Raw genomic sequence first — 254,925 nt, 5'->3', positions numbered from 1 at the left:
ATTAGTAGGTCTGCACCGAGAAGCCCGGAGATCTCTGGATGTACAGCACACTGGAATTTTACGTGTTGCCTAGCAACAGTGTGAGCAGGGGCAGGCCTGAGCGGGGTTCCTGCCTCACGGAGAGAGGGGAGGGATGGCTCTCCGAGAGGGCGCCTCACCTTTTATTTGTAGCATTAGACAGAAGCCACTGCGGAGGTGACGGCTGGACATTTCAGGGAGCAGCGGACTGCTCATGATCGCTACGTGGTTTTAAAGACCCCACGCTGGCAGCAGCCACGAGTGGGTTGTTGGAAACAGCATGCCATCTAAAATTTGTCTCTGTAGCTCTGCTTCAGTCACTATTTCTTCACTTCTCGGTCCTGTCTGGTGCATTGTGCTCCCCTAAACAAGCTCCATTTGGTTCAATACAAAGCCGTCATTTAAAAAGTCTCTCTCTTGCTCGTTTTTGACAGACAGACTTTGTTTTGTTGTACATATCCTCCTTCACAAAACTGTTTATTAGAAACCCCCAGAAAGAATGTTACTGAAGCAAAACAAAATGTTTGTGTCAAGCTGCCTGTTACGGCTTAAATTATTGACTGAATTCTGTATTTGTTATTGTCGTACTTTCTTTAAAACTTTATTTAAATAAATATTTCTGAAGTTCATTTCAAGTCAGTGTTCATTTCTGTGTTAAACCTGTTAAAATTAGGCCTCGGACATTTGATGGATGTATCCCTGGTACTTGTAGGCAGGTATTGGTATATGAGTCACAGTTAGAGGGAATTATCATTTTTACGTCACAATTTTCATTTTCCCTGGACAAAAAATGCAACTGAATACTAAAAATACTATTAAAATCGTGATGATGTCACATTTGTTGGGGTGTGTACCAAACAAACGGGATTTGTAGGACAGGACATCTCTGCAACACTGTAGTTCTTTCAGCTTCAACGATTTAAATATTGCTCTTGGCTATATTGTGATTTCAATAATATTTTCACTTAATTGTGCAGCCCTAGTCACTTGTTATGAAGAAATACATATTATGGGGATAAATTACAACAACTATAAGATAAACTGTATAAAACCGCATATGTTAGCACGTTGCACACTTTCATGTGATATATCAAAAATCTGAGAGGACAGATGGATCAATATTCTTAATGTCAGTTTTTTTCATTTCTGAATTGCTCCTTTCACTTCCAACGAACAGCACTTTGCAGCTGTATCAAATTATAACAAAAGATTATTTGGGTAATTTTATCAAATCCAAGGTTCCCTGAGAGAAAGACAGACTGATAGCCTGGCAGCACATTGTCTGTTTTGTCTGAAGAAAGAACGATAGCAGTCTTATTTCTCAGGTCGAGGACACAGTACTTCACATCGCACTCTTATTAATGTGTCCATGATACAGATTATACATTATTCTGTCCTAATGAAAGTCCAACTGATTTAACCTACAGGATAATTCCTGGTGCCTTTTAACTGTGGCTTTGCAAAATAAAATGTCCCCAATTTTAGCTCCGCTGGGTTTGTGTTCAAACAGATTTTAGGACATCAAACTGAACTTTTTTGTTCGTCCCTGAGGACCGTGTGGCCTACAATTAGATGATGACGGCAGCGACACAGTATGGTGTCAGAACGAGCCTGTGGATGTTACACCACTGAAGCATGAACACAGCCTTAAGGAATCAACCCTTCCCCCCAACATGCACACACACACACACAGACACACACACACACACGTCCGATGCTACACGTAAACATCATGTTAGATACGTGATTAGTTTTGAAAACTTGCCACTTTCTGTTGTTCTGTTTAAAACGGGAGATTTGTTGTTGGATACCATGTTGTCCTACTGGAGCAGCCCAGAACTGGCTTGCACCAAATAAATCCTTCACTACGTTTTTGTCTAAGGTCCTTCCTAAGGTCTGCTAGTGATACAGTAACTAATGTGTAAGAAATGTCTTTAGAAATGTGTTTGGTAATAACTAAGTAACATAGAGTCACTGTAGCCTAACAAGTTATAACCTCCATGAATTTTTAGGAGGGCAAATTATACAGACTAACCATGCAACCATGTCACATAGGCTTAACTGCCAATCTGTAGGTACTATATACATAAACTGACAGTGGTATAATATAACTAAGCAATATAATTAAATACAAATTTGACATACTTGTACTTTACTTGAGTCTTTTCTTGTCTGTCTGCTTGTACTGGACTATATTTCGGATGTGCATATACTTTTTATTCCACTGCAACTATTTGACAACTTTAGTACTGCTTGCACATAAAATGTACAAAAAGCCTATCATAAGCATATAGGCCAAATTGGAACATCAGTGGGAGTTCCCAAGGCACAAAATAATTTGTCAATTAATGTCTACAAATAACTCTTACTGAATAATGTTCATAGATATTTTCCTCCAACCCCTTCAAAAAAACTGGAAGAAAACTAACCATGACTTTATCCGTGCTTGTCATGTTGTATTCATTAATCACAGTGATGCATTCATTGCTCAATAAACACAGCAATTAATTATTTGTCCTGGATGGCAAAGTAAATGAATACTTGTCAGTGCAGACTGGCCCTGGCAATGTTCACAATAAACTTAACGTCTGTTTAGCTCCAATAGACATCTTGTTGTTAGCTTAGCTCAGTGGCCCACCAGGCCAGACTGCAGCATGAGGCTTAACTGAGCTGGTGTAATCCTTCTGTAAACCTTTTGCTTTAAAAAGACGTAACCAGTACCATATTGGTTCAGATCATACGGGATATGGTCCAGTATCTCAGAGATATTAGTTTTAGTTTAATTTAGTTTTATTTATCATATCACACGGGCAGACTCATGCACAACAAATTCATAAGTTTCTAGTTGTGTGTAGTGTGGGAAGCTAAGCAGTATACTGCTGTCGACACAGTCAGCAGCAAAATGTATTTTTGCCACCCAAATATCGATATCAGTTTAAGTGTACGCTATGTTTAGAATATTTTCACAGCTTTACTTTGCTGCCTGACAGCATTTTCTGCAGAAACCAGAATCATATATAGGTTGAACATTGCTCTCTCTCATTTAGCCAGACTCCTTTGGCATCGACGGTAATTTTAACTCGCAGAACACGGGAGTTGCCTGCCTGCAACCGCCTCGATTGGTTAGTTAGTGTTTTTTATTTTATGACTTTGGTGAATCCAAACTAGCCTTTTAAAACACCAAAGTCACACAATAACACAAACAAACTAACCAGTTGAAGCAGTGGTAGACTAACAACTCCTGTGTTCTGTGAGGTAAAAGGAGACTGGTGGCTTTGAAAAGTGAAATATTTTCCTTATAAGGCAATCTGTTGGCAAGGTAAAGCAGTGAAAATATTATAAATATAATGTACACATACTCCTGATATCATTTTTTAACATGGCCAGAATACATTTTGCCGCTGAACCTGTCATCAGCAGTACATTTCCTCACTTCGTACGCCGGTTCTCTTGCTGCTTTTCCATACTGGAGGCACGCTGACTGCTGTATACTGACTATAGATAATTACCTCATACAACTTCATTTAAAAAAAATCTGAACTATTCCTTTAATGCATGATGGTTAAATCAAGTTATAGACTTCATGTTATGCTCTAAGCCCACTTGTGATTAAGGCCATGACAGATTTAGCTGAGTAATTTGAGAGTCTGAACAAAGTAGACCAGCACGAATATTAAAACTCAAGCATTTCTTTTCTCTGCCACTACTGTTTTTGGTATTTCCTTTTTTCTTGCTTTTTCTTATGTAACCAGCCATCCTGCCTGACCTCCATTACTATATTTGCTTTGTCTTTCACTTGACTGATATGGGCTGTTATCAGGATCTCAGCGGCTACGTCCTGCTGTCACACTTTGCCCACTGATGATACGGTGTGGATGAAGGAGCTGAATGTTTGTCATTCCTCAACTATCACACACAGGATACAGCACAGACTCATGACCTCCTTATCCATTACCTTTGTACAGTATAGGTGACAAGGAAATTGTGAGAATATACTCTGCCTCACCAGTCTCAGGTAAATTTAATCTGTCTTGTCTGCTCCAACATTGATTTTCTACAGCTGGAAATGGAAATGGACGGTTTGATCGTCTTAGGGATAAAGAGGAGCTGCCAGCCTGTCTGTCCATCCACGATGCTCCTTTTTCTTATCTTTTCCTACTCTGTCTCCCCGTCTCTCTCACACAGATACGTGCATACATGCACACATTTATCAAAAAATTGGCCCATGTACATTATATGTCTCTGTAAATCAGATAAACTTCTGACAAAGGCGTACTGAGCCTGTCATCCATGGCAGGTTGCTCCGAGGCATGATTATACTGCACGGCCATGTGGATGTGAAACTCATGCACTGCTGTGGTCCTTTACGACAGAGACTGCGCCTTTTTCAGTGAAGCTGTTTAACAATTTGTGCCGGTTTTGCTGCAGCCTGTGTTTAAAGGGATAGTTCAACATTTTCACAGTACAGTGGAAACAGCTTGTAGTGGTCACATCTGTCTGGATCTAATTTATCATTATAAGCGGATGATGATTACATTTCTTTTTCTTTATATTCCTCCTTGTCTCCTGCTCCAGTAGATGTTGTAAAACTTCATGTAATGTTACAGCTTGACCTGATGTGAAAAGCTCCTGCTCTGAACAATGAAGCACACCTATGAACCCCCTCAAAAATATTTGCATGCCAACTGTGTGATTTACGTAGCCCTTTAACTGACTATGTAACTGACTGTGCAAAACACAGGGAAGCAGATAAATTACCACGAGGCAAAGCTAAGCTCAGCCAACACTGCCATGACTAACCAGTTAAAGGAATAGTTTAGGACATTGGTTCCTAAACTAGGTCATCAAAATTAGATATGTACATGTTTCCAACAATCATAATTTATACAAAAGTTTTTATTTTTTTACAAAACTCTTTAAAAAGATATATTTCTTTGTCCTGAATTGAAAACAGTAGACCACACCTCTGTGACCTCTCAAGCTCTGGGATAATGAGTCAGTATGAGTGTGTACTGTATTTACCCACTCTGCTGGTTGTTAAAAGATAAAATGTTAAGCTTATACTAGAAAATTGGCATTTGAAAAGGCAAAGCCTCCAAGAATTTAAAGGTATAATCCTCCACATTTTCCTTAAAAAACACTGTATATGCTCATATTCCATAATCCCTTTCAAACATCAGTTAGGACACATTAGAAGTGTGGTGGTGTCTGTATCTGCAGAGACCCTGCCTACTGCCTGCATTATTTTTCCTCATTATTTTGCTGTGCTTGGAATATTTCCCCAACCCAAAACACTGGTGTTTGACATCCTGATTCACTTATGAACAGCTCGGCCAAATCCTATGGACTCTAACTTTAAACAATTTAATTGATGTTAATTGACAGTAAAGGAATGAATCACTTATTCTTTTGGTGTGTGTGCATGTGTGTGTGGGCTCAGGGGGCTCAGCCTTTCATAGATACAAGTGGGGGAGGGGGGCTCCAAGGCACAAAAGGTCAGGTACCACTGGTTCAGGAACAATTTGGGAGATGGAGCCTGTCAAGAGTGATGTTAGAAGGTCGATACCACTCTCATGTCTGTATGGTGGATATGAAACTACGGGCAGCCAGTAGCTGTTAGTTTAGCTCAGGGAGAAACCACTAGCGTGGCTCTGTATAAAAGTAAAAAATCTGCCTGTGAGAACCTCTGAATCTCACTAATCAACAAGCTGTTAATTCTGTACAAACAGTGTAAAAGTGTAAAATCAACAGTTGTGGTTTTATGTGTCAGATTTCTTGGCTAAGCACATACTAACCTGACAGATATCAGACCTTCTCATTTGCATTTTTCAAAATGTTGAACTATTCCTTTAAATGAAGTCCACTGCACTGTCCCACACTAAGGCGGGTACTAATAATTCTCCATGTCTGTCAGTGTGCGAGGGTCCCTATAACATAAATCGTCATCAGAGGGTGTAAATGTCAGCTCTGTGCAGACATCAGCGGACCCCGAGTCTGTTGAAATCATGCAGACTTGTTCATGTACATGTGCACGTGGCTAGTACAGACGCTGATCGATGGCATGTGTGGAACACATCCTTAAAATGGACACCAGAGAGTAGCATAAACACAACTAATAGGCGTCCATGGTGTCAGTATCTTTTCCTGTTTGTTTGAAAGTATAATCCAGACCTTGGAGGCTGCTTGCTCTCTTTCCAATGATGAGAGATGTTTTATGTTACTATAATTTTTAAAAGTTGATGTGAAAAGATTGTGTCAAAATTTTTAAATACAGCAGAATTTTCTTTTTTTTTTTTTATTTGAGTAAGAAAATAAAACCTTGAATCAGAGAAATGGGATGCTGCACTATTGATTTATTGATAAAATTACCTTTCTGTCCAGGACTATATTTGAAAATCAGTCCATACTTGAAAATAGATTTGTACAAGCCATCAGTGACACATGTAGGGCTAAACTAATGAACAGGTCAGCAGCAAGTGATCTGTACAGTCTAAGACATTTGTCCCCTCCTCCCTGGATGGATGGACGGTCGCCTGCAGCAGAGACGGTGAGACTGTTGAAGATCAGGAACCAGAGGGAGGATGATTTAGGGAAGAGTGCTGCCATCTGAAACCCTCTCGGGGAGTCAGAGAAAATGGTTGCGGTGCAGCGTGGCTCATTACCACATAAGCACGTCATCTATCAGACATGGCAGTGCAGACACACATAAAAACACACACATGATAAGGTTTCACACACACATTCGCACAATCAACCTATCAGACCTCTCCAGCACAGCAGCAGCAGAGAAGGAAGCTGAGGGGCTGATGAGAGGATGGGGGGTTTGCAAAGCTACGCTGCCTGGTTACTGATGAGCTATCTGCAGACTGACATATAGGTTACATTCCCTTATATGCCTGCGTGCACACACACACACACATGCACACACACATGCACACACACACTGTAACAGTGCCACAGCTGCTCTGACAGTGTCATAACTCCTGTCTCTGGATTGAAATTGGGGTTGTATGTCAAAGGCTCAGCTGGCTGAGGAGTGACATTCTCCGGTGTCCCATATGGGATCTGCCTCTCTGTGGTTTCAGTCCAGCAGACATGGCCATTATGATGTCTTTTCATATATTGTTTTATATTTTTTCCAATTACTGTATGTCTGTATAATCCAGATACTTTAAAGCAGTTGTTCTGGGAAATAGAGTTGAAGCCACTCCAATGTTTGTCTGGTTAATATAAAGCTACAGCCAGCGGGCGGTTAGTTTAACTCTGCGTAAATACTGGAAACAGGTAGCCCTGTCCAGTCCACCTTTTAGCACCTCAACGAATTAATGTATTGACTGTTGAAAAACTAGAAGACTGCACACCAGATGGTGAAGCACCTACTGCAATGCCACCACAACTGCCAGATGTAACCAGTGGAGATTTACAAAGTTCACAACATGGACTCCAGTTATTGATCGCTTGTGGCCCCTAAAGGCCGGTTAAGAAGTCAGCTGTCCATGGTCGTGTAAAACAGAGCAGTCAAAATACAGAATAACGACAAACAAACACTAAAGCATCATCAGTCAAGTTACAGTTTACATCCATGTCTGTCCAGACTCATATTATGTATGGAGTGAAGACTTTGAAGGAATTTGATATGGAATTCATTACCATATTGACCACCAAAATTGAATCAGTTAATCTCAGAGTGGAAGTGGTCATTTATGGAAGAAATCCCTCAAGTGACTCTTGAGAAATTGTTTAAGAGAACCCTGGGTTTCTTGGGGATGCCAGGCTAAATATTTACGCTAAGCTAAGCTAACCCACCGCTGGCTGTAGCTGTACATTTGGCATACAAATACAAATGTGACTGTACATTTATTTAAACACAAGAGAGGCATTGATCTTATCGATCTAACTTTAGGCAAGAAAACAAATAAGCATATTCTCCAAAATGTCAAACCATTTCTTTAAATAGCCTATTCAGCTTCTCAAATACAAGCTGTCAGTGTATATTCATATTAAAATTATGATTATTTCTCTCTCTATGATTTCTCTTGCATGTGTCTGATTTGTTCTGCTATCTCTCCTCTGAACAAAAGACCAGACTTCAGCAGCTAGAACCGGCACAAAAACAACAACAACAAAAAGAAAAAAAAAATCAAAGCTGAATCTTTCTGATTGTTCTGGACTCACTGAAGTGAAGTTTCTTTCAATCAATCCGTCCCTCTCTGTCTGATTGTTCAGCCCAAAGCTGTTCTGATGTGACGCTCGGCCGGCGTACGTCTGTGTGCTTTGGGCGACTCAATGAGGCACACAGACATCACTAGACGGCAGCTTTTCTATAGCTCCGACCCCTGAGGACCAACACACATTAATATTTACCATTTTAAGCTGTATTAGCATTTGCATACAGTGCATAATGACCTGAGAATCAAATCAAATAGACTTCATCTGTGACTTTTTTTATATTAAGTCTGTGTGTTATTGCTGTGCTTTGTCATTCAGCCAAGTTTCTTTGTCTCATCTGTATGTTTCTCTGACAATTGTTTCAGTACACTCCCATTATCTGTGCATGTGTGTGTCTGGGAGAACTGTATTTGCAGCTAAGGGCATCCATGCATGGTGATGTACATGTGAATTGGTGTATGAATGTGTGTCAGTGTGTGCTGTGTATACTAAGCAGTTTATCTTCTCTGCTCTGCATATTTTCTCCTTCTCCTGAGTGCAGCGAGGTGAGCCAGGTCCACACACAAGCTCAGGTCTGCTGGAATGATAAGACCCCTTGTGTCCCCTGCCAGAGGTAAATAGAGTCCCCTGATGCAACTATCCCCTCCCTTTCCCCTCATCTGCCATATTATGACACCCCCCAAAAAAACCCCTCATTTACCCACACTGTTCACCTTCACCATATCTACTCCCCACCGCCTCCTTCATGCCCACGTGCCCTGTTTGGCAAACCCTGAGGGCATGTCAAGAGTCGCTGCTCTTCTAGCGCTTTAATTAGACAACCACGCCTGGCATCGGGGAATATGGGGGGAAGGGAGCCAAGTCTGGGGCACACGAGATGCTCAGGATGGGGGTCGACTGTAGTTGGGAGTTGGGGGAGCAGGGTTACTATTGGAGATGTGTATGTGTACATCTGGATATCAGATAAACACAGTCGTATCTGTGTCATCCAATCACAAGACCCCAGCAGACGTCTGTTTCCAGGGCTCCAAAAGTGGTAACTATTTGCTGATCCATGCAGTCACTTCCTTGTTGTGCTATCTTCAAACTGAAAATGTTTCAAGTGCATCAGTTGACCCTTGACGACATGATCCAGTAACATTGATCTCTTTGTTTGCTCACACAAAGCCTAACTTTAACTGTTATCAATAATCAGCTGTTAGTGATCAGAATTAGGTAATCGTCATGATTCATTATACAATATGGGTGAAAGCAGGTCAGCTTCCTGACCTTAAGAATCATTAACTGGCCATGACACACACGCAAAAAACAAAGAAACTGAGACAGATTTTAAATAAACAAAGAATTAGTATGTTGCATGAGGGCTGCATAATAGCTTTAAAGTCACAATAAGATGTTTCACTTTATTCAATGTTGACTTTTAATAAATATTAGGAGAAAAAGGTTTAATTTAATCACTTAAATTTGAATGTAAGTGGCTTACTTTAAATCTAACTACTTTATTTAAGACACAGATAATAAACTTATCTCAGGCGATACAGAATGTAAATTGGAAAAAAAAAAAATATTGGTCATATTTTGAAAAAAAAAGTCATGAAACTCTATTATTTTAGCCCAGATACAAAATAATCATTAATTAATTTTCCAAAAATATTCACATGCACTTGTAAACAGAAAACTGCACTTTGTTTTATCTCATTTCTTTTGCTTACCCTGTTTATTTATGCTGTTTCATTGTATTGTACTATGTTACATGTGTTCAAAAATTATTATTACATTATTATTATTTATGTGAAACACAGACTGCACTGTGCCCCTCAGGGACAACTAAGTTTACTCACTCAACTCTGAAAAAATGTGAATATTTTATGCTCTCCTTTACTTCGCACATTTTTAAATACTAAATGTTCACCTGAGGCACATTAAACACACCTGATTAATTAAAAGATGAATAAGAAAGTAGTTGAGTGGACTTTTGTGCTAAAAAAAATTGTTTGGTAGTGGTGGCTGTGTGTGTTTATCTCATGCCTCTCCTCCCTCCTGTCACTGGAAACACCAAAAATAAGGCAGCAGCGTGTGAAGCGTAAGGAAAATGATGACAGAGTAATGATAATAAGCTTATTTTTTAAAATCCACTGGTGTACTTAATCCTCACTCTGTGCATAACTTGGTAGGGGCAGCTGTATTGTATAAGACGAGCTCCTAATGGCAAAATGCAGGGTTGTCATGGCAACGGTGAAGCACAAAAGTATCAAGACGGCGCGTTTGTGTGTGAGTGAAGAATGTCAGCGCTTGGCAGGGACACAAACTGTCACGGGCGTCAAATTAAAATAACGCCACCTCAATATTTCGAGTGCATGAGGTGTTATTTTACTTAAAAGGGCTGAAAAAAATATATTTATCACACACGTTCATGACTCATTCTCACTGTGAAGCATAATGCAGTTATGATGGATAAGAAATTGTAAAAAGTGTGATTCACTGTATATGCACTATAGACCTTTTTACAGCAGTCAGTTTGACATGAAATGGGTTAAACACAGGTATTATCAATGGCACAAATTAAGGTTCCTTTCCATTTATGTCAAACAGGGTCAGGGTGCTGCTATTGTTCATGCTGGCTCACTGGAAAAGCTCTGCTGCACTAAATATAACAAGACCTTAGTTAATTGGGTTTATCCTAAGATTTAATATCAATATGGCTGCCTTCACTATTAATGAACACAGTATATTATATGCTCTATATGACGGAGATAGCACCATATGACATACATGCACACAGAGCAGTAATTAACCTTCACAGAACATAGTGTTGTATATAACGTTGCAGAAAATTTGTACCATAAATAACACAAACAACATAAAAAGTACATTTTATAATTTTATATTTATGTTTCATGTAGAGTTTTGTATATTATTACATACATTACATTATTTAATCTACAAAACGTCATTGTTTTTGTTCATGTTATGTTCTCCTTCAAATGAATATAAGCATTTAAAATGACATGGTGATATTTGTCAACTTAAAGACAGTGCACACCCCCACAGGTGTTTTATTCCGGCTCATTAGATCTCTACTTGGGCAGGAAATTGACAGTCTTGTGAGGTCACCAAAGTCAACGCACTAAAAGCAATGAAACATGTGTAAGTTGTCCCACTGTGTTTTGTTGCAACTAAGCTCTAATCAGGCAAAAAAAGTGAAAACACTGTGGGTACAGGTACAGTGGGTGTGTAGCATGGATGTATTATGTGAACTGGATACCAGATCCAAAGATGGCACCCATTCAGTCCATGAAGAATGGCTCGCCAGGCACATACACCAAAAACATTTCCAGCTTCTGGGTTTTCTTCTGGAAGTATGCAGCCTACTGAATATAAACAGCTTTGTTTTGGCCTCACCCACAACTTCCTACTTGGCCCATATGCTTTACAGAGATGACATCACAGATTTTTCTCCCATTTCTTGGCTCGAGGAAAGTTTTACAAATTTGAAAACCACTATGGCTCAGAAATTCAAACTAGAAAGAGTTAGAATTGACCTTGTTGGCATTTAGTTGTGTTTTAGTTTTACAGACTAATGGTCGCTTCATAATGGTGGCTTATGGGGAAAAATTAATTTTGGACCACAGGGGAATATTTGCTAAAACACTGCGACTGGGAAAAATTGGAAGTAAGGGTGAGTGGTGGCGGCGTATCCATGTTTTTTTATACATCCGTGGGGTGCGGGGCCTTTATCAAGCCAGATATTCACAGAAGGAGCTCACACATTATGAAAAATAAAAACTAAATGCATAATTAGTCAGCAAAAAAGTGTCATTGCTTGGCCATCCTCTCATCTACTGCTGATTGTTTTTCTTTTCAATTTTTAGCAACTTCTCCTGTCATTCCAGACCTGTCATTCTGTACCTGCCCATCAGTCCTTTTATCTCCTTATCAACTGACAAATTACCTGCCTACACACTCGCTCCTTATTACCAAATTAGTGTTACTCTACTGTACTCACTTTGTGAGCCACGGTCTGTAGAGCCTTAAAGTGCTCCAGTCTGTTATAGACGCCTTTTCTCATTGGGTTTTTCTACAGCAGAGATTTTAACATTTCTCCGTAGGAAATCACAGGTGTAAATAACACAGTTAATAATGGTTGGATTACATTTAGCTGCTGTGCTTTCTGGGTCGTGGTAATGTGCATGGAAGCTCACGGCCGCACTGTCAGGGTTTACTGGGACACTCATTAATGTTATTAGTCACACCTGCGTTTTTCCTGCTATGACAAGTCAAAATGTCTGCTGTGTGATACGCTGGTGAAAATTAGCCACATGGTCACTAATTGTTCACATGAGGTGTTTTAAATGTGTGATAAGCTGGAGTGATTTAACCACCTGGTCACTATTTGTCTAAATGAGGCGTTTTCACTGTGTGACAGGTTGCTGTGATTCAACCACCTGGCTACTAATATTCTGTATAAGGAATCACAACAATCCACTCTGGTTGACTCCTCTTTCACCTTGAAGAAGACCCAGCGTGCGCCAAAACCAGTCAGTGTCCTTTTGTGCTTTTTAACCTTGACTTGGCCTAACTAATGAAGTGAATGTGAATGAAATGTCTCTTGTGAGATGGCCAGGTAGCTCAGGTGGACTAAGGCTGTTGAGTCTTCTGCAGCAGCAGTTCAACTCCTGCCTGCGACCCTTTGCTGCACGTCACCCCCTTACTCTCTCTCCTCCTTTCCTGTCCTTAATTCAGCTGTCTCTATCAATTAAAGGCATAAAAAGCCCCTCCTCCCATTAAAAAATCAACAAAAAAAGTTGTCATGTTGTCAACTGTTAGCCTGCTTATCACCATCTTAAGTCAAGATTCTTTCACTCCAACAATGAATTATCATCTGAAACATGAGTTAAACACAAAACCACATACAAATAGTTATTTATAACACCTTACTTTGATGCTGAAAGGACTTTAACTCTAAGCAAATCTAGACTTGACTTAAATGATTTCCCTGCTGGTTATATAGGTGTATTGCAGTTTGTGATGGATATGCACCCAAACCTGTTGAACTTTGCATTTGCTTTATGAACATTGTAATAAGAATTAGCGGTCAAAGGTGTGAGGAATCAACACCGACGCACTTCCAAGCTGCATGTTTGGCTTTGTTTGTCAGCCCACTGCTGGCTTCAGTCTCCTCTAACATCACTGTGATCTTGTCCTCCTAAAAGTTTGCTTTTCTTTTTCATCTGCACTTCACTGTGAAAGGAGAAAAACACTGATTGTAAGGCAACTACCATCAAGTTTAAATTAATTTGAGTTAAATAGAGCTTCTGTATCTCCACCCTGGCCTGGAGACGCCACGGGATCCCACAGTCAGAGCTCAATTTGATAGGGGAAAGGGAAGGCTGGGGTCCCCTGCTGCTGGATGGTTTTTATGCTCAGTATCTTTGATGAATCAAACGTATGCACACCAATGATCTTAAGCTCAGGTAAAATCTAAGAATATTTGAATAAAAGAGCCTATGTTATATTGTGGCAAGATGGGCACAGTCAATCAAATCATAGCAAGTAGTTAGTCCAGTTCAGTGTTGCCCACACCCTGGCAAGAGACAGCAGCACATTTTTATCTTGTTGTTATAGTAGGTGGTCTCTAGCCAAATGTGCAGAGGCCCTGAAAAATAATATAATTAAATACATCAGTCCTTGAGAGAAAAGGGCAGTTTAACCAGAGAAATGAAGAAAAAGATTAACCAAGGCCAGAACAGATCCTTTTCATGGCAGCTGTTTTGACATGTCACAGCAAGAAAAGCACAGGTGTAATTAATAACATTACTCATGGCAGCATGACACAGATTCCCGCCATTAAAGACATAATAGCTCTTTGCACATTAGAGGTGAGTGTGTGAGAAAGAGGGAATTTATAATTCATTTCATGTGCAGCTTTCATCCTCAGCCTCTTAATCAAAGTTAATGTATTAAATGTTAATCAGGTAAAACAAAGAAATGCTAATGAGCACAGTTCAGTATAAAACATACAAATCTAACTTATACTGTCTAACCAGTCTATTGTTTTCTTCCCTTTGTGTTTTTTTTTTATATTTATTTTTTATGCCATCAACTTTGATGTGTTCCTACTGAAACTGTTTCACCTTCAGAAGGGCTCCCATAAATCTCTCTTGATCTCCCCGTGGATGAAAAGGCAGGTCCAGAATATGAATCAGCATTGAGCCAATCCAGACTGTAGTCAAGCATAGCAGCATCTAAAATGTCTTTTATCTGTCTGCAGGAGCATGCACACACACACATACACATACACACCAGAGGATGGTTTAGATTACAGGAAAACATAGTCTGGTCTCTGCACTAACAGCACTTCTTGAATGTTAATCTGCTTCAGAAGATAGTGTTTTTAACTGGTGCTGAGCAGATAGACCTATTTCATCATGGCTGCACTATCTTAAGTCAACAATAGACTGACAATCTGGCTCCTATTGTAGAGCTTTTCTTAAGAATACATTTTGTTTTAAAATTTTGTTATCTTTCTGTAAAGCTTCCAGATAAGTAATATTAATTAATCTTACTGTTGTTGCATGACAGATATAGACATAGACATAGATTTCTCTCTAGAGTCTGACCGATATATCAGTCAAATGATATTACCAGCCCGATATTGGCATATTACAGCTATACTGGAATAAGCATATATGTTATTCAATATATGTCTATATAAAAACTTTCTTTTTTTATTAGGATACAATGGAGATTGTTTTATTTGTTAGCTTTGTAGGCAGCATTTTATGTGTATTTGATCATTTTTCTTAATCAATTTATACATTTTAGTTTTCATACATTTTGTCCCATTTGTGCTTTTTATGCATATTTTTTAATAATAACTAAAAATAGTGAAAGTTAAATAAATAATAAAGCTTGTTGTTGTTGCTGTAATATATTTGTCACAAGCATTAACCACCTTTGAGCAATCATTGCAAAAATGTGCGTTTATTCTATATTCTGTCTCATATTCTGTATTAAGTATTTCAGCCAATATATATCAATATTGTGATTTTATCATGCCTTAATATTGGTACTGACATCAGCCACAAAAATCCAGTATTGGTTGGGCCCAATTCCTTCAATATCGACCCATTAACTTTAGTGAAGCGAAGTGAGAATTTTAATTTACTGAGCTCAAGTAATGCAGTCACACAGAGGCCTGTTATTTCAGCCTGAACACATAGTAAAAACTTACAAAAACACATCCTAAGGCCTAAAGCACAACGTTATTTTATGCCCAGTCTGAACGGTTAACTTAAAAAAATGCTGCAAAGGACGGGTCTAGAAGGGAACCCCAGACCCGCGAAAGATCTCGCGAGAGTGCGAGACCCACTTAGGTTCCCTAACTACAACGAAGTGTTTCTTGTCTCTAAATCTAAACAGATTTTACCCACGGCGTTACCACATTATGAAGCATAATGAATTTGTATAATGTGTACAAAGAAGACACAGAGCCCACAGAGACACATTTCGCGAGAGTTTCGCAAATCGGGGGTTCCGATCTACTTGAAACAAAGCACTGATTTAAGTCTGACAAATGTTTACTATTAACTGTTAACTGTCTAAATACGCATAATAAACTGGTTCCTAACTGTAAATTGACGGTTATTCAGTTTCGTTTGTAAAATCTGGAGCAATCATGTGGTATCAAGTTCTGCTAGAATTAACAGAAAAAAATAGTATCGTGCTAACTTGTAACACGACTGCCACCCTGTGCCTATAACGGTCAGTCATATTGACAAAGTTATTTTCGATTAGGCACTTAGGCGTCCATGTGCCAAACACTGGGGTCCCTGAGAAAACTCGTCCTCGTCGCTGGGAAATGTAGTGTAGAATACCGGTGTCTCCACTCAGTATGACATTGTAAGGACTACGACACCCACAAAACCTTGGTGTGCTCAGCTTGCGTCCGGCGGTATGGCGTCTTCTTGAAGCGTAGAAGAATCGCAAGTGTTTTGTTGACAAATCAATAAGGTAAATTTTAATTCTTGTGCAGCACATATTCTCCTACTGTGTTTTATAAAATGCAAATGTTTGACTTGAATAAGGTTTCTGAGTTGCATGTTTGGGTATTTTCTCGAAGATTATTAGCCTTTTTGCTAAGCTGTTAGCTAACGTAAGGACCTAGCTTGCCCACACTATTCACTGCATTCATTATCCAGAGCTAAGTTGTTTAATTTTGTCTCGTTATTCACGTCTCATATGACAAGTCGACATTTATTACCATTGATGGTGAACTTATGATATGGAACTTAAATGAGTCTTGAACTTTCACCGTAAGATCAGTAAAGTACGTTGCCCTCAGGTACTCGCAGGAGAAACAGTTTCTCAATAATGTGAAATGCGGATAAACCAAAAAACCCATATGGATAAGAGAAGACATGTGTTCATGTGTTCGATACCGTGGAAACATTCACTATAGACATACAGTTAGTATATTGCAGTGTTTGTTGTCTAAAACCGCACCGGACAATATTCAACTTCCAAGTTTTCATCTTGAACTTAAGTTATATAGTCTTCAGGGGAAAATATGGCTTGCAGTGAAATGAAACGGACCACACCGACTTGAACTTTAATTAAAAATAAGAAAATATATAGTGTATTCTAAAAATATGTAAAGTATATGGTGAAACCCACCACACAATCAGTTTATGTCAAAGATAAATGTATTTGGCGCATGGTTAGTGACCATCCTTTATAATACTTTTTATGTTGCACGCTTTGTTTTTTATACTTGGGTTTCATTTATCCACCTGGTAGTCTACTTCTTGAGTGGGCAATAACCACCTAATAGTAACAATCTGCTGCTTTGGTCAAGAATATTTTTTTGCTTTCTTCTAATCCATGTCCAAATGTATTTCAGTTTATGGTAGGAAAATATGCCTCTGTCTGTGCAAGTAACTTGAACTATTAATACATCATTACATTTATGTTCTGTTAACAACATGTTTTTATCTGTTTTACTGCTTATATTGTGTTTCTTAATGAATGAATTAGGGAATGAGGTTAAAGCTTACTAATACAGAGAAGAGACTGTGTCTTGTTCCCGTTAAATAAACAAACAAATATAATAAACTTCAGAGTTCAGTAAATTTGAAAAAAAAAGACAAAAAAAAAAAAACTACATTACTACTTTTTCGCTAAACAGGGAAAAACTACCATCCTAAATTAAGTATGATCTGAATTGCGTTTAGTGTCTCATCTCTAAAAGAAAGTTTACTTTAGAGGAAATTTAAATGTGATGTTACCCTTATAGTGCTGCATAACAATAACCTGTTTAAACGTATACTGCACAAAGTACAAAAACCTACCCAAGTGAATGTCATTCACATAACTGACTTAAAAAAAAAATGCCCTGAAAGTTTAACTTCATGACAGTGCCACCCACCTCATGCTCTTTGTGTTTGCAGATGGCGGCAGACTCCACAGACAAGAAGGATGCTGAATCCTCAGGGACCAAAGACCGAGAGAGGAAACGCAGTCGCTCACGAGATCGGGATCGTAAATCATCACCTTCACGCAAACGCCATCGTTCTCGTGAACGAAATCGTTCAAAATCTGCTGAAAGGTAAATTCTAATTATGATTTAATTATTATTTATTTAACTAATGATCAGCTGGTCTGATGCTGAAATAAAAAAATATGTTTATTATGATTTGTACTTTAATGACAGAGAACGACGCATGAAAGACAAAGATAGAGACAAGGAACGTGACAGAGATAAAGACCGAGAGAGGAGTCGTAAGGACAGAGATGGTCATCGACGTGATAAAGATCGCAGCAAGAGGTCCAGGTATGTGATTGTAGAGATACACAGCTTTGTGAGATTGAGAGGTGTCACATAACATGTTAATTCACTTTCAAAACAAAAACGGAGACATTTTCTTTAATATTTTTGCCCACAGAACCCCAAAGACTCACAAACAACTGTATAATTATTCACATGTATGTTGTATTATAGCAATTAACATTTTTCACCTTCTAAACAACATTCATGCCAACTAACTGAAAACAACATTTCTGTCTGAATAATGCAGAAGTGCCTGACAACACAGATGCCGCATGTTAGCCAAAGTCTGTCATTCAAGATCATTAACTGCAAATTTAATCCACATGTTATTACAATGTCAGTACATAGTATTTTTCACCCTCACACAAACAACTCTGCAATCATGTAGCAACCTTGACATGAACACTCACAGGTCACAAACATGGAACTCTTTGCTGTTTGTGCTCTCTATCCTCTTTCACGTGAATGCTGCATAGTGTCACAAAATGGCAACAAGACCAACTGTCAGCGGCAAGTTTTTGGAAGTGCATTGAGACTTCATGCAATATCTATGTAGTTACCATGGTCAACTTTCACACACATTTCATATCGCATTTCCTCCTAAAATAAGTTATTACAGCTCAGAAGTAATACAAACTTTCTTCTGCTCTCAGAGAGTCAGTTGGATTTGAATTACACACTGAAATTAGTAAATTATACAACACATGAATGATTGTCATTTTGAAAGAGATTAATTACACCTGTTAAATTCAGTCCATCATTTTCCTTTATAGAAGTCTCTCACCCAAGTCGAAGGATGCGAAAGTAAAGAGAGAGAAGGACATAAAAACAGAAGAGGAGGAAGATGAGAAAAAGAAAAAAGAGAAGGTAGAATTTATTTTTATCTCAATCTTTCATGGTGTGACATTGCTCAGGTTTTTATTTTGGTGTTTGACCTCTGTTGCTTCTGTTCAGGTCCAACCTTTGTCTTTGGAAGAGCTGCTCGCCAAGAAGAAAGCAGAAGAAGAAGCAGAGGCGAAGGTGAGAACTTTCTTGAAGTTCATGGTTTCTTTTTCTTTTTAAACAGAAAACTATATTTTTCCTCACATCTTGTTTACTTTGTCCTGTTCAGCCAAAGTTCCTCTCCAAGGCCGAACGAGAAGCTGAAGCTCTGAAACGGAGGGAGCAACAGATAGAGGAAAGGAAGAAGATGTTGGAAGACGAGAGGAAGAAGCGGAGGATGTTCCAGGACATGGGAAGAAAAATGCTGGGTGTGTATGAGCCTCTGGTTCATTGAGTTTCAAACAGTCTTGAAGCTGTTATAGAAGTACATTGATCCTGACAAACTGTGTGTTACAGAGGACCCACAGGAGAGGGAGAGACGAGAGCGAAGAGAGCGAATGGAGCGAGAGAACAACGGGAATGAAGATGACGATGGACGACAAAAGCTCAGAGAGGAGAAAGATAAAAGCAAAGAACTCCACGCCATCAAGGTTAGTCTTGAGAAATTATACTATTATTTTTAAATGATTCAGGCTGGATTTGTTTCTTCAGGGGAAGTGAACTGATGAAGAGAACTGATGTAATGTATTAAATCTAACATTTTGTCTGTGCAGGAGCGTTACCTGGGTGGACTCAAAAAGCGCCGGAGAACTCGTCACCTTAACGACAGGAAGTTTGTGTTTGAGTGGGACGCTTCTGAGGACACTTCAGTCGACTACAACCCAATGTGAGTCGATGTGAACGCATTTTATCAGTGGGACATGAATCTCAAAGCGGGTCTCTGTTTTGTCAGAATGCGCACCGGTGTAAACAGTCTTGTGTTCTCAATCTGTGTTCCAGTTACAAAGAGAAGCATCAGGTCCAGCTGTACGGACGAGGCTTCATCGCTGGCATCGACTTGAAGCAGCAGAAAAGAGAGCAGTCACGTTTCTATGGTGACCTGATGGAGAAGAGGCGAACACTGGAGGAGAAGGAGCAGGAAGAGTGAGTAAAACATTGTCAGCTTTTGTTTGTCTTTAAGGAGCAAAGTCTAAAAGTCTAAAAACTGACTCAACAACTTTTTCCTGCTCTCAGGACGAGACTGAAAAAGATGCGCAAGAAGGAAGCGAAGCAGCGTTGGGACGACAGACACTGGTCTCAGAAGAAGCTGGACGAGATGACGGACAGGGACTGGCGTATCTTCAGAGAGGACTACAGCATCACCACCAAGGGAGGGAAGATCCCGAACCCCATCAGGAACTGGAAGGAGTATTCGCTGCCAGCACACATCCTGGAGGTCATCGACAAATGTGGCTACAAGGTCAGTTCACTGAGTCTCCATATGCAAGTTTTCATAAGAGGAAGACAGAGTTTTGTAACTTTGACGATGAACTAGAGCCATATCTTTTGTTTATGCTTTAACTTGAGTTGTGCTTGATTGAAGTAGTTGCAACAGTTGTTTATTTATTCTTGACCTACAAGTTGATATCTCCTTACTGTCTTTGGAAAATTTAATCACTAATAATTTTTTTCTCTTAAAACCCAGGATCCAACACCTATTCAGAGGCAGGCCATTCCTATTGGTTTACAGAACCGTGACATCATTGGTGTGGCTGAGACTGGTAGCGGTAAAACAGCTGCTTTCCTGATTCCATTGCTAGTCTGGATTACCACCCTGCCAAAAATCGACAGGTAACACAGCTCAGGCTCAAACAGCCTCAAGTGAGACCACTAAGAATGTCCCAAAGCTTTATGTTCACACTCTGATTGGCTGTCTGTGCAGGATTGAAGACTCAGACCAGGGTCCGTATGCTGTGATCTTGGCCCCGACTCGTGAGTTGGCGCAGCAGATTGAAGAGGAGACCATAAAGTTTGGTAAACCGCTCGGCATCCGCACAGTGGCTGTGATCGGAGGAATCTCCAGAGAGGACCAGGGCTTCCGTCTCAGGATGGGCTGTGAGGTGAAACATGCCACATTCACATTTGTGTTTCCTGGAAGATTAAACAAAAAGCCACTGAAACAATAACTAGTCAGTCTTTAAGTGTTTAAGGCTAACATTTAACACGCAGCACATGCCACTAAAATCAGTTTTCAGCATGTAAGTCAGAATAGCAAAGCTAGTTATTTGTGATGACTGCACAGCGTCTGTCATGCAAGGAAGAGCCAAATCGCATTCATTCAACACTACAAATTTAACTGTCAGTTTTAAAGGATCCAGTGAAAAAAATGTCAGCAGTAGTTTTCTTAGTTTGCCCACTGAATGTGTACGTTTTGGAAAAACATTGTTTTAAGCTATATATTATGTCTGCATCTGCCAGTGGGCCATTACAATAACAGTTGGCATAATAATATGTAAATTCCCCACCAGGAGAGACTTGATGTTCTCTGCAATTAGGAGGAAAAAATATGTGCATATATCTGTATTGGCACTTGCTCAAAATGAGTTGGAAAAATATCGACATATCTGCAAAAATCCAATATGGTGCATCCCACAGGCTCTCTTCCCAATGCTGTGTCTCTTGGCTGGAAGCCCGCCATGCAGGCACATGCAGGGGGTAAAGATGCTACATGAAGGCACACATCCACCAACTGCATGTTTTCCCTGTGTGACAGATTGTGATTGCCACCCCCGGTCGTCTGATCGACGTGCTGGAGAATCGTTATCTGGTCCTGGGCCGCTGCACATATGTGGTCCTTGATGAGGCCGATCGCATGATTGACATGGGCTTCGAGCCCGACGTCCAAAAGATTCTGGAGTACATCCCAGTGACCAATCAGAAACCAGACACAGAGGAGGCGGAGGACCCTGAGAAGATGATGATGAACTTTGAGTCTGGAAAACATAAATACAGACAAGTATGTTTATCAGTCAGACGTTTGCAAACATCTCTCTATAAACATGACAGTTGTGCGGGAGCCAGGTGCTTTCACTGTTTGTTTTGTGTTTTCAATCTGTGTGTTTGTGTTTTTTTGCACCTTCCAGACGGTCATGTTCACAGCTACGATGCCTCCAGCTGTGGAGAGACTGGCCAGGAGCTACCTGAGACGTCCCGCTGTGGTTTACATCGGCTCTGCAGGCAAACCTCACGAGAGAGTCGAACAGAAGGTCCTGCTCATGTCAGAGGGAGAGAAGAGGTGAGACAGACACAAACACTGGAAGCATTAAAAACATCCTGTTTGTTTCTGTCCAACTGTCTCACTGAATGTGTTTGGATGTTTTTTTGCGGTGCAGGAAGAAGCTGCTGGAAGTTTTGTCGCACGGCTTTGACCCTCCAATCATCATCTTCGTCAACCAGAAGAAGGGTTGCGACGTGTTGGCCAAGTCTCTGGAGAAGATGGGGGTAAGTCGCAGTAGTGGTTCAAATACTTTGTAAAATCCTAAAGACTTTGTGTCAAACATTGTTTTTTTTTCTTCATAATATTAAATATTCATGACTAAATATGAAACAACGAAAATTTAAGTATGGAGAAAAACATTTTTTTTGTCATCGGAGCTGCTTACGTGACCACATTTGATTGAGCTGCCAGCATAAACAAACCACAATATGATCACACAATGGTTAAAAGATTACAAAATTCTGATTGGTGCGTGGAAGTGTAGGGAAATAAATCTGTCATAACGTATAACCAAAGCTGTTCCAACATGTGAAAGATTATTTTGTGTTCATTCATAATGATAAAGATGTGTAACCCCTCTCCCTCGCCCGTATGATGAAATCTATATTGTAAAATCAATATCAAGATTAATAGCCATCATGTTGATGTCACCCAAGTTGCGAAATTGTCAGTGAAACACAAATAAATAAAATTTAACCTCAGTCGTTTCTTCTTCACACAGTACAATGCTTGCACACTGCACGGTGGCAAAGGCCAGGAGCAGAGAGAGTTTGCTCTCTCCAACCTCAAAGCAGGAGCCAAAGATATCCTGGTGGCCACTGATGTCGCTGGTCGAGGTATCGACATCCAGGACGTCTCCATGGTCATTAACTACGACATGGCCAAGAATATTGAAGGTGAAAAGCCTCATTCTGTCTTTTGTCTGTATTGTTTTTTCTTCACTTTCTACATATTAATTTTATTTAAGTATAAATCTTTTCATGACACACAATCCATGTAGATAAATCAAAGATTACACTAAGCCAAAGTGCTCCTTCTGTTTCTTTCTTCTGCAGATTACATCCATCGTATCGGTCGTACGGGTCGTGCTGGTAAGAGCGGTGTTGCCATGACGTTCCTCACTAAAGAGGACTCTGCCGTGTTCTACGACCTGAAGCAGGCCATCCTGGAGAGCCCCGTCTCCACCTGCCCTCCAGAGCTCGCCAACCACCCGGACGCTCAGCACAAACCTGGAACCATCCTGACCAAGAAGAGACGCGAGGAGACCATCTTTGCCTGATTTACCTTGACTGTTTCTACACACACACACACACACACACACACACACACACACACACACACACACACACACACACAGTTTTATCAGGTTGTATCTGTTCACAATATTAATTTGTCCATCTTACATTCAGGACTTGCTCTCAAGGTTAGTTAGGCACATTTTTTTGTTCTTTTTCCACTTTGTCTCCCATTGCGTTAGTCTGTTTTTGTCTTTTAAACCAGTCTGTTGGTAGAAAAGAACACATTGGACTGGTTTTGGGACTGTAAGGCTCAGTTCAAAGACGTGTAAATGTGAACTCAGTGGTGGATGTTTGTTTTGCTTTTTTAAACAACTGTGAGCAGGACCCTGATGATGTAACTGATGTGCACTGTATAAACGCTTCTCTTCAATTACCAAACGTGATAAATACCAGCCCGGATGTGAGCGTAGATGAGTAGTAAGTGCTATTTTGTGCATTTTTTAAATTAATTTTCTGTCACCATAATTTGAGTTTCCTGACTGTGAAAGAGACCAATGCCATTTCTTTTGCTTCAGATGCATCCTCTAACTAAATTTATCATTTTAAATATGAACATTTGTATGAAGTGAATACAGAACATTTGAGTGACATCTGGCTCGTAACTGTCTAAATAATGTCTGTGTGTGTCCGTGTCTGTCTGTGTGTGTGTGGGTAAACCTTTGGATGCAGAAAAAGGGATTAAATGTTGAAAAAAAATCTCAGAGGAGAAGGAAGATTAATGAGAAGTGCTGATTTTAAAATCCTTTATCGGTTCCATGGCTTGATCATGAAACAGTTTAAAAAAAGGTCAGAACAGGAGATGAAGCCTGAGTCTCACCTTTTTTATGTGCTCATTCAGGTGTGTCCTGATAAGAGATGATGTCATTTGGAAATATTAACACAAGAAAGAGAACAGAAAGACTCCAAAAGATGCAAATGAGAAACATACTTTTTGAGTTACCCACCAAGGATGATTAATTCTAATTAGTTATGAATAAGCCATGTAACCAATAAAGGCTTAATCAAAACTCCACATTCCTCCTGCTGATCTATGTGAGCACCTGAAGTTTCTGCTTGTTTTCCCTCTGTGGTACCAAATATATTAATAACCAGTCAGGTGATTTCATTTTAATAAAAAAACAACCTATCTTTGTGATAAAAAGCCCTAAAAACATCACTGTCAGCTTCTTACTATGAGCACTGAGGCCCCACACAAACACCGTATTTTCTGCTAAAGTTGGTTATTTCCAGTGTAGATACCTATATAGAAATACAGTACTTAAGATCTGAAACCAAGTTTTTAGGGGCCTTAAAGTGTTGAAGTTGAAGTTATGATGGCACTAGATGAAAACATAGGGATCGCAAATGTTATTACAATTCTAAAAGGGAATATGAATGGATCAGCTTTTGTGGAAATTCATCCAACAGTTGCTGACATTTGACTTAAAACCAAAAACTTTAACCTCGTAGATGAAAAGTCAAGGAATAACCAAAGTAACAGACAGACAGTCACAGCAGCCATTTTGGCCTGAAATAGTAGGGTTAACAGAGATGTTATCAATTATACTAATGAAGGTCAAACAGAGTCTGGGTGCTGCTATTGTGCATGTTGGTTCATTGAAAAGGCTCCACTACAATAAATGGAACTGGACCTTAATTATTATCATTGATAACACCTATGTTTACCGAACTATTTCATATCAATATGGCTGTCGTGATAAAAGTCTAGGTTACCCTGTGTGTTACAGTGAAACACAAAAATGACTCCAACAATTAAAAGTACATAAAATGTCATGTTTATTTTGTTTAAGTCATATTTTACTTAGCATTGTAAATCTATTTTCAAATAGAAAGCATTCTATACAGCATCAGGCAGGAAATGTCTCACTTTTTACACATTTGCTGTCTCTTTTGATAAATAGAGGGAAGAGGCGTGTTGGGTCACGCTAGCACGCTGTGGTAGTCTGGTGGATACACGGTTATATTTAGTGCAGTTATTGCATTACAAAGCAACCATCCCAAAAAAAAGTAGTGCAATTTCTTTTTTTTCTTTTTTTTCTCTACTCACACAAAAAAGAGGAAGTCCAGATGGTCTAAGGCGTTTAAAGTTTTTCAATGTTAGGCTTAGTATTGCATACAGAATAAAGACAGAGGAAAACTAAATTATAACCCTTGTAAAAATTGTGCTTCATAAATTGAAAAACCTCAACTGCTTTTTATCAGTTGCTAAATTGGTCCGCTTTGAAAAACATACTCTGCCAAAATATAATGAAAAGAGCTAATTGGTGAACTAAGTAAGACATGCAGGGCTTTAATAATTCACTCATTCCTTTTTTTTTTATTACAAATTAAAAAAAAATTCAAAGCCTGATTTGGGACAATTTTTTAGTGAGTGACTTTTTAAAAGTGCATCAACCAGTGTCCAGCCAATATTGTGGAAAAAAATGTCCCCAATCTTCATGTTTGTGGATAAATAATAAACTGATGCATTCTGATTTTTTTAGTAATCGTGTTGTTAGTGGTGCGAGGAGTGAGTAGCCCCAAAGACAAGACTATCACTACAAGACGAGAACGAGGAGAATCAGAATCAATGCATTACTAAAATACTTAACTGTAAAAAGAAACAATCAGATTTTCATGCAACACTTGCATAGATTTTTTTTCTTTTTTTCAATCATGCTGATTTTTTTTTCTCTTCAAAATATACAGAACACTAGATAGAGAGAGAGATACCTGTGAAACATGGAAGCAGTAAACCAGTAAACTCCTAAAGCCGGCTGTTAACAGTATCAACACTGTGTGTGTGAACAGAAGCTCGTCAGCATCACGTCCAGACTCATCCTCATCGGCTCATGGACTGATAACGGTGCAGGAACAGAATGACATCGTGTCACGGGTGCTACGAGTCCTTCAGGAGCACGACACATTCATGGAGTTGAGCGCGATGAGCGTGTAGGACTTTACACCTGAGGATCTGCCTTGGTTAAAAACCTAATCGACTGTAAAACTGCAGTACACACAAAAACAATGTTTGGCGAAAGACGCACGAGGAGGGTGAGAGGAGTGTAGAAACTGTGGATGCTACAATCAATAACGTGCTACAATCGAATTACAGGGCGATCGGTTGGGTCGGAGACACCGGTTGGTGCTTTGGAGGTGCAAAAGGCATGCAAGCTTACATTCTCTGAAGCCTGGATCTGAAGAGGAGCTGCAGCTGTGCAGCGTGTGCTTGATAATATGTGAATGATTTGATGTAAACAAGCAGTTTGGCAAATAATTTGTCCTTTTTAAAATATAACATTCCCTTTCTCAGTTGTGTTTACATTCTCTGTGCCCGTTTTTAGAGTTTTAGAGGTGTTAAGAGAGTGATTGTGCAACAGCAAAGACAAGCGATGCCCAGAACGTACTGTACTGGACTGTACTGTAGGTGACACTGACGCTGTACTGCAGCTTCATACTGCTTACTTACACTATGACCGCTCAGAGACGCAGTCAGATTAACTGTATGAGGCTGTTTACACCTGGTATTAACATGCACACATCACACACCTGGGTGATCCAATGACAAATGGACAGCTTTAAGTACAGGTGTGAATGCACCCAGGACACACTGAGGACATCTGAGATCCAATCACTCAGACCACCGTAGGTGTTTCAGCAGTGTGTACACAATGTGTCCTGGGCCTCACTGAAGGACCGTCTACTCAACAGATGTCATGAAACTGCATCACTTGGTTTACTGCAGGGCTGCAACTAAACATTACTTTTTTATTATAAATGAATCTGTTGATCATTTTCTCAATTAATTGATTAGTTGTTTGGTCCTTAAAAAGTCAGAATATGGGGGAAAAAATGTTGATCACTGTTTCCCAGAGCTCAAAATGACGTCCTCGTGTCTTGTTTTGTCCATAAGCCAAAGATATTCAGTTTACTATCAGAGAGGATGAAATGAACAAGAAAATATTCACATTAAAGAAGCTGAAATTTACAATTTTAGACTGTCTTTTCTTAAAAATGACTCAAAAATGATTAATCATTTTTCAAAATAGCTGCTAATGTATTTAATAGCTGAGAACTTATCAATTAACTGATTAATATTGCAGCTCTAGTTCACTGTTGGGCTCTCTTACCTGCAGCAAATGTTTGTAAACACACTAGAAACTGCAATATTTCCAGACTCCCTTAAAAAAATTGTGACATTTTGAAAGGTGCTGACTGAGGAGAAACTTTATAAACTTTGTGAAACGCTGTCTACGACAAATTCTTAAGTTTTCCGTCCTTCTTCTAAATGTGGCAAATGTTAGACGATAAGTTGATTCATTCTTTATGTAAAAACATTGTGAACGTTTGTCCCAGCATGCTGGCTACTACTGCTGAGACGCCAATTAAAAACAACACATATCACAAATGTTTTCATTTGCAATACAGCGGGAAAAGCAGGGAGTGAAACTCATTGCAGATTTTTAACCATTCATGCGTTCTCAGCATTAAAGCACAGGACAGGAGAAATGATCCATGGTGCGCTGGGATGCACACTTACTCACTCAGTTTCTTTGACTGTCATTACTGCCTGTCTTTGTCATGATGTGTTGTGAAAACATCAGATTTCCAGACAGGCAGAAAAAAGTGTGTATCATCCTACTCAGAGTTCAAAATATAAACCCCAGCACACCACAGATTGTTTCTCCTGCTGGGCTGCTGACAGTGCAGGTAAATCATAAGGCTCATGAAGGCTGATATCAGAGGAAATAGGAAATGGACAGTAATGGACATTCAGCTGACAAAACAACCCAAGTGTATATTTGCATATAGAGCGGGGACGTGAGATTCGATCACAAGCGGTCACTCGAGACACATCTGGAGACTCATTGTCATGCCAGGGGTGAACTCATCTACTAAAAGCTGTCCGCTAGTGATCAGATCGCCCAGGACGCATGTTAATACCAGGTGTAAACAGCCCCTGTGTGTCTCCCACCTGCCATTCACCGTCTTCAGAGTACAAACTGACTGAACACATGGATGGCAACATTTTTCTCTTAAACAACAAACAAGTCCATATCAACAAAATTAAACAAATATAGTAGCAATGAAACAAAACCAGATGCCCATTCAGTATATACATTGTAATCAAATGCATTACTATTTCCCATAAATGGATTCAACAGTAGACATTCCTACATTAGTTTATCCGTAAAGATCATTCAGTTCCTGTTCTGACGTTAATGTGCAAATAGTCTTAAAATAATTATACTCATACATGCAATAGTAAAGAGAGTTGAAAAGTCTTAGGAATTTTAAGGCCAGTATATGAGACATCCTACAATAGAGAAACCTTAGGCAAAGCAGCTAAAGTTTGAGTTTGCGTACAGCTGGTAGCCTGAAACCTTTCCATTGCAGAGGTGAGTAGCCCTGTTGACTTTTATCTGAATCTGGAGAGGTTGTTACACCCCCTCGCTTTAGATAAACTGGAAGAGTGCGACTGGAAACACATTAAAAATAGACCTACAGTTGTCTGCTAATAAACTGGGCATTTGTTTCTGATTAAAGTTTGGAGCTGATTATGGGGCAACTTTTTTCATCTCTAAATTGTGTGTTTGGGAACGTACGACGGTCGGAGGGCTCGGGGTGATCTGGATGCTGATTGGAGGCCTCAGTAGGTGTCTCGGGGCCAGGGGCGGCTGCGCTGGCGGTTGTTCCTCTGGTTGTGACCTTGTTGAGCGTCGCGTTGGAGCAGCCTGTCCTGTGACTCGTGCCCGTTGGCACTGTGGGCACTGCCTGTGTGCCCACGGTGAGGGGGGTACATGTCCCTGTATGTGCGAGCGTGGCAGGGGGAGGCGTACTCATCCTCCTCCTCTTCCTCCTCCTCCTCTTCTTCTTCCTCCTCCTCCTCCTCGTCCTCCTCACCCCCCCTGTGGCATGGGCTCCCCCTCCGGCCGCGAGACAGGGAGTCGCTGGCCTCGTCAGACGGCATGAGACTGTCCTGCTCCAAGGGGGAGTGGGCCTCCTCGCCTGCCTCCTCCTCTTCGTCACCCTCCAAGCCCACCGCCTCACGAGGCTGCGGCTGGTTCTTGTTCTGGTTCTGAATGATTCCAGTGGTCATGGAGGAAAAAACAAAAGAAAGAGTCAAAACAGAGCGCTGAGCAGAACAACATCTCAAAGTAGCTTCACACTTTCTGGTAACTTTTTTTCTAACAGCACAGACAGATTTTCACACACAGGGTTGACAAAATAATGCAAACACTACATCAAGAAGGACTCTGAAGGAAAAGGTTCAAATCTATCTTGAAGCAATGCTCACATGCCCGTTAGAGCATTGAAAAAGTTATTGGTTGACACAATTGCTCCTCTAGTCCACACTGGCCACAAAGAGATCATTTCCTAAAGGATTTGCAATGATCTCTTCACACCAAGTACAACCAGGAGAACAATTAAAGTGACCAGAAACTGTTTCAACCTTGATGAGGGCATGCCAGTACTGTTTTAAGAAAGCCTTAAAAAGTGTAAACATATCCTTTAACTCTTAAAGGACCAGTGCACAGAATTTAGTGGCATCTTGCTTGCATATTGCAAACAGGTCATCTCACTATCCCCTTCCAAACAAGTAGGAGAACCTCGATCGCTGTGAAACTTGCTGTATCTAGGCTGCGAAAGGCCGTATCTAGAGCCAGTGTTTGGTTTGTCCTTTCTGGGCTACTGTAAAAACACAGCAGCCTCCGTGGAGACCTCAAACTCCATTGTGGAGCTACGCCTCAGTGTTAGGCCCAAGACAAAAGTTTCAGGGAGGGTATTGTTGCAAAACTGACCTTTTCTCTTCCAACACTGTAATCGTGTAATGTACTGGTGATAAATGTGCTGCAGCTGCCATTGGCTAGTTAGTAGCTCAGTTAGACTGGAATACAGCCTCTGAGACTGATGGAGGCCCATTTGACATCAGGGAATACAGTAACATTAGTGAGGTACAGCACTCTGACTCCAGGGACAATGAAGACACGGCGAGTTCAGGTGAGTGTAGGAGGCATTTAACAGTGGCGGAGTTTAGTTTACATCCTCCATCATGTTGATAAGTCTGTGAGTATTTGTTTTTGTGAAATTGAAAGTTATTTATCCCTGTTTTACAGTTTCGAAATAAATTAACTGAATCTTGTTCTGACATATCCAGAATCATTGCTGCCTTTACTGGTAGCATTGAATGGACAGATCTCTTTGTGCTCCAAAAATATATGTTTAAATAATTTAATTAATCATAATCATCATCATGATCGTGCGACAATTTGTCAGCTAATGGCTTTCACTAACAACTACTAGTCAACTAGGAGCAACGCTATTACACACTGATGAAAACATACTCATTAATATTTTATTCCACTTCTGCCAGGTGGTTCCCACAGATCTTACACACTGGACCTTTAAGGAGCTGCAAATAATTACAAACACTGCAACAAAATAGCACATATGATACCAATTAGCAGTATTTGTCAGCTATAAATCCGATCTGACAATCAGCAGTTCACTTCACAATCAGAAAAGGAATCCCAGCTTTCTTTAATTTCATTACAATGTTTCAAAAGCTTGCTACTGAAATGAGCTGTGACTGAAGCATGCAGGTACTCCTCACATTGGAATTTTATTCTATACATATCTGTATATTTGCATAGAGCATATACTATCCTGAGGTTTTGTGGATGTGCACATGAACACTGCAACTTACAGTATAAGAAACAAAACATGCACAACTCCAATATAATTGAAAAAACTGATTAGGCACTTATTTTAGTTAATGCAATTGTGATATTTGACCCATTTTACATATATACTGATCTAACTGAGTAACCAAACATTGTTGAAACATTTTGCTAAAAAATAAAAATGTGTGTGCTCGAGTAAAAGACAAGGAATCACCATTCAGTCAGGGTTTAAATGTTTATAGAAATGTTAAACCAATCTGTCATGTAGTTGTTGAGCTATTTCAGTCTGGACCAAACAGACCAACAATGCCATCACTAGAGCCATGCTGCGAGCAGAGCTAAAGACTTTAACAATTAATCAAATAACAAAATTGTTGCTGATTATTTTTCTGATGATCAATTAACTGGCTAATCATTTCAGCCACAGATGCTGTACAATTGAAACATTTTTGGTTCATATAAGCAGAGACAGTTAATATTCAACTATTTATGAGTTTCTCATCTCTTTTTTTAACAAGAGAAAACTAACAGATCGACGAAGAGGCCATATGATGAACTGCAGGTGCACTGCTCAGACAAATAAATAATTCTTTTTTGAAATTTAAAATATTATTGTAAACACAACCTGCAGTCAGAGTAAGGAACAACAGTTATAACCCACAAGAAACAAAAATAAAACAGCACTCTACGATATACAATACACAGTATACGGGACTGAGGGTGTTCATACTTGGCATGCAGCAGTGTTTGCAGTGTTGGTAAAGTCTCTTCAAAGTCCTTTGTCATTAAGTGTTTACAGTGTTTTGTCTGTGTGTGTACAGATTAATACTACAAACACCGAACAAAAGAAATGCCAATGAAACAGTTGAATGGATGGTCAGGAGGAGGTTACTATTGGACATAAAATGTTATTGTACTGATGTTATGATCTCTGTTTGTTGCTGTGTAAATTATGCATTTAGATCAGGTGAATACATTATTAAAGCATTGATCATATGCCTTTAATTAGCATTGTCATTCAGGATAGCATTGTGTGCCACTGTGAGCGGGGGCGCCATTCACAAAGCATGCTTGTAAAAAGGATCAATGTCAATTGAAAATTGAGAACAATGGTCAGATTTTGACATTTCTTTTAAACATTTCAGAATTCTCAGACAGTGTTTTTAATTACGGTTTTAAACTGAAGCTGCTTTGTGAATTTTCTCCCAGAAAGCGTGTGGAGCAGTGATTCACCTGAGACCATCGAGTAAAGGAAAGGAGGCAGGATGCAATGAAGAAAAACACGTCATCTTTTCTGTGGTGAGATCTGAATGAATAAAATGCTGTTCATTCACTGTCTCAGCCGCTGTGTCGTGTTCAGGTGTTGGGAGGAGTGTAAGAGGGGGTTGTTGGGGTTGAGAGTGCAAATATATAAACCCTACTACTCACCCCATTTTGTAAGCGATCATTCAATTAATTCCTGTGTTTCAGAAAACTGCAAAAATGTTAAGCATGGATGAGTGAGAGGACAGACAAGACAACTGGAGACAATCAAACAAAAACAAACGAGTGAGAATCTGAGATGAAGAGCTGGTAGAGACAGTGACAACATACAACAATGTTCAAAACAGGATTCCTACTTTAGAGCCTTAAAACAGTATTAAAACAGTATTATCATGCTCTCCTCCTGCTTTTAAAACGATGAAGACAGACTCACCTGTAGGCTAGAGATGGCAGAAGGCGGGGTCATCAGACTCTGCTCCAATAAGGGGTTAAGTGGGGTGTTCCCCGGCAGGTGAGTGGCACGCCAGTAGACCTCCAGGTATTCAGCCAAATGCTCACATGCATCTTCCAGCTGGTTCTCATCCAAAATGACATCAAACATATCCTACAAGAAAACAAAAGAAAGATCATCAAGAATTACATAATTTTACCTCCAGCTGCTAATGAAATTTAGTATCACGGTAATGGTGTACAACTGACAGACAGTATAGCATGCTTTTTATATTATGCCTGTAATTTGCAGGACAGCTGAAAATATAACAGGAAAGGGGAAGAGAGGGGGAATGACATGCAGCAAAGGGCCGTAGTTGGGAGGATAATAATATGTGTAAAGGATCCAATTATCTTACACTATCTGACCAAGAAAAAAATAGAGAAAAAAAACCCCCAGCAAAGTCAAATTTATTCCAAGGTGATTTAATTGGTACACCGGTGCTTTCAACTAACTGCTAATACTATCATGCTAACATGCTCTTAAAATTTGGTGGCTAAAGTACATTTTTGGTGGATCAAATGTAAATTTATGTAAAGACAATGCAGACTAAACTTAACACAGCCTTCCTTAACTGTGAAACTTGTGTTGTGCATTTTCCCTTGTGGTGTTTCCCGAAGGCATTATTTCCAATGAAAAACAAACTTCTCAGCTTGTTGAGTTAACTGGCAGTTCACACAGTAGTACACTACATGCTTAGCTGTGTAACATTCTTGCCACTTTAACTCCTGCTTCCATTAACTCCTAAATGTTCTTTGCAGTTTTGTTTTTTTCATAGTTTGCCTTTTGTGTTTTTGGTTCCTCTGGAAGTACTGCATTAGCAGTTTGAGCTTAGTTAAAGTTTGCTGTTTTCATAGAGTGTTGAACTACATGGCAAAAAGGAATCAGGATGTATGTGGAACTGTAATGTATAGGGGAAATGGTTAATGTCAAACCATGATGGCTGCATACAATTTCAAGGCATTTAGTAGTTACTGAGATACTTTGGTCTGCATTGTCAGAGCAAGTGACCAACATTGCATTCCTAGAGGTTTGCTGCATGACAGATTGTGTTCATATAAGATATTCATATTGTGCAGGTTAGTTAGGAACAACAAAACATTATAGCAGTAGAAAGACATTGACCACTCACAGGGGGGCACTGAGAGAGTTTGTCTGCAGCCATCATCTGCACATTCAGGTGCTTGCTCTGAGACTTCCCCCTGGATTTGACCAGCCTCTGGAGCACCTGACAGACAGGTAAAGACAAAGTTTAAGGTCAGGGAAGACAAGAAACCCTGAATCCAGCAATCATGCCTGAGGTAATCTATCATACCTTTGGTGAGGACACTTTAACATAAACAATGATGGGCGCGAGGGAGGTTTTGGCTAGCTGTGCGGGATGGTTGATGGTGTCCGCGTCCAGAATCACCAGCTGCAGGGTTTTGGCGAGCTCAAATATCCTTTCAATCTCACTCTGAACCTCCGCTGCACAGACAAGACACATTATATTCTATAAGTTTGAACTGATTGCTTCCTTATACCAAAAGATTGTTTTCATGTTGACGTTAGTGCGGTCACCTAGGCTGGAACGAGTGTTCGATCTCTCCATTATGGGTCTTTTGTTAAGGACAGATCTCTTGGCTAAAGACAGGTCGGCAGTTACACGGGTAATTGAGATTCTGCAGACAGTTGGCAAATACAGAGAGTAAAAAATATGCAGAGAAACATTTTGACCAGATTGTTAATGTCCTGACTTCTCTCAACTAGAGATTATTCTGTAAACACTCCATTTTACTGACCTTCCCTCAAATCTGTGTTTCAGGAAGTCAAAAAGAGCTTTCTGCATCATATCCGTCACCTGGGGGGAGGAAAAGAGGAATGAAACTGACTTTTTTAAAGAGACAGAATAGTGAAGGTCAATCTAAGCAAGCTTTTTAGTCTTCTCTTCATTGTTATCATAAACTTTCCATACAAATTAGACTATGGCAGTATAAAAAAACAAATACATGAATGTAAGTGAGAAATGTATGCATTAATTGATTTATAGAAAACAGTAAGCTGTATTCAAACTACTCAAACAAGTACAATTTACTCAAAAAAGTACAAAATAATTGTATGAAAAATGCTCATCACAATCTCCCAGAGCCTGAAGTGATGTCTTCCAATTGCTTTTGTCCAAGCAAGATAAAGAAAAGTAGCAAATTCTCACCTTTAACAATCTGGAAACCTGACAAATGTTTGACATTTTTGTGTGAAAAATGACTGAATTTGATTCCGATTCAAACAACAAAAGCAGCAGTGCAGGAAGAGTTTAAACAAACAAAGGAGCGGTGTGAGGCAGTCACTCTGTCTGCTGGAGGTGAAAATGGGGAGAGTCTGACCTCATAGCCCTTCAGCGATGGTCCCACGAGGACCACCGGCCTCATAGAGGGCACCACGTCGTAGGGAGGGACGTGTTCCTGCCAGAAATAGGGGACGATGAGGGGAGAGGGATGAAGAGCAGAGAGAATGGGTGTAAGAAATGATGGGGGCTGGGTTTGTTCACTGTGAGCAGCACAGCACCAACAGGGACAATAATGACTACTATTATTTAATAAGTACATTAATTCAATTAGATTTTTATCACAATTTTTGTCAATAATTTCCACCTGTGTATGAAAATGGTTTTTAGTTAGATAATTGAATAATTAACTTGAACTGGACCCAGATAAGTGGAAAAAAACTCAACTGGACTTTGCCCAAGTAGAAAACAATTAAATATAAATGTAATTTAAGTTTTTGCTAACATTGACACTTGCCTGATATTATTATTATTATTATTATTATTATTATTATTATTATTATTATTATTATTATATCAAACAGCCTCCCACATGCACAACCCACTGTCACATCTGTCTCATTTCCTAGATTATAGACAAAATAATAAAGTAATAACGGCTCAAAAACATCTGTTTTTTCAAGGAATTTAATTGAATGCTTTAAGACTCAAGACTTGTCATTTAAAAAAATTTTAAAGCATGAAGACCTGTAGATATCCTTGTAATGTCCCTTAAACTCAACGGTCCAAAACTGTATTATAAGAACATGCTGCGTCATCATAAATTTCAAAACCTACCTGTTTTTGCTTCTGTTTGGCTTGTGAAAACAAGAAAATAACAATCAATTAAAGAAAAAAAGAAGACAACAGAGGGCAAAGTTGTTTTGTTCCACCATAAATTAGAGAAAGATTTGTACTACTTACATTCACCTGCAGATGGCGGTGTAGTCCTCCAACTCCCAGTCACCATGTCTCCTAAACTAGAGGAGTTACCCCCTGTTTTCCTGCAGCAACAACAACATTAAAATTAAATGATCAAACCTATATTGTGGAAATGGAATGAGTCCTCAGAGAGGCTTGATACTTTAACTGACCTTTGTTTCTGCTCCTGTTTAAGCCTCATCGCCTCCAGTCGCAGAGGGCTGGGGATGAAGGTGATGTCAGCTCCTTCTTTTACTAGCCGACCGATCCACCAGTCATTATTATATTTCTGTTAAGTTCAGCACAGAACCGTTTCAAATATATCTGTCTTGTTTTAATGTCATGAAAGGGTTCATTGTCATTAACAACAGATAATCACTCACTTCTTTGATGTGCAGGAAGTCTTTGGCATCGAAATTGACTGCAGCTCCTTGGACGGGACAGTCCTCATCCAGAGCTCCACAGTAACTCACATTCGTCTTTACTGCAAACGCTACAGGTTTGGACTGGAGCAACAACAAATGAGAACAAGAAAAACACGTGTAAGTGATGGAAACTACAGCACAAATTAAGAGTGTGTGCATCACATGTTTGGACATGAGTAACAAGTCTGTTGACTTTAGATTCAACTTGATATCCTCAACAAGCCCAAAGTTGAAATCTTACATTACAAAATGCAGATCATCAAATCAACTCCTTACTTTCCTTACTCACATACACTTTGATTCAATCTAACAGCAACAAATCATGAAGCAGAAGAAGGAAGGAAAGGTTGGTTTGGCAGCATAGACCAGCAGACAGACAAGAAGGACATTTCTGTGGACACCAACATGCCAGGAGCCTGAAATGTTCAATTTCTTAATTCTTTACAGATACTGGGTTAGAATAGTTAGGTTAGGTTAGATTGGAGGTTGGTTCACAGCAACACAATTTGGTGACGGATCACCTACACATCCAGTTTTCAAAAGTCAAGACCTACATGCAGCAAAGAGCCACAGGCTGGAATTGAACCCATAGCCGCAGCTGAGGACACATGTTCTACTAGCTGTGCTACCTGGGAGCCTCCAGAAAAGGTAATTTATTGCAACTTAGCACAGCCTTCATTAACTGTTTTCACTTGTGTTGTCCACTTTTCACATGAATTGTGTATGTGTCGTGTTTCCTGTAGGCATTGTATGAAAAATGAGCTATACATCTTGGCTAGTTGACGAAACCGGTGACAAACACTGCAGTATATTACGTCCTTAGATGTGTCATAATCCAGTCACTTAAAATCCTGTTTCCATTCACTCCTACATTTTCGTTGCGGTTTCGTTTTTTCATAGTTTGTGTTCCTGGTCCTTCTGTAAGCATCACATTAACAGTTTGAGTAGGCTTAATAAATCCAGACTTTGGTAGCCTTGACGTATTGGTAACTAGAAGGTGATGAGTAGTGTTTGTTTAACTCAATAGTGTGAAGGAATCAGGATGTTTGTGGAACATTGGCTCACAGTATGGGGATGCTTGTTGGCCACAGCAGGCCACCAACAAGGAGTATTTAATGGCCTCAAAGTAACTGTTTGGTCTTATTGTTGAACACTGGTGTTCATCAAAAGCAGTAACTGGATTAAAAATAACATGTTTAGCAGTGATGCTGCAATTTAAACAGTTTTTTACTTATGTAAACATGCAAGTGATGAGCATGTCACGATCAGGTTTGTGCTTCGCATACAGACGATGCAGAACTGACCAAAAACTTTGGCACACAAAATGTACACCTCATCATGTGTATATTTTACACTTAATACTGAGGGAAGAAAATTTGTTTTCTTTCAGATGTTAGAGGACTTCACCTATACATAATCTAACTTATAATACAGTATTTAGTGTAAATCACTATGTTGTACCTTAGCTCTGTCGAGCTGCAGTTGTGCCTGGCGCTCGGCTTCACGCCGATACGCCTCGCGGTCCTCCTCCGCTGACAGGTCTGAATCCGACGGTCTACTGGTGTACGAATCAGCCGACCCCTGTCAGGAGAGAGTCAGAGGTGGACATGGTAGGGATGTTATTTGTGGATATTATTTCATAACTTACATTCAGATCATCCAGTCATGCCAAGACTACTGAGGCACATTACTACAAGGTTAGAGAGGTAGATCTACTGATTCTGTTTATACTCCTGCTTTCATCTGTTTTTCTGTTGCGCAGTCTTTGTGTGCAGGTGTGCATGCAAATACGGGTCTGTATTCATGAACACATTCATGTGTGAGCCTGTGTGTATCTCCAACACAATGCTTTGCTCTCCCACACCAGCCATCTTCTGGTAGACCAAATATAGCACAAAGGAGGCAACTGCTTCCTCTTCTCTCCTGCTTGGCCCCAATCCATTCCATCATCCCCCACAGTGCAGCACATATACATCCTTTATTCCCCTGTTTATTCTCCAAGGACATCTCCTCATTAGCAAAATATATGCTGGCTATCATTTTTCATTATAGGCGCTTTAAGGACGTACATATCCCAGGGATGGCTAGCACATTGTAATTCAAAACAACAGATAAAGACCATAAAGAGACATTTTACAGAAAATAAAATGCTGAAAATCACCTGATAGGTACTGCTGGTTTTTATTTAAAACCTGTGAGGCAGTGATTATTTTCTTTTGTGTCTTAAATGTCCATATGCTGTAGAGTTGAATTGATTAGTAGTTTAATTGATGAGTGATCAACAGAAAATTTGTCAGCAAGTATTTTGATAATCATTTAAACCTTTTCTGAAGCAAAAATGGCCAAATTTAACCCATTCCAGCTTCTCAAATGTGTAGTTTTCTGCTTTTTCCTCTTATATAATAAGTAACCTGAATATTTTGGAGTGTTGGAGGGAAAGAACAAGACATGTGAAAACACACTGTGTACTCTGTAAAATTATGGGCATTATTTCACTATTTTCTGACATTTTATTGCCAAAATGAATGATCAATTATTTGAGAAAATAATCTGTAGGCTAATTGACAATGAAAACAACTGTTAGGTACAACCTTACATACAATATACATGCAATATACATACATATCTTAAATGCAATTATTGCCAATTCAGATATTAACCATGAAGCAAATTTCCAAAAGAAAAACATGAAAACGAGAAGAATATGAAGTAGTGCTTTGGATGCAGTTTGGATATTGTGCGAGTGTGTGTGTTTCTCTCCTATATTTGGCATCTATTTGGCTTCTCTGAAGGAACTCAGTTCTGAATCTGTCAGTAAGGAGAACCGCTGCAGCAAAAACAAATCCAAGTCAGGCAACAGAGAGAGGTGAGACAGGACACAAACAATAAATAAAAACAATAAAAGAAGTGACAAATGACACAAACAAGAAAACCTCTTACAGGTAACTCCAGTATTCATAATTACATTCACATAAACAGAGACAATCAAGCATGATCTTGCAGATAAAGCAGGTGTAAAGAAACTAAAAGAAAATAGCACATAATACAGTTTTCACTTTGGTTTTCCTCTCCTCCAGAGTGCAGTGACTTAGTCCTGGTCATCCATCTTGCCAACATATACAAACGAATCCTCTGGAGGACCAATTAGCAACAGCACAACAAAAGGAAATTCAGGCTCAAAATACAAAAAAAAAAGTGCCCGGACATGAAAAACAACTAGCACCTTTGCTTTCTCTGCACTTCAGAATGCACACATACAATCCAGAATAAATTTGTATCTACAATACCACTTCAAGTCCCAGAGAAACGGCGAGCGAACACCTCTTCTCGCTTATTTTTGTGTGTGTGTGTGTGTGTGTGTGTGTGTGTGTGTGTGTGTGTGTATGTTAGATAACTAGATCTGATTTCTAGCACTCACAAGCTCTGCAAGGCAACACTGCACCAGCGCCAGAGCAGCACCGAGAGAGAGAAAAGGAGGGTGAGGAAGAAGAACGGGATAGATAGATAGGAAGAGAAGGAGGGGGTGAAATATCTTTGACAAGATATACTGAAAAGAGAAGGATGTTTACGAGGACGGAGAGTGACTGAAGGATGGTTGGAGAAGACGAGAGAGGTATAAACGATTTATACGACAAGATAAAGCGAGGCTATCTCGAGGGGAAGATGAGATTAGAACATAATAAAATGCCATGAAGGAGTGGAGTGAGACCTAGATATCTATCCTCATCGTAGATAGAAGAAAAAAAGAGGGAAAAGAAACACAGCAGGAGGGGGAGAAAGGAAGGAAAAAGGACCGTGACCATGAGAGACAGAGACACACAGATAGATAGTCAGAGAGAGTTGCATACCTGGCTGATTAGGAGGACGGCGCTAGAGCCTGATAAAGACATGAATCTGAATTTTCTCACTGTATCGGCTTCCCTGTCTTCACTGGGAACGCACTCAAACACACACAGACATAAAAGTGGAATAAATATGGTGGTGGGCGCAGGGGAAAGGCGTTATGTCAGAGAGCTGTTTAATGATGTTAGAACACAGAGAGCTGCCTGGGCTGTGATTACTATTCATTATTAATGTTTGGACATGAGGCTGTGGACCTCTGCTGCTACTGGCTTCCTGTCAAATCCTCAAAAAAAAAACAAAACAGTGTTACACTAATGAAATTCAGCAGAAATCAATATATTTTGCAGGTGAAGCTAAGCTGCAATGCAGAGTGTAACAATGTGAGGACATCTTTATCGTCTGGTCCGAGGATGTCTTGTTTTTTTTTTTTTACTGCTAATGTCCCCGTCTGGGGGCTAAATTTAACTCTGTTCCTTCCTATTCTGCTTCTGTGATTATTCTTCACACACTGCAACACTGATGGCCTCAACTCCACAGGGAGGGGCCAACAAGGAAGTGTGTCATCCAGCTAGTCGCGTCCTCAAGAGGGCCAAGTCATCCCACAGTCTAGGGACAGAACAGCAGGGAATTTCTGCATTAATTTTATCACGATTTTACATTCAAATGTGTTCTCGTTTTCTTTTGGCAAGACATGCAAAGATGCTTTCACCATTGGCTCTATTCTTAAATAGGAGGTTAATTAACTGGTTAGCCATGGTAGAGTATGCAAAAGAGTAACTTTTAGGCAACAATCATTGATCAAAATGTATCAATGTATGTCCGATGAATGAAAATTTGAATATATCTCTCTTAAACTGATTGACAGGTCTTTTAACACAAATAACAACAGAAATATAAATCTGTTATTGATGTTATCTAATGCCGTTACCTCCATCAAAGAGGTTATGTTTTCAGTGCCATTTGTTCTTCTGTTTATCAGCAGGATTGCACAAAAACTGACTTTCTTGAAACTTGGCGTAAGGGTGTAACATGAGCCAAGAAAGAACCCATTAAAATTTGGTGCAGAACAAAACACAGAGCTGATAGACAAATTGTTTTTCACTTTTGTTAACACTGCAAGATAGGGCATTTGGCCTTAGTGGAATAAATGCCAAACTGTACATCTTAAAATTAAGCAGACAGTAGTAAAGTTTGATAATGACAAAAAAGCCAATTGTAGTAATGTGATGACTCCATATCACAATCCACATGGGTACCAGTATTCTCTGGGGTCGCCCAGTACACATGTAGTTGCTTAAACTTCATACAGAAAGAAGTCATTATGGAACACTTGAGGACAGTGGGTTCATGGGAGAACATGGCCACAGTTGTAACAATGCTTTTTTCTCAAACTAAGGTGTGATTATCGAAGCGTAAACACAAACATATCATGCAACTAATTATACTCTTACTCACATCCAAATCTGAATTTTTCTGCAATAAATTCCTCCTGAGATATTAAGGAAATATGTTCCAACTTTACACTTTACAAGAACAAGCAATAATATTGATTGTGAAGTTTGCAATTGCAGATTTGCGTATCACATAGAAGTGGACACGTGGCGTTGGTGGAGGTCTGTGCCCTTCTAGTTAAACCTGCTTTAACTGACTTTTGGGCCATTTGTTGGCAGCACAACACAGTGTAAACAAAACACTGGCATATTATCACCTTACAAAGTTGATATGTTACATATGTGAGCAATCAGTTGCTTATTTACATATCCAGCAGACACAGGGCAACATTAGCATTCTTTTATGTTAAGTCATGTGTTCACTTGGTGAAGCAAGTCAATAAAAACAATATTCACTCTACTTTTAGCTCTTTTTTTTGGTCTCCACCAACACCTGAGAAAATTATCTGGCTCTATAGTTTCTAAATGCTCCATGATGTACAGTGGCTTGTCATTAACTGTCTGTAAAACGTTCAGTGAGTTTATGAGAGTTGTGGTTACAGCTGAAAACAGCTGCTTGTTTTGGCTGACAAAACATCCATGATGAGAGCTGTGGGAGTGAACCAGAACAGTAAAGCCAAAGCAGTGAGCTATAGAGACATTATCCAACTGAACCAAAAGAGGCTAATGTTTACTGTTTTTCTTCAGAAACCTCAGACAGTCATGCAGCATTACATGGAAATGAATGTTTTTAAATCCTCTACTTTGTAGTGCCAGCAGCACGTCTTTCTAGACAACTTCTAGATAATTCAAGAATACATTTTGACTTTATAAACAAAATGTAAACGTGCAGACAATATTTTTTTAATTACACTAAATGAACAAGAGTGCTCAATGGAGTCAAAGGCAATGACAACTTCAACTTTTACATTGTGACATGTTAAACAACGGAAGACTCTACACTTAAACTGTGATTTGTTTCATGTAATTTAAACATAATTAACTGAAGCATGAAGTATCAGCTAAGATGTCGCAAATACATCTGTTCATTGTTATTATCAGCAGATAATACAGATAAACCAATAACCCGTCTACTGTCCCTACAGTACCAATACTACAGAAACACACATAGTAACACACTAACAAGCAACCATATGGAGACAGTGTCACGGACATTTTTGCTGCAGTTACAAGATGTTTTACATTTCAAGAATCACTGGCATGTTTCAGTTTGAACACCAAAAGGAAAGACCAACAAGCACAGTGAGTGGTGTGTTTGTCCAGTTGGGTCTAGAAATGATTCATGTTGATGTTTGAATACAGGAGAGGGATGTTTGTTATTTACAATGCAACCTACTTACTAAATGGCGTTCTATTTATCTTGGGACCACAGTGAGCAACATGAAAACTGAGAGTGATAATCCAAGGAATGGGCTGATCTGATTCTCAGTGTCAGTATCAGTCTCAGTCTCATACTTGCCAAAATCACTGGATCAAATTTTGTGGAGAAAAAAATGTATAAGATATGAACCAATAGCCTAAACTATCACATTAATGCTACAGGATAGAGTAAGTGCTGAGTTGTACCAGCATTTTATACTGGAATCATAATCCTTGTTATTCAAAATGCCCAGATTTGCACAAAGTTGCACTTAAAATTTCAGTTTGGATGTTTGAATGATGCTGACCAATCAAAAATGCTGCTAAAAGTTCTGGGTGTGAAAATAAAAGCAGCAGTATTGCATAACTGAGTCATGCTGTGGGTATGTTGTGTATTTCTTCTTTAATCGGAGCAGAATATTTGTCTTTCAGTTTGAGCAAGATGTTTATTAGATGGCTTTTAGATTGTTGAAGTACATCCGAAGTACATCATGTTTAAGAGATGTAAAAAGATGATAATGGATTGGTGTCAGTATCAGCAGACACTCAAGGTTGCTGTATCTGTATCAGTTTTGTACTGGACATTATAAAGTGGTATCAAGTCATCCCTCATTAGCACATCTCAACAGCAGGTGTTTACTGTGATTAAAATACTTTTGAATTAATAAACAAGACTGAGATTCAACAGCCACACTAGCAGGTCAATTAGACTGTAATTAGGGTCAGGTTATGATAAAAAAATAACCAGTTTGGATGACATCTTGTCCATCCACGTTGTAAGGCAAAAGTGTTTATATCTGTTCTGAACAACCATGGGGAGAAAAGCTGGCCATCAGAGAGATGGGTGAAATGCAATATTGTTTAAAAATTAGGATAACTGTGCACTTTCAATCTCCCCATTCATAGTGTTGCACTTGGTTGCACCATTATCAATTCTTCTGTGATGTGGATATTGCACTTAGCCTTGTTGTGAATTTGATAACATGTTGATAATTATGTAGCCTTGAATGGACTATTAAAGGATCACCAAAGTTATTAAAATTCATCCTCTGTGGATCATGAATGTTTGTACAAATTTTCATGGGGATCCATCAAAAAGTTGTTGAGACATTTCAGTCTGGCCCAAAGTAGTGGACCAACACACTGCCATTGCCATCCCTAGAGTTATGACACCAGCATGGGGTACCTGAACAGCAGAAACACAATCTCAAAAATCTACAGCACACCTAAAAAATAGTTGATAGCAATGTTCATTATACATAATTTTTAATAAATTAATTAAAAATGCAAAGCACACTATGCTTCTCTGAAAGAATGTAGGCCTAACCAAAAATGCAAGCAGTGCATGCTACTGGCTAAAATCAAAATTCTCAGGTTTTATTTGCAGCAAGAAGATTCTGCACAACAGCAGAATATATTATTCAGGAGGCTGAAACACCTTTTCCCTCCCAGCAAAAAAAAAAAAAAAAAAAAAATGCAAGCTCCAGCGATTTGGAAATCCAGTCGCCAAATATCCAATTTCAAAAAGTGTTCGATTAACTGTGTGCTCGTAATTCAATGTCAGCAAGTTACACATGCACAGAGCTCGCTGATACACAGAGCAATAAATCACTCCGTGGTTTACATCAATATCAAAGTCAAGATCAGGCGTACTGTATGTTAAATTGATCAATCACACCTAAGACTCTGCGAGGAGCTGTGAAGAGTGCACACGGAATGATGGTAATCAAAAAGTAAAGCAGGTTAAAGGATGAGAGAAGAGGGGAGGCGAGGTGAAAGAGGAAGACAAAGGAAAACAGAGAGAGGAGCGCCAATGAACACGATGGAAGGGATGTGGTGGAGACAGGAGGAGTTTCAGATGAGAAGAAGAAGAAGGAGCTGACTGAAGTCATTTGTACTTACTCAGTTAATGTGGTGATGCTGCTGCTGCCAGTCCCTCCCTCTCTATACACTACATGCTGTAAAATGCAGAGAGACTGTACTGTGTTGTCCCATCCCCTAACCAGGGACGACCTGCACTGGAGCAGACACCGGCAACACCTTCTTTTCTATTCTTACCCCACCTCATCACATCCCAGCACACGCACAACAACAACCAACGCAGCTTTTACATCACCTGATCAATCCACCTCTCTAAATTTACATCACATTCTTAGTTATTTAAGTCCAATTCAAGATGCACAGGTATAGAAGAAACAGAGAAGAAGCTGCTGTTATAACCACACACAGCTCCAGATTTCTCCTCCTGTCTAAAAGCCTCATGTCCTACATATAACACATATATCCACACTTATGGCAGCATACTGCTTATTGTATCCTGCTGCAGAAATGAGTCATACTCCACTGCTCCTCCATAGACACCCCACCCCTATCACAGACAAGAAACTATCTGCTCTGTTGGTGAAATTTACTCCTCCAGCACTAAACACTTTGTCATATCACCTATGAGGGGGTGCCTGTTGTGCGTGCAGAGAGGAGGTAATGATTGAAAAGAAACCAAAGGTGCTGCTCGTGTGAACAATGAACCCACACATCACAACGCCCGAGGCCTTCAAAATGAGCATCATGAATATTTTAAGCCATGCAATATTCTCAGGGAATCTGGAGATTGTCATTAAGCCCCCCGATCAGGATAACTAATGTCCCCCTGCTGAAGAAGATGTCTGCTCAGCCTTTTTTCTTTTCTCCTTCTCACTAACATCTCTCAGTTACGCTGCTCCACATTCCCTCACGCCAATGGTGCTGTACATAAAACAGAGGTATTCTGAATCTCATGTTTGCAGGTATCCAACATATGACTCATTCTGGAGAGAAGGGACCATCATGCCTCTTGTCCTGAAATCCTTATGAGTGGATTTTCACATAGCACTTATTTTAATGAAGTGCTTTAACATCTTTCTTTTCAGCTACTGTACATTTTGATCAGAGCTGCAACAATTAGTCGATCAAGCGCAAATTAACTGGCAACTGTTTGAGTCATTTTTCAGACAAGAATGCACAATATTTGTTGGTTCCAGCTTCTCATATACGAGGATTTGCTGCTTTTTTGTACAATATATGAGAAATGAACAGTCTCTTGGTTTTGGACTGCTGCTCAGATAAAATATGCATTTAATAGTGTCACTTTAAGGAGAAAATAATCAGTAGATTAGAGGACCAGTGTGTAGGATGTAGAGGCATTTAGCAATGAGCTTGCAAATTGCATACATACTATATACTATCCAAACCAACCAAAGATATCATGTCCAAGTCAAATCACCCAGCCCTAGTTGCCAAGACATTTCCTGTTGATTGACCAATCAACTAATAAATCCATCTCTAATTTGATTTTTGTATTGTACAAGTATTTGTTAGACAGGTAACAATATTGATACTGATACTGCTCATCGATGTCATACTCATCAATATTTTTATTGATGCTACTCAACATAATTTGGTGCAAAAAATAGACATGATATGAAAAGATTAAACACTTATTTCATTGACTTTTTTTGCTGAAGTAACAAGTTAAATTGTTTATTATTGCATTTAGGTTTTCATTAATTTTACTGAAGTTAGCCCACACTTTTAAATGTTTTGTCCGGTCAGCTGTTTATGTATCATCACATCAATACTGATAGCAGTATCGTTTGTCCAGGAGCTTACTGATATTGTTTTTATACCAGTTCCTGATACCATCCCTAGAATGCACTGTATTACGACTCACAACATGTTGACTTTTCAAGGTTGGCCTTATTAAATATTTTGTGGAATCACAGTAGTAACAGTGGTAAATTCTAAAACATAATGCTATAGTCTTATCTATGTTAGTTACACTGTAATACTGTAGCTATCTAATGTTTGCCCACATTAGCTAACATTAGCCATAATAAGTCACTGGTCATACCAGACCATGTAAGCTGCAGCAGCAGGAAAGAAGGAAGGAAGGAGGAAGGTTCATTATTTCTTCTTTTAAAAATTACACAAGCTCAGTTTGAATAACTCATCAATTATCCATTTGATTCTGACAATCAACTTGTCAATTAATTGACTAACAGTTTCAACACTACTTTAGTCTGAAGAGGCATTTCAACTTCTTTAATATTAACTACATTTTTAGGATGTCATTGATTAAGTCCAGACAAAAGTTGTTTTAAATACTTCGGGGCTTCAACTACCATCATTTATTAATCTGGTGATTACTTTTTTCAATCAATCAATTAATTGTTTGGTTTGTAAAAGTCATTAAAAAAAGAAAGATCCCTCATGTCCTAGTTGACACTGTTGACATTGTTAATTTTTACTTTAAAAAAACTTTTCTTTGTGCCATCAGATTTATTAAATTATGTTTGAAATGTTTTAATGATCTGTCAAATCATTTGAGGTCTAGAGGAATTCATCAGGACTAAATGGATATTTGAGACACATTTTACAGACGGTGTTTGCGCCTGGAGGAATACAGAGAGAGCCTTGTAGTTTCTGTCACATTAGTACACCGGGCTCTTTGAGAAGGGATACTTGAATCCTTCCCAACCCCTGACTTTCACTCTTTGATGTATCAAGGCTCATGAACCTCTGGGATCTAGTGGTTTGGGATGAGCTCTGCATGCACAGTCTGTCTGTAGCCTGGTGAAACCTCTTGACTCTTCACACAACCTGATTGTACAGTGGGGATCAAATTCTCCCCTCTGGTGGACTCTCTGTGAAACTACAACCAGCTCTGCTTTACAGCCTAATCAAATCAAACACAGCTTCAGACACAGCACATGGAGGTCAATTAAAACCGTTTTGATTATACACTATCAACATCAGCTGATCTAGACAGGAGGGTATGATTCACATGCAGCCCTGCTGTAACAGAATGAGGGGAGTCTGAAGCTTAGAGATCTCTCTTTTGCTTTTCTTCAATTAGAGATCGTCTTAAATAACACCAAATCTTCATCTGAGTCTTCAGCACGTGCTTGACCTGAAAACATTAATTAAAAAACTGGGCTGTGTTGGGATTTTGATTTCACACGCTGCCACTTTCAAGCATTTTGCTGCACTCTGCTGGTCAAAACAGCAACTGAATTGAGGAGGCAGCTCTGGGAGATGAAGATGCAGAGTGGAAATATTCATATGACACAGAAAACAACAAGTCTTTTTGTAACTATTGTGACTCCAAAAGAGGAACCTTGATTCCCAACCAATAGCTTATACCTGTGCCAACAAAACAATGCAGAGACACCTGTTCTGTTGAAAAAATGTCAAACCTTTATAGCTTTCTTCAAACCTTATAGCACATCGTGGCCTACATTTACCACAGAAACTACAGTTGTTCCCTCAGTGTGATAATCAGGCTGTGACTGTGATGTAGCAGGGCATGATGTAGCCTACAATCCATGCATAAATAAGGAATGAGAAACGAACAAATTGGCTCCAAGGGCTTTTACCTGCCGTTTGATGAAGCTGGATGTTGTGTCAGAAGACGTGCTGCCATCTGAGCGTTTGAAGCGGCTCTTGCGTTTAGGCAACTTCCTGGGCAGCTGTGATGAAAGAGACACATGCAGGTGAAGGAAAAATGATAGACAGAATAAAACCAGTTAACACTATGCAAATTCTTCAGACTTTTCATTGTAATTTTATGGGGGCACTTCACCCCAAAATCAAAAGCACATATTTTTTCCTCTTACCTGTAGTGTTGTTGATTGTTTTGGTGTGAGTTGTCAAGTTTAGGAAATATTAGCCATAAAGATGTCTGCCCTCTATGTAATATAATGGAACTAGATGGCACTGGGCTTGTGGTGTCAAAAAATACATTTGAAAAACTTAACAGCAACATCTCTTTCCAGAAATCATGACCCAGTTACTAAAGATAATCTACAGACCTTTTGTGAGTAGTTTCATTAAGAAACTATTTTCTTTCTACCGAAATGACACCTGCCATTGAGCAGAAAGAAGAGTGCAGCTACTCATGGACAAGAGGTTACAGCTCAGCTGAGAAAGGTGCCATTAATGTCCCACACTGTCACTAACATGAACCTCTTGTCCATGAGTAGATGCACGCTTCCCTCTGTACAATGATTGGTTTGTCTGTTGGATGGTAGAAAGACATGAAATTGCTCACAAGAAAGTCTGTGGATTATCTTGAGTAAGCATGTCATGATTTCTGGAAAAAGACAATGCTGTTGAGGTTTTCAAATGTACTTTTTGGTGCTTTGAGCACCACAATGTCGTGCCATCTAGTTCCATTATATTCAAGACATCTCTATGGCCATCATCTCCAAAACTCACCAATTCACACCAAAACTATCTAGATCAGATTGTGGGCTTCCCCTCAGACAAAGCTTGGAAATTGCATTTAGTTTACTTGCTTAGTTTTGCATAATTCCTGGATGCCTATGGGATCATGATTACATTATTTGATCCCAAAGAGATTCAACAATTGAGCTAATATAGCCTAATTTTCCTACTTTACATAACTTCAGACTACAGCAGATAGAGGCTGTCCTAAGACATTTATTAGGTTCTGACTCAGGGAAAACAGTAAACAGTAAAATTTGCCAATACTGCACCTCTGAACTATCTCTTTAATTAAATAACACACATTGAGACTATTCTATGTGATCTCCTTTTGATAACTAATGTAATAATTTTTCACTTCAGTACACTTAGCCTCCCCAGAAACTGTTTGGAGCCCCTCTGAGGAATCCTCCTACTGTGAAATCATCTGATCTAGATGGATAAATAGCAATACAGGCCAGAGGAAAAATATGTAGTTTTGATTTTGGGATGAACTGTCCCTTGTACCCTACATTTATGGAGAACTAGAGTAAAAAAGAAGCTGCTGTGCACCAGTGCAGCAACTACAATCAGCTGTAGCTTTGCCAATATCACAAAAATGTCAGGACTGAATTAATCTAGCAGCACACACTGCTCTGTGTAATGCAGGAGACAGATCTCCTCAGGCCTCCTGTAACACAGTGCATTAATAAGAAAACGTGGATGTTGCAGTGTGTGTGCTGACAGGCCCTGTAGATTCAGGCTACAGGTGAGTCAGAGTCATGGTCTGCACCTTTACGCCAATAAAATTCAGCACACAGATCCAACCATGTTGCATGAGTGTAGATTAAGAGCAGAGCAGCAGATGCTAAAGACATAAATAATAAAACAATACAGGATCCATAAAAGGCCGGATCTCATATGTATCAACATCTACGGAGATTTTGTGTGTATGTGTGTGTGTGTGTGAGAGAGAGAGAGAGGCATAATGAGCATATGTGAGCCCACTTTATGATGGCACCCACTGGCTTTTCACCGATCAGGCATCAATCTGCAGTTTCAGTGAAGGCGGAGGTGAAAAAAAGTATCTCGCTGCCAAAACGCGACGATGCCTCAATTTCAACAACAAGTAGCAAGACTGTAAGCTAACCGTCTCTCTCCGCTGCACTTTACTCGGTGATGTTAACAGTTAGACGTGTGAATAAAGGAGTCAAGTGTTTAAATTTACCTGAAAATAGTGCGATTGGGAGCCTGTTTCCACAGCAGACAGTGGGTCTACGGGCGATTTGGACATTTTGACTTGCACCATCTATTGAGAGCGCAGTGAGGCGGGATGCACACAGACATGGGTTACTGGAGGAAACAAGAAGGGACACAAAATACATCTATATGCGGTCAAGACAGCGGGGAAGCGGCGTGCAGGAGCGGTGATAATGGAGGAAGAGCGATTGATATCCGAGCTCAGCTGACTTTATACTCCCGGGTGAAAACAAAATATGTGTTACATCGGGGGGAAATGTAGCTAAAGCGAGCAGGAAAAATACCGGAGGAGCTAAAATAAACCGTTAAGACTGAAGCGTCATCGCTCGAGCTGAGCAACCGTTCAGGTCCGTACTAAGTGTGAGTCTGTGCCGGGGGTGTCAAGGTTGGCTAAACTGGCACAAAAATAAATTCATACTGGAATACGAGAATATAATTTTAATTTTCAGATTTTTACAGGTGTGTTAAATTATATAAGCCCTGCATCATCTCGTCTGTGGTTAATATTTGATTGTTAAATGAGAATAAAAACAGCAAACCACAGTCAAATATATGTGGAATCTTCAAAGAGTGGATGTTTGAATTCGTATTACAGGGGAAATATATAGGGGTGAAATATTTTTTTCTGCATTCTTACAGAAAATTTCAGTAGAAAGCACTCACTTTGCCGGCATAAGAATGAATTAGAGCAATAAATATAATATATGTAAAAAAAAAAAACAACTGTCCCTAATAAAATAACCGTAAAAGTAATATAAATTTAAGTAAAATAAGTAAACTAAAATAGAAAAGCAGTATTGCAAAAAATATTTAAAGCAATATCAGCAGTGATACTGAAAACTAATGATAAGATGATAATGAAATTAATGTTGGAAATGATAAGGAAAAGTAATTAAAAAACATTTGATCACTTTACTTAAAGTATCAATACCACGCTGAAAATACACTACTGTAAGTAAAAGTCCTGCATTCAAAACCTTACTTAAGTAAAAGTATTTCAGTATTATCAATAAAATGTACTGTAAAGTATGAAAACTAAAAAGTACTTATTATGCAAAAGAATAAAATGGCATCTGTCAGTATTTTACCATTATATGATGTTTTTGTGTTAATATTAATGCTGCATTATTATATATGTTGCTTTTTAGTGTTGTATGTTTGAGTGTGAGCCAATTTTAACTACCTCAGATACTGTTGGGTAGTTTAATCTACAGCAATGCATCATGTTCCATGAGATCATCATATGTTTGTAGTGTGACACTTTTTGCTTACTTTAGTCATTCATCACAACAAATTGTAGTATAACAGCTAATTATTGTAAAGAATTCACACTAATTTAAGTACCTTAACTTACCTTAATTAAGCATGTTTTATAATAAGAAATTCAGCTCAGGAAATACAGTGGAAGATCTTTTCATTTACTTAAATACACTGGTGTGATACCTTAGTACAAGTTTGCTTGATTCATTGAAAAAAGCATCAGCTGCTATTGACTGGATACAGCAATACAGTTTGAATCATTATGTTTTTAGATGTGTGTTGCTTCATAAAAACACAGTTTTTTCTTGTATGTGTATAATATTTGTTTGTTAAATGAGAATTCAAACAGCAAGCCTCATTCAAATATATGTGAAATCTTCACAGAGTGGATCTCTCTTCATATTACATGGAAGATGGGTATTTAACTAATGCACTGCATTTAAGTACGATTTTGAGGTTGTACTTGGTGGAAGATGTATTCAGATCTTTAAGTAGATATATCAATACCACACAGTGAAAATAATCCACTACAAGTTTAAGTCCTGCATTCAAAACTGTTTAATAATCTTTTTTTTTTTTTTTTTTATTAGAGGCTAAATTATATATTGGCTAATTTGAATGTATCACATTTCCTATGAGAGTAATCTCACCTAAATGTTATAAAGAAAAATATAAGGAAATTGGATATTTAAATTGCAAATACATATTGTTTGTCATTTCAATATCTGAGTATCCTGAGTACATTTTCCCTTTTAATTTAAATTTTGGGTAAAATTATTCTCCATACATGTCAGCCACAGAGTAAATTGGAAGCTGAAATTGAAAAAAAATGTTTACAAAGCAACGGAAACAAGCCTGTCTTTCAACCGTAAAATGTCTTGCTCAGTATCACTGATCCAAATTATTATAGTTTTGGTTTTACAGTCCACAAGTACTTCAGAGTTTGGTCTCACTCATCAACGCTGTTTTCAGCAGCAACAGGCATCCGTTGCAAAGGGGTCATGTTAAGAAGGGAACCCTAGACCCGCAAAATATCTCGCGAGAAGGAACACTTAAACCATAAGCGTGGCCTCATCAAGTGTCATCAAGTGTTTTTGTCCTTAAACCTAATTTAAAATTTTAACTACCGCCTTATGGCATTATAAAAAAATGTGTAATTAGTAATGTAAACACTGGAGAAACAATGCTTACAAATCTCGCGAGAGTTCGCAAATCTACCGTTCTCTTGTGGGCACGACGTTGGAAAAAGTAAGGTGTACTACCTGCCTGCCACCAAACTGCAGTTAGCGACAAGCAAGCAGATGAAGATGATCAAAGATCTAGCTCAAGACCAAGACTAGGATACTTTCTCACAATTTCTCCCAAAGGAGAGTGAATTGGACTTAAATTCATCAGGTAACCAGAAACACAAGTTGACCAGAAGATGGTAGTGTTGCTCCGTGTCTGTTGGATGTAAACTAAGCTAAGTGTTGTTGGAAGAGATTTGCTAATGTTAGCATGTCAGCTCGTTTTGGAGTTCTGTTGTTCCTAGTGTACAAGAATGTACCAATTCAGATTTTGTCTATTTTATGTCAGGGTGTGTATTAAGTGAAAAAAATACAACTTCCCTCAAGTCCAAAATAGTATTATTTATTAGTTTATTTAGACTAGCTGGCAAACCACCAACTGACCCCAACTGAAGTGCTACTGCAGTTATTGAGCCCAGCAGCTAACTATAGCCTTAGCTGGTCAGGAGGAAATAGCTTCAATGGGTAAGCTAACTAACTACTAGCTAACTAACTTTGTAACTGCAAGAGCCAAATCACCTCTGGTTTTCAGTTTCTACACATATGACAGCTACAATACTTGTAATGTTTAGTATTGAAGTCTTGATTATGCTAGGTATTTCTTTATGTTACCCAACTGTTAAACTGCAACCTGACCAGACCTACTGTATTAATTTCAGAAATTAAATTAAAATCTCTTGAAATAGACGTCTTTCACAGCAACCATTCTGACATTAAATGGGAAGCGAAGCATGGGTGTTGCCAATGATACAAATTAAAGATTTGGTTCCAAGTTTAATTTGCTGATTATGTGACATTTGTTGGGGTCTGTACTAAACAAACATGTTTTCCTTTTATCTGGACAAGATTTTTAGGTCAGGGCATCTCTGCAGCACCACAGAACTTCATTATAATGCTGTTTTCTCACATTTTTCCTTTTTCAAAAAATAGTGATTTGGTTTGGGTTCTGCTGTTTGGATACTGCATTTGGTCATATTGCAATTTTGATAACATTGTGTTTAATTTGCTTGATCTTGCCTGTCTACCTGTGTCAATGTGAATGGTGTAAAGTTGAAAACTACTACACATGCATTGTGCTCTAAGTCTGATTTTGGATCAAAGCTCAGCCATTGCTGCCACTTGGTTTGACTATATTCAATCAACCTCACATCATGTTCATATCAGCTGATTCCTGTTTTCTGAATTACTGAACAAATTTGAGATGTGGGTGGAGATTCAGACGTCCCGAACCAGGCTACCTTTGTGCCATCTTTCTGAGTAATCCCACCTGTTCCTCCAGCATCTGGCTCAAAACAGTCTTGTCTCCTTTACCCAAACTGCTTTCCTGAGCAGTCCAGTTTGTCTCACCAGTCTACTGGCTGTCCTCCCAAGCAGACACGTTGTTCAGCCTCAACCTGCTTCCCCATTTTGACCTCCCAGTTTATGATATTCCTCATTGCTCATGTAGACAACCCTGCTATTATGTCCTTGCTGTACTCTGATTTGTCATTTTTCCTGTGTTGAACCTTGTGTCTTGATCTTGTCAAGTCTTCTAATTCCAGGCTTCAAATTTCCACCACTATCACTGCCTCTGCCTCTTTGTCCTCTCCTATTCTTTGTGCATATTGTGTAAAGCACTTTCTGCAAAGGTTTTACAACAGTTTTGTTTTGTTTTTTTGCTTCATTTAAATAGAAAAATAGCTACAGGTTGGAATTTAACCCAGGTCGCTTGGGGTGCATGCTCTACCAAATGCAAATGTGGGATAAACAAGTCTAAAATAAACAGCCTCACAAACATATCCAATTGACCCCCATGCATGCTCGCTAGGACTGAACAATCAATCGAAATATTACTGAAACCGTAATACATCCAAGTGCAATATCCTGATCACAAGAACTGTGATTTTTTTGGCAAAGGTAGAATGTGTCACAACGTACCATTATAAAGGAAGCACTGGGGTGCTACAGAGATGCACCAGCTTACAAATCTTATTCTCCAGGTGTAAGGAAACACTCTTGTTTGATACAGACCACAGTAAATGAATGAAATGCAAAAATTGCCATTCTTCCCAAAATTGTGACTCAAATTTCAATTGCAATACCTGTCAAAATAATTGCAATATGATTTTTTCTTTTGCATATGACTCAGGCCCAACACTTGCCAATGGATAAACTGAAGAAGCAAAATTCCATCTTAATTTTTCAGATGCACATTGGATCCTACCTGTCCACTACATGCCCTTAAGTGAGTTTTCCTTCTTTGTTGTTTGCCTGACTGCTCTTGTTTTCTGCCGCCTGACTGCTCTTGTTTTCTGCCACCTGCCTGCACACCTGTTGTTCCATTAGGTCCACTGTAAATATAATAGGCAGTTTTCCAATTCCATTTACTAGATTGTCTATTTTGCCTTATTGGCATAGAAATGATAATGCTGGATAGTGCATTCTAACAGGTGTTTGTGGAGGCATGTAACAGGACTCCATTTTAGGTCAACTTCTTATATCAGATCATACAGTACAGTAATTATTGAAACTACATTTATTTCTGTGGTTTCCAAAACATCCTGATTTATTTCTCTGACGCCTGGCACATTGCTAGTCAGGCACAGAGGACCGAATATTCTTGTGAAAACATAAATCTTAAGGTGGAGTAGACAGTTTATTTCTGGTGTCATTGGACAAAAGTTCCAGAGGTTTGGGGGAAAAAAATGACTTCTGCTCCTCCTCTTGGCTCTGGTTTCAGGCTTTAGAAAATCTAGCCTTTGATGAGAGACTTTGGCCAATTACAGGTTGGTAAGATAGTTGATGGTTGAGTCTCATTCCCAAAACATCTGTATTTAACGAGCTGTGAATGAGACTCAACAGTCAACTATCTTTCTCCAGAATCGCTTACTTCACCTTTAACTATAACACTAAGTTCCTTAAAAAATCAAATCTTTATTTAGATAAGATATATTGTATGTACAGTGCATGCTTAGGGGCCAGAATGACGTATTAGTGGACCCCGTGGCAACAAGTCGCTATTGGGGCACACACACAGCACAGTGCATGTATCAGCTTCATACTGAGAGACCCAGAAGTAAACCACTCCTCCCCCTGGAATAATACCTGTGTGTCATTTTGTGCAAATATAATTCAGAACTACTTTATTTAGAAATATGTACCATGTAAGCACAATTAGCCTGAAACAACAGCCTGAAATAATATGTACTTGTTTTGGAAAAAATACCCCCTGTGATATATTATTATAAACAGTGGTGGACAAAGTACTCAACCCCAGTACTTGAGTCAAAGTATAGATACTCCTGGTCAAATATTACTCAACTACAAGTGAAAGTTGCTCAGTCAAAATTTTACTTGAGTTAAAGTACTAGAGTACTTGGTTTTAAAAATACTTAAGTATTCAGAAGTACACGTTTATAAAAATACTTAAGTATTTAAAAGTACAAATTACAAAGTACATTTTCTAATATCAATACATGCTGTATTGTTTTCATGATGCATTTACAGAAGCTTGTAACTCTCTGAAACCATCTAATGATGCACTGACCTGCTTGTAGAACCACTCTGCTACACAAAGCCTATAGAAACACCTATAAACACTTCAGCATAGAAATACAATCAAAACCAAAAAGGACAGCTGTTGTCATGTTCTGATGTAACTGTATTAAAATCACCACATAAAATTAGATTGAAGCTAACTGTAAGGAGTTCTCCAAGTCTGTTAAATAACTGAGATTTCTTTCTGTCTTCAGAGGCAGTATGTATACATGAATTATGTGGTATTTTTCACCCCGATAAAAACAATCCAACTTTAAAAGCTACCTGGAACAATTAATAATTATAATAACATCTTGAGATTTCATTTTGTCTTTCTCCTGCTGTCACCATTACTGCTTTTTGTTTGAATGACAGAGGGAGAACTTGCTTGTTCTTGTTACAGAGCGCCTGGATGATGTATTTCCACTTTTACATCAATCCAGAGGAGCTACTGTGATTGGTTTTCTTTTGTGAGGAGAGCACAGCATGTGACCAACTGCATTTTAGAAAAGAAAAACACCAACAGCTGACTTCAAAGCTCAGTCGAAAAGTAACAACAACCTTCCTAGAAATGTAGTGGAGTCAAAAGTACAATATTTGTTTTTGAAATGTAGTGGAGTGAAAGTAATACATTTCCAGAAAAACAAATACTCAAGTAAAGTACAGATACTCAAAAATGTACTTAAGTACAGTACTCAAGTAAATGTACTTTGTTACTGTCCACCACTGATTATAAATGACCTTAATAGCTTGTCAATACTGATGCATCAATGTTTTAGGAGCACATTAGGCTACTGTTGTAGCTAATCAAGGGAGGTAAATCTAACTACTTTATATACAGTGAAGTTGTTTAGTCGAGTGGTTCCCAGTGTAAGAGTTGTGCCTCCCCAAAAGGTCATAGAATAGGTTAAAGAATAAAAGGATTAATGGAAGAGGAAAGAATAGCCAACAAACATGTATGTTAATTTCTTTGGCTGTTATTTGATATGGGATATATGTATAATTTTACCTCTCTGTGCCTCAGTTATTTAAATTATACAATCTGAGAAGTTTGTGGGAAATGGAAAATGTGTCTTATAGACACCTTAAAGTTGTCAAATGAAGCTGAATGGAGGTTCTTTTTGTTGTTTTTGACGTTTTTGCGTCACAAGCTAGGATAGTAACACTATTTGTTGTACTTTATAAGCTTAACGTGTTGTTTCAGGTTTTCATCTGTAAAGTAACAAGGTCCTCCAGCTGTTAATGTAATAGAGTAAAAAAGGACAATATTTCTCTCCGAAATGTAGTGATAAGTATTAAACAGGAGAAAATCGAAATACCCAATCATAGAACAAGAACTACGAAATTGTACTTAAGTAAATGTACTTAGATACTTTACACCACTGTCAACCACTTTCCACACATCATATTTGCTGTATGCCAGTCTTCTTATAAGGTTTATGAACTGTGATGAGAACATAAAAATGAAGCTGACTTTAACCTCGTCCACATCATTTTTTCCCCGTGGGAGCGTGCTGGAGCTCACAGCTGGTGGTGTTTGACCGGCCGGGCTCACCGCAGACACAGCTTCACCTCTAGAGGGAGTGCCGAGTTACTAAAAGTGGGAATGAGAGAGTGGTGTGAGCAACGGCGCGCCTGGGCTGAGGAGAGCTGCGTCAAACACCACACAGTTACACAGCACAACACCGGAACTCAGTGGTATATTATTTCAAAATAAAAGCACACAAACTAAGGACCAGTGTAACAAACCATGGTCGGTGGTGTCATTATTGGTTAAGTCCTGTTGTAACACAAAAATATAAAGATTTTTACATTATATGGCTGTGGAGAGTAAACTTGTGCTCCTAGTTTTGTCTATTTTTTGTCTATGAATTAGTGATAATAAATGACGAATGATGTCATACAGTTTAATTCACTTTTATAAGTAAAATATATACATAAATCATCACTTTTCTGAAAACACATAAAACAGTTTCTGGTGGCAAAATATTTATTTCCAACTGGTATGGAGTAATACCTGTCTGTAAACCCCATATTCAAAATTAAGTAAACAGACATTATGTAATAAATGATACACATGAATACACATGAACAGAGACAGTATATACAACGTATGATATAACAATGAAATTGTTATAGCCCAATCCAATAAGAAAAATTTAATTTTTGGTCTTATTTGATATTTTTGTATTCCAGCATTTTTCCAAAATATGATTTCTCCAAAGTGTGTTTATTTCAACCACCAGTGTATAAAAAATTACAGTTAATTGTTTTATATGGGGTGATGTGCTTGACTATTTCTTAGCTTAGGGCAGTTGTCAGACAACCTACAAAGCCTTCAGGAAGTTACTGGTCCTGGCAAAAAATAGTCCAACACAAAACCACCTGTAAAATGTCAAATTGTAGTTTTTACTCTTGGTTTGTGGCTAGCTGTGTGCCCCCATTTCAAGTCTTTGTGCTAAGCTAAGCTAATCAGCTGCTGGTTGTAGCCTTATATTTAACGGACAGACATAAAAGTATTAAAGTAGGCCAATCCAAACCTCTTCATGAATTTAGCATGTATAGTTTTTCTTTGGTTTTTGGCCAGCTGTTTCCACCCTGCTTCCAGTTTTTGCACTAAGCTTATTTCCTGCTGGCTGTAGCCTTATGATAATAGACATATATGACATTATTGATTGTGTTATTTAACTATTTAAGTAACTGTTTCAGTGTATGGATACTGTGTGAGCAGATTGTAACATAACTTAAAAAATTTGACCTTCCCCAGCTTTCTAGGTTGCTATATATTCACCAGTGGAATTATTTCTATGTTCATTTTTTTTTCTGAGAAAAGGATGTGACTGTTATGCATCCTGCCAAATAACTTGACTCTGTTAATCTCTCCTGCAGGGCCAACAGTATGCATAGCTCTCTAAAGTTTGCTTAGAAATTGAGTCCACTACCATCAACACAAGCCCTCAACATAAGCCTAACTTAACTAACCTCATCAATTAACATGATGCCAGTCAATCATCTTTAGTCTCATGTACGTCACATCAGTGTTTTGGTCAGTGTCCAGGATGCTTGCTGACACCTATGGAGTTCTAGTCTAGCTACCAGACAATCAAAAGAGCTATGTGGAGTACAACCATTAACAAAACTACACCCCTTACATGATGAAATGATGCTTTCACCCCATTCTCCTCAGTTAGTAAGCAGACAACTTCTGCATGTCACTGCCCAAATGTGAATGGCTGCCCTAAAGACTTAGGATAGATTCCTCAATGGCGATTATGTTTTAAACTCTGTAATTGTTTACACCAAGTTTTAGCAACGAAAGGCGGGAGATTGTCCTCAGTCACTGAATGAAGCATTTAGGTACCGACTTTTGAGTCTAAGGGAGTTCAAGTGCAAGCAACATGATGCTGACTGCAGTTTACTTAGCGACCAGAGGTGTCATTAATAATGAGGATTTTCTGAAAATTCCACATAGTTCTTTTAAAGGATGTGAATGCTGCCTTCTGTGCTGCTGGTTTCAGGGCTTTTAATTTGATACTAATAACCGGAAGTGCGATATTTGTATTTCCTCCGCCTTGACAGTGGTGCTTGGAGCCGAGAGGGTCAGGGGGAGGAGAGGAAAGGGAGTGGAGCGAGAAGACGACAGGAGGAGATCCACCACAGGGTGACCAATTTAACCGGACCATCCTTGGACAGCTGGGCTACAAATGGTCCTCCACCCTGGCCGCTCCGCCCGACAACCACACCGAATCGGATTGTCTGCTGCTGCGGTCCTGTCGGGGAACAGAAACAGAAGATGATCACGGTGAGTCCGTCTTTTTCTGACTGTAACTGCTGCTGCTGCTGCTGCACACTGCAGGCCGACATATATAATATATGTTCTCCTGTCACACAAACGTCTCAAACGCTGTTGCATTGAGCCGTGGACGCCTCTGCCACCTCTCTGTCAATACACCATTTCAGCCCGGGTGAATGACAGAGCTGGCGACAGTTGCTGTAAGGCCTTCACACTGGTGCTGCTGGTGGTGGCGGCGGCGGCAAAGGATACACGGTCAGTGCATGTTTTCCACAGGCGGACAATAAATAACAACATTAATGTGTGCGTGCGTGTGTGTGTGTGTGTGTGTGGGGGGGGGGGGGGGGGGGCTGCAACACAGTGCGTTTATGTGTCTTATTATTACAGCTGACAGTACTGAGAGGGGTGTTAATAGGCTGCATTCAGAGGCTGCATATGATGCTCATAATCATCCATATATGATCATTTCTAATAACAACTTTAAACTTAAACACCTCTATTTAATATCACTATTTATTATCACTGTAGGCACACATGGAGTGTATATATGACGGGTTTTGGAGCATAATCCACTGCCAGTCCTCCATCCTCTGACTGATGCTGAGGAATGTGTGCAGCAGCAATAACGTGTTTATATCTGTTTATTTACCCAAGACTCATGTTTGTCAATACACTAATCCTGCCGGCTATTGCTTTGCTGCAGACCGAAGTACATTTGCATAAAAATAAATCACCCTACAGAGGCGTGTTTGTGTCTTTACTTGGACTGCCGGACGCAGCGGAATGGTTTTATGGTCCCCGCTATGGTTGTCACATAGGCCACGGTGTTATGTAACAAGAAGCCTACGCTGTTTGAATGCGGGCCCTCACACACGGCCTGCCTGCCTGCCTGAGCATGGCATTTATACACCAGATCGCGAACATATCATCCGCACATGATCAAAAGAGAGGGCCGCGGAAGAATGCAAAAAAATGACCACTGATTTCCTCTAATTGTTTGATCTTTTTTTTTTTTTTGCATCTGTATCATCTGGATGAGCCACAGAGAGGGATGCATGCAGCTTCGGACTGGTCAAACTGGAACAAGCCCACAATGAATGACTTTATGCTCACTGTTTGTGCGGCTGTAACGCCAGTGAGTGTAGCGGCTGTCCGGTTGAAAATGTCCCCTAGGAATAGTCAGTCACCCCCGCCTTCCCTTCTCCGCTTCCCCGCTTCTTCCCCTCCCCTCTCCTCACGCTAGTGGGGGAAACCGGAGAGTACAGCCAAGCAGCACCATGCAAACACACACGCACTCGCACCAAGCGACTGGCAACACACACCGCGACGTTTGCAAATGGGTACAAGCTGGTCGACCTTGTGCAGGGGAGTGAGGGACGCAGCCGGGGAGGAGGTGGAGGGGAGGAGGTGTGTACGTGAGGAGAGGGGAGGGGGGGCTGGTTCTCCTTGAATCTTGTCGATCCGCTACGGCTTGGACGTGCCAGAGAAGGCGCATGCAGGCAAGATATAGCGAGGAAATGCTATTTTTGCTTCAGCAACACAGCATGCGTCCTCTCCCGTGAAAATGCTGGTGGAGGAGGAGACGGCGGCAGCAGCGGCAGAAGCGGCGGCTGCGTTGCGTTTGCGCGTCTCTCCGCACTGTGTGGAGCTCAGGGCGTCTGGAGGCCTGGTAAGATCAGCTGGTAGCACTTGCTGAGGCATATGTGGACGTTTTATAATACAATCAGGACAAATGAATACACTACTATACAATTATTATATGACCTATTGTTATGTTGTCAGGTTATTATAGTAATATTAGGGATATAAATACTATAAAATGTGACCAGGTCAGCAAAAAAACAACAATTGTATATCAAAGAAATGGCCACTTACAATCCCTAGAGACCATTAGATCAATAATTTGTCTGGAATATAACCACAATATACCCAATTCAGTATCACACATTTAAAATCTGGGGTTCTCACAGGTGCTGGTAATCCTTGAAACCAAAAGTTCTTGGATTTTGATATAAGTGCTTGAAATTGCTTGAAATGATAATTGCATTACTTTCATAATAAGTCACTCTCTGACTGAATTGTTTACGTTTCAGATAAAGAAGTAAAACAAGTCAGAGAGAGCCTGATTGCTTTTGCCTTTTGCACAAAGTGAAGACGACGAGTTTTATTGAAATTTAAGTTATTTATCAAGTGATTGTGCAATTGTTTGATATTGGTTCAGCAAGGTTATATAGGATGCCAAGTCTATTTACAGACAGGTGACAGATTTTAAACATTTTAAACATTTGTTTTCCTTTGCCACCCTTCTGTAGGATCATGACCTATAATTTTAGTTGTTTATAGCACAAAAAATGAAATGGAGCCTAATCATTTTGAGCGTATATAAATGTGTAATTTACCACAGCTGTAAGGTGGTGGAAAAGCTTGAAATGCCCCTTGAAAATGCTTTAAAAATGCATGAATTTGACTTTGGAAAAAAGAGAAGGAACCCTGTAATCTGTATTCTTCGTTGTGTGGAACTTGAATCATTTGAATTATTCTCTGCTGAATTAACATGAACGCAGGCATTGTTGTGACAGTAAAACCAGCAACCCAGCTTGACAGAATAAAAATAACTGATAACAGAAGCAAGACAAAACTATATTTAAAGGTCCAGTGTATGAGATTTATGGGGATTTCTTGGTAGATTATGACAGAAATGGAATCTAATATTCACAAGCATGTTTTTATTAATGTATATACTCCTGAAAATAAAAATCATTGTGTTTTCACACTAAGCTGTTTATATGTACAGAGGGTGCAGGTCCTCTTCCACGGAGGCCACACCGTGTTGCATCGCCATGTTTCTACAGTAACTCAGAATGGACAAACCAGGCACTGGCTTTAGATTGGGCTTTTCACATTTATGCGAGTCTTGTGGCTTCTGTTTTTCTCCTTTTCACTTGGAAGGGCACAGTGAGAAGGTGTTTACAATCTGCAGGCTCACTACTGGATGCCACTAAATGCTACACACTGGTCCTTAAATGTGGATCGGTCACATTTGATTGATATCCAGTCCAATTAATAAGGGCAGTATCGACTTATATATGAATAAATGAATGTCGCACACCCAAATGTGCCCAGAACACATAGGCTCACAAGACACTACTTACTATATGTTACACATGCAGTGGCAAGAGATAACAAAGAATATCCATGCGTCTCAAAACATTGTGTATCATGGCATATAAACTTAACAAATTAAACATACAGCACTATCATTGATGGGACACTGAAGTCAAATACTTTTTATTTGATTAGTCGACATTATCTGTTATGTCAAACGGACAGGGATGTTAAAAAAATATAGGTCCTTCTATGGCGCTCACAGGACATCTTTACATATAAATTTCCCTCAGACACATATAATAACACGTATGTCTGTGGTATATATTAAAGATGACCTGGAAAAACAGGAAACAGGAGGTATGCCCAGGCTATTTGTAACCTTCGAGTTTCCAAAAGCTGAATTCCAAAGATAACAGGAAGATGCAAAGGTCTGGAAAGGAATAAAAGCCCTCAGTGGATGAATGTCGTGATTTATCTGAATGTAAAAATACAGTCATTGTTGAGAAAAGAAAGAAGTACATGCCAAAGTACTAATAATCATCTGTAGATGTTTAAATTTATGTTATTATTGCAAGAAGATAAACCCAAGGGTAGTAGGTAAACTAGGAGTAATGTCCTGCCTCTTAAATGACCTACTTTGTGATATGGATTTTGGTCATTTACCATTGCATTGCTGCTCTGTTTTATGTTTGTATTCCGTACAATGGTGTGTGGTCTATGATAAATAAAATCTGAATCTGAAATCTGAATTAGGGCTGCACAATATGGCTACAGGACGTCTTTATGATGCTGTTTTGTCCCACATTTTCCTTTATCAAAAAATTGCAGTGTTCTGCGATTTGGATATTGCACTTGGCCATTTTGTGATTTTGATAATGTTTTGATGAATTATGCTGCCCTAATCTGAATCTAAGCCAGTTTTCAGGTTGACTGACCATGACTGGTGACCAACATCAGCATCAGATATATCAGATTCTGTGTCAGTCAGATTTACATGTAACTGCACAACTGTTCATGTCATGCACATGGAGACACAGAGGGTAACAGAGTGATTTTCAACAGCGCTTTTCACAGCCACACAGCTGTACATGCTAGCATGTCGTTGCCATTAAGAGATTTCAAGAGCAGGATAAAGAGAAGCATTAGGGAAAGAAGAGAGGGACAAATAGAGGAGAGGACATGAGTAGAGAGGGCAAGAGCAAGGTGGAGAGTCAGAGAGAAAAGAGCAAAAGAGGACAAGGCCTGGCAGTAATCTGGAGCACTTTTTAGAGGATGTAAAACTTATTTAAGAGAAACATGCAATTAAATTTTCCATTAAAGGAAAGTTTTGTGTATGCTGTCAATTATAGTTCTTAGAAACAAAGAAAATTGGAATTGGAAGGTCAGACTTTTAAAAAATTGGAATTGTCCCAAAAAATGCAATCATTGCATCTTTAATACATATATTGTATTATGCTAAAAGTGAAGTCTTTGTAGCTTGATTTTCTAGTAATTTCTAAATAATATTTGTTTCAGTGCTGCAGGGCCCACAGATCCTGTCATGCTGTGTCTCCCATTACTGTCCTGATATTTGTCTTGACAGTGTCCTGTTGTCCAGTGGCATTTATCTGTATTTATTACTCGTCTTTTATCATTGATTGTGATAATAAACAGAGCTCAAAGGAGTCGTTCGTTTATCTTCAGCCCAGCTGACTCCAAAATGCTGTTGTGTGTTTATACCAGAGGGTGTGTTTTTGCACCAGGGTCAAATTGAGCCAGTTCTGGTTCACCTTAAAAAACCGAGCCATCGAGCTATTTTGGGTCCTATCCTCCCCCCTTCTCCTCCCTCCTCCTCCTCTCCCATAATGTTGGAAGTAGCTTGTTCTTCTCCTCTGAATCTGTCTCAGTTTTCAGACATGAGGCGAAACCTCGAGTGTGTCTGGTAATCCAGGAAATGAGATTCATGTGCATTTAACAGATGATGATGTATTTTATTCCCTGTCAGTTTTTTTTTTGATGAAGGGGATCTTTGCTAACAAGGTATTCAAAGAGCTAAATATGAGTCAGACCTATTCATTAATATGAATATTAGCATCAACGACAGACTATCCACTATCATGATCTGATGTGTCTCACTTGATATACTCACTGCTTAAATTTCAGCCATGACACCACCCTCACAGATCTATTTGTGCACTGGCTTTTCCTGTTTGTCACTCTACAGTCTGCATGTGTTTGATTTTTCCTGTAGACCCAGCAAAAGCCGTGGAGATAGGCCTGGCAGCGGAGACTGGTCTTCTCATTAACCTTGGTCTCTGATCACTGGCTCTGGCACAAACATCTGGAGCTTTTGCGAAGCGACTGGTGCACCTTTTGACCCCGTCCAGTCCTGTGGCCCTGCGGTGTGGCCTCTACAGACCCCTCCTCACTTCTTCAAAATTTTGTCCACGGGGATAAATGAGTGATCCGGCTGCAAGGGACAGGGCTGGGACATGTACCAGAACCCCAACAGGTAAATGAGCAACTCCTACAGATGTACAGAGGAGGAAATGGTCCTCCCACATCGGATTAGTGCTGCAACTCTTATCAATCTTTCACCTGTTCCTGTACGACAGTATCAGTTTTGATGACAAATTTTGATTATGTTTCAGTCAGTTTAGACTTTTGACTAAAATGGCAATTGGTTTTAGACGTATTCTAATCCTCAATATTGTTTAAGTTTTAGTCCAGTTTTAGTTGATTAAATGTCCCAAGATTTTAGTCGACTAAATCTACAGTATATTAAGTCGACTAAAATCTAGACTAACAGGTTTAATTAAAGTTTAATATATTATTTAAACATTTCTTTAGAATTTCTAAACTCATATTCCTAGAGGAAACATCTATTAACCTATTATTAACGTTAATATTAAGTATTAGGGGTGTCATGATTCTAAATTCATCATTGGATTTGACTTTTGATTTGAAGGTCACAATTAGATTTGTGATTTAAATATATTTAAACTTTTTATTTAGCACTGATGCCTATAGAGTCAATAGATGATTGGTTCAATTCTCTGACTGTCAACTGTCATTAACATTTTCAAATTCTTCTTTAAAACAATAGAAAAATGCATCTGCAAACTACTGTTAAGCATTGCTGTGTGTCTTTGTGTAGTTTTTTTTCTTTGCACACACACTGGACACCTGCAGGTAGGCCGGTATGGAAAGAAATTTAGTTTTTGAGCTAATTTTGATAAATTTTTGATTTACATTTAAAATCTTGACAGTCCTTTTAAGTGTATTACATTTCTGCCCCTTTCTACCATGATATGTTTAATGTTATGTATACAGCATTTCTTCAGATATGCATTCTTCTTTTTTTCATAGTATTTTTCAATTTGAAACTTTAGATGTAATATGTTTAGCGTGTCAGTCGATCTTTTAATTGACCATCAAAGATTATCAGCTGGGTCATTCACTTCTCTAATGAGTGCAGGACAGTGGTGGTTTCTTATAGCTTGTACTGTATTACAAGTTTAGTGAAACACACCAGCTTGTTAGCTGATAGAATAACATTTCCTTGGGAAACAAAAACATTTAAGTGTGTTTACCTTTGCATTTTTCAGACATTATTGATAGGTCAGCTTTAGAGTGACAGGAAATTGAGTCGAGAGGGGTGAAGACACACGGCAAAGGGCCAGGCGCAGGAGTTGAACCCATGGCCGCTGCTGAGGACTAATAGCTTGGGTCCCACGCTCTGGGGCACCTGATTATGAAAACTTGAACAAAAATTATTAGTATATGAAGTTAACCCTGCTGTGCTGAATGTTCCTCTCTCTGCTCACACAGAATGTCCTGGTTCAGTGGTTTCCTAGTCGCCAGAGTGGACGACCGCAAGACTGCGTGGGGGGAGCGCAATGGCAAGAAGTCCAAACGGAAGGGAGGCTCATCTCTCTGCAACCCGCGTTACATGAGCTGTCTGCGGGACCCAGATGCTATGGAGCCCCCCTCTGGAGCCCCCCTCCATCAGCACCACCGCGGAGGGGTGGCGGGAGCCGTGGGAGGCGGGGGCAACTTCGGCGTCCGTTGCGGATGGCAGGAGGACCACTATGGCAAAAGGGGAGGGGCTCCCGGGGAAGGGGTGGGGCTGAAATCGGTCGACCTGGGCTTTGAGGATGGGGAGTTGAAAGGGAGAAAAGGGGGATGTAATGGAGGAAGCGGGGACATGGGCGATGAGGGTCCCAACGGCGCAGCAGGAGTGATGACGGCTGCGGACTGCTGGCTCAGGGTGGTACGGGTGTTCCAGTCGAAAAAATTCCAGTCCCGCAAACTGGAGCGCCTATACCAGCGTTACTTCTTTAGGCTGAATCAGAGCTCCTTGACCATGCTCATGGGGGTACTTGTGATCGTGTGCGGCATCATGCTGACCTTCCACTGTGTGCACGCCGCCCCTCATGTGGCCTACTCCTCAGCCCTGTCGGTGGCAATGGCGCTCTTCATGGCTCTTATGGTAGTGTGCAACCGCAATGGCTTCCACCAGGACTACATGTGGATGGTCAGTTATCTGGTGATCGGAGTGTTGGTGTCGGTACAGGTTTTCGGGGTGCTCATGGTGGCACCCAGGAGCGCTTCAGAGGGCATCTGGTGGTCCGTGTTCTTCATCTACATCATCTACACTCTGCTGCCTGTGAGGATGAGAGCGGCGGTGCTGAGTGGAGCCGTGCTGTCCATCATACACGTGGTCACCACCTGGCAGATAAACCAGGAAGACAAGTTCCTCTGGAAACAGGTAAGAGAGGCTCCATGTCTGACTGTTTGACTCTTTGCTTCTCATCGCTGACCTGAACCGACACTGATGCTGAACAGGGTGGAAACTACATTCATTTTCCCTGTCTGTCATTTCTCAGATATATGGACATTTTATCCTGCAGTTTTTCTGATTGATTCACAGACTGTTTTTATTTTTTATCCATCCACACAAATTCATGTAGTATAGCAAAGCATTGTTCAAATCCAGATAAGTTGATTTTATAAATCTGGAATGATGAGGTCTAGGATAAACTGTTCTTGTTGGAGGTATTTAACAAGGTGTAACAACTAACATTTAAACACAAAGCATGTTTTGATGAGAGTAAGAAGAGGGAGAGGCAGTGAAGATGTTTAAATTGCTCATATCCAGTTGATTGCTGTAGGATAGGGTGAAAATGTTCTGGGTTTTGGGTATGTCTAACTGATGCCATATTGTGATAGAAAACACACACAGCAGACACACAGCAGCATTAGCACCGATTTGGATGTTCGTCCAATGTTAACTTTCCTTTTAGCTATGTTTTTGGTCTCCACCAACTCTTGAGGGAACTATCTGGCTCTTTAGCTGCTAAATCCTTCACTGTGTTCACCAGCTGGGTACTTGCTTTGTCTGTGTGCCATTTGGTGCTGGGCAGTACAGTACAACAAACAGTGGGTTTATCATAGCTTTTCTGTTGAAAACATCTGCCTGCCGTGGCTGAAAACAGGATTGATGAGAGCTGTGAAAAAGAACCAAGACAGTAAAGTTTTGGGCCATAAAACCAAAACCATGAGCTGAAAGACACTAAATGCACTGCTGAGCAGAGAGGAACTGGTGATAATTCTCTGTCAGTCTGTCACTTCGAATGACACCTTTCGCCTACTTGATATGAAATATGTTGTGCAAGAAATTGTATGCAGAATCCTTTTTTCACTTCATGTAATTGGACAGCCATTGAAAAATGTCATCCTGAATATGAATTTTGTAGTGTTGTTCCAATACCAGTATCTGAAAAGCCTCCAATACTCCCTAAAATACTAAAAAGTATCGGCGAGTATGCCAGTCAGTGAACTGATTCAGTAACATGTAATTTAGCCTCAAAATGGGACCCCGCTACTTAACAGCAGCACCCCGCACACATTCTTTTTTGAATCAAAACCTGGCCATACAACAATGATAGCAATCATATAATATCTGTGCAGGGTTAGTAGTGTACATGGTATTAAATAAAAAATAACACACACACACACTGTACACTGTTTTATCTAAAACTTAATCTTTCAAGTCATCCTTCAAGCAAAAATACCAAACATTTCTCAGACAGAGGACATTACATTGGGCTTTAGTTAATTCTAACTGGCATTTATCATTATTTTTGAAATTCTATAGATTAAACAATTAATTGATTAATTGCAAAAATAATCTGCAGATGGATAGAATCAGTGATTTTAACTGTTAATTGTTACTTTTTGCAAGCCATAAAAAATTTAAAGCTCCCTGAAGTGAAAAATTGGAAACAGTGAAGTTAAAGTATTTGATAAGTAATTAATACATCAGGAAATTAAGTGTTGTGATATAATATGTATTGATATGTATTGATAAGTTATCACTGTAATTAGACTGAACCTGACATGTTGTTACATCGCTGCATGTTTGGTGGCTTTTAAAATGTCCCCTCTATGTTGTTTATGATAGGCAGGTGTTACACCGTGTGAACTGGCGAGAAAGCCGATTCCTCTCTACTGTGTTTTGTCAGCATGTTGTATCTGCATATCCACATGTACTTTGGGGCTTATGGCTCTTTCTGTACAGTGTGTTGTTTGTGCGTCATGCCAAGGACCAAGGGGCTCGCTGAAGGTCAGTGGGCTGAATGAACCGCCCCGGCTGGACGGCTGGCTCTGTGTGTGAGTGTGTGCTGTTGTGTGACAGTGGGAGAATACCATGATATAAAGCAGTATCACTCAGGTCTCTGTGCTCTCACACAAGGGACGCTTTGTACTTTTCTCCAAGGGTGGGGTGACAGGGGTGAGGCCGAGTGGGGGGGGGGCAGTATGGTGGCTGCTTGCCGTCTGTACTGTCATAGCTGTTTTACAACTGTTGTGTCCTTGGGGAAAAGTTATGGAAAACATAATGGGAACACCATAACGTGAAAACAATAGCGGGATACAGGACTTAATTATGAATCACTGATTGTTTATGTAATGTCTCTAGCATTAGTGCATTCAGTAACACATCCTCTCAAATTTTGGCCAGACTTTATAAAGACATTGTGGTTTATAGCAGGAGCTAATAAGTCACTCAAACACAAATCACTTTGTCACAATATTATGATCAGTTATTAATTAATTACTAAAGGGCAGGACTGTGTTTGAGATTTGTGGGAACTCAGTAACCGCTGTATGCTCTGTAACATCATGCATGATATACCACGGTGCAATCCATCACAGGCTCCAACATTGTTTGCCATCGTTAAGTGAATGAATGTCATGAGATAGCTGCAGCCCGGCAATGCTGTTTATTCCTAAGGTCGTCTGTGTACTATGTGACATAGTAAAACAGTGCCATCAATCACTGCTTCACGCTTGTGCGCAAGTATTTCCTCTTTCTCCAGTAACTCATTAACCTCACCAGGTTTCTGTTGGTGTTGATGGATGCAGATAATGATAAAGTTGTGTGTGAGGAGGAATGATGTAAATGCAGATCCTCTTTCGCTGTTTGCTGGCACTGCAGATTCAAACGTTGAAGAAGGAATCTGTGCAGTGGAGTTGGGTCGAGCAGTTACTGTTGACTGGGACAGTAACTAGATTCTGAGTCTTGAATGCAAATGTTTTGATTTCTGAAAAAGTACAAGAAGCTGATTAATCTTTTCCATCCATGGAGTAAATGATATTTGTGTTCAGGGTGCTCTGATCAAATAGCTAGTGAATGTTCAAATTTCACCACAGTCAATAAATTACCAGTGTTTTTTTCTGGTGAGTGAAGCCAGTCTACCATCTTGAATATTTTGCCGTCATTTTGTAGGTGCTACTTTTGTGCCCTGTTTGTTTTATTTGAATATTTTACCATAGATTCTGTAGTGTATTGCATAGTTATATTGTTGCCCAGCTATGGGTGTTTTTTAACGCCCTTTCACCAAAATCTTTTATTTTTTTTATTTATTTCAAACTCATATTTCATATACAATACGAATACAAATGTCTGTGATGTGAGAATCACAAACATAACACTCAAAAATTCAACAAATATGTTGAATGAGCAGTACCTCAAGCTTCACCTAACGTACCTGACTCAGAAACATGTGGTCAGTGTCAGTGTTGCTCTTGATCACCACATCTGGGTCTGTGAAAACCTGAAATCCTGCGAGAGCTGTTTTAAAGATTTGTTAAAGGCCAGTCAATTTAGAAATATGATAAGATTTGCTAACCTGAGGAAAGGCTGCTGTCATCATCATCAGTGGTCTCTTCATCATAGATATAAATGTCAATTCATGATGACACTTTGGCTCTAGTGTTTTATATCTGTACGCCCACACTGCTAGCTGATGGGCTTGGCATGGGGTCACACAAGCAGTTGAGCATGGTGCATCCCTCTGCTTTCAAGTCTATCAATGCATCGCCAAATGCTTCCTGCCATTAATGCAATTGTTTTTAAACATTTGTTGGACATCCCACCCGGTGTCAGAATCCTTTCAAGTGAATATAGACTTATTTTAGACCCATTAGCTTGGCATTTTAACTGTTTATGGTAGCTACTAGCTAATTTTAGGCTACCTGCTGCCTGGGGTATGTAGAGAGAGAGCTTACATAATGTTAAGTAGGCATGTTTGGTGAAATGTTAGCGATGCCTGCATTGGAGGTCAACTATTTCAATTGACAGCTCAGGTGTATGGTAATGATTCGGTCTGGTAGATACCAGTCATAGCGGTGCCATATTGACAACATGTTTTGGTTACCCGACCCTAGTTATGTGTTAGCTTACTCATGTTTCCACATCACTGTCAATCAAATCTGATCAAACCACACTCACACGGTAGTGATACACTGACTAATTGGTCAGACATTTATCTGGTGTTTTGAGATAATTGGTATGCCCGCCCTCATGAGACCAAGAAACAAAATATGTCTGCAGACACATCTGTGGGCAGCCATGTCGGTTTGGCTGCTGTGGAACAATGTTAGCGCTCTCCCTTGGGAGTTTTAGGAAGATGGTGAAAAAGTTTCAAGTCAGAGTAACTCAGCTTTTATACATCAGTATGTTTCATTAAAAACTTTTTTTCAATTTTGATTTTTTTCTAATGAATATTTTGTCTTGCAGTGATAAAGATGGAAGATCTTTACATGATTTAGCATTGTGTTTATTGTGTAACATAGTGTTCAGTTTGTACAGTGTGCAGTAATATAATAAATGCTGCTCATTTCTGTCCAAAATATGACTACATATTATAAAAATATGACAGCCACACACACTCAATACTCTGAAATTGTTACCTTATCTTTAAAAACTGACATTGTGGCAGAAAAGCTGTCCTGTTAAAGGCAAAATACTAAATTACATTGTGTTTGACTTACAGTGTCCAAAACATAAAACATGCCCCAAGACATGAAAGATTATAATAAAAGTCTCAACAGAATGACTTGACAGGACATTTACGCAAAACACAAAAGAAAGGACATCCACAAAACATAGAGCTGAGAACAAAACAGTTGTAAGAATTGTTTGTTTGATCTAATTTACCATTTTAGAAAATATAGTTATTATAATTTCTTGGCCAAAATGTTTAATCACAAAGATCTTTGTACAAAATTCTTAATGTTATTGTTGTATGAGTAATGAGTAATAACATTATTTTCAGAGTTTTATCCTGTTTTTATCCTCTTTGTTGGTAACACAATCTGTCATGTAAGACAAGTGGAAACTGAGACTCTTGGAGACATCTTGATGGTGTCTGTTTGCTTTATGAGAAATATTTCATGATCATGTCTTGAAATTTATGGCCCTTAATCCCTCCAAACCTTTCAAAACACATGCAGTCCATCTGGTTGTTTCCTAAGCTGTATTGCTCTTGGCATTGGTTCGTATGTGTGTTTTTACAGCTGCATACAGTAGAACCGAGTGTCTGTTATTAGCTTCACTTTGAGTTTCTTATTGCAATGGTCACACCATTAACTAGAGTATATAGCAGTTTGAACCATCTTGTCACACACAGGGACAGCTTTCAAAACAAACATCAATCTATTAAAGCTTTAACATGTAAATGTGGTTTGTAACAGAGACGTCTTGTTACATGTGAGCTTCACTTTGCTGTTTCTTCTCACGTTTTTTGTGGCGCCATGTCTCTGATCCTCAGACTCCTCAGCTGAAATCAATTAGCCATGGCGGTGCGGTACATACACATGTGCGTGTCCCACCCATCAATACACACACACACACTCACACGCATACATATACACACACACACCATCCCAATCTTTGTCACGGTTGTCACCTTCCCTTCTAGTCTCTATTGAATGTTTGTCAGAATTGCTGCTGTTTGTTTCTCTTTGGGAAGTAACATCCCAAAACTATTGTCTTGCCTCTATGTGTGGGTGTCTATTTAAGTGTGAATACTGACATGTACAGCATGTGCTTCTGTCCAGGATTAAATCAGAAAAATGCACCAGTAAAGTCCCAAGCACATTTTATACACTTTACTCTGTTGGCTGTATTGCCAATGTATTTGTCAATTACATTTTTGGATATTGCAGATTAATTCCATTGACGATATTCTGTGATCCACTAAAGTTAGGTACGATACAAGATAAATAAATCCCTGATAGCTTTTCTGCCATCTCCACTATATATCTGTGCTGTCATATTGGTGTGTCTGCTAGTAAAGAAATTAGAGATACAGACTTCACTACAAAATCAACTTCAAGCCACTTAACTCGGAACCAATTTTCATTAAATTGATAGGGATTACTTTTTGAATGAAGGTTATTATAATTAACTAAAACTAAACTAAAAGCTAAAATAGGCATGGTCAGATTCTCTGTGAAATCAGATAGAACAAACCTGTGTTACATTTTTCCACACAAAGTTACAGCGAACAGTATGTTAGCCGGAAAAAAGAATCTTTATTTTGATAATGAGGGCTGCGTGATATGGTACAAAAAAACATACAGACATGTAATACAGTTAGTGGGAATGATAATTTTTAATAGTTTTTTCTTCTATCAAAAAAGTATGATTTTGTTCTGGTTCTACGATTTGGATATTGCACTTGGCCATATTGCACTTTCAATGATAGTGCAACTAATTGTGCAGCCCTATTGCTAATTTTATTTTTGACGTTACCTTATTTGCTTATTGCGGAGGAAATGCTACTGCTTTTCTCCACTGAGTCCTCCAAAATCAAAACGATGTGAAAGTTTCTTTTAGCAGTTTTACTTCTTGTAGAAATATACAGGGAATGTCTTTATTGTTAGTCTTTGTATGACGAGGGATCGATGTATATGTTTATCAAGACAGGGATTTCTACATGACTGTGAGCCCATTGCCTTGACAAAGTTTTGTGTTTGTGTTGTAATTCTCAACTTCTTAAATCTCGCCCCTGACAAATACTTCTCGTATTACAACCAAAAACTAAAGCTTATACTGAAATTAATAAAACCAAACTAAAACTAAACATTTTTAAACAATGAAAAGTCTGAAAAAGCTGAAATAAACATCCACTACAGAAACCAACTGAAAATGAACTGAGCTAAAACAAAAATAAAATCTAATGAAAAATACAAAACTATAATAACTCTTGTTGATATTACAGCAGCGCAGTACATGTTCATGTCCACACATACATTGTTTCATGCTTGCTACGTTTGTCACCTTCACCTCTAGTCTTTGTTGAGTTTTTGTCAGAATTGCTGCTGAGTGTTTTAGCATGTGCTTCTGTCCAGGATTAAACCAGAAAAATGCACCAGTAATACTTAAGCACGTTTCATACATGTCACTCTAGGCCGTACTGCTAATGTGTTTGTCAATTAAATTTGTGGATTTTGTCACTTAAACTTCTCATTATTGTATATTCTTCACCCCTCCATTATTTGCTTTATGTCCCCCGACAATGGCTAGCATTGTTGTGTGCATGTTGTTGACACAAGTGCTGTGAGAGGTCAAAGACTGGTTCCTAAAAATACCCAGCCTTTGGCGTTTCTGCTAACCGTTGCGTCACATGGAACAGTCTTATCAGAGCCTGCGTCAGAGCAACAGGCAGGTCAGTCTAGCCCCCTTTTCTCTGCATACACACGGGGCTGCATTTTCACATACCCTGAAACACTACACTGGCTGATACGGTGTATTCACATATACTACAACAGTTTATTTATCTCTGTCTGTTGTACGCTAATGAAGCGTAATGTAATGCATCTTTGACCACAGCAGAGACGGAGGGTTAAGCCCTAAAAGCCCATTAAACGGCAGCACAGAGGGCAAATCAGGCGTCTGTGTGGACTCTGGGTCGGGGACAGTCAATACGTTTCACTGGTCTCCTTTTCAAGCGTCCACTAAGTGTTTAAAGAGTTTTTTTTTTTTTTTTTTTTTTGGTAGATAAGATAAGGGAGTTTAAATAACAGTGTGGTGCTCATGTAATAATGCGCTTAGTTTATACGCAAGTACACGTCAAACTTTCCAAATGGCTGTTTGTACAATTTTCAAAATTTCCAGGATGTTAGACCGAGAATAAATGCATGTTAATCAGAGCAAATCTCATGCTGTATCAACTGTATCAGCTGTTCACAGTTTCACAGCAGCTCCTGGTGCCGGAATAACCTTGTGTGCATCATGCATCAAGATGGGAGACTCGTATCCCAGTGGAGGAAGTGTCAGCCTGTGATGATCACCTGTGCAGAGCTGCAGCTATAGAATAAGACACCCTCCTGTACAAGGGAAGGAGGAATGAGGAGGCAGGCAGCGAGGCGGTGTGATCGGAGGAGAATCCGATATTCTCCCCACGCAGTCCTTCCACAGCCTCCTTGATAAATAATTTGTGTGTTTAACGCGGCAGCAGCATTTTAACGAGGATACCTGTCACATGTACACTTTGCTCACGACCAGGATGGGTGCTGACTGATGGGATCCCACACACACACACATGCGTGCACACACCAAAGTGTTACTCAAAGGATCCTCACACTGTAGGCTGTATCAAAATTTAAGGATGGATTCACCTGAATAATCCCACATTGCATAATTGTTTCTCTCTGTCTAAATAAATTTTACTCGTTTGTAACTGCCTGCATCTACTTGTATGATGATTACATGGATACACACACTAATAAATACACACACACTCACACACTCAGACACACACATACCACCACTGCCAATCTGTGCACCAATAAGAGCGCTGCAAAATCAGTTTAGCATCACTTCTGAGAATGATGGGGAATAAACAGCATTGCTAAGTGTCTCCCTCAGTGCTTGTGTTCAGCTGGTCCAGTGGTTGCCATGGAAACAACTACGACTCAGGCTGCCGAGACCCAGTTCAGCTTCAGCTGGTGTACAGTTTGGTAACCGTTGCTTCAAGTAAAGACAAAAAAAGAGAAGAGAAAATCAGGTCAAAATTGATTTCTGCTGTTTACTTCTCCTTCTGAGAATCTAAAGGCTTGAGAAGCGTGTGTGTGTGTGTGTGTGTGTGTGTGTGTGTGTGTGTGTGTGGGGACGGGGTGTTGTTGGAGGGGTCCAAGCTTTCTAGACACACTGCTGTTTTTTAGCTGCTGGGATGGATTCGTGCTTTGTTTTCCTCCCCCCTGCTGTCGAAATGAGACAGTCCATAATTAAAATGGCGATGACAGAGAAGAGGTCATATGAGTGGAGGTGGTGGGGAGTCGAGAAGCAGGCAGAGATGCGCACACACACAGGATGTTGTTTGGCAGTTGTCTGGTGGTTCAGGGAAGCTTATCTCTGGTCAGCTCGCGCTATGACTGTGCATGTTTGGAGCCCCAGTAATGTGGTGACAGTGCAGGACGTGTTTTTTAGGCCTCAAAGACACGCTTTTTAAAGAAGGCTCACTGGCTTGAGTAATTGACCTTGTGAGGTTCTTCTATTTTTATGAGTTGCCTTTTCTGGCACAGATAATTGGTTTTTATTGCTAATACAACTCTTTTACATTCCTCTAATGTTGACATAACTCCTTTGAGAGGCTTTTTGTTTAAAGGGATAGTTTGGAATATTTAATGTGGGGTTGTGTGAGGTACTTATCCATAGACAGTGTATTACCTACAGTAGATGGTGGTCAGGGACACCAACTCAGAAGTTAAGCAGCGTATTGCTGTGGATAAGGTCTGCAGCAAAATGTATTTTAGCCACTTAAAATAGGTTCGACCTAAAAAAAAAAAAAAGTCAGTATCAAATATAAGCCAAATATTACTCTCTCCAAATCAACAAACATAGTTCAGATTCACCAAAGTCACATAATAGCACAAACAAACAAACCAACTGAGACAGCGGTAGACCAGCAGCTCTGTGATCTGTGAGGTAAAATTACTGATTTTACCAGTGGAGTTTGGTTGGCATACACACTACATTGATACTGATTTTTTTAGGTGGCTTTAAGTGTTAAAAATTAATTTTGATGCTGATCATGTTCACAGTCGCCACAGTTGTACTCTTTTAGTCAGACTTTTTTTTTAACTACACGTTTAATATCTTCAGACAAACAACCTGTCTGCTATCATAAGCAACTTAACGCTTTTCATAAAGAAAACAAGTTGTGAGGAATTAAACCAAAAGTGGACGCTCCCCGATGTTACAGTTGAAGCATGTTTGGTCTCAATTTTAGCAGCTTGAAGGTTGTAGCATGGCTAAAGAACAGCATTAAACAAATAGTTTTCATGACAAATCAGCAATATTTCAATGAAGCAAGGATGTGATCAGATAGTGTATAAAACATGACATAAAGATTTACCATATGTACCAGTTGAGCTATTTGTGGCCTTCCGTGTTGGTAACTACATAGATTACACCTAAAAAGTAAGTGAATCTGATTGATGGTAATTGGAAAAAAATATACAACCGTATTCTGATGTATAGTGTGACTGAATGACAACTGCCTGAACACAGTGATCTGTTGGCCAATGCAGCTCATGCTTTATAGGGAGGCCCTGTGTGATAATGGAATAATGATGTGTTACAAATGAATCGCTGGTCATGCACATGCTTTCCTCACAGATCAGAACCAACATGACATGACATGTGAAAACTATGCTAATTGAGGAAGAAGAGATACATTCAGCCAGCTGTGTGGACTTTAGCATCAACATGCAAACACAATTTAATATTTAAAAAATACTCCTGGATCTCTATTTTCACTTTATTTGTACTAAAGCAGTTTTCCAGCTGCCTTTCCCTGCAGAGTGGACGAATCCTGTTGATAGTTCTCAGGGATGTTTAGCACTACTCTGGCAACATGATGATGTGATGCTGTCAGGATGAATTTTTTTTTAGCAAGAGCATGTTACATCTATAACACGTTACATTTAAGGCAGCTGTCCCCTACAATGCTTAGCTTTCAACACCGGTACTTCTGTCTGCTTCTCCAAACAGGGGGCGAGTTGATCGCCATCTACTGTACATAAAATACTGACTATGGATAAGTACCTCATATAACCCCACTTCAAATAACCTGAACTATCCCTTTAATCACAGCTGTCATCCTTGAACCTGTTGTCTGTCCACACAGCATGTAGAGCCTTGTGTCCTTGCAGGGGTCCCATGCATTCCAGAAAAAACGTTGGTTTTGATTCTTTCAAACTCTGTTAATTTTATGCAGATTTTGTTGTTCTTTAAATAAAAAAAACACTTTTGCCACTCCAATGCCAGAATGCTTCAATAGTCACACTCTCTCCACAGTAGTCACACCCGTGTGGTTGCCAGCAGAAATGTGTGTGGTGTGTTGTAGTTTGTCAGTGTTAGGACCCCCAGCATGTCCATGTTTACAGAAACGTGAGGAAAAAGGAGCTTGGACGTGGTCAGCATGAATCAGGATAAGTGGCTTTACATTACAAGTAATTGTTCATGACCTGGCTGTACATTATTTATATAACATGTATGGTCTTCTTGTGTTTCAGTGCACTGCCTCTGAAATACTCAGAGATGTCTAAACAGCTGAGGGAAATGGAGAAAAGCCAACAAATAGAATTATTAATAGAAATCTGTGTGTCATCAGTCATACTTTTATGTAGACAGATAAGACAAATAGTTTGTTCACTTATCCAAAAGCGGTGACAAGGGAATAGAGTTTTTTAGCTTAAAAGAGAATGTTTGTTGTAATAAAATATATTGTGACGGGCTTTCTGAATAAATTACACCTTGGGGAGCAGAAACAATGGCCACACATTTGCACCATTTCCTGTTTTAAAAGAACATAGATATAATATCAGTTACTCACGTTCTGCCCTTTTGTGATTTATCTAGTGCATCGCACGCTTGTTTAGAGTCATATATTTTACTAAAATACACAAAAGATTCACTACGTCCCCCAGAGATTGCGAGATTATAGCTGCTAATGTAGTCTGCAGTAAACTGTACCTATTTTATGACTTAATTAGTTGACTAGAAAAAAATCCTGATGTTTTATTATGTAGTTTTGGAACAAATATCTATGTAAATTATTTTTGGATTTACTATGACTGAAATGTCAGACTCAATGTACAAAATCACTCTGTATTTACTGTAACTGGCTTGTACACTACTTTCTGTGTAAACTACTGAATGTTTATCATAGGAGACAGTGAATGCACGGGTAATTTTGGCAAAGCATAAGACAATCAGATCTGAGGAATTTTATGAAAAGTTTCCATGTTAATATTCAGCCCGATGTGTCTTTTTTTGTGTGTGTTTCTTTACTATAAATAGATAGAAACAAGGGTGTGTGGGCTGGACTTTGACACAGTCTGTCCATGTGAAAGAGGGTGTTTTTTCTGATCCATATATCCATGATATTTACACAAGTCAACATTTCCTGCAATATTTTTCCTTTCCTCATATATGTACTTGTAAAGATCTACGATGGGAATCTGCAGACTGCCCGCATTCACGCATTTAACAGTAAATAAAATATAAATCATATGGTTTTCATGTCTGTGGGGAGGAGTAACAACATCAAAAGAGACTTGTTAATCACTACAATGGAAACAGCTTTTAAAATGACAAAAAATTAACTGAATTTAGAGTAAATGGAACTAAAGAGATAAAGAATGACTCCAACAAATGTTACATCTTCATAATTTTAATTGTAGTTTTTTTTCTCAGTGGGAATTTAAATTAAAGCTGAACTAAAGGTGAATTATATTGCAATCACTGTCAAAATAAATGCAATATGATTTTTTTTACCATATTGTGCAGCCCTATGAACAACATGGAATTTGGAAAAGATCTGATCTTGTGGAGCTGATTTAGAAAAACTTCCTGTTTCATGGCAAAACATCAAAATTCAACGCCACACTTTAGACATGCCATTCAGTGAAAAGTCACAAGTTTCACAACATAGCATCATCAAGGTTTTAAGACTGACCAGATTTGAGGTAGGTCATGCCAACCTGCTAGGAGGACTACATTGAAGTGTAAAGCTTGTAATTTACTGTTGCCATTATATGGTGTTATGACTGTAGCTGAGGTCAGGCCAAACATTTGAGGTTTGGGTCAGATTTGACCATGTTCCTTTCATGTTACAGCAAATTCCTGTTTCATGGTGAAACACTGAAGTTTTACACCACACCACAGATGCGCTGGTCAACAAAACAATTTAGCATTGCAAAGGTCTTGAGGTTAGACTGACCAAATATGACGTCACTTTGGTTAAATCTCTGGCAGGAGTTTGTTGAAGTACAACATGTTAAAATGGCAAAAAAAACTGAGCAGAAATTGCACAGTTGAGTATTTGCACAGAGAATCTGTCATTTCCTGTTGCCAGTTGGTGGCACTATGATTATAACTGAATATTCAAATGTAGATGTCCTCAGGCTGGGTCTCTTATCAAATGTGAAGTTTTAGGCAGATTTTACCATGTACAGTCAAGTTACAACAACTTCCTGTTTTATGGCCAAATGTCAAAATTCAATGCCAAACCACAGATGTGTCATTCCACAAAAAAACAAGCTTCAGAATTTAGCATCATAAAGGTGTCTAGGTTGCACTGACTTAATTTGAATTTTATCTAATACTCTAGGAGTAATTTATTAAAGTATATCCCTGGAAATGACCTGAAATGGCACAGTATATTCAAAATAGTTGACTTCCAGTTGGGTTTAGGGCAGGCCTTTTCAATTACTTCTTTAAAAAGGCCAGATTTTGGAAATAAAAAGTAAAGTGCCAAGGGTCCAGACGTTCACATTTCCTATGTCTGACCTATAAAGATAGTAATTTAAATGTGTAAAACAATGCACCTTTTTTGTCTCAACCTTATTAGTTTTCACAATTGGAAAAGAAATTTACAAAAGTACAAGAAAAAACATTGCACCTTTATTATGATAAGTAACACGTTGTTTAAAGAAACAAAATGTTGCATTTATCATCTTTTTCATTCAGTCGGACTCTTAAATTCTCTCTTATAAAACCTTTTAATGAAATAAATATCTTTAATATTATTATATTATGATATATCTAAAATATCTTTTGCTTCATTGAAAGAGCTGAAGTAAATTCAGTAAATTCAAATGTTAGAGCAAAATTATTACATTTTTTGCCTTCACATCATAATGATACAGTTTAAATGACACCGGTCCACGTCAGTCACAATGATGACAGATTTTAGAAACTAAGAATACCTTTAAATAGTTTGAGTGATGTCGTCCTGGAAATGTTCTGGAAAATGATTTCCTGAGAAAGGACAAAACTTGGCCCTGCTCTTCATCACAAACTACAGAAAAGACAAGCCTGGATGGGTGATTGTGCTCCAAAATGATTATTTCTTCTCTGCAGCTTTAAAGATTGATTTTATGTGAAGTTTTTCCACTGTAAGACACCAATGTGTGATTGTAGAGGTGCGTCTCAGTTCACCTCCAGACAGTGTATAGACCACCCAGCTGAGTGAGGGAGCAGAGTGAGCAGGCGGGGCTTGACTCTTTATCTGTTGATGTGGTTCTGGTCATTTCAGATAAGGGCAGTGCGAGCTGTGTGTAGACATGAGGCTCAGGCTGAGTACACAAACCCAGCAGCTGCCTGGCACCACACACATACACAGACTCTTTCACAAAGGCTCAAAGTGACAGTGAGCGCGAGTCAGAGCGGGAGGAGGCAGGAAAAAAATAAATGAAATGAAAGAATATGGAAATAAATAACCAACGCTCTCAAGGAAAGATAAGGGGCAACCTACGGAGGAGACTCTTCTGGTTTGTCATGAGTAAAGCACTGTCATTGTGTTTGGGGTGCGAGAGTGTGTTTTACAGAGCCTGATCTAACACAGATGCTCTAAGGAGTTCCAGATGCTCCTCAAAGGCCGATGAGCTCTGACTTGCACTCTCGCTGGCCCCAGTTCAACAACAATATCCCATCAGTCAGTGCTCCCTCTGGGAAAAGGTCTTATATATTCAGCGTCTTGTTCTCCACACAGTTTTCTGGACAGTGCTGTCCGGCTAAATGGTTTTTTTCCATGTCAGCATGAAATATTACTCTCTGTGTATTTAAGTGACCCCAGAAGTCAGAGACAGCTTCAAACCATTTGAAGTTGAGCAGTACTGAAAGGATTAGTCGATTATTTGACAGTTTGTTTAACCCCTCCCCTAGAACACTGATTATCCAATCATAGCTTAGCAACCATAACTAGGTACGGCCGGCTGACAAGTTTTTTCTCCACTTGTTGAAGTGGTTTACATGGGGCTTTAGAATGAGGAGAATTTGGCATTCAGAGTGTTTTAAAGTTTTTTTTTTTAACCTTTTTACAACCAAAAACACAAGAGCAAAATTGTGAGAAACTCATTACACAGTAGAGATGAGTATCGAGAACCAGTTCTAAACAGCACCAAAATATCGATAAGCTCCTGGACATCTAATACTGCCCTCAGTATTTATGTAATGTTACGTAAACAGCTGACATTACATAAATGTTCAAAAGTGTGGGCTCACTTTACTAAATTTAAAATGCAACTAAATGCAATAATAACAACTTAGAAAATAATTACATTTTTTATTATGGCAAATGGTATCAATAAGAATATTCATAAGTATTATAGTGATTAGCAGTATCAGTATGCATATAGATATCAATCCTCACTTGCGCTCACAATTTCGTTATAATACCAAAAAACATTGCAATGTAAATCACAATGTTTTAGAAATGCTACTGCAATATCGACCATTTTAGGCCGCAACAAGCTCCAAAAAAGGTTGTGAAATCCTGGAGGGACTAATAAATCATCAACCAAAAGCATCGTAAATTATATTTGCCTGTATTTAATTAAATGATTAAGTAGCTGGTTACGTTTTCTCCTCTGTTTCGTTTATATTTGTAAGGAGGGTGGAGCACTGAGAGTTCAGTTGTGTGTACACCTGCCACAGAAATTTGTCAGGGTTACTTCGGCATCGTACACCAGAGAAGCTTTGAGGACACAAGCTGAAATCTCGATCTCGATCTTTTACAACATCATCCATGTAGCCACTAAGTACATTGTTAACACCCCTTTAACAAGGTTGCTGTCTTTTAAATTTTCGGGGGGGCTTTTTATGCCTTTATTTGGACAGGACACCTCAGGGTAACTGTTGTAACACGAGTTTACTGGAATCATTAAAAAGTCAGTTGGAGATGGTGTTTTCAACAAACTCTCGGAGGTTAATGTTAGCTTGATTAGCCAACTAGTTACAGCTGATCAAATCTGGCAGTGACACTTGATATTTCAACCAGCCAAGAATCCAGTCAATGGCTAGAAATGACAAGCTCAATTTTGTCTACGACCGTTTCAAATAAAAACATTGTTTCAACAATTGCTAAGAACTTTAATGATAAATCTGACACCGTTATCTTTGTACTCTGCATTAGTATGTGCTGTGCAATGTGACATTTGACATTCTATAGATCTAACAATTAATTGATCAAATAAAAACAGATTCAGTGATAGTGAAAACAATTTTCTTGTGAGGGAGAAACCAGAGAACATAATGAGAATACAGTATGTTCTGACAGTGGTATGTCGGTGTAATGAGCCTGTAAGACAAATTCATCTACACCCCACCACCACCACCACCACCTCCTCAGCTGGTCCCCACACTGCACCTTCCCTGAACCTGGGTGGGGGACTGCAGCAGGTCTTTGGAGGGAGGCTGAGGAATGTGGGTGATAGTTGCTAAGTGAAAGCTGCGCTGCCATCTCTGATAATTCACAGTCTCCGTGGGTGTGAGTCTCAGGCCAACACTAAGCAGAACCTTTCACAAGACTGAGAAAGAAGCACACGCAGAGAGAAAGAGAGAGACTCTTCAACAACACTGAGTTATATATAAAATCACCACCATCATCACGTCTCCATCTTCCACGCATAAGAGGTGGATAATGACTGCTGGCTTCAAAATGAGCTCTGACAGCAATATTAAGTCAGGAAAGTGAACATAATACCTACATACACATTATAACATAGCTTGTTTTTGCATGTCAACAACATCTAATGTGACTGATTGGCCATAAGACATGAAGTATATGTCTAAGGAAAATGTATATGATTCTCTTTTTTTCCCGCTTACAGCTGAACTAAAGGGATTTAAAGTGTAAATAACATGCCCTGAAAGAGCTTTTTGTTCCACATATTCAGTATTCATTTCAGTCACCTCATTTTTAAAGACTGAACTTTTCATTGTATCAGCTGACTTGTGAGGGGCCTGAGTAAATTAAGTGATACAGTAGTAATTTAACCAGCTGTCTGGGGAAAACGTTACAATCCTCCCTGACCTGCTAATTTCGTGCATTTGTATGTGCGCACATACATGTTCCTGTGATCAGTATCGGGTGTTGGCTGAGAAATGTTAAAGGCGATGCTGAGCAGAATGGGGGGGATCAATGAAGGAGGCAGGTCACCCTCTGCTGTGTCATGTGTACATGCTGAGAAAAAAAATTTGAGAAACTGGACTGGCATCCAGCATGATGGAAATCTCAGACAGTTTGATGAAGATTGTTTGGTTGGAAATGGAATTGGCTTGTGAGTGCTGACTATTAGTCACATCCTACTGTCTGTTTTTGGATGGTTTAGTTACTTCATTGCACAGACAGACTAAATTTGTTCTTCTGTTGACCAGATATCCTTTATGTTGGCCCTTAAACGTTTATTTTTTTTTTTTTATCACTTGTTGTGAACACAGCACTGACATATTATCACCCTTTCAGCTGATTTGATGTTAGCAAACAGTTGCTTATTTACACATCAGTTACAGAGTAACATCATCATTTATTTGGAGTCATGTTTCTGGCCTTTTGGCAAATAAAAAGGGATAGTTTTGATTATTTTTAAAGTGGGGTTTGTATGAGGTACTTGATGGCAGTCGGCACACCTCCAGTTCGGAGAAACAGAAATGAGCGCCAGGGTGGAAGCTAAGCAATGACCTACTATGAACAGGATCAGCTGAAAAACATATTTGAGTTAATTAAAAAAATGCCTACCTAAAAAAAAAACAGTGTTGTTTAAGGTGTATGCTATATTAAGAATATTTTCTCTTCTTTACCTTTCTGTTTGACAGCCTTAAACAACAGGAAACTACCATTATATAAACTAAATATTCCTCTCTCCAAAGCAACCAGACTCCTTTGGTAAAAACAGTCATTTTTTATCACAGAACATGGGAGTTGCTATTCTGCTGCTGCCTCAGTTGGTTAGTTTGTTTATGTTATTGTGGGACCTCAGTATTTTAAAAGGTTAATTTGGGGTCATCTAAGTCACGCAGTAACACAGACAAAATGGCAGATTGAAGTAGCAGTAGGCTAGCAACTCCTGTGTTCTGCAAGGTAAAATTACTGATTTTGCCAATGCAGTCTGGTTGCTTTGCAAAGAGAGATATTTGGCCTATATGACACTGCCTTCTGGTCAGAAAAGGCTGTCTGACAGCAGGGTAAACCAGCAAAAATATTATTAATAGCATCCATTTAAACTGATATTGATTTCTTTAGCTGAAGTTTTGCCTCTGACCCTGTCCACAGCAGTACACGGCTTCGCTTCCTACATCAGTATCGGTCATGCCGATCACATCTACTGTAGGTAATACATTGACTATGGATAAGAATCTCATACAACCCCACTCCAAATAATCCGAACAATCCTTTTAAGGTTAAATATTCACTCTATTTTAGCTCTGTTTTGGTCTCCACTAATGTCAGAGAAAACTCTGGCTCTTTAGCTGCTAATCCTACTCTATGTTCACCAGCTAGACGTTAACTGTGTCTGTCTGCTGTTTGCTGCTGGGCAGGTACAGTTTTTAGATGTTTTATACTTGAACTTGAACCATGAAACAGCTGTCTGCTTTGGCTAAAAAACTGACAGTATATAAGTGGTGAGGATGAACAAAAATAGTATAGTTGAGCTGTGTTGTAGAGCTGAGGGGAGTCTGGTAATAATTCTCTGTTGGTTCTTTGTGACCCCTTTTGACCCCTTTCACATACAAGTAACCATGTGATCCATTAATATGAAAATATTGATTAAAGCTGCTTTAAATAATCTTATCCTGTTACATTACACTTGTGTCTGTCTTGTAGGATGCTGTTAAATGCCCCATTTGTCCACATAGCTCTCTCTCCCATAACACTCTTTCCCAGTCTGAAACGGAGCCTGATGGCCTTAAAAGTCAATGTTTATAGACTGACTGTCAGGACCACAGACTTCCTGCTAAAGTAAATGGCCGCTGTGCTAAATCCATCATAAAGGAGGAGAAAAATTATAAATAAAGTTTCTGAATGTTCCATTAGCCCCCCTCTCATCCTCGCCTGCTCGTCCAACTTCGAGACAGTAGCTTCAAAGGGGTGTCATTAGGTGTAGGCCGGTGATGAGTTTTTGGACGTGGAGGGAAGGTGTACTGTTGCTGCTGAGACATCAACAATGATGAGCAGGTGGAACTCATTGTTGCATTTGCCACTTCTCGTTTTAGACATCTGTATTCCCTACTTACACCATATTAACAGTGCGGCTGTAGGGATGCAATCATTCAGTCAGTCGGTTCACCACTTTGGTCCAGACTGAAATATCTCAACTATTTGGTGAATTGCCATTAAATGCTGTACACACATTCATGATCCCCTTCAGGATGAACTGCAACAACTCTGGTGATTCTCTTGTTCTCTACTTTCCCTCTAGCGCCATCCTACTTTACTTTATGACCAAATATCTGCCTGTAACTATCATGCCATTCCACTCGGCCTCTTTGGTGGTAAATAGCAAATGTTGGCATGCTAACAAACTAAACTAAGATGGTGAACAAGGTAAACATTTTTAGACATTTGTGTGAAAATGTTACATATTATATGTTTAAGTAGCTTTAAGGCTAAAATCATCCTATTTTACACTGACAGTTTATGTTCCTCTATCAATTTGTTCTTGTGAAATATTCAAACCAAAGAAACCATGATTTTTACAGCAGCACTATTCCATCAAATGGTAATATTTGTTGAACATATATATTAGAAAGGTATTAGGAAAACTTAAACAATCAATAAAATGTGTGTTGTTAGAGGGTTTTATCTACACTGTGGTATTTCAGGTGTGCAACAGACGTATTTGTTAAGCACAGAAGTGGTTATTTATTCATCCATGCATCCAGAGAGTCATGTTGATCATTTATTGATTAAGCCTGCATATCCTCCCTAAGCCGTTGAGAGTTTTTTTTTTGTGGCAAAATACATTTTAATCTATGTTGTGCTGAATAGCCAGTATTAGTGCTGTTTTGCCTGTCCTGTCTAGATCAGAGCAGCTCTTACATAATGCCATTTTGATATCCAGGGATTAGGCTGAGGTCCTCTCCACAGACTGGCTGGCTGCTTCCATCATGTCACCCCCGGGGAAATGACGACTGCCTTTATGGCAAAAAAACAAAAACAAAAAAAAAAACAACTATGTGATTTTCCAGTGACGTGATGTTCAATTCCTGGTTTATTTTAGTCTTCACAAACCAAACGTAACCCTTTTAGTAGGCCGTAATCATATTGGTTACTCAGTCATGAACCCTACCTGACAGGGAGTGAGCAATGAAGATTATAATGTGTAGTGGTGGGATTATAATGGTGCAGGACCAAACCGGCACAGGAAAGGCCGTCACGATAAGGTAATGAGTGATGAGTTTAGATAAATGAGTGTGTTGTTGAGCAGAGGACATGAGCAGGTGCAGTAGCCTTGCTCATGTGTACAGGTAGCAGGTAAACTCTGCCAAGCAGAGCTCCTAAAGAGGTGGAGTGCTGTTGCGTAAACATAGGACCTTACTGTGTACTCTGTAAACCCACTAGCCCTTGCCCTCTTGAGAAAAGCAAGCAATTAGTTTGAGCCTGTGAGCTGAGACACATGGAGTGTGATACGCACGTCGAGTGAATCTCAACAGATAAACACTTACAGTAGCCGAGGAAGCTCAATGCATGTGGAGAGAAAACACATATTCACAGACTGCACACGTACAGACTGACAGCAGGCGTTCACCTGCAAACGTGCTGCAGGGTTCACTTTTGTCTCGTGGCTGTTTTTGCTTGATCAGTGAGAGTAATGTAAACAGAGCTGAGCGCTCTGAGCCATCTGCCTAATGTCACTGTGGCCCATATCTGTCCTGCTCTCTCTGACTCTCTTTTTTCTCTGCAGATCTCACTCACTTGTACTCTTCTTGCTCCTCTTGTCATCCTCACATTGTCTTTTTCCTTCCTCGTCCTGCTCCTCACCACTCATTTCCTTCCTTCTCTCAACATCTGTCAGTCTTCCATTTTATCTGCGTTCTCCATTATGCCGCTGTTCTATTTTTCACCCCACCCCTTGTTTGCTTTCTTTTTAAACTCATCAGTCCATTACCCATCTGCTTCTATTCTCGTGCCTGTGATACTCTGTAAACTATGTCACCTTGAGGCACCTTTACCCTTGATTGCTTTTCTAATTATTCTTTTGAAGTCACCTTATATATTTTCATTCATTCATTCTCCTCTGTTTACATGTAAGTCCCTCTTAAATGTGTTTCTTTTAATTAAGATATTAAGATTTCATTAAGATATATCATTTGGCCAATATTAGCCTTACAGAGCAATATCATTATGATTGATTTATAAGACTCTTTACACATGTTCATAATAATGCATGACAACTTAGCCTAACAAGTAAATAAAGTATTATAAAGTATTCTAAGTGGTGGACATAATGTATAATAAGGTCAGTCTTCATAAAAGAGAGAGACAACAGCATTTGAAACAAGAATCTGAGTCATAGATTACGCAGCTCATATAAACAGTATGCAATTGTTAATAACGTCACTTTACAGAAAGCTCACTAAGTCATGTTATAGCATATTGTTGATGTTAATAATTTATGATCTTTTGATATGTTACAGCAGTTCTCTATGTGTGTTTATAAAACTAAAAGATGAAAACTAAAACTAAACTAAATTTATGGTAGTTGTAATGTGCTGTGCGACCTGAGCTAATTCCTTTGTTATATGTTCTTCTTTGTATAAAGCATTATGAATGCTGAACATATAATTATGCCCACCACTTATGATATTTAATAAACCTTGTTATGAGATGTCATGCATAGTTAGACATTAGAAAGAGTTTTATGAAGCCTTATAAGTGAATTATAATGCCTTATTAATGTGATTATAATGCATAGACATGACCTTTGTAGAAAGGGTTACTCATATATTCTATATTTATCATCTCTGCTCACGTTTGTTCTACAGTGTGCACTACATTAACAGAGGAGCAGAAACGTACAGTATATAAAGATACATAGATTTTCCTCAAACTTGAAGTCTGGATTTTCTGAAATATAACATTCTGACTGCGTTTAAATACCTCTAGATGACATTTCCAGTGAAATTTCAAAAAAGTAAAGGAAGTCTGGTTATCAAAACACTTGAGGATGAGCTGTGATGAATTTCTGAGGAAGAACAATTGATCTTAACAATGAAAAGTACTTTAGAAACTCAAAGCAACTTGGATCATGCTTAGAAAACAGCAGCTTTGACATTTGACATTTCATATGTAAATGAAAATAAATCATGTAGATCAGAATTATTACATATAATATAGCAGGACACAATACATTTACTTAGCCATCAACAAAGGAAGTCAAACTCTGCCTCAGTGACGTCTCTTTAGAGGATGTTAACTTTTGCATTAAAAAAGAGACTTACATGAAGAGCTGTCCTTTGTATTCGTGTGTTGTTGTTTTTTTCTTTTTGTGGTGTGTGCCCTATGTTTAAAATTGAAGGCATAGTATTATAGTAACATGGACAGAACTTCTCAGCCTTTGTGTATTTCCATTTTTACCCAGGAGATGTCAGTGTGTAAAAGATTCTGGCTACAAACTCATATACTGTTAACGTATTGATAAAAAAGAAGTAGAAAGTCTAAAGGCTTCATATTAGGTCTGAGATTCTGATTCTGAGATTAGGTCTTGCTCCTCTTGGCATTTGATACAGGAGGTATCATCTACAAAACTACAAAGATGCAGACAGAGTTTCACAAAGCAAAATTAAAAAAGGGGGCAAAATAATAAGGGGACCAGTGTGTAGGATTTAGTGGCATCTAGTGGTGAGCTTGCAGAGTGCAAACACCTGGTCTCAGTCTCCCCTTCTAAGTGTGTAGGGGAACCTGTGGTGGCTGTGAAAAATATGAAAAGCTGTATCTAGAGCTAGTGTTTGGTTTGACCCTTCTGGGCTACTGTTGAAACATGGTGGTAAATGTTGCACAAACATCTAGCTGCTCAATGTTATCTGGTAGAATCACTTCAGAAACTGTGCTAGATGGGTCTAATAAACTATGTGGCGAATCGTAGTGTGAATATAAAAAATACATGAGAGCAGAGGCACATCATTAGCTCATGTTATCCATCTGCACTGTTTTGAAAATGCACTAACACAATAAACAAGTTTGGCCAGAACACCACAAACTTTTTTTGTTGTCGTGCCTCCACCATTTTGGTTTGTGTGTGAGCATTGTGTCATAAAATTCTTTGGTTGCCAAAGCTCCAAATTGGCTTTTGGTGGAGTGTGATCAAGGACCAGACTTGGATTAATGACCAAGGATTTTATCACGTTTCTCTGATGATTCAACTTTTGTCTCAAACAGCCAAAAATTACACAGTGTAAAGGGGTTGTAATGTACATACAGTATGTCTTGAGTCTCTTGAGGGAGATGATAGGAAACAAATATGTTTAAGAAAAGAGGTAAACAGGAGAATAAAATTCATACCACTAGAATTGCCAGCACAAGCTTATGTTTTCATCTTTTCATGTAAGGATTTTCCGGTAAAGTGAAGCACTTGAGACGTACTGTAGGCCCATCTCTGTATGTCTCTGTCAGCATCACTGTTACTCTCACTGTCAATGAAACCAGTCAAACAGGCAGTTTTACTATGATTTAACTTAAACCCACTGAAAAACTCAAAGGCCTTCAGGCTTTTTCACAGGTGAAATAATTTATTTACACTACTTAAAGATGTACGTCTTATCCTGTGTTCTTTTCTTTTTTGATTTCTGACACCACTTTGTCCCAATTGCCGGAAGCAATAACAACAACAGCGCTGGTACATGAGAATGAATAATTTGTCTAGTTCGATGAAAGCACAATCTATGCTTACATGATTCATTCACTCTGTTATCTCACAGGGTTAACAATTTTACTCCTTCATTCCTCATATCTTAAGTTTGACGATGTCTTTCTCCCACCTCTCCCCTGTCTCCAGGTGAGTGCTAATGTCCTGATCTTCCTGTGCACTAACATCATTGGAATCTGTACCCACTACCCCGCTGAGGTCTCCCAGAGACAAGCCTTCCAGGAGACCAGAGGATACATCCAGGCCAGATTACATCTACAGAGGGAGAATCAACAACAGGTAAACACAAACATATAGACACGTGTTTGCCTACATGTATATTTGACCATGTTGGCCAGAGTATAAGACAGCTGCCCCTTACTGGAAAAAGTTTTGTTTTTTTTGTTTTTTTTAAAGAAGCCAGTACAGTCCTCATCCTTGAAGCCATTTCTGTTAAAATGAAACATGAACTACTTCCATTAAAAAAAAACATACATTGTACTTCAAAGTTTATTGGAAAAGGCTTGAACACAAAACTTATTGTGCTCTTTAAATAATTTTGAGTTGGTTGAATAATAAGTATACATTCCAGTTTGAGTTGTGTTAAGTGACCTGAGACAGCCTGTTAAGTAAACTTAAGATATTAAGTTTAAACAACAACTGTTGGTTTTAACTCTGACACAGTGCATGCTGGGAAGTGTGCTAATATGTGCTTTGGCTCATTTTTACTAAATTATGTGTACAAGAAAATAATAAGTTGGTAGAAATAGGAAATTGCAAAGCAGAACATTTGCATTCAGCATAACACGACAGTTCCTCTTGTAATAATGTGTTTCATTTATATTAAGTGAATACAAATAATTTACAAATAATTTTTCCAACCATTTTTAGTTGATGAACTGTCAAAATACATACTAACTGCACAATTTATGTGTTGGTGATCAGTCATGAGTGAATTAGGTTATATGAGCTTTATAGATTTTAGGAAAATTAACTCAATAGTCAAAACATTGTAATTTAAAATAAAACAAAAAAAAATGTCAGTCCCACAATGGATGAGTGTTTTGTCAAGTAAACAACTTTTTCATATAATTTTGATAGTCCTGAACAGTTGTGTGAACACTAAAAATTTTAAGTCATAGATGAATTGAGGTTTACAAGTATATTTTGAAGTGCAGCTTATTTTTACTATGAGTATTGGAAGCAGGTACAGTGATTGTACAATGTCTGACAAAGATTTCTGTTGGATCAAAACTTTGCTAGTGTCATCTAGCAAAAGCATCTTTCAAACTAGTGCAGTGCTGGACAGTATTTTCACCCAGGTATTAATACAGATTTAGTGTGCTGATGACTATTTGCAGCAGGGTGATTTATATCGGATCAAGTCAAAATTGACTCATGTTTATGACGTGACAGTGCGGCTCATTGATGTGTGTTTAATAGTTTTTGGACAACAATGGATCTCAGTGGCACAGAGGACAGATAATACTTGTTAGAGGATCAGTTCATTGTTGTTTTTTTGTGTTTTCATGGGATTTATTGACAGTGAGAAAAACAAAAAATACCACTTAAACTTTTGCCTAAAACTAAACTTGTTCTTAGTTCTGACCTTAGCTTAAATCATTATCTCTGGACTAGCCCCTTGATCGGAATTGTTATCAAATGATTGACACTCACACACACACACACACACACACACACACACACACACACACACACACACACACACACACACACACATACATTGACCGTAGCATTGTGAATGACACAATCTGCATTTTGTTTCTTTTTTCCAGGAGCGTCTGTTGCTTTCAGTGTTGCCAAGGCACGTTGCCATGGAGATGAAGGCTGACATCAATGCCAAGAAGGAAGACATGATGTTCCATAAGATCTATATCCAGAAACATGACAATGTCAGGTCAGCCGGGACTCTTGGCCTCACTGCTTTATTTCATTAGTTAAAATTTCACTTTCACTTCACCAGCCTCGTTTTCTGTGTATTGGATTTAATTTTATAAAATATTATCTGTAGTACGTGATGTGATCAGCCATAGTGTGTCATGTCATGTCATCCTCAAGACATACAAAGACATGTTATGATGTGTGGATTTGTCCCAGAAAATTAAGCACTAAACAAACATTTTCCCCTAATTCTTCCTGAGAGTGATTCACACACATTCGTGCAAACACACACACGCTCTCACATGCACTCACACACATACGAGCACGCTCACAGAGTCAGAAGAGGGTAGAGTGGTTTGGCAGAGTGGAGGCTAATTAACACTAGTGAGGGAATACTTAATCACCAGCAGCCAAGATAAGATAATCCCCAAAGATGGAGAGCTTCAGCACACATTCAATTACAGCACTGAGCAAACACACTGCACACAGTCCCTCTCTCCCACCTCACACACACACACACACACACACGTTACACACATTACACTGGCACAGACCTCCTTCAGAAGACTTTAAGGTCAAACTTCCTGCCTCTCTCAAGGTCGGCAGCCCTGATAGTAACATGCAGCAACACAGTGCTGCTGCTAATAGCTGCTAATGCTAAAACTTCAACTCTAAACCTGCATGAATGCTTGATCATAGTCGAGGAAAAGAAAACTAAAAAAGGAGGAGGACTCATTATGTTACTTGTGTAGCACATGAATGGGCAGACCACTCCATCTGTCCCCTCTCAGTTATCAGTCTGGGTAATGGTGGCACTGGTATTTTAATGTGTTGTTTAAAGTAAGTTATGCTAGATTTATAACAGACTGTAGTTTAATATGTAATTGAGGTTAGTAACAGAATAATAGGGCTGCAACTAACGATTATTTTTATGTCAATTATTGGCAGTTATTTTCTCGATTAATCAATTAGTTGCTTGGTCTATAACATTTCAGAAAATGGTGAAAAATGGCAATCAGTGTTTTCCAAAGCCAGAATTGACATCCTAAAATGTCTTGTTTCATCCAAAATCCAAAGATATTCAATTTACTGTCATAGAGGACTAATGAAACCAGAAAAAAAATACTCAAACTGATTGTCAAAATAGTTGGCGACTAATTTAATAATTGAATCATAATCGATTAATTGATTAATCATTGCAGCTTTACAGACTAATATTGGTAAGGTAGATAAACTATGATAATACTCTGACTCAGGGGGCTGAGACTGTGGGCCCACCTCCCACACTGAAAACGTGCCCGAACTAAATCAGTGTTTAGCCAGATAGCTAACAGACCTCCCTAAAAACTTGACATTTCACTCCGATGGTTATGATTTTGTTGGATACAGCGGTGCATGCTTTGGTGAGCTCTGTAATCATCTCAGCCCGTGCTCTGAGTACATACATGCAGTATGAGATCACTTTATTCAATGCATGTTAAGTATGAAGGCATACCAAATATGCTATTCATGTTTTCTTATAATTTGTATATTTGGTCTCATACCTACGCACATGGAACTTGATAGCCTACCTTTTGTTGTTGAACATATTGTAGTCCATCTAAATGTCAATATATTTTAGCACTATGTAGTTTACAGTATAGCATTATGATGTTCAATGTTTAATGCTCGGTTTGAGGCAAAGATTAGGTTAATAAACTTTTTAGGTTATTGTTTTGTTTATCCAAAAAGTGACGCAACAACTCAATGCGAACCAATGAGAGCACACGTCAGGCACACGAAATCTTTGTGATGTAGGACGTAAGGCGCTGCCCCGGGATGTTTAGGGAGTCCTGTTAGTGACCGTTTTTGTTTTCTGAAGACAAAAGTTTTCTAAGTTTCTGATAGCCATGAAATGTTTTATAACTAAACATTAGTTTACAACAATGCACAATTAATACTCAGAAGAGATTTGTAAATGTTTCATTTGAATGTGATATTTCCATAACAATATTATTATCCCTGTCTATCATGCTAAAGCAGCCTCCAGATAGAAATAAAAGGAAAACAGAAGAACAGATTTATTTTAGTTTACATTGTTTATTTATGTATTCTAAACTCAATAATTTTAAGGGACACTTCATTTGCAACTTTTTTTAAAAAAAATCTGCAGTGGTGAGCATTTTCATTTAACTTGCCATGAGCCCTGTAAAGTTTGCCTATTATTGGATACCATTAGGAGACCAGCAGCAAATAAACAAATGCACGCATTTGGAAAAGAATCAGTGAGTCATGCTATTCTTTCATCTGGTACAGGCATTTCTTCATCAAAGATCATACGACATAGATATTTTGGGTTTTAGTGTGCTTCATCATGCGTCTCCCATAAGCTTCAAAAGAACTGGCACCAAGCAGAGCATCAGAATGTTGGTTTATGATGTAATCTTCTTTTTTTGTTTCCTTGATTGAGGTTTAATTGTGTTTTTCTTTGTTTCTCCCCGTTTCACGCTGTCTTTCCACCTCTTGATCTCGTCCTCAGTATTCTGTTTGCAGACATCGAGGGTTTCACCAGCCTGGCCTCTCAGTGCACAGCTCAGGAGCTGGTCATGACACTCAATGAACTCTTTGCCCGTTTCGACAAGCTGGCATCGGTAAGGACATACACACATATGCATACACACAGTGTCCTTTCTCCTGTGTCTGTGTCATCACATGTCATGTTGTGATTTCTTAAAGGAATAGTTTGACATTTTGGGAAATACCAGATTCAGATTGTTTCCAGATTCAGAGGAGCTGTTTTGCCCCACTTTCAGTCTTTACAGTCAGTCATCTCCTGGCTGCAGTGAAGGGTGTTCAGATGAGAGTGGCTGAAATTTTGAACAGGGCACTTAGGGATGGGTGTGAAAATGTATAAAATTATTTAGAGTAACAGCAGACTATAACTCTGATAATTTGCTATTAATATTATAATGATCAGATACAGATTCTGAGGATGATATGAGGCACAGTGTCCTGGCTCTGTTTACATGATGCATAAACTGTTACACACAGGTAATACGGTGTAACGATCAGTATATATTTTTATCACAAATTCCTCCTGCATAGGCAGCTCTACTCTGTGTCATCTGGTTTATAACAGGTCAAATGACATAAAAAACCAGTCAGTATCACTTCATAATGACATAATCATACTTGCCAACACCTCTTGAGACACTGGTTTTCATTGCCCTCTCCCAGTTTCCTCCTGGGGTTACAATTTTCCTTTTTGTTTCCTGATTTATGACAAATTTCCCCAATTTTTTCCCCCTTTCTGTCATCACAGACTGTTTCTGACACTGTACATCATGTAAAAGCCCTAAGACTCTAAAAGTCTACTGTTTCCACTCAGACAACAATACAGCCACACCAAATGTCATTTCCTGGCATGCATGTGATGCAGCAGAAAGCTGCTTGTGCTTCGTACTCCTCTGTGAGTGAGAGATGGACAGAGGAATGGAAAATACTGACAGAAAGAAATACTTAATCAAATTCTATACATCCTGGAAAGAAGAATTCACTTTTAAAGGGAATGTAAAATCTGCACCAACATGCAGAGGCAAAAAATGAATGAATGAATGAAAACTAATGAATATTAGCTCATGCCAGAGATTCAGTTCACATCAGAGGAACGAATTATTGTATTATATTGTTATAAAAATGCTGTTGCATTGTACATTATTTTGTTATTTTCATTCCTTAAAAGTCACCAGTATACTTGAAACAAGGTCTCTGACAGTCAAAGACCCTCAGCTTTAAGTTTTAAATCCTCCTTATTTCTGAGGTTTGAGTTTGGAAAGTATGAGCCTAATCAGTTCAATAAACAAGTGAAAACACTTCAATAATTCTGTTAAAATATTTTACCAAAACAAGCATTTTTGTAATAACCAAAAGTAGGGATCATAACCTACATACGTGATTTGATCAAAATATTTTCACTGTTTCAGAGTTAAAAAAAAAAAAACTATTGCTCTATTAATTCATTTAGACTAATTGATCATTTACTGAAAGGATTCTCTCATTTGATTTTAGAGTCTTATTTGTTCTGGTAACAAGAGCTTGTTGCATGTATCTCAGTTATGAATTGTTCATGACAAATTATCAGGGCTCCAAAATACACCATATATTCAATGCAGCATTTTTCAATGTAATATTCTAACACTGTATATTGTAATATTTTTCAATTTTGCTATGTCATCAAGTCAGGTCTCCAGCATTTTTGCCTCCTGGTTTTCCAAACAGCCCCTGTTTTAGCTTGCTCTTATTATGTATTACTGTAACAGCTAATTTTCAGGACAAATAGGACAGGATTCAAGATTTGGGACAACTGCTGGTGATTTGTGACTGTCCGGATTTTTTCAGGATGTCTTGTCACCCCACTGCTGTGTCATTCTTCACAGAAAGATATGACAGTGGTTTCAGTCTTCTCATCGAACTCTCAGCAAGAAAATTAATAAGCATATTTCCGAGTCCGTTATTGTTTTTTTTCTCTAAGACACGTTTTGGAGACTTCGGAAAACTCATTTTTAAATTTTCATCTCATGTCTTTTCATCCCTTTTCCCAGGAGAACCACTGTCTACGTATTAAAATTTTGGGTGATTGTTATTACTGTGTGTCTGGGCTTCCTGAGCCCCGGGCTGACCACGCCCACTGCTGTGTGGAGATGGGAGTGGACATGATCGAGGCCATCTCGTGAGTAGAAACAGTGTTTGCATATGTGTGGTGTTTGTTTTGGACTTAGTTTGTTTGATGTAAAGTTTTGTCCTCCTCCTGCTGTGGAGGAGATGCTGATCTCCTGGTCTGTGTGCCTACAGGCTGGTGCGGGAGGTGACGGGGGTCAACGTTAACATGCGTGTTGGCATTCACAGTGGGCGTGTGCACTGTGGTGTGCTGGGACTGAGGAAGTGGCAGTTTGACGTGTGGTCAAACGACGTCACACTAGCCAATCACATGGAGGCGGGAGGCAAAGCAGGGTGAGGCACACACACAGTTTGCAAATAAGTAAACAATACCAACCCAAGGTTAATTACTAGTGGTCAACAGAATTTGCATCTTTTCTAAGACGATTTAAAGGGATGGAAGGACAGTAGGGGAGTGTAGAGAAAGAAGGGACAGCAGATACCAGTCGACACTGTCCCTTTAAGATTCTTTAGAACAATAAAGTGAAGGATATTCACTTAAAATACTGCATAGCTTTTATTTGTATAACTAATCCATCAGTAAATATAAAGTAATGTAAAGATGCTTCAATTGCACCAATTTTGATGTTCTATCAATTCTATTATATTTTGTTATGATACATGTATTTAATTTCTTAAAATGGTTCTGACCTGTTATGTTATGCAATAGTTCTGGAGCTGCTGCATATGTATGTCCGACATTCCCAAGTTCTGCATGTATCCAAAAAGTTAAGAAACTCCTTGTGTTTTTGTCTGTTTGTAGGCGTATCCACATCACTAAGGCCACCTTGCAGTATCTTAACGGAGACTATGAGGTGGAGCCAGGTTTTGGAGGTGAGAGGAATGCATATCTGAAGGAGAACAGCATTGAGACCTTCCTGGTCCTCGGCTGCAGCCAGAAACGGGTCAGTGCGCCAAAACACAGATGGCTCAGTAACTATATAATTGGTTTGTTATACCATTTAGAAAAATGTATTCTTCAAGAAAATTTAAATATTTAACATTTTGTTCTACACTGAAAATATGCGCTTCAGTTTTTTTCATTAATACTTATCTGATGTACATTTATAACATGAATTTTTGAATGGAGAACAGTCAATTGGTTGCAATTTACAACCCCATCTTTAAACACCAGAGAAGTGTGAAAGCAAAGATCGCTCACTCTGGAGCTACTTCTGCACACTGACAAAAAAAAGAAATGAAATGCTTGACTTGAACAATCCCATTGGACTGATGCATTGAATTTTCGTATTTCAGGAGACAGCCCTAATATTCACAGAATTTGGTTTGATATTCTCATGTTTTCCATTTAGATGTTGCAAAACAGTTTCCTGAATAACATTAGAAATTTGCTACATTTAATTGATTTAAAATATCATTCAAAGTTGTCCAATGGAGGCTAAAAGGACCTTATAAGTGGCCCAAACTAACTGACAGATAACTGAGTAACTAAATGGGGTCGTGAGGCTTTAAGTAGGTAGTTGTGAAGTGCAGTTTAACGGTAACTAGTGCAATTGTAACTGTGAAGGAAGCAGAACTGTAGCGGCATTATATTAACAGATGAGAGTGGACAGATTTGTGAATGAAGTAATCTTCTAGATCCTGAACTGACTGTATGCTTCCTCGTGGGCGTAATAAAGGACCTCTTCCAGTGTATTTAGTCACTGTCATTCACTGTGTTGTGTTGTATGAGAACAGTTGGTCAAGCTTTCATGTTCTTCCCTCTGAGCAGAAGGAGGAGAAGGCGATGATGGCGAAGATGCAGCGGACGAGAGCCAACTCTAATGAGGGGTTGATGCCACGCTGGGTCCCCGACAGAACCTTCTCCAGGACCAAAGACTCCAAAGTCTTCAGACAAATGGTGAGACTCGACATCAACACACTCTTCATTGCAGTCTGCAGCTTCTTTGTGAGACTCATATTTCTCTTTCTTCTTCAGGGGATCGATGAGACCTCCAGTAAAGACAAGTGAGTACTGACTGTTGATGTGTCGACACGTGACAACTGCTGCATTACTTGACTGGATTTCATGAACCCCTTTATCTTTTTGCAGCCGGGGTGTTCAGGAGGCCATGAACCCGGAGGACGAGGTGGATGAATTTCTGGGGCGAGCCATTGATGCTCGCAGCATCGACCAGCTCAGAAAGGACCACGTTAAGAAGTTCCTGCTCACCTTTCAGACCTCCAGCCTCGAGAAAAAGGTTCAAACTGAGACCTCTACTTATTGTCTGTGCTACTTAAATGTAATTCATGTTTGCGGAAGAAGGATTCTGCTCATAGTTGACACTCTTCTTCTGCACTCCTGTTACAGTATTCCAAGAAGGTGGACGATCGTTTTGGAGGCTACGTTGCCTGCACTCTACTAGTATTCTGCTTCATATCATTCATACAGATTGTTGTCTTTCCACAGTGAGTACTTCACACATACTGTACATCCTCTGATATGTGCTGTTTGAGGTTGCCTTAACCTGTTGCCTGGTTCATTTGGTCTGAACTGAGTCGAGTATGGTTGGCCCGTTTAGTCGCGATATACCAGTATTAATGATAACTGCAAAATTTTTAAAATGAAACAGTGATATCATGTTAATAATTCTGATATGACATTATAGTGTAAATAATTCAATACCTCTTAAATGTTCTGTATGCTCTTAAATCATTTCTATTCCTAAACGGTCACGCTTTGTCTACGTAGTCTATTTGCCAAAAAGGAGACGAAACACACAGTGAACAAAGTTAAAGACAAGTTTGACTAATAGCATTGTTTGTTTGTTGTTGTTGTTTTTTTGGTTTTTTTTTTTAATTTCCATAGATATCACAATAATATCATTATCATGAATTCTTCTGGTCATGATAATCGTGTTGAGCCCTAGTTCACACTGACAATGTTGGTGATTGTCGTCCCATTTAGGTAATTCAGATTCTCAGGACTGACTGCGAGCCACACTGCATTTTTTGCACCTTGTGTGTTTAATTATTGTCTAAGTCCTACCAGCTGTTTTAACTCTCTTTCACTTTTTGATGGATTAACAGAAGTTTAGCTTTTGTATTCATGTTAAAAGCATATATCTGCTCTAACGAAGCCCTGTAGTTTGTCTGCTTTGCATTCACTTCAGATGCCCTGATCACATTTTTGTCTGCTTTGTAGTGTACTTTTTAAACAGATACTTTGCTCTAGTTATTTATTATAGTTATTTGTTATATGATTTTTTAAAACAGGAGTGTCATCAACATTAACAAATCTAGATAGAGTGTTTTAGATTCATTTTGTGTTCACATGAAGGGATGAATCCAGTTGAAACAAACCAAAAAGCTCCTTTTCAGGTGGTGTTGGTCCAGCTGTTTGATAGCCTCCACACCAGCCCAAATGAACCAAACCAAACAGGTTAGATGTTAAAGCACCACCATCTAAATGTAAATTTGTATTATTCCTTGCAGCACCCCGGTAATGCTGGGAATCTACATCAGTATCTTCATCATCCTCGCCAACATCCTTTTCATCTGTGCCATATATTCGTGCATCAAGGTACAGTAGCACACAAACACAAATTTTGCTGATATGTCCTTAAAATCACTGCCTCTTAGTTGTGTAAATCATTTATTTTTTCTCTTGTAGCTCTTTCCAGCTGCGATGCAGACTGTTTCAAAAAAGATTGTCCAGTCTCGCACCAACAGCACGCTGGTTGGAGTATTCACCATTATCCTCGTCTTCATCTCTGCCTTTGTTAATATGGTAAGTGCTAGCATATTCATACAGGATGCCAATCAAACATGTTGAAAATCGTGCTGAATACATGATCATGTGTGTGTTTGGCTTCACTGCAGTTTGCCTGTGACACCAAGAGCTTGGCGCAATGTGTTGCCGAGAAGCTAAACACCTCTGCATCCCTGGTGACGCCCTGTCTGATCCACAGCTTGAATGTGTCTGTTGAAGGGGGTCTAGAGATCTGTCCTAGCCAAGGCCCCTCCTGCCCCTTTCCTGAGGTGAGTTCATTGTATGTCACCACTTCACTGTTTGTGTTGGTCGAGCCATTTCAAACAGAAAATGTCACATTTGCATTTGTGTTTCTGTGAGAGATCTATTGTTGATAACACCTCTCCTGCTTGTGTTCCAGTATTTCAGCTACAGTGTGCTGCTGACGCTGCTGGCCTGCTCGGTGTTCCTGCAGATCAGCAGCATAGGGAAGCTGGCCCTCATGCTGCTCATCCAGCTCACCTTCCTGCTGCTGGTGGAGTGGCCACAAGTAGCACTATTTGACAACGCAGACCTCTTTGTCACCTCCAATGCCATGTAAGTGCCACAGGCAGCTAATGCAGAGAGGAGGTACAGGATAATGTAGTATGTGTGAAACTGGGCAGCTTTCATTCATGTTGTAAATGTATTGAACCTTGATTTTGATTTAATTTGATTGTCAGAATATTTTTCTTTTCATAAACTTGTGCTGCTTTTTCCTCAACTGATGCAGTGACACGTCACTAAACTTCTGAATTTCACTGTTGTTGTTTTTTTTGTCTGCCACTTATGTGATCTATAATCTGTAATCTATAAATACTGAGTCATCGGTACCTGACAGTAGAAATATCGAATGTATTGTGTCATCATGTAACAGTAATCCCTGACCAGGGAGGGAAACTGACCAGCCAAATGCTGGTAAAATGTGAAATTGGCTGCTAGATTTCAGGCATAAAATAATGATTTATGTTGGTGGCTGGTAGATGTTCACATTTTAAAATGTTAATTTCCCACCCTGGACCTGACGAATCAAAACAGCATTTAACCAAACAACAAAACAAATACTACAATCATATATTAAGATCAGCACTTTTTGAAGAGAGAGCAAAAATATTCCTGTAGCACCAGCTATCAGTAGGTATCAAGAGTGTCAAAAGTTGGCATCCAATGCTTGGTCAGTGTTTTTACTTATTCATCAGACAACATTTACTGAACTAAATCAGGAAACTTTTCCAACTTGAGAATTTATTTTATCAAGGCACAGTCATTATATTAGCCCAAATACATTGAGCAGTAAAAAGTGTTTCTATTCTCAACATTTCACCTTTATTCTCCAAGTGAAAAATTAAAAAAAATCTTCCATACTATACTAAGGTATAAAAAAAGTATTTGTCTGGTTTTGAAACTGTGGCATCTTATTGGAACCAGTATCAAACATTTTGAAATACTGAGCTCTACTTTAATTTTGTCCCTATGTGTGCTAATAATATAAGCATATATGTCTTTGAATATACAATTTCATGTTATATGTCAAAGTTTTTCATTATTTTTTTTTCCTTTTTAGTGATTTAAATGAAACTAGTGCTCAATGGTAAGAAATTGTATTTTAACTTCAATAGAAACACTTTTAATACATGAGTATTAATTATTTGCTGTATTTGTGCTGATGAGAATTATTTTTATATGTTTGTACTTTTAGGTCCAGTTTCAATGAAACTACAAACCAGTGGTAAGATTCCATTTAGTGTTACTCCGGATGTCTTTTTTGTCTTTTTTATTTTATAATTTCAAAGCTTTTATCCCCTGGTTCATCTGCCTATTAATGTGTCCATGCATCCATCACTTTTCAGCCCATTTGTTGTGACCAAAGTGTCCCTGAGGGTCATGACTCCAGTGATCCTCACAGTCTTTGTCCTGGCACTGTACCTGCACGCACAGCAGGTTGAATCTACTGCACGCCTCGACTTCCTGTGGAAACTACAGGTACATACAGCCCTTGTCCACCAGAGGGCGCCATTTGACCATCTTGACTACAAACAGAATCTCTTCACATTTTTACAAAAGCCTCAGAGTTTTCCATCAATAAACACAATAATATCTGCAGTGTACATCTCAACTCTTCCAAACATTATGTTACAGCATTCATAAGATCTAATAAATATCTAATAAAGAGCCTTCACTCGCAGGCCACAGAGGAGAAGGAGGAGATGGAGGAACTGCAAGCCTACAATCGTCGCCTCCTCCATAATATTCTGCCTAAGGACGTAGCTGCTCACTTCTTGGCGCGTGAGCGGCGTAACGACGAGCTATACTACCAGTCCTGTGAGTGTGTGGCTGTCATGTTCGCCTCCATCAGCAATTTCTCTGAGTTCTACGTGGAGCTGGAGGCCAACAACGAGGGAGTGGAGTGTCTCCGGCTGCTCAACGAGATCATCGCTGACTTTGATGAGGTAAAGTTTGTAAACCGCCATAGTCCAAGTTTTACATTCACTCACAGCTCATTTTAAAAAGAAAAATTAAATGTGATCACTGTCTGTTCACTATCTCAGATCATCAGTGAAGAGAAGTACAGGCAGCTAGAGAAGATCAAGACCATTGGCTCCACCTACATGGCGGCTTCTGGTCTCAATGACTCCACCTATGACAAGGAGGGCCGTTCACACATTACTGCACTGGCCGACTACGCCATGAGACTGAGGGAGCAGATGAAATACATCAACGAGCATTCCTTCAACAACTTCCAGATGAAGATAGGTAAAAAGAAAAAAAAATGCCATTTTTCCAGCACGAGATTCAAATATTTGAAAAACACAGAAATGTGTATTGTTTGTTAGATGAGTAGCAGCAGTTCTGTTGATGCAGTGCATGTTTTTGTCTTTAATTCTCAGGTCTGAACATTGGACCAGTGGTAGCTGGGGTTATTGGTGCACGGAAGCCTCAATACGACATCTGGGGGAACACAGTTAATGTGGCCAGTCGCATGGACAGCACAGGTGTACCTGACCGCATACAGGTAGGCTTCATGTCATCGAAATTCAATCCAAACAGGTTTTCAAAGAGAAACACCATATAACAGCCCTGCCAAAAGTTTTACCTTTACAGTTTTTACAATATTTTTATTATTATTATCATCATCAGAAATCTCAGAGTTCAGTTATATATTTCTAGCCACTATTTGCCCAGGACTAGTATTACCAGGGGACTTCTAGTAATTTGTAATAATTGTGGAGGTCGTCTTTGATCATAATCCTGTGCAAATCTGCTACGCCTATAATTTGTAAATACCACTGCAAATCACCTACAATATTTCATCAGACACAGAGGTCCTGTGATCATTTTGGTCCCATGCTAATCAATATCTCAGTGATTTGGGGTCATACTTTTTTAACATCTCTACCTGTTGTCAGACAGCTGAACAAGAATAATATTTCATCAGGGCTCTTAATATGTTGATCAGCATTCAACAGCTGTACTGTGAGATCGGCTGTACTGAAGTTTAAAGTGAGTGATGGTGACGGAGAAGGTTACCTGAAAATATTCAGTAATGTTTGTTAAGCTTGCAGAAAGACAAGTAAAACAACTGTAAACTATATTATGAATGTAGCTGCTGAAGTACAGACGCTCCACTTCTGAAATATTGATGTTAGGCAGAGCCTTGACATCATATCTGTAAAATACAAACTTTTCTTATTCTGTACAAATTTCTTAATCACAAGATGTTCCTTGGTAGTACTAGTAGTACTAGTCCTGGGCTTATGATCTCAGTGCTCAACATATAATTTAATTAACACCTATGACAGTGTCAAAAAAACAGAACATTGCAGGCATTATAAGTGTAGAATTTATGGCAAGTATTGGATCGCAGTAGACTTTTTGTACCTAAGTGGCCACCGTAGGCCAGTGTATAAGGACTCCACTGTAGATCGTGCTCCTATTCTAAAGCAGTAACCTTTCTTGGCCCCTTGGGGGCAGCACAACAAGTGGTAAATACAACATTGACATTGTCACCTTGTAAGGCTGATATGACAAGCATGTTAACATACAGTTCTTTATTTACACAGCCAGAAGATATGGAGGCAGCTTTGTATTCATTTAGAGTCCTGTTTGTGGCCATTTTCACTCCCCTAGCTGTGTGTCAGTCTCTACAAACTCCTGAGGGAACTGTCTGGCTGTTTAGTTGCTAAATGCTCCACAATGTTCACCAGCTGTCTGCTAACTGCATCTGTCTGCTGTTTGTTACTGAGCACGAAGTTTACTGTTAGTTAATCAGGGAGTTTTTGCTTAAAACAGCTACCTGCTGAGCAGTGAGAACGAACCAAAACAGAAAGGCTGAGGGTCCGAAAACCAAAACATAATAAGTGAAATAAATATCGATTAGAGCTGCTTTAAATGCACATTTTTTGGGTTATTATTTTGCATTGTGACCTTTTATTGTATCTGCTAAATATTTATCTAGCTTCATATAAATCTGCCCTGTTCCATTCTGCTCTCAGGTGACTACAGACCTCTACCAGGTGCTTGCAAGCAAAGGGTACGTGCTGGAGTGTCGCGGGGTGGTTAAGGTCAAAGGTAAAGGGGAAATGACAACCTACTTCCTGAACGATGGACCGCCCAACAGTTAGCAGCCATGGCAGCAGCAGCAGATGAAGGGACGATCCCCACTGCAAGGACACAGCACCACTGAGCGAGGACTCACAGTGCGAGCAAATGGCTAAAAACTAAGAGACGCCATCACTTGAATCCCAAGCAAAGAGGAAACAAACTTTAAAGACTTCAAAAAGGAAAGTGTTCTTGATGAGAGGAAAATGTTCTCGTTTGACAGCCATTTTGGCCCACGTACATGTTGAAGGACAAGTGTTTTTCTCATGTCTAGCCTCTCTCTCAGGCTTCTTGAAAGATGCAAAGTCTGTTTATTTAAAAACAACGCCTTTTAGCCTGTGTCAAAAGAAGATTAACGCTGTACATAAGGCTACTTTTTATTTTACTTTGTATTTTGTTTTGTTTTTTGTTTTATTTTCCGGTAATTTTTATTTCACATGAATTATGAACAGGTACTCATATTTTGTTTTCTGGATTAATTATTTATTTTGATCTCAATGTTTTTGTGCAAAAGGTCCTTTATGAAAAAGTGTGAATACATACGTGCACAAATATCCAGTTTATTACACGTTTATAAGTGTGTATGTACATGCATATTTGTGTGTGTATGAATATATGTATAAACTGAGGAGGAATATATTGACCAAAGACTAAAGTATTTACTAAAAGCAAGGCAAGACATGTTTGATATGTTCTCGCTAAAGTCAGCAATGATCACCACCTCTGTGTTTTTTAGGCAGGAGGCCTGAACCCTCTGTCGTTTTTTTTTTTTTTTTGCCCAACTGCTGGCAGCAAAGGCTGCTTCATTGTTTTCATAAAATATGTAAAATTAATTTATTTTATCTGTCATTCAGGCAGCAACGAGCCGATCACTTTAACTCTAAATTATGATGTTGCCCTCAACCTCGAAACGAAATCACTAAAGACGACTAAAGGATGTTATTAGAAGGTGATATCTATATTTTTATCTTCGCTCTCTGAGGAGTAGAAGTAGCTCCAGCTGGGATCATCCTCATTTTCATGTCAGATTGGTTCCTCAGAGCTTGAGCAGCCAGTGTGCAGCTGGTTTAACAGTATGTTTTCATCAACTGCTCCTTCCCTTTCAGAGAAGTATTTTTTGGTGCAAATGGAAAATGAAGGAACGTAGATGAGCTTAGTTGTTCCAGAGCCATCAGGGGGAAAAAAAAACCTTGGATTTCAACGCAGTGGTACCACACAGCCTGATTCTTCTATGAAGAAGAAATAGATGAAGGATAAAGAAATATATATTGATTTTGACTGAATACTGTGCTTTGTAATCCTGAAGGGGCATAACTATTTTCACTGTGAGGTTTTTATGATACAACAAAACTGCTTTCTTGCCAAACATAACCGCTTTGAAGCATGTCTGATTGTGGTATCTTGTTTTTCATTTTTGTTTGTTTTAACGTAGGGTATTTTGTATCACTTCTGTATCCATCATTTGTATATTCTTAATGTTGTTATTATTATTATGATGATTCTGATTAATTATTATGCTTATTATGATGATTCCATTCCAATGAAAAGGATCAAAGACCAGCACGCTTTTCTTGTAAAATGCCAGTTGTTAAAGCTCAAGCTCCTGGTACCAACTGATCAACTGCAGCCAGTGAATTCTGCTGTTCAATCCTAATGTACAAAACAGTATTTCAGCTGGCGATAGTAGGTATGATCACGTATAGTCAGTAATAACCATTAGCTGCCTTTGCAGCAGAGCCCGAGTGGTGTATGCTCACATTAGCATATAGCAGTAAACACACATACAGGTGATTCACTGTGCTTTTTTTTATTTATGCCACTATTGCAGTATTGTAAGTCTCGGCCAGGCTTTAAGGTGACCTCTCCCTACCACACATTAAAGGAATTGTTTGGATGTTTTAAACTGGGGTTGTATGGGGTACTAAGTGATAGTCAGTGTATTAACTGCAGTAGACGGCAGTCAACATGCCCTAAGTTTGGAGAAACCAGTGGAGGAAGCCACGCAATGTACTGCTGGAAACAGGTTCAGTGGCAAAACCTATTATAGTCACCCAAAAAAGGCCCACCTTAAGTAAAATCAATCAGTTTAAAACAGCCTTTCTGACTGGAAACTCATTATATAAGCTAAATATTGATCTCTCCAAGGCTACCCAGCTCCAGTGGCAAAAACAGTCATTTTATCGTGAATAACACATGAGTTGCTGGTCTACATCTTCCTTTATAAGTTAGTTATTTTGTCTTATTGTGTAACTTTGGTATATTACAATGTTTGTTCGGATTCACCAAAGTCACACAATAAGACAAATAAACTAACAGATCGAGGCAGCGGTAGATGTGTTCTGCGAGGTAAAATTACTGTTTTTGACAGTGGAGTCTGGTTGCTTTGGAGAAAGTGATATTTGACTTGTATAATTTAAGAACAATTTTGAAAAAATATCTAATTACGATTATTTTGACTGATACTGCAATTGCGATATGATTTGCGGTATTAGAGGTAATTTTTACATCATTATTCCCTTTTTCATTGAAAAAAAAACATATTTTTTGTACCAAATAAAGTGTCTTATGTCAGTTGCAGGATGTCTCTGCAGCTAAACAATATTTAATTGAAAACAAATATTGCACCTCCTGTGATTTGAAAATTACAGTACGCCATTTTGTGATTTTGCTAAAATTTTGATTAATTGTTCAGCCCTACTTAAAGTGATACTGTTTTTGTTTTTTGTTTTTTTTAAGGTGACTCAAATACATTTTGCTGCTGGACCTGTCCACAGTTGTTCATTGCTTAGCGTCCTACACCAGCACACCTGCTGCTTCTCCAAACTTGGGATGTACTGACCTCCATCTATTGTAGGTAATACACTGACTGTTGATAAGTACCTTATACAATCCCACCTCAAATCATCCAAACTATCACTTTTACTTCTCCGTACTAACAAATAACACCCCTTGCAGTTACATTATGTGAAGAGGACAAGGCAGAATTAGTAGACCGACACATATATTTATTGTATTATTTCCCCCACTACTCAGCCTGTCAGCAAACAGCTGAAGTACTAATAGCTGAGTTTGATTGCCTTAAGTTAAAACAAATCCTAGCGTAACACTGAACAGGAACTGTGCCTGCTTGCCCTGTCTGGACTGCTGATGTTTGGACGGAGACTAGGGAGATGGATAAGGGCTCGTTGAGAATAATTTTTCAGTAAACATCCTTATCATCGCAGTGATCTTTGGTTTCTCCAGCTTCAATTTTTTGTAAATTGGGAGAATCAGCCCTGATTTAGCTCTTCCGCCACACTCAACTCTGGCAACCAACAGTTGATCATGTTCGTACCAAAGCCAGCTCACGCAGCCTTGTGCTATTGGTCCCTCCTGTGCAATGATATTTTGGCCTCGGGCGAAGGTGGTGGTGGGAGCACCAGAGGACAGTAATGTAACAGAGATCACCAACTAACAAGTGAACTGTGACCAATGAAGAGTGATTCATATAAGCAAAGAGTTTATAGAATGGACATAAGTTTATAAAAATGTGCATTGTATGTATTCTATTTCTATTGGCTGTCCATAGACTTGTGTTGATTGTTAACTCTTGGGATGTTTTGGGGGGAACCGGACAGGGGAGGAAGGTTGTCCCCATACTACTGAAACAGTGTTTTGCTCAGGCCTGATGAATCCTTCCGTATTTGTTTTTGTTTTATTTGTATTTTCCCTGAGTTGGAGGAGTTGAAAGGGGAGTGTTTTTGCAAAGTTCGAAGGACAAGAAGAGTTGAGGACTATGACAAAGAGAAAAATAACATTTCCCCTTGAAGAAAAAAATAAAAAAAAAATCAATGGCTGTTTTGTGTGTTCATATATTTTTACTAATATTGTTAAATGTAGATATGTATTCACTGACTGGAAACAACATCCCTGCTTTAATGTGTTTAGAGTTGCCCACACAGGCCAATATATATTCTATATTCTATATATACATATTTTCTACATGTGTAGAAAAAAAAAATCACTCTTCTCACAGAAGCAAACCTTAATAGCAACATTATAACAAATGTTAGACCAGTGTTTCCCAACCCTTTTCCTTAAAGGACTCCTTTTCTATCATCGAGTAAACTGTCGATCACTGATTAAGTGACACATTTTGTAGATATTGTATGTTATGTTTAGTGCAGAACAACCGATAAACTGCGCGGTTAACCTGCATCATGAAAAGTAATACACCAATTTAGTGGAATCAACTAATCTTTTCTCATTAACTTAGTGTAAATATGCAAGTTTTATTTACTCAAGATAATTAAAATTAAAATGTCTATTATTTATTTTCAGAACACTTCAGAACAAGAATTCTTCTTTATGTCTTTTGACTTGAAATGATGAGTTGAGTCAATTTACTGAGCAGAGTTCAATCAACTCATTAAAATAAGTTTTTAAAGAAACATGATCAGCATCTAATCAGTTAGCTGTTAATATCTTAAGCTTATTGATCATGTTTTCTCAAGTACGACTGAATTAATATCTAATTTTCTGGTCATTGTTCTGGTCACCCTATAGATGTTTTAACTGTGTACTTTTCTAATGCAGGACGAGGTTTTTTAGCAGAGAGTGAAGGCTTGTGAATATACCCTTTTGTTCAGGTCCTCACTGTGCCTTTATCCTGAGTTTTTTTTTTTTTTTTTTTTTAATATCTTAAATCATCTGAACTTTAAAAATAACACTTTCATTTAGTTTTCTTCATAGAAATGAATGAAGTGCTCATGTATTGGCCTGCTGTGTTATGTATATACATTTTTTTTTTTTTTTCAAGTTTTCTTGCCTTAAAATCAAGGAGGCCTAATGACACCCTGTCAAGCTTTGGCGACCCCAAGTGAGGATTGAGAGCCCCAGGTTGGGAAACAGTGACAACACAAGCCCACAAACTGATACTCTCAGAGACTGATGTCAGTAATTATAATAAGAAAAAACAAATGCATTGCTGGTCACCATTTTTCGACAGTAAATTAACACACTGGTTAGGAATACATCAGGCTTTTTGCAGAGCTTGGACAAATTCATGCTCATATGGCAGTACTCACTAAAGAACCATCCATGGATTCCAGTACGACGAGTCCCTGTCCAACTGATGTCCTTCAGATACAGTTTTTATTAATTTGACAAATTTGTAGAACTAAACTGGATCTTTCCAGCCCAAGAAGATCTGATTTTCTTTGACTCTTCATGTCTCCTGACAATCAAAGTTTCTTTATTTCTGCTGCTTGTTCAACTCAGTAACCATCTGCAAACACTGTAAGGTTTCCTGATTTTAAACCCTCAGGCAGCTGCTGTCCATCAGGTAAGAAACTTCCCATAATCCAAATGAACACAACCCTGGCAGCACAATAAACTTTCTATTCACATGAAGACCATTATCTTTCAAAATTCTGTAGTATTTTCCACTAGAGGGCAGTACAGCCTCACTATCTCTTCAGACCACTGCAGGTCTGGACCCCTGCAGAGGTGACAATCATATTTAGTTAACTGAAACAATGTTGTGTACTTACAAAACTACCAAAAATAAAATAGAAATATACAGAAAATGTTTTTAGTTTTAGTCTTTGTCAAATTCATCAACACAACAAACATGAGGAGGCAATGTAACATGTTTATTGAAACCAGGTTGTCTACATGACTGTCAGTCAACTGCCTTCACAAACTACCTATATAAATACTCCCCCCACATCATATTAAAGAACAATAAAACCAATACTAAATAAAAACTAATAATAAAAAGTAACAAAAGTGCCTGTGTTAACCATAAAAGTTGAAATTTTTTCCATGAAAGAATCATTTGTGAAAGAATCCACAAAAATGAAGCATAAAAATGTTCAAAAAGTGGATCATTTATCGGTTTAATCTCAGGTATCCACATCAATTCTGGTGTGTGTATTGTGTGATAACTGAAGGAGAAGAAAACACGGGAAGGCAGAGGGCTGTCAGAACAGGCTGAACTCCCGGTCGGTCAGTGACATTTCCTTAACAAACCTGTGAAAGCAACAAGAGGATTACACTCACACAGATCTAGATTGATTTTTTAAATCCAACATTAGATTTAGAAATGTTACCTACTTTGTCATCTCACTGTTCTTTCGGGGACACCGTTTGACTTGGGTCCACGGCTCAGGACTCTCGGATGTCATCCATCCATACTGCTGGCTGTCTGTTACAGGCATTTTGTACACCTGGTTGGGTGCTGGTGAAAAGACAAAAGATTTTTACCAACCCCACTTTCATATCACATCTCAGTTAAATGCATTTGGTTTGTCACACCAGTTGTGATTAGGGTCAAATGTAGTCCATTCATTTTTCAGTGTCTACTCACATCTGGGCGTTTGAATCCGTCTGACCATCTCTCTGTATCGCTCATGGCTGCCGTGGTGTATGTCAGTGCTGTAGGGAGGAGGCTGCTGGTCTGTACATCTGACTGGTCCTGGTTTTTCTTGAAGAGATGGAGGCAGCCCTGCTCTGATGTTAATCCCACCATCTGTAAAGAGATATGTTTCTATTGTACCAATGGATCATTTTTCAGATTATATTAATAAACCTGTAGCTATTTAAAAAAGACTCAAAGTTAAAGTTAAATTTGTGTACTTGTATTTTACCATGAATGTATTGCTTGGCGTTTCTTAAAAATGCCAAAATGTTTTATACATTATCAAGGGCCTTAAAAGAAATGCATTTGAACACAAAGCCCTGGCATGTGATGGGATTAATGCACAACACCAAATGTGAAAATGTTGTAATTACACTGAACTAGCTGCATGAAAATAGTACAGTAACATTACAGAAATATTACAACAAGAAGATAACAGAAAGTTTAAAGATTTAGAGTAAAGATCGAGAGTTTAAAGATTTACTATCTGATGTCTTTTACAGCAGTTTTTCTGAACTGCTCTTATGACTTAATTGTTGATTGTCTGACTTTAAATGCCTCGTTTTGTTTTTGTTATCTGGTTGTGTGACTATGAATGGTTCTTGTTCATCTCAGGTTTCTCTTGAAAAAGAGAAAATGAGACTACCCGATTAAATAAATCTGAATATTATAAGCAGGTCTTAACTATATGCAAAATAAATAAATAAATAAATTAAATTAAATCATAACACGATTATTTTTGACAGATATTGAGATATGAGTCACAATTTTAGTCGTTGTGATGGCTGCAACTAACTATCTTCATTGTAGATTAATCTGTCAAATATAACCCTGCTTTGGCCTAACTTATTTACTTTAACGTTAGAGTTGCAGCTTGATATATTTTTTTTAATCCTGGAGACGTTTGAATAATTAAAAAAAAAGTATCTTGTTAGCCGTCAGCATGCTAACGGTTCTGTTTTCCCAGTGGCTGTAACGTGAGCTTCAGACAAACTTTAGAGCAAAATACAGTCGAGAGCTGCTCGCTGACCCAAAGTCAAAGCTGCTCTTACCGTGAGGATGAGTCACTCCTCTGGGATTTTCTATCATTTTATCCCCTATTGGGTTTTGATAACCCAGGTGTGTTAAACCGAAAAACGCCATAAAAGTGTAAGAAAGTTTGCCTCGACCCGATTAGCTAACAGCAACTGGCGGCACAGACAGCCTGTAAATAAATCACTACTTTGGGTTTAAACGTAACCATGACAACGAGCCCGGCCAACTACTACCAACTACTTTTGAGATCACTTTTATAACAACAAAACAAAGTGTAGTATCAATAGTATTTAGGAAAGACCTGACTCGCTCGCTCGGGCTGGGCTTTCTTGCATTAAAAGGTGGGGTCAGCGCCTTATATTATATACATGTATATTATATTTGACGGCGCTGGTTGCTGACTAGAGGACCGGAAGTGCGCCAGGAGCGCTAACGCACGTGTTTGACCACTGGGTGGCGCCAAAAAAAGTGTCTTAATGTTTTGAATGACAGCGTCTTCAAATAGCAAACAGGCAGTATAATTCTAAACACATCGAACATTAACATTAAATCCAAGCAGAATAACAACACACACACCTAACCCTAACCCTAACCCTAACCCCTAACAAATAAATACGAAGAAGAAGAAGAAGAAGAAGAAGAAGAAAGTAAACTAACCCCAAGGGGGATGTAAATAAAGTATAATTCAAGTAAATTAGATCTATTCTTCAGTTTAGTGAAAGAGAAAAAATAAGTCATTTATAAATACTACAAAATAATGAGCTCCTTATGTACTTGTATAAAATATTACCTATAATCAAAAAATTATTACATGAAAATTCATATTATTTGTTTTGCAAAGATCACCAAACTTTAAAATATCGTGTTCAGAAACAGAAAAATATATATATATATTTTATTTATTTTATTTTTTTTTTACCCCCCAAACAATATTATAGTTGTTATACTATTCCTATTGTCTGGGAATTAAGTTGTTTTTTTTTCATACCTCATCACACAGTATATAGTATTATATATTATATAGTAGTGAATATTGTCCAATACACCATTTCTATTATTTATTTATTTATTTATTTATTTTTGTCTTTATTTCAATTCAGTTTCAGTTAGTTTCCAGTGTAGATTTGCTCATTTTAGTTTTTCTCGTTTAAAATCTTTTTAGTTTTAGTTAAATTGTTTTTACTGTTTCTTCTTCATATGATGTGATAGCAAACCTGAGCTGTGAAAATATGATTTTAGATTTTATATATAAATGTGATTTTTCACTTCTGACAACAGGATTTTACATTGCTGCTGATAATCTGTTGTCCTGCTCTTATATTTAGTTTATATTTTCACTCTGTATATTTGCACCGCTGAGAAAAAACTTTCCCTCAGGATAAATAGTCTACTAGGGTTGTAATTAACAGTTGCTTTTATTATCAATTAATCTGCTGATTACTATCATGCTTAATCGATTAACTGCTTAGTCTAAGTCAGTTTTCACAGCGTTGATCGTTTAGTCTCAGACATGTTAAAAAATTGTGAAAAATGCTCATCCCAGTTTCCCAGTCTTTAAATTGTTTCTTTTGTCCAACGGTCCAAAACCCAAAGACTTCTCATTTACTAATACAAAAGAAAAGCAACAGTAAGAAGCTGGAGGGTGTTTCCAGACTTTTCTGACTCGGGTGGCCCAAGTGGGGCACTGGCTTATGCAGGGGTGGCATGAAGTACATTTTTATTTAAAAGATAAATTTGGGGTAGCCAATCAGATGTGAAAGGTGGCCAGTGCCCCCTTTTTGTGCCACCTACTTTTCTTTCTATTGCCTTATCATGGTTGCAGCTCTGATAATTGTAGAGGTCATGAAAAATAAATAAATAAATAAATAAAGCACTCTTAAGTTTAAATTTTATACATTTGAAATTGAGAGTAAAAACTAAAAGTAATTTTTAATAAGTAATCACAACTAATAAAATAAAGCCAAGGGATTTAAATTACATGTTGTTATTCTTCATTTATCTGACCTAGTTGTACTTGGTGAATGTTTCTCACGCCTTTGTCACTGAGACAGTGAGTCTTGTATGTTGTCTTAAAGGTTTGGAGAGCCACAGAGGGTTTTCAGATTTAAAGTTGGGCCGTGGCATTCCTACCTTTGGGTTTGGCTGCAGCACAGTGTCATTTCTGACATGATGTGTTATGCGATGTAGACTGTCTGTGAACTGACCTCACCTGTAAAAAAAAAGCATGAGACTGGTTTGAGCAGTTAATGCTTTAGAGTTTACAGTAAATGATGTGGAAGTTCACTGATAAGGACCGGAACTGATTTTCCGTCATAACTGAAAGTAAACTGTGACAAATGAGGTAGGATAACACAGACGGAGACATTTGTTCATGACTTTCTGCAAAAATAAAGTAAGTACTGATCCAAAAAATTTTAACAAATTATTTTAAGTGAGTCCTTTGCAGTCTACAGTAACTCAGAACTAGTTCTTGGTCTTTTATGACAATGTGATTTTTTTCTTGCTTATTAGTGATTTAGTCCAAATAATGTTGTATCATTATAAAGTTTACTTGATGTACAGTTTCTAAATCTCTACATGTTTTCTACTTAAAACTACGCCAGAACCAACTTCTTTACTGATCACCACTTTCACACAGATTTCATGTAAAATTTTACCACATATTTAATTACTGTATATGCTACATATCACTGACAAAACGCTATAAAGGTCTATGAAATCTTAATCCTCTACGACAAAAATACACAGAGAGGTATGTTTAGAAATCATATATAAAAAGGTATTATTTATTTATCTTACAACCAATATTTTTAATACACTGTACATTTGGCCATAAAGATATAAGGATATATGCACAGTTTTAGCAAGTAAATTCATATAATAAATTTCTTGTAACTTTTACAAGACGAGGAAAATCCAATCTTGGATATTATATTCATATATATGAGCTGAGTAATTTTCTGCAAAGATGCTTTCTTTTCTAAAACTTACTTTGAACTATCAACCAGTAGTATACTGGTGGTCCAGGTGTCTTATTTGAAGAACTGTTTACATAAGACAGCAATGAAAACTGATGGTATCTCACTTGTCATGGCTATTTGACAAAAATCAAGTGAAGAAAATAGCATTAATTACTAAAGTGCTGGCTCAGTTTAAGTACAGATGGGTATCTGTAATAGTAATAGAGAACGGCATGATGGTCAGTTACCACTAGGTTGAGGGACTGCTTTCAACCTAAGGTCCTGTGTACATTTCGAGGATAAGGCAGTTTGGAGCGATATGGCAGAAGAGCTTCTGTAGTTCCAGTTTGGAGTATTTTATGAACACCATTGCAGCAGCAGAGGAGGACCAGCTAGCTACTGACACCGTGAGCCAGAGAGGAGACACCCAGTCTCCGACCACAGCAGCAGCAGCAGCAGTGAGGCCAGAGCAGGATGATGGGACCAAAAGACAACTCTAGGATAGTCATGGTGTCGTGGCAGGGAAGAGTCCAGTTGTGCAATACTCAATACCTTTAAAGTATTGATTGAAATAACCCAGTACCAAGTAGTATCAAAACTTCACTAATCAAATAATACCTGCATTCAATCCACTTGGAACACAGATCTAGAAAGGAATGATTATTTATATGGTTTTGCTCGCAGCCAATCACTGAAGTGTTCCTCATAATGAAGAATCTTTGAAAAAAGGTATTGAATGAAGTACTCGATTGGTATCGGTATTACTTTAAGGATACTGGTATTGTAATTTTTTAAACGATACCGAGCCAGTCTAACAGTCTAACAAAATCAGATTCATTGCATTTACAAAGACTCCTTTATGCTTTCTTTAATGATATGTTTCAACAACCTGTTTTCTAGGTCAGTCCTTCCCTCTACATACAATGCATACATTGTGCCGTCGACCTCTCCACCCAGTAAAGGTTGCAGTTGCCATTCTGGTTATACTTCTGATTATCTATAGCTACATCCCAATCCCTGAACCATCACATTTACCGGTGCTAGGTGTGGTGAGACCCAGAGGATCCACCCTCCAGCTAAGTCCCAACTGTGACCCCAGCTTCTACACTGAAGAGGAGCTCAAGCCTCACCTGCAGAGACCTCCACAAGATCCCAGTGCACCGGGAGCAAATGGTAAACCTTTTGTGTTACGCCCACTGACTCCCCAAGAGCAGAGAGAGAGACTGTATGGGTTTAAGAAAAACCAGTTCAACCAGTTTGCCAGTGATCGCATCTCTCTGCATCGTCATCTGGGCAATGACACACGTCACCCTGAGTGAGTGTACCTATTGTTCATTACCTCAGTAGACAGTCAGCCACTAACACTGACATGTGATCAAGCACATCTTTTTAAAATACCTGCAGTTAATTTCAGTTTCTCTTTGACAGCTGCTTGAAACAGAAGTTTCAGCGTTGTCCTGGCCTCCCCACCACCAGTGTGATCATAGTGTTTCATAATGAGGCCTGGTCGACTCTGCTGAGGACCGTCTACAGTGTGTTACACACAGCTCCTGCAACCCTTCTCACAGAGATCCTACTGGTGGATGATGCCAGCACAGATAGTGAGCATATTCATAGTGTTGCATGTCAAGATGGAGCCAAATGAATTGACAGATATATCTCTGTTTATATTGTGCAACAGATACTGTCTATCAGTGGTGGAGAAAGTGTTCACATCCTTCACTTAAAGGTCCAGTATGTAAGATTTAGGGGAATGTATTGTCAAAATATGACAGAAATGTAACATACTAAGGAATATGACATTCATAACTATGTTTTCATTAGTGTGTAATCACTGGACAACCACACACTGGCCCTAGAGAGGGCCTGTCATGTTTTTTGTGAGTTTCATCACCACCATATTTTCTCCTATGCGGTTGAAAGGGAAGGGTGAGGTGAGCGGAAGACAGCCTCACATCTAGATGTCACTAAATCTTACACACTGGTCCTTTAAGTAAAAGTGTCAATACCATACCACTGGAAGTGAAGTAAAGCATCTAGCTGTTAGACATTAAAGTCTGAAATTTGGAAGGATAAAATGTCATAAAATGGACATATTTAAGTAAAGTAAGGGTACTTCAAATTTGAGCTTAAAGCAGCTTTAATCTTTTAAAATTTCCAACGCAAAACATGAGCACTAGTAAGTAAAATGGGTCACAACAACAAATAAAGAACTGGTATGGTACTAAGAGAATGTAGACCTTGAGGCCAATAGTCTAGTCTTCTTCCATGCTACACCCTTCCACCAAGTTTCATGAAAATTGTAATAGTTTTTCCATAATCGTTTGGACAAACAGACACACATACAGCACCAAAATGTAATAATTATGCTCTGACACTGCATTTTCTCTCAGCTTTATGAAGTTTTAAAGCATTGGCAACACTATTTGACAGTGTGTGCATAAGACTGACATGACACCATCATAACCATGACCAGACACAGCAGGCAGCTGCTGTTAGTTTTAAAACTCTGTAAGACCTTCTGTAGACTTCCTGCTGGTGAACATACTGAAGCATGTATCTGGAAAAGAACCAGTTATTTCACTCTGGAGTTGATGGAGATCAAAAACAGAGCTAAAAGAGAGTAAATGTCAGACTCAGGTTTATCAGGTGGCTAGAAACGAATGCCAGATGTGTCTGCTGGGTGTGTAAATAGGCAACAAAACGTAATAGATAAAGTTTCTTTTCTTCGTCCCTAAGTGGCCAGAACATCTGTTATTGCAGATTTAATAAATGTAAATGATCTTTTCTATATTATGAATATCTGAGATAACTGTGATTGCTCTATAACTGTAATGCTGCTGCTGACAAAGCATTGCAACTTTGCAAAAGCTTTGAATTTCTCCTTCCTTTAATTTATGACTCCTCTTTCTTTAGATCACCTGAAGACTCACCTAGACAACTATGTGCGGCAGCTTAATATAGTGCGTGTTTTACGCCAGAGGAAGAGGAAAGGATTGATCACAGCGAGACTGTTGGGAGCGCAGGCTGCACGAGGAGAGGTCCTCACCTTCCTGGATTCCCACTGTATGTATCCCATAATGCAACACTTAGCATCGTTTTCATAAAGGATTCAGGATTGGTTGTTTTGACTTGGTGTCTGTTGAACAAAACAATGAAGGCATAATAACTTCCTACACAGCTGATTGTGAAAGATATTTTTATTGACTGACATGTTGCTCCTATCCTCTTCATTCCTGTTCAGGCGAGTGCTTCCCTGGATGGCTGGAGCCTCTTCTAGCTCGGATAGTAGAGCAGCCTACTGCTGTGGTCAGCCCACAAATTACCAATATTGATCTAAATAACCTAGAGTTTGAGAAGCCATTCCGATATTATGACAGTCGAGGGAATTTTGACTGGAAACTCAAGTTTGGATGGGAGAAAATTCCCAAAGAGGAGAAGGAGCAAAGAACGAATGAAACTCATCCTATCAGGTACGTCTGATGCAGGAGTGGTGTCGATTTTCTCACCTAAATCTTGGCAAGAAATCAAATAAGAGAATTTAACTTCTGATTTAAATGAAAACAGCTATGATCACTGATAGTGTGTTATATGTTTGATTTTGTAGAACTCCTACTTTTGCTGGCGGCCTGTTCTCTGTATCTAAATCATACTTTGAGCATATCGGGACTTATGATGACCAGATGGAATTCTGGGGAGGGGAGAATTTGGAAATGTCCTTTAGGGTAAGTGGTTTTCATTGTTTTTCAATATATAGTGCAGGCTTGAGGAGTAATGAATTGCATGTAACAAGATTATGTATTTAGGATACCGAAAAAGGTAACTGTATTCTATTAGTTACAAAAATAAGACATAATTAGTTTACAGTGTTTGGTAAAAATACACAATAAATTTCACAAAGCACATTATAATGTGGTTAATTACCACTATTAAACTAAATGAGCATTCACACATAACGAATGAAGGAATAGCTGGACAAACAACTAATAAACCCACAACAAGTGTAAATATTACATCAAGCTAAAAAATTGTCCAAATTTGGTATTTGGAAAATCCAGAAGTAACAGAAAGTAATTAAGTTACATTACTTTAATATTGTAATATTTTAATAAGGTTATTGACTACTGACATTTTTTGACAGGTAATTAGTAATTGTTGCAGAATACATTTATTAACATTAATCTTACCTTGTGCTGTGTGCCCTTTTTATTGCAGGTCTGGCAATGTGGAGGGCAGCTGGAGATTATTCCTTGTTCTGTTGTAGGGCATATTTTCCGCAATCAAAGCCCCCACACCTACCCCAAAGGCATGGTAATAACCCGCAACCTGGTCCGCCTGGCTGAGGTCTGGATGGACGACTACAAATGGGTCTACTATCGTACAAATAGAGAGGCTGCTTCCATTTTTAGACAGGTAAATACAAATGTCCAGTATCCTCACAAGGTCACATATTTATGATGCTTGACGCTACATTTCCTTCTTCACCATATGTTGCTTTTCTTTTGTCATTTTCACTTCAGAATTTATTTGGAAATGTTACTGAACGCCATAAACTCAGGGAGAGATTAAAGTGCAGGAGCTTCTCTTGGTATCTGGAAAACATTTACCCAGAGGCCTACGTGCCTGACATTAAGCCAGTCAGGTATGGACAGGTAAATGATTTTTTTGTTTATCAATATTTTATCATGTTCATCAGGATTTTACAGTTTGTATTTCAGCAAGCAGCTGTTTTTAGCAAAAAACCATGAACAAAAACACTGTACACTACCTGCTCGGCACAGTTAGCGACTAGCTGGTGAATATAGTGGAGCATTTAGCAGCTAAAGACCCAGATATTTCCCTCTGGAGGTGGTGGAGACCAAACACAGAGCTATAAGACACTACATATTGGTTGACAGAAGCATAATTTAAAATGGATTTCTCCTTCATCTAATGGGATTTTACAGTTTGTAATTCTAAAACATACAAGTGACCATTTTTGGCTTGTTGACATAATTTACATTATTTCATTTTATTTTATTTTATTTCACTTCAAATTCACAAAAAATGTTTCCCACAGAACATATCCTCTAAATTAATTTAACTCTTTAGACAAAGATTACATGTTATTATCACATGTTATTTTTTTCTGCAGTTGGTAAACATTGAATTGATGTGCTCGCTGGATATGGAATATGCTGGACTCTTGATATGCAGTAATAAAGGTGGAGCAATGGTAGGTTACTCTCACTTCTGTTAAATCAGTGGCCCTTAACCTGGGGGTCAGAATAATCTAAGAGATCATGAGTAAATAAAGGAATAAGGCCCTTAATAAATCCTGCCCCTTTTTTCTCTCTGATCCGGTTGAGTTGAGCAAGCTTGGTACCCAGCAGAACCTGTCAACTTTTCATTTCCTGTTTCCTGTACTTAGATATGCTGGATATTGTGGGGGGACCAGTTGAAGCAAGATATAGTCACATCTTAGCCACAATCAATTTTTGATCCATGGAGGTTTCAAAACTGCCAAGCTGGGTAAAGCGGTTTAAAAATCCTTGTTATCATCACAGTACAAAGTCTTCGGGCCATCACTTGAGGGCAGGCTTAGAGAGAGAAGCATTACTTGGCATATACAGTGAGCTGCATGACATGGAAATAAACCTGGAGGCTAGAAAACCTTTGGTGTATGCTCCAGGTGAACAATTTCTCCAATAGGAAATCCTATTGGTTGTTCTCATAGTGCTGCTGTGCGTGCACGTTCCTTTGGTAGAAATCTTGAGTCTGTGGTGGAAACTCCTGCAGGAAAAATCACTATTAAACAGAATTTTAAACAGAGTCCAGCTAAAGAGCAACATCCAGGAGTTTGTCAGCTCGCTCGGTTATTCTTGTCTTTACCTTCAGTTGCGTTCATTCGGGTCTATGTTGTGGCTTTTTGTCTCATTAAAGTGCCTTCCCCCTGCTTCAGATTTTCTTTTTTTTTTAGACTACTGCTGTTAACGTAAATAGCTACAAACACTGGAGTGCCACTGCTGGAAATTGCCATATGATACTGAGACACTGTCTTGCATATAGTGACATATAGTGGCTACATGCTTTTAGTGTGCGGATAACAAACTTGGGATGCATTCTGGGACATTTATGGACACCATATTTCTACAACACAGCATCCCATTCTACTGGTGTACATTGGTGACCTCTTGTGGGACACCAGGCTTTGAGATGGACACTTGTGACACAGCATATCAAAAGTACAGGAAGGAGAAAGTTGACTGAGGTTCTACAGGGTACCAGGCTTGTGGGGAAGGGACTAAAGAAGGGTCAACTGAGTTCTGTTAGACAAATTCATGCTTTAGCAGTTTTTGCACTTTTCTTGTTTAATACTGAATACTTTCAACTCTCCTGGACAAGGGGCTCACAAGCCAAAAAGGTTGTGAATCACTGTGTTAGATGAACCTACTGAACTAGAATACAGTATAAATTGTGATGTGATTAGGAATTATTTTTGCTCTTCTTAAAAACACTATTTGTCTCTGTGACTTTAAGTATTTTGAGTACACATCCCAGCGAGAGGTACGTCTCACCACCAACATGAAGTTGTGTCTACATGCGGGAAGTGCTCTGGTGTATCTTGAACTCTGTGGGCTGAAGGGAAAAGGAACCGAAGTAGCATCTGAACAAGTGTGGCTCATCACACAGGTACAACATGCATTTCTACATCAACTCCAACCCTGCAGGAACGGTTAACATTAACATTGTTGTATCTTTCAGAATAACCATCTGTGGAACCCTTCATCAGGCAAGTGCTTAACAGCATCAGGAGGACACGTCCGTTTGATGAACTGCGTGCCCTCCAGTGTCACTCAACACTGGACCTTCATCTGACTCATCATGGATTTGGAGATGGACTCTTGCATATATCTTTTGTTTAAGGATAGGTTCAGAATTCTTTTTAAGTTTATCTCTTAAGGGATCGATCATCATGCCATAATTCAAAACAGAAGAGAAAAAAAAGCTTTGAAAGGTTGAAACTAAGTGTTTGAAAGCTTGAAATGTATGAAAAAAACAAGGTTAGATTAGAGTTAACCCTAACTCTTCACAGTCTGAATTCTGTGCAACAATAACTTAAAGTTCAGCTGAAGCTAATATGAGAGAGCAGCAGTCTGATTTAAAAGAAAGAGGGAATTTTGTGACTGTGACTGTATGAAAAATATCCTCTTGATTTGCTTTGCTCTGCTGCTAACTGCTGAGGCCTCAAAACAGCTTTGGGTGAACTTTAACAGCCATTTTCAGATTCAGACCTCTGACTGGCCAAATCCCTAATAATGGAATCGTCAGAAATATTCTATGAAGGGCACTTCTACTGTTGGTCACTGTTTCTGAATTGCCATGTGATGAATTGTGGCAATGTCCAAAACTTGATGTTTTACAGTATACAATGTATGCTACATACAGGTTGCTACAATGGTAGCAGCAAAGTAGAAGAACAACATAAACAACATGGATGAACAGCATCCAGTTAATAAAGCTACAGTTTAGAATAAAAGATACAGTCCATTATCATAACCAATGAACACCCCTTTCAAAATAAAGGTCTGATAACTGTTTAATGGTAAGCAAAAGGCTGCTGACCGTCTTTGCTTGATATTTCTATAATGGCTTTGTGGGACACATGTAACCTTTCAGTGGGCCGTATTTTGCCAGGTCTGCGCCAGGAGGACATCACTTTATGGCCAGTATCAACAGGAGGAATTATTACAGTGACCAAAAACTCTTGCTTTCAATGATCATAGCATGTGATTGTTCTTGTGGTCAACAAATCTCTTGAAAATACCTAAAACAGCAATGAATTGATCCTACTACTTCTACCTGAATAGCCAAAGCCTGATATATATACTATTAAAAACGCATAAATATTTTTCACTATTGGCTGAAATGTTCCTTTGTATTTTATTATGAGTTAATCCCATATACATTCAGTAGAGCACCAAATGTGTATTAATCCACAACTGAAAATAGTTGAGTGAGACATTATGTTTTAGGGTTGTCCATCCATCTGTCCATCCCATTCCTGTGAACGTGATAACTCAGGAACACCTGGAGAGAATTTCATTACATCTGGAACAAACTTCTATTTGGACTCAAAGGTGAACTGATTAGAATTTGGTGTTCAAATGTCACATTTTTGGCCATAACTAAAGAATTATTTATGACAAAAAAACAGTTAACTCAATATGAAAAACTTTTACACAATATCAGATAGAATAAAACATGAGGTGGTGTTGTCTTGTTATAGCCAACAGGTCAAAGGGCTGCTTCACTGCAGCATCATAATGTTCTACCAAAAACACTTGAAGCCTCAGTCCTTTACACTCCTCTGTAAAAACTTAACTTCTTAAACTGATGACAGCATTTTCTCATGGGATTCAAGATTCAAGATGTTTATTATTTATCACACCAGTTAATCACGTACAGTCATTTGAAAAATAATAATAAGATAAATCAGTCCCTCCAGGAAGCTGTGATTGCAACAGTTAATGCAAAATCCAACTAATTCTGGTGACTTATGTGCAATCTTGCAATTTTGTTCAAACTGTGCAACCTTTCTGCAAATTTGAGCAATCATAGCAGTCCCCCATGCAAACATCATGCATGTATGTCTCATTGAACTCACTCAATGTTTTGTTTAATTTTCATTAAAGCTATGTATTTTTTTTAATTTTGCCATGGGCACTAAAAAGAACAGAAGGTTTGTCATTGTCACTGAAATTTATTAATGCACTGTGCACTGTTATGTTGTCATTTTGAGCTGTTTTCACTGAGTTTGAGCTCAGTTTTTTTTTTTTTTTTTTTTTTTTGCTGTTTTGTGGAATACCCCCAGGTTCACAGCTTCATCTACAAATAAAGAATATTACCATTTAATTTTTGTAATCCTGTGCCTTTTTGGTAAGTTTATTTAAAACACTCAGAATGGTGTGTGGTTTTTGTCTCTGTGGAATAAGTTGCCTTTGATTTTATTCAATTATACAAAAATTGTGACTTTCTTTTGCAATTTTCACTTTCACTTTTTACAAATGAAAAACTATTGTGACTCAGTTTGCAATAAGGCTTATAAATAAAATCTAGGAAGATTTCATTCAAGCATAAATTAAAATTCCTGATCATTTTTACTGCCATTTCTGTATCACTTTATATTGTGTTGATGCTTTATTGAAAACACATGCATTTGTTAAACATCAGAAATGAGAAATAACAGGCCATCTCATTAAAAAAAAAATAAATAAATAGCCTACTTTAAAAATGAGACAAAATAAGTACATTGATATCAAATTATTAGACTCTTGTTTTTCCCCTCTCATCAGTAAAACAATACATACATTTTAAATGCTTTATAAAAGGTGTACAGCAGATATAAATTCTAAATTTGCAGAAATCCATGGCCTTATATTGATTTGGGGACCCAAATAAATTCTCTTGTGTCCCACCTGTGGGTCATGACCCAGTCTTTGGGAATGACTGCTGTAAAGTATTGTACGGACATTGTATTGGACACATTTTTTGGGATAAATAATCTAAACTTTAAAAATAACACTTTCATTTAGTTTTCTTCATAGAAATGAATGAAGTGCTCATGTATTGGCCTGCTGTGTTATGTATATACATTTTTTAAAGTTTTCTTACACCCCTTAAAATCAAGGAGGCCTCATGACACCCTGTCAAGCTTTGGCGACCCCAGGTGAGGATTGAGAGCCCCAGGTTGGGAAACAGTGACAACACAAGCCCACAAACTGATACTCTCAGAGACTGATGTCAGTAATTATAATAAGCATAAAAAACAAATGCATTGCTGGTCACCATTTTTCAACAGTAAAATGAACACACTGGTTAGGAATACATCAGGCTTTTTGCAGAGCTTGAATAAATTCATGCTCATATGGCAATACTCACTAAAGAACCATCCATGGATTCCAGTACGACGAGTCCCTGTCCGACTGATGTCCTTCACATACAGTTTTTATTAATTTGACAAATTTGTAGAACTAAACTGGATCTTTCCAGCCCAAGAAGATCTGATTTTCTTTGACTCTTCATGTCTCCTGACAATCAAAGTTTCTTGATTTATGCTGCTTGTGCAACTCAGTAACCATCTGCAAACACTGTAAGGTTTCCTGATTTTAAACCCTCAGGCAGCTGCTGTCCATCAGGTAAGAAACTTCCCATAATCCAAATGAACACAACCCTGGCAGCACAATAAACTTTCTATTCACATGAAGACCATTATCTTTCAAAATTCTGTGGTACTTATTTTTATTTCCACTAGAGGGCAGTACAGCCTCACTATCTCTTCAGACCACTGCAGGTCTGGACCCCTACAGAGGTGACAATCATATTTAGTTAACTAAAAAAAAAACAACAACAGTTAGCTGAAACAATATTGTGTACTTACAAAACTATCAAAAATAAAATACTTCCCAGTCTTTAAATTGTTTCTTTTGTCCAACGGTCCAAAACCCAAAGACTCCTCATTTACTAATACAAAAGAAAAGCAGCAGTAAGAAGCTGGAGGGTGTTTCCAGACTTTTCTGACTCGGGTGGCCCAAGTGGGGCACTGGCTTATGCAGGGGTGGCATGAAGTACATTTTTATTTAAAAGATAAATTTGGGGTAGCCAATCAGATGTGAAGGGTGGCCAGTGCCCCCTTTTTGTGCCACCTACTTTTCTTTCTATTGCCTTATCATGGTTGCAGCTCTGGTAATTGTAGAGGCCATGAAAAATAAATAAATAAAGCGCTCTTAAGTTTAAATTTTTATATGTTTGAAATTGAGAGTAAAAATTAAAAGTAATTTTTAATAAGTAATCACAACTAATAAAATAAAGCCAAGGGATTTAAATTACATGTTGTTATTCTTCATTTATCTGACCTAGTTGTACTTGGTGAATGTTTCTCACGCCTTTGTCACTGAGACAGTGAGTCTTGTATGTTGTCTTAAAGGTTTGGAGAGCCACAGAGGGTTTTCAGATTTAAAGTTGGGCTGTGGCATTCCTACCTTTGGGTTTGGCTGCACCACAGTGCCATTTCTGGCATGATGTGTTATGCTGAGCTCAATTCACAGGCAGTCTACATCGCTGTAAAAAAAAAAAAAAAAGCATGAGACTGGTTTGAGCAGTTAATGCTTTAGAGTTTACAGTAAGTGATGTGGAAGTTCGCTGATAAGGACCAGAACTGATTTTCCGTCATAACTGAAAGCAAACTGTGACAAATGAGGTAGGATAACACAGACGGAGGCATTTGTTCATGACTTTCTGCAAAAATAAAGTAAGTACTGATCCAAAAAACTTTTTATTTGGATTTTTTCTTGTTTATTAGTGATTTAGTGCAAATAATGTTGTAACATTATTAAGTTTACTTGATGTACAATTTCTAAATCTCTACATGTTTTCTACTTAAAACTACACCAGAACCAACTTCTTTACTGATCACCACTTTCACACAGATTTCATGTAAAATTTTACCACATATTTAATTACTGTATATGCTACATATCACCTACAAAACGGTAACGCTACAAAAGATCTATGAAAAAAATATGACAAAATGATTATTATTTTAAAAAAAGATAGAGGGATACATGCACAATTTTAGCAAGTAAATTCATATACTAAAGTTTTTGTACCATTTACAAGACAAGGAAAATCCACCCTTGGCTATTATATTCATATTTATGAGTTGAGTAATTTTCTGCAGAGATGCTTTCTTTTCTAAAACTTACTTTGAACTATCAACCAGTAGTATACTGGTGGTCCAGGTGTCTTATTTGAAGAACTGTTTACATAAGACAGCAATGAAAACTGATGGTATCTCACTTGTCATGGCTATTTGACAAAAATCAAGTGAAGAAAATAGCATTAATTACTTAAGTGCTGGCTCAGTTTAAGTACAGATGGGTATCTGCAATACTAGTACTACTACTACTACTACTACTACTACTACTACTACTACTACTACTAATAATAATAATAATAATTTGGATTTATACAGTGCCTTTCAAGGTACCCAAGGCCACTTTACAGTACAAAACTAAAATAAACAGACTAATGTCCAAGGACCGTAGATTCAGGGATGTGGTATAGGGGTGGACGAGGTAAGACAGGTACAGGGGGGCAAGACCATGGGGGGACTTAAGGTGCAAGGAGGAGAAGTTTTTACTGGATGCAGGACTTGACCAGAAGCCAGTGAAGTCAGATGAGGGTGGGAGTGATGTACTGCTAGGGCTTGGTACAAGTGAAAACCCTGGCTGGAAAGAGAGGCTAGAGTCCAGAATGACACCCAGGTTCCAGACTTCTAGGGACAAACGGATGGAACAGCCATCCACGGTGAGAAGATCTCCATCCTTCCGGAGCAGAGCACATGGTTTAAGGGGCCACAACCATGAGCTCTGTTTTGTTACTGTTGAGTTTGAGTAGTTTTGTTGACATTCACGTTTTTATTTAATGCAGGTAGTTGAAAAATACTTCTGGGGGAAGTGGGTGGATGGTTTGGTGCTGGATACAGCTGAGTGTCATCAACATAACAGTGGAAGCTTAGATCATGGTGATGGATGATCTGACCAAGGGGGAGTGTGTAGAAGGTGAAAAGGATGGGTCCAAACACAGAGCCTTGAGGCATGCCTTTCTTTGACTGGGACTGGAGTGGAGTTGGACCCTCTGATGGCAACAAACAGTTTTCTATTGGAGAAATATGAGTGAAACCAGGAGAGAGCAGCACCAGTGATGCTTGATAGTTGGAGCAGAAGTTAGGGGCACCAAGGGGGTGGAATGGCTGGTTGGTGGTGGAGAACAGCCTTCTGGGATGGAGTTGCTGGTTGCCAGTCAGGGTGGAATAGTACTGCATTTTGGTCCTGGACAGAGCTTCCTTGTAGGGCCTGAAATGGTCTTTGAAGGCCTTGATGAGGATGCTGAGGCCAGTTCTTTTACACAGCCTCTCAAGTTTGTGCGCTGCCTGGGCAAGGGGACAGGAATGGTGAAGACGATAGATGTGGACGATAGATAATGACAACCTGGAGCTGTGAGCACCCAGCAAGCATGAGGGTAACACACTCAAATGAGGTGAAACGGAGAACTGGACGTTTCTTCACCAGTATCTATGCCCAATCTCTGTGCAGGCTGTGATGGAGTGCCTGTCAGACAGTGCAGAGGTAATAGCACATGACAAGTAAATAAACTTTCATCCTAAGGCCCTGTGTACATTTCGAGGGCAACGCAGGTGTTTTAGTGCTTTAATGTCAGCAAGGCAGTTTGGAGCAATATGGCAGAAGAGTTTCTGTAGTTCCAGTATTTTATGAACACCATTGCAGCAGCAGAGGAGGGCCAGCTAGCTACTGACACTGTGAGCCAGAGAGGAGACACCCAGTCTCCGACCACAGCAGCAGCAGCAGCAGCAGTGAGGCCAGAGCAGGATGATGGGACCAAAAGACAACACTAGGATAGTCATGGTGTCATGGCAGGAAAGAGTCCAGTTGTGCAATGCTCAATACCTTTAAGGTATTGATTGAAATAACCCAGTACCAAGTAGTATCAAAACTTCTCTAATCAAATAATACCTGCATTCAATCCACTTGGAACACAGATCTAGAAAAAAAAAAGATTATTTATATGGTTTTGCTCACAGCCAATCACTGAAGTGTTCCTCATAATGAAGAATCTTTGAAAAAAGGTATTGAATGAAGTACTCGATTGGTATCGGTATTACTTTAAGGATACTGGTATTGTAATTTTTTAAACGATACTGAGCCAGTCTAACAGTCTAACAAAATCAGATTCATTGCATTTACAAAGACTCCTTTATGCTTTCTTTAATGATATATTTATACAACCTGTTTTCTAGGCCAGTCCTTCCCTCTACATACGATGCATACATTGTGCCATGGACTCCTCCACCGAGTAAAGGTTGCAGTTGCCATTCTGGTTATACTTCTGATTATCTATAGCTACATAGAACTCCCTGAACCATCACATTTACCGGTGGTAGGTGTGGTGAGACCCAGAGGATCCACCCTCCAGCTAAGTCCCAACTGTGAGCCCGGCTTCTACACTGAAGAGGAGCTCAAGCCTCACCTGCAGAGACCTCCACAAGATCCCAGTGCACCGGGAGCAAATGGTAAACCTTTTGTGTCACGCCCACTGACTCCCCAAGAGCAGAGAGAGAGATTGCATGGGTTTAAGAAAAACCAGTTCAACCAGTTTGCCAGTGATCGCATCTCTCTGCATCGTCATCTGGGCAATGACACACGTCACCCTTAGTAAGTGTACCTATTGTTCATTACCTCAGTAGACAGTCAGCCACTGACACTGACATGTGATCAAGAACATCTTTTTAAAATACCTGCAATTAATTTCAGTTTCTCTTTGACAGCTGCTTGAAACAGAAGTTTCAGCGTTGTCCTGGCCTCCCCACCACCAGTGTGATCATAGTGTTTCATAATGAGGCCTGGTCAACTCTGCTGAGGACCGTCTACAGTGTGTTACACACAGCTCCTGCAACCCTTCTCACAGAGATCCTACTGGTGGATGATGCCAGCACAGATAGTGAGCATATTCATAGTGTTGCATGTCAAGATGGAGCCAAATGAATTGACAGATATATCCCTGTTTATATTGTGCAACAGATACTGGAGAAAGTGTTCACGTCACAGTGTTGTGGTTACAGCTTCTTTCTGTGGCCAGAACATCTGTTATTGCAGATTTAATAAATGTAAATGATCTTTTCTATATTATGAATATCTAAGATAACTGTGATTGCTCTATAACTGTAATGCTGCTACTGAAAAAGCATTGCAACTTTGCAAAAGCTTTGAATTTCTCCTTCCTTTAATTTATGACTCCTCTTTCTTTAGATCACCTGAAGACTCGCCTAGATAACTATGTGCGGCAGCTTAATATAGTGCGTGTTTTACGCCAGAGGGAGAGGAAAGGATTGATCACAGCGAGACTGTTGGGAGCGCAGGCTGCACGAGGAGAGGTCCTCACTTTCCTGGATTCCCACTGTATGTATCCCATAATGCAACACTTAGCATCATTTTCATGAAGGATTCAGGATTGATTGTTTTGATCTGGTGTCTGTTGAACAAAACAATGAAGGCATAATAACTTCCTACACAGCTGATTGTGAAAGATATTTTTATTGACTGACATGTTGCTCCTATCCTCTACATTCCTGTTCAGGCGAGTGCTTCCCTGGATGGCTGGAGCCTCTTCTAGCTCGGATAGTAGAGCAGCCTACTGCTGTGGTCAGCCCACAAATTACCACTATTGACCTAAGAAACCTAGAGTTTAAGAAGCCATTCCAATATTATGAATATCGTGGGAATTTTGACTGGAAACTCAAGTTTGGATGGGAGAAAATTCCCGAAGAGGAGAGAGAGCAAAGGACAAATGAGACCCATCCTATCAGGTACATGTTTACCACATACTGATGCAGGAGTGGTGTCGATTTTCTCACCTAAATCTTGGCAAGACATCAAACAAGAGTATTTAACAAACTTCTGATTTAAGTGAAAACAGCTATGATCACTGATAGTGTGACTGTTATGTTTGATTTTGTAGAACTCCTACTTTTGCTGGCGGCCTGTTCTCTGTATCTAAATCATACTTTGAGCATATCGGGACTTATGATGACCAGATGGAATTCTGGGGAGGGGAGAATTTGGAAATGTCCTTTAGGGTAAGTGATTTTCATTGTTTTTCAATATATAGTGCAGGCTTGAGGAGTAATGAATTGCATGTAACAAGATTACGTATTTAGGATACCAAAAAAGGTAACTGTATTGTATTTGTTACAAAAATAACATAATTAGTTTGCAGTTACATTTGGTAAAAATGGGGATTATTAGTAGGCATACAATTTTAAAACTTCTTTTAAAATGAAGAATAATATAGTAGCACATGCAGTGTGCACACATTACAATGCTTCACAAATCTCACAATACCACTCTGGTCTCAAGTGAAACCAGCTAATCTAACAGTGGCCAAGGTGGAAATTTCACCAGTATCTTGTCTCAACATCTAACTTAAAGAAACATTTACAGGTAAGATCAGCTGCTAACATTAGTTACACAAACCAACCATGAACGAGAGCGACACAGAAATCCAGTTAGCTAGCTAACCTGTCATAAGTACTCATCAGTACTGTATGTATAAAAGTTGCTGTCAGTTTACTTCAGGTTGGAGTGTGAAGCCATTTCACAAAGTACATTATAATGTGGTTAATTACCACTATTAAACTAAATGAGCATTCACACATAACGAATGAAGGGATAGCTGGACAAACAACTAATAAACCCACACCCATAATTGTTGCAGAATACATTTATTAGCATTAATCTTACCTTGTGCTGTGTTGCCCTATTTATTGCAGGTCTGGCAATGTGGAGGGCAGCTGGAGATTATTCCTTGTTCTGTTGTAGGGCATATTTTCCGCAAACAAAGCCCCCACACCTACCCCAAAGGCTTGCCTGTAATAACCCGCAACCTGGTCCGCCTGGCTGAGGTCTGGATGGACGACTACAAATGGGTCTACTATCGTACAAACAGAGTGGCTGCTTCCATTTTTAGACAGGTAAATACAGATGTCCAGTATCTTCACAAGGTCACATTATATTTATGATGCTTGACGCTACATTTCCTTCTTCACCATATGTTGCTTTTCTTTTGTCATTTTCACTTCAGAATTTATTTGGAAATGTTACTGAACGCCATAAACTCAGGGAGAGATTAAAGTGCAGGAGCTTCTCTTGGTATCTGGAAAACATTTACCCAGAGGCCTACGTGCCTGACATTAAGCCAGTCAGGTATGGAAAGGTAAATTATTTTTTTGTTTATCAATATTTTATTTTACAGTTTGTATTTCAGCAAGCAGCTGTTTTTAGCTAAAAACCATGAACAAAAACACTGTACACTACCTGCTCAGCACAGTTAGCGACTAGCTGGTGAATATAGTGGAGCATTTAGCAGCTCAGTGCTTTATCAATAGGTTTTTCTCTGTGTGAAGAAAATATAAATTATTCAGTTCCAAATTTTGTGGTTTGTTGACATAATTTACATTATTTCATTAACTTCGAATCCACTTTGAATCAATCAACAAAAATTGTTTCCCACAGAACATATCCTCTAAGTTAATGTCCTCTAAGTTATATGTTATTATTATATGTTATTTTTTTTCTGCAGTTGGTAAACATTGAATTGATGTGCTCCCTGGATATGGAGACAACAAAAAAGAAACTGAAGCCTCCTGAAGCCTTAATATGTAACAAAGGTGGAGCAAAGGTAGGCTACTCTCATTTCTGTTAAATCAATGGCTCCTAACCTCGGGGTCAGAAAAAAAAATATAGGAATAAGACCCTTCCTAAGTCCCACCCCTTTTTTCTCTCTGATCTGGTTGAGTTGAGCAAGCTTGGTACCCAGCAGAACCTGTCAACTTTTCTTTTCCTGTTTCCTGTACTTAGATATGCTGGATATTACAGGGCGACCAGTTGAAGTGAGATATAGTTAGCTAATTTTAGCAATGCTAACTAGATCAATAATATGTAGATTAGCTAGCTTACCATTGATTTAGATTAGTTGACTAGATATCTTGCATCTTGCTAACTTACCTATTAGATATTATTATAGATATAAACATAAGCCACCATTATACAAGAGGCATCTGTAAAACTGTTGACAGGACACCTCAGAGGCAACCAACGTCAAGAGTGAGTCTTTCTATAATCAATTTTTGATCCATGGAGGTTTCAAAACAGCCAAGCAGGTGAAGTATCTGTTGTTCCATTTGTTGTCCACATATAGATGTTTATCTTAGAAGAGGTTAAGATTAAATATATGTGTGACCATGTTGGAATGTAAAAAGGTTAAAGGTTAAAAGGGTGGAAGTGAATTAGATATAGGAGAGGGTTCAATGGTAGGTTTATAGGGGTCCTGTTTACAGGGGGCAATATATCTGTAATTCCTTTCTTTGGAGAAAGAGATGCCCTGGAACTGACGGAAACCACTATTAAACAGAATTATCAGAAAGACAATTTTAAACAGAGTCCAGCTAAAGAGCAACATCCAGGAGTTTGTCAGCTCGCTCAGTTATTCTTGACTTTACCTTCAGTTGCGTTCATTCGGGTCTATGTTGTGGCTTTTGTCTCATTAAAGTGCCTTCCTTCTGCTTCAGATTTTCTTTTTTTTAGACTACTGCTGTTAACGTAAATAGCTACAAACACTGGAGTGCCACTGCTGGAAATTGCCATATGATACTGAGACACTGTCTTGCATATAGTGACATATAGTGGCTACATGCTTTTAGTGTGCGGATAACAAACTTGGGATGCATTCTGGGACATTTATGGACACCATATTTCTACAACACAGCATCCCATTGTACTGGTGTACATTGGTGACCTCTTGTGGGACACCAGGCTTTGAGATGGACACTTGTGACACAGCATATCAAAAGTACAGGAAGGAGAAAGTTGACTGAGGTTCTACAGGGTACCAGGCTTGCGGGGAAGGGACTAAAGAAGGGTCATCTGAGTTCTGTTAGACAAATTCATGCTTTAGCAGTTTTTGCACTTTTCTTGTTTAATACTGAATACTTTCAACTCTCCTGGACAAGGGGCTCACAAGCCAAAAAGGTTGTGAATCACTGTGTCAGATGAACCTACTGAACTAGAATACAGTATAAATTGTGATGTGATTAGGAATTGACAGATTGACAGGGATTGCTCTTCTTAAAAACACTATTTGTCTCTGTGACTTTAAGTATTTTGAGTACACATCCCAGCGAGAGGTACGGCTCACCACCAACATGAAGTATTGTCTACATGCGGGAAGTGTTCTGGTGTATCTTGAACTCTGTGGGCTGAAGGGAAAAGGAACCGAAGTAGCATCTGAGCAAGTGTGGCTCATCACACAGGTACAACATGCATTTCTACATCAACTCCAACCCTGCAGGAACGGATGTTACAACACTGACCCAGGCTTCACAAGGAAATACTGAAGAAAAAAAATCCTTTTCCTCATTCTTGTCATTCTACCTCTAAGTTTGTTTCACAGTTGTAAATCTAAATGAAGACAACAGGAGGTATTATACAGTTAACGTTGTTGTATCTTTCAGAATAACCATCTGTGGAACCCTTTATCAGGCAAGTGCTTGACAGCATCAAGAAGATATATGCGTTTGATGAACTGCGTGCCCTCCAGTGTCACTCAACACTGGACCTTCATCTGACTCATCATGGATTTGAGGATGGACTCTTGCATATATCTTTTGTTTAAGGATAGGTTCAGAATTTTTTAAGTTTGTCTCTTAAGGGATCCAACATCATGCCATAATTCAAAACAGAAGAGAAAAAAAAAAAGATTTGAAAGATGGAAACTAAGTGCAAACTGCGCAACTTTTCTGCAAATTTGAGCAATCATAGCAGTCCCCCATGCAAACATCATGCATGTATGTCTCATTGAACTCACTCAATGTTTTGTTTTATTTTCTCTTATTTTCTTCTTTTTCTTTATTTCATTTTGAGCTGTTTTCGCTGAGTTTGAGCTCAAAAAATGTTTTGCTGTTTTGTGGACTAGGTTCACAGCTTCATCTACAAATAAAGAATATTATCATTTAATTTTGTAATCCTGTGCCTTTTTGGTGCCACTTTTTACAAATGAAAAACTATTGTGACTCAGTTTGCAATAAGGCTTATAAATAAAATCTAAGAAGATTTCATTCAAGCATAAATGAAAGTTGCTGATCATTTTTACTGCCATTTCCATATCACTTTATATTATGTTGAGGCTTTATTGAAAACATATGCATTTGTTAAACACCAGAAATAAGAAATAAATTCATTTAGGCTGAGTTAACAGGCCATCTCGTGTTTTTTAAAAAATCTGTCATTCAGGAAAACAATATAGGACATTTTAGCCTACTTTAAAAATGAGACAAAATAAATAATTGGTATCAAATTATCAGACCCTTGTGTGGTAAAACAATTTACACATTTTAAATGCCTTATTAAAGGTGTACTGCAGATGTAAATCTTAAATTTGTAGAAATTCTTCCATAAATTAAATAAATAAATAAATTCTCTTGTGTCCCACCTGTGGATCGCGACCCAGCCTTTGAGAATGACAGTATTGCACAGACAATGTATTGGACTTACAGGTATGTTTGTTTGTTTGTCTGAATGTGTGTGTGTGTGTGTGTGTGTGTGTGTGTGTTGGGGGTGTTGAGGAGGTGTTGTACAGTTAGACTCCGCCTACCTGCAGAGTCAGCGACGTCACTGGAGTCGATAGTGATGGGAAGTCGAGCGAGCGCTGGTGAGTTTCTCTCAAACCAATAAAAATCGCGCTTTTCGTCTTTGTCACTTGAACAGGGAAGTAGGCAGGACTTGGAAAAAGCTCAACAACAGCAGCAGCAGCAGCAGCAGGAGCCCTGACTCTTACAGTTGTGAGAGAGTATAAAGTGTGTGTCCTGTGGTCGGGTTTGGTCAGGGTTTAACTGCCGGGGCTGGTTATCATCTCGTTAACGGACCTGTGAGTAGCAGCAGTTTACGCTTCACTTCTCTAACTTAGCTAACTGTTTCTCTTTGCATGTTAGCTAGTCGTAAGCTAGGCGTCTGCTACGTTAGCTATAAGCTGCAGTTTGTTTTCCTGTCAAGGCATGTTGTTATAATAACAGCGTGTGAAGCTAAGGGCTGATGACAAGGCGATTTTAGTATTAGCTCAGGGTGCAGTCAGCCAGAGTAAAGCGTTTAATAGCAGCACAATGTGAGCCTCTTCCAGCGTGGATGTTAGCAGCTAACTGTTAATTAAAGACTCACTCATGAGCATCAAATTTGTCACCGTGTTATGTTCATGTTAGCAAAGCTCTGGCGGCGTGCTGCGGTCAGGTTTAGCCCTCTGTATACGGGATTTGGTGGAGGATTTGACTAATATCATTACAGTTTGTTGTGAGTGAGTCCGGCTATTTCTGGGAGCTAGTCAACCATCTGACAGAAACACACGTGTAGCAGTCCCTGTGAGTGTTGTTTTACTGCTTGTCAGGCATGAGATGTAATGCATGTCACTTTACATGACCGCTGATGTTTGACAAAGAGCTTTTCAGAGGTGCAAATATGTCATTTTCAACACAGGCTGCAGGCTTAGTTAAGAGTGAAAATACAGAAGTCAGTGTTGAAATTACTGAAAAAAAGAAGTTCTTCCTGATTTGGTTCATTACCACTTGAAAAGCTTTCCTTGTGAGTCATAAGGAAATCTAAATTTGTTCTCTCTCTCAAACTCCTTATCTTTGATTGTTGGATAATGCAGGAAGTAAAGCACTGACACTGCTGGTATTGCTTGTTATAGCCCCTTCAGTCGTGTCAAGGCAAGTGAGTTTATTTGTATAAAGCCAAATCATAAAAGAGGTTATCTCTCTTTTCATACAGAGCAGATCTAGACCATACTCTTTATAATATTATTTAAGGTGACAGTGGTGACGAAAAAACGTATAAAAAAATGTAATAAACATGTTATTTTCATTGTTGACCATTTTCCAGTCATTATACCATGTTTTAAATATTTAATCTCTTATTTCCTGCTTTTCAGGCATTAATTGGTTTGCTGTCAGGGCTGCAACTACTGGGGGTGCATTGATACATTAGTCTGGATCGATATATCAATTCAGTATTCAACGATCCAGTATTATCGATGCAAAGTAAAAACATAGATCTGTATTGTCATCTTTAAGATAAGCCTTTAATTTGAAATTCCCATTGAACTCGGTGTGTCACAAATGTTTGGAAGAGTTCAATCATAAAATTGTTGAACCATAATTTAGTTGCTTTTCGTGAATTGACATGGCTAAATGTGTGAAAGGGACATAAATTAAACTGATTCAAAGTTGTATTTTGGCAGACTTTATGATACCAGCAAATATTGTGTTGTTGTCAAAAGAATCGGTATAATATTGTATCGTGATGATTCTTGTGATTTACAGCCCTATCAGCTACCAGTGATTTTCCTTGTTGATTAATCTGTCAAATAGAGGGATTAGTTGATTGAATCGCAGTTAAAAAAACATATTTTTCCTCTCGCCTGTAGTGTTATTTATCCATCTAGATTGTTTTGGTGTGAGTGGCAGAGTTTTGGAGATATCGGCTGTAGAGTTTTCTGCCTTCTCTCAGATATAATGGAGGTAGATGTCACTCAGCTTGTGGTGCTCAAAGTGACAAAAAAGTCAAAAAACAAAAAAGCAGTGATATCAAGATATTCCACAGATATTGTTATATAGGAACCTCTTTGTTTCTATGGTGGAAAGAAGGTAGAATATCTAAATATTTCTGATTTCAGCTTCTCAATTGTGAATTTTTTTCTGACTTCTTGGTCCTCTATGACAGTAAACTGAATATCTTTGGGTTGAGACAAACAAGACACTCAAGGACGTCACCTTGAGGTTTGACATTTGATATTTTATAGACCAAACAACTAATTGATTAATCAAGAAAACAATTGACAGATTATCAATAATACTTATTAGTTGTGGCCCTACTGGCAATTATTTTATGGATAGATCAGTTAGGCCTAATCGCTTAAACAGTCGCTGTCAGAAAATGGTGAAAACTGTCCATCACAGGGTTTTAGCTCCCAATATTCCATATTAATTTAATCGATCAGCTAATCAATTACTCAACTGATTGTTACACTTCTAATCAGTCAGTTTTTTTTTTTTATTAATTGAAAAAGTAGTTACCAATCTAAAATTAATCACCCTTAGCAATCATTTCAGCACTAGTCAGATCATGTTATGAAAATTTCATACACCTGAGAGTTGTTTAATCTTACACAGTGGCTAATGTTAGTAAAGACCATTCAAATCATTCTGTACTGCATCATCTAACCCGTGATAATTATACAACCCATGCCAGGTTCAATAGGCTGTTTATGAAAAACAAAGGGAGAACTTGGCTCTGCATGCTGCCTTTATACAGTATTCACTCTCTTTAAAACCCTTTAAGGTCCTGTCTGCCAGGAACAAAAGTCCATTGAATTCACATATCAAGTGAGCTCTCACAAATTTAAAGGTCAGTGGAAGTGCTAAGTTAAATATTGTGTGCTTACATTGTTTTATGTACTAATTATGTTAGAGATGCAGTCTTCGTTTGTCTTTGTGATAGCTGGTTGGTGTAAAGACCCTTGGTAAATATTTTTTTAACTGAATTTTCCTTTTGTCTGTTTTTTTTCCATAGAGAAAATGACCACTATACCGCTCTCTCGCTCGGAGGTGTTTGGGGAGCTGAGGAAGGAGCTGCATGAAGATGTAGAGTTCCATCAGTCCGACGCTCACATCTTCATCATCATGGGAGCATCGGTGAGAGCAGAACAGGGGAGGGGAGTCATTTAAAGGTGTAAAAATGGGAACTGATAATGCTGCGTGTATACATGTGAAATGAGATGGAAAAATAACGATACTCGAAGAACGAAGAAGTCACTGAACCCTGTCTGGTTTTGCTGAAAGCCAAATCACAGGCAGGACAATAAAGACTGAACTGAACTGAGGTCTTGAATGAGCACTTAGATCTTTTTTTTTTTTGTAGCTTCAGTACATTGAATACTATCAAATGTAAAATTAACAGAGATCATATTGTTTTAAGCATGTGGTATTAAGATATCTAAGCATCAATACTTTTGAAAACCTTACTAAAGAAAACATGTAGAAATCTTTAAAACTACTGCAATAATAGCCTGTGTTGTGATTAAGGAAATGTTGAAACTGATTTCACCAGGCTTATGCAAACTCCACTCAATCATCCGACCTTTCAAAAGTCTGAAATTGAGACAGTGAAAACCTCAAGGTTCCTCTTTGCTTATCATTTTAAGGATGTGTGACCTCTGACTGGGTATCAAAAAGGTTCCTTTTAATACCTTACTTTGCTTAGAACAAACATATTTCTTGCATTAATTTAGTGAATACCACACCCATCAAATGCAGTGCTGTTTATAATTGCATCATCACAAACATCTGTATGATAATTTTGGTTAAATTAGATGCAGTAGTAAATTTAACATCATTGTGCAGTTCTGCAAAGAATAAACCACGCCAACAATCTGACTTTTCATACTAAAACAAATAGCATAAGGTGATTTATCTAAATAACTTAAAAAGAAATGTCTCTTTGTCCCTTTTACTATTTCCTCATTCCGTTACGGTGTTGAGTTCAGGAAGTTTCAGGAAGTTTCTGAAACTTTTTAGAGCAGCTTCCTCATTTGTTTGTTACATAGATTTTTTCCTCTCTTTGTCTTCTCCTTCTCTGTAAGGGATTCAGTCTGTCCAAATGTATGTCCTTCCTTTTTATTTGTTTCTGTAATATAAATAATATGTGCCTAACACTATTATAAATGAAACACAATCATACAGTAACATGCTTGTATCTATGAACGTGTAAACTAAAACCCAGACTCACATTCTTGTTGTTAGCAACAGCTTTCACTGCTCAAACCATATTAAAAGGAATAATTTCTTTTATTTCTGTAATCCCTTAGGACACTAAAAAGAAAAAAAATATGTTGCTTTAGTTTCTTGCACATCTGGCTAGAGTAATTCATTGCATGTGTCCTTTCTCTTGCTCTGTTTGCTCTTGGGAGAGGAGAGTGGCGCTGTCGCTTATTTTTGCAGTGTCACTGACTGTCAGCGTTTTTCTTTCAGTGTGATACACAGGCAGGTCAGGGCACAGGTTGGGCTGTGTGTAACCTCACTCTGGCTGTACTTGTTTTACGGATATGTGTGTGGGTTGCTCCAGCTGATTAAATGCGTGCACTACATTTACTTAGTGCTATTAATTCTGTAGTTACTGCAGCTTCATGATGGTATGAAAAGTTTGACTTTGAGTTGTAGGATATTGTGTATACCAGATCAACTCAGATAAATTATCTACTTCTTATTCTCAGTTACACATCTGTTTTTAGCTGTTCTAATCTGCAGTCATTATTTTAAACACACCATCTTAAACAAAGTAGCAGGGTTACAAGTGGAGGAACTCCCATCTGAGGAATAGTGTGTCTGAAAGGGAGCTGTCAGATTGTGATGTAGGCCAACGCTATACTATACTGTTATGGGAATTGTGTTTAATTAAGATGACTTCTAATTAGAGTTCAACAATTAATTTCAATATTATTGAAATATGACCAAGTGCAATATCCAAATCACAAGATAAAGGCAAAGGCAAAATGTGTCACAGCACACCATTATAACTGAAGCACTGTACAGCATAATATTATCCAGACATAAGTAACATGCTTGTTTGGTATAGACCCTGGCAAAAACAAATTCACTTCTTGACAGTTTCTGACATCGGCATACAAGTCTTTTATATCTAGTATACAGTGAAGTCCTTGTCTTGTGAAACTTATAAAATACTATCAAAAGTTGATCATTACATTATATTTGTTACTCTTCTAGTTAAGCCACTAAGCAACAGGTTCTTCAGCATGTTTCCAGTAAGCACCAGGACAGTTTTTTGTCTCTAGACTGTCTGTTAGTGGTTGGCACTTGCTCTCAGTGGATTACCAAGCTTGCGCAATTCTTAATAAGCCAAAGCAGCCTACTTACCTGTTGCCAAAGAGTGTGAGCTGTAGTACTACAGCATCGCGAGACTTATGTGTCATGGAAAATAATTAGTACCCTACCAAAGTGTGCTGGTTAACCAGAACGGTAACTCCAAAGACAGCATCAGCACTAAATAATCATAATTTGTGTAAGTGACCTTTTATTTTTCTGATTGTGTGTTTGCACCTGTAGGGAGATCTAGCCAAGAAGAAAATCTACCCAACTCTCTGGTGAGTGAACTTCTGACCCCTGTGGAAGGGTGTTACATGAGTAGAAAAGCAGAGTCTGAGGAAAGATACTCTCCTAATCTGGACTGGAGCTTCTGAAGTTAATGTAATGAACCATATGTTCCTCTGTTCTTTCCCAGGTGGTTATTCAGAGACGGCCTCCTCCCTGAGCAGACATACTTTGTGGGCTTTGCTCGCTCTGACTTGACGGTTGATGCCATTCGGACTGCTTGCATGCCATACCTGAAGGTAAAACTGGACCTTAGGACCTTTTTTTTTTTTACAGCAGGATATAGCAAACTAATATACAGACACTATGTGCATAAAAAACCTTTCAAAGCAAGAAAATGAATATGAAAGTAAATGAAACAAAACAAAAAGAAAAAACAAGTGAGCTCAATCTCAAGGTGAGCATTATTAAATGAATAAGTACTATATAAATGCATAACATTAAAAAAAATCCAATTCTATTTGCCCATGTGTGCCATCTCTGTTGCATATTAAAACTAATGACCAAGTTGTCTTCCTCCCATTAATTCTAAATATGTTTTAGCACTTATTTTATCAATTTACTGTTGGACGAGTGGATCTGCAGTGTCAGTTATTGATGATGTCATTTGACGTTTTGATCTCCTCACCCCCTCACACACCTTTTCCCCTCTCTGACCTGTTTTCATTCCTCTCCTTGTTCTCTGTCATGTGTGCAGCTGCTCCACCCTCTTTTATTCCCTCCTATTTCCTTCACTCCTCTTCCTCTTTCCACTGGCTTAATCCTTAAAGCAATGATGAGAATTATCACCTGAATCTGCAGCTCCCCTCAGCTTTACACAACTTTATAGCAAGTTTCAGCTCATTGTTCAGCTATCTGGCCGCAATTTGACTGTTTTGGTTCCCTCTTGTTGCTCTTTTGTGGCCACAGCAGGCAGCTGTACAATATCAGCTCACCACCAAATGGCAGATAGACACAGTTAGTGACAATCTGGTGAACATAATGGAACATTTAGCAGCTAAAGAGCTAGATATTTCCCTTTGGAGAGCTAAAAGAAGAGTGAATGTTGGATTTTCAATTACCAGATGGCCAGAGACACGACTCCAATTGAATGATAATGTTGCTCTGTAATTGCTAAATATCTCAATAAGCAACTTTTTGCCAGCAAGCTTGCAATATAAACTTAAAAGATCATGATATGTCAGTTTTGTGTTTACAGCTTGTTTCAGTTAATACCAAGTGGTTAAAAAAATTAGACCACAAGTCTTTTTAGAAAATTTTTCCATCACATGTATTTTATGTATCGTCCAGTTCCCAGTTCATGGTACTTCCAGATGAAACCACTTTTTCACAAATGCACTGTATTTTTAAAAATCCTTATTAAATCCATGTAAATCCATGCATAAATGTTCCCGCCCTCTGACCCAGGTGGCGGACACAGAAACAGAGCGGTTGTCGGCCTTCTTCAGCAGGAACACGTACATCAGTGGGAAATATGCAGATGAGGATTCCTTCAACAAACTCAACACACACATCCTGTCCCTGCCCGGAGGACCCGAGGCCAACCGTCTCTTCTACCTGGCACTGCCACCCACCGTTTACCATGATGTCACCAAGAACATCAAGCACTGCTGCATGAGCACAAAGTCAGTAGACACATTGCTCTGACTAACTGTTCCTGTTTCACAATGTGTAATTGCTGTTTGCCTGTTGTCCAGCAATGTTGGAATGTCTGTAAACACACAGAACAGAATCTTGGCAGGCAGTGTCTTAAAGCATGTGTTAAAGCTGCAGTGATATACCTTGACATATTGTGCAGCTTTTTTTTTGGATGTACAGTGAGCCAAAAGCCCACACTTTTTATATTGTTAAAGTGTTACTTTTTACATTTTAGGACTTTGGAATTTTTTTTAGCATTTTGCATTTTAGGACATGCAAACAAATCACTTCAGTAAGATGTCATCATAGATTCTGTATTGTGTAAGATAGGGCTATCAGCAGCAGCATGGTTCAGAGGTGTGCATTTGGGTGTCTGTTTGCAAGGCTATTGGCATTATTTGAAGGTCTGGGTGCTTGCATAACTGCAGTGTACTTTCCAACCTTGAGACCTCAAAAATAGGGTGGAGTTTGAATCCAGAGTGTGAGGTCTTGGTAGTGTCATATACTTTGTTTCCTGCATTCCAGTTACTTTTAAAATAATAATGATGCTGCAACTGCATTTTTATGGTCAATAGTATTAATTTTACTTTCAGTTCTCAGGAAAAAATACAGAATATTTTGCCTCACTGGCCTGAACTTGCATGAATCTCTTGCATAAACTAATATTCATCAGTTTTGTGCCCGTTTCCTTTAAAATTTTCCTTAAGAAAGGAATTCGTCTTTGTCAGATGTCTGAAATTTGCTTGAGTATTCCTTTGTCTTAGTCACACTATGCCTCTCTCCCCATCTGTCACTCAGCAACAGCTCTCTTCCATGTCACATGCATGCCAGAACATGTCATTTGGTGCTGTTTTATTGTTGTGCTGGTGAAAATGTTAGACTTTTAGAGTTGTGGACTTATAGATGTTGTACAGCGTTAGTAAGAAACAGGTTGTGATAACGAAAAGGGGAAAAGGTGGAAAATTTTGTCATAAATCAAGAGAAACACAGGATAATTGTGACCCTGGCAGGAAACCAGGAGTGGGAAATGAAAAGGAAAATTGAGAGGGTTGGCAAGTCGTATGTTGGGGTGTTTCTATTATTTTGCTCATCCCGTTTTTATGTCAAAACTCTTAATGTCAATGTCAATGAGTGGAAACCCAGATTAAACCCAGTTGTGTCCCACTTAGAACTTAATTTGCTCATTTTCTCCTGTGTGTGCATGTAGAGGCTGGAACAGGGTGATCGTAGAGAAGCCATTTGGACATGACCTTCAGAGCTCTGAAGAGCTGTCCACTCACCTCTCCTCCCTCTTCACTGAGGAACAGATCTACCGTATCGATCACTACCTGGGCAAGGAGATGGTGCAGAACCTCATGGTGCTTAGGTGAGAGAACCACCTTCAGATAGGGTTGCTATTAAAATTGCATTTATTTATTATACAATGCCTTGTAAAGACCATAATTGTCAATTATTAAATGCTGAAAACTGGGATAAAGGTTTCTGGTGAGCATGAGCAGAGGAACAACGTCTCAGCCGACCTGCAAACAGTAAAGGAAGCCCACTCACTAATATCTTCTATAATAAGAACGTCCAAAGAGTGATTACAAAAATATACTTGGTCAGATTGGAAAGGGACTCAAGGAGTCAGGCAGTCAAAAATTACCAGTTGGGAGGAGGAGCTAAATTTAATTCCCAAAAATATGGAAGAATATAAATGTCACATCTCAAATGTTAAGATGTGGAGAAAGTGCTGCCTATCAGTCTTTTCTTTTCCTGACCAGTTTTGCTGTAGTATTGGACCATATAAGAAAAATCCAGGATATCATAAATTCTGCAAACACTCTTTTTAGGGCCAAAGCAATTGCTGCTGGGTGTATTCCAGCAACACACAGACATCCATAAAATGAGTGCAACCAGAGTGAGATTACAGCCAGCCCAGCCCTTCCCTGGACCTGCCGGTGTGTCACAGTGGGGGAAAAAAAATGCTGACAGCCGGTGACACTGCAGAAATCAGCAACAGCACTCCTCTCCTAAAAGTAGCAGCACTTAAGTAGACCACAAAAAAAGTGGTTGAATCTAGCTTGTAGGCGATAGAAAAATGAAAGGACACAGTCATGAAATCTACAGATTGGAGATGTTAAATTATAAGATTAGGAATTTAGTTAACTTCTTTAAAATAAGATGGAAGGAGATAAGAAAGACAATTATATAACAAAAATTATACAGTACACATGTATGATATATATGAGATATTGTGGATACTCTGATGATAAATCCTCTTTTTATTATATTTTATTTATTTTATTTTTTTCTAAGGGTGTAGGGGTGGGGGCAGATATAGTCATTGTGATTTTTTTTTTGGGAAGTAGTCATTGTCATATTTTAGTGATTTATTTATTTATACTAGTCATATTGATACTGGCGTTTATTGTCCCAAAATTCAGCACTTTATCCTTGTATTAATTTAATGATTTTAAGGTCAAACTGGCTCCTGGGGGCCCACAACATTCAGGGCCTACCACCCCCCTTGATCAATTCTGTGTAGACTTCATGCATTACTATGTAGGCTTTTTGTATTTTTTATGGTCTTTATCTGTCTTGCTCTGAAAACCAGGTGCCCTTGTGGGACAAATGAAGGTGAAAGTTAACTACAAAATAAAACTGAATAATACTCAAGACAAACACTATTAACTGCATGCTTCTTCTTAAAATTGTTGGTGTGTCTGCCTGTGCATTGTAGTTCTTTTTGTGGACAAATTCTTTTTCTAATTTTACCCGAAAACAAAGCAAGTTATTTAAGGTTATTTGGATTATGTAACACTTCAGTTTCAGCTGCTTTGTGGTTTGGAAAAGCCTCTGTGAAAATCATACAAAGAAAACACAAATTGGCCTCTAACCAAGAACGAAACAGGAGAGCGTGATTATACATGTTGTCATGAACAGCTGTGTGTTTCAGGTGTGCCGCTGAACACAGAACAGTTACTGTACGTGATGTTTATTGCAGGTTTGGGAACCGCATCTTCGGGCCGATCTGGAACAGAGACAGTGTGGCCTGTGTTGTTCTCACCTTTAAAGAACCGTTTGGCACTCAGGGACGAGGAGGCTACTTTGATGATTTTGGCATCATCCGGTGAGGGGGGAAAAATAAATCCCTAAAGTTTCTCTTTTCACTGTTTTAATGCATTAGTACCCATGTTTAAAGTGAAGTTATGTAACAGTAAAAGGAGCTTCAGTACTTAAACACTGCATTTTTAGTTGCTGTATATTGTAATCTGTATTTTTAATCTTTAAAACTTTACTTGAACCCTTCCTATTTAGCATTCATAAGCAGTGCATATACATTTAATTGATGGCTTGTGTTTATTAGGAGATTTATGTATAAACCGATAATGACTGATAATATATAAAACAGTTGCAATAATATAAAACACATTTTCATAGGAGAAAATATGTTATAAAGCAGTTATTGTTTATATACTGATTATAAATACTAACTTAGGGGGATTAAAGTAAAGTGTTAGGCTACCTTTTCAGACTGTAAATAATTATCAGCAGTTCACTGCAAGTTATTCTTCTATAGATGAAAGTAGGTCTGCACAGTTAATGCAATATTAATATTGATCATGATTTTGACACCTCAGTTACGTGAACATGATTGACAACGATATTGACATTTAAAATGCATGCTGCTCTGCTCATAGAAGACTGCTGCATATCAAATCAAGTGCTTCCTAAATGAACAGCCAGCCACCCTGCAGTGGCAGCTTGTGCAGAATTTCAGAGAGCAAACGGGCAAACAAAAATCAAATATCTGGAGCAGAAGGAGACGAGCTAATCCCCTGAAACTGATCATTGTCCATTGTTTGAAAGGATTTTTGCATTTAGAGCAAGTGATATAAAGCAAAAAAAAGAAAAGAAAGGCAAAGAGTGCACACAACTAATGGACACAACTGATTTGTTCAACCACCTGAAAAAACACAATAACCTGCAGTATGATAAATACATGATGGCCAAGAAGGATAACGTTGCTGTTCTTACTTCACTGACTCCCCGTCCTTATCCAGCGTCAACTCCGACATCCACAATAATGATGCTGCACAGGCCATCATCTTATGAAATGTAGCACAACTTGAAAGTGAAAGCAGTGTTCTGTGTGTTTGATTTTGGGTAAAACATCTTGGCACATTTTTATTTAGAATTTATCAATTTACTTGGATTGTCTTATTTTAATGCACACATTTGTACATTAGCAGGCACAAAATGGAAATGAATGCAGTGGTCTGTTTATTTAAACATGAAAGTTCAATAAATAAATGTTTTTTCTTTAAACTCGATGGATAATCAGAATAAAAATTGTGATGTATGGATTGATTTGACCAGTTTGTACAGTAGCTCAGTATCAACATGTGATCAGTTATAATTATAATGATTATGTTCACAGCCATTGCATTCTCCTCTCTGTCTTTTGTGTGACCACCTGCTTCCTTTGTCTTGATCAGTGATGTCATGCAGAACCACTTGCTCCAGATGCTCTCTCTGGTTGCCATGGAGAAACCAGCATCCACCAGCTCTGATGATGTCAGGGATGAAAAGGTAAGAAAATCATCTCCCAGTGACCCAACACTCTCAACACCTCCTCCAGTGCTACAACATATGGGGAGATATGTTATGGTCTACGTTTCGAAGTGTGAAAATGGATGTTACCTCTTGTAGGTGAAGGTGCTGAAGTGCATCGCTCCCGTGTCCATGTCAGATGTGGTGCTGGGTCAGTATGTGGGGGATCCAGAGGGCGAAGGAGACGCCAAACTGGGTTATCTCGATGATCCCACAGTTCCTAAAGGATCAACTCAGGCCACCTTCACCACTGCTGTTCTCTATGTGCACAACGAACGCTGGGATGGTAAACACACCGTGCCCTTCACAAAACTAATCTTCCTCATCTCACATTTTCTCGTGCTCTTTCATGATGCATTGACATTATAATTATTGCTCATCAGGTGTGCCTTTCATCCTTCGCTGTGGAAAAGCTCTGAATGAGAGGAAAGCCGAGGTGAGGCTGCAGTTCACAGATGTCCCGGGGGACATTTTTGGAAATCAGTGTCGCAGGAATGAGCTGGTGGTGCGTGTGCAGCCCAATGAGGCCGTCTACGCCAAGATGATGAGCAAGAAACCTGGCGTGTACTTTAGCCCTGAGGAAACTGAGCTGGACCTTACCTACAAGAGCAGATACAAGGTACAAGCTGATTTATGTTTGCATAATATAATTTTATCACGCCAGAAACTACTTATTTAAAGGGATAGTTTGGATTATTTAATTGTATGAAGTAACTTCTCAATATTCAGTGTATTACTTATAGTAGGTGGAGTTTGGGACAGCCCCAGTTTGAAGAAACACAGAGGAGTATTTTAGCCACTTAAAAACATCAATATCAAAACTGCCCTTTTAAAACACCAAAGTCACACAATGACACAAACAAACTAACCAATTGCACCTGTGTTCTGTGAGGAAAAATGACTGATTCTGCCCATGGAGTTTGTTTGTTGTTTGTTGCAATATTCAACTTACATAATGGCGGTTTCCCATCAGAAAAGGCTGTATGACAGCAATGAAAAATGGAAAAAAATAATCTAAATATAGCATACACTTAAAATTGATATTCATTTATTTAGGTGGACTTTTTTTTTTAAATGGGTAAAATATATTTTGCTGCGATTCCTGTCCACTTCGGTGGTTTTGGAGACAGCGATATTTGGCTTATGTAACAGCACAGCAGCACATTGCTCAGTGTCCTACAACAGTGTTCCTCTCTGCTCCTCCAAACTGTGGGTGTGCTGACCTCCATCTGCTGTCCAACTTAAAATAATCCAATCCTTTTAAACAACAGGACAAAGAAATACAACAAACCTATATATATATATATATATATATATATATATATATATATATATATATATACATCTTAACTCTCTTAAGTGTGTTTCTCTACTTTATAAAGTAATGATGTGAAATTTGTGTCATGTTTGTAGGATGTGAAGCTTCCAGACGCTTATGAACGTCTCATCCTGGATGTCTTCTGTGGGAGTCAGATGCACTTTGTACGCAGGTCTGTTTGTTTTCCACTACTGTTGTCTCATGTTTCTAGTTGTAAATGAAACCTGTCTGTTGAAATAGTGTGCTTCATGTGAGCTACCAGCTTTCCACACTAGATGGCGACACAGTGCATCTTTTCTCTCCCTTTGCATGAAGGATACATGACTTGTGAAAACATGACACGTCTTCTGTATTCTGTGTTGTTATGTCCTCCATCACGTTTGTCTCTGCAGTGATGAACTAAGGGAAGCATGGAGGATCTTCACGCCTCTTCTTCACCAGATAGACAAAGAGAAGCCCAAGCCTATTCCTTACAAATATGGAAGGTAGGAAACGTTGATCACTATGCCCTTAGTATGAAGAGGAATTTAAGACTGACCGTGTGTTGATTGTGATTGTTTGTCTTTTCTTCACAGCCGTGGCCCAACGGAAGCAGATGATCTTGCGAAGAGAGTCGGATTTCGCTACGAAGGCACTTACAAATGGGTCAACCCTCACAGACTGTGAACTGTGATGATGAGATGAGGGAGGAGTAGCGGTAGGATAGTAGGAGGGGTGCAGCAGGGTAAGTGAGCCGTGTCATGTTGCAACACTGGAGTGTCTTTGAGGAATGAGGTGTTTCCACAATGTGGATCCACGGCAGTAGCAGCTAAGAAGTATTTCTCAGGTATAGCAATTATTCCTTGGAGCTAGTTCATCAGACATTCAAAAGAGAATCCTGAATTCCTGCTGCCATCATGAGCTTAGACCAGTTCTGTTGGTAGGTTTTATTTTTTATTCATACATTCACAGCAACTTTCTACCTTTTATTTTGAGAGGTGGGACCAAGTCAGTTGGAGAGGGAACAAAAAATCCTAATCGGGATATTTTTGTGAACAAAATAACTGTCTGATGAACTAGCTTTATGTCCCTGTCTCTATTAAAGGGATAGTTTGGATTTTTTGAAGTGGGGTTGTATGAGATACTGATCAGTATATTACCTACAGTAGATGGCAGTTGATACACCCCCAGTTTGCAAGCAACAGGAGTACCAGTGTAGGAAGTTATACAACGCACTGCTGTGGACAGGGTCAGCATTAAAATGTATTTTAGCAACCAAAAAATAAATAAATGAATATCAGTTTAGGCGTACACCATATTTAGAATATTTTCACTGCTTTACCTTCCTATCAGCCTTTTCTGATATGAAACCGCTGTTATATCAACCAAATATCATTTGCTCCAAATCACCCAGACTCCACTGGTGAAATCAGTAATTTTATGTCACAGAACACAATAGTTGCTTGTCTACTGCTGCCTCAGTTTGTTAGTTTGTTTGTTATTGTGTGACCTTGGTGTTTTAAAATGTTAGTTCAGATTCATTGAAGTCACACAATAACACAAACAAACAGCAATTGCTGTGTTCTGTGAGAAAAATATACTATTTTTGCAACAGAACTCTGGTTGAACAAGACTGATACTCATAATGGCATGTTTCCTGATTTATTTATTTTTTATTGGATTTTTTAGGTGCCTAAAAGACAGTTTGCTTCTGACCCTGTCCACAGCAGTACATTGCTCAGCGTCAGTCTGGTACTCTTCTCTGCTTCTCCAAACTGGGTCGTCATCTGGCATTTACTGCAAGTAGCACACTAACTATAGATAACCAGCTCATACAACCATACTTCAGATAATACAAACTATGTCTTTAATTTGGTCTTAATGGTCAGGATGGTAAATGGAATAAGTGAGTTACAAGAACAGAGCAATAACAAAATACTGAGCTGAGTCACCCAGTGTAAGCACTGTACCAAAGATGGTAACCGAACACAGCAGTGACGAGGCACAACAGGAATGATTGTTGAACAGCTGTTACTCTTATAACCATTGTGATTGTAATATCATTATGCTTTGACTGCGTTTATTAATCACACATTTAGTGGAATTCATTTTTACTACATGCATACTCTATTTTTGCCTCCTCTGCCTGGGACCAAGGATGTTTAAGATAAATAGAGTCTGGTGTACAAAGAGCGGTGCAGGCAGTTTCTCTTCAAAGCATTCATACTGGAATAGTCTTAAGTGTCCTTACGGACAAGCAAAACGAGCCCTCTGTCTTGTTTAGTAGCCTCCCTCTGAGCTTAAATCCCTTTTGTTTACATTTTTTTTCCAAGTTTATTTAAGTTACTGATGTTCATTCCATATTTCAAAATATCCAGACAGCAGTGGTGTCTGCCACAGGTAAACATCGAATGTCTTTGTCATGATGTACTGTATACTGCTGTTATGTGCACATTCACATGTAAAGCTAGAAACATTTCCACTACTTGTAATAAACTAGTTTTGCTTCTCCGTTACTGTGTCTCTGTAAACTGACCATTTAAAGAAAAATCTTTAAGGAACAGTTACACAGTTTACGCTAAATGTGAAGCTATAGCCAGCAGGATCTTAGCATGAAGACATGCAGCAGGTAGAGGGACCAGCCTGACTAAAAAAAAGTAAAAGTTCAACTTTTAACGCACATCATGGCATCCCTGTAAAAATGTGAAAAAGCTTATTCGGTTTTCAGAGTTTCATCCTTGAGCCATGGATGGCTGGATGTAGCAATATCCTTTTGTCCCATGTTACCACAAATTGTCATTTTCTTATACTTTTGTTTTGGTATGGGTTAGACAAAAGGTATAATGTGTGAATTTTAGGTGCATTTTTGAGTTGCAGGTTGGCAGGTTTTTTTTGTAACTGGACAGACCTAGGCCAGTCATTTCCCTCACTTTAAAGCCTTTATGCTAATCTGGTAATCGCCTGCTGGCTCTTGCTTCATATTAAGCATACAGACAGCAGTGGTGAGACCGATCTCATCTAACTTTCAGTAAGAAAACAAATTAGTGTAGTTCCCAGAATGTCACACTAGTACTTTAAAGTGAATATGTTGATTTGATTGACCCTTACTTGAACAATCCTCGATTAGAGAAATTAATTTTAAGTAAAGATAAAATCGGCCATGCAGTTAAATGCTGTCTCAGTAACAGCCTCTACTATTTGTCAGTTCTAAAAGGGTAAGCAAACACTGAATCACATTGGGTATATTGCATAACACCTGCTGTATTTTAACTTCAAAGGAAGTTGCACTGCCTACAAAACAATCAGCGATGTTGTGTTGTTGCTCTATTGTCACACCACGGGGGCTTCATTTGTAGTACAACATGCTCATAAGAAACCAGATTATCTAGACTCAGATTTAGGCAAGAAGTCTGCATTGGAATCTTGCATTGGACAGAATTTCCTCCAATAACCCAGCTACATTTTGTTTAACATTAGAACATGTGTTCATTTTAAGTCACAGTTTGAAGTGAACCATTTTGGATGTTATGCACAGATAGGTATTGTGAATCTTTTCTTTCATCCTCCTAACACTGCAATTCACATATACAGGCAAGGTATGTTGTGAAATATAGGGAGATATGTGTTTTTCTGTAAACAAATGAAAGTTATGTTTACATTCAGTCTTAGAGCATTTTAAATCCAGTCAATAACTCTACAGGGAACGGTCAAGGCTGCAGTAAGACTGGTGTGAATTTATCAATGGGTCGATAGATCTAGATGGATAAAAATTAGAAATATTTCTTCCTACCAAGATTCCCACCGTGGTGCTGAGCAGTTAACAATAGAGATGATTGTCTGTCTAATGAGTGAAAAATTCTTTCAGCAACAATTTGATGACTGAATTAATTTATTCACAGACAATTGTTGACATAATTTCCAACACACATTAGCCTTAACTGAGTGAAAACAGGGTCAAGGTCAGGCAGGGTCACAATAACAAATGGCATCGTGGACGGAAGTGGTTAAGTCTTTGGTTTGAAAAAAAAAAAAGAGACATGGGGTCAAGACTTAACTGTGCAATCTAAGGCACTTTGCATTTTCATGTTAAAAACGGTTGCTGTGCGTTTGACAGTGTTAATATACAGTACAAGACAGGAAGTACAGTGAATTATGTAAGACACTTAAGAGCATACAAAGACATGACAGTGAGGTATTACATCTATAATTAAACAACTTGTGGTGATGGACAGGCATTCACTGGACGGCAACATAAATGTTAGATAACGATGATTCCCTCTGCAGAAGGCTGTCAATAGGTCTTTGCCCTGAGTGGTTGGCCCTGCCAAAATCTGAATGCATGATGAAGTGCCATGGAAACGTATAAATATGTCAGTACCTGAATCTAAATATTAACATTAACAAATGTTTTCTAAAATTCGTATCAAATTATGATCCTTTTTAATGTCCAGTAAAGTCTGGATTTCTTAGCGTTTTCAGTTTGGCTGCTGTCTACAAAGTGACACCATGCATTCTGATTTCATCTGGCTTGAAAAACACATAAAATCTCAGGCAAAAAGAGCTATTTGACAATCACATGGAGAAAGAACACGTCCCAACAGTTAGCACTTAAAATAAGTCAGAAATTGAATGTTGAAGGGCAAAGTGGTCAAACTGGAGCTGAACAAACACAAGTGTTATGCAACCTCTCCACTCTCTGGCCGGAGCCACTTGGTTGCATGACAGCTGTGGAGTGACAGGTCACCCCCCCAACGACACTCTATTTCTGACGGGTAACAGGTGAAAAATGATAATGTTCTTCATTTAGAAGGCACTTGGTCAGTTTGTTGTTTCTACATGTGCTCTGGGTGGTTCTGCAAACAGCTTATGAACTCTGTGACTGGATGGCCCTGATAGCAGATCTGATACACTGCACTGAACAGTGGGAACCTGGAGGAAGGAGGAGGTCATGTTGAGTGTAAAAATAATAAATGATGACTTTACTAACGGCTGAAAACAGTGACGTGATTCTGTGTGTTGCTACTCCACTTACTTGTCAGTTAGGTTTTTGTGCTTCAGGATGAGGTGAACCTCAGCTGCTGTTGCTGGACCCTGCAGCTTCTGACCGTTCAGCATCTCCTTCTCCAGCTCCTCAATGGACTGAGCAACAGAAGAAACAAAGTGTGAACTCTTGTTTAATGGATAAAAAAGACAATTTTCCAACCTGCCACCACCACCATTTGTCTCTTTATTTCTGATATGAAGGATAAAGCTTTTATTTTCAGAGAGTGTAAGAGGGGTAAAAACTGTCTTCAAAAAATTAAGGAGAATGTGCTTTTTACTTGTTTAGCACCTGGCTGGTAAGGGCACAGTGTTTGTCAGTATTTACTTTAATATTGTATTTAGTAAAATTGCAATGTCTTTTCATATTTTTAAGACTGATATATTAACCTAATTCATTGCGGTTTTGCTGTTCTGTAGCAGTTAACATTACATTAAACTGAATTTAACAGTCTCAAGAAATACTACACTATTGAAGTGTGTATTGAAGAAACTGCAGTATATCAGGGAAACCACACTTAAACTAAGTGGGTTAAATTTCATTTCATGTGATTTTGGTCTGTTTCCTTGTGTTTTATGGTGATAGTATCTTAAAAGTTGGGATCAACTGATACTTAATTTCTTCCAGAGCCAATACTGATCATTAATAATCAAGGAGACGGACGATCAATATTTTGAACCGATATACAGTAGCAGTAAAAACAAAAATCTTAGTGTCAAAATTTAGAATAACTATTTTCTGATACTTTACAGTTCCACTCCGCCACATTGTAGTGGCAAATATTGTACTTTTAATCCAGTAAGCTACATTTATTTGCTAAGTTAAATTACTTTGCAGATTCAGATTATTAATACAAAATATACATCAACGATTGTGAACACTATTGATGAATGATTATAGGTAAAGCTGCTCAGCAGAATATAACGTAGCGTACTAAACAATTAGATGGTGGTGTGGGTGGGACATTAAGTGAGACCACAGAGTGGACTAGAGACCAATCATGAGCTTTGGCTGCTGAATCAGACTAGACACACTGGACATATTTACTTCTCCAAACAGAGTTGATGTATTTGAAAAATCAAAGCTCTCACCTTCCCCGTCTTCACAAAAGCTTCGGCTACTTTGCGGTTGCGGCCGCCGTAGCAGGTCGTGATGAGGTCAGCCACGCCGCAGCTCTCCAGGAAGGTTGCAGAGGATACCGGCCCAGCAGTGCAGAAAATACGGGCGAAGGCAATCATCTCCATCAGGCCCAACCTGATCACTGCTGCCTTTGTGTTGTCTCCGAAGCCCAGACCATCACAGAAACCTGCCCCGACCGCAACAATGTTCTGAAGGACAAACAAGGAGGACAGCGTCAGTAAAGACAGTAGATACAAGAGCTGTAGACACACCTGGATACTCTGAACAGGAGGAAGGCTGTCTAGAGGGGAGTAACAGTATTAAAATGCAGTCTAATGAATGAATTTAATCAACTTTCCAATGGAATTTGGAGCATTAATTATAGAGCCTCCCTTAAAGCCTTTTAGAAGTTATACAAAAGGTGAAAATTAGTAAACCTCCCATCCTCATTTTTTTTTACCTACCTACACCCAATTAGATACAAACCTGTAGCTGTATTTGAGTAGATGGTAAATTGGACGAACACAATTGAATCATAGAGACATAGCCTCAAACAACAAATTTTCCATTCACCAGCTTATTACAAACATTTAACTTTGTGAAGCATCTACGCAAAATAACTATTTCAGAACTGGGTGGAGCATATTTGGTACAGGGCTGCAGCAAATAATTATTGCCATAATCAGCTGATAATTTCATTATTAATCACAGTCTATGAAATGTCAACAAGTGTCAAACAATGTCCCACTTTTTGTTTGCCAAGCAGTCCAAACCTATCACTCCATTTACATTCATGTAAAAACAAATCAGCAAATTGTCACATTTAAGGCGCTGGAATTCAACTATGGCTGCTTTCCAATACCCATTAAGGATTTAATTAGAGATTAATCATTAATCAATTAATAGTGGTTAAGGATTTATACATTTTCAGGCAGAAAAACAGCTGTTCAGACAGAGTTCACTTAACTAATGTACTGCTAGAATTGTTAAAAATGAACTTTAAATGACAAAAAGACATGGGTTTTGTATCTTATTCATAATTTATCGATTTTAACATGTTCAGCTATCAGTTAAGGAAAAGTCACCCTAATACCCAAACTCCAGCACTATTTAGCATGCCAAAAAAGATTTAGCGTATCCCAGTACTTAGTCTGTTAAGTGCAGAATGCCAAGAACACCAAGATGTCCTCTTGTATTTGATTGCTTTTTGAAGTATGCACACCAGCCTGTTCTGTCAAGCTATTCTGACCCACAATCCTCTGTGCAGCAGAAGACATGTCACATCAACTGAGCCACCAAGAGAGCACAGACAGATGACAGAAACTGCTGATCACACATGCAAGATCAAAATAATATCAGTTTATTTTTCTGTCAATTTAATTAATTAAAATGTTTCAGTTCTAATTTGGTACACAGAACTTACAGACAGGTTAGAGGTATAATAACTTTTATTTAAAGTGTACAGCAGCTATGAGATGGTAAAGGTCTAATGGTTTTTAACTGACAGATGAAACGCCATGAAAAATATTCTACCGTCTATGTGCATGGCAAATTAGATGGAAATCTGGAAATCCAGGGCTAAACTGCAGCACTTTGACTGTTGAGGCAGATCAAATTTGTCACCTTTCATAGCAGTACAAGACAATATAATAAATGTTTTGCCTCTAAATATTGTAAGTACACTGCTTTATATTTTATTAAACATTTGGAGTTGGGCATGTATCCCAGAGGCAGATTTATTCAGTCGGTGTTGCTTAGAAACCAAACTACATGCTATTTTCTGTGATTTGTCAGCTTTCTTTCATTGGTAGTATAATCTTGTGTGTATAATCAAATAGCTTTACCTTCACAAAGATGCATTATGTTTGACAAATGTGACAGGACTGCAGTGGTGGAATGTAACTAAGTGGATTACTTTTTTTGCCTGACTTTTTACCCGGTGTACAGAGACAGAGCTGCAGATGGTCTTGCAGCTGTTGTGGTTGCTAAATGGACACATACAGCTATTTTCCATGTTGCATAATAGTAATGTTAGCAAACTGCTATGGACCTTTGCACATCCCCACACAAAACTGAACTGTACAGCTCATTCATTCATTAACAGTAACCACTTATCCTTGAAGGGTTGTTTGGGGGGGCTGATAGAGCCTGTTCCAGCTGACATTGAGTTCTTTCATTTAAATAACATGTACATATTTACTCAGTATTTTATTGTCAATTTTCCATTTATGCCTTTTGACTTGCAGTTCTTGTTTTTTAATCATCCTTTGTATTTTTCTTAAGTTTTCTACCTATATGTTTATTGTTATGCAGGAAAAACACCAAGGCAAATTTCTCTTACATGTAAACCTACTTAGCAATAAACCTGATCCTGGAATCCGAATGTAAGCAGCCGAGTCTTGTAATAAAAACTCACCTTCAGTGCTCCACAGATTTCCACCACATCGTACTCTTCTACTACAGTAACTCTGAAGTTACTGGTCTGCATGAGTTCCTTCAGGAGAGCCCCGTGGTTTTTATTCTTACACCCTGGAAGCAGAAAAAAAGAACCTGGTTTATATTTTGGCATGTCCATCTAAACTAGTAGAACTTTAATCGGGAGTCGTGATTAAAACAGTGACTTTGCATCTTTTAGAGTACGGCTGTAATGCCTCAAGGCTTCAGGCGAGTTACATTTTCCAGCCCTGATCCAACAAATATTAATCCTGTCAAAACAGGTTAGTGTTGCAACAAAACATGAACAACAAATAAAGCATGCTGTGCACATCAGGTAACTGTCAAACTGAACCAGCCCACTCATTTACACAGCAGCTACAAAGCAGATTAAACTTTCACCCCCATACTGACGTTGCAGAAAGCTTGAGAACACAAACTGCAACAAACATACTTCCTGACTCAAGGCTAAAACCTGCTTACAGTAACTTCAAATCGTTATTAAAGTCCAACTTTGTTCTAATGTTCAAAAACACTATAATCCTCTTTCAAAACAAAAATCCTATTCTAAATCAAAAATATGCAACGTGGTAATCAGACTAACCAATGGTGGTCTCACAAAACTTCTCATCAGCAACCTCATTAGCGATGTTGGCTCCCATCAGCACACTCATGGTGATACCAAGCTTCTCCTGGATCACATCGGAGATGAGTTTAAGTCCATCAGGCCCCTCGTCTACGCCCTAGAGAAACAAAAACATATGCACAAGAAGTGTATTTACATTAGGCCACACCATGCTGCTATTTGGGTCAAAGATCACACTGCACAACTGGCTTATGGCTGATTTAACCTGGCCAGAGTGTATGAGTCGGGGAAACAACATGAATTAGTGTTAGAGACAAAAGGTGACCAAAAAAAAAATCATGGATGATTGTAATAATGCCACAAAGAGCAAAGTCAAACCTTGATGAGGGAAATCCCCACTGCATCACCCTTTATCTTGCCCTTAATGGTGTCACAAACTTTCGCAACAAACTGGTGCGGGATCACAAACACCAAAATGTCAGCATCACTGGATGCCTCCACCAGGTCTGGGACGGCCAGCTGAGGAGGGAAGGATGATGATGTAAGAGATATGACATACATTAAAAATCTGATGCAACCTACATTACAGCTGGTGTAACATCCTCCTTTAAGAGCAGTCAAATAAACTGATATTACAGTCATTATAAATAGACAAATTGATTAATATGGAGGCTGTGATGGAGGAAGCTATTGAAAGACACAAGGGCAAATGCTGATACAGAACATATATGCAGAAAATGCCTAAAAAGTAATAAAGATTTTGGGACTACAGTGCATCCATCCACTAAAAAGAAAGGACAGCAACAGGGAGAAACATTTAACTTCTGTAAAGTGTAAGAAACCAACAGTTTCTTACCACATTTTCTGGAAGCTTGTGCCCAGGAAGATACTTCACATTTTCGTGGTCAGTGTTGATTATTTCAGTCAGTTTGCGCCCGTTCACCATCTCCTCAAACACCCACATTTTGACAGTGCTGTCAAATTTTGAATTGTGAGCAGCATTGGCACCCACTATCTTGGCGATGGCAGAACCCCTGTATTGTTAACAGTTGCAGGTTAGTGTTTAATGAACATAAGAAATCATGTTACAGTTCACACTGCGTTTAAACTGGGTGTGTAACATGGCAAGAAAACAGTCAGTGCCTTCGGAGAAGATCCACATAATAAGCAGAGATGCTTGAAATGATCTAACATCCAGAGATTTTGCCTTATAAGTCTTGATGTTTAAACACTTCAGTTATTACTGTCACGTGACTGCCTGTGTGGTCACGACTCATTATTAATTATGGCTCCTCGTGCGTTTTCTACTGGCTGCTGCTCTTTGGTCATCAGCTGCTGTTTTCTGATCAGTATGACCTGGCAGGGTTTACAGAAGATAAGCTGATATGTTTAGATATCTACCGTCGATACTTAGACTTTCCTCTGGTGTGGAGACAACACTGTGCCAAACTCTATTACGAATTCGGGTGATTTTATGTCCATTCACACAACAGTGATGTTACATAAGGGTTAAACAGGATTTTGAGGCTTTTCCTAATAAATCGGTCCCAACACATCAATTCGGCATAAAAATAATAATGCATAAAGCTTCAATGAGCTTATTATACTGTGGATCTGATTGCTTTTCGACAACGGCTACTATCCTGAACAAAGTGCGTGCATAAAACAGAGGTTTTAAGAGAAACACCATCTGTTTTGGCTGCACTCAAGGCTATCTAACCTCGATAGTTTGCAATTCCCGTGGTGTGAAGATAACACTGTGCCAAACTCCATTAAGAATTCTGCTTATTTTATTTTTGTTTACACACCAGTGATGTTACATAAACTCAGATGTGATTTTCAGGCATTCGTCTAATAATTCGCCTTCAGCACATCAATTCGGTATTTAAAAAAAAATACATGAAGCATTAGTGAGCTTTTTCAATTTTAAAACGATTACTTTCCAACAACTGCTACAACCCCAAACAAACACTGTGTACAAAACAGACGTTTTAACAAATAAATCTAAACAAATGCTATAAGCCGAATTGACCAAACTACTTTAAACATTCAACCATGACCTGAAATAATGTTTTATAGTTCTCGGATTTTAAGGCCGAGAGAGTAACTTTAAACAATCAGACTTTTGAATGGAGTTTGGCGTGTGGTTTCACCCACACAAATGCATCCCCTGATGAATTCTGTTGGGAAGCCATGCCCATTGTTGATGTGCACTTAGATCACGGCTGTAAGATAACGCCAACACATTAATTTCCTCTGTGCTGCTGCTAAGTAAGGCTGCTAACATGTTGCTGACACAGTGTGACTTAGCTAACCCACAGGACCACAAAATCCCATTAATCGTGACTGACATGTGGCCAGTTTTCTGCCAGATTCACTGTGCAGTGTGTGACTCTAATGGAGACTGAAACCAGCTGATGTTTCAGCTAACGTAACGTTACATGTTAACGTTGGCAGTTAACGATGTAAAGCCTGCGGGTCAAACTGAACGTTTACCAGGGGAAATGCGGCTAGTTAACATTAGCTGGCTGTTTGCCCAGTGATGCTAAGTTGGCTAGCAACGGTTCACCGGGTTGACGAGCAATCTGCAACAAACAAAGATGGCAACTAAACACTTCAAAGTTAGCCATGTTTAACAGTTCACAGTTCCAATACATCAGCACATCGACTTGCCAGTTTCCAGAGCCCACGATGCAGACTTTCTTCGGAGCTGCCATTGTGAAGAGGTAAACGTATCGATGAGTGGAGGTGAGCCTACACTGACTGAGTGAGCGCCGCTGAGGAGCTGCAGTATGGTTATGTAACACACACCGAGCTGCTGCACGCTGCAGCCCTCTGTTTTATTGGCCTGTCCGTGGGAGGCAGACACTAACCCGCCCACTGAAACCACGACCAAGTCTGGTCATTCATTCATTATAGACCAGAGGTTAGTAGGCACAAAGTAAATGGGACAAAAGTCTCCACGTGAACTCTGCAGACTTATTGCTTTGCGCTTTATGGTGTCAACACCTCTGAATCATGTTAGGAAGTGAGTTCAAATAGTTACTGTACTGAGGTACAGTTTTCAGGTATCTGTGCTACACGTGAGTTTTTTATTTTCTGACAACTTTTTACTTTTACTCCCTACATTTTAACATAATATATATACTCTCTACTCCTTACATTTTCTAAAGAACCTCATTACTTTATTGATACTAGAATCATAGATAATTTTTATTTTGTATCATCACTTTCCACCTTACGAACATGAATACTGATTTCAACCTAAATGGATTGGACATAACGAGGAAATTACTGAAAAGACGTAACAAGACAACATGACATGACGAAAAATTACGTAATAAGATGAAAATGCCGTAAAAGACGCAACAAAACAGAAACAACATAACAAGACGGAAAAAAACATAAAAGACACGGAAAGCCAAAAAGACATAGCAAGACAAAAACGACGAAAAAAAGACATAAACAATGCAACAAGATGAAAAAGCACGTAACATGATGAAATAAGATGAAAACGACACAAAAGAGGAAGAAAAGGTGAGGTTCCGACGTTTTGCACAGAAACTTTCACTTTGAGCCTGTACCTTTTCACTATTAGTTAAGTGATAAAGTTGAATCAGTACCTCTTCTTTTACCAGTCTTTTATTTAAAAAAAAAAACACAAGTATCTGTACTTCTGCTTGAGGCTGTATGTGTGTACTTTTGCCACCTCTGTACTCCACTACAGATTTTACAAACAAAACACATGATCAATTTATAAAAGAAATGATATCCTGCCATAGCTCAATCAGTCCAACAGTATAGCAGTTAAATAGATAAAATGTGCTCCGCTTTCACCTGCTGTAACATTAAAATCCTGATATTCCAATAATACTGTACAACAATACAACTCTCTGAAAGGGACAGTTCTACCTAATGTGTACTTTTACTTTAATAGCTGAGTACATTTTGCTGCTAATACTTTGTTACTTCCATCACTGTTTACTTCTCCCCAGCATTTCAGGGGCATAACTGTAGTTTCATTACATTTATTTGGAAGCTATAGTAACTTCACAGATCAGGATTTATCATACAAAATATAATATTTAAACTTTTTATACAGAACATCTTAACTTGAAATATGATGCATTGTTCCAGATGAAAACGCCAATAAACAAATACATTGTATAATATGTACAATAATGTGAACTTATGTAAGGAACTAATTCTGCATTCTACTAAGTGATCTGATCACTTGTCCCACTGCTGGTTGCAGCACACTCACTCTGTGACAGGTTGTTTGTAAAGTCACTTCTCATTCCTTGAACTTTATCTGCACTGGTTTCCCATTTATGTACCTGTGATGTGCTGCAGGAGAAGGTTATTGCAGCAGTTCCCACTGTACAGACAACTTTGTAATCTCAGTGAACAGCTAGGCGGAGCTGTATACAAGTAAAATTCTGAAGTACTTGTAGTTAACTTGAGTATATAAAAATGATGCTTCATAATACTTCTAAACTTCCTGACAGTTCAGAGGGAAATGTTGCTGTTACTCCATCACGCTTACTTTGACAGCTATATAGTGTTGTCACGATGCTCAAATTTCTCATTTCGATACAGTACTTAAAAAAATATCAGTTTTCGATACCATGGGGAAAAATTGGTGACAGTGGTGACATAAAATGTTAGACAAGTCTTAGAGAAGAAGACAGCACTGTGAGTGAGTGTAGATGGGACTGTGTCAGCACTGTGTCACCTCACTGTTGCACAGAAGAATGAGAAAGTGCACCTGTGAAAAACAAGTATTGGAAGCATTTCAAATATTCAGTATCAGTATTGATATTTATCTATATATTGATGTTTACGGTTACTGGTTACACTGCAGATTCAGAGTTGACACCATGTGAATATCATCAACACTCTGTTGTCAGTTTATTGGGTTAAAACTGTGGCTTTTAGGTGGCCTATTTATTAAGCATGTATCTAAATAAGCACGTATCAGCATTTTAACATCATTCTGAGTTAAAAAATAATCTAACTTTGGCAAGGAGTCTCTGATGAAAAATAGGTGTAACCTTGTTGAAACGGTAAATAAAATGTAGTTCCGAGTCTAAAATTCCTCCCACATCTCTCGCAACTACATAACAGTTGTGTATTATCTACCAAGTAGTGATATATGACATCATGTTGACCAATGATGTAGGAAGAACATAAAAGAGCGCCCAGGATACTTCCTTGGCACAGATAGATCCTTGATATCTATCTGTGCCACAAAACCACCTAAACTAAAAAAAAAAACATTCTTGACCTGACAAGTATAAGCAGGCAGAGAGAATTTGTCAAGTGTATTAAAATCTAACACTCACTCTCAACACAGTGATATGCATTTGTAGAATACAATAAAACAGGCAATAAAAAAGAACAAAGTGTACAGGCCAGGAGAAAAGTAGGTGCAGTTCAGTGTGCAATCTGTCGAGCTGAGGTTTATGAGAGGAGTGATTCATTTATGGTGGCATGTAGAGAATGAGGTTGATTCTAATAGTCTGGTCATACGGCAGCAGTTACTCCTGTATCTCCTGACTGATGGCATCGAGGTGAACAAGCTGTGGGTGGGGGTCTTTCAGTATCCTTTGGGCTCCACACAGGCACCTCATCTCCCTGATATCACTGACACTTTTGTGAAGTTTCCACTACGGGAGTTAATCGCAAGTTTCACCAGGAAATGATATTGTGTCGATTCTGGAGTTTGCCAATATCTCAAAGTCGACCACGATTTCAGTTCTAACCAAAGCAGGGGTCTGTGATCGATATCAGACGATGTTCATTTGACACATTCACATTTCATCTCACAAAAAGCAACAAATTTATGATTTAATTAATTTTATGACTTAACTTTTTCAAACATCTATGACACAGACATGCCATGGGATTTTCAAAATAAAGCTTTATCTTAAAGATGATGATAGAGATCAGTGTTTTCCCTTTCCACAGATAATATTGGATTGTTGAACATTGAATCGATATATTGATCCACATCAATGCATTGTTACACCTGTAGTGTCCAGTCAGGATGCTTTCTATTGCTCCTCTATAAAAAGTTAACAAGAACTTTGCACAGGGATTTTGCCATCTTAATTTTTCATAAAAAGTGCAGCCATCTCTGAGCCTTATTCAGTGGGGTGGATATGTTTGACATCCATGCCAGGTCCTCTGTGATGTCGATTCTCAGGAACCTAAAACTGTTGCACCCCTCAGCTTCACTCATGTCAACAGTGGTGTGTGTTTGCCTCTTTTTTCCTAAAAAAAAACAATGATCAGCTCCTTGGTTTTGCTGATGTTGAGCAGTAGGTTGTTCTTTGGTGAAGGTGAAGCAGCTTTTAGTTTCTCTGCTCCCCACCTGTCAGCTGAAACCATCAGCTCATTTAAATCAGGGCTTAAAACATGACTGTTTACTGCAGCTTTCCGGTGAAGCAGATACACAACTTCTTGTTAAGATAATCTGTAGCTGTTTTTCTATTTGTCTGCTGTCGCTTTTGTTTTATGTTTGCTTTTGAAATGCAGCTTCTGTAATGTTTTTAACCATTTATTGTTTGGCTTTTAGCTTTGTTTTTAATGATCTGAAATGCAATTTTAATGTTCTTTTAATGCTGTATTTTAATGCATTTCTATGTTTTTGTAAAGCACCTTGAATTGCCATGTGTCTGAGTGGTGCTATATAAAAAAACTTGTCTCGCCTTGCCTCTGCACCAAGATTGTTGATTTCCTCCCGATGTGAAGTTTCATTGTTGTTTGTAATCCAGCCAAAGATGGTGGTGTCATCATAAACTTCACAGTAGATGTCTGTCTATGTCGGGGGCTGCAGTCATGGTGGTACGGCGTGAACATGAGTGGGCTGAGCACGCAGCCTCCGGTATGCAGCAGTAGAGTGGAGGAGGTGAGACCACCAATCCAAACTGTCTGGGGGTCTGTTTGTGAGGACGCACAACATGCACTTGCACAGTGTGGAACTCGTGCCCAGAGTGCCGAGCTTTCCAACCAGTTTCATGGGGGTGATTGTGTTATATGCGAGCTGAAATCAACAAACAGCTTTAGAAATTTACGACCTTTAATAAAGCTGTTTAAGTGCTATGGAGGCTGGTCAAGACTGACATTTTTTTTATACACTATATTATTGGTATTGACCATATAGTTGCAATCCAATACAACAACTCTGTAATATCTTCTGTCTTGTGAAAGTTTTAATGTTCAGTTTTTTTGGCTGAAACTGTTTTAGAGAAGCGTTGAATCAACTTTGTTGTCATTCTGGAAGCTGTTTGTGGTGCGGTTGAGTTGTATTGAGAGAAGTGTTGGTGGTTTTATATCAGTGTGGGAAGACTATTAGAAACACATATCACAGTAACATACTAATAAACTGACAAATAAATTATGTATTATTATATATAAAATGCTTAAAAGCTCCACCTCCACCAGCTACATCATTAACTATTACTATTTAGAAGTGTAGCAGGAAGGATTTGCCTGACTAGTGCCCTACAGAGCCTTATGTCTTCTTCTTGTTTTCCCCACAGTATGTTCACAGGATGTAGGTTGTGTTGGTTTTTTTCACTGTGCAAAATATAGCCAGCACATTAAAAGTCATGAGAGTGACCACAGAAAGATCAGTGTGGGAGAAATTATTTGGTCTGGAGGGCTCAAACAAAAGAGGACGTTGTTGCGTAACAGTTGGAACAACTAAGAGAAGAGGGGATGTAGGAAGCAACAAAACTCCAGATTCAGCACTCTGGTTCTTATGAGCAAGCACAAACTGAGAAAATTCGGCTTACTTTATTAAAAAGAGGGTTTGCAGCCTGAGTTTCCATGATTATAATCTCCACCACAAACATTAATATGATAAAGTCATGAGTGTTTCCTCATGTGATTACATTTGAGTAGTTCTGCATTCTCTCAACAGTCACTGAGCCAAAGCTAGAAGCTCTGTGAGGCTGTACTGTACAGTGGAGCTTTGAGCTAAATGCTAAGATCAGCATGCTAACATGCAGGTATAACGTTCACCATTTCAGTTGACTGTTTTAGCATGCCAACATTTGCTGCTGAGCATTAAACACAAAACACAGCAGAGACAGATAGGAATAATGTTTAGTTTTTAAGTTAAGTTAAAGTATTGGACAAAGACATTTTGATCTGATGATGGTGTTGATTATAAAGAAAGGTGACCTCCGATATGATGGCCCTTTGTCAGTTCAAACACAGTTGTCTGATGTTAGACAACAATGGCAGCACCCATGGAAGCACACACTGTAAACCATCAACTAAAAGGTATTTAATTCAAATTTCTGCTCAAAGGTTATTCAGGAAAACATTAAAAGTGCTCCTCAGTTAGAACCAGGGGAGATCCTGCGACAGCCTAAAGGAACACCAGTTTGTCACAGTCAGCAATGTCTTTTATTTACATTTAGCATCGTGCACCTGCAGCGCTTGAAAATTGAAAGTTGGAAATTACAACTGGAAAATTCCGAACTGACTTTGACTAGAGCGCAGCATGATGTCTGTGGGGGAAACTCTCTCCATACGCTTTGTTGGGTTCCTTAACCATTTTTCCACACCTGTGCTCTGTAATCCCCACACATCCACTCACTTTACTGCCACCCACATCTGTTCTGCAACTGAAGTCATGTTTCTGTAAATAAATCAGTTAATTTAAATGCATTTTTTGGTGTCTCTCCCTTTATTTGTCATGACCCTTCAAGCCGAACATAACAAATTGGGGGCTCGTCCCAAGTGGATGACTCTGTCTATACCAATTACCTGAAGCTGGAAGAGAACAGAAAAGGTGCAAACAGGCCACAGGTTAGGCACACCAAAGTTACTGCAATTCATCCTGAGGGGCAACAACGTGTAAATTTTGCAGCAATACGTCTCAACAGCTTCTCAGAGCCACAAATGTGAACCTCATGAAGGGACTAAAAAAAAAGCCAGAGGATCTAAAGAAAATTTGATGGACATTCATCAAAATGTTCCCCAGAGCCACACAGCTGAAAATGGTAAACAAGTGGAAAAATATACAGAAAATTATATGATAAGCTTTGTAACAATGATCATAATACAAATGTAAAACATTTTTAATGATTTATATCATCATATATCATTGTTATAAAGCATTATGAATATTTATGTGTGCTTATAACTATAACTGTACTGTGCTATAGTAAGATTATGACATATTACAAGTGTGTTTATAATGCATTATAGACATGGGCATTACTGAAAGTGCTACCAAAGCTATTTCTGCTATAGATTAATCTAATTTGCATTTCACATCCAAAGACGACTCAGAGCCGAACCTGTCCTACAAAACTGCATTAAACTTGTTTGTGTTACCCCACTGTTACCCCACTGTTACCCCACAACATGAGTATAAATAATGACACAGAACACCTTAAAGTGAATAAAAGTTACATAAAGTTAGCATTTAATCTTCAATATAACAACTGCTTCAAGTTCATTATTTATCTATACGTCACCAGACTGAAATAATCATCTTTCCATATCTGAAACGAAAATGGAAATTTAAAAATGGAGGCAAAAACCTGAAAGCATGGCGGCCGGAGGACTTGTTTTGAGATGCACGACCTCATGCAGTGGACGCTTGAAAACAACAATCCAGCTGTTCATCTTCATTTTTCTGATGATAGAAGCTGCAGTGACTTTAGCAATATAAAAAGAAATGGCCTCATACTTTAATACTGTCTTTGATAAATATACTTCTCATATGTACAGAAAAATTGAGTCAAGACACACAGCTAATCTATATTAAATAAATACAAGTACAACAATCGACAGATTAGACAAACTATTCTAATACAGTAAGATTATCAATAGTCATTGCAATATTTACATTACATTACAGTTGATGGTATGATTGTGCTTGATAATAACACTACACAGCTACACGCTATACAATTCCCATTTCCAATTGAGAATAACATAGAGCTCAATGGGACTGAGTGCAAGTAGATTAAATAAAAATCTGCAATTAAAACTGTAAAATGGTTTGGTTGTAAACAGAGTCAGAATAGAGACAGCATAAGAGACAAACCTTTGAACATGCACATGACATGTTTACAGCCTATAACAGATACAGTGTTTTGGATATGAGGGCAGCATTTTGAATTTTTCTTTATCAGCTTGTGAATGAACACAGACAGATAAATCATGCTCACAATATAAACACACGGACGGATGATGACAAACTGCAGTCAGACGTGCAGATTAACTGTCCATCCATGGACCACGTTTAAGACGCCAAACTGTACAGTGCAACATGCAACTTAGAGCCCTAGACGATGGTAAAACACATTCAACATATTTATACTCATGAATTTTTATCTTGCCATGTTAATACACCTGAAGGTAAATTCCCTTAAATGTGATGGACAAAATTGACATGAAGCCAACATGTAAAAATGGATGACATTCCCTTCATTTAAGTCTGTTTTGTACTCTTGCCAGGAAATAATACACATTTATAGATATTTTTTAAATTTTCTTACGAGATCTACAGTAAACTGTGATTGTCATTAAAAGCAAATCATACCGTATGTAGCACCTGGTTGACACAGAAAAGATTTTTAGACTTTTGTTCAATGACGTGCATTCATGTTAAGATAGCTGTTTTAGCTCATTTATTGTGTGTTCTTCAAAAAACTGTTTTAAAGAAAAAGTTCAATACTTTGCTGTCATATGTTGAAAGTTAGATGAGATACCACTCTCGTATACAGCCAACAGCTAGTTAGGTTAGCTTAGCATAAAGACTGGAAAAGAGTAAAAATGTCATAGAGTGGTTTTACAGAGTGGTTATGTTGCGGACTATTTCTTGGCTGGGTGCATTCAGTCACACGACTTGAACTCTAGTAAGACTTGAGTCACAAATGTGGTGACTTCAGACGTGACTTGACAAAATCAAAAAAGACTTTTTGGAGTTTTACACATTGTGAAACAAAACAGCTGTGGTCAAACTACGACATCTGGTTACCGCTGACTTGTTCCCATCTCTGTTCATCGTTACCCAACTAACACAAAGTCTTTGTAGGAGCGTAGTTGCAGTGTAACTTTTGTGACGTTGTAGCAACCTACCAAGTGAAATTCTTGAGTGTCGGCGCCAGCAAGATATTTAAATGTCACCACTACATTTTCGATGTTTTCACCTCATTTTGGAGATGTTGTGACTTTTTAGCAACGTTCCAGCAAGATCATTGTATAAAGTACAGGAAACATCATACAGAGGACGTTGAATAGACATTGCAAAAATACCACAGAATACCTGGTACTTGTAGTAGCAAAGTAACTAATAGTAACGCAACTGTAATGTTGCAGTAACATCACTACAATGTCACAAATGATGTGTGACACTTGCAATGTCGCAGGGTCATTATGTGTTTGTAGGATCGCTTATGTCAGGAACTTATCTATAAAATGTTGTTTGTACACTGGTACAGATTAAAGAAATGAGGTGTAACGTGTTGATTTGTGAACGTTTCTGCTGTTGTCATTTGATGCAGCCAGACTGGCTCTTTACCACTGTTTCCTGTCTTTGTGCTAAGCTAAGACAACCGGTTAGCTTCATAGCAAGTTTTATATTATACAAACAGAAATGAGTGGCATCTTTTCATCTAACTTCCGTCATAAAGCTTTTGTCCTAAAAATTGAACTATTCTAAAGTCAATTCAATTCAGTCCATGCTTTGACCTTACTTGATCTGGTATGACCAGTAGCTATGGTGGCTAATGTTAGCTATTGTTAGTAAACTTTAGTTAGATATTGCTGTAAAACAGATGTTACTGAGTCAATCTGCTGACTCTTTTCTCATCACATCTCCCATCTAATTGTGGTTCTTTTACACTATATGGGCAAGGTAGCGCTTACCATTATACTGGAATTGTTCCTTGGTTGTGAATTTTTTCATAGCAGACATTTCAACATGTCATATCAGGAAAAACACAGGAAAATACTAATAGTACCGTCAAATGGAACTCGTGAGCTCCTGGTTATGATACAGGAGGTTGTGTACATGATATGCTTGGAGTTCAAGTAGATAAGTTTTGAGAACATCGCTGCTAGGCAACAGCAGCATGGACACCAAAACTGTTGCGTCTACAAGCTGCCGAGGCTAACAATTTAACAAGCTAGCAAGCAGGTAACCCAATGCAGTAAATACAAAGAATATGGGAATATAAACATTTTCTTCAGACATATTATAAAATAATGTAGAAAAACTTTACAGAACTAAAATTATAATATATAACTTATCATCTACTGAAAAATGGAACTTCCATGGCCTACACCATGTCTGGAAACGTCAGCTAACATGTCACAAAATATAAAAAATCAATTAAAATATCAATTCTTCTTGTGCACATAATAAATGTGACCCTACCTAAAGGCAACATGATAATATTAACTATGTCTATTTAGGGGTCCCAGTAAGACATGACAGCATGACAGCGAGCCAGCATGCACAATAACAAGACCCTGAAACTGAAGCAACTAAATGCAATTCAGCCATCATTAATGTAATTATTTCCACCTGTGCTTTTCCTGCTATGGTAAGTCAAGATGTCTTCTGTTAAAAAGGCCTGTCTGCTGTTCAGCAAATGTTATGTGGGCTTGCTTTAATGCCAGATTTCTTTTTCCAACCTGCTGTGCTCATTTCCATAAAAGAAAATGACCTTTTTGTTATTAATTTGCTCGGCTTGTAAATTCTTCGGGGCGCTGTCAACCTTGCAAGATGAGGTAGTACAGTATATTGGCAAAATGCTCAGATTTTTAACAAGGGAAGACTGTCATAAGATGAGGCTGGATGACATGAATATAAAATGGGAAGTTGGTGAAAAAAAGGGGGGAGAAAGTCAAGAACAAAGGAGCAAAGATGAAAGCAAAAACCACAAAGGACAAAAGTGAAAATAGTGTGTAGTACTGATATGCAAATTCCTAAAAAAACAAAATACCTAAAATAATAATAATAAAACAAAAAAACTTTAGTAAGTGAAAATGAACTGGTCACGTCACATATTTTACAAAAAACTCCTTCAGATTGACAGATGACAAACACCATCACACAGCTGGGACTTCTGATGCTGATTCACTGAACACATTAGAACCTACGCTTAGTTCATGCCCTCATTACTGTATCTGATACTATGTCTTGAAAAGTTGTTTTACAGATGACCATGCAGTTATTCTGACAGTTTTGAATTCATCACAACATGTTGATCACTGGTTTCTGCTGTCCTGCTGTCTGCGTGGCCTCTTCTGACTGCAGCCACACGCTGAATTTCACCTCGTTGCTCAAAAACCTTTATAACCAGGAACAGTTCACACACTTTCTCTGTTGCTCTTGCAGTCTGACAAACTGCAAAGAACAAAGTCCATGAATACCGCTCAGGGATAAGAGAGTGCAGCGGCTCCCTCACGGCCTAATGAAAGTTACTGACGTGACACTTGACATCATCTAAACTCAGCACTGTTCCCTGGTCGTTGTTGTTGTTATGCTTCTTATCTGAGCAGCGACACAGCTTGTACTTTATCACCTGAGTAGATAAAAAAAAGAAGGTCACCAGGATCAACAACCACTGCAGGAAAAGAGAGGCAACATGCATGCTTTCTGATCAAGGATTTATAGAAATGCTGAGGTCAAGTGTCCAAAACACAATTAAAAATATTGCTAATTGTTTAGAACTCTTCAAATACATTTTCTGTAAGTGTTATTTCCCAACATGAAGGTCAAAATGCTGTTTAAAAGCCTTCTCCACCACCAGAGATAAAACTGTGGTGGTAAAATACTGTCTCCTTTTCTTTGTTATTTTTTGTGGGCCTACATCTTGTTGAATTTTAGCACACTGAGTCTAAAACTTGTAGAATCTGTGCATAAGATACTACAATGTGTACATTTTGAAGCTCCCATGAACATTTATTAATTTCACACCATATGATGTTTCAAACTGGCTCTAGTCATGTGATATTCAAGTCGTTCTGATTAAACTCACCTGACAGATATACCATAAAAGTCTGGCTTTTTACCTCATGATTCTGTTATGGTATTTTCAGGTGGTTTAGGATATATTCTACATATGAATCATAGTCACAGGATCCATTGTATTTATTGTACTATATACAAAGTTTTTTTTGTTTGTTTGTTTATCATTTTGTAATCACATGACCTGTCAGGCAACCACCTTAGAGATGCACTTGTAAGCTGTATCTCAGATGTTTCATAAATTGTCACATGGCGGTATATTAATAAATGTTCATGGGAGCATTATCTAGTGGGCAGACTCTATTTTATGCCTGCTTTTGTAAACTCTTTGCACACATTTTGGAGCTGAGCTATGCTTGCTAAAACAACCTCATTCTACAGCTGCTAAAACACCCACATTCCCATAAAAAATCCAGAGAAAAAAGCCTCAGTGTCCTTGGTGGTAACTGCAGCTCTGTATCAACCAAACTGTCACATGCAGCAGGATTATTCTTAAATCTAATCACTTTGCCGGAGAAGTCTCACCTCATAAAGGTAGTCAAAGAGCTCCAGAATGGTGAGTATGCTTGCCCCAATAAAAAGTCCCATCTGACCACCGATATCACCTGGAATAAGAAAAGTGAGTGCATGAAAAAACTACCACCCACCATAAAGACAGAAAAATAACTAAATATATAATGGAACTCAATAAATCTATACCTAGCAGTCCAGCCACTTCATAGGCTTTCTTCTGTTCAATGGTTTCATAGTTGAGAGCCTCAAAAAAGATGTCTAAAACCAGGATATTCTCCCTGTGGAGGAAAGTCAAATCATTAATAATAGGCTAATAATTAACTTATTTATTCAGCATTAATAAGCTGCATATAAATTTTAATGCATGTTTATAAGACACTACATGTGTAAGCATATATTTTCTTTATTAATGACTTTGTCAATGACTAGATGTGAGCACTAAGTTTATAAACAGGTAATGAATGATAATATAGTGGAACACAGTTGTTTATAACTACATTATGGTTCAGTTTTTCTTCTTCTTCTTCTTCTTCTTCTTCTTCTTCTTCTTCTTCTTCTCATTATTATTATTATTATTATTATTATTATCATTATTATAATTACTACTATTATTATTATCATTAGTAGTAGTAGTAATATCTATCTATCTATCTATCTATCTATCTATCTATCTATCTATCTATCTATCTATCTATCCATCTATCCATCTATCCATCTATCCATCTATCCATCCATCCATCCATCCATCCATCCATCTATATGTGTGTGTGTTGATAGATGAGATAAATATATATAGATATATGTAAGAATGTGGTTGGTTGCTCCTTACTTAATATACTGCTCAGATTTGTTGTATTTCTTTGCGAGATATTTAGCAGAGGCCTTGCTGGGGATTTTGACAAAGGACAGCTCTTTGCTGTATCTGGTCATGTTGCATGGCGTCTCACACACACAGAAGTCATTGTCTCGCTCCACCAGGAAATCTGCAGAGAAGAAAACCAGAGTTCAGCTTGACCTTTGGAACAGATCCATGTGGCTGCGACTTAAAGATGTCATGAGATGATGTGTGTGTGTGCATGTGTGTGTGTGTGTCTATCAGTTCCTTAAAGATTCAGACTAGCCGTGGACAAAGCCTTTTTCTTACCAAGAGCTGGGTCAGCACATTCTTTGTATAGCTCGGGGGTGCAGTAGGGTGCATCGCCTGCAACCAAAGCAGCACACACTCACATCAGTCACATCTCTTTGAAGTGCCTGCAGTTGCTCTTCACTGCAGCATCATTGGTGTAACTCTCACACAATAGAAATTAAGAGCTGCTTCCTACCAGGCATATGCACCATGCGACAGTTGCAGTTGTCCACCAGGTAGCGTGTTTCACAGTCGATGCGACAGGCTGTGATGCTGTAACTATCAAAGAAGTCTGACTCCATGGCCGTCACCTTACAATCTCCCCAGGGTGGAGGAAGATAAATCAGCTGCAACAACCACACATCATACATCACATCACTTATTAGACATAAGCAGTTTACACACTTGCACACTTGTTTTGAGTATCAGAAATTTGGCTCCAAACTATTATGAGAGTAAATTAAGGCAAATAAAGAACAAACATCTCGCATGAATAAATGCAGGTGGCTGCCAGATATAGAAGAATAAATCAAAAATAAAACAGCAAAATCAAATTTTGTTTTAATTCCCTATCTGTACAAATAGACACGTGATTTAACTTGGCTATCACTCCTATCAGTGATTATAATAATAACAACAAAATTCAAGACAGCATAATGCAAAGTATCAATCTTTTTTTTAATAGAAATTAATAATATTGCAGATGTCAATTAAAGGAGCAATCTAACAATTCAGCAGTCCAAACAGCGAGCTGGAGCCACAGACTGTATATCAAATAGGTTGAAACCCGTCTATCTATGGTTGAAGTGACTTATTTCCTGCCGCCTCCAGCTCCCCAGACTCAAGGAAACTCAGTCAGGCTGCAGAAACACCACAGGAGAGCAAGGCAAGCACAAGATCCTAAAATGACAACAGCAAGCGCCGACAAGTCCTACACTGAAAGTTGATCAGCTGTTTAAAACCGTCAGTTGTCTTGAATGAAAAGCTACGACCGTTATCCTGGAAATAAAAGCCCACTGCTCTGAAAATACACACTCTGGAGTTAAGTGAGGCCTGTCTCACTGCCTGCAAGACTCCATTAACATATTGCTCAGTTTAACTGTTTAAACATCTGCTCCTAAAATATTACTAATGATTTCTCACGAGTTATAAACAGACACTCATTCATTCGGCACTAGTTTGAACTCTAACATGAAATGGACAAACTAATCTTTCCTTTATCTCTGATGACATATCACAGTCATTTTGTAGTTTATTGCAGTAAATATATTACAGATTTCTGCTTTGAACTTTTTAAAATTAGAATAATAAAATCAATTACTTTTTCAGTCCAGCAGATGGCGCTGAGTTTTTTTTTTTCTGGTGAGGTCAGCAGAGGTCACGGTCAGTGGGATTTATTTTTAATTTTAACATTTTTATTTTCAATTTAAGAGTATGCATTTGATTTAATTTAATTTCAGTTTAGCATTTCTATTTTAATTCATGAGTACCTGTTTTATTTAATTTAATTTTATTTCAATTTAACAGTAGTTTACTCTCAAATTCCCCTGATCCTGAAGTGGCTGGAGAGCTTTTGCTGAATTAGCATCATTTAAAATACCTGTAGTGGTTTAGTGGTCCACAGACGCTCACATTCAGTTTAAATTGGACTGTAGACTGTAATACAAACAGTTAAGTCTGTCTGCTGCATGCTGGTATTTATGACAGGTTTTTATGACAGTACTGTTCAGTGTGTCTACTTGACAGTCTCATTTTGCTGCAGTAAAAATGACTGAGGTGAGATGAACAGACTGAAAAGTTTATCTTATTAGTTAAAACAGATGTTGACAGAGTTTTCCTTTGGGACATAATTTGCAGTTGAAAAAAGGTAATAAATCGCAATATATTGCAATACAGTGGAAACCTCAATTAGTGATCACATCTGTCCAAGTCAAATTTATAACTGTAAATGAATGATAATCGTAACCCATTTTTTTCTTTCTCTTTATTCCTCCAGGAGATTACAATCAAACTGACATTTGTAAAGTAACAAAATGCACAGCTTTGCTTTTTACTGAATTCTATTGACTGTTTCGTGTTTCAGTTTTTCTGCTGCGTCTCATTTTTTGCAGTTTGTCATAAGCTTTGAGGAGACTACATTTTTCATCGAGAGAAAATTGCTTTCTTTTTCTGTCCTAATTTAAATGTGCACACAGCAGCAGCCTCATGTAGCCAGCTGGAAGCAGACTCGTTACTGTGAGGCAAAGTATCATGGGAGTTAAGTAAAAAAATTTTAAAAAATTATTTTCCATATACTGCCATTCATGAAAAGACACAATATGAACACGGTAGGCACATTGCTTGATATTTATGAATGCAGTATTGAAACAGCAAGTGCATACGCATATGTTATTGCAATACTCAGCATATAACAGGATGTTTGTTGAGGGAGCTCTGGTGATTTCCCTCCCTAGTGTTCACCAAGTTAATTGCTGAGATCTAGAAACAAAACAATATTGATATAAAAGAAGTCCAGCAGCGTAAAACACAGGAGCAGTCAGACAGTCATGCATGTTTTAGACAAATCTCAGCCTGGGAAAACTGATTTGGAAGAGAAAACAAAGGCGAATATTAAAATTATTACACAAACTGTCGGTTGCAACCAAGCGTTGGTAACACTTTACAATATAATATAATACATAATATAGACGCAGACATACAAAACCCTGAGGAATTACTGGGGAACGAGTGAATCAGGAACAACCTGATAACTGATTAACTCTGAACGGAGTACTATAATAGATAATGAGTTACTACAGAACAAACTTAGAGATACTATATTAATGAATAATTAGGTAATGATCATTCATAGGTATTTGATTATCTAACCTCTCATATTTCTTGCCTCGTCAGACTTTGATCTAGAAATGTTGCCACGTTCCAATATCTCAGATATTACTTTAATGAGTACAATGTTCACATAACCAGTACAAATGGTGGCTGTAAACGTGTAATAAACCAATAAATTTTACTTGAACCTTACTATAGGTGATATAATGCTACGTGTACAGAATAGTTTCTGCCAAAGTTAGGACAGTTTTGTTTCTTTCCCTTGAGAGAATTCTACATTTATGTTTTTGTCTGTGCTTTTTATCACAGGTCGCTTGGACCTCCCTCCTTCAGTTTTTATAAGCCTTCTTGTTCACTTCAATCTGCAAGTGAACAGTGACGAAACTCTCACTCCAAATTCTCCCCTCTCTGCTGGAACGAGTTCCCAAACTCCATTCAGCAAAATCCCTTCCTGTCTTCAAATATCTATCTCTTCCAAGAGCACTTATTCACATAATATGCTCTTTCTCTCTGTGTGTGTCAGTCCCTCTCTTTATGTCTCTATCTCAAAAGAAAATTGTAAGACATATTGCACTTATATGATATGTTACTTCATGCACCTGCAGACCTTGAATGTAGAACTGAGTGCTGAGGCTCTTATTCTCGAAGGTTTCTCCTTGAGATTCTGAGTCTTGGATTGAACCTCATTTATGTACGTCACTTTGGACAAAAGTGTCAGCCAAATGACTAAATGTAATTGGTTTAAAGTGGGCAGGTCTCTGCTGGAAAAATGATGGCATGGATATCCTTGGAGCAATCAGGATTTGGCATTTGAATCAAAATAGGACGACAGTTGCTCGTGTTACCAGGCCACTGCCAATAAAATCTGATAATTTCACACCCACAAGGTCCTGCTGAAGGTTAGTTTTCTGAGTGTTAAAATCTTAAGAAATAATAACCAAGTATGTTTTTTAACAAACTAACTTGGCTGTTACTTATTTAGTCATGATCATTCACAGGGACAGTTCACCCAAAAATCCAAAATACACATTTTTTTCTTGTACCTGTAGTGCTATTTATCCATCTAGGTAGTTTTGGTGCAAGTTGATGAAAGATATCGCCCGTATAAATGTCTCTCGAATACAATAGAACCAGATGGCACCTGGCTCGTGGTGCCTGAAACGCCAAAAAGTAAATTTGAAAATCTCAACAGCAATGTCTCTTTCCATTAATCATGTCCTGGTTACTCAAGATAATCAACAGATCTTGTTGAGCAGTTTCATGTAGGAACTTTTTTGTTTCTACCAAATTATTAACCTGTGACAACGCAGAAGGACGTGTGCATCTACTGATGGATGCAGGGCTCATGTTTCTGACAGTGTGAGATGTAAATATTTACACTTTGTACTGGTGGCTTGAACATGGTTGATTTTTGAGTCTCATTTCCAGGTTGTTAAATATTCAAGCTTTGGGAATGAAACTCAACAATCAACTCTCTTACCTGTGATTGACTAAAGTCTCCTGTCACCAATTAGACAGGTCTAAAGCCTGAAAACAAATCGAAGTGGAGGAACAAAAGTCTATCTTTCTCTTTTCTCAGTTTGTACATCCTCGATTTCTTTCCTCGCCTCATGTCTTCTCTCACCCGAGTTGCTAGCGGAGGAGGCAGAGAAGAGACATGAGGAGAGAGGAGTCAAGGCAACGGGCATTTAACAAAATGAGACATTCTTCGGTGTCATCATTTTAAAGCAATGTCAATTAAGTTTGATGTGTGGAACGGCTGCATCATCTGTCCTTTCTTTTATTATAATAACCTGCTGCTGTATTTTATGATCTCTGTCAGATGAGCAGAACAGTGTTCATGACAACTTGTATATTTACTCCTAATTCAACCTAATTCAATTCACAGCGTGGCATAACGTGAGAAGAATACAGATGTCATACATTTTTTATTTTACGCACACACACATACATACAGACCTTTATATATGTCATTGTGTGAAGCACTACAAATGTCGAGTGGCGTATATTATATTATATTATAGACCCCTGAAGAAAATACAAGCTCTTCTGCATATATACGGTCACTCACTCACCAGGACTGCAGGCGCTGCTTGACAAAATTTACATTAAGCAAAGAAAGCAGACCAGCCAATGGACAATCTCTTTACAACTGCCAGACTATTTTCTTATCTGATGCAGTGAATTAATGATTTATTTCTACCAATCCTGAGTTTGTGATCATTATAACAGTGGAGAGACTGACCAAAATGGTTTTGGTGAGTTTTACTTTGTTTCTGTCTGTCAAGTTTAAAGTAAAGGTGTTTTACAGAGTTAACAAGGCAATTAAAGCTTTCCTTAGTTCGGAGAGAAAGAAAGAGAGAAACATGACTTTTGACAGTGATCGGTTGTATTTTGCTTTTTAATAAGGAAACTACAGTAGGTGTGAGAATATTTCCTGTCTTGACATTTTGTGAATTCATTTTGTTTATTTTATCGCAGCTTGCACACATCTCACAGCCTTCGTCCTATTATGTTTAACCATAGCTCTCCTCGTTTTTTTGACTGGCAGTGACAGCTGGTATGGGATAAAACTTCAATTTTGAGCCATTACTATTTCAATTCTGGCACCCACCGACATAGCAAGATGACAATTTTTCTTGGATATGTGGCCACCTACTCTGAGGTGATTTATGTTTGCCTGCAGTTTTTCCTTTGTTTTGCCGCCTGCCAATCATGATGTCAGATAAAAGGGTCTATGATTGAGTCACACACACACAACCACACTCATGTTGATCTAGATCACTGTAAAAAAAAGTATATATTGTTTCTCTTTTTCTCTTTTCCCCTTCTCTCCCACGACTAGTAGTTACATCAAAACTGGTGTGAACCGGTGTAGTAATAGAAATGTGGTGAGAACACTGATCATCTTAAATAATTAATACAACTTACAACAACAGGACTCCTGCTACTAAAACTACAAGATACACCAGTGTATCCTCACTCATAGCTCCTCTGGTAAGCCTCCTCTCTCCTCCAGATGCATTTTAGGAATTGAAACAGTCTTCAGGATGGTGTGCTGAGATTGATTTCTAGGTCACAGGGAGAAAGGCAGAGGGACGAGGAGACGAAGAAGCACAAAATAGAGACATAAGAAGAGGGTGTAAGTTTTCTCTCAGACCACTTGCATTATGTTGTGCTGAAAGGTTATTATGGAACTTTTGCCCAGTGGTGCCAAAAATAAACTGCCACCTTTAATGGCGTCCTGAAACCTCTCATCCATGAGTAGATGCATGCATCCTTCTGCGTGGTGATACGGTTGGCAGGTGCATTTCAGTACAAAGTAAAGAGTTCTTCCATGAAACTACTCACAACAAGGTCTGTGGATTATCTTGAGTGACCAGGTCATGATGTCTGGAGAGAAACATTTGGTTTTTTGGAGGCGGTTTTAGCAACACAAACCGAGTTCCATCTAGTTCCATTATATTTGAGGGAAGGCGGACATCTCTATGATCAATATCTCCAAAACTCAGCAACTCAAAACAAAACAATATGGATGGAAAATTTGTATTTTTGAGGTGAACTATCCCTTTAAAAGGTACAGCAGAGTACCTAAGGTTTCAGGAGTTTTAAGAAATACCACACGTATAAAGATGATTTGTACCCTCTGTTCCTGGCAGGAAACAAACGTCTGAAACCCCGGTGCCACTCCGAACCCGAGCTGGTCGATGAAGGACGGCTCGTCCTGACTGTGGATCTGAACTTTAACCCCGGCTTCAAATGACGTCTCATCTGCAGGAAGTCAAATAATGAAAATGTGTTTCAGTAATAAATCCGGACACTCACAAAAGGTTTTGTCCCTGACTTTCACACTCTGAGGTACTGACACCCACACACACACTGTTAGAGTGTGACAAATAACCAGATCTGCCAGCCACTGATGTGAGTGTGTGACTGATGTCCCCCTTACCTGTTTCTCCCCAGACAGGTAGGTATTCATCCTGCTGAATGTCCAGCATGAGCTCAAGTCCATTACCCATACCTCCCTTGGTGGTGATGAGGGGAGGGCGTCCATCATCGCCGGAGTTAAAGGTGTAACACTTCCCGTAGCGAGTAAAGACCTGAGAGACACATCAGAGAGATTTATTTTAATCACATGGCTGCAAAAGGTTTCTTAACAAGGCATTTCCACTGGGGGTCAGTGTTTGACTCGATTTCTGGTGTGCATGTGTGTGTGTGTGTGGATGTGTGTATACAACAGCAATAGTAGGAGAGAAACTGTGTGACAGAAAGAAAAAAGAGGTGAGACAAAAAGAGTGGAAGAGTAAAAGGGAGAAGAGGGAAAGGAGGTCTTCCTGTGGGTTTGTGGGTTACACAATCAACCCACTGAGGTGATGGAGACTGGCAGACTGGTGATTTAACATTCCCTCGCATGCTCTTTATGGTACTTATAATGGACCCGATGTTACCATGGAGACCAAGCATCTTAGTCAGGAAGAATGCAGCCTTAATTTTTAAGGAAAGCCAGGACGCATATGTTAGATTGAAGCTGCGTGAGATATATGACATGTTTAAACAGCCATGAGAGCACGACAGTAACTAGCAAGAAACGTATCAATATGGAGCTTTCTTTGGGGAAGAGCTAATCTTGCATTAGAGCATTTAGAGTTGTGTGAGTCACATTACCCATGCAGGGAGAATGGGTGAGGGAGTGGGAGAGCAGGGAGCAGCGGAAAGCCGGGATGTAAAGTGAAAGAGACAGAGGGAGAGAGGGAGAGGAGGGGAGTTTAGCTGCTACCGCTTGGAGCAGGCTATTGTTCAGTGTTATGGCACAGAATGACATATCTATGATTAGAAGGAACAAACCAACCAAGTAATTGTTGAGAAAGAGTTTGGCTCCTGCCAAGGGCAGTTCAAACATTTTGGCCATCTATCAACTAAGCAGTGAGAGAGTGTCGGTTGCAGAAGCTGACATCAATCTGAGTGGGACAAAAAAAAAAAAAAAACAAGAGAAGAAAAGAAAAAACAGGAAAACATCCAGCTCTATCAAGAAAGGCAAATGAAAGGCACAACACGCCAAAAACAATGAGTGTGCACACATTTAGACTCATACTGACAACCTGAAGGGAATGTTTCTTTGGGAGGAAATGTTTGTTTCACGTGAAGAAGACTTAAGAGTCTACGCTGGCAGCTCTGTGAGGCTTTACCTAAGGCACCAGTATACTTCATCTGAAGTGCCTGTCAAATGGTCGAATAGCTTTGGAAAACCCCCTCCCTCCTATACCTTTCTGACATCCGAATTTGGGGGTAGGGGATGTTGTATGAGACCAATTCTGTAAGTTTCCAAAACCAGCAATCCAACATTCATGTGAGGCTGTGGAATTTATATTTTGGGTTACTGTGTTTTAGTTGCATATATTATATCTTATGTTTGCTGTTTTGTTTTGCATGCAATTAGGATCATTTACATTTTAAGTAGGTTGTTTACATTCTTGCACATATTGTGTTGTGAGTAGTTTCTCTTGTGTTTTGGTTTGGCCACAGCCATCAGGGTGATGCAGCACACCGTACAGAGGCATTTAGGAAGAGGGAGGAGCTGGATGGAGGTGTGAGGTCACAACCGAGGGAGCAGCGCTGTGCCCACCTGCTGTCCAGGTGAGACCCGGCGTACAAGTGTGGCATCAATTTGTGCACGCTATGCGCTCTCCTTCAAGCGTACCTATGGGTGTGCTCATGACAGACTCATGAGGAAGGAGGGACAGAGGGGCTTGATGGTGCGGCCCGTCAGGGAGAAGAGGCTGCAGGCAGGGCAGTGCTCCGTGAGCCACGTTGTCCCCCGGGCCTGACCACCCGCCATCCTGCATGAGAGCCATGGAGAACAGAGGCCAAGCTGTATCTACCCAGGTGAGCCACACCTGGTCTGGACAGCTGGAAAAAAAATAACTGTCCAGACACAGTGAAAGAACAGCAATGTGAAGGGTGGAATAGGATAAGGCAGGAGAAGGGTTACTGTAGAGCTCCCCATTGAGGGCTGTTAATGTTCCTTTCTGGCAGCAGCAGCGGTGTGGTGAGGATGACGGCGGTGTGGCGAGAAGCCAGAGAATGGCAAAATGGTGGAGTAGCTGGGACTGCAAAAGACTGTTGTAACCAAACTCTTTTTTACTCTTGTTCATATTTATTTTATATTAATTAGATTTGTATCTTTTTACTCAAGGCATAGTTTTTAAGTTAGTTTTTACTATCTTTACTATATTTTACATATTAATTATTTTGTGAATAAAGTATTTAATATGAGTCCCGTCTGCCTCCTCTTTTGAATAAATTTCACTGCTCACCTTTGTGGACTCAAATGAGTCCTAGGCTCTCTTGGTGGTGTTGTCAAAACAAAAATATCAAATCTTACTCCGTTCACATTCACACCAACTTCACCCCATATAGGTGGAAAAGGAGCCAGGGTTTGATGTATGTTTTCATATGTATTTATGCTTTTTATTCATTTCTAAGGCCTGCATTGGTTGTGAATTGCTTGCATGGACGACTCTTTGCAAGCTCATTTGCCCTTCAGGGACGGTAAAGATTATCCAGTCAATCCAGTGAACTTCTTGCTCAAGCCCTCTTTCTGGCTGGAAAGCAGTAAAGTGAGGCCAGCCCTATAAAAACAAAAGTCTGTCCCTGTCTTACTGAGTGAGTGATGAAGTTACACTATTGTTTGTGGTCAGGTGTTTCCCCCATTGGCTGTTGTTCTTTCAAAATAAATAAGCACAAAAAGTCCTCAATTATGTCCTCAAGACCAAATTGACCAAACAAGAACCAGCCATATACTATGTTTCGACCTAGTCTTGTTTCATTCGGTCCATAACTCTTTGTGGCATTTTTCATGTGAACAACTAACAGCAACCTTATAAATGCCTTCCAGGAGAGACTATCTGAAAATGTGTGCTGGTATCCCACTGTTAAAAAAAACTGTCCCTCTTTCCTCTCTTATTATAGCAGATCTCTCACTCTTTCCTTGAGGGTGGCCATTTAGAATAACTGTGAACACTTTTGATTTTTGACATGGTCGAACAACATGTCCTACGAACGGGCTCTGTTTGAGCATAAGCCGACCCTTAGGCACAGTGTTGCTTTAGCTAAATAACAGCATGGCAATATCCTCACAATGCTAACATGCTGACGTTTCAGGCAAGTCCACATTAGAGTGTTCAAGTACTACAAGAAAGCTAGAATTTACTTTTTAATTTCCATTTTTTATTCATGCATTTTTTAGTTAGCCGTGAATTGGACACAAACTCAGCAGTTCTTCTGTCACTTCAAATTGGTTTTTAAGCCCTTGATGAAAATGGCTTACTGAGTATTGTTTTTTTTTTTTTTTGTTTTTTTTGTCTGTGCTTTCATCAAATGCCAAATTGTGTTTTTATTTCAATGGATTATGAAGGAGCAATTTAAATTGGTATGAAACAACTAGAAAAAAAACATTAAAACAAAATAATTTTGCAGGCTGGATAATATAATATTTTTAAAATCAAGTCACGGGCCTCAGGGAGGGGGAGAAGGTTTGAGACCCCTGTACCACAGGAACAGTCAGAAGATCACCAAAGTCGATAAGATTCATCCTCTGGGAACCATGAATGTCTGCACAAATTGTTATAAATTAAAACTTTATCCTGTTGGCGGCACTAGATGAAAAATCAGGGAATCCCAAAGTCCTTCAGGGACCATGACATTTCATGGCAGTTTTATAGTTGATATCTAAGTCGAGGCCAAAGCAGTGAACTGACTGACTGACCAACAGACCCACACTGCTAGAGTTCAGCAGCTAGTGTGGATAATAATGATCACGTAAACATAGCTTTGGTTAAACGTTTTCTTTTACTTTCTGTGTTCATCAACCTGCTGCAGCTGGTTTTCACTAAACATTTATTCACACTTATTGATCACAGACTTGAACCCAGCTGGCTCCTTTAACATCTGTAAGAGCTAACCAAGCTGCCTGAGAGGCACTGCCTTTTCTTCACAAATGAAAGCATAAATGTGTCAGATCATACAGTGGCTGCACTTACTGTACTTCATAAATAAATCAATCATTACATAAACGTTAAATCCATGTGTGTGATGGGTGAATGATGTTCACACCAGCATATTGATCGATACACAAATGTGTGGCGATGTCAGGTGACATTTGTTTTCTGTAACTCTGCCTCTTGCTGAATAGTTGATATTATGACAGAGGTGAAAAGAATAAAAGGATAAACCTAAATAATGCACAAAGTCTGCACAGCACGCATACTGTGGCTTCTTGTTCTGCTTGTTATGATCAATGAATAAATTATTGTGCATATATGAAAAGGGTTCTCTGCAGCAGAAATCATATGGAACATGAGAGACGATAGGTGTCACGACAAACAGAAACTCTGACTTCTGAGAGTGAAACTTTACTTGTTAATTCTGACACATGTACACTCTCAGCACTCTTTTGCTTAAAGGTACTTCAAAAAATGAAGCAGTCCCTTTTTCCACAGAATTATACATTACTTTCTGACTGCAGTCTTCACAAGCAATAATCTTCAGAGATCTGTGATCAATAAAGCTGTCACTCACACACAATTTCCCACGTATTGAAAAGCACTCAACAGAGCTCTACTGTAATTAATTATTATGCACATAATTATGCATATCTGTTTTTAGAGCCACATCAGATTCTGAAAGAATCTCTAAGTCACAAATCCATGCACTTTCCCGTCCACTTAGCGAGGTCTTCAGTCTCTTGCAATCTGTGTGCTGCTAAAAGACGTCTCCGCGGGATAAGTTCAATCCATTAGTGCTCTGTTGTTTTATGAGGATGTTTTCAGAGACTTTAGAGCCGTCTTGGTTAAGAGCAAACACTTCCACTGTTATTATGCTGTACGCTTAAACAGCTATCACAGGGAAAATGCTATTTAAATGCAACAGCGAGCAGAAAGCAGGCCGCCGTGAACAACACAAAAAGATATCCACATGTGTTGCATCCTATTGTGTGGCTTGTGTAATTTAGGACTGTAATCCGATTTCAGTTGACCTGGAAAAACTACACTGGGTACCTTCATACATGAATAAACTTCATGGAAATAAATAAAGGGATTAATATTAATAAGATTAAGAGTCTACAGTCATGCTAGCAGCTCTGTGAACCTGTACTTACACCCAGTACACTTTAACAAAATGCTAATGTCAGCATGCTAACATGCTCACAATGACAGTGTTAAAATGTTTAACAGTTTTTTTTCACCATAGCTCAGCATGGTAGCATGCTAAGTTTTTATAATGACTGTGTCCAAAATAATAAACCTATTCACTATCTAGAGAATGTAGAGGACTCTATTGTGAGCTCACCGCACAGTGAACTCTCTCATACTCTATCCAAGCAAAAAAAGAAAATTGGATCTGATAGTGGCGGTGGAAAATTTAAGACACACTGAATGTTTTTGATTCTAATCCTGTGTACTTGCATTTGTCCCCTGTTACATTCTATAAGTGTCAAATAATAATTTGCGAGTATTTTTATATCAACATTTATTCTCTTTTCTTTAAATATAAAACATATAAATCAAAGGTCCAGTGTATACGATTTAAACACACAATAAGTAATTTCCACTGCTCTCTCATATTAAAATAACAGCAAAAGTAGATTGATGATGGCGAGCAGGAAACACACTGTTACTCTGAATAAATTACAGATTTCTCTGGGTTTGATTATAGTTGGAAACACTTGGTACACAACTCAGTTAAATATATGGCACATGTTTAGAAATTTTTATATGTAAAAGCTATATATTACAGCTTTAAGGGTAAAAGACAAGAAAAGAAGAATACGCTTTACAAAATCCATCCATCCATCCAATAACTGTTGAGATGTTTCAGCCAAAGATGGTGGACAACCCAACAAAGACTGCCATTCCTCGAGCCATGCCACTAGCCTGGCCAAAAACCTCCCCTGCATGATTATTCAGACAGCCTACAGTGTGTTTTAGACCCAAAGGAAAAAAAAAATCAGCAAAGCAACAAGCAAAGAAAGCCAGCACAGACTGGTGCATTCTGTGAAGGTGACTGATTACAGTTTACGCTGTTTGAAATGGGTGATCTTGGAGTCTGATCACAAATGTTTGCAGCACAAAAGTGCAAATAATTCATGAATAAAAGCATCAAAGCCAAACCATCCCCCTCCTCTGTTTGGTTCTGAATGAATAGCTGACTCACCACGCTAATAACCAGTCTCGGGTTGAACAGAGAGCCACTGCAAAGAGAAAGTAAACTATAGGCAGGGGATCGAAAGCCAGAGGCACAGTGGACTTTGTGTGTGTGTGTGTGTGTGTAATAATGATGATGCCCTGAACATGGAATCAAACCCTGAGTCACTGGTTGTCAAAATAGAGAAGTCAAGATGAGAGACAAACAAGAATAGGTAGAAGCCAACCGCAGGGCTCCTCGGGGAGTACGGATAAATAAAAGGCTTCATAGAGAAACTCTGTCTCTTAATTGGAAAGAGAGGACCAAAGGACTGTGCTGTCAAAACAATAGAAAGATACTGACTGTATGGATGTCTACCATCTTTGTGCCTGTAGTTTTAAAATGGTCAGAAAAGTGAAAACCTACATGTGACTGCTTTACATTTATATTTTATTTGTATTTTCAGCCACATTAGCATTGCTACTGCTGCAAACCAGACATTAAGAGAACGCATCACCATCATAAAAATAGAATCATCTTAACCCTTAAGTTAAATTAATTATCTCTGTGGACCTGGCATTTGGCCTCCGTGAGGTTGCTCCTAAAATTATGAAATTCCAGGTCTTCTATCAGCTCATTTTTTGGCTGTGCAGTGCACAACTTTACTGTCTTTTATTCACAATAACTATCACGACAGTGTGTAATGCTTTAAATTAGTACTCATGGCAGACATGCACTCAATCATTAAATAGTTCCATCAATTGAAACCGTATAGAATGATGATGATGCTTTTGACTTGGGTATTTCAAGACCCCAACACATTGGTATTTTTTAAAATGCACTAATTAAAAGAGGAAAAGAAAGCAATGACATAAAGTTATTGGGAATAAAGTGAGATATGACAAAAAAGTTTCCCTCTGGGGTTTGGAGTATGAAGGTTAACAGCCCAGCAGCTTGTTGCCACTGAGTGATCAGATTCTGATTGTTTCTGTGACTTTCACAGTCTTTAAAAAGAAGGTTTCATACTGTGAATTACCGCTGAGCTGACAGTGGCACTCTCAGTCACCAGTGAGGAGCTCCATTTCTAAGTGCTACTGATTCGGTCGATGACAGTGGTGGCAGGTCCTTGTCCCGACTCGGGGTTTCCAAAGCTTCACAGGGGGTCACAAGGCCATCTTAATTTTAAATAGGAAATTTGCAGCTTCTTAAATGAGGCAATAAACTCCTCAGTGTGTGTTCTATTTGTCAAGAAAATGGAGTTTACCTGCTGCAAAATCCTTTATTTTTCTCAGTTTTCTACTCTCCACATCTGAGTAGCCAGGAGGCATGCTAGATGAGTATTTTGGCCAACACAATAATCGCTATAGGCTAGGGTGATGAGAAATGGCAACACGGGTGTGGAAGTCACAAGTTTGTCCATAATACATCCTGGTACATGCAGGAACTATTGCATGGCCCTGTGAGCAGGAAAACTCTATTGTTTTAACTGACTACATTTACCAACAACACTGATTAGATATCCACATGAAAAGTACAGAATTTTCCCTTTAAGAGGTGTAAGAAAGTTAAATAATATGTACAGGGAGAGTAAGCCTGTATCTCAGCATTTCATTAATTTCTGTGGAGATAAATGAATAAAATAATTTAACTGATTTAGAATTTAGAGTACAGTTTATAGTACAAACTTAAAATATATCTCACAGGGTAAAGACAGGGTGCAGACTTGAACATAAACTATATTCACAGAGCCTTCACACTCTGCTAAAATAACTTGTCCTGCATCAGAAAAGTACACAGTCAAGGCAACCAAAGATGTAATTGACAAATGGACAAGAGTCAAAAAGAACTAAACACAAAATTTGTCGTCAAAAATAAGCCAATTAAATATTTATAATTGTTGAAAAAACACAAACACAATACAGATAGAGAATTGGGGAAAAAGTTTTTAAAAATATCAGGAAAACTAATCTGATGCAATATTCACAGGAAATAATGTGCTCAAAATTCATCCAAATATAATCTTTTTTGAATATACACTTTACAGTCTAACTACAGGTCAAGTGTACATTATATATAATTGTGTGCTATGAACCCATTTATTTCAATTTCAATTTATTTTGTTGTTTACATTATTAGTATAATGTATATTGTATGTATATATATGTGTGTGTGTGTGTGTATGGATGTAGATGTGTATGTATGGTAGACGTGTTCAATAAATGCAGTTTAAAAAAAGTCATCCAAATCTCTCATTTTAAAGAATCGGGTTAATTGTACAGTTTATCAGTTGCTCTGTCTGGTTATTGTTATGCATCGAATATAATATGAAATATACATAAAATGCATCACTTATTTCAGAAAAAAAAAATTATCAGGGTCAATATTTTTAGCCCCCATAAGAACTGACCTTTTTATTGAGCCGTAGCACAAACCACTGTTGTGCAATGATGTGCTTTAACTTTGTAATGCTCAAAGCTTGTAAAATCAAGTTAAAATTGAGGGTTATCTTCCAATTTACACAGTATAAAAACTTCATTAAGGGTTTGAGCTGTCACTTGAGAAAGCATCATGCCAAAAACAAAAGAAATCAGTTTAGACTTGAGAAAAAAGAATTGTTGATGCTCACAAAGCAGGAGAAGGATGCTTCAGCGTGTCAAGCACTGGGAATCTCATCAAGATGAAAGGACTCATGAATAAAGAAGGATAATGTCAAGATTATAAGCAGCAAAACTGGGTCTGGGTCTTCGCTTTGTCTTCCAACTCGACCCAAAACATACGGTGCTCCTGGTGAAGAACTACCTCCAGAAGACCAAAGTGAACATTACTGACTGGACAGGTGTTAGGTAGGTCATTAATATATAGTGTGAAAATGATTAGTTGGGTGTTAAATCAGTAAAATTGTCACTCAATTCTCAGCAACCTTAAACATAACCAGGAGGATGCTGACGTCTGTTTTTTCTGTGTCAGGCCTGTAAGCATCTTTAGTTTTGGAACTTCTGAGTGCAATGATAATGTTTGCCGCTTCTGATTCTGTTCTGTCCACTATTTTAAAAACAGGCTGTGCATGATTAATAGGTCTGTAGGTAATATCAGATGGATTAAAAAGCTGGCTCATCTCATGGACAGGTTGAAAGAAGGTTGAATTTGGTAGCTAGGATGACCGGATTTTTCACTAATACATTATTCCTTTTGTGTTCTAGTTCTTTATTATCTTGTTTGTTTTCTCTATCGATTAATATGTTAATATTCTGTCAACTCTTTTTCCCATTTCCTTTTCAATAATATCAATGAAGAAATTTGCTTTGGCTTTTCATATAGCCTGTCTGGAATGTTTGTTGGTCTGTAATCACACCAGATTTCAAAGATTTTTTAAGCAGTTCTCTATCTTTCATCAGTTTCCGATATTCAGCATTCATAACAAGGCGCTCCTCTTTTGTTTATTTTGATGCCTCCTTCTTGTGAAGGACAACATCACTTCATTAATTGTTAAAATATGAATCACAGCCACTATCTTTGCTCCAATAAAGCTCTTCAGAGTTGCCTCAAGGTTTTCCTGCTGACTCTTTGGGACTGTGTCACAATACGATAAATGAATCTGAAAAGCGTAGTTTTGTGAGATTTCATGGAGAAAAAACTGCAACATGGTCTGACAGACAAGGTTAGTATGATTATTACAGCCCCTGGAGAGGAGCAGATATTCATAAGTATGTTAGTTAGTGTATAATAACCTGAAAATAAGAATAATATGTATATGTAATATGTACAGGGAGTGTGGGCCCTCTTCCATGGAGGTCGCCATGTTGTACTGCCATGTTTCTCCTGTAGCACAGAAGAGACAAACTGGCCCCAGATACTGCCTTTCTTGTTTTTCACTTGTTTTACAATCACTGTAGATTGGAAGGGAAAAGTGAGGCAAGGTGTTTGCAGTCTCCAAACTCACCACTTAATGGTACTAAATCCTACACACCAGTCTTTTGAGCTAGAAAGTTTAGTTAAGATATGAAATCAGACAACTATAAGATAATTTGATTGCTGTGCTGATTGAAAATAATAATAATAATAATAATAATAATAATAATAATAATAATAATAATAATAATAATAATAATAATAATTTGATTATCACTGAAATAATCACTGTGTGTGTTTGCAATTCTAAATCATCAATTTGCGATAACACTGAGACCACGAGTACTGGAGTAAACTCAAGTGAGAGACCTCGGCCACCTCACCATCTTGGAGGAGCCTGGAAGAAGGGGTGACAGACCTTCGTCTCCCGAAGACTTTGACCTTTTTACCATCTTGAAGGCACACAGACAACGGAGTGGCAGACCTTCGTCTTGTGGAGGCACCAGCCCTGATAGCACCATGGGATCGCACAGGGAAGACATTTGTCCTGTGATGACACCAGCCCATCTACCACCATGAGGGCACCAAGGCAAAGGGGGTGAGACTCTTCTCTTGTAATGACATCAGCCCAATTACCTCCACATGGGCACCAAGGCAAAGGTGTGACATAGGAAGAGATAGTGAGGATGCTTCCTTCCTTTGACGAGGAGTGGTCAAGTAGAAAGAAGGAAAAGAACAGACTGAAGAATAAAGAGTAAAAAAGAAACTGGCAGGAGGCAAATATGAGGGCTGAGAGAAACCGGTCCACTGTTGAGGAGTGGGAAAGAGAGGAAGCTATCAGACTAAATGATAAGGACAAACAGGTGCTTGAAGAGAAAAGGGTCTTAAGAAGGTCCTTGATCCATGAACTTGTCAGGGAAGAGCTGATACTGAAAAGACAAGAGGATGAGGAGAGAGACCTACAGGAACAAGAAGAGAGAAGGAGGCTGGCCTGGTCCTTTGTCCAGAAGTGGACCACAAGCATGGAGGAAATGGAAAGGCTGAGTGAAAAAGAGAAAGAAGGAAAGATGAAGGAGGAAAACAAAAAGCAAGAGACAGACTTGTTAGAAAGCCAGCAGAGGAACAAGGGTGCAAGAGAGGAAAGCCTAAGAGAATGGATGGCAAGAGGGAAAAAACAAATAAAGAAGAGAGGTAGAAGAAGGAGAGAAAAGGGCATCAGAAAGAGGAGAAAGGGTGTTCAAGTGGGAGGTGGAGAGAAAAATACAAGAGAAGGAAGAGAAAGAAGCATGGAAGCAGGAGAAGAAAGGGAGAGGAAGACGAGAGAGGCATACAAGAGGAGACAGGAGAGAAAAAGACAAGACAAAGAGAAGGAAGAGGCACTCAAGAGGAAGATGAAACAGTTTCAATTTGATACTGATGCCCCTATATGACCCACACCACATGAGCAAACAAGACTAAAACCCACAAACAAGAACCTGTCACAATCTCATTTCCAACAAGAAAACACATCTCTTGTGTTAACATTAACAGTTAGTTTTCTTATAAAATGCTTCTAAAATGTTCCAGTGCATTTATGCCCAGCACAGACCTGTAGGTTTTTAATCCGTGCTAGAGAGAACCCCACAGCCTTTCTAAAACTGTTCAGTTACTTCGACAAAGAAGAAGTCCAGAGTGCTCAGAAGTTCAAACAAGGGCAACAAGATGTTCTTTGGTAGGAAACACAAACGTTCAAAAAAGAAGAAGGCCCAAGTCACTCTTTTGGCAAAAAAAGTTTAAAAGTCTTCATTTAAACGGCTATTTCATAGTGAAATTCTAAAATCCTGGAAAATGCTTGTACATGTTAAAATGGAGGTGGGTCACAACCCACCTGTAGCGGCACAAACAGCCTTCTTCATGGTTTCAAGCCCGTTTGTGCTGCTATGTGTACCTTAGTCTAGTTATTGTTGTCAGCTTCTGCTGCAGCCGTCTGATATTGAAGTCTTTGGCTTTTGGCAGACTTTAATTTTGAGTTGGGATACATTTGATTTCAGTTTATGTACTTTTTTTTGTTTTGTTTTATTTTGTTTTTTCATGACCAAATGATTTGTTTGATTTGTTTTGATTGAAATAATACTTTTAAGTCATCTTTCATTTTCATGTGTACTTGCGTGAGACATTTTACTCATAATCATCTCTGAAGATTCAAAGAGAAAATTGTAAAGGGTTCACCTGTTGTTGATTTTTTTTTTTTTTGCAATTTTCTTCTAATTTAAAACAAAACAAATTAAGATTTCAATTTCAAATATCCTGTCAACATTCACCAATTATTCTGTGGCTCTTACATCATTTAAATAAATTATTGGCTGCCTAAGATGTTCTTTCTACACCATACAGGCGTTAAAAAATTGTATGTGTCCAGGGATGCATGAAGCTCCTCTGCTCATGGCTGTGCATTAAAGGAGAGATTCAGTTAATTTTTTCATTTGTAGATGTGCAATTTCTCCAGTGCTGCACTTTCAGAACTGGTTTGCCTGTGACTGGCAAGATCTCCCTGAAATCCATGAGACAACCTAAGACAGGCACAGGCATGCATACTTGACCTGGTTACCGTTGTGAGCAGGAACAGTGAGCAACGCTGTTTGAATAAGAAAATGCACATACTTGCCTAAAACTGCAAATCTTGAAAAAATATATGCATGCACACTGCCAAACGCTTTCAAGTGGCTGCCAAAGATTTGTTAGGTGGTTGCTACATGCAAGTAATGAATTTACCTCGTCACAACTTGTCTGCTGTGTTCACTCACAAAATGTAGTCTGGTATGGCATTGACTACAAGAAAAAAAAAAAAGAAAAACAAAACTAATATGCCTGGGTTTGGAGTGGTTGCAAGGCGCTAGAGATGCTTTACTACTATGAAGGCCTTCTACCTCAATGACTTGTGGGACAGTGGACAAAGCCTCCCGTGATCCCTCCAGCACTACCTGCTCTACAAGAGCCACAGAGGGCATTTCAGTCGGACAAATCCTTCTACCACTGACTGACCATGAATAAGGCCCTGCCTCTGTGTCAGAACCTGTTCATGACCTTCCTGAGATCCTACAAAGCAGCCTTCGCCTCTGCAATCATAGAAGCTGCGATCCGTCCAGTCTCCTAATACATGTGTCTGACACATGTTCTCCTCTACTGTGAAAAGTCCAGACAAAGCCCTGCCTCCATAATGGAGGGTGTCTCCACTGTCGTTCCACTCCACTATCCCTTCTTCCTGTAAGTATGTCAGAGCCAAAATGTTATGTTATCTAGATAATGTTGAGAAATAATGTTTTGGTTTGAGAAAAACTTTAAAGATTGGGCTGTGCGTTTCACTATATCTTTCTTCTTTGTTTACTTCCATTGTTTTAAGGTACCTCCTTCAATTTCTCCCTCACCATACCTATTGCCTCAGCAAACACAGCAGCTATGGCTTCTCTGGAAACCTCTCTGCTGTCCTTGATAAATATACATCAAGGACACTGGTGCCCAGCAACAGGCACCAATAAGCCCCTGGCCTCCTCCTCCTTTTGTAAGAATCTTAAAGCCTCTCCTATGAAATGTTAAGATTTTCTCCATCTTTTTGAGAAGTGATGTTTTTGATTTGAGAAAATGTTTAAGTATTGGGCTGTATCTCTCAATTTCTCTTTTGTCCACTGTCATCTTATTAAGGTACCTCCTTGAATTCTTCCCTCACTATTTCCTCTGCAAACTCACAAGTTACATCTCTCCTGGAAACCTCTCAGTTGAGTTGACCTTGATAAATATACATCAAGGCTTACTCTCACACTGGTGTCAAGCAGCATTTTCTATAATTGCTGCCACAACAGGGACCAATGAGTTTCTGCCAGAAAAACTTCAAGGATTGGGCTGTATGTTCCTCTTTGTCTACTTTCACTTTTTAAGGTACCTCCTTGAATTCTTCCCTCACCGCACCTACTGTCTCTGCAAACACAGAAGCCTCAGCTCCTCTGGAAACCTCTCAGCTGACCTTGATAAATATACATTGAGGCTTTCTCTCATACTAGTGTCCAGCAACAGCCACCAATAAGCCTCTGGCTTCCTCCTTTTGTAAGTATCTTAACGCCTCTCCTGTGAAATGTCATTTTGAGAAATTATGCACTATATGCAGAGGCTGCATATGTCCAAACCAGCTTCAAAAAGTTCAGGGGGCCCCCCTGAACATTTTTTGAAGCAGGATTGGAAAAATGTGGATGGAGAAATGGTGGGACACACAAACATACAAACTGCTTTCCAAATATAATAGTAGGATTTGATGACAAAAGGAAAATGAAGACTATCGCCCAATTTTTCCTTCGAATATTTGATCACTTAGCTATTCTGCAGAACTGTAAAGAGGCTGAACAATTGTATTTCTTCTGAAGGTCAAAGTCAGAATAATGAGCGGAAATTGATCATGCAAATCAAGACCATTATGTCCAGTGCATTGACTGTTGGATGACACCTTGGGGCGGTGCAGGCTGTAGGGCAGGGCCGCGTAGTGATCACCTAATCGGTTCGGACAGCCACTCCTCCTGATGTTATTGACGACAGAGAAGAAAACAGAGGGCAGAAGGAGCTGCTGGCCAAACTTTTCCAGTGCTTGAGGACAGGGAGTGTCCATCTGAAATCCCTTTGAATGTCAGAATTCAATATTTCTTGGAAACTCTCATCAGTCTCTATCTTACCTGCTGCTTCATAGATGAAATATCGCAAAACCTCCTCCGCTGAAGTGAGGAGAATTTCCATCTATCATACATGGGATTTTAACGATCAGCTCCCACACAATAGAAATATGTCTTTCCGTCCTTTGTTCCCATCCTCTCCGGCCTGCATCGCACTTCCCTCGCTCCCTTGTGCCTCCTGAACTCTGATGTTCATTCCCTAGTGGACTCCTCTCCATCTCTTGCCGCACTTCCCCACCCGCCCCTGCTCCATTTGATGAATATTTCACAGGCCAGTAGAGACAGTCCTCCTCCTCTCTCATCCTATTCCCACACCCCGTCCGTGCTCTCAGTACCTATCACCTTCAGAGACGATAGCATCATAGCATCGGGTAAGGTGCACCTCAGGAGACCGGAGCAGAGCGGAGAGCATATCATATGAAGAAAAATGGAAGCGTGTACTTACCTAAGCTATATATGCCTCAGAGTGCTACCACTATCTAAAAATCAGGACGGTGCTGACCTTAGCAATATCACAGCGTGACAGAGTGAATGTGAGATATGGGTTAAATCAAACAGATGTTATAATACAGACAGGTATAAGACAGCTGGTGAGTAAAGGTTGTTTATTGCCATATGGATGCATTATGATGCTGTCCAGTGGTGGAAGAAATATTCACATCCCCTTACCTGAGTACCTATACAACTTAAAAAATACTCCATTACAAGAACAAATCATTTACTTGTAATGGAGTATCTGCAGATTTTGAAGGGTAACTAAACCACCAAATCACTGTTTTCAGCTGAAAACCAATGTATGTGGGTGTTTAGCAGTGTTGTTGATTGATTCAGGAGATCTAAATTCTGCATTTTGAGTTACAAATATGCACAGGGGCTGTCTTCTACTTCTAATCCCATCTATTGCAATTAAATTTTGGTATTTGGCATTACGGTGGCTAAGGCTGTTTGCTGTCACTGCCCCAGACACACACGCTTTGCTCTCAGCCTCTCTGAGCTTCTAAAAGAGCTGCTAAAAGTTAGCTCAGCTACAACGCAGGTAAACTACTACACAGACACATTTGCAAAGGGTTATCAATGAACTTTATACTGACTTACGGTGGCTACAGCTCCGTACTAACACTCCGCCACAGACACACAGACAGCAGAGAGCCTCGCTCTCAGCCTCTCTGAGTCACTAACAGTTAGCCAAACTACAACACAGGTAACCTGTCACAGTTAAACCTTCACATAGGCCATGAATGTGCTTTATAGTGGCTGTCAAACTCCAGCAGACTCTCTGCGCAGACACAGACAGTCTAATAGCAGCTGCTCATGGCTGCTTAATGCTGACTGACTACCAGCTGTTACATCTCTTATACTACAGAGCCATGAGGCCACAGCCCCTACACTGGGTGTCCTGATACCCCGACCCTGCTTCAGTTCCTTGCCATTTTTTTCTTTTTTCATTTTTCAAAATTATGCAGTGGGCTGAGTAAGACTTAGACCTGGGGGTGAAGTTACACTTTAAATATCAAAACCACAAGCACTCATTCTGCAGACAAAATGGTCTCTGTGGCTAATATATAATAATTAATGATATTTAAGGGACAGGTCACCCAAAAGTTAAATATACCTATTTTTTCTCTTGCTTATAGTGCTCAGTTGTTTTGGTATGAGTTGCCAAGTTCTGGAGATGTTGGCCATAGAGATGTCTGCCTTCCCTCAAATATAATTAATAAAATCAAATTAATAATACAAATGAATAATAATAATAATAATTATTAATAATAGTCAAAACTCAACTTGTGGTGCTCAGAGGCTCACAATATAAATTTGAGGCCTTACACAATGTTTTTAAATTATCTCTATAATGTGCTTTTTTGTGAAATACTGGATAATTTGACCTCTTTTGGGCTTCGGGCTTAGATGTTTGAGTGTGAAACACAAACAGTCAAGTCACAAATGCTTCACCATAATACAGAATTCACACTACAGGATTTTAACCCAGATTTTTCACTCACCAACAGTTTTTAATATCTGGTCGTGTTGGGGAGCAATGCAACAGAAGAGCACCAGAGCAGCAGCTAAAAAAGCCCAAATATGTGTATATAAAAAATAACCAAAAGTAGTTAGAAAATAGTAGTGGTAATTATAAAGTTATAAAGTAGTTCACCCCCACCTCCAGCAGCTACAACAGTAACATACTGCAAACTGATGCTTCAGTATTTATAGTCCAGCGTCACTTCTCATGCTTATTTCTGAGACAAAACATAGCTTGGAGCTCAGACAGATTCGTCTAAGATTCTTCCTGGTGAAAGATCTTGTAATGTCTGATCCCCTGTTGCTGATCAGTCATGCGGTGTTCAACCCACAACAACTACTAGATTCCTGACTCCCAGCTGAAAGTTGTGTAGTGTGAATAGTAACGCGATCTGACAACTTATGTAGTGTGAACAAGGCATTAGAAGAGAAGTTTGAAGGGAAACTGTTAATGGGTGTTTTTTCAGCATTTTTGGAATATCATAGGCCAAATGATTATTACTAAATCAAGAAATGAATAGGCCAATTAATCAACAATGAAAATATTCTAATAATATTGAAGACTGGCACCAACCTTTCATATAGTTTAGATGCGTGAGGCACACTGTAATCAGCATAGAGTTAAAGAAAGACCCTTCCTAAGGAAAGAGATTCACAACAAAACAACATAAATGATCCAGTGGAGGCAGCAGAGCCTGCGAGCCACTATCTGTCTCTGAGGACAATTAATTGTTGGTTTAATACGATCCCTGGTCTCGATGGTGGATGGACTGGCAGCGGTACCGCACACTGAGAGGAAATAACACCCTGAGGGAAGGTTCCCAGTAATTCCTCCCACCTATGTCTGCTATTCACCGAAATGAAGAGAGAGGAGAATTTTTTTGTTGAAAGGCTGCGTTAAATAACTAGTGAAAAATGATACTTTCAAATTCCTCCTGTGCAGAAGCTTCTTGGTGAATAATGGAAATGGTCTTGTGAATTTGGATGGGAGACATAAATGTCTTAGAATTGTCAGTTCACATTCTTTCAGAGCTGTTCAATTTTCTATAGAGGCTTCAGCAGTTAGCAGTCGCTTCTTTTTCAGAAAATGTTGTCTAGAGAGAGACAGTAGCTCGGAGGAAGATCACCCAGTGATGTATAACTGTACCTAACTGTGATGCAGTAATACAGTACATTTTTATGATATAATTATATTGAATTAAATAGTCATAAGGCAACTTAAAAGTACTTGCATTGCTTGCAAATTGTGACATGTAACATTAATTTCAGCATCGTCAGCCCCTTCCTTCCGTTTCTCTCCATCCCCCGTGCTCAACCTTGATATGCAGCCGATCCATATGGGATGTTAAAACCTCCTCTGCCTGCCTGTTCCCTGCATGTCGCAGTCATCACCGTCGCCTACAAATCTCCTGTCTGCCCGCTTGTGCCAGCCATGTGTAGAACCCACGCTTGCTTTCTGCTGTGAAAGAAACGCTAGCCAGCCAGGCAGTGAGGCCGTCACAGTGGCAGCTAGCTGTGCTATCACTCCAGCGTGCACCGCCCTCTCGACACGCACAGCTGAGTAAACATCGACGGATAAACAGCCCTGGGCCCAGTCACAGGGGCAAAGGCCATACTACAGCTGATGGCACTTTAAGTGGCAGACAGCAGGGTTAACTAGGATTAAATCCTCATCTGTCAACAGTGAAGGCAGTCTATCTATCTATCTATCTATCTATCTATCTATCTATCTATCTATCTATCTATCTATCTATCTATCTACCTACCTACCTACCTACCTACCTACCTACCTACCTATCTATCCCTCTCTCTCACGAAATTTGAACATGAAATTGAGAATATACAAGAGGACTGCTGCTCCCAGGGGCCAGGAAAAGAAATTCTAATAAACCACACCTGATATTGTGCCTGAGTACACAGTCTCTAAGGACTGTCCATGTAACAGAGTCTGACAGCATGAGGAAAAGAAACTTGTCCTCAACTTTTCCGAGTTTGCCTTCAGGCTGCAGTACTGTGTCCCTGACAACAGAGAGAGAGGAGGCCATTGTTGGGTGGCTGGTGTCCCTAACATTTTTTTTCATGCTTTTGTCCTCTTGCAATGTCTGGTGCCAGCAGAAATCTCCAGGGCTAAAAAATGAAGCAAACAATGCCAAATCTGCAGTTCCTTGAATTGCCACTTGAGGCTGGCTCCAAAAGTGAGTCAATCCCCACAGACCTCTTTATTAAAATGCCTTACAGCAGAAATAAACATGTTTATAGGCCAGTACGAAAAAATGGTTTTGGTCTTCATAGCTAATTTCCTCCTCCATAACTGTACAGGGGTGATTTTTTATGTCACTCACAAGTTCAAATTACATTTAGGCTTAAAGTCATGCATAATTAAGGGAATGGCTGCTTTGAGCGACAGATGGGTGCTGTCACAGGTGGCTAACAGCCAGGTGGACGCTTCACTCAGCTGCCTCAGCTCCACTCACGCTCCACCTCTTTGTCCACTTTTGGATTAGCCAGGAGTTAGCTAAAGTCATGCACTGCCAAAATGTCAACAGCCAGAGCAACCAGACTGTGAGCTACAAAACAGTTGTTCAGAAATCTATGCGTCACAGAGGTTGGTGCCTGTTAATTATAAAGTCTGAAAAAAGATCCGTAGAAAAATTTCCGCCGGTATGAGTAATGCATGTTTCATGTTTTAACTATTTATCTTGTTTTTGTCTCATCAGATTTCTCATCGACTCACATAGACATTACTATCTGTCTGTCTGCCTGTCTGTCTGTCCGTTGCTATAGTGCAGCAGTCTAGGCAAACTAACTACACTGTACACCACAGCCCAGATGGGTCTCTATCTATGAATTGTACCTGAGTGGAGCCTAATAATGACGGGTCATTTAGGGTGAGTTTAAATTAGTCTCCACGGTCAGATGATTGTGTGTCTGTCTGGCTGCAGAGACCAAGAAGAAAGGTTAGCTGTGAATTACGCATGATTGGCTGTAATAGGTGATGATGATGATGATGTACTTATGGCTTACAGTGGGTAGACATTTATCGGGAGTATCAGTACGTGTGTGTGTGTGCGTGCGTGTGTGTTTATGTCTGTCTGTCAGTCTGTCCGTACATGTGTGTGATGATTTTATTATTTAATTTTGTGTGGATGTCTCCTCGCTGCATTTCTAATAATATGCAGTGTATAACAATGAGCAGTAATCACCCTCCGGCAGCATGGAGGAAAATTCATTTAGGAAAGCCAAAAGGCTGTCACCGAGCATTTCACTTGACACCTGGCTTGAACTCACTAATGGCCCCAGAAGGCTCTTGAAATTGCATGTTTCACTTTGCACGTTCATCCCGGCTTTTCTCATAATTTGGACTGACTTCAATCGATACCGTCCTCACTTGCTTAATGAAATTGTGCATCATGCTAAAGTTAGTTTTAATTACTTTTTCTATGTGATCTGAAGTGGCCAAAATAAATGACATCAAATACGATACCACAACCACTTTCCACATAGTGCTGCTGAAGTGCAGTGAGGCTGTCAAAGTAGCACTGGGTATTGTTCAAAAGCAATGATACCTGGACTTCCATACCAGTTCCTTAATGATACTTTTTTTGATACCAATTTCTTTCTATCCATTTTAACAAAAGAAAATTACATCGCACGTTATGATACACTTACTCACTTCAAGGGAAGCTGTTCAAAGACCTGGGAGCGGCTGTCTGTACACTGTACTCATGGATAACTAGACTAAAATAAACTGATGGAATATCTGTACACGATTGCACTATATAAAAAATAATCTATCAAAGGAAACATTAAGAAGAAAGACTCATCTGCCTAATCCAAAGAAGAAGAAAAGAATGACTGTGTTGGTGACGTCTGTGGTACTGGAGCACAGTGTCAGAGTGAGACCCCATACTTTCCCTGTGGTAAAGGGCAGCGAGCCTGGGTCTGACAACCATCCACCATGTCAACTTGCACATTTCTCCTCATATCTGTCAGTCTGTAACATCATCTTAGCCCTCTGAAATGCCCTCCACCTCAGCTCCAAGTTATCCGCCCCTGCAGTGGCGGCAAGAAGATGTTTCATTCCCAGTGGATGAACTGGTGAACTGACTCACTGCCGAACTAACAAGTTAGCTGCACTGGCTGGCTAACAAGCTGCACAAAGTTTAGTTTTAGTTCTCTGTGTAGATTACTAGGTGGTGGTTAAAACAAAACCTTGAACAATGATCCCTGTCTCTGGGTACCAAAGGTGCAGTTTGCACTGGTTTAAGGGGCTCACTGAACCCTTTGTGGCCATAGCCAAAATGTATGTAGGGATTTAAACATTTTCTATATTTTTTGTAATAACACAGAACAAATAATTTATTGCAATGCCCCACTCTATAATAATTAGACCAGAGTCACACAATACAACACATTGCTGTTTGTAATAGTTATGTGATATGGTAGCTGCTATGTGGGACCTGCTGGTTGTGGGTTGAAAATACCATGAGTTTAGACAGGCAGGTTAAGTGACAAAGCAGTGGTCAGAGTAAATCATTAATAACTTAGAGATACATTGGGTGCAAATGTGCTCCTTCACCCTCTCTTCCCCTTTCTATGTCATTCTCTTTCACTCAAACATACACATGCTGGCTGGATCAGTGCGCCCAGCAAGACGTGCATCTAGTGTGCGCTGTCAGGTCAGCTGATCTATGCTCAAAACATATTGAAACAGGTTAAATCAATTGTTTTGTTTTACACAGTGCAGCCAAACACTGGGATAAAGACAATACAGACCTACACATATGGACAACTGTTATCACTGTTCAGTTGTGAAGGATGAATGGTTTATGTGTACGTAAATGTGTCAGAGACTTTATGGCTTTAATTAAAGGCTACTTTTTTGGTTGCTACTCAACAGCTAATATCAACAAGCCTGTGAGGCTGATATCTGTACACATGACATTTCTGCCAGATTTCATATTTATTTAAAATTTTTTGGGGAACCCTCCACCTTAAAGTTCAAATTGTGACTGTGAGCAGCATCATTAGACCTTGGTACGAGCGTGCTGCCTGGTTAATGGCCCACTGACACTGATGAGATTTACTCCTTAGGTATCAAAATTCGGAAGGATTGAAGCAGTTTGGTACATTGCCTTATGTGAAAGCTCACACGTCACATGAAGAAATACTATGGATGCTGTGCAACAGACAACAGCTTCCCAGGAAAAAGCCATATAAATAAGTCAAACACAGTATGCTCTATGGTGAGATGAAGACCGTATGTAAGTATGAACATATGGTAATGTGTCAAAGGGTAAGAGTACCCATACATTCAGAGATGCACAATGGATATATGTTGATGGATGATGCATGACATACATGCATCTGCATTCCCTCCGGACAACCCTTGTAAAACACACACTCACACATTGTCCGGTTGCACAACAGAGTACTCGTAGATTTATTTTAGGAATAGCTCCATGATTCAACATCTGAGTGGATGTAATAAAGCTCCTCAGGGGGATGAGCTGGGACCAGCTCGTACACTAGATCTGCCCCGGGATGGAGACTGGACAGCAGGAAGAGTCATTGCAGCCAACCCCAAGGTTTTGTTTACTGACCAATTTGATCACTGGAGACTGCATGCCGACCAAGGAGAAGGAGGAAACCACCCTCATTAGTAAGAAAACATCAAAAGACAGATAGAGACGCTGCTGGAGCGTGCTCCTGCCGGAGAAGAGCACCTTTCTGCTTCTGTGCAGCTAATAAACCCCTCTTTCATCAGCTGTCTTTCATTTTGCTATTCCCAGAACACCATCCAGCAAAGGTGGGACAAACCTCAATTAATGAACGCACTCATTACAAGGGCTCCTGTCACTTTTTGGTGCAGTTTAGAGGGCGGGAAAACTGTCAGGAGGGAAAAAAGGCCCTGCAGCTCTTCCCCTGGAGTGAACCTCCTCCGTGTGACAAATTTCACACTCCGCTGAGAGAAATCCGCTGAGGCTTTAGATTTCCCAGCCTGTCACATGCTGTTGCTGAATACCAAGAGATTAATTCATTTCGCAGATGGTGCATGTAAGCAACTCTGACTCCGAAACACGCAGCGTTCACACCATCACTACCTGCCTAATCTCAAAGTGACAACAAGGCAAGATTCAAGCTGGGAGGCAAGATAACAGACAGCACACACACTCACACACAAAGGTCAACATGTCGAACAAAATATCTTGTTTGTCAAATGAATCCTGCATAATATTCAGTAGATTGCGTGGCCCCGACATGTTGGTCAAACTAGTATAACAACTTCAAATTATAATTAAATGAATGAAAAATGCTTTAAAGCAACCGATGACAGTGTGAAAACAACACAACAATGTTAAAGAGGTTCTTGCAGAGATAAACTCACAGGGAATTATCACCCAACCCTGCAGCTTTCCTTAGTGAGAGATTTATAGCGAGTTTCAGGTCATTGTTTAGCCGTCCAGCTCTGGCACTGTTCGGTAATGTCTCATTCACTGCAATACCGAATGGCGCCACTGAAAAGCTCAGGGAAACGGTTGTGTTTCTCTTTAACTTCTAATAAGGAAAAAAAAAATCCCATCTCTGTGTCACTTGTCAAAGTTTGTTTTTGAGCGTGTAATATTGTTGAGCCGATGGACAATGTCATCATCCATCGTGATGGCTGACAGTCATAGACCTCTGATCCCTCAACCATAGTAACATCATGATTTAGACGCCTTCTGTATTTGAATATAGCGTGTCCCCTAAGAGATGTCATAGTGTTGTTTCCTAAGTTCCTTTTTTAACATGTGGGAGAGAACATTAAAAAAAGGTAATGTTGTGGTTCATTGCAGTACCTCTCCATGTTGTTTACTGTATGTATGTGGGTCAACAAAGACGCTTTTAGACTCAGCAATGATATCACAGCCCACCGTAATGTTTTACTGTGTACATCATCATATGCCAATTTGGTGGACATCAGTGGATGAGACAGTTCCTAGTCTGGCCTGCAACTTGGTTTGCTCTCTTAGTATCATTTTTAGGTGCAGAAGGCTTTTCTAGCTGGTGAATGAGCATTTAGCTCATTTTGCTGCTAAATAGATAGATATTTCCTTCAGGAGTTGGTAAAGACCAAAAACAGAACTAAAAGAGATTGAAGATTGGATTCATATTCACCAAGTGGCCAGAAACAGACTGCAAATGGATGAAAATTTTCTCCATAACTGCTGATGTTTAAACCGGTTCATCATATCAGCGTAAAAAAGTGATAAGGTAATGTTTTGTTCACAACTTGTTTCCAAAAATTAAATCAGTTACTGCAGATTTGAATGTACTATTTTTAATACTTTCCTACAGTTTTAAGCATTCATTAAACGGCATATAATCATATGCCCTGTCTCTTATGAGTCCTCCATCAGCTGAATAGCAGAGCCATGGGGAGTTTAATCGAAGACATCAACATGCTTTTCACAGAAGCAGAGCTCATGCAGCAGTCAAAGTATATTAGAAGATAAGTTTTAAAAGTCTTTGGTGAATGTTCCTTCTTTTTAAAGATACATCAGTAGCCTGTCCATACCCTCTGGCCGCCAATGATTTCTGTGCTAATTCTATTTTGGAGAAGCTGAAAAGAAAAATATGTTTTACTGTAGAACTTTCAAAAGGAATGAGCCGACGCTCAGTCATTGGATTTTGTGTTGTGCACAGTGTTTCAAAGAATCAATCCTTTTTTATTTCCCTCATGCTGTGTGTGTTTCTTTGGCTGGTTGGAGGGATGTGAGTGTGTGTACGTCGGAAGGGCAGGAGGGTTGGTGTGTGTTTACTGAGAGGACTCTGAACAAGCTCAGAGAAATAAACACTTGGAGCGGTGGACTCTGCCACCCTGCTGTGTCCTGTGAGACAGAAAAGGACAGCAGGCAGTGAATGACACAAGCACCACAGCAAACATATAATTCACACACTTTTAAAGTCCATTTAACATTTGCAGGTGAGTTTGATGACCTTATGCATTTAGAGTGTGTGTGTGTGTGTGTGTGTGTGTGTGTGTGTGTGTGTGTGTCTGTGTGTACTTGTGGTGCTCGTGTCATTGCCTGCTGTCCTTTTCTGCCTGTCAGGACACAGCAGGGTCGCTGCATCACCGTTTCAGCACCAAAGAGAAGGTACAACTGTTATTTTGTCCCATCTATACTGAACATGAGAATGTGTTGCTTTGTGTACATTGACATCTGCAGCTTGTGATCACTTAACGCCTACATTTTAGCAAATATCTGAGCAGTTTTCTAATATAACATATAGTGTGAAGAACTTGCCAGAGCTGGAAGAAAATCAGAGACTTTTTTCTACAGCAGTCTGACATAAACCTCCTTTTACACAGTGGTGATAATTAGATCTGTTCTCCCCCACACATAGTGTATATATTACATAGCTGAGTAGTTTAGCTTGGATCCAAACTAATGCGTTAAAATACCAAAGTCTCACAATAACACAAACAAACTATCAAGGCAGTGATAGACCAGCAACTCCCATGTTGAGTAACATCACTGTTTTTGTCAATGAAGTCTGTTTCTTGTTAAACAAAAAGTAGGGTTTGATATCAACCATGCAACCATGCAACCTACAGTGATTAATTGATTATTACTACCAACTATTTTGATAACCGATTAATCACTTTGAGTAATTTTTTTAAGAAGAAACAAATCAAAATTCTCTGATTTCATCTTCTTAAATGTGAATATTTTCTGGTTTCTTTACTCCTCTATGGCAGTAAACTGAATATATTTGAGTTGTGGACAAAAGTGAACAAAGCAAGACATTTGAGGACGTTGTCTTGGGCTTTGGGTAACACTGATCAAGATTTTTCCCCACTTTCTGACATTGTATAGGCAAACCATTAATCATTAATCAAGAAAATAAGTGACTGATTAATCAACTATGAAAATAATCATTAGATGCAGCTCTACCATACTGTGAGCCTTCGCCAACATTACAGTTCCATGAACATCCTCAGCCTTTTAGTTCAATATTCTACAGAAACTCTGAACAGTACTTGTTGCCAGCAACCAGTATGTCTGGGCTGCTAAAGTATGGTTTTACTAAGCCTATTCAAACTGCTGACGCGATCTTTACAGATGAACAGGACACACAAAAGGTATGAAAAAAATCTAACAACAAAAATTTAGGAGTGAATGGAAGCAGGAGTTTAAGTGGCTAAAGTATGACACATCTAAGGATGTAATGTACTGCGGTGTGTGCCACCATTTGTCTCAGAGACGTCTAGCTCATTCTTCATTGGAAACAATTGGGGTTTTTCTATTGTCACTTTTGGCTGTGCGAAAACAAACCATGCTGCGCTGATTTGCATTTCCATTATCAGTTTTGATGCGCCGAGCTGTGCTGAGTCATGCCCAAAATGGACCATCTCAGAAGTGGGCCCAAAACGAGCCCAGCCCTTTCTCCAAGTACTCAACTCACGTCTGTGCAGGAGAGCAGGGAGAAAGATGTTTCTAAAAATGTCTGTAGCTCTATGTTAAGCTATCAGTACCTCAAAAGCTAATCTCTGTGGTTTGAAGTTCAGTTTCTCTCCTGCATCACTGTTTGTACTCGTGTATCTGCTTATTTACCGTTTCATGTTCTCTTTGAGCCGTATAGTAGCTGTGTCAAGTTACTGCTGATGAAAGCCCATTACCTCATTCCCTGTTGTAATGGAAATGCAAATCCCTGACGTGCCGAGTCAAACAGAGTCAAGCCAAGCCAGCACATGTGTACGGAAAAAAAGGGGTAAATACCTTCAGGAAACACCACATCAGAATTCATTAGAAACAGCATGAGTGTCACAGTTAAGGAAGGCTGTGTTAAGCTGCATTAATAGTTCTCTCTGTCATGGACTCTGCTGGAGCTTCTTGCTCCTCTTAACCCCACCCTCCTGCTGCTCCTCCTGCACATACCCCTCTGCTCATTCTCCAGTCAGCACCTGCCAGCTTTTTTTCCACCAGTGTACTGTCCCGACCCCACTGGCACACCCCCTGCATTGACTATCAGCCGGTGTTCATTTACCCTTCTGTACCAGTCAGTTTGCCTTTGTTGTTTGCCAGATCGTAGTTTGTGCTCCTGCCTGCTTCGTACCCCGCCTGTTTGTATATTTTGCCTTTTGGATTTTGACCTGTGCCTGCTTGCCTGGTTTGTACCTTTACCTGATGCCTCTGTACCTCTGCCTGATTGTCTTGATTTTTGGTTTTGACCCCTGGAATGGACTGTACATTGCTTTGCCTGAAAACCTCAGTAAAATCTCAGTTTTTCCATAAGTTGACATTTGGGACACCAAAAATATACTTTGGTCACCAAGTTTAGGGGCTTGGTGGTCTGTGAGGCCAGTATTAGCGTCCGTTAGGGCCAAGCACTACGGATTATAATTAATGTCCCTATATTTTTTAGGCTATTCTGTGATATACTACATATATACAGTATATTTCAACATAGCATCATAGTTTTTTGCTAAATACCAAAATATTAATATTGTGGTATAATCACTTTATTGTAATGCAACCTCTGATTTTGAGAAAAGCAACAGTTATACCATATAATGATATAATGATATCCAAAATCTAAGATGGTATCTAACCTCATATCACAATATCAATATAATACCGATATATTGCCTGTCAGTGACAAAAACAAGCACTTTTAGTGGAAGTACTTAGACAAGCGCATTTGTCTCAAGGATTACATTGGAGCTATTGCAGCCCATTTTATGGCTGCTGGCTAGGGTGATATACTGGACTAATCCCAAAACTTTGGTACCTATAAATCATTTAGACCCCAAAATATGTAATAATAGGGCCCCAGTTTAAAAATAATGGAATAACCTTTTAAAGGAGCCCAGCCCATTTCTTAGAAGGCCGTGCTTTCAGGCTAACAATCACATCTGCACTGTCAAATCAGTCACAAAGAAAGTCAAAACAGCTGCGACGGCTGGTGGCTTCTGGAAACAGTCATGATGTGAAAGTCACACTAACAAGACAGGAGTCAAAAAACCAAAACACTGTGGATGTGACCGTGGATGTTGAAGACTGAGTGCAAAATGAAATGGCAGAACTATCTACGCCTATTTGCAAAACATTCAAAAATAATTGGAGGCTGTTGAAAATAAGCAAAAGCATTTCAAATAATATTTCACACTACCAGTAAATGATAGAGGGGAGCAATTATAAACAGAGGCGCACCAATCTGTGACAAATGGATAAGAAATAGATTTGCATCTGTAAACGACAAATTATTTCTCCAGATTTTTCTCTCTAGAAAGGCTATTATGGATTTCAATTCTTTTCTTATCAGTTAGAAATAGTGGATAAAAATGCTTTCGGCTGCTCTTTTTTTCCACTTTTATTGGGAACTGGCTCATTTTAGAAATCCCACTGAGCTTAGAGCAAGTGAGTAGTGTTGGTGAAAGTTGAGGGTCAGGTCTGTGCAGCCTCTTAACAGGCTGAGGTTGCCATGGTGACCTAAAATGGGATAGCAGGAGGCTAACAGCTCGTTTAGACAGAGATTTGCTGTAATCCTAAACACTGATCCTACTACAGGTGTCTTCTTCCTCTGCAGACTCCCGAGAGTGCGTCTGTGTGTTTATTTGTTAATTTTCGGAGAGTAAACATGTTTTCAAGGAATCCTACAAGGAACAGAAAAGAAAAGAAAAAACATACACTGCAGTCATCTTTCTCCTCTTGGAGAAACAGCCCAGGTCTGAGGCACTGCTAATGAGAAGCGTCATTCAAGGCAATGGCATCTTTTTTTATCGAAAATACACAACGCAATCAAATGATGACTTGATGAGTGCCTCGCTGCTGCACAAATCAGCGTGAAAGCCAAAGACAAAAACACACAGCGCTCTTTCCGGAGCAGCATCTGCATCTGCATATTGACATTTTGCAACTGCATGTGAGGCGCCAACTAAACTGAGGCACGTCTGAAGAAAAGGGGAAGTTTGAATTCAGCTTTTACTGAAAACACCAAGATCCAATAGTGAGACTGTTAATGCCAGCAGCGTGAAAATGAGCTCAATATTGCTGAGGATTGGATAAGTTCTCTGGAGAGTAAATGAGGAGGAAAGCAGAGAGATTTTGGAAACATATTAGCCATTGTCCATCAGTGATTTTACAGACCTAGCTGCATATCAATTACTCTCCTTATAACCACAAGTGTCTCCTTGAGTCAAACACACTTCCTTAAAGGATAGTTAGAATTATTTGAAATGAAACTGTATGAGGTAGTTATGTATAGTTAGTGCACTGCAGTAGATGGTGGTCAGCACACCCCCAGTTTGGAGAAACAGGAGTCAGTAGGAAGGTAAGCAATGTACTGCTGTGGACAGGGTCAGCAGCAGGGTTAGCCACTCAAAAGGGGCCAATCTAAAAAAAATGTATGTCATTTTAAATGTATGCTATATTTGGAATATTTTTCTTGCTTAACCTTGCCATCAGACAGTATTTTCGGACAGGAAACCACAGTGATATAAGCTAAATTGCACACTCCTGTGCTAAACCAGACTCCACTGGTGAAATCAGTCATCTTACCTCGCAGAATACAAGAGTTGCTCGTCTACCACTTCCTCGATCTGTTTGGTGAATATGAACTATCCTTTTAAAACACCTCAGTCACATATTAACACAAACAAACAGATCAAAGCAGTAGGAAACCAGAAGCTCCTGTGCACTGCAAGGTAAAATGATTTCACAAGTGCAGTCTGGTTTAGCGTAAGACAGCACTATTTGGTTTAAATTAGGCGGTTTCCCATCAGAAAAGACTGTCAGACAATGAATATATAGCATTCACTTAAACTGAAATTGATTTTTAAGTGCTTGAAATACATTTTGCTGCTGACCCTGTCCACAGCAGTACGTTGCTTAGCTTCCATGCTGGTAATACGCTGACTATGGATAAGTTCCTCATACAACCTAACTTCAAATAGTTCAAACTATCCCTTTAACTGTTCACTCACTTTTACCACATTGACATACTGTGTGCCTTCATGAGCCGTAGTTCACAGCTGTAGGTTTTGTGTACATCTAACCGTCTAACCGCAAATCCAGGTCCAGTTTGACCTTTTTTCAGATACTTCTAGGTGTTTCTTTGAAGTGATATGTTTTTATAATACATTTATATATGTGCAGTATGATGGCTCAGTGGTGCCTTACAGCAAGAAGGCCCCGAGGGTATCCCAGTGCATGCTGGGATATAGGTCCTGTCCCTTCTGTGACCCTGAATTAGAATAAACTGTTTGGATATACATGATTGTTCAGTTTAATCCTCTTTTCAATGTAATTTAAAGTTCCTGCGTATGTACACGTGTTTTCATACGTATGTATTCTGGCTGGTGCACAAAGGCTCTTGTTGAAGATGGCTGCAGCTATGTGGCATAAGGCATAAGGACATGTAGCCAAGTGGGAGAAGCTATTTTGGGGGTTCTCTAGTTCCGGAAGTAAAAATCCTACTCATTTTCTCTATAGACAATATGAGATGACTCATAATTTGGGAATGAACAGCATTAAAAAATATCTACTTCTCTGTACCTAAAAACAAAACTTAAAGTGCATTTTGATAAGAAACATCAGTTTGCTCCTGCAAGCCTGAGACAACCCATATGGAAAAGAAAATGGGAAAATTATGTCTTACAAGACTTATATGTCTTATACTATGATTTACCCATTTAAGTGGTTTCTTTTCTCACACAACATAATTTATGAATCAAGTAAACCTTTTGTATGTTGTTTATAACTTAAGCGCATGGCAAATTATGTTTTCCATATATGTTCCATATGTTCCATGATAGTGACAGCTGGAGAGAGATAGGAAAGGCAGGGGAGGAGAGAGAGAGAGAGAGAGAGAGGATGACACGCCGGAGGGCCACTGCTGCAACTGAACTGGAGGAACCCCATGTTTTTAGTTTTAATTAATTATTTAAACATGTCCCAGACATATGCTTTTTATATATGAATGTATTTTATTTTATGTATGTTTTTTGTTTTGTTTTGTTTTTTTTATTGCGTGTCTCATATATGTGACATTTTAAATGTCTTGTAAAGTTTGTAGATAATATTGTAAATTGCCAAATAAGTTTCATATTAACACAAAATTACTAAGGATCTTGTATCTGGTTTGACTGTCGAAATATCGAGGAGAACAGGGTAACATAAGCCACTTTTTATATTTGATGATGTTACTGCAAAATCAATCACCACACATTACCCCAGGAGAAGAGCAGGTAGTGAAGACAAGAGCCATGCTACAGCTGATACTTCCTTGATGTCCACTGCAGAAAATGAAACGGATGAAATAGGAGTCAGGCTGGCCAGGCAACACAAAACCAGAGACTGTTTGTGTCGACACAGAGAGAGGGAAATGCTTTGGCAAATTGTATTTTATGCAGTCATGCCACTGAAGTTAATGAATTTAAAAAAAAAACAGAGATCTGCTCCACAGCATCCTGGATCAAGCTGTTGCACCTAAGAAGCGGATCGCACTCCAAGCTGACAGGACACAACACGCAAGACTTCAGCATGATGAGGGGAGGAAGACTGAATTTTTATACTGATGATGCTTCCTGCACAAACACATTCACAGCTGATGGGCAATGTTTAGATGTTGAACTTTTTGTGTGAAGATGTCAACCATATTATCATCACTATCTTGTTGCTGTTTACATTCAGCCTGACACAACTCAATAAATGCACTACAGAATTACATTTTACCCACTGGTTCAGCTTACCTAGTTCTCCCCTGCTCCTTAAAAGTTGCAGATAAAAAGTACTAACATTTAGTCAAATTTATCTGCATCTCTTCCATATGGGAAAGATCAGAAGGTGCAGTCAGACAGGTTGTGCCACACAGAGGTTATGTGTATGATATAGCAAAAGGTCTACTGATCTCTAAATTCACTGTTCCCTTTAAAAATTGCAAACTTAAGAGTAAAGATTTTATTATATAGATGTTATACCAAAGTAGAAACTGGATTTCATGGCAGGTAATCTGACTTTTTCTCCCCTGTCACCCCTCTCTTTCTCTTCTTCTCTTTCTCCCAGAGTCTCTCAGCCATCCTCTGCTATTTATTATGCATCCTTTCTCCTCTTTTTCTTTCTATCTGAAGCTGCCCAGCCCACTTTCGCAAAGTGGAACTCATTTGTCTGTCTTCAAATTCTAATAGAACACATAATGAATGCCACTCAAAATTATCTCCACTTGCTGATATCAGTGTATAATTAAAACAACACTGTCCTTAATAAGGTGTCAGAGGTGATAACACAGAGCGCTGATAACTCTTTAAAGACACACACATACACACGCATGCACCCAATCACTCCCTCGTTACCAAGCAACAATAGAGTTATAATGAGTGGGACCATCAGGCCAAAACTAATTTCCAAGTATAAGGACTAATGCTGTGATTGCTCAGTGGCCTTCCATAAGTAGGTTATTGTCTTTAGTTATTTACTGTTTTAATTAACCTTTTTCCCCGAACACATAATTTCTCTTAAGCATATTTTATATTATGCTACAGCAAATTTTAAATGGTTATAATTTTGGCTTAACGGTTGCAGTTTGAAGATATTTCTAATGATTTGTTTAAAACGCTATAATCAATATTTGTCTGTTAACAAGGGATCACATGACTATTTATATGTGAATGGGGTCACTCGTAATGACAAACACAGGGAATTATAAACCAACCCTGCAGTTCTTCTTGAATCTTACAGGTTCTGTTCCAGAAGTAAGAAAACCTCATTCAAAATCACAATTACGTTTTTATTAAAGCTAATAACTAAATATTTGGTCTGGACATAGAGGCTAACTTAACAGTATGCCAAGTGGTTCCATTCATTCATTTAATTCCATGCAATTTGTTTATACAGGAATAATTTTAAAAAATTACGTAAGATCCAATATTTCTGTTTTTTAGCAGCCTTCAAGCACCAGAATCTCCCAGAAGCCAGGAGCCAGAAGAGTGACAGGTGTAGTCTTCAGACAGCAGAGTACAGCTAAAAAGTTGAAAAAAAAAAAACACTTTTTCAGAGTTTTTAGTGAATTTTATGGAGATGGATAAAACAAAGATGGCATAAGCACCCTCACTGCCACCGTGTTTAGTGGGTCCTGAGTTGTCTTAGAATAAGGAGTTTATACTCCAGGAACACACTTCATTTTTTTCAGAAAGACTAATAAAAGAAATGCAGAATAAGTTAATGGAACAGAGGCATTGTGACATCATGAATTTAGCTCTTTTTACGTACTTATATCAGGTTATTTTGGGAAGTGATTACCTTCTTGCATTACTTTGCTGACAAACTCTACCTGTGCTGCTCACAAGATTTAGAAGCCGTAGCTCGCAGTCATGTGAGGGCTAAGGGCCAAATTTACAACTTGAGGCTGTCCAAGAAGTGTGATGCACTACTCCCTCAACCTTGTTTTCTGCTTTTCTGACTGAAAACATATTGCCTGTTCCCTTAATTGAGCACTGAAGTGTCATTGAGGTGGAGAGCTGGGAGAGTAGCTGAACCAGCGGGGTCCTGCAGGGCAGACAGCAGCATCTGCACACAGTGGAGGCAGACGACTCGGGGAGCATAATAAGTTTCTGCCGCTACCTTAAACAGGTGTGTCCCTGTCAAGCGGAGGACACCGAGACAGAGAGAAAGAGCCAGACCAGACAGCACGCCTGCCAAGTCGGGTGCGGCTTCAACTTCAGCTCCGCTCCACTTATCAGCGCAGCAGAGAAACAATGACCAGCAGAGAGTAAACAACGGACACAGAGCCAATTTACTTTTTCAGATATACCTGTCATTCTCCAGCATGGCCGCACTCTGCAGCGACTGATGTCCTTTATTCTGGGTGGTTGTCTGAATATCACTCACTAAGTAGTAATGCCTGTTTTACCTAATGCCCAACGCATAGTGGCATGAGTGATGGGTTTAATTTCATTTCATTATAAAGAGAACAGTTGCATCATATTTACCGAGAGCGTGTGGGAGGTAAAGTGAGAAAAATGTTCATTCATCCCGCGATGTGTTTGATATTCAGAGACAAAAGGACAAAGCATTTCTCCACGCTTTTTGTTTGTATCTAACCTTGATAAAAAAGACCTTTTTACCTCTCTGATGAGCCCACTCATCAGCTCTGAATCAGGCAGTAATTAAATATTTATCCTCAGCGCCAACAGCTCTTAACATTGGACACCAGTGGTGTATAAAGTCACAGGATAATGTGCAATAGTAGCTTGTTAAATGGTAGTTGTATGGGCCGAGGTTAACTGGGGAACTTTGTAGTGTAAGCGGATGTTAAAATAGACACAAGTACCTCACCATATTACTCCTCATTTTCCTTTATTTAATATATGAAACAGTGGGCTTAACACACTTGTTACCAATGATACTAATTAAGGTCCCATTTCATTTAGTGTAGCAGAGCCTTTCCATTGAGCCAACATGCACAATAGCAGCACCCTGACTCTGAACAGGAGCTTTAATTAGTATCATTGGTAACACCTTTGTTTACTATTTCATGTCAAAATGGCTGCAGTGAAAATGTTCTATTGATTTACAAGCTATAAACACGACACTGACCTATTATCACCTGAAAAAGTTGATGACACAAGCGAAGTGACATTATCATGCGTTTGCAGTCTTATTCGTGTCAACTTGACAAATGTAAGTCCAATATTCATTCTCTTTTAACACCTGAGGGAAATATCTGCCTCTGCTAAATGCTCCACTATGTTCACACGCTAGTTGCCAACTGTGTTTCTCTGCCATTTGGTTCTGAGCAGGTAGCGTACAGTTGGTCTTCAGAGTTTTTTTCTTTCTTTTGCTGTAAACAGCTGCCTGCTGTGGCAAAAATCGACACTAAAAAAACAAAACTCTGAGCTCTGCTGAGTCTACTGCAGACGGCGGTTGACACTCCCAGTTTGGAGAAGCAGCAGGAATGTCACTGTAGGAAACTAAGCAACGTACTGCTGTGGACATGGTCAGCAGCAAATTGTTCTTTTAGGCAACTAGAACCTCTTTACCAACAGACAGCCTTTTCCAATGGGAACCTGCCATCAAAACCACAGACTCCTTTGGCAAAAACACGTCATGGCATTTTACCTCACAGAATACAAGGATTGCTGGTCTACCACTGCCTTGATTAGTTTATTGTTTTGTGGTATCTGTATTTTAAAAGGTTAGTTTGGATTCACCAAAGTCATGCAGTTGAGGCAACAGCAGACCAGCAACTCCTGTGTTCTTTAGAGATGCACCGATTTCAATTTTCTTGGCTGATTCTGATTTCCGATTTTTTTTTTTGTTCAGTTGCAACCTGCCAAGTCAGTATAATTTGTCATGTAAAGCTCACTAACTTTTAGTTGACATATTTTAGATTCTGCTGTATTTTAAGAGTATTTTCTGAATTTTTAAGCCAGTATTTTTAAGACCCCGTTTTCCCATGTTTTTTGACAATTTTTGAAATTGGTCTAATATTGAACAAGACCACTGTGAAAATATTCTGCCTTTACACACCATTTCTCCGCACTGCCTCTCTCGTTTCCAAGCTCCCACTCACTACTCTCCCAATATTTTCACATCTAACACATGAATAAAGGGTTTATTTTGACCAAACCAGAGGTGATGGTGATTACTGGAACGATGGAGAGATGAACCAAGACATTTTTGATGAGTTTTATTTCGTGTCTGTCGAGTTTAAATTAAGTTTGTTTTTACAATAATAAAATCAGGTCAGGGTAGCAAATCAGCTGTTTATGGTTAAACAAATGATTCTACACTTTGACAAAAAAGTCTATCTATGCAATGATCCTTTCCATAAACTTGTCAGCCATAACAATTACACTGTAGCCCAGTTTGCAGCTAACAGCTGCAGTGCTCTCCCTCAGTCCTGGACTAATTAAAAAAATTGTTGTCCCCATTAGTCACACAGCCACAAAAACCTGAGAAACAAGGTCCAAGATGAAAAATACCGCAGTTCTCCTTTAATAAATAAGACAAACCTTTATTTTCTTGGGAGACAATGTTTAATTGAGCCAATGAGTGAATTTCAGACATTATTTATAGTTATTGAACAGTTGTGTCCTTTCTCTTCCCCCTGTCCTCCTCCCTGTCAGCCTGTAAATGTCTTCCTATCTGTCTCCAAGCTCTCCTGTCAGTCTGCATTGTATTCTGTGCAGTAACCACAAAATGTCATAATGATAATCTTTCAAGAAAGTGCAGCATCCAGAGAAGCCAAGGTCTCAACAAATCAACAATCCATCACACACACACACACACACACACACACACATGCACACACATGCACACACCACACATCAGCCAGCGAACACTTATTTCTGCCGACGTGCCGTTATTATCCGCAGACACATTAAAAAAAAAGAGGAAAAACAACAGAGAGAAATGTTGCCCAAACTCCGGCTGCAGGCCAAGCCGGAGCCATCGCTGGTTAACTGATTAGCTCAGTAATTGCGATGGAAATGCCAGTCTGAGGTTGATATAAAAGTGCAAAGGCACATCCAGGAAATACTAATCAGTCTCCCGGCTGTTCTCCCAGGAGGCTGCTGCTTCTGTCGTTGTTGTGAATGCCACTGCCTCCTGCAACAACACTTTATCTGTGTTTGTGTTTCTGTGCGTGTGCTGCATGTGTGCACCTGTGTCTAATCTCACTAGCTGGGAATTAATATCTCCCACTTTCCTGATAGTTTTCCCTCAGACAATAATAAAAAGCTTTAATACAAGCAGAGTAAATTTGGGCTGGATATTCCTGCATATTAAAATAAACGACTCATTATAGTGGTGTCAGAGTAAGACATGCAGAAAGAGCCTTCCTTGTTCCCGACTTGTTCCTATCTCCCACCGCTCCCTCCTTCCATTCAAAATCTCCTCATTATAACCCTCATTTTTTGTTCTAAATAGCGTGCCTCCAGCTCATTTTCTTGTCTTCTGTCCCCTCTCTTTCATGCATTTGTCCTTGCCTCGTTCAGAGCAAGCTCATTTCTGTTTCAACACCTACAGTGACTACAGCCTGCATCCTCACCTGTCACTACAACTGCTCCCATCTGTCTCTTCTCACATCGCCCTGCCCTGCGTCCATTTCTGCGACCTCGTCACACACGGAGCACCCGTCTGTCCTCGCACAGTTTTTGAGCAGTTTACACAGACAGGACACAAAAGCAGGTTTTTCTGAAAGACAGTTTGAGCCGAGTTTAAACCCAGCAGCTGCACCACTCTCCTCCTCTGTGTGTTTGTCTCTGTCAGCGCTGTTTGTACTGTGGCAGGATTATTTGATTGTTTACAGGTTTTAGTGCTTGTCTGCTATCATTCAGCTGTGTTTACAGTGCATGTTCCCTGACAATGCTGGACTATTACAAAGTAATGCTGTTTGTGTGTGTGTGTGTGTGTGTGTGTGTGTGTGTGTGTGTGTGTGTGTGTGTGTATGTGTGTGTGTCTGTGTATGTTTGTGCAGGCCTGTGCATCTGACTGGAAAACCTACTTTAAGCACAAAAATGCTCCTCTTAAATTCCTGTTACGCAGCTTCATTTTTTCCACTCTGTTTGACAATATCTCATATTTCTTCAGCTGTGTGTTGCTGCGCTCCATTAAAGCAATATCACATTCCTCGGAGTGAAATATTAAAATCCAAAGTGTCACGTTTTCATGGCTGCATCGTTACATCAAATGAAAGAGTCTTGTGATTGTGATTCATACTGTCATGGGATCTGTGGAAACATTCAATCGAGATTTTAATTTAACATCAAAGGGACAGTTCACCCAAAAATATTCAGTCATTATCTACTTACCCTCATGCCGACTGATGGTCGGGTTTAGTTTTTAGTCCACCAAAAAATGCTGGAGTTTCACAGGAATACAGAATTGCAAAAGTTTTAAGTAAAAAACATAAAAATAAATAAATAAAATGCCTCCATGCTGTTCCTCTGGTGTATTTCAAGTCTCCTAAAGCCCCAACATGCCAAGTTGACTTGAAAGACATTTATACCATGTTTTTAGGCTAAATCTTCACTGTAGATCCTTAACTTGGAGCCACATTCATGTGTGCGTGCACACCATCTGAACTGTGTGGTGTGACATGTGCATGCCAAAGTAAATGGCATGCCGGGGTTTAGGAGACTTGGTTTACACCAGATGAGCAGTATGGAGGCATTTATGTTTTTTTGGTTGCGTTTTTCTATTCTACTCTGGTCACCATTAACTTAAATCATTTGGGAGATTTTGCAGTTTCCTATGAAACTGCAGCAGTGTTTTGTGGAATAAAAAACTAAATCCAGTGTTCAATCAGCATGAGGGTCACTAGATAATCACTGAATTTTCATTTAACTTCAGTGCACACAATGACAACCCTGTCAGAGATTTTAATCATCCTGATGCATCTGATAAAAACACACTGCCTTACCCAATGCTGTAAAAGTACACAGATCCTTTACTTAAGTAAAAGTACAGATACCACAAAGTAAAGGCACAGTCCATTAGAAGGAAGAGTACTGCGTTCAAAGACCTGCTTAACTGAAAATACAGAAGTATAACAAGCAAGTCCTCCTGGGTCAAAGTCTTGTGTTTCTTAAAATCCACCCTACCACCTCCATATGTGGACTTTCTCACTCTTTATACTACATCACATATGTTTTTCATGTGAAAACTTAATCTGAACCAGTATCTATATCTCTCAGATAAAGGTAGTGGAGTAAAAAGTAAAATAAATATCAGTATATAAATTTCCCTCTGACATATATATGTCTATGAATAGAGGTACAGTATTCAAGCTTATTTGACTCAAAAAGCCTGGGACAGAATCATTCCTAAACAAATGCTGTTTAAAGCAGCAGTTGGTAGAAAGCCTGACAACTGTTGATTCTTGAGTCTCATCTGAGTTAGGTTTCGTTTTCTGTGCCCTGAGCCCCTCCCACCAGACGAGCAGCACACCCTTCATGGGAGCAAGCAACAGGCAGTCGTGAGCGAGCACAGACAGGCAAACATCAGCTGTGTGTAATTAAAACAGACACCTGACAGTAAAAAACACAGACAGAGGAGAGAAACTACATTTAAAAATATAGAGTCAGTGTGAAGATACAGAAGAACTGAGACTTTTAAAAACATCTTTCTCGCTGCTCTCCTGCACACACATAAGCTCAGTATCACAACACTCACTTGATGGAAGGGGGACAGAAAGAAGGGGCTCGCCACCATTGGGCCGTGGTTGGCACGATGCTACCACAGCCCGCTTGGAAGCGAGCCGGGCTTGCGGTTCGTGTCGGGCACGGCTCACAGCAATACAGTTTTGAAAATGCAACTCAGTGGCGAGACTGTGTGACTCACACAGTCAAAAATGTCAGTACAGAAGCACGGTATCTGCAATTGTGCAATTTATTCACCCTGTAAACAGCGCGGTCAGCTCCTCCATGGTGCTGCTGCACACGGGTTTACAAGCAAACATGAAGATAAATCCACTTTTTAATCTCAAAAGTTTGAAACATACACCCTGAACTCCTCTCCTCCTCCTATTTTTTTTTTTCCTCCTGAAAACAAATGTTTGTAGGGAAAGCACCTGTGGTTGAAGCAGCCCTTGTCAAGTGGATTGATAATGCCTGGGTGGTCACATAATGGCCCCTTGAGCAGGCTCTTAGTGAGGAAGAAGCAGAAAAACTGGCAGCGAGCCTGGGAGAGGACAGCCTTTGGAGCATCAACTGCACACTGCCTTTATGTAGGATTCATAAGCCAAAAAGGTTTGGTTTAATCTACAGCAATACAGTAGTTTTCATAAATTCTAAAGTATGTTGTATTTTATAAATTTTATAAGTTTTTCAATGCAAAATCTTGATGTGGACAGTGTCAGAACTAGTTGTCAGATAAATGCTGTGGAGTAAAAAGTACAATATTTTCTTCTAAAATGTTCTGGAACAGAAGTATAAGGTAGCATAAAATGGAAATATTTTAGGAACACTTCAAAATTTTACAGTACAGTACTAGAATATTTCCACTTGGTTTCTTTGCACCACTGACCCAGCATCTCTTTTACATCTAACAGTGTAGTCTTTTGTCTCTCCCAGCCAACTTCTGGAAACATACAATTAGGCTGATCTGGGGTCATGTGAGTGCAGAGGAGCCCAGCAGTCTGAACTGCGGCATCATTCCTCCTCAGTCTCCTCCTCCTAAACTCCATCCAGCAGTCTGAGTCACAGTTAGCCGTTTGCCAGCCTGCCTCCAGCCCACACAGAGCCCGGCCCTCAAGTCACCTGCACTAATCCTCGGGATAAATAAACCATGTGCAGAGCAGCGCAGCCAACCCTGGCTATTTTCAGCCCCCGCTGTGCTTCTGTTTTTTTTCCCTCCTTCTTCTTCCCCAGTCCGAAATGTCTTCATAAAAAGCGTTTCCCCCTCTCAGGCCCGGGCAAATAGAGCGTGCTTGAGCAGCATTACTGATCCGTCTAGAAACCAGCTGGAGTCATGGAGACGCTGTGTGGCTGTCCGCCCTTTAACAACATGGAAGAAGATGTCTCAGGGCTTTAAGATGAGCAGATTTGCATGTGGTTATTAAAGTGGGTATTACAGTTAAAGCACTGAAAATAATGATTAGGCTATTAGTATGCTAAAACAACTGGTGATGTTTTGAAGTTCAGTGATCACCAACGATCAATCTCCCGGTGAAAGCTGATTTTTGTTTCCGGCTCCCTTGAGGCAAAACTGCACCCGTCCTTCTTTGTTCCATCCTTCCTTTTCTTTCACCTGCACTTAATGACGCTCTAAAATTTCTCCTTAGTCGTTCTAAAAACCCTCAGTGGGTCAGTTTCTCTGGTCTCAAGGGGTTGGATTCTCTAACGGCATGAAACAAAAGAGTTTTTCTGCACCGGGGGGAAACAAAGTAAGCAATTAAGACACAGAAATGGAGAAAGGGAGAGGAAAAAAGACACCACGCATGTTTCCTTCCAACTGTTTTTATGCTCATTTCTAATTTGCACATAAAAACTAAGTGAAAAAACTTACTTTACAGTTTTTTACACTTGGCTGTGGTGGAAAAGTTGGTATGTCAATAAAAAATTAAATGTGACTAAACTACTAATTAAAATGTTACTAAGTGTAATCAGGTTTAGCTGATGAATCACAATGGACATGAAGCATGTAACCAAAAGGGATAGTTCAGATTATTTGAAGTGGGGTTGTATTAGTCAGTGTATTCCTCCTATAGACGCAGAAAGGAGTATCAGCATGGACACTAAGAAATGGACCGCAGTGGACAGGGTCAGAAGCATAATGCACATAAAGAAATCTATATCCGTTTAAGTTTACAGTATATTCAGAAAATTTTCATGGCTCCTACTGTCAGACAACCTTTTCTGACAGGAAACTGCCATTATGTGAACAAAATATTGCTCTCTCCAAAGTTGCTAGACAACTTTGGCAAAATCAATAATATAACTTCGTAGAACACACCAGTTGTTGGTCTGACACTGACTATCGATAAGTACCTCATACAATCCCACTCCGACCTATCCCTTTAAACTTAACTCATCATCACTTAAGAGATAAAAAAAAAGCTTCAGACAAGAACATCAAGATCTGTATGGAGCGACGGAAACTGTAACTTTCCTCAAATTATTAAATTATTTCCATCCAGTTTTCTACATTGTGTGTTCCATTGTTAGAGATTTGACTGTCATTATGCTCTATTCCGTTGCAATGATTTAATGGCATCCGACTGCAGAATTACAGCCAACAACTGTTTATCTCGATGAACCAACTCCTCATATTTGCATAACAGTAGTGGATGGAAACATGCATTCATTTGCATTTTCCTTGCTGATTTTCTAGAAATTAGGATATATTTTGAGACACATTTGGAAGGAAATTTGACTACTGATGTCTTCTCTAAGTTTGGAGTTACGGATAATATGAGGGAGACTGGCAGACTTGTAATTTAACATGGCTTTGAAGTTGTATGCATGATGATATATGGGGTTTTAATCTGTGGGGGATGTGATGGAGCTGAATGTTTATTAAAGTTCCTGCTTTAAAATACGCTCGATAAAGTTGCACTTGAGCTCTCCTGCTGTGTTTGGCAGTTTCACTGCTGACAGAGATTCTCCATTATGAGCCCTGAGTATTCACCTGCTGATCTAGGTAATGTGGTTACTCGGCCCCTCAATCAGTCTTTGGAGGTGGTCAGCACTAAATACACCTCGTTCAGCACTGTGGGGTGAATATTAATTTAATCCTTTAAGTGTGTTCACATGTTTATCACAGTGCTGTGATTGTGGGGTGAGGGAATTCATTTAAGAGGCTGTTTAAGTGATTTACTGTGTTCTTAGCATCTCCTCCTATCCTCATCGAGATTCATCAACTTTTTTCTTGTTTTTTTTTTTTGTTTGTTTTTTTTAGAACCCAGGGCTCCTAAATCTGGGAGTGACAGGAGTAAAGAGAACAAAGGAAAGGGCATAAGAGTGAGGGAGGGAAAGGGAGACGGAGAGGGAGAGGAGAGAGCATGACATGAAAACATAATGAGGATTGTCATGCCCATGGGGGTTGATGTGAGGAATGCACTGCGCAGGGGTTGAGACGAAGGAGGAATGCAGAAAATTGTTTAAGGAAGGAGGGAGAGATGGGAGAAAAATGAGGATAAACACTGTGACCAAGAGGTGACATAACTCTGCTAGCTCAGCGCAGGAGGATGCGACTGGTTCAGGAACCAGGATGTGGTGCGCAGCTGTGCTGACCCACAAGTCGCTGTGCGGTGTGGGTGGTGGATGTGCCTCATCTCTGTCGCTTCAGGCCACAAAACCCCGAGGAAATGCAAGCCTAAGTATATTCTTGCCAAGGGAAAGATGGGCTATTTCCCCCCCTCCCACCCCCCAAGAGTCTGGTTCTTTTCCAGCTCCCAGCACGGCCCGGAGTTGTCAGAGACATCTGAGCTCATTGTCACCCTCTGGGTTGCTTTTAGAGATTTCAGGATAGGCTGAAGAAAATTACTACATGAGCTTTACAGCAGTCAAACTAGAAATCAGACAGGAAAATACACTGCCTGGATGTGTTCGCAACCGCAATGAAAACATCACAGTGCAGAAATGAAACTGTACTTGGGATTTCAAGGGAGCACAGTGGTGGTTTTGTATGTTTTATTCCATCCCTAGAGAGCATATTTTACATTTCTGCTGACCATTCTCCACAGCAGACCATACATTTTAGATTTTCTACTTTCCAGACAGCCATTGGATTCAGTTCATGCCCGCACAGTTTGAAAATCGACTTTCTGAAACTTGAAACCAGCTTGAGAAAAGTACTCTATCACTGCAAATATATGGGGAAGAGCAGGAAGTGTTGTAACACCAGAAAAGTGCTGTGGTGATGTCATCAATATTATACACTCCCAAGACAGTAACATTTTTTATCAAGATTATTTTCTTCCTATCATTCATTGTATTGTACATACAATGGTTTGACTTACATAACCTCAAGAAGCAGTTTCTCAAGTTTAATTTGATGCTTTGCATTCATGCCAACTCCAAGCCTACATGCTAAAACAGTTAGCTCTATAATGGCTGCTTGGGGTGAGGAAAAAACTTCATTAAAATGATGAGAATTTCTGCACTGTATGCATGGAACAGTGTGGGTCAAGTGTGTGTGTTGTCAGTTGTGGGCCCACAAAGCTGCACCCCTGAGTCAGCCATCAACATATTCTACAACTGCAAAAGTTTTTGAGCCTTTCTGTGACACATGCACATTCAGGAATACAGTCAACTGTTCATTTTATTAAAACAGTTTAGCCTATTCTTTTTATTCAAACAGAAAGTGTTACCATTATCCCTGGTTTCCTCTGGTCACCTTTTTGTATTGAATTATTGTGGTTAAGCAAATGTGAGCAGTGACTGCTTTTATGACTGCAATGCTTTGGAAAATGTCTCATAAGTAATGTAATTAAGACGTTGAGGATTTATAGCAAACATGCAGAAACACTCCTTTAAGGGTTATGTAACTGCATTTCTTTAACAGGCTTTCTTTAACACATTTACAGCTGCACGGCTTGCAAATGATAAAAGTGATTCTCATACCACCAAGCTGTCTCTTCTCCAAACCACAGTGTGTTTTACATTTTGTCTACAAAATTTACAAATGCACGCATGCCTTCTTGAGACATGACGGCAGCGATGAGAGTACAGAAATTATGACACAACTGTCACGACAGCAGTGTGGTGGGAACTCGCAAGCGCACATCTATTCCCAGAGTAGAGCTGTCAAAGCCTGAGTTTGACAAACAAAAAAGGGCCAAGCATCAGACCGAGCGAAGCGCTCGTCAGAGTGAGACGCTCGTTCTGTTTTCCTTTACTGGAGTTCACTGGTGAGTGGGTTTTTAAGTAAGCACAGTTTGCTGTCTACTTCAGAAATACCTCAGAGTCCAATTAGCAGAGATGATTCTCTTCCACTGTTGAGGAGCAGAGGGGGAGCGCTGGGTGCTTTCGATAACTCTGCAATAACCGCCGGAGCCATTTATCCGTTTCTCATAGTGCTGCTCTGAGTGAGGGAGCACAATAACTTCTCACATGAGCCTGTTTGGTCTTCCTCTTCACCATCTTATGAAATTAAATCAATTAGCTGAGGAATATCATGTAAAAATTGTGAAAAAACACAACATCAGCGAGGAGAAAAATGATTTTGCCTCATTTACTTTGAAGCTGTAATGAGGTATACTGTGTTAAAACAACAGTTCAGCATTGTGGGGATTTTGCTTCCTGGTGAAGAGTTAGATGAGAAGATTAATACCACTCTCATGTCCGTACAGTAAATGTGAAGCTACAAACAGCAGCTGGTTAACTTAGCTGAATGCTAAAATGTAATTTTTTGCACTTTGGTTTTTGTGCAAATTGGCTAGTCGTCAATTTTGGTGCACAATACTTATGAGTCTTGGTCTTACTGAAGGGCCTTTCTGACACAATGGCACCACTGCACTCTAAAACCCATCATTTCCAATGACTTGCACTGTGCCACAATGACTTCTTGCTGCATTGTACCCCATATTGTTCGATGTTCTACCAGCTTGCACCCAAAGTTCAACCACTTTGGATTCAGCGGCGAGTGTAACTCAAACCACATTGTCTCTGAAAGGCTGATGAGGCTCAGACATATTTGACTGAATCTCTGTTTCCACTAATGCTAACGCTAGCCATCTTGATATGCACTGTTCTTTAAGCAGTCAACCTAGTACAAGCTGTAATGATTTAAACAAAATATTAATCATAGCAGATCAATCACAGTGTGTTTTTAAATACTTTAAAACATGTCTGAAGGGGAAATTTAAGCAAAGAAGATATAATGTGTTAATTTGTGAGTTTTGGAGGTGCTAATCTTATCTTTAGGCAGAGCCAGGCTAACGGTTTCCAGTCTTTGCTGGCTGCAGCATCCTGTTTACCATACAGAGACACAACTGATATAAATTATCTCAGTGAACGCTCTGTCCAAAAAGGTTAAAATTTATATTTCTAATACAATAGTGTATCAAATGACAGTGCAAAAGGAGTCACTCGTAGTGATGAACCATCAACTGAATGTGTTGCTCCTCTCAACTTTATGGGGGTTTCTAGTGAATTTCAGCTCATTGTTTAGCTGTCAGGGCCACAACATTACTGTTTTGATTCACTCTCACCAAACTCATAATGCTGCTCTTCAGGCGAAGCAGGATAACAGCTTAAAAGGTGATATAACAATATGTCGGTGTCCTATTTTCCCAAATTATTGCAGGGTAGTTTACCTGTACATTTTTTGCCTTTATTTGTGATAGAGACATCTGAAGTGAAGACAGGAATGGAGATAGAGAGAGGGGGCAACATGCTGCAGAAGGCCACAGGCTGGAATCGAACCCATAGCTGCCACCGAGGACTGATAGCCTCCGCGCACGGGGCGCACGCTCCACCAACTGAGCCACAGGACCATGAAATTATTGCAGTTCAAACATTTTAGTACGAATACAACAACTTCTTAAAAGGAAAATTATTTTAATTAACTCTTAATTTAAAATCTCTGATGTGACCAACTGCTCAAACAATTACGGTATCTAATTCCCTTTTTGGCGCCACTGTCCATCACACTGGCTTATTATTCAACACTACCTCAGCAGAGTAAATATTGGGTGTGAAAATACAGAAAAATCAAGTTATACATTTAGAATTCTGTGACAGGAGATGACAAGGTATTGTCAGCTTTCTGTGCGTGCCATCAGTTGTGAAAGTCTCCCCTTGAGGCATCTTCCAGTCGCTTTTACTCTTTTGTTTTCCATATAATATGGTATGAAATGATTTTATAAAAGAAGTGATCCTGTCAATTCAGTTGAGTACTGAATCTGCATTCTTATCAGAAACAGCCTGAAATAGTTTCTTATCAGCCTCTTTTTTCTCTTTTGATCTTTTCACAAAGAACAGTCAGTTGGGATATACCTCTTTCCTTATTCATCAAGCACTTTGCAATGAAACAATGAAAAGATTAACAATGCAATGCATCAAAGACGGTCTTCAAAGGAAGTGCATTTTCCAGTTTTCTTGGAGCTGTGCGGTGATGTAGATAACAAAGGGAAGTTGAGAGGAGAGAAATAAAGGCCTTAAACCTCTCCAGGGGAAACACCTCTCTGCTGCCACTATGTTCTGGCCAGATGCAATTTCCTGCGCAGCGCACTGCTCTTCAAAGAGAAGAGAAATTGCTCTATCACAGTAGAGCCACAGCAGAGAGCTGAGCGAGGAGGTGGAGGACAGTTTAAGAGACAGTGTTGGACTTGTGAGCTACATAAATTAACTACCACATAAATTATCCATCCCCCTCAAATTAGACAAAAACAGGGAAAGGTCAGTAAGATGCTTGAGTGGGTGTGAGGACTAAATACACACACACAAGCAAACACATGCACGCGCACAAACACAAAAGCACACAAAACAACTATTTACATGTTTAATATGTGTGCATTTCATATTCCAGTGTTCAAATTAATTATTGAGACAGCAACTAAAATGTTTGGAAGCATGTGCTCACAATCAGAAGGCTGTCTTGAATCCGACAGGGACAAGTCATGATGCAATGTTTGGGTTTGGGAGAAGGGCACTCTGCTCGGCCAACAACTACTGCAACATTAAAGTGCCACAGAACGACAATCTTCACCTCACAGTTCAAGAGACTGTTTGGTTGGTGGATTTAATGTTTTCTCCGCTTCCTCTGAGGACAACAGCAGCTCATTAAAGGGCCTCATTGTGTTTCTGTGTGTGGTTTGAAGGCAGGTTGAAAGGTGATCTTTGCCCGCGTAATCTTATTAGACCTTTTTCACAGCAGACACTTTGACTTGTCCTTGTGGGAACAACTCATTAACAACAGCGCCATTCTAGTAAAGTGTCGCAGTCAACGACCCTGAAACTGAGACAGCTAAATGGAATACAGCTATCATTACTGTCTTTTTTTACTAACACTGTTGATTTTCCTACTGCAAAATGTCAAACTGTCTGCTGTGAAATAAGTCTATGACTACGCTCAACAAAAATATATGAAAATATAATATAAAAGAGAACATGTTGTTTTTGCTCCCATTTTTCATTAGTTGAAGTAAAAAAAAACTCAGACATCTTCTGTGCACACAAACAGTTTATTTCTCTAAAATTCTGTTCACATATTTGTTAAAATCCAAGATAATCCATCCGACAGGTGTGGCATATAGAGATGTTGATTTAGCAGCATGATTATTGCACTGGTCACAGTAAAAGACTACTCCAAAAGTGCAGTTTAATCTTGAAAAAAAGACATTAATTAAGCACCGAACAGTGGCTATTTCACATGGGGCTACAGATACCAAATCTTTTTCCCAAGTGGGCAAAGCCATGACCTGCCCTGCTCTACCTCTGATATTCTTACCCTGACTATAACCAATCACTCCTCACGCCTAAACCTAACCAACCCAACTGACAAAGGCAACAAGTACTAGCCAATCAAAGGAAGAGTACAGTGGGTCATAACACTGCCTGCCTGAACAAAAAAAATTGGCTCATTAACTAGGTTTTGAACAAACCTGTGAACAAAATTTAAGAGAAATAACCTTTTGTGTGCAAAGAGTGTCTTTGATTTTTTACTTCATAACGGGTACAAAAACAAAAGTGCTGTGTTAAAATTAGGGATACCCGCATCATCTTAAGTATCGGTGCATCACTAGTTAAAATTTTTGTTGAATACATTTCTGTGTCCAGAGGTACCAATGAATACAGTAAACCTCTGCATAGATGGATGGCCTCTCAACTAGACATTGTAATGTCTACAACACATCCTCATACCTAAATGACAGAAAAGGTCAACTCTCAATTACCACCTCAAAACAGTATATATCACTGGTGGAGAGTACTGGCAGCAACAGGTTTACTGGACCTGAACTATGTTACAAAGTCATGTGACATTACACATGTGGTTTATGTTCTAAAACGGTTGCAGTTTGGTTTGGTTTAGGCACAAAAACTACTTGGTTAGTTTTAGGCAATAAAACTACATGGTTAGGTTTAGGAAGAGACTGTGGTTGAGGTTAACATAACTGTTATGTATGTCACATGATGGAAGTGACACAATGGACGTTACTATCACAAAATTTTAAGCTGCTTGCAATTTCGGCCAACACATGTTTTTCTGGTGAGGACAGGCTGATAAAATTCCTAATTAATGAAAATTACTGTTATGCATATCTTTAGCTGGCTTTTTCTCTCCTGATCTCAATAGCATGAAGTCTAAGAAATGTTACCTTGCTGCTGTGTGTGAAACTCACTGGGATAAGATATATAAAATACCAATCCCCAGAGGGGAAATTAACATGTTACAGCAGTGCAAGCAGCAGCAGCAGTACAAGAGACAGCCTGAAGAGACTTAAGATAAAGCCCTGTATGAAATAGTAAGTACAAGAAATTAAATCATATTCGAAAGCTATATACCCTATGTACATCATAAGACAAGTACATGTGCATGATTTGTGAATTGTGCAAATAGCTGTGCTAATATACACTCAGTTGCCAGTTTATTAAATACACCTGACTAAAACTAATGCAGTCTGATACAACAGTGAAAGTTATAATGTATATACTTTTATTAAATACTGTGCTGGAACTGGTTTAGAGAAGTGCAACTTTCTGATCATTTTGAAGGATGCAGTTTGTGGTGTAAATATATCACATTATACTGAGAAATGTTTTTATAAGTTAGCTAATCCTCATTGAATTAAATGGGATGGACAAAATAATAGAAACTGGAAGATGAGTGTGCAATGTGTGTGCTCCTCGTAGACGTGTAAATTACAAATCACTTGCTGATTGAAATAGTTTTGTTTAGTTCACATTAAAGATTCAAAGTCAGTGAGTTCATTCATTTGTTCTAAGCTAAACGAATGCATCTCCGTTCAAATACAGTTCGGTACATACAACAGTAACTGAACGCAGCATTTGCAACAGTCAAACGCTGATTCAGTTCAGCCTTCAGTCTTCAGCTCAGTAGTATGTTCAGTTCAGTACGAAACCAGGCCTTTACAAGCAGTCTCTACAAGATTAATAGCTAAATGTTTGTGACAGTTATCACTTTCTGTTTCTGTGGTTCTCACGTCTTTAATGAGCTTTTAATGAGGAAGTAATCTCCTGTGAATCACAGCTGTGCTGATAGCGGTGCTCTCAGCTACCAGTGAGAGGAGCTCCACTGCTAAAAACTTACTGATTCTTTCAGTGACACAGTGACTCAGTGTGGCTTAGTTCACTCAGAAGATTCAGTGTTAAAGATTTGTTCAATCTACATGTACTGAACACCTCTATTCCACAGTGCTTTTTGAGGTAGAGCTGTGTCTCATTAAGAGTCATACTGATGTTGGAATTATTCTTATAGAAGTTAACATAGGGCTGTAACTGTATCTACACACATTGGCTATGTTTACATGCACATATTCCAGTTTTTGGCCTGATTCTGACAAAGGCAATATTCATACTAAGCTGTCTAAATGGCTAATGAAAGTTAAATTTCTTTAATCTTCCTGTTAATATGAAGCTGTGCATACTGGATTATGGACGCTTCTTTCCGTCAAAATAGCAGCTTTCCACTGGTGGTAGACTTGTGTGACCATGTGAATACAGCATCCCTCTGTCATTCACTTAACCACCTCCTTGAAAAGGTCAGCATTGCGATATTTGCACATATCCAAAAATATGTGCATATCAAATGTTTAAAAGTATGTGTATTTCTCCTTCTGACCACATATTTGAGATTTTCTTTTGTGCACTTATCTTTACCCCCACCTGTTGGCTACTTGTTTTTTTTACAGCACAGAGCAGAAGAGTTTGTGTGTTGCAAACTGCTGTAAAAAACCCAAAACCAGAATAATACGAGTGTATCCCACATGTCTTAATCAGAATGTACTCAAATTCAGAATACTGCCATATTCTGAATTGAATAAGTGGAAAACTAGTGTGCATGTAAACATAGCCAGTGTTTTAACTAAGAAGAAGTAATCCTGCAGTGAGTACAAGTTTAGAAGCCCATCTGGTCCTTGAGGTGTGCCAGCCACTTTTCAGGTAGTTTGGCATACAAATAAATAAGAAAGTCATTAATCTATTTTTTGTTTAAATCAACTGTGAAGTTGCACTTTTCAAGCCTATATTTTCAAAGATGCTGAGATACTGTAAAACAAACAAACAAAAAAAAAGCAAATACACATTATAAATATCTTTGGCCAAGACTTTTGAGTACTGAACCTTGCAAAAACATAGGTGTTAGCTACACACAGGTGATTGAATCATTCTGAAATCTCATGTGGTTAAAACACTTAAACCTTAAAACTTTGGTGTGACACTTTTTTTCAAAGCCAGTGGCCTACACAACAAATATTGAGTGCCAGAAATATTAATTCCTTATCGGCGGACCATCAACAGCCGCTTTCTTGGAGACTGAAAGATGGATGTTGATCTTTTTATGTCTTTAACATAGTTATACAAAATAAATTCACTTTCTAACTCGGTACATTTTAAACTAGACTGCTGAATGTTTTTGAGGATTCATTTTTAATATTATTACATTATATATGTGTCGGTAGAAAGCAACACAAACACACACACACATAGTTTCAGGTGTTGAACTGATCAATCTCAGCAGTCCTTTGATTGGGGGACTGAAAATGAAACAGTCTTTATGTTTGTATATATGTGGAAATGTTTGCATGCTGCTGGCATACCTGATGAAGGTCGTTTAGACCGAAACATCAATATTTAATAAATATATTAGCAGAAAGCAAGGAGTTTCTGTCATTGTCCTCAACATTTCTAGAACAGGAAATTGCAGAGTTTTCTTAAAGGCTTTGCACACCGGATATCTCAGCCCGGGGCTAAGAGTTAACTCTGGGATAACTTGGCCGCTTTTCACACACACATTAACCCAGGGTTAAGCTAAGCCCAGGGCTATATGATTCATACTGCCTTTGTTCTAGCTCTTGGTTAAAGCCTCTGTATAGCAACACCTGGCTGACTGTCTTCTTCTGATAATCACTTAGTCCTTTCGCACTGGCAGCTTTTAGCCCAGGATTTAATTTCTGTTTTTCTTTTACCACTGGTGGGACTGCCAGCCCTAGAAATAAGGAGCAATAAGCTCAAAAAGTTTTTTTCAGTTTTAAGACTGAAGTAATCTAGCCTGGGTCAGAGGACATCAGACATAAAAGTGGTAATACAGCACTGTGTTAGCTTTCTGTAGGCAGGTGTCTGGCCCAGCAGAGCTCTACTCTAAATTTAAAGAGCAGCCATTGTAAAGAAATCAAAACAGATCAGAATTGCTACTTGTAACCAGACATCTAATAACCGAAGTGATCCAGACTAATCTCACTACGTCAGACATAAAAAAAAAAAAAAAGGCTTCCAGACGTTTTCTTTTCACTGGGTAGTTGGAAAAATAGTAAAATTGCCCATGGGCAGAAATATCACTTCAAAGCTACTTCAGTGCAGCTGCTGCTGCAGTAAGTGGCAGCGTGTAGAGCTCCTCTTTGCTGTCATTGTGTATGAATGTGTGTATTAACGTTCCCCCGCCAAAAATAAACCTCTTAGGCTGGCACAACTTCCAGCTTAGCCAAGTCTCCTGGTTAGATCAAGGTGATTCTACACAGTTCACACACACACGCATAGAGCTTTGACGATAACGAACAGACTGCGATGCTTATAACAATAAAGTCCAATAAAATGCAATTAGAGGTAGTCAGATGTAGAAAAAAAAATCATACCGTCACAGGCCTACATGAAACATGCTATTGATTACTTTAATGGATAAAACGTACAAGGAGACTGACAGCTTCACCCACAGATATCCACTGAAGAAAAACTACAATTCTCTTGGGGGTGGGGGCGGGGCTGCTGTTAAACTTAATCTAATGTAGTCAGCGAGGCTGCTGTGTGGAATGATCAATGTTCGGCTCCAAATTAAAAACCATGTCCAATGCCAGTGACCGTTGGCAACTGTGTCCGGGTGCACCAGCAGCAACAGCAGGGTTTTATGGCACAGACAGGGAGCCCTACTTTTTGCTGCAGGGAGAAACGTACTAAAGCGTCAGTCAGATGCCCAAATATAATGTCAGTCTAAATAGATTTTTTGACCAGCTCCACTGCATCACTCCACATCTCTTCTCCACAAGGGTTTCATTTCAAAGGATGCCGCTCCTCCCTGGTTTTGAAGTAGAAAATGATAACAATACAAAGATGAAAAGGTAGATATAAACATTTACACAGAGCTGTGGGGATTCAACTAAATAAATAAAAAGCTCAAAACAATGTTTGATCATAAATTTTAACAAGGACTTGTCAGCACAGATTCAAAACATATTTTATACGCAGAGCAATATCAACACACCCCCACGTTATCGTCATAAAACGAGAAAAAGGAAAATCAATCATGGAGGTGTGTCTGACTTTGCATTGTAAATGTCTGCCTGTGCTTCTGGGAATGAAAGACAAACACGTTCACACAACAACATGCACTGTTTGTGACAAATGTTCACCAGAGAAGATTTCAATTCAAACCAGCAGAAGAAAAAAAACACACAGCAGGTATCCTCAGGTCAGAACACTACATGTCTTTTCCTTCAGTTCACTCAGAGGTTCGCTCTTTCTTTGCTGTGGGGGGTTCATCATTCTTTAACTCACTATAAATAGATAATCCTATGATTTATAGAGTGTGTGTTGTCTGCACTCTGCTCTTCAAACACCAAATAAAATGCACTGTGTATTTTAAAAAGTGCCTTCATTTCAAAGGATAAGGTTGGTAATTTTCTATATTTTCCTTATTGTAAAAAATAAATCCCTCAGAAAGACCAGAACAGAAAATCTCTCATTGTTTTCTGATTTCCCAAACTGATTTGTTTCTCCTGAAGACGTAAATCTTTAAAATGGTTTCAGTAATATAGTTGTTTTTTCCATGTAATTGTAAATTGTGATTTGGTGCCTTAGTGAGAACTTATGGCAGCAGGACAGTGTATGTGGCAAAATAAACTACAGCCCCATGTTCATTGTAGTGAATTTTGCTAAGAAATCAGCATACCTCTTTGGTGTTTGTTTTGACTTCTGTGCTTATATGGTAAAAATTGTAATTAGATTTACTGAAAACTTACTTATTTTTCTGATTTGTCTTAGTCCCATCCACAGACTGTATATAAAGAAGAACAGCACAACTCCACTTCATCCCACTGTACAAAAAATGAAACCAAAATATCCCAGATATGGGTGCTGCTACTGGGGCGCCATTTGGAGCCAGAGACTGTGCAATAGTGATCAGGGTTGGAGACATGGCATTGAGGTCCTGTCAACACAGCCAGACGCCCTTTTTATATAATCAAATAACTGATTGAAGCCAAACTGATCAGAAAAAATAACACTTAAACAAACATGAGTGTGATGAGAACAACCAAATATAACAGAAACCATTTTGGGGGAAACTTTATTTAATGAGTTGTTTTTTAATTTTTCACTCTGACTCATGTCCCATTGCCAAAATGGAGGGGACAGGGGTTTGTGACCTGTACTGCAGCCAGCCACAAGTGGGCAATCGAGATATTTAGGCTTCATTTTTGGAGAGCTGCATGTATGTATGTGCATCTTTGATTTGAACTCTCCCAACATTGCTTGTGATTCACATCACAGGGTTCTATACAGAGTCCTTGCAGATTATTACAAGACTACCTGTTGCTGTGAAAGAGACAACTAATGCTAGCTAGCTCCTCTACTTACTATAATGTGGGCCGAACACAACAGCGATTGTGCAGGGGCTGTTGATAATTTAGTAGGTGTTGAAATAACACAAACGACAAGTGATGTCTAGTGGGAATCAGTGCCAAAATTAGTGAGACAGGATAACTAGCTAACAGCTAACAGACAAACCAATCTTTCCGAGAGGAATACTTAACAGCAAGACACAGTCTCCCAAATGTTGAATGCTGAAGATTTTATAAATCATTAACAATAAAAACCAACAATACTGGTGTAACTTGATGTAACTACTCAGCCAGACGCCATGGCAGCCCCTTAACTCTACGCTGTGTGTATTAGATATGAAAAAAAGAATCATATAAAGATATAATTTTGCACCATGGCTTGCTAGCTTGTTTACTTATATTACGTGACTAATTTAGCACTGTAAAATGCATTACATCCACTTGTTACACTTTTTAAAAATGTTTCAATAACTGTCATGTTTACACAGAGGATACACTGATATGATTTTGCTGTATTTATGTGAAGTTTTGAGCTAAACAACATAACTCAGGCAACTGAGGTACTTTGACTACTTGATTTATTGCAAATGGAATCACATGCTATATAGATTTTTACATGAGTTTATTGAAAAGGGGGTTGGGGACGTCTTGCACCAGCATTTTAAGCTTTGCAGAGCTGTGATGATGGCAGCTGACAGTGCGTCTCTGAGCAACACCAGCTCTCAAATGACAGTCAACTGTTGCTATGGGAAATGTCACCAAGACGCTCAAATATGTCCCAAAAAGGTTTTATCTTTTTTATGGGCACAATAACGGCAGCTTTATTACAGCTAATATTTCCTCATACAAAAAGTGAGAAGTGAAATTTAGTTTTGGACAAGAAATATAAGAAACAAGCTATATCTGACTTTTGCTTCACAGACAATACTTGTCAGAGGGCTCAAATTATTGTCAGTTTCGGCCCTCACAGGATTTGTTGACAGTAACAAAGAATATCACCAGACTTAACCTTTCATTACGGTCTCATCAAGTCTTCTTGGAAGACAACTCACCACTTTGAAGTCTTCTGCTCTGCACTCAGTGCCGTGAAAGTGGCAGGAGAGCAGCATGTCGTTGATGTCATGACCGGTGCGGTCGTAGAATTCCCGCATGTTGAAGGGTCGCGGCTTGAAATTATGGAAATCAGCTTTCACCTTTAGGCTCTCCAGAACGCTCTCCTCCACAAGATGTATGTCCCTGATCTCATACCTGGAAAAACAGGCACACAGAAAGGGAGGTCAAAGAAATATTTCATACATTTTAAATGCAGATTTTATGGTGTGGATTGATGAATTTCCTTGAATGTCTTCACAGTGAATAATCACTGTCTGATGATAAAGTAGACTTCATAAAACTGAATTTCAGCCTTGAAACATTTCTTGCACACTTCAGAGAGGTTTATGAGTCTTTATCTGTGAACTCTTGCTCCGCTCAGGCAAAGCTAAAAATAATGCAGTCCAGAATGAATCAAAACAGACAGAAAACAGACAGTAAAAATGTACAAGATGGTTTTTCTGTGGCATCTTCTGGCCCTGAACTGATAGCCCTGCCAGACTGTAACAGTATATGGCACAGTACATAATAAAGTTCAGACAAGAGCTGTATGGGCACATAAAGCCACTCATCCATTCACTGTCGATGCAATAGCTTTCGGCTATTTCAACTCGAGTCTTGAGTTATCTGGATACTTGGAGAAAAATGTGTTTGTGTTTATGTTGATTGGATTGTTTTTGCCACAAGACTTTTCAAACTGACTGATTGTCCCATTTAAACGTAGGTCTGACTGAAAAATTAAAGGTATGGCTGACTGTGAGTGAAGTCACTCATTACAAGTAAATAAGTCAGTAAATTTTTCCTGTCACTTCTTCCAGCTCATGACAAAATTTAGGCATGGTTTACTCTGCTAAAAATCCCATAAAAACAGAGTGAATGAGAACTTTGGACTGCCTTTTTTAAGTTTCACTTATCCTGAGAAATATCTCAACATCTAATATGGATTAGGACAAAATTTTGTAAAGACACTAATATTATGTCTCCAAGACAATGTTTTTTTAATGATTTCCATGATGCCGTGACTTTTCAGTACAGTAGTTTTCTGTTGTTTTTTAAACTGCTTTTACTTGCTGTTACAGCCAAAAACGATGCTACGAGAGCAGTGAGAGTAAAGTTGAAGGCCTCACAGCTAAACTATGTGCTTTTACAGAGCTTTATAGCAGGTTTTAATTCAGAGGAGGGCTGTAGGTTCAGGTATCATTCTCTTTAGATTCACGTCCAACCTAATTACCGAATGTTAGCATGTAAACATGCTAAACTTTCAGACCTTTTGTCTCACCCTTTTGGAAGCGAGAGTAATTACACAAATACTGTTGTTGCACGCATTTGACGTATGCCTACAGGTGAGATCTCTCCTGCCACCTGGAGTACTGCCTTCAAATCTTCCTATGCAAATAAGGTCAGAGCAAAAAAACAAACAAACAAACAAACGATGGAGTCATCAAATGAAGTAATCATCTACTGATCCTTTTTCTTTTTCTTTTTCTTTTTTTTTTTTTTTTTGCTGTAATCCATCCTCTGAACACTTTCTTGTTTATCTGGAGCATCAGAAACTTATCTTTGATGCTTCTTAGGTTTTTCCACTATACTCCTAGTCGCTGGTGGTGATAAGCATAATCAGCTGCATGTTGTTTGTGGGTTTGTGTGCAAGCATGTGTCCATACATGAGCTGGAAGTCAACACTTTTTATATTGTACTGTTGAGATGATAAGATTGTCTTTTCCTGGTCTTGTGAAGTGATTCAGTGGGCTAAATTTATAAGATTGCTCAACGAAATGAACAATGTCTGTCTCCTCATTTTTCATCAAATACTTTGTCCCTAATGGTAATGTCTCAACGATTCTCTTGCATAGTAATATCTCGTGTAAGCCCCAGATATATGCACATTATTGATAGCGTGGTATGCAGTTACATTTCTGTGATATTTCATTTTGTCTCTATCACCAGCCGTAGTCTCTCTCATTTTTTTTTGGACTACATTAAGAATAAAGGCCTGCAAGTAGCTAACTGAGTGGGGAGCCAGACAACCCACATCACACCCTGCCTTATCGGGGGCACTGAGAAATTTCCTTTCATTTAATGGAGCTCACAAAAATCTGGCCTGTACGCTGCCTTGTATTAAAAGAGAGCAGAATAGCTGTAAATGCACCCACTCTCTACCCTCGCTGTGATCTCCCACTGTGCTATTATTAAAAATGTCACAATTTTAATGGACTCACCAAAGAGCAGATTGCTTGGAGTCTTTTTTTTTTTTTTTCCAGAACACTGCCTCAAATGAAACGCCTTTTAGAAATTTCTCATATGAATGTAGCCACTCTTATATGAAAATGGGCTTTTATTGATCTTTTGTGTAACATATTGACAAAACCCATATGTTTTTAGTGTAATGCATGAACAAGAATAAGATTCAGCAGCATAAACTTTGAAACTTAGTGCAGTAATTCTTTTATTTTTATTTTTTTAACGAGGGCAAAGGGACATTTAACACTAACTGAAATCGTCCAAACATTAAATCAATAATAACTAGCCTCATTCCAGATTAAAAATTGGCTCGTAGATTTTTTGTGACATTAAGATGAGGCTAAGCCTTATTAGAGACAGGCAGTGTTTTTGTCTGATTGAAGGAGAACTTAATTGAGGAGAAGCACTCACTCCCCACTGTTTGTGTAGTGGACAAACCTGCCAAGAAGGCACTTATGAGATAAAATCCCAGAAGAACGAGCCGACGGGATCGGCGAAGGCTGACACTTCAGCATGTGTGCAGCTTAAATATCATGCCACAAGACATTTCCCAGACCAGTGACTCCAAACATGGGAAGTGGGCGGAGAACAGTCTTAAATGGATTTCATGCCCTGAGCACTTTCATTTCTGGCCGGGGGTATAACAGCTAAGTGTGCCGTTGCATCGCCTCTCTACCTTGCCAAGGGAGGCAGGATAATGAGCACTAAACCCACTTCAGAGTGTAAGAGTTGAGATGAGTACATGCAGAAGGAAACTTAGCGGGAAAAATCAGCCGCCTTTATGCTTTTGGTCTTCAACTTTGAAAAAATCTTCCCTGTGAACCGCTGCCTGGAAATGTGAAATTAGGAGATATAGTCATGTAAAAAATGTCCAGATGGCAAGTGTTGATTATCAGTCAGACCAGAAAAAAAAATGCTAATTTTAGTGTTCAGACTGGGATCTTCATTAAAGATAGATGTTGGAAGTAAAGCCACCAGAGGCCTTTAGCACTGTAGGCTGAGCCCTGTCCTTGATCTCTGTAACTGACAGCCTGTCAGAGGTCCACATCATTCGAGATCTTACTTTTTAAACTTTTTAAAATCTTTTTGATCACTGAGATGACAGACGCTGGTCAATAGTCCTCTCCTGGAATACTGCAATGTAAACCACTTCAAGCTGGTTCAACTTAAAAATGTAAGCTCCCCTGCTGCCTTAAAAATGTGAGTTAACTGAACATGGGTTGAGTAATTAGTTCAGAGTCGTCTAACGGCTCATTTACGCTCTACGTTAGATACGCATACAGACACGTACGGAGCCTTCTGTCCATGGTCTGCATTCACTTCGTCCGTACTTCTGCACATTTTCTGAAAGCTCACGGATGCGGACAAAACAGAGAAGTATCTCTGGTAGTCATGTGGCAGTGAAGCAGTGTTGCCAATAGTTTGTACCTATTGTAAATGACTTTCACTGTCAATTGGGAACTAAAAGAAATTCTCTGTCCACATGTTGTGATGTATTTAATGGCACACAGACACCCTCCGTCCACAATGCTGCCTGTGCTTTTGCCTGTATTCAAGAGGCACATCTTTACAACCTCCTTCAGCGTCACCATGTGCGTTGTTGTCAGAAACATTTCATTCCTCCTCTTCTTGTTCGAGGCTGAGTCTGAGCAGAACCCTCGAGTGGATGCGCTGCTTAACATCCATGCCAACACAAAAGATGCAAGGAAATATGTGGGTAGTGACGGTTATATTGTTTAAAACATACAAATCCATTTTCATTCATAAAGAGAGCATAAATGAGCCTCTATCAGTTTTAAAAAATGTAAAACCAACTGAGTGAAGTGAACTTGAGAAAACCTTCCAAGTCCAACAACCTAAAACATCAAGTTAAAATCAAAGTGTACAAGGGTATGAATTTTATAAACTAAACATTGTTTTCATTATTATGAAAAGAAACTACCATGATTTATCTTAACATGTATTGAAGACACAGAAAGATTCTATTAGCTCTAACTTGAGATTAATAAATATCGTTTTTATTAAGTTAAGTAGAAAAGATTAGTTGTTTCCACTAAATTCTTGTATGATGCTTTATAGTGCGTCTGCCACTAAATGACACCATCTGGCCGACTTCTTTCACTATTGCCGCCTCTGCTGACATTTGGAACAATATTACAACACCACAGGCAAAGCAAAATGTTTATCAAATAGCTTTCAAAGCCAGGATTAGTCACAGTCTCACTCCGTGACATCTTTCTTCATTCTCCCCTGTTCCTTGGGCAGCCCAGCGCATGATTTTAATCACAGGGAATGTTCTGTTCATTCAAAACTCCTCTTTTTTTAAACTATCCAATGAAGGCAAAATCTCTGACAGCTCGGAAACAAAGTGGATTTAATGTGCAAGAGCGCAAACTCTGTTCAAGAGACATGAGGTTTTAAACATATAAATGACAAAAATACCCAGCGCATCTGCCATTTCACTTGTAATCAAAGGAAGCAGACTCTCTACATCTCCCTCCTGTGCATACACTACATGTTGTTGCCAGCTCCAGTATCCAGAGCCCTCAGCTGCACCGACACGACGGCTGGCGTTCTCTGATTATAATGCCTCAGTTAATTCAAGCCTGACAAGCTGCTCTCCAAGCACTGAATACCTCAACAAGGTAGAAACTATTAGAGCCTGTGGGATGAGTGAAGCACAATTACCAGCGGTGGATGAGGTACTCAGATCATTTAGCCCACTAAAGCACAACAGTGTTGAAATACTACAAGTAAATCACAAGTAAAACTTTAAATATAACTTAAAAGTACTTAGATTTTATTACCCAAATGTACTTTTGTGAAAATGCAAAAAAAAAAAAACTAGACCTGTGAGTGTTGGTATTATTAGTAGTGAACTGAGGAAGCCTCTTGGATGCCATATGAAATGTCTTCAGGTCCAGTTGTCTACATACAGCTCCTAGAGAACACCATGCTCTGGATGAGTGGGAATCTTCACACACTCTTCACACATTATAATCTTACTGATTATGTGTAAGCAGAATTTAACTGTTGCAATTGATCAAGGTGGAAACTAATTTTAACAATTTTACAGTTTAGATCTGTGTTTTTGACAGTATTTGTAGGTTTTTGTATCCAAATCTCAAAGGCATAGTTCAGAATATTTTAAATGGGGTTGTATGAGGTACTTATCCACTGTTAGTGTATTACCTACAGGAAGTGACACGCACCCAGTTTGGACAAGCGTAGATGAATCCCTGCACAGGAGTTAACCAATGTACTACTGTGGACAAGGGCAACAGCAAAAGACCTAAAAATATCATTATCATTTTAAGCGTACGCTATACTTAGAGTGTTTTCACCACTTTATCTTGACGTCCACCATTATGTGAGCCAAATATCACTCTCTCCAAACTAACCAGAGTTAGTAAGGAGGAGCTGCTTGTCTACTGCTGTCCTATTCTGTTAGTTTGTTTGTGTTATTGTGTGACTGGTTAATCTGAACTGTCCTTTTAAAATGCTGAAGTCACATAACAGCACAAACAAACAGATCAAGGCAGTAACTGTTACTGATTTTTCCTATTTGACAGCAAAGTAAAACAGTGAAATTATTCTAAATATAGTGTATACTTAAACTGATATGGATTTTTGTATTTGTTGTTCATCCTGTCCACAGCAGTACGTTGCTTAGCTTTCATGCTCGTACCCCTTTCAGCTACTCCAAACTGGTTGGCGTACTGACCAGCGTCTACTGTAGGTAATACACTTCCAATGGATAAGATCCTCATACAACCCCACTCCAAATAACTCAAACCATCCCTTTAAAATGCGAAATATCTACCAGAGCTTTGAAATAAATCTGATAGTTGAGTCAAATGTACAATATCTCCCTCTCAACTGTGGTGGAGCAGAAGTATAAAGTGGTATAAAATGGAAATTCTCAAGTAGAGTATGTGCACCTCAAGTTTATTCTGAACAGTACTTGAATAAATGTGGATACATTCCACCACTGACGTCTGTAATGTGAAATAGATCTCTACATATTGTTTCTGTCTGGCAGAAACCTTGTATGTCCAAAAACCGTTACTTTTCAGGAAATGAAATAATCCCTGTGTTTTTAAATGAACTCATTGGTGCTTAGTCAGAGTTAGTAGCTCTTTTTAATACTTTTCAACAGTTACATTTTTGCAAAAAAACCAACAGACACAAAAAGTGACCAGGAGCATTAATTCATGAAAAAAAAATTAAAAATTTCAAAATATGGACATACAAAGTTTGAACCTGACAGTGACAATATAATGACAGGTTGAAAGTTTCTAGGATGATATGATATTAAAAGAAAAGATAAAATAAGAGATGATAAAGAATAAATAAACAATGCATTCAGTAGAAATAGCTTTAAAGGGAGAGCCTGGAATCAAAAATACATGTTTTCTTCTTACCTGTAGTGCTATTTATCTGTCTAGATTATTTTTGTGTGAGCTGCAGAGTTTTGGAGATGTCTGCCATAGAGACGTCATCCTCATATAATGGCGCTAGCTGGCACTTGGCTTGAAAAAAAATATACCATTTGAAAAACTCAGTGTCAGGTTATATCCAAAACAATTCAGATGGATAAATGACACTACAGACCAGAGAAAAAATATGTATTTTTGATTTTGGTTTGAACTATCCCTTTAAACGTAAGCTTCATTTTTTGACTTTTCATTTAGTGGTCATGCTGGTTACCTCTGGTTGAGCAGGGCCAGCAGCTCCCCTGCGTGGTACAGGTCATTGCGCGTCACCCGGCTGAAGCGGAAGGCGTTCAGGTTGCAGAAGGTGACGGCGGGGAACGTCATGATCGGGGTCGTGACCTCGTCCAGTTTGGTGACGTGCGGGTACTCGAGGTAGAAGTGGATCCGGTCCACGCACACGTACAGCAAGAAGGTCAGGGAGCCCAGGAAAAACACGACCCACAGGCAGCGTTTGATGCAGAACCGCTCGTACGTGAAGATGTGCGAGATTCCGTGCAGGGTCGAGCTGTGCGCAAAAACTTCTATGGGTGGAGGCTGGTTTGTGTCCATCTCTTCGGGTTCCACTTTGAGATCCATTGCGACTGTGCAACAAGCTCGGTTTGAGTCAGAAAGCAGCTTCAAAACAAAGAAACTGACCCGATATTCAGTCACCTGTGGCACAAACTGTCATTATCCATCCAAACAGGTGTACACGCGTAGAAAACCGCTCCTGGACTCTTTGTTCGGTCTCCATCCCTCATGCAGACCGACGGAGAAACATTTTGAGCATCCGTCGCTCTTTCACAAAGTCAGACGAGCAGGGATTGTGAGCAGAAGTGATGCATCTCACATAAACAGGCGTGCAGAAGCAGGCTGAGCCAAACGCGTGCATAACCAAGATGTCCAAACGAAGGTCCATCAGCACTGCGCTGCACTCATGTTCTGCAGGTCTCTTCTCACTGGGCTGTTGCAGTACAGCAAGGGAAAGGGGTTGACAAAGTGTTTCATCAGCCTGCGAAGTCGCTGCTCGATTAGAAGTCCAGTGAAGCACGCATCGTTCCCGCACGCCAACCAGAGGAAACCCGGAGAGCGAAGAGAGGAAGAGAAATCCTTCTGACACTTCGGCTCATTTATTAAGAGTTCCTCCTCAGCTCATGTCTGCTTCAGTCCGCACATTTTCAGGTCAAGTCTGGAGGGTTTTCTTTTTTTCTTTTTTTTTTTCCTTTACTCGTGTTTAGGAGTCAGACGGTCGGTGGTGAGTCGTGAGCTGCACGCCGCTGTTGGTGGTGTCTGCCTGGCAGCAGCAGCAGCGGCGGCAGTGGACGGCGGAGAGGAGAGGAGAGCGGACTGACGCTCTGCTGTTCACCTGTGAGTTAGTTTCTCATCCTCACTACACAAGACCGCAGAGAGAGAGGGAGCGAGAGAGGGGGAGAGACTCCTTCAGGGACTTGTAGTGTAGCATTTGGTACTCGAGGCAGGACTTAAAGTGTCCTGTTTGAAAAGCATTCTTCTGCAATATGTAGTTGTTGTTGTTTTTTTCATAAAAGTGAGAAAGATGGATCGAGGCTAAAGCAATTAACATTATAGCCAAAGAAAAAGAAAAGAACGCTACTACTCAAAGTAAATATCAATGATGTTTGGACCTAAACAGAGAGCACCAAAAGCCAGATATTAAAGATGGACAACAGCTGTCTCACAAGGGACAGATTAGAAAAACAGAAATGTCGAAATCAAAGCAGCAAATGCCAAGTTATCCCGATTTTTATTTTATAATTTATTGATTTTTTAATTGATTTTTTTAAATATAATTTTTATCCCTGTTATATGCCAAGATCCGTTTTTTTTTATCACATGTGCTTGAAATCATTAAAAACACTTAACTTTTTTGGGTGGTTTGAAAAGTTAAAGTGCTTGAAACTGCTTGCAACTGTAATTGCATACTTTCACAATAAATCACGACCTTACTGAATAGTTCACCTTTTAGATAAATTAAAAAAAAAAAAAAAACCTGGACACTGGCTCAGCCAGATTGTATAGGATGCCAACTCTACTTAAAGGTGACACATTTTGAAACATGAAATTTTACTGTGTATGTTTTCCTTTGATTTACCACCCTTCTGTGATTTAATGTGATGATGAAATGAACTAATCATTTTGGATATAGATATCTAAGTGTGTAATTTATAACAGCTGTAATGGGCTGAAAAAGCTTGAAAAAGCCCCAGGTAAATTAATTTAAAGTGCTTGAATTTGACTTTGGAAAAGACATAGGAACCCTGAACAATATGTTTTGCATAATGATGATGTCATATCTGGGCTGGCCTCTGTCCCACGAGCCTCTAACTCTAAAATCTCTATTATTGCACATCAGGACAGGACACAACAATATTTTGTTACACATTCACTGCTGTTTGTGATTGTATTTTTTAAGTTATGCACATATTTGTCAGTTGTGTCTAAACAGAGAGGGAGACACAGTCACAGAAAGGAGAGAAGCCCCTCCCTGCAGATCATCACACACAATGATGGTCCCTTTAACTTCACTGCTGCAGAAGAGAAAGCCTTGCATTATACATTCATTAAGTTATCAGCTTAACATGTGATTATAAAAGAGCAGAGAAGCAGAATCTCTTGATGACCAGCACTAAATGTTGATGCTGTTGTTACACGTCGAACCTCTTTTGCTTCTGGAACACAGGCATGGTATCTAAAATAACACACTGGGGGCATCATTATGCTGGTGTGGTTTGGTTCAGTGTAAAAAAGCAAAGCCGGCTCAATGATGAGTCTTCTATATGGCAGTATTGCAGGATCTCTGTTTAAATAGGGCTAGAGATTATTTAATGAACATTAAAAAACTTCAAGACATGACATACTGTTGAGTAAGGCTTCTCCAGGGCTGGAGTTTCAGTTATGTGCATTATTGAAAATGTCAGATGTGATTTCTTCTGGAACAGAGAGGAAGTTCCCTCCATTAAACACTGCTTCCCTAGTAAAACACCTGCACCTTTCACACCACACACTAGCAGTTTGTGACTCAGGCTCTCTGTTAAAAATCTGCGGTCTGAGCTTAAGTTGAGATAACTGTGATGACATCACTATAACATCACCAGGGTTAGTTTTTATTTGGCTCCCTTAAGAGCGGCAGAAGACATTATGCAACTGTGTTTAGAGACTGAATAGTACTCCTCATGATGAGTAACGTGAACTTCATGTGCCAAATTGATGGAGCGGTGGACTAAATACACACTGACCACTGCCAGGCCACTGGGACTGGTGGACCCAGACAGACTTGGCAACTCAGAGTAAACAGACTGAGTCATTTCTGCCAACAATAGGAGGTGGAGACTGAGCAACACTTCTGCAGCCTGTGCAGTATAAAGACACACAATAAAACTTAGCACAGTGACAGACCAAAACATAATTCAGTATTTAGTTTGTGTTAAAAAAGTCATGATATTGCCATTGAATCAAGTCTTTCAGAGCATGTCACAGCCGGAGTGGAAAACAAGACACTACACTGAGCTCCTCTAAAGTCTGCCTCCTCTATTTTTATTTTATCTTTTTTTCTTCTCTGTTTCTCATCATTACTGTTGTATTATTGAACTATATCTCATCTTATAAAATATATATATATTTGACAGGACTTTGGTCCCTGATTTGGTCTGTAAAATAACAGCATTGAAATACCACATCACAGTTTCCCAGAGCCCAAATGCTCATATTTAAATAGCTTGTTTTGTCCAACCAGCAGTGTAAAACTCAAAGACAATCTGTTTGAGCTGGAGGCAGAAATTGTTTGGCATTTCTGCTTAAAAATGGACTTTAAGATGACCAGAATAACCAAATAATACCAATTAACCATTTAATTGACTAAGTATAGTTTTTCTTTCCTTATACTGTAGTATTACCATGTAGAACAGTAATGTTGTATAGTGTAGTGTAGTGCTGTGTGTTTTTAGTGTATATGTGCAGTAATGTACAACTTACTTTCCTGTACACTCTGATTTAATGAAACCCAGACATGAAATTGAGAAATTTGATGGCTACTCTCCAAAACAGAGCCATTATCAAGCACCACAAAAGAAAATAATGATATGTGCCATTTTTATATTGGACCATGAATAAACAATGACATTTAGTCCCCAGCTGGATACCGGCGTGAAAAATTGATCTGACTGTGCAATGAGGCTGAATCAAGCTTTGTTAATATGACAAAATATTTATTACATGCCATGAAAGATGCATTACTCTTAAATCTTACATGCATCAGCACGGTAAAAGATTCTGTAACATTAAAAGTCCTACTACATCCACCACTGCGCCCAGAGGCAGTCTGATCTCAAAATCAAGCATAAACAGCTATCAAGTGTGTGACATTTGACTGTGTGATACTGTGTTACATTAATGATGTCTCTCCTGTAGTATAATGGAGGAATGTAACCAAGTCATTTACTCAGCGGTCCCAAGACGGCCTCCACCACTGCTGGAGAAAACAGCGGTGATGGTGGAAACATTGCTTTGCTTTAATGAAAACAGTCGTAATGATATTTCAGAGACCGAATGCTAATTTTTGTTAGAGAAACCAAAGATGAATTTGTAGTTCAAGTATTCAAAAAAACTGTCAGAACCCACAGTCCCCTCATTTGAAGCTGGCACTTAGTATGGGTCCCATTTGTTTTTTGCTTACAGAGAAAAAGCAAACACTGATTCTATGTAATTTTGAGTATTTATACTCAAATCATAATTCTTGCCAACATCTTAATTTCACAGGTCAACCTAATTTACTAATAATATCCAATAGGAAAGAAATATTTATGTATTTTTTATTAGATTAAGTGTTGTGCTGTACTTAAAAGTATCATCTGCAACATTTTCGTAAAAAACAATGCATATACTCATACTACATAATACCTTTCGGTCATCACTAGGTGTGTGTGTGTGTGTGTGTGTGTGTGTGTGTGTGTGTGTGTGTGTGTGTGTGTGTGTGTGTGTGTGTGTGTGGTAGGTGTATCTGCAGAGACCCTGCCCTCTGTCTGTATTTCATCATTGTTTTGCTGTGCTCAGGACATTTTACCAACCCAAAATGTTGGTATTTGACATCCTGATGTGTGTAGCAATAGCTTGGACAAATCCTACTGACTCTACCCTTAATGGTTATTTTTCACTGGTATTACTTTGTTTCTTCCTATCATGAAGCACAATTTAACAGCTAATCTATGCCTTTTGTGAATACAGTTTCCTTGTTACTGTACTAAATTATGTTTTACAACATCTTTGGTCTGGCATTTGGGAAAAAATACTACTACAATAATCTTTTGTATTCACATCTGTGTTTGAATATCACTTTAAACCCTCTCTAGAGGGAGGCCTGGAATGTCACCAATCTGTATAAATCAGTAGTTCTCAAACGGTGGTGCGGGCCCCCCTGGTGGGGCCTAGAGCCACTGCATATGGGGCGTGAATGATCAGGGAGAAAATGGAGGGAATCTAAGTTGAATGAATATGATTTCTGTAGGGAAAGTACACGTACAAGAGTTTGATGATATGCATGTGCTGCCCATCATTTCACTTTAATTCAGCTTGGATCCTTTTTAATTAGTTGCGTTTCCAATCTTTGTTAATGATGATGTTAAAAGGCATGAACTTTTTTCAGCTTATGAAGTGGGGCATACCAGAAAAAGTTTGAGAACCACTGGCATACATGTATTTGGGAGAGCCTACTCACCAAGCTTTCCTCCAGAACAGAGCTGTGCTCCATGTTGTTCTGGCTTGGCACTGCTTTAAACACGTCCCTAAGGACCTGCATCCAACTGAAGTGGACCCAGCATGGCACATACACAGCAGCATCAGTCTCTGCACCAGGTCGCTGTGAGCTTTCCACTTTTTTTGGCCTGATGATGGCGTGAGAGAAGTAAAGTGAGATAACATTAGCTGAATACAACCAGAAAAAGCCACCTAGATGGCTACCTGTGGTGCAGTGCTGTTCTTATTTCTTAATTTATTTAGTCTTCATATTTATTTACATGACTTTATCCAGTTTTTTAACATGCTTTGTTTGTTTAGCCTACTGATGCACATTACTCTAGTCCTTGTTGAGATTGCCCCAAGGGAATTCACGTCATGTCTCAGCTTTGTGTTAATCATTTCACTGGGCTAAGCTACCTCTTTGAATATTTACATCAGGTGTGTAGGGGTGAATACAGCTCGTTTCCCCTTATTGATTGATACAGTTGATCTAAAAATAGATGAGTAAACTCTCAGCCTAATTTCCAATAAGTGGCCAAACTGAGTTTACCTGGATTTATCCCCCATGATGCCCCTGGTTTAAATCACAGCATTTGTAAAATCATATTTTAAGTAGCTACCTACAGTTGTAGTTAGCTGATGTCACACTCATCCCGTCATAGTCGAGCAGCAAGTTCATCCAGGATGGCATCACTGGTTCCCTTTCTGTAACAAGTTTCATCCTTCAGGTCCCAAAGAAATTGCCACTCTGTATTAAATTAAGTAGGTGTCAACACAGGAGAAATTTATTAACCTATTTAGGGATGCATGATATGAATATTTGCTCAGTCGATACCGATAACAGATAATTCCCTGCTTCACATGTCCAATGCTGATAAAATAACCAATAATTTAACATTTTTAAAAAGTTCATATAACCCGTAGTTTAAGCACTCATGAGGGTATGAAAGGCTAGGATGTAGCGGGCAAATATGAATTATTTAATATTTCATATCTCTGACTGAACCAAAGCTAACATCACCTTGCAACAAAAACAAACAACAGTTCTGACTTTTATAGTCTTGCATAGCCAGACTTTCCGTCATATCGCTTAGCGCTTAGGTTAACTTTTAAAACATTCATTTATTTTTTGTTGTAAAGTTAATCAAAATAATGTAACAAATATACTTTTACAGAGCATTTTGCAGAAGAATTTAAAATCATCCATCAAATTGGATATTATTATAGGCGATATTTATTGACAATATCATAAATAAACCGCAATATCTGTAATAGGCCAATACTGACCGATAATTTATTGACCTGGCTATTAAACCTAATGTTATATAGCTCGCAACAGATTTCAGATTAATGGATGGATATAAAATATGATAATAATTTATAAATTAAATAATTTCAAATAGAAAATGACTTCTATCTAAATAATTTTTCTCATAATAAAAAATCCAGCTCTTTTTGTATATTAATATTAGTCCAGCATTACAAATGGAAAACATTTTGAACATCAATCCTATTCAAATCAAATTTCGATCAATGTTGATTATTCCAATAGTATTTGCTACGAGAAACTGCAGGGCAATGTATCAAATGGCTAAGAAAATCTATTATTGGATTTTGATCCTTTATGTTGTTGAAATTTTAAAAACTATTCCAAATATTTTTGCTCATTAAACACATTACTGCCCTGCAAAAGTCTTACAAAACATGCAGGTACTGCATTACTGCTCTATTCTCGTGCGAGTATTGGAATATCAAATATAATAATTCTGTGTATGAAAAGTGACATTGCTCAATAATTAATTGTGAAATCAGCAAATTATTGTTTTGGACCCATTTGTCATAAAAAGACTGATTTATTTTTGTATATTATATTTTGCGGAGGGAGGAATCGTGTTTAAGAAGAAGATAAGAGGCTAAAATAAAAGAGTCGATATTTATCGACACATTTTTATACTTTTCAGTTTAGGCAGGCTGGCTGCTGTCCGTGGTGCTGAGGATGAGCAGGTATGGCGGGTCGGTGTGTTCCTCTCCAGGCCTGCAGGGGGCAGCAGAGCGCGCTGCCGCTACATTTCAGGGCACAGAAGGAACTGAAACATGCGAGCAGCAGCAACAGCAGTGAAAACATGGCGATGGCCGTCAGTGCAGCTCGTTTGTGTCGCCTGGCAGGACGGACTGTCACCTCCCTGTCAGTCAGACACAGGCGAGCTGTCAGCCTGTCAGAGAGGAGATGCTACGTGTCCACCTCGAGCGGGAACAGTGAGTCAATGTTTCATTAGAAGTTAATAAAAAGACACGTTAGCTTCTAGGTGTAGCTGCAGCTCAGAGGTCAGAGCCCCTGCAAGCACAGCCAAGTCTGACAGTTAATGACTAATGATGATTTTATTTTGGACTTTCCCCACTATAACCTCCCCTCCTGCCAGGACAGCAAACAAAGTAACTGGGTCGTAAACCGTAGTAAACATTAACACATTTTCATGGTAAAACATAAGTAAGCGAAAGTTACGGAAGTCGTTTTTTTTGCGGTGGAGGCGCTTGCCTCATCTTTGTAAACAGACCTTAACTTGGCTGGTTTTGTGATCTGAAATGTGCCTGGGTCGTTGTTAAAACTTAATCTATGTACAGTATTTTTCTCTTTGTACTTTACCTCAGTTTTTTCTTTGTATACCACTTTCTACTTCTACTCCACGTACTTTTGATTCTGTTATCAGATTTACTTGACATCTGTAGTTACTTTGCATATTTAAGATTAATGGACAAAACCTATGATATTCTTATTATAATACTTTATTTATGCGGCACATTTTACACACAAAGGTGAAATAAAATGCCCTTCACGAAAGATAAATAAAACAGAGACAGATGTAAGAAACCAAAACAAACAGAAAACATAAACATATCAGAAAGAGCAGATTTATCCAGCGATAAATAAGTGATAATAACGATAAACCATATCGGCCAACCGATATGATCAGACTGATGTTACCCGACTTAAACTTTTTAATCATTCTGTGTATTCTTGAAACTTTGTATGATTTCAGATTTAATATATACACATGTTATGTATACATTTCATTTGTATTTTTAAATTTATTTCTAGTTATCTATTGTTATTAAATTACTGGTGAAAGTGTACTGTTTCAGTGTACTAATATCATTTTGGAGTGTATAGTTTATTGTTAAACCGTAAAATATCTGGTCTCCATTACATACTTAGTCACAAGTGCTAACCACTTTAGAGGGATCATTGCGAAAATGTGAGTTTATGTATATAACCTATTTTCTGTGTATTATATTCTATTTAAAGAATACATCAGTTGACATATCGACATCAGATTTTCTTTCACTCCCTAACATCAGTATTGGCCCCACAAATTCAGTATTGGTCAGGCCCTATAAAAGAGACATTTTAAAAACATAAAACCTGAAGATAATCAGTTAGCAATGACCAGAAAAGCAGAAAAGTCTCATAATTGACGTGTTGGAAAGAGTGGAGAAAAAGTTCATAAATTGTTAATAAAATAGAGCAGATTAATTTTAATCTAGTCTATGAACTGATTGTGTCAGTGCTACAGTTAAGAGCTTTGTTAGATTAAAGTACTCTGGTTTCCTTGTCCTCAAATGAATCCAATTTAGGACTTGTTTTCAGCAGACTTGTTGATATGCATATGTAGCAGGAAAAGCACAGTTGGAAGTATTAACAGCCACAGTGATTCTTTTCCAGTAATACAAAGCAGCAATTAGTGTTGTTAGTCACACCTGTATTTACAAGTTGAAATATCTGCTGTGAAATTTTTTAATCAACTTTTTTTCCATCAGTTTGAGAACCAATGGTTTAAAAGATTCTATGAGATGATGATCTATTCTATCTATTCTCAAGTGCTGCTTATAAATAACATCCATATTAACTATTATTTACACTGACAGCATACACAAAGAGCCAGATTTTGGCTTCATTATCATATATCAAACTGATTTTCTTCTGTTCTCTGCAGATCTTCAGTTCAGGCTCGATGAACGAACGGCTCACAGCAGTCTGGACCTCTTCAAGAAAGACACCGGCGTCATCTACCGCATGCTGGGTCTGGACCCCAGCCACGTCCAAGACAACCCTGAACGCTTCCGAGACTGGGCCGTTGTCTTTGGCGATGAGAAGATCAGCAGCGGACGACACTACTGGGAGGTGACGGTCAAGAAGTCCAGAGAGTTTCGTCTGGGTGTGGCTGAGGCGCTGATGTCCCGAGAGGACTGTGTGGGCACCAACAGTTCTTCCTGGGTGTTTGGCTACGCTCACAGCAAGTGGTTTGCCATGACCAACAATAAGATAGTCCCCGTCACGCTGGTGGGCAAGCCAGACCGCGTAGGCATCCTGCTTGACTACGAAGCGGGCCTTCTGGGGCTGGTAGATATCGAAAAATCCACGATCATTCACACCTTCAGGGTCCAGTTCAAGGCTCCCCTCTGCCCCGCGTTTGGACTTTGGGATGGGGAGCTGCTAACACACTCTGGTCTGGAGGAGCCTGCAGGCCTGAAGTGAAATAGGATGAACTGTGATGATGATGATGATGATGACTGTGATGGTCATGAAAGGCCGTGAGCTCGTCTTTGGTACCATGGCAGCATTTATTATAAAGAAAGCAATACTCTGTGGGACTCATTTACAGCTTAATCACAGATGATGGTTAATTTTCTGTGGTCCAGTTGTTTCATACTCATGGCTCTTAACAATGCAAGTTCATGCTTTGTGTATGTCAGTCAGCCTCAGGCGATCACAGCAGCTGTGTGTACCTCATGTATTACCTCTCAGACTAACTGATATGAAAAGGATATGTAGTTGTGTCAAGAGGAACGTTAACTGCCAAGTTGTTCATATCTGGCATTACACATGCAGCTACAAAGCTGAAATCAACACAAAACTTTTTTTTCATGTTCATACTCTATATTGTTAAATAAAAACACTTCACTGAAACTGCTTTAATGTTTCTCTTTTATTTACAGCAGAACGATACATATTTACAGTGAAATGAAATGAACA

At 39.0% G+C, this 254,925-nt stretch overlaps 10 protein-coding genes and 1 long non-coding RNA gene across 16 annotated transcripts; 7 read left to right on the top strand and 4 right to left on the bottom strand.

Annotated features, from left to right (window-relative positions):
* The first annotated feature begins 16,052 nt into the window (after window positions 1-16,052).
* On the top strand, window positions 16,053-23,980 carry ddx23 (DEAD (Asp-Glu-Ala-Asp) box polypeptide 23). The gene is made up of 17 exons (XM_084720659.1): window positions 16,053-16,200; window positions 17,637-17,794; window positions 17,900-18,019; window positions 18,790-18,883; window positions 18,971-19,036; window positions 19,128-19,266; window positions 19,355-19,488; window positions 19,612-19,724; window positions 19,838-19,981; window positions 20,072-20,297; window positions 20,523-20,668; window positions 20,760-20,937; window positions 21,591-21,833; window positions 21,961-22,112; window positions 22,210-22,318; window positions 22,816-22,990; window positions 23,150-23,980. Exons 2-17 carry the CDS (start codon window positions 17,637-17,639, stop codon window positions 23,371-23,373), a joined length of 2,421 nt encoding a protein of 806 aa, XP_084576785.1. The 5' UTR covers window positions 16,053-16,200; the 3' UTR covers window positions 23,374-23,980.
* Window positions 23,981-27,483: 3,503 nt separating this feature from the next.
* On the bottom strand, window positions 27,484-50,903 carry cacnb3a (calcium channel, voltage-dependent, beta 3a). Of its 2 annotated transcripts, XM_084720658.1 has the most exons (15): window positions 50,579-50,903; window positions 48,522-48,614; window positions 37,919-38,038; window positions 36,416-36,538; window positions 36,206-36,321; window positions 36,036-36,115; window positions 35,910-35,929; window positions 35,173-35,250; window positions 34,591-34,649; window positions 34,370-34,470; window positions 34,125-34,276; window positions 33,942-34,037; window positions 32,753-32,923; window positions 32,485-32,530; window positions 29,315-29,450 (listed from the first exon to the last, which is right to left on the bottom strand). In XM_084720658.1, exons 1-14 carry the CDS (start codon window positions 50,657-50,659, stop codon window positions 32,501-32,503), a joined length of 1,320 nt encoding a protein of 439 aa, XP_084576784.1. In that variant the 5' UTR covers window positions 50,660-50,903; the 3' UTR covers window positions 29,315-29,450; window positions 32,485-32,500. The 2 variants fall into 2 exon arrangements, with proteins under 2 accessions (XP_084576783.1, XP_084576784.1); XM_084720657.1 differs by lacking the exon at window positions 32,485-32,530 and having other exon boundaries at window positions 27,484-29,450.
* A 9,339-nt stretch (window positions 50,904-60,242) lies between these two features.
* LOC146324974 (adenylate cyclase type 6-like) lies at window positions 60,243-110,801 on the top strand. 3 transcript variants are annotated; one of them, XM_084720653.1, is made up of 24 exons: window positions 60,243-60,474; window positions 65,804-66,064; window positions 67,384-68,323; window positions 92,191-92,340; window positions 93,837-93,958; window positions 96,461-96,572; window positions 98,523-98,650; window positions 98,773-98,931; window positions 99,401-99,542; window positions 100,370-100,498; window positions 100,577-100,605; window positions 100,691-100,838; window positions 100,949-101,046; window positions 102,073-102,160; window positions 102,251-102,367; window positions 102,460-102,618; window positions 102,750-102,925; window positions 103,932-103,958; window positions 104,067-104,096; window positions 104,218-104,350; window positions 104,554-104,817; window positions 104,917-105,121; window positions 105,256-105,380; window positions 106,861-110,801. In XM_084720653.1, the coding sequence occupies exons 2-24, from the start codon at window positions 66,045-66,047 to the stop codon at window positions 106,987-106,989; spliced, it is 3,630 nt and encodes a 1,209-aa protein (XP_084576779.1). In that variant the 5' UTR covers window positions 60,243-60,474; window positions 65,804-66,044; the 3' UTR covers window positions 106,990-110,801. The 3 variants fall into 3 exon arrangements, with proteins under 3 accessions (XP_084576779.1, XP_084576782.1, XP_084576780.1); XM_084720656.1 differs by lacking the exon at window positions 60,243-60,474 and adding an exon at window positions 60,583-60,720; XM_084720654.1 differs by lacking the exon at window positions 60,243-60,474 and adding an exon at window positions 61,937-62,134.
* Window positions 110,802-112,868: 2,067 nt separating this feature from the next.
* spmip11 (sperm microtubule inner protein 11) lies at window positions 112,869-114,621 on the bottom strand. The gene is made up of 4 exons (XM_084719975.1): window positions 114,419-114,621; window positions 113,316-113,477; window positions 113,063-113,186; window positions 112,869-112,978 (listed from the first exon to the last, which is right to left on the bottom strand). Exons 1-4 carry the CDS (start codon window positions 114,507-114,509, stop codon window positions 112,930-112,932), a joined length of 426 nt encoding a protein of 141 aa, XP_084576101.1. The 5' UTR covers window positions 114,510-114,621; the 3' UTR covers window positions 112,869-112,929.
* Window positions 114,622-118,179: 3,558 nt separating this feature from the next.
* On the top strand, window positions 118,180-124,637 carry LOC146324972 (polypeptide N-acetylgalactosaminyltransferase 6-like). The gene is made up of 10 exons (XM_084722059.1): window positions 118,180-118,676; window positions 118,790-118,962; window positions 120,278-120,427; window positions 120,606-120,834; window positions 120,969-121,086; window positions 121,577-121,774; window positions 121,882-122,013; window positions 122,496-122,565; window positions 123,831-124,033; window positions 124,106-124,637. The coding sequence occupies exons 1-10, from the start codon at window positions 118,285-118,287 to the stop codon at window positions 124,217-124,219; spliced, it is 1,779 nt and encodes a 592-aa protein (XP_084578185.1). The 5' UTR covers window positions 118,180-118,284; the 3' UTR covers window positions 124,220-124,637.
* A 6,523-nt stretch (window positions 124,638-131,160) lies between these two features.
* Window positions 131,161-134,680, top strand: LOC146324971 (polypeptide N-acetylgalactosaminyltransferase 6-like). The gene is made up of 8 exons (XM_084722058.1): window positions 131,161-131,634; window positions 131,748-131,920; window positions 132,229-132,378; window positions 132,557-132,785; window positions 132,938-133,055; window positions 133,749-133,949; window positions 134,060-134,191; window positions 134,558-134,680. The coding sequence occupies exons 1-8, from the start codon at window positions 131,243-131,245 to the stop codon at window positions 134,678-134,680; spliced, it is 1,518 nt and encodes a 505-aa protein (XP_084578184.1). The 5' UTR covers window positions 131,161-131,242.
* Window positions 134,681-136,115: 1,435 nt separating this feature from the next.
* On the top strand, window positions 136,116-136,989 carry LOC146324970 (uncharacterized). The gene is made up of 2 exons (XR_014770645.1): window positions 136,116-136,286; window positions 136,488-136,989. It is a non-coding gene; the product is annotated as an uncharacterized LOC146324970 (long non-coding RNA).
* Window positions 136,990-137,657: 668 nt separating this feature from the next.
* On the top strand, window positions 137,658-151,579 carry g6pd (glucose-6-phosphate dehydrogenase). 3 transcript variants are annotated; one of them, XM_084720651.1, is made up of 14 exons: window positions 137,726-137,899; window positions 140,362-140,427; window positions 140,593-140,714; window positions 143,142-143,179; window positions 143,317-143,425; window positions 144,594-144,811; window positions 146,032-146,190; window positions 147,811-147,936; window positions 149,306-149,399; window positions 149,520-149,706; window positions 149,804-150,039; window positions 150,834-150,910; window positions 151,131-151,223; window positions 151,314-151,579. In XM_084720651.1, exons 3-14 carry the CDS (start codon window positions 140,598-140,600, stop codon window positions 151,402-151,404), a joined length of 1,545 nt encoding a protein of 514 aa, XP_084576777.1. In that variant the 5' UTR covers window positions 137,726-137,899; window positions 140,362-140,427; window positions 140,593-140,597; the 3' UTR covers window positions 151,405-151,579. The 3 variants fall into 3 exon arrangements, with proteins under 3 accessions (XP_084576776.1, XP_084576777.1, XP_084576778.1); XM_084720650.1 differs by lacking the exons at window positions 137,726-137,899; window positions 140,362-140,427 and adding an exon at window positions 137,658-137,683; XM_084720652.1 differs by lacking the exon at window positions 140,362-140,427.
* A 3,009-nt stretch (window positions 151,580-154,588) lies between these two features.
* LOC146324968 (glycerol-3-phosphate dehydrogenase [NAD(+)], cytoplasmic) lies at window positions 154,589-162,723 on the bottom strand. The gene is made up of 8 exons (XM_084720649.1): window positions 162,570-162,723; window positions 160,753-160,930; window positions 160,275-160,415; window positions 159,915-160,053; window positions 159,294-159,406; window positions 156,850-157,086; window positions 155,750-155,856; window positions 154,589-155,646 (listed from the first exon to the last, which is right to left on the bottom strand). The coding sequence occupies exons 1-8, from the start codon at window positions 162,611-162,613 to the stop codon at window positions 155,550-155,552; spliced, it is 1,056 nt and encodes a 351-aa protein (XP_084576775.1). The 5' UTR covers window positions 162,614-162,723; the 3' UTR covers window positions 154,589-155,549.
* Window positions 162,724-172,274: 9,551 nt separating this feature from the next.
* On the bottom strand, window positions 172,275-245,340 carry LOC146324967 (acid-sensing ion channel 1-like). Its single transcript, XM_084720648.1, has 10 exons — window positions 244,381-245,340; window positions 237,390-237,585; window positions 182,325-182,475; window positions 182,019-182,146; window positions 175,743-175,893; window positions 175,565-175,621; window positions 175,250-175,403; window positions 174,607-174,698; window positions 174,433-174,512; window positions 172,275-173,461 (listed from the first exon to the last, which is right to left on the bottom strand). The coding sequence occupies exons 1-10, from the start codon at window positions 244,740-244,742 to the stop codon at window positions 173,348-173,350; spliced, it is 1,485 nt and encodes a 494-aa protein (XP_084576774.1). The 5' UTR covers window positions 244,743-245,340; the 3' UTR covers window positions 172,275-173,347.
* A 6,631-nt stretch (window positions 245,341-251,971) lies between these two features.
* Window positions 251,972-254,859, top strand: spryd4 (SPRY domain containing 4). Its single transcript, XM_084720647.1, has 2 exons — window positions 251,972-252,149; window positions 253,886-254,859. Exons 1-2 carry the CDS (start codon window positions 252,017-252,019, stop codon window positions 254,425-254,427), a joined length of 675 nt encoding a protein of 224 aa, XP_084576773.1. The 5' UTR covers window positions 251,972-252,016; the 3' UTR covers window positions 254,428-254,859.
* Window positions 254,860-254,925: the final 66 nt, after the last annotated feature.

This window comes from Lutjanus erythropterus, chromosome 6 (assembly GCF_056507025.1).
Source record: "Lutjanus erythropterus isolate fLutEry1 chromosome 6, fLutEry1.hap2, whole genome shotgun sequence".
In the NCBI taxonomy this organism is placed as follows: domain Eukaryota; kingdom Metazoa; phylum Chordata; class Actinopteri; order Lutjaniformes; family Lutjanidae; genus Lutjanus; species Lutjanus erythropterus.
The sequence above is the reverse complement of the archived record's forward strand: the minus strand, read 5'-3'. Positions and strand labels throughout refer to the sequence as shown.

Coding starts and splice junctions, on each gene's coding strand:
- ddx23 (XM_084720659.1), top strand. CDS start 17,637: ATGGCGGCAGACTCCACAGACAAGAAGGATGCTGAATCCTCAGGGACC. Junction 19,982..20,071: donor GAGGAGAAGGAGCAGGAAGA/GTGAGTAAAACA, acceptor TCCTGCTCTCAG/GACGAGACTGAAAAAGATGC. Junction 20,669..20,759: donor ACCCTGCCAAAAATCGACAG/GTAACACAGCTC, acceptor CTGTCTGTGCAG/GATTGAAGACTCAGACCAGG.
- cacnb3a (XM_084720657.1), bottom strand. CDS start 50,659: ATGGTGCAAGTCAAAATGTCCAAATCGCCCGTAGACCCACTGTCTGCT. Junction 36,116..36,205: donor AAACAGGAGCAGAAACAAAG/GTCAGTTAAAGT, acceptor TTGTTGCTGCAG/GAAAACAGGGGGTAACTCCT. Junction 35,251..35,909: donor CCAAACAGAAGCAAAAACAG/GTAGGTTTTGAA, acceptor TATTTCTGGCAG/GAACACGTCCCTCCCTACGA.
- LOC146324974 (XM_084720653.1), top strand. CDS start 66,045: ATGTACCAGAACCCCAACAG. Junction 98,932..99,400: donor GAGGCGGGAGGCAAAGCAGG/GTGAGGCACACA, acceptor GTCTGTTTGTAG/GCGTATCCACATCACTAAGG. Junction 103,959..104,066: donor AATGAAACTAGTGCTCAATG/GTAAGAAATTGT, acceptor TTGTACTTTTAG/GTCCAGTTTCAATGAAACTA.
- spmip11 (XM_084719975.1), bottom strand. CDS start 114,509: ATGGCGTTTTTCGGTTTAACACACCTGGGTTATCAAAACCCAATAGGG. Junction 113,187..113,315: donor ACGGATTCAAACGCCCAGAT/GTGAGTAGACAC, acceptor TCTTTTCACCAG/CACCCAACCAGGTGTACAAA. Junction 112,979..113,062: donor AAGAACAGTGAGATGACAAA/GTAGGTAACATT, acceptor TTGCTTTCACAG/GTTTGTTAAGGAAATGTCAC.
- LOC146324972 (XM_084722059.1), top strand. CDS start 118,285: ATGCATACATTGTGCCGTCGACCTCTCCACCCAGTAAAGGTTGCAGTT. Junction 121,087..121,576: donor ATTTGGAAATGTCCTTTAGG/GTAAGTGGTTTT, acceptor TTTTTATTGCAG/GTCTGGCAATGTGGAGGGCA. Junction 124,034..124,105: donor AAGTGTGGCTCATCACACAG/GTACAACATGCA, acceptor TGTATCTTTCAG/AATAACCATCTGTGGAACCC.
- LOC146324971 (XM_084722058.1), top strand. CDS start 131,243: ATGCATACATTGTGCCATGGACTCCTCCACCGAGTAAAGGTTGCAGTT. Junction 131,635..131,747: donor AATGACACACGTCACCCTTA/GTAAGTGTACCT, acceptor TCTCTTTGACAG/CTGCTTGAAACAGAAGTTTC. Junction 134,192..134,557: donor AGCCAGTCAGGTATGGAAAG/GTAAATTATTTT, acceptor TTTTTTCTGCAG/TTGGTAAACATTGAATTGAT.
- g6pd (XM_084720650.1), top strand. CDS start 137,662: ATGGGAAGTCGAGCGAGCGCTG. Junction 143,180..143,316: donor AAAATCTACCCAACTCTCTG/GTGAGTGAACTT, acceptor GTTCTTTCCCAG/GTGGTTATTCAGAGACGGCC. Junction 144,812..146,031: donor CACTGCTGCATGAGCACAAA/GTCAGTAGACAC, acceptor GTGTGCATGTAG/AGGCTGGAACAGGGTGATCG.
- LOC146324968 (XM_084720649.1), bottom strand. CDS start 162,613: ATGGCAGCTCCGAAGAAAGTCTGCATCGTGGGCTCTGGAAACTG. Junction 159,407..159,914: donor GTTTTGTGAGACCACCATTG/GTTAGTCTGATT, acceptor TTCTGCTTCCAG/GGTGTAAGAATAAAAACCAC. Junction 157,087..159,293: donor AAATCTGTGGAGCACTGAAG/GTGAGTTTTTAT, acceptor TTTGTCCTTCAG/AACATTGTTGCGGTCGGGGC.
- LOC146324967 (XM_084720648.1), bottom strand. CDS start 244,742: ATGGATCTCAAAGTGGAACCCGAAGAGATGGACACAAACCAGCCTCCA. Junction 175,622..175,742: donor TCGCATGGTGCATATGCCTG/GTAGGAAGCAGC, acceptor CTTTGGTTGCAG/GCGATGCACCCTACTGCACC. Junction 174,699..175,249: donor AAATCTGAGCAGTATATTAA/GTAAGGAGCAAC, acceptor TTTCCTCCACAG/GGAGAATATCCTGGTTTTAG.
- spryd4 (XM_084720647.1), top strand. CDS start 252,017: ATGGCGATGGCCGTCAGTGCAGCTCGTTTGTGTCGCCTGGCAGGACGG. Junction 252,150..253,885: donor GTCCACCTCGAGCGGGAACA/GTGAGTCAATGT, acceptor TGTTCTCTGCAG/ATCTTCAGTTCAGGCTCGAT.